This window comes from Amphibalanus amphitrite, unplaced genomic scaffold, assembly GCF_019059575.1.
Source record: "Amphibalanus amphitrite isolate SeventyFive unplaced genomic scaffold, NRLGWU_Aamphi_draft 000027F_arrow, whole genome shotgun sequence".
Taxonomy (NCBI): Eukaryota; Metazoa; Arthropoda; class Thecostraca; order Balanomorpha; family Balanidae; genus Amphibalanus; species Amphibalanus amphitrite.
The window spans coordinates 1,551,044-1,756,312 of NW_024881523.1; the positions used below are offsets into that span (position 1 = coordinate 1,551,044).

General features: G+C 50.3%; 9 protein-coding genes and 1 long non-coding RNA gene across 23 annotated transcripts; 5 read left to right on the top strand and 5 right to left on the bottom strand.

The window, feature by feature from the left end:
- Nucleotides 1-4,950: 4,950 nt before the first annotated feature.
- LOC122363986 lies at nt 4,951-10,015 on the bottom strand. 2 transcript variants are annotated; one of them, XM_043333917.1, is made up of 5 exons: nt 9,854-10,015; nt 8,430-8,619; nt 7,811-7,992; nt 6,041-6,141; nt 4,951-5,571 (listed from the first exon to the last, which is right to left on the bottom strand). In XM_043333917.1, the coding sequence occupies exons 3-5, from the start codon at nt 7,947-7,949 to the stop codon at nt 5,389-5,391; spliced, it is 423 nt and encodes a 140-aa protein (XP_043189852.1). In that variant the 5' UTR covers nt 7,950-7,992; nt 8,430-8,619; nt 9,854-10,015; the 3' UTR covers nt 4,951-5,388. The 2 variants fall into 2 exon arrangements, with proteins under 2 accessions (XP_043189852.1, XP_043189843.1); XM_043333908.1 differs by having other exon boundaries at nt 7,811-8,011.
- Nucleotides 10,016-20,649: 10,634 nt separating this feature from the next.
- On the top strand, nt 20,650-22,972 carry LOC122364728 (F-box/LRR-repeat protein 8-like). 2 transcript variants are annotated; one of them, XM_043335413.1, is made up of 4 exons: nt 20,650-20,811; nt 21,119-21,325; nt 21,881-22,075; nt 22,426-22,972. In XM_043335413.1, the coding sequence occupies exons 2-4, from the start codon at nt 21,145-21,147 to the stop codon at nt 22,686-22,688; spliced, it is 639 nt and encodes a 212-aa protein (XP_043191348.1). In that variant the 5' UTR covers nt 20,650-20,811; nt 21,119-21,144; the 3' UTR covers nt 22,689-22,972. The 2 variants fall into 2 exon arrangements, with proteins under 2 accessions (XP_043191348.1, XP_043191356.1); XM_043335421.1 differs by lacking the exon at nt 20,650-20,811 and having other exon boundaries at nt 21,114-21,325.
- Nucleotides 22,973-37,225: 14,253 nt separating this feature from the next.
- Nucleotides 37,226-53,583, top strand: LOC122364025 (autophagy-related protein 13-like). The gene is made up of 8 exons (XM_043334010.1): nt 37,226-37,396; nt 47,777-47,948; nt 48,347-48,569; nt 48,801-48,932; nt 50,970-51,174; nt 51,524-51,607; nt 51,969-52,266; nt 52,900-53,583. Exons 1-8 carry the CDS (start codon nt 37,371-37,373, stop codon nt 53,152-53,154), a joined length of 1,395 nt encoding a protein of 464 aa, XP_043189945.1. The 5' UTR covers nt 37,226-37,370; the 3' UTR covers nt 53,155-53,583.
- A 4,012-nt stretch (nt 53,584-57,595) lies between these two features.
- On the bottom strand, nt 57,596-78,056 carry LOC122364822 (post-GPI attachment to proteins factor 2-like). Its single transcript, XM_043335583.1, has 5 exons — nt 77,904-78,056; nt 63,718-63,869; nt 61,658-61,922; nt 60,725-60,937; nt 57,596-58,181 (listed from the first exon to the last, which is right to left on the bottom strand). The coding sequence occupies exons 2-5, from the start codon at nt 63,865-63,867 to the stop codon at nt 58,024-58,026; spliced, it is 786 nt and encodes a 261-aa protein (XP_043191518.1). The 5' UTR covers nt 63,868-63,869; nt 77,904-78,056; the 3' UTR covers nt 57,596-58,023.
- Nucleotides 78,057-81,403: 3,347 nt separating this feature from the next.
- Nucleotides 81,404-83,726, bottom strand: LOC122364831. Its single transcript, XR_006253640.1, has 3 exons — nt 83,510-83,726; nt 82,589-82,907; nt 81,404-82,005 (listed from the first exon to the last, which is right to left on the bottom strand). It is a non-coding gene; the product is annotated as an uncharacterized LOC122364831 (long non-coding RNA).
- A 3,313-nt stretch (nt 83,727-87,039) lies between these two features.
- Nucleotides 87,040-92,044, top strand: LOC122364799 (D(1B) dopamine receptor-like). Its single transcript, XM_043335549.1, has 5 exons — nt 87,040-87,169; nt 87,603-87,760; nt 88,936-89,098; nt 91,466-91,630; nt 92,013-92,044. The coding sequence occupies exons 1-5, from the start codon at nt 87,040-87,042 to the stop codon at nt 92,042-92,044; spliced, it is 648 nt and encodes a 215-aa protein (XP_043191484.1).
- On the top strand, nt 87,278-95,843 carry LOC122364716. Its single transcript, XM_043335377.1, has 4 exons — nt 87,278-87,760; nt 88,936-89,098; nt 91,466-91,630; nt 94,004-95,843. The coding sequence occupies exon 4, from the start codon at nt 94,054-94,056 to the stop codon at nt 95,209-95,211; it is 1,158 nt and encodes a 385-aa protein (XP_043191312.1). The 5' UTR covers nt 87,278-87,760; nt 88,936-89,098; nt 91,466-91,630; nt 94,004-94,053; the 3' UTR covers nt 95,212-95,843.
- Nucleotides 95,844-97,223: 1,380 nt separating this feature from the next.
- On the top strand, nt 97,224-167,477 carry LOC122363926 (rho GTPase-activating protein 45-like). 7 transcript variants are annotated; one of them, XM_043333827.1, is made up of 21 exons: nt 97,224-97,340; nt 130,966-131,081; nt 135,498-135,640; nt 147,172-147,315; nt 149,975-150,056; nt 151,438-151,620; nt 152,215-152,377; nt 156,179-156,289; nt 156,727-156,855; nt 158,110-158,226; nt 160,871-161,065; nt 161,373-161,625; nt 161,977-162,165; nt 162,391-162,518; nt 162,677-162,865; nt 163,132-163,316; nt 163,569-163,815; nt 164,266-164,437; nt 164,800-165,107; nt 165,361-165,769; nt 166,485-167,477. In XM_043333827.1, the coding sequence occupies exons 2-21, from the start codon at nt 130,999-131,001 to the stop codon at nt 166,970-166,972; spliced, it is 3,918 nt and encodes a 1,305-aa protein (XP_043189762.1). In that variant the 5' UTR covers nt 97,224-97,340; nt 130,966-130,998; the 3' UTR covers nt 166,973-167,477. The 7 variants fall into 7 exon arrangements, with proteins under 7 accessions (XP_043189762.1, XP_043189709.1, XP_043189725.1 ...); XM_043333774.1 differs by lacking the exon at nt 97,224-97,340 and adding an exon at nt 110,157-110,365; XM_043333790.1 differs by lacking the exon at nt 97,224-97,340 and adding an exon at nt 110,172-110,365 and having other exon boundaries at nt 161,373-161,589.
- Nucleotides 153,106-155,489, bottom strand: LOC122363980. Its single transcript, XM_043333894.1, has 2 exons — nt 154,290-155,489; nt 153,106-153,983 (listed from the first exon to the last, which is right to left on the bottom strand). Exons 1-2 carry the CDS (start codon nt 154,965-154,967, stop codon nt 153,384-153,386), a joined length of 1,278 nt encoding a protein of 425 aa, XP_043189829.1. The 5' UTR covers nt 154,968-155,489; the 3' UTR covers nt 153,106-153,383.
- A 161-nt stretch (nt 167,478-167,638) lies between the features above and the next one.
- LOC122363954 lies at nt 167,639-192,735 on the bottom strand. Of its 6 annotated transcripts, XM_043333844.1 has the most exons (9): nt 192,614-192,657; nt 191,843-191,878; nt 175,010-175,264; nt 174,683-174,760; nt 172,446-173,487; nt 171,469-171,647; nt 170,579-170,776; nt 169,258-169,395; nt 167,639-168,940 (listed from the first exon to the last, which is right to left on the bottom strand). In XM_043333844.1, exons 3-9 carry the CDS (start codon nt 175,208-175,210, stop codon nt 167,852-167,854), a joined length of 2,925 nt encoding a protein of 974 aa, XP_043189779.1. In that variant the 5' UTR covers nt 175,211-175,264; nt 191,843-191,878; nt 192,614-192,657; the 3' UTR covers nt 167,639-167,851. The 6 variants fall into 6 exon arrangements, with proteins under 6 accessions (XP_043189779.1, XP_043189805.1, XP_043189789.1 ...); XM_043333870.1 differs by lacking the exons at nt 191,843-191,878; nt 192,614-192,657 and adding an exon at nt 192,719-192,735; XM_043333854.1 differs by lacking the exons at nt 191,843-191,878; nt 192,614-192,657 and adding an exon at nt 192,063-192,111.
- Nucleotides 192,736-205,269: the final 12,534 nt, after the last annotated feature.

The following is a 205,269-nucleotide window of genomic DNA, read 5'->3' on the forward strand; positions in this document are numbered from 1 at the left end:
TTGACCTAGGACCTTAAAATCGGGTACCAATCTCTGCGTCTCGTAACGGCGCACACGCTCTTTTTTCCGCGACGCGCTACCTCCACCAGGGGCGAAACGGCGAGGGGGGGGTCGTACCCGCCCCCCCCCCCCTCGGCCGGCGCGTATGTAGAAAACCAATAGGTCCGGCGAGGGTTAAGCTACGTATCCGCTCGTATCAGCGTTTGAACATGCGAGGTCATTGACCTTGGTCAGTATAACAATGTTAACCCGCGCGGGGCTGGGGTCTCCAGCCGAACGCGCGGGGCTGGGGGGGGGGGGGTAAATTTTACCCCCCCCCCCCCCCTGTTATCTCCCGAACTAACGGTCCGATTTGGAAAATTCAAACGCCAATCGAAAGCTCTCATCACCAACTACTAAAAACATGTACTTAATTTAAAGTTTGAGGTCAAGGTCAAGGTCAGGTCAAGGGTACAAATTGCAAGTTTCTACAGTATCGGCCTTGCACCGTAGTTGCCGAAGAATGGAGTCATGGACTGAGACTGATCGCCCAAAACGTGTTCTTAGGCTACCAAGACAATATTTGTTGCATACAATATCATTCAGAGGTCAAGGTCAAGGTCAGGTCAGGTCAGGTCAGGTCACCAAAAAACAAAATATAGAAAAGGGCATGTGCGACACATGTTTTATGGGTCATTTTACTCATAGAATTCAATAGACACACTCAATAAGTGATATGGACCACCTCTGGATGAATTTCAGGTCGAGGTCAGGTCAAGGTCAGGTCAAGTGAGGTCAAATTTTGAAGTTGGTTGTTAAGGCCTAAAAAGGTGTCTATCTGATGCAGTTTTTCACGGCGAATCGAATGGTGCTATTTTTGTTTCCGTACGAGGTCTAGAACTTCCAAAAAAGTCATTTTTCAAAAAATTTGTGTGTCGTGACGTCATAAAATTTTGAATAACTCCCACATTTTTGAACCGATTCTTCTAAAATTTGGTATGTAGGTGCACATAGACCACTTCTCTGACATATATTCCGGTTTTTTCGATAGACTCAAAATTTTGGATTTTATAATGATTTTCCCAAAAAAGTCAGTTTTTTGAAAAAATTTAGGCCAAAATCCAAAATTTTCAAAAAACCGAGATAGCCATTTGATAGACAAAGTGAAATTACGTATAACCTTTTTTGTTACGTCTTGATTCCTTTAAAAATGAAGATGTTAGCGGCGTTTGAACTTTTGCCGTTTTTGAGGCGAAAATGACGAACATGACGTCACTAAAACGTCAATTTCTCAAAAATTTTCCGACGGATTTCGCTCAAATTTTCAGGGAACGTGTCAAATTGATGTAAGAAAAGGTACTGAAAGTTTGGCGGCGCTGCGCGCCGCCGTTTTTGAGATATCGCAAAAATTCGCGAGGGGGGTAAAATTTACCCCCCCCCCCCCAGCCCCGCGCGTTAAGTTACATGTCCAGTCAAATACTGAGTGACATAATCACACGGTAGGTATAGTTTTGCTGATTGGTCTTGTCGATGAAATCATGTCCAGTTTCGGTAGGTATGTACGATTTTGTCAAAAACGGTTGGAGCTGTGCCTATAATGACGTAATAACTTGGTGACCTGACAGCTGACATGACCCGAAAATTCTTTTTAACCAAAAGTTGCGCAAAGGAGACCCCAGAAGCTGTTGAAAATTACAGCACGATCCGACTTATAGTTCGGCGCGTATCGTAAAAAACCTCAGTTGGGAGGGGGTCGCATCGACCGCCCCCCCCCCCCCCCTGCCAAGGCGAGGGTTAAATTCACAAAGGAAAAAGACGGAATAGCACCTTTAGGCCATGGACATTGGACGTGTCCGATACGGTGAAACGGGTCAGGCGGACCGGGTAGGTAAACTATATACCTAGTAACTATATACCCTGGGTAAACTTAGAGACTGCGGGATGGGCGGTTTAGCGCTCGTGACGGTCATGCTGAACGCCAGGAACGAATAAAAATACTTAACCTATCAAATCAATTCCTCAGCACCCACCAGTTGCCTGCACAAGAGTGAACGTCGTCCGTCATCCCAGCCACTGGCAGATCCAGAATGGTGGTCTTGGACGCTGCGGGGGCATACCCCCCAAAAATCTCATTTCCAAAAACTCCCCGGATTTCGATTCCTTACGCACAGTGATGAGTAGCTGAAAACAAGCTTTTTCAAACACAAGTTTTTATTTTCTTCTTATTTTCGAAAAAACGTAAAATTTTGTCGATATCGGGGGCCGCGGTGGGAGCATTTGCTCCCTTCATCCACCAGTGGCAGTGGCAGAACGAGTAACGAATGCATAGCGCAGGACGACGCACTGGCCTAAATGAATGAATTTTTGGTGCGCGGGCCGTGCGTCGTGTATGTGTGACCGGGGCTTAAGCCAAGCTGCAAACTTGGCTATCTCAACTCAAATCTAATGTAAAGGTGGGATAGTCCCTTTAAGGAGACTGTGAATTGTGATCGAGAATGGGTGGTTTTAGGATGAAATGGACGCATAGCGCTAACTTGAAACGATTCCTAAGATGTATGTTCATACGAAGCATGTTGTATGGAATGAAAAAAAAACATGAGTCACCTGCAATAATTGCATCAATTGAATATGAGATTACGGTGCAGGTCGATCCTTTTCCTGAGACTCAAACTTCAAATGAAAGTCACTGGTGACTTCAGTTTCAAAAATTTATCGCATAGCTGTATGCTGCTATCTGACACCGGCTTCGGCCGTACCCAAGACCAGTTACCTAGCATTATCATTCATCGCTATGCCTACTTTGTAAATGTTGGACAATGAGTTACGCCTCATCCATAGACCGCATACCGCCACTCATCGCCTATGATCTGCCGCGCGAACTGGCTCCTACCTCTGTCGCGTAACACACACGAGTCTCTCGGCGCTCATTGGCGGCGGTCTTAGTATGACGTCATGACGGCAACGGGCCAACCTATCAGAGCATCGAGAGTTTTCCCGACTGTGATCGTCAGTTCCCAGCCGTGAATGACTCTAGTACGGTAGCGTGACGTCACCCGTGCTCCCGATCTTTCTCAGCCACTCCAGGCACTAACGCGTCGGCTCAGGCTGATATAACCGGCGGATGAGAATGCTGTGCAGCAGAACTTACCGTGAAGGAGAAGGGGAAGCGTCCGTTGTAGCGATACAAGCGAACATGCCTGTCACGTTTTTCGTCGAGCCGTGTCGGCTGCCGTCGTGGAGCCCCTGGAGCGAGTGGCTCGAGTCCGGAGCCCGTCGGGAGCCGCGCTGTCTCTGGCTGCGGCGGCCCGCTCTGAAGAGGGGTCTCGAGCTGCCGCCGCAGCTGCAGGGACCGGGCGGTAAGCGGGTGTGCTGCCGGCCCGCCGCAGAGTCCTACCGGCAGGTGGTCGACGTGGCCGGCTACCGTCCGGACGAGGTGCGCGTCCGGCTGTCGGCCGACGGCCAGGTCACCGTGTCCGCCTGCCATCGCGAGCGCTCCGACACCGGCTTCAACCACAGCAGGATGGTGCGCCGGCTGAGTCTGCCGCAGCACGTGCGGGCCGACCAGCTCAGCTCGCGCTGGACGCCGGCCGGCCAGCTGGTGCTGGAGGCGCCGGCCGCCGAACTCAACGAGAGGTGCGGTCGGTGCCCCCATGACCAGCGGAAGGTCATGGTGGTGCCCGTCACCTACGATACTCCGGCCGTCAAAGAAGGACAGGAAAAGACCGCTGAGGAGGGTGAGAAGACTGAGGAGAGCCGTACTGAGAAGACTTGCACCGATCAGGAGGAGGTCCAAGAGGAGCAGGCGCAGGAAGAGGAAGCTGAACAGTCTGATGGACTTGACGTGGCTGTAGATGTTGAAGCGGCTGCTGAAGATGAAGAGAATCCGGAGATGAGCTCAGAGAGCGCGGAGAACCTCGCAGAGAAATCTCAGGACGATGTCTTCGAGCCAGCTGAGGCAGCGCCTGCCGAGCCCGCTCCCTCCGCCGCTGCTGCCGATGAGCCAGCCGAGGTCGTTGACCTGGAGGCCGAGGCGGCCGCCCGGCAGGAGGAGGAGACCGTGCCGGTGGCGGTGCGGTCCGGGTCGCCGGCCTCCGAGTGTGGCCAGAGTAGCGTGCTGGCCTCGGTGGACGTGAGCAGCTTCCTTCCGGAGGAGGTGGAGGTGCGCGTCAGCGGCCGCCACCTGGCCATCGAGGCCGTGCACGAGGAGACGGCCGGGGACGGCGGCAGCTGCCAGCTGCGGCTGGCGCGCCGGCTGCCGCTGCCGACACACGTCGACCCGGACCTGGTCACGTGCCGGCTGACCCGGACCGGCCAGCTGCTGCTCGAGGCGCCCGTCACCCCGGCGCCCGGCGCGTGATGCCAAGCGAATCTTTGGTGACGAAAGGTGTTAGTTCTGAATGAATTTTGCGTGATATTTATCAGCGGTGTTCGTGTGTGCTATTGCTCATTGTGTGCACGGTGGTATCTGAAAAGCTGTGTGGTGTTAGACTGCACAATGGATGAGATAACACCATGGATGGATGGACCATGGTGAGGGTATTATTTCATCCATGACTGCACATTCCAAGACCGCCAAGACGTAACATGTGGCTGTAAACTGAACGATGTCCAGTGAACATTCCATTACATATTTCACACGGGCATTGTAACATTAACGGGTGTGTCTTACAGCTGCACTCTGGTATATTCCGCGAATCTTAAATGCTTTGCTTTGCATTTATAAATTGTAGAGATGTCACGACTTTCGGGTTATATAAAGAAAAAATACAGGCCTGAATGACATTTTTTGGCTTGGTTTTGTTTTTACTGTGTAATGACTCTGGAGATCTGCAGTTTACACTGACAGTGAGCTCCTTGTCAGTTGTCGTTCATATATGTAGGCAGGGCCTTCACTAAATCTTAGCATTCCTCGGGGATGCTTGCTGCAGAGGGGACTTCAAAGCTTACAAACAACCATTAAGATTCCGCAGGTTATGGTGAGAAAATATGTATGTACACACACAGGAAATACGCATCAGCACTCGGTTAAATAAAATGTCGAATTTCTCGATGCCGGAGTAAGAACGAAAAATGAACGGTCAACTAAAAAAAGGAGGCACATAAATGCTCGCACAATGAACATCTTTTGAAAGCATGTATCTGCATACAGATAGGAACTGATTCGAGCACTATAATCATACTTTACCATTGGGCCAAGCCCATTCGACCTCTCAGCGAAACTAATGTACCACGAGCCAACCACTTCAATGCGTTCATTGGTGTTCACTGTTCATCATGATATTCATATTGCTGAATGCAGAGGTCAAACGACGTCCGCATAACAACGACGACATAAGAAAAACAACGACATAAGAAAATACACCACCGCTGAAAATAAACCACGCCACAACTGTCCACATTTAATGCATCTCATACCGAATCACGTTGAGCTCCAGGCTCCTCTACTGATCTTCTGCTTCTTTCTCGACCCTTCCTGCTCCGGTACGTGACTGGTTCCTCCGGTTCTGGCCTGGTGATCTTCACGCAGGTCTGCAGCTCAAAGTCGTCGATCTCTTCATAAATAGACATCCGGAATCGCACGCCGTACTGCCTCTGTAACGAGAACATCAGTGTCATTATTCAGCAATCACTTCAGTAGCCGTATCAGAATCAGTAGCGCTGTCGGCCAATATCCACCCGTAGCTTCACAGACAGAGCTGCAGAGAGTGGGGGTGGGGAGGGGGGGGGGGCACCATCGTCGATGGCTCAGCGTCGAATGAGGTCAGATGGGAGAGGAAGTGCGTCGGTACGGAGGGGTGGGGGGACGATGGTATGACGGCTGACACAGCTCGCACTTTGCACGTCAAACGGGCAAGTAGCACACGGATAACGAACAATGAAACACGTTTTTTACTGAGTGTTTGCCGGCAACGATTTCCCGAAAGCATACACGGCTCGTCGTTTATTGCAAGTGTGCCTTTTGCCGATCATTAACTACTTGCGCTCCATCAGCTCTGTGGCGATTGTCGTGCTTGCAATTAGCAGCACATCCTCCATAACATCGTCCTTGGTTTCGGCTCACCTTCAGTAAATTGGGGCAGTTGGCAATTAACTTTTCGAAGTGGTCTCTCGTGAACCGGAACCGCCGAAAGTCGATCCTTCTCAGAGACGAGCAGTATTCGGCTGAAAAACGTTACAGTGGATGCCGTGAGATAACTGAAACTGGTATTATATGATGTGTTTATTGATTACGTATAGGTTGAGATTTACTGTTTTTGCTTAAGCCCAAAAGAGACATGTTGGAACTAAGATGCCGCTCAAAGGTGTGGCAACTTGCTTAAAGTACTTCGGCTATTTTATTGTAAACTGCATGTTTTATTTGACTATTTTAGAGACTTATCAATTATTAACCTTCCAGGCGGTGGGGGGGGGGCAATTTTTTGCCCCCCCTTTAGTTTTTTCGATATATCTCGAGAACCGCTGCGCCGATCGTCACCAAACTTTCAGTACCCTCCCGGGAGCAGCTAGCGCACATGGTGACCAAAAATTTTTCCAAAGGCTACGATAGGTTGGCCGCTATGACGTCAGAGTGACGTCATTTTTGCCATTTTCGACCCAAAAAAAGGTTTCGCGGGAAGAGCTGTCAGGCCTACAGCTTTAGAGATACATAAAAATGTTTTAGACATAAAAGGTGTGAAATTGACAGGGCTACAAAACTGCTATCTCGGTTTTTCGAATTTTTTGGATTTTGACCCCCAAAAATAAAAAAATAGATTTTTTGAATATAATAGCCAAAAAATCCAAAAAGTTTTTTGAATTTCGAAAAAAGCGGAATATATGTGATAGCCCCTACCGCCTTCTATCTACATACCAAATTTAAGATCGATACCTCTTTTTTGGCCAAGTTATAGCGAAAAAACTGTTCAAAATTGATGACGTCAAATTTTCAAACTCGATTTTTAGCAATTCTAGACCTCGTAGCGCAAAACAAAGACCACCATTAGACTCCCCGTGACGAGCTGCATCGAATCGATACCCATTTTATGCAAAAATATCAACTTTGAAATTTGACCTTTTTTGACCTGACCTTGACCTGACCTCCACCAGAAAGTGACCTAAACCGTACCTGATGGTCTTATAACCAACACCATTGAGTTGGAAATGAAAAACTGGCCATAAAACATGCATCGCATAACCTTAGTAAAGTTGGGCTCATGTGGTGACCCTTGGTGACCTTTGGTGACCTGACCTGTGACCTGACCTGGTATGACCAGTGACCTCTAATAGCAACATATGTACTAGACAACTGGCGCCTTATCGCTGATTTTCGACAAAATGCGTTTTACTCGGTGTTATAGCGCTTTCCCTAGAAGCCCCGTGAACGGTGAAACATTTTATCTTTGACCTGACCTGCGACGTCATCGGTGACCCCGAGGTCAATGAAATTTGGTTTCCTTCGACAAATTTGACAGGGCTATCGAACACCGTTTGAATTTTCCGGATCCGTCCAGTAGTTTCGGAGATACGGGGGGGGCAAAAAAGTGCCCCCCCCACCGCGCGGAAGGTGGCTGGTAGGCCCACCGCCTGCCGGGTTAAACACGAATTATTAACTTCACAGTTCACGGCAACAATAAAAGTACCACATCATTAGCCGTTGACCGTCTGGTCACGCACATTCCCAATCAGTACGGTCGGTTCTTCCAAACCAATTCACAGAAGCTGACTCTATTTGGTCCCTATCTCGCGCCGCGTTTTACCAGTCGAGTTCGGTCATCAGTCCGCCGCAGCGAGCGCCCATCGACCCCGCGCCGGCTCCACTGACCAATAACGCCCAGCGATAACGCCCACTGACCTATAACGCCCAGTGAGAGCGGCTGGCACTCGGGTGTAACGCGTCCCAGGTTGATGGTCTGCAGCAGCGGCATGTTGGACACCATCCAGGCCAGCTTGGCGTCGTCGATGACGGCCGGGAGACTCTTGTCGGTGTACATCAGGGTGCGGAAGTGTCTTCGTCGCACCTCGGCCCCGGCGACGCTGTACAGCCGGGGACTGGCTGCGGAAGGGAACATCGCTGGTTGGGAGAGGGGCGGCTGCCGTGCGAGTGTATTTTATTACACCGATAGCCGGCTGCATAAGGGAGCGGACCTATCGGAGCGGAACAATTGATCGTCTATAAGACGTGGGTTCGTAACCCCAAACACAACTGTGACATGCCAGACGCGCTAATTTCGAGGCCCTGTAATTCATATATAAATTCAATAAAACGGATGACAATAAGCTCAATTAAAAATTAACTAAACGTCGGACTTCTGTTGATGCTGCAGTCTGTAACCCTAAACCGATTGAAAGGACACGCGAAGAAAATTGTTATTACACCCACCCTTAGCAAAAGCCAGCGTGAGAGCACCGATTAGCTACTCCTACATCTAGGCATTACATTACAAACAATAATATACATATTTATTACATACCCATTCGGATTGCATAGAGGTCATCAATTGCTAGGAACCTCATAATCCTGAACAACATTTCCGTAGGCAGATCTTCCAGCACCAAATCGGGCTCATCTTTTGTTAGAATGAATGGCTTCCTGATAATCTTCTCAGGTGCTTTTCGTCGCCCCATTATGCCGATCAGCGAAAGCCGAGCATCGCACTTTAGCTGTCAAAAGGCGAAGGGAGTTGGACGAAATAGAATATAAAATGAGCGAAACAGAAATGTAAAATGACAAATTGTTATAAATAGGTACTGCAAAATAATAAGACAAAATAAACAGCTATTATTTGCATGCATGGTTGCATTCGATACTTTTGCAATATCAATGAATTTCTCAACAATCGGAATATAAAAATTGGATACAATAATATAACAAGAAATATAATAAAATAACTAGCACCATGCGATTTGTCGTGAACAATTGCATCAGGTAGAACATTTTTTTCTTAAAGCCCTTAGCCCACCCTCAAAATTTGACCTCAGTACTGACATTGACCTAACTTAGACCTTGTTGCCGCCGCGCAGCGGATCACCTTGTTACGTCGCGCGTGTGACATTATCACGAGATTATGAAATGTGATGTATTTTTTGCATTTTTGGAAAACGAGTTTGTGAACTTGTGTGCTTCGAAAATATTCGTTACATGTTTTCGCATTTCGTACTTGAATTAAGTGATCGACTCGCCTTGCTCGTTTTATATCATTCATCTGTCATTCATTCACATTCATTCTCGTCTCGTCGTTTCCTGCTCGCTTCATGCGTCAGTTCTAAGTCATCTATCTCAATAATTTCCAGCATAATATAAATACCTATCAGTCGTTAATCGTTTCGTCTAACGTTTGGTCCTCCGGTTCGTCGTCGTTCGCCGTAACAGACCTGAACTTCAACCAATTATGGTCAATATCAAGCTATTTGAATGGGTATGGTCATTGAGTTCTGTGAGTAAAATGAGTCGTAAAACATAAGTCGCACATATCCTCTTAAATAGGTCGGCTTTGGTGATTTGAGCTGTCCTTGACTTTGGACTTTTGATGAGGTTTTATGTAGGTACCGCACCGCGCCTTGTGTTGATAGCATAATAACGTTTTCTGAAGTATCAATCTCAATCTATTATTCCCCAACTCAGCTCCTCAGCCAATAATGTATTGAAACCTGTACTTTTTGCTCTTGACCTTACCTTGACCTGACCTTTGGTACAGGTACAGCGTTCATCCGAGCCCGCCTGACCTTCTATCTCTTTCTTTTCTTCGTAGGAGCAGGGGCGAACACAGCCATAATGATCGTGTGATAATGGGTTTATCGTCTATTGTTTCGAATATGCAATGGCAAATACATACCTATGTCGCTTCGTAACAGCAGACCCACACCAACAAACCGCAGTAAACTTCCCATTCCTTACCTGTCACGAACGAGCAGTTCCTTCGAGTTCTCACAAATCGCCAAATGAGCGACCACCACGGCCGGCGAGCATTCACAACAGTATTTAAGTACCTCACAACCTCCGTCGCGCGCGGACGGGGTCGACCCTCGCGGCAGGACCGCGCGCGACTGTGACGGTGGCCCTCCCCTCTCCCTCCCCTTCCCCTCCCCCGTCTCCCCTCCGTGCCGCCGGCCGGTCCTGTTTTCGTCCATTTCTGCCGACCTATGACCATAGTCACACGAAGGGCAGAGGTGCAAATTTCGTACCAACGTTGAGAGAGCAGTCAGCCGGTACATATGTGGACGGGATACCTAAATTGTGGTAAATGTGGTTAGGCAGGCGCTCAGACGCCAGCGGGGATTCATTCGGGTGCCTCCATTCATGGAGAAGGATAAGGATTTGTCTTAGTACATTCTCTAAAGACAGTGCCAAACCCCAATCTGTGACACTCATATTATCGTCCTATGCGAGAGAATAACTACTTCACGTCTGCTATATGAATGCACAATGTCATTAAGAAAGGTGTTATGGCAGTTTGAGAGTGCGAGTTGATTAGATATGCCTCTGCGAACGTTGTGATATGTGTCTTTGATAGCACTACTTTGCCTTTTGTTATTGTTTTGCATAATAGGTACCTTCCTACTAATTCCTCTTTCAATGCCTTTATAATTTCATACCTACATAGAACGATTTATAAGTCATCCTTCATCACACAGAGGAATGTTTCATATACTTAAGTGCTCCAGCGCTCTCATACTGCTGAGGTAATTAACTACTTATAAGTAGGCTTATGTTATATAATGTTGTGCATTACTGTAATCGTACTACTTCATAACACCATATTTTCATTATACGACTCTGGATACTCAAAGTTCATGATACGGCTTACAAGGAAGTATAGATTTGTCATGTCACTTCTTTGCTTCCTCGCTCACTTCTGGTCACTTCTTCGCTCAGATTCATTTTTCTACGCATTTCACTGAATTCAACTCAGTGTCTCAGATGATGTAACAATTGTCCAGTATGCAGATGATACACAGCTGTTGGTCAGCGGAAAGAAACGTGACGTGCAGCGAATGCATGGCCTGTATGGAGAACGCCTTACACCGTATGTATCAATGGTTTTGTGCTAACGGCATGATGCTTAACACAGCTAAGACACAAATGGTCGTATTAGGTACGCCAGCGATGCTGCGCGACCTGCCCTTAGTCTCCCTTCACTTTTGTGGCACTGTTGTTGCTGAGTCGCGAGCCGCCAAGAACCTGGGTGTTTACGTTGACCGCCATCTCAACTATGAAACGCACATCGACAATGTAACTAAAGTGCACGGGCATTCTTATTGCTCTGACTCATGCACGTCACGTGATCCCAAGAGTGACACTGAAATGCATTGTCGAGGCACTTGTCCTTTCCGTGTTACGGTATTGTTTGTCAGTGTATGGTTCGTGTGGCATGACGCAGCTTCGACGTGTACAAAAACTTGTCAACTTCTGCGTTCGAGTAGTGACGGGCAAGAGGTGATATGACCATGTATCTCAGTCCCTGGAACAACTGCAGTGGCTCACTGCTGAACAGCTTGTGATATATCACACTGTGTGTGCGGTCGAGCGGGTTATAGTTTCAGGGCAGCCTGAAAGCATCATGGCGACTATTGGTCTGCGGGCTGATCAGCGCCACAGCCATAACACGAGGCAGGCCAGCCTGTACACGCTCCCGACTATCCGAACTGAGGCAGGGAGGAGACGGCTGTGCTACCGAGGAGTAGGGCTACTGAACAGTGTCGGTGTGGAGCCCGGAACGTGCGGGTTCCGTTCTGCGGTCAGACGCGCTGTTAAGTCGCAGTAGGGTATACCTGACTTCATCATGTGCGTGATTGTAGCTGCCAGCTGGTATGTCTGATTCGCCGTGTCCACAAAGTTTTAATTCGCTTACGTGAACTAGTGAAAAGCCATTGTTTTATAATGGATCTTGTTCGAATACATCTATCTATCTATCTATCTATCAACGTGTTCGATAGAAACTTGACTCCGATGAAAACATGTCGATATAGGGGAAGTTGGGGGAATGCCGAATACTTTTTTTCTGACGCCCGTAGCACGCAAGGTAGACAACATAAGCTATTCTTGTTGGCGTCATTCGAGAGGCCAGTCTTTTGCCTTTCAAACATACCAGGCGCATTTGATGAATTCGCATACCGTTAAGCGCACAAACTAAAAATATCAAAGAAGTGATTTTTTCGGCGTTGCCCCGGACTGCGGGGAAAGCCGAAAATGGCAGAAATGATCTACGGGGAATGCCGACATTGATGTTTTGCCACTTTATCTCAAACTTTATCCAGAATTTATCAAAGCTGACACGCGTTTTAAGAGCTTGAGGAGTAGGACGCTTGGTGCACACTGGAAGTTATAATTGTGTGATATAATAGGAAAATGCCAGGTAAATAATTCCTAATAGGTAACAGGCCGTTGTGTCGGTTGAAAGTGTAATTTGTGTGACTAAAAATTCGCGTTGCTATTCTACAGCAGTAAAGTCCACGTAGCGTGCTTTAACGTGCGTAATTGCACGTTTTCGGCATTACCCCAGCCAGCCATACTTTCATTTGCAGGCCCATAACTTTTCAACGTGCCGTATAAATTTCAAATAGGCAGCACACTTATGCAAAGACATGCTGAAGATTACTTGACCGAATTGGCCAGACAAACGGTAGGATAATGAGTAAGAAATGCAGCTTCAAAGGCGCATGTAGTACAAGGAACGCGTACCTTGAAAACGCTCTTGGCGCCCTCACAGCCGAAGTATTCCGAATGACGACTCGTAACAAACATGCGATAATTGTAGTCACTTAAGTTTCAGAGCATCACTGACAGGTGGCATCCATGTCTTACGGTTTTCGAAATATCTCGAATTTCGGCTGTGCCCCAACTCCGGCATTGCCCCAACTTCCCCTACCTTATACTGCTTGTCGTAGTAACCGAAGGTTTGTTGTCAATAGCTAAAACACTATTCTTTAGAATTGTGTTTTTCTATTGAAAAACAAATCTGAGTTCCCTGATAAATGTATGTAGGAACCATACAAGCACGTCGCTACTCGCTCATGTTACTGTTAAGTTGTAATGAATGATTCTTTACTCACTGCCTTTATGTTGTTATTTGAGGCTTATTAGGGCCTTGGATCCGTAATTAATTTTAATTAATGTCTGAAAAACATATATAGCTACCGCATAAATAGGGGAGACCGGGGTTAGTTGGGCCAGTTTTTACTTGAAGCGTAATATTTTCGGTATAGGGTGAATAGGTCAAAAACGCCCCCCTTAAGCGCGAAACCTTCTGACACTCACCCAACACAGATTACTTAAACCTTTGGGCACCATCATGTAGCTCATTCTTTTTACTACGCTTTGAGACCAAGAAAAGACACCTGCGTGTGGTATTTAACCCCCCCAAAAAGGTTTTCGCATACTCTTACAAAAGGGCGTTTTGCCCCATACCCTGGGTAATACGCCCACACCCATGTGCAAAGCGCCCCCACCCCATCCATCAACACAAAATGATGAACATGGCAGAACTTGACGTCATTCTGACGTCATTTGTGGTCAACCTATCATAGCCTTTGGAACAAAATTTTGTTGCAATGTGTAAAATCGATGCCCGGAGGAGTCCTGAAAGTTTGGTGACGATATCTGCAGTCGTTTAGGATATATCAGCAAAAAAGGACAGGGAGAGGCCTTTTCGGCCCCGACCTACAGGGCGCTACCCTGCACTCTCACCACCGTGCAAAACGCCCCCCTTTCAGAAAACTGGGGGCGTCTTGCCCCATGCATCGAGTAGGCGTCTTGCCCCATCCACTCCATTTCCGGTCAACAAAATATTGACAAAAAACGCGCCACTAACGCCGCAGCATAATACGTTCAACAGAATGACAATAAAACGCAGTTTTGAGTGATGTGCACAATAGCAAGTTTTGTGATATAAAGAGGGCATCAAAATGTTAGGAATCTTCTGTAAAAACAACAAAAACAACACCCAAAACCAACATCAGCACCTACCCACGCTGCTCCTCAAGACGCAGAACCGGAAATAGAGACCTTGACGTAAACAAGCAGCTGACTGTTCTGAAAGACAGGATAAAACACGTATCCGTCGATAAGAAATACGATTTTTTAGGGGAGGCGTTTAACCCAGGGGTGCGTCTTCCCCACAGTTACCCTAACTATACATATCATTGTTTGTTGGCTACTGAGAGCTTATTTCTTTATCTTTTAAATAAGACTTAATATAAGAGAGATGATAGTATCGTCTTGGTGTCATATCTGATCAAAACGACCATGTCCTCCAATGTCCCAACTCACCCCGCGGGCGGGGTGAGTTGGGCCAGGGGTTGGGGCATGTTGGTGCACTAGGAAAACAGTTTATCTAAACACATTTTTATTCATGTTTCACATGAACAGTCATCGCTAAACCATGCGGGCATGTTTATCAACATTTAATGACAAAACGCAAACGTTTGCAGTGCTCCTGCGGCAAACAAGAACATACACACGCAAAATGTGTATGACCAGCTTCAGATGCTTTTACAAAATGCACCACCAAGTAGCTACCAACCCCACTCATTCGCTCTCCGAGTAACAGTTTTGACAGATGAAGACTCTGCTGCCCCCTGTGCATAGCGTATGTGCCCAATCTTCACACTGCAAGCATTTCTCAATCGACTTGCTGTTGACAAACTTTCGCAACTTGCCCCACATCAACCTGGCCCAACTAACCCCGAAGCGCCATTTTTATTTTGGAGCCACGTGACCAATTCACAATGATTTGGCCGATTTGGCGAAGAACGGTTGAGACTTGAGAGTGTAGGACGTAGGTACTCATAGCCAAAATGTCCGCAGATCTCTCAGGCATAGCGAATTTGCAATGTTTCCACTATCAATGGAACTAGAACTTAGAAGAGAATATTTTCAAAGCAAGAAAATCATTTTCAGTAATCAGTACATACCTGAAAACACATTTTTAGCGATTATTTACAGCACTTACCTCAGGACGCGCTGACACCACGTTGACAAACAGACGGCGTTACTGTGCATGTGCAAAATAAGTTTGAACGCCAACTGCCGAGGACTATTGGACATAGGCGGCGGAACGATCTGAGACAAGGGGGGGCACCATGGCTCAAGGAGCCAAACCTAGGGTACCCCCAAATCCTGTTTTCTCATCGGATTTAGGCCACTTATTTTTCGTCACAGCCCTGACACGATGATTTTTTTATTTTTATTTTTTTACTAAACGAAAATGGCAGTTCACCCCCGTATGCAGGGGTGTAATTTTATATCTCTTTGTGGGGGCATATGCACCCACAATCCTGAATTATGACCCCACAATGATGAAAGCACCCACAAGGCTTTTACAAGGCTGCAAGCGTCCTTTCGAGAGCACGGTACCCTTCGCATGCTCTAACGGCGTCCTCCTGACCGTCTCGCGTTCAAGGATAAAATAGCGTTTTTAATCACTCGGCGCCCTTCTGGGAGAATGGCGCACTTTTGGCAGCACCGCGTCATTCTCATGGTCTAACGGCGCCCTCCTGACCATCTCGCGTCCTTAGGTCTCTGTTCACCGTGCATCCCTCGACTGTTCGGCGCCCTTCTGGCCTCTCAGCGCCCCTGAACCACATATCGACACCTTTTTTTTTAAACCCCACATTTGTTCTCCGGTGAATTTCAGACAAGTTGGTTAGAGACCTTCAAAAAAGGTACAATCACTCGATTTTTCTCAAGTTTGTCTGTCTTGGCAGATAAAGCAATACCAGAACAGGCCTACGAACACACATATTTGATCAGGATCGGACGATTGGATACTTTTAAAAGGAGATCTTTCGTGCCTCCCGGAAATTCACGGGAGAGCAGATGTGGGGTTTAAAAAAAAGGTGTCGAATATAGCGTTTTCAATCACTCGGCACCCTTTTACGAGAATGGCGCCCTTTTCATGATCTCAAGGCGCCCTCGTAACCATCTGGCGGCACAAGGTAGCACTACTGACTGTGCGGCGCCCTTCTGGCCTCTTAGTGCCCCTGGACCACATAGCGTTTTCAATCACTCGGCGCCCTCCTAAGAGAATGGCGCCCTTTTCATCGTCTCACGGCGCCCTCGTAAGTCGTAACCGTCTGGTGCCTCCACATTTGGTGCCCCTCCTGCTGGATGGCGCCTCTCTACATCTTTTTTACGTCCTTCCGGTCAGTTTCCACTTTTAAGCGTGTATTTGCTTAGTCAGACACGTCACTTGAAGCGCCATTCGGCTAGCAATGTTATCAAATTCGGTGTTAATTTAGGCTCCCACATAAAGAATATCTATCGCGCCCCAAAACGGCCTGGCGCCGGGCGCCCCTACAGCTGGGCACCCACAATCATTTTAGGAAAATTACACCCCTGCCCGTATGTGTGGTTAACTTTAAGCTGATCCTCAAGTACCTATGTGTTTGTCTCTTCCTTATTGTCGTTTGATAAATTCCATTTATCCTACATGTATAATTCCCAAGAAGCCATCGCAGTACTAATCAGTGGCGAATCCCAGGGTGGAGGTCACATGGGTCATGACTTAGGGCCTGGGGTCACCACATGCCTGCCAGGAGCACCACAGGCCTGACAGCCGACAGGGGCACCACAGGCCCGCCAGGGATGCCACAGGCCTAGCAGGGGCACCACGGGCCTGTCAGTGGCACCACAGGCCTGTCAGGAGCACCATCGGCCTAGAAAAAGCACTACAGGTCTTCCAGGGGCACCACAGACCTGCCAGGGGCACTATCGGCTTCGCAGGGGAACCACCGGCCTCGCAAGGGCACCATGGGCCTGTCAAGGGCACCACAAGCCTGTCGTTGGCAATTTAGGATTGTCAGAGGCACCACAAACCTGTCAAGGGCACCTGCGTTCTAACAGGGGCACCACAAACCTGCCAAGGCCCAGGGACACCACAGGCCTAGCAAGGACACCACAGGCCTGTCAGGGGCACCACGGGCCTGTCAGGGCCCATGGGCACCTGAGTCATGTCAGGGCCCACCGTAGGCTTGTCAGGGGGCAGGGTAGGTAGGTACCACAGTCTTTCCAGGGGCACCAGCGGCCTAGCAGGGGCACCAGTCATCACATAACCAAAAATAAAGAAAAAAAAACTGAAAATAGGGCACCACCAAAATTAAGTGGCCGAAATCCGTTGAGGTTTTAATTTTGGGCATAGGTAGGGGCACCACTTCGATTCATGACCCTCCCCTTGGAGTTTTCCCGAATCCGCCCCTGGTACTAATATATCAAATTTAAGGGGGGGCACCTTGCTATTGGTGCCCCCCTTGCAGAATTCAAGGGGGGGCACGGTGCCCCGGTGCCCCCCCCGTTCCGCCGCCTATGCTATTGGAAGTACCTATCTCTTCCGTCCCAACTTACCCCTGGCACCAACTAGCCCCGGTCTCCCTTACATGTCAACAAAGAAATAAGACTCGACTTTATTTTCCGCCAATCATTGAACGCGGCTATTATACCTATTTACTTACCCATCTGACACCACAGTCGACGGTCTCGCTCTAAAATGAACGCCTGAACACGTTTTATTGATGCCATTTGTAACAATGACTTATAGCTGACCTCCACGGTCAACGAACATTACCCCCCACCCCCACCCCCACCTCCCCCTCTTCCCTACGTTTGTTATGTAGGTAGCGTAAGCATCCGCAAGGTGGCAATATGCGCACCAACCCGTGCAGCTGATGCATTCTGAACGCCCTGCAACGCCACGCAACACAATAAGTCTGCATAAAACCCATTCGTGCATTGGATTGGTCTCAGAAAGCCACAAATGTTGTTCACACATCAATAACAAATCAAACTTTAAAACTTTTTATCACACCAGTCGCCTCCCTGCTCGCAGTGCACAATGGTCGCATTATTGACATGGACTGTTTTGACTGGGGTATCCGTATAATGCCCTGTCCTGCGTTATGCAATATATGCATGGCAAAACGCTTAAACCCGTCACTGGATGGCGCAATCGACGAACGCCCACCAGATAGGTGTCATGGATTTGGAAATCGAAATCAGGTCCTTCTTTTCCCACACCGCAGCTGATCGTAATGACCGGATCCAGCTCTACGAATCCGCACCCCTCTCTGACTAATCGACTTTCTCACATGCTCCATCTCGCACCTGTGTCGTAGTTTTGCTGATTTGCGATCAGCCGTTTCCCAGCGCGGTTATACCAGTAGTACTCCAGAAGAAGTAAGATCAGACTGGCCGTGACGGCGAGCGGGATGATCAGCAGCAGAGCGATGGAGTTGTCCAAAGAGATTGGCGTCGCCGTTATCTCGTTTGAAACAGTGCACGCATGGATTCGCCTAGTCCACTTCTTCTTCAGCCGCACGAGGATGCCCACCTCGTTCATTCTTTGTAACTCTCGGTTCATGGCTTGTCTCAGATGGTCGCGCCCTTTAGCGATGGCGATATAATTTCTGTCACCTCGCTTAGGGCGATCATATAATGGAGTGAGGATGCAAGCTTTGCTGCCAATCCTACGGAATGTCGCTCTAGCATCCAAGAAACTCAGTGTTTTGGGCTCCAGTGAAAGAAAGTCGGCTTCCGTGTTGTTGTAAGGAACGCTTCGATCTCTCTCCATAACTCGTTGGTATAATTGCCTTTCAAATGGATCTTTGCTCACTTTCCAGTCATTTAGATAGATATCATCGGGATTGATAACAAGCTTCCAGTCAGGGCGTTCAAGGAATTCCTTCAGGCCGCTGATCGGTCGCTCAATTTTGACGACAGTTAGGTAAGAGGTCAATGTGGCAGTGTAACTGTTGACGATGATGATGTACAGGAGCCAGATAAGGATGGTGATGATACGGCCGGACAAAGAGCTGGGCACCGAGGACCAGCCCTGGCCGAGGAATGACCCGAACACAGACAGCAGGCAGGCCGTCCACGTCATCTCTGTGCTGGTTTGTCTGTCCTCGGTCCCGCTCAGTCGAATGGAGAACCTCAGCGCCAGTGAGAGCAGTAAGAATGCGCCGAGCACGAGCCACCAGACGGGCATGTGGAGCGGCTTTAGCAAAGAGCCGAAACTGTCAGCAGTCAGGCTGGGCGTATCGTCCATGCTCATGCTAATGTAAAAGTCGTTGAAGCTTTCGTCGATAGATGCACTGTCTAAAAAATCCACCACTGACGATCGGTCATTCTTGATCTGGAGCCAGGTCAGGGCAACATCGGCTCTCCCATAGGCCAGCTCTCCGATTAGTCCGCTCCATGTCCCGTTTTCGTCTAGCCTCCCGTATTGGAACTGGTTTCCCAGCACAGGCACTAGACGGTAACGAAGTTTCAACGACTGGGCTATTATTTTCCAAACTTCAAACAGATAACCGTCATAAGTGACGGCACCATCAGGGCCGGTGTGTATCCAGATGTAAGGAGGATCTTGAAAAGCGGTGACTCGCAGCTCTGGCTCAGTGGCGTGGTTGTGGCTTGCCGATGACCAATTTCTGCCCACGAAGTGAAGACCGGCCATCAACAGCAGCCACTGTCTCTGGGCAGTGGTTTGCGCACTGCCTCCGACCCTTACACAGCCGCCCGCTCCTCGCGCACTCATGGCACCGGGGTGCTGGACCGACACCGACGCCTTACGCCAGCCCTGCTGCACACATGTATGCTGCGCGCACTTAAAAAAGTTTTACACATTTATCATTGCTCGGCTGGTACTACACCGCATACTGCGAGCGTATTCCGGTCACTGGTCAGTGTCAAGTGGAGGTCAAATTATCACACAAGGAGCGGTGGTAAGTGGTACTGCAACGACGTCATCAAACCACCATTTCTGAGAAGTTTCGACAGGAATTATATAGCAGGGAGGCGCCGTGCAGTGGACGCTATAGCGGTCGGAGACTGACGTTACAACCGCTTATATAAGCATGTTTCAGGTGTCATAAAGTCATACATATTTAACCTGACATTTTAGCTACGCTTGGCAGTAGCAATCGGAACATTGAACAATAGCGTGCCCAGGAATGACGAACCTTTTTTTTTATCAGAGCCGGTTGTGTGCGTTGTGCAGTATGCGAGCCGAAATAGGTATAGTTGTTGCTTAGCAGCTAGCGTTCGTCCTGCCATGAGGGGAAGATGGTAAGGAGCAGCCCGTATACATAGCTTGTCGTCAATATTTATGAAAAACGATGACGCGTACCACCTATAGCTCCCACGCTTTCTGCACACCATTATACCTACATTTTTCTGCACGTTTTGTGAAAATTTCAGCATCAGGTCGTTCGAGGTCAGGTCAGGCCGCCGGATTTCGTAGGATTGCTCGATTGCTCTAAACTTTTTAGTGATTCATAAGACTAGATAAATTGGATCTAGAGAAGTACACCTCTGAGCTCTGATTTTTGTTATTGTTTCAATGACCTTTTGGCAACGTAAATTTGCGACCTCTTTTTTGAAGTCAATAAATAAAAATAAGACTGCTTCTCTTTCGGACTACAGTCGTTATGTAGGTTACTGCATTGGCTATTGCATTTGGCCTTGATTGCATTTATTCGGACTATTGACTTTCGGACTGCACCCATTTTCTGAAGGTGGTCGGGAGATAGCCTGTTGCGCTATTTTGCACCTCTACATTGACAGCTGTCTGGACCGGGCATGGGGAAAACAACCCGTCTGGCCAGCGCCGTCCGCTGTTTGTGTGCGCGGGGAGCGGACGGAGGGGCGGCCCGAGCGGGGGGACGGGGCGGGCCGGCGCGTCTCGGGATGGCCGCTGACCGCCGGACTGAGAGGGATGAGGGGAGGGACCGCGGACCGGCCGGCCGACTGCGGGGAGGAGCGGGGTGCGGGTGGCGCCGTGTGAAAGCGCTCGGTGGCTGGACGGTCTGCCGGCAGGCGACATCCCTCTGCAGTGCCGCAGGGCACCAAATCCTGCCAGAGAGGTGAGTCCCAGGTGACGTTTGTTGTCTCATGATTTCATTGTTTTTTTTTTGTTTTTTTTTGCAATACTAGCAGCATAAGCGCTTTTCATATAACTAAAATGTTAGAAATCGCTTCGTAACCTCACAAGCTGAAGGCATGTGGATGGGGCTGGGGCTACCACTGTCCAAAATGATTTTTTTTTTTGCAATGTCAGCACTGCTCCTGTTAAATGGAATTAAATCGGAAGTGTGAACCAGAGCCTGTCACTGATTTAATCGACACATTTGGGGCATTTCATTTAAATCCTTCTTTCCGATCACTTCACAGTGCAGGAGAGACGTTGAATTCAAATAATGGTTGACCTGACTGCTAGCCGAGCACGTAGAAGACGACGAAAGAGTGCCCGCAGTGAAGCCACTGGTACAAAAGGGTCACCGGAAAGGAAGCGCTGTCATGTCAATAAGCTGCCCACCGAAGTCCTGCAGAAGATCTTCTCGTACCTGAAGGTGGAGGAACAGCTCCTGGCACGCCAAGGTAAATATAACGCTCTTACACCTGTGAATGTAACGAGCCTATAGGGCGCTATGTAATGGGAACGTCTACGGCTGGAGCCCATGAAGGTCGGTATGTAGGTTATTTTGCCTTTGGAGCTGCCTTTTCCCACGAGTGGACCTCGATGAGATCGGAGAGCGTCAGTTTGTGTGACTGTAGAGGCACAATAATCATTACCGGAAAAAGTCGGCGCCGCTATTTTTCCGATGAGTGCCGACATTTTTATGACGATGACGGCTTTTTAGGTGGCCGGTTTAAAAGAATGTTCATAGTGCCTCTATGAGGCGAGTAAGAAAACAGCATTAAAATAATCCTTGATCTGTGTTGGAGCGTAATTTATATACAGCTATAACGTATCAACACTATCAGGCATCAGCCGTTTTTCGGAGGCTGCTTAGAACGGTCGTTGTTTGTCGGCGTTTTCTCATGACTGCAGCGGCAGGCTGTGGGCAAGCTGTGGGTGTTTATAACTGTCCGATTACCACCGACTCGACTCGTAATTGACTCTGGGTCTGGGTATGTCTGCGTGCCGGGCAGTGTGCAGCCGATGGCGGGCGGTGGCGGACAGCTGTCTGGCGCTGCGGCGAGACCTCTACCTCAGCGGCAAACCGCCGCCGCTGGTGACCGTCACTGACGACCTGCTCGAGTGGCTCCTGCCCAGGATGCCCCGCCTGCGGTGTCTGGTGATCGGCCGAGCCGGTCAGCAGCGGCCACTCAATTTAGACATTGTTTGTGAGTATATTGCTGCCACTCGGCACTCAATCTGGATGTCGTAAACGAGTCTCGACAACTCTATTCGGATAATTGGTTTACGGTTATTCGAATGCTAATTGTGTTTGGCCACTCCATTCAGACAATTAGTTTATACGGCTACTCGTATGTTATTGTGGCCCATCTGACAGGACGACCCTAAATGCTCATCGGTAAGTTGCTGACTGGGTGGATTCAGGACTGGCCATAAAATATCCGTGTGTGCAGGGCAACTATACTGTATTGCCTTTTGCCTCTGTAAAACCAGTGTGATTACCCAGCTGGGCCTTGTGATTAGGTGACTGTTGATGGACTCGTATGCCGTGTTTCAGCACGCCACTGCCGCCACCTCTGCCTAGCGGTGCTGGCGCCGTTTCACGTGGACGAGCCGTCGCTGCGCCGACTGTGCGCCAGCTGCCCCCGGCTGAGGGCGGTCGTGCTACCGCCGCAGTGCCGCCGCCGGCCCCTGCTGGGTCCCCTGCTGGCCGAGCTGCTGCCCCAGCTGCGCTACTGGGCGTCCCAGCCGGTCTGTCACCGCCGCCGGCGCCGCTCCCACCGCCGGCACCGGTGCGAGCGTTCCCGCGCCGACAATTAGACCACTCGGGATCCGACTCCCACTCGTCTGTGCAGTGAGATGGACCGGGCACTGCGTTATGACAAATGTTATAAAATGTTTGTTTGATTTTATCGTCCCGTTTTACATGAACTTTGACTATAGACGATTGGAATGCTATAAGAATTCGTCCGTTGGCGCGATTGCATGAGCTAGGTATTTACGGGTAAATAATATGCAAGTAAAGAGTTTGTACCCATCTTACTTGTGATGTTCAAGCCTGTGCCAGCAAGAGGAAGCCATAATAAACATCATTTATTACGTTAGCTCACTGTACGCATATGCTTATCAGTCCCGCCCAGCTCCTGTACCGGCTCAACGGACCCGTGCGGCGCGGCAGCCCGGAGCCGGTCCCGGTACCTACGTGCCACCGCCGCTGTTCGTGCCTAGTCGAAGTCCATCGGTACTAATAGTGCCATCAAAAATAGCATTGAATGCTGAATTCTTACATACTTGTTTGAGACCTTCGGTCAGTCGCTGGCCACTGAGTGGCGTCCATATATTGGCATCTCTACCTAATAAGCCTGCAGGCTGCATGTTTTTGTACCTACATGGGTGCGCTTATTTACCCATGCATTTCACCTACAGAAAGTAGTGGACATACAATCCTTCTCACTGAAAGAACAGGGCTCACAGGTCACACTCAATTTAACCCTATTCCTGGCGGGCTCCGCCATGGGACAAGAAACTGGCGGGGGGCCGATTCGGCCCCCCCTTCAGTTCTCAAAAACTACACATCGCAGCGACAAACGGTAAACGGCATCGGATACGCACGGTCAAGATCTACAATTTTTACTAAGGTCATTTTCAGGTCAGGTCAAAGATGACGTCACAGGGGTCGAAAAAGTCAAAATGGCGGCGCTAGATATGGAGAGAGTTTTTCTCGAATAACTTTCGAATTAGTCAAGATAGGAACAAACTAAGGGCATCATCGTGATCCTCTCGTCAATCCGCATCGAATGATATATATGTTGACCTCGAAAGGTCAAGGTCAAAGGTTGACCTCAGGTCACGTGACCTCGAGGTCATCATGTATATCATTCGATGCATCTTGACGAGCTGAACACAATGAGACCATCCACGCGTCTGTATCTTGTTCCTGTACGGAGTTATTGGCCAAAAACCTTTGGTGACCTTTGATGACGTCACATGACCTCACAGCTGCCCAACAGCAAAACAGACCTCAAGGTAGTGAAGGTTGATCGTATATGAAGTCATGTATGGTATATGGGGCCATTCCGACCCGTTTTAGTGGTAAAAACAGGGAGTTGATTTTTCCCCCATTGACTTATAATGGGGAGGTCGCGAAACTGACCTGACCTTAGGTCACCGATATCAAAATTCCGAGATATACAAATTGCACATACTGGTACCCTAACTAAAGCCTGAAGAGAAGAAACTGATCGATCAAAAACTCTAGCTCTGGCGTGATTGCAAACTTTTCTGAGGTAGGGTCACCAAACCGCCTCTGGTGACCTGACCTGAGGTCAGATCAACTCAAAATTTTCAGACATGTTGCGTAGAAGCCTTTTAGGAAAAGTCAGAAAATTTGAGCTTCCTAGCTCAACGCGTTTGGGAGAAATAACCAAAAAACCTCAGGGGGGGGGCTCCTGAGGCCCCCCCCGCCAGGAATAGGGTTAATGATGTATGCTAGTATAAGGATTATGAAATGACGATAATAACTCAAGTTTATTGTACAAGACAAAGCTTTCGATACATAAAGTATCTTGATCACTGTCAATGAGATGTAGACAGTGATCTCATTGACAGTGATCAAGATACTTTATGTATCGAAAGCTTTGTCTTGTACAATAAACTTGAGTTATTATCGTCATTTTACATCTGTCATGGATTCGTTACAATAAAGATTATGAGATAGGCTTATTTTGAATGAATCTGGCTTTGGACCGAAACTTTGGACATCGACGCTCATCATCGGCCTTCAGACGGTGCGGGAGATAGGATCGGAGCGGCGGGTCTCAAAGATAATTTAGGTAGGTATATCTTTTATGGGGATTAGGAGGTGTTCAAAAAGATAACACGCCTGGCAACTTCTTCATCGCCGGTCAAGGCACATGCCACCAGAAATGAAGAGAAGAAATGGCTCAGGTTTTCTCAGAAGATGGCAGATTTGATGTATAATAAGGTACTGAAAGTTTGGCGTCGCTAGCATAACGCGTTTAGAAGTTATTGGCGAAAAACTTGATAGATGAAAGAAGTTTTTGGGATTCTGCCCCCGCCCCCAACGGGGCGCAGTTAAGGAATCTCTCGATTTTAAGGAAATCTCTGTAAAACGCATGACGATGTCACGCAAACTCGGAAATCTCGTACCTATAAAAAGTTCAATTATTTGAACTTTTCATCGGTTTTTGCGTGATCTCGGCCGGGAAACATGACTTGCGCGCTGCGGCAAGCAGTGTGAATGTAATTTTGTGTTTGTTTTTGACGTTGTTAAATATGTTTCCAATTCTTGTGTTGAAGCTAGGAAATTTTTTGTAGAAGCTTTTTTTAGTGTAAAGAGGATGAGTAAAGGTAAGACATGATACACATAGCAACCCTACATATTTCATTTTGCACTTAAAGCAGTGTCAAATAATGCAGGGGAAAATGGTTTAGTTCAAATAGAAATTAGCGCAGTGGTGATAGGTTTGTTTGGAATTAGGTAAATGAACTCGCTGCAACACTAGTGGACCGAGCTCGGAGGCCGGAGTTGAAGGGGGCCAATCGTAAAAATGATTCATTTCTATACATGCATTGCCCAGATTGGAAAAGACACATATGCCGAGTATGTCCTTCGTAGTGGCGGGATTGCGCCGAAAATTTCAGTGCACGTCTGGCGTAATTTCGCATGCGGCGAATTCAGTGCATGGTGGTCGCTGAATTTCACTGCGAATGGCGGTCATCAATTTTTTTTTCAGCACCATGGTCAATCTAGCAGCAGACTCGCCCTGCGAGCGGGTCTGAAGAGGGTCTGAATTCTGAACTTCCGGCTCGGGCCTTGTTTCACAGCATGACGATACCGTGTGCCATGACGCGTGTTGTGGTATTGGGTTTTCATTGGAACATCAACTAATTCAGACGCTCCAACAGGGGAGAGCGTCCGAGGCACCGGAACACTCCTGGTTGATATAGCCTTGATCGGTAGATGTGCATAGTGCACACGCGCTTAAAGGGACCCTCCCACCTTTAAAAAAGTTTATGAATTGGCATGAAAGTGATGTCGCTCGGTTCAGAAAGAGCGAAAACGAATATCTACCAAATTTCACCGAAAAATATTCACCGGTTTTCAAGATATTAGACTTTTACTTTTGTTTACTTTTTTGGGATCTCCGCTGTTTCTAGCGACTTTATTTTAGAAGTGCGGCGTTTGCGGCAGATGTTGCGCGCAAATAGCATATACAGCCCGGTTCCCACTGGGCCCGTCACCCGTCGAAACGGGCCCGTCGCCGTTGACGGGCCCGTCTACGGCCCGTCCCTGACGGGCTCAGTGGGAACCGGGCGGCGAGGCCACATGACGGGGCGCAACAGCTGACTGCGACGGGCCCGTCGCCGTCGGAGCCCGTTTCGGAGACATGAAAATATTCATGTTTTGGTGCGGAACGGGCCCGTTTTCGTGTCGGTGCTTCTGTGTTCCTTCTCATTTTACGTTTGAGTATGGTTTGAACGAGGTTGTAGATGACTGTCAAACATGTAAAACTGATTATTTCAGTAAAATAGCGTAGAACGTCGTACATTTTGAAGTGAAATTGTCGTTAAACTCCTCTAGCAATGCGCCGCTCTGGTACATAAGTCGGTCTAGCCATGAGGACAATGCTCAAATTTAACAGCTCAAACAGGAGCCCCCCCCCCCCCAGCACAATATTACATTACTGATCATCCAGCGGTTTGGATGGAAATGTGATGGTATTTTAATTTTTAGGCAGTCAACTTGATTGAAGTGTGGTCATGTCTGGAAAATATTATTTGACGCGCCCCGTCCTTTAAGGGAGGATTAAGGGATGAAGGAGGGGAGTTAGGCCAAAATAAGTGTCAAATTCGTGTTCCCCGCCCCCTAATTGACCCCTGGGGTGATTTTCCTGCCCATTTAGAGACTTTTCAAAAAGTCTCTAGATTTTTCAACTGGCCATTAGATCTGGCAACTGGGGTGACGTCTGCTAAGAGAGTACCAATATTATGATAGTAGGTGTTTGAAATAATTCAAGCAAACCTGTATTTGTCCAGTATGTTCACTTCACGTGCACACTGCACCAAACCTCTCGCCAAACTGACCCCTCTCCGCCGGAAGGCGGTAAGGGGGACGCGGTCGCTCGGACAGACCCCCACAGCGAGACGCGGCACCGTCGCGTGGTCCGGGAGGGCCCGCCGGACCCGGGACGGACTCCCCACAGCGAGCCGCCGCCGGCCAGCCAGCCTCCCCGTTTCCCAACACTGCGCGTAGAACGAATCACGCGCGCCGTTTTTGTCACGTTAAGTGCTACCAGATGGCCCGTTTCATGGCTACCATATTCAACTTCGGAAAAGCGGCCTTCAAAACGGTCGGTGACGGCGACGGGCCCGTTTCGACGAGTGACGGGCCCAGTGGGAACCGGGCTTAACACCGCGTGCTACAAAACGTTTAGTCAAACATCAGGGCCTCCTCTAAGGATTTTTCACTGGGTGGGCAGAATTTTCGCTACTCCCCTGCCCAAGGGCGAATCCAACCACTGTTTTGGGGTTCAACCAATTTCAAAACCTGTTACGGGGGGGGGGGGGCGGGGGTGAGGCGAAATAAGCAGTGCCGTTATTGGAAATAAGATGATAGTTTGCAAAGTTAACGTTTGTCGTATGTTTTATGGTTAGCGATGCTCGAGCGATTCGTTCCAGAGTTAAATGTACAGCCCTCCGCAAACTGCGTGGTAGGTATTCTTATTCGGTATTCTTGCTATTTTGACAATGTACCAGTTTTTGTGACCTTGTGACCTGGCCTCGGGTCACTGAAACCTAAAACTCCAAGGCCAAGTGACAAACGGATGCTCCAAGTCGTGTCTTAAATTTGGTAGCGCTACGTGCTATAGAACTCACGCTATCAACGAAAAACTCTGGCATTCGGTTGCCGCTAAACTAGTCCAATTTTCCCCTGACCTTGTACGGGGTTTGTGACCTGGTGACCTGACCTGAAAAGACTAGAGATCTGAAATTTTCAGGACAAGTGCCAAAAGGTTGCCCCAGAGGGTATGCCAAATTTGAGCGCCGCCGTTTTTACGTTATTTGTGAAAAACCTTAGGGGGGTGCATCAACCCCCCTCACCGGGCGAGGGCTAACTAACATAATACATTGTAGTAAAGGCTACCCGAACCGGTAATGATTCTTGCTTATTTGTTTAGCTCAGCCGTATTTAGAGATTTAGCTGGCTTTGTCCATGAATTACAATATCGGCAGGGGCGTAGCCAAGGGGGAGGGGCCACGGGGGCAATGGCCCCCTCTCTTGAGCGCGAAACGCGCCATGGGGGAGTCCCTCAGGCCCCGGGATATTTTTTTTCAAACACTGGATAAAACGTCTTTTACTCGGAAGAAAATTGATATCGAAGTTTCATTTCTGTGGCCCTCTGATGACCCAATGGGCCCCTGCACTCATCCGATGACCCCCGGTTTCCTGGGGCCCCGTCGCATGGGGGCCCCTGGTCGCCTGGGGGCCTGGTCGCCCGGCCCCTGCCCCCTTGTCGCCTGGAAGAACGCTTGTCACCTGCAGTGGCATAGCCAAGGAGGGGGCCAAAGGGACCATGCCCCCCCCTGGAAGCCAGGGGTCCTTATTCTATAGGGGCCCCTGGCTGACACAGTGGGCCCTTGGCGACGCAAAGGCCCCTGCGGCAGATCCTTTGACACAGCTGAGTAGTTATACTTTGGCCAAGAGAGCCCCAATTTTAGAGCCTTGGGGCCCTATAGAAACCAGGGGGTCAGTTGGATGGGATGGGTCCAACTTGGGTCCAACGGTGTGTAAACAGAATCAATGCGTTTCGACTGTTGGTCTGACCCTATATCGGTTTGAGGGAGCTCGGATCGGATCCACTGTCGATCTGAGGGGCCCCTATCGGTTTGAGGAAGCTCTTAAATGCCCTGAACGGGTCCTTAGTTTGTCTGGGAGAGCCATCCGTCGGCATGACTGGGCCTCTGCAAGTGCAAGGAGGGCTTTTGTCGGTTTTAGTGGCCCTTAGGCGGCTTATATGACCCTCAGACGGCTTACGAGGCTCTCATGCGCTGTAGGGGCCTGTGACGGTCTGAAGAACCCTCATCCGACCTACGGGCCCTCAGACCGCCCTCAAAACCGACTGGCGACTCTATGGAGCTATTCGTGGGCCTATCTAACAGGGCCCATGGACTGCTTACCTCCTCAGTTCTAATATTTTTTGTTAATAATTTTTTTTTTTTTATTTGGGCCCCCTCCAAAAAATATTGGATCCAACCAGATGGCTCTTTGGATTTTAAGGGGGTTATTTTGGGCCCCTGTGCGTTTGGCCCCCTCCTTGAGGAATTCTGACTACGCCCCTGAATATCGGGCAACCACAAAACTTTTTTTTTGACCTTCAAACAGCATCCAGTTTGCTTAAGACCAGAAAGGTAGTACCGGACGTCCGGCCGGACCAGAATTTTTGCATTTGCTTCTGGGTGGGCAAATCGACGCCACTGGGTGGGCAATTGTGGTGACTGGGTGGGCATTTGCCCACCCAGTGGGTATGTTAGAGGAGGCCCTGTCAAACATTTAAAAATCGTTAGATATCTGCGCTGACGTCACACATTCAGAGGGGTATTCCTAAGCATTAGCCCCTCTGAATCAAAATGCTGCAATTTTGAAATTCAATATTTCCGATTTAAGGCATTTCTCGATGTTGTGAGTGCCGAAACCGGTAATTGTGAGCCAGGGACCCCATTTTGGCTATCTCAACTCAAATCTAATGTCAAGGTGGGAGGGTCCCTTTAATATGGAAAAGTGGATTATTTCGGCACAAATAGGCACCCAACTTTCAGGGTAAGTGATGCAGAAATTTCAGCTCAAAATTGCTTGTGTCGAGTTTCGGCGTATGAGGGTCTCACGGGCGTACAGAACACCTTCTTTATAGGCGCAAAGTAAACAAAGTGTGATTTTCCGCGTAGTGGAGCCTGGGTTTAATGACAACAATGTCACGTGCTTCAGGATGACAAGCAAAAAACGATATCACGCAAAAACCGACAAATTGCAAAACCGATTTCACGCAAAAACCGATGTCTCGGATAAAACGCGCGTGAAAAAAACGCGTAGTGGAGCCCGGCCTTTACTGCTACACATTTTTTTCTGCAGTAAATTAAACCTTCTTTTTCTGCATATATGGCGCTAATAGTTCAAAATGCTTGATTTTTTTTAGGACGCGTGTATATCACACCACGGTGAGATTTACATAATGCATCGCACTGTAGTGTAAACCTCACCCGGGTGTGATTTACACAATACACTACTCCTGTGTATATCACACCACGCGGAGTGTGATTTACACAGTGGGCCGGCAATGCGTAAATCACACCGGGGTGTGATATACACAATGTGCTCCTAGTGTGTAAATCACACCCGGGTGTCAGACCACGCAGCACCTGGGTGTGATTTACACAGTAGGCCCGGCAAATGCGTAAATCACACCGTGGTGTGATATACACAATGTGCTCCTAGTGTGTAAATCACACCTGGGTGTCAAACCACGCAGCACCTGGGTGTGATTTACACAGTAGGCCTAGCCAATGTGTAAATCTCACCAGGGTGTGATATACACTGTGTGCTCGGTAGTGGGTAAATCACACCTGGGTGTCAAACCACGCAGCACCTGGGTCAGGGTGAGATTTACACAGTAGGCACGGTAACAAGACACTTAACCAAACCTTAGACCTGACCTGACCTAACCTAACCTAACCTAACCTAACCTAACCTAACCTAACCTAACCTAACCTAACCTAACCTAACCTAACCTAACCTAACCTGACCTACTGATTTTTGCCTACCCGTGGATGAGGAAGAAGGTACTCGCATGAAGAGATTGCAAGCAATGGTAAGTCAAATATTTTTAGGTTAAGTGGTTGTGCATCAGGCTTCAGGCCTTCGGCCTGAAGCCAGATACACAACCACTTAACCTAAAAATATTTGACTTACCATTGCCTGTAATCTCTCCTAAGGCATTGCCTTCGGCACTGCACCGCTTCGCCACGAGCATTCAGACGTCGCTTTCCATATTGTATTGGTGCTTTTAAACTTGTCGGTCGGCAGCGAACCCACCGCTACCAAGGAAAAGCGAAAATGCGGGAAAAAGCGCCCGCACCGACGGGATTCGAACCCGCAACATTCGTATCATGGTGCAAGCACCTTCACCACTAGGCCAGGCGGTCAGCTGATTCCAAGAGAGAGGACGCCCGGAATCCCGCCGGAATATTCGTAGTGCTTAGTCTGATCTGACCAATGGGCGAGCAGAGTCACTGCTCTGACCAATGGACGTTCAGCGTTGCTATGACGTCACATCGTGGTGAGATATACACACAGCTGCCCTCTCTGTGTATTCCTCACCCGGGTGTGATTTACACTACGTAGTAGATTTTGTGTATATCACACCGGGGTGGGTGTGATTTACACAAATGGCCGGTATTGTGTAAATCTCACCGTGGTGTGATATACACGGTCCCTTTTTTTTAACAGGTGGTGTCATGTATCACGTGTTAAAGTAACAACTATCATTATGATCATTAATGTAAGGTTGTTCAGAGCATATTTAATTAAATTTATAACACAAAATCATATTATTAGATTATTGTGTAGATAATTATCACATTTTTCCACAAAACGTGACAAACTCTTAAAAAAAAACTTAATAAATCACGTGACTTTTACCATTGGTGTATGAAGTTATATCATGCATGTTGATGTGTGCACGGCGCACGATGGATGGACACCACCACTGGTACCCTTTATGGCAATTTGGAAATATTTTGCTTCCATTTTTACGATTCATCAGTGGTGAATTTGGTTTTCATAAGCAAGCAGGAGTGGGTAAGGAAGTGGCTACTATCTACAACGAAGACGTTTTGGCTCAGCTCAATTGTCAAACATGGAGCCATTCATGCCACCTCCCCCTCCAGCACCACTTGGTAAGTCAATGTTTTGACAGCTCAAATTTACAAACTCTGTTTATCATTCTTTAATTTTGTGACCATTATCAGTTTTAAGTTCCCGGGTCTGTTACTGCCACAATTGCATCTTTCTTACTGATTCTTACTGATTTCTTACTGATTGGATTCTCTAGCCGCTAAGTGCTAACCTTACATAGACATTCAGAAAAAATATTTCTGTCACTCCTACAATTACTTTTATTATTATGCTCCTCTCAACCTCACCTATCACCCATGGGCTGCGTGAATTCCACCAACAAAAAGCCAAGAATCTGCAGCATGCCTTTAAAAGAAAATAGAAAATAAGCACTGTTCAGTTTAGTTTTAAATTATTTTCAGTGAGGCAACTCCAATTATGTTTACTGAGGTACCTATGTCCATGTGCCAGTTTTTCATGGTTGTTTTATGCATGTTTTGGTATGTAGTATGTACTTTTTGTGGCGTTGGGCTTCCTTAAACACTCTTTAATGCTAATGCTCCTATGACCTGCACCATGGCATGACTGCCAAAAACTTGAAACAGCAAAATTGATTTCAAAGGCCTTCTATGTGCACCGTCAATTTGCTTTTGTACAGCCTGATTTTCTCTCAGAAATGCTCTTGTGGCAGCCCAATACAGCACTCTGATTCTAAACCATCCCAAATCCCCTCACATTTTCTTGGGAAGAAGTGATGAGTACCTACAGATCCCTTGTTTTGTGCTGAGCACCATTCAACTTGTTTATGGATTGATCATCTTCAGTCTCTTTGGCCTGGCACTGGCTCATTCAGATAACTCAAGCTCATCTCTTGAAAGTGTGGCAGAATGTGAATTATAATGATTATTAAGTTTGTTTGATTATTAAGTTTGTGTCATCATCCAGGCCAAAACAAACTATTTAGCTAATTGAGCCAAACTAGAAATGTGTGTTATCTACCTGTGGCTATTTCCAGATCCAGAAAGGAAAATACTAATAGACAAGTTGGCTATGTTTGTGGCAAGAAATGGACATGAGTTTGAAAAGTTGACCAGAAACAAGCAAAGGCATAACCCCAAGTTTGCCTTTCTCTTTGGTGGTGAATATTGCAACTATTATCAGTACAGAGTGGCAGCTGAAAAGTCAGGTGAGATATTATGCATCTGTGAACTGTGATTCCTAGCATTTTTTATTTCAATACAGTGAATTTCTAGGCAAATCTTCATTTGGAGGTTTTGAACCATAACCACCAAAGACAAACACAAAAAGTGTGACCAAACTTTACCTAATTTAGCTAGTTATTCGACCAAATTAGCCATTATAAATGAAAATAATTATAATATAATAAATGATCAAAGTATAGGCAATGATATTGAATAGGGAGCAGTAGGTCGCTTGTGGTGTTGAGATTGTCCAATACGATGATAGTTTTCCCGTAAGATTTGCCTGGGAGGCAAGTTGCAGCGGTGGGAGGTAGATAGCAGCAGCTGCTGCTAATTACTGTGATATTGATGCTAATTTGTCCTGAGTTCCTTGTGTTTCATTTACGTCTGTTGACAGGTCATCACCACGATGGAATCCCAGTCAGCCAGCATCAGCAACACCAGCTCCACATGCAGCCGGGCTATGCAGCTCCCCCTCCACCGCGGGGATTCGGTCCGCCGCAGGCACATGGTCTTCCTGTCCCGCCCCTGGAGCAGCAGATGGCGTACCCTCCCCAGACGGTACAGCACAGCATGCCGTCTTTTCCCCAGCAGCCAGCACTTTCAGCCGCTGGGCTGGGGTACCCGCACCAGGACAGCCGCCCCCAGCAGCAGCCGCAGCTGTCGGCGGCGATAAACACCGAGCAGCGACCGCAGCAGCAACAACCCGCCACGGTAAGGAGCCAGTCACTTAATGAGACGGTACATAATTGCTGCTTAAGTGATCGGGGTTTTAAGTCCCTGCTTGTTGTGTAGCGTGTGCTCATATCAGTAAAATTTTGAACGTGATATTGTCATAATGCCAGTAACTGCCCATCAGACATAGTTGTTGCAACCTTCGACGTTCGATGTAACTTGATTGTGTTAGATGGCGGTAGATAAAGGTACTTTTACCGGTGTCATCTGACTGCAGTTAAGGGGTATGCTCTTTCTTGCCTCATGTGGTATTATTGGCTCTGATATTTTCTGATTGGGTTCTAATTAGTTATATGGTTTGTGGCAGAGGGTTGTGCGTCATGATGATAAACGACCCAAATCTACTTCATGAATGCCAACCTTTGCTGAGGAATAGTACCATTATTTTAATTCTGACGCATTTCTCCCTAGGTCGTCTGTTCTCATGTTACTCCGACCTCTCTTTCCATTAGGTACGTTTCTGCTTTTTACTCGTCGCCGATGAAGGATGTGGCTTAAACGCGCAGAAGTCCTGATATTTACGTCTCTTCCGTCAAGGAGGAAGAATGAGGCTGGAAACTGATGCTCCCGCTGCTCACCGGCTGTATACCATAATGGCTGTGAATAATGCGGCCGTGTTTTGTCATTCCTCGTGTTTCTTCAAGGCTTTCTGCTTATTTCAGCCTCTGTCGCCGATCCTCCAGCCGTTGACTAACATTGAGCCCAGTTCATTCAGTTCATTTCTTTCGTCATAATTACCGTGTAGCTGATCGCAGGTTTACTGCCGCTGAGCCGTGAACGATACGGGCCCAGTTCTGACTCGATTCCTGGAGTTATCGCGCAGCCAATGACAGATTTGCAGCTGCTGACGTGTTACCTGATCGATTTGTGACCTCATTGTACAAACGGTGGCCATGCAGTTGCAATCTCGAGTTACAGTTCTGCAAGATCGGATTAAATGCTGCATGTCCAGCTCTGTATCTCTTCTTGACAGTTATCCTGCGGCCGAAGTTTACTTGATGCCGGGTTCAGTTTTGACTTCGTTACATCATGACAGTTTTCCATCATGACAGTTCCATCATGATGACTCCCATGACAGTTTCTCTACAGGTAATCCTGGAATGCAGATTACTGACCTGCCACAGGACTCCCTTCAGAGCTGGCTTGATTTCATGTGCTTATATGAGCAGTGCGCATCCGATCTTAGAGTTACAGCTGCGGCCCTACAGTGTGCTAGGACCAGTGCCGGACTTTGACTCGTAGTTCACCTGCAGGCCTTCAGCATGTTTCAGACCATCGAGTTTTTGTCTTTTCCAGTTTTCCTGTGTGTTGTAGCTGCATTTTTCGGTCATCTTACATCGCTCCATCGAGTCCACTGATCGTAATATTTTCGGTCATGGTATCCTAAATTGTATTGTCTAGGAATTGTTAACAGAAGTTAAACATACGCATTTTCTTTCCATCGAGGTCGACGCTTATTTGGAAAGGATATGGTGATGCCTTAGGGATGTTGAAATGCTAATATTTTTCTTTCAGTGATCGAGAAAATGTGCCTCATTTAAACGGGCACAACTTTGAACTTCAAGACAATTTTTCAAGGCTCCGCCTCTCGTGATGTAGCCGAAAGGATCTGAGCCACCTTTAAAGCGGAAAATGCAAATTACTTATTGACGAGCGCCACAGCTTCTCGGCACTGAGTGACAACGTCTTCTGTCAATGATCAATATAAAGCCTTAGATGGCATAACTTATACCACAGTGAGCAGTGAAAGAAGGAAGAAGGTATGCACGACCGGTCACTTCTCTGACATGACTGGCAGGCGAGGAATGCGGTCTTTTCTTCTGCCACCGTACAATTCCCGGCAGCTGGAAGCCTGGAACAGCCGATGGCTTTGCGAGCAATCATCCTGCTAACCGTTAATTACAGGCGCCTGCGGGTGAAGACCGTCAGCTTAACCCGCGCCCTGCTGGGGGTCCTGGATTTCCACGCCCTGCTGGGGGGGGGGGGGGGTGTTTGAACACCCCCCCTTGTAACTCGGCTCCTGGGCCACGTAGCGATACGCGGAAGGCGGCGTTCGAAAGAGCGTAAAAAATAATGACGAAATCACTTCGGTCAATTTTTTGGTCAGGTCAAAGGTCAGGTCACCAGAGGTCATTGAAGGCAAAATTTCGCCGATTTCCAGGTCGAATGTCGACAATTTCCAAGAAGCCAACGCATAACTCGGGAACCAATAGAGCTACAGCGCCGCGGAAAAGCGCATTCGATAGCCCTATTAACGCCCTTTCTGAGTAATTCTCTCAGATTTGACCTAACGTCAACGGTTTTGCCTGCAGGGGGCAATAACTGCAAAAATAACCGATTTTTTCGAAAACAGTTTTTCTGCAATAACTTTTGACCCAAGCCTTGTACGAGCTAACTTTTACCGGCATCGTGTTCCTCTCGTCAAGACGCATCGAATGAACTATAACTTGACCTTGAAAGGTCAACTTGAAAATTTGACCTCAGGTCAAGGTCATGACCTGACCGGAAAGGGTCATGTTGCATATCAGTCGATCCGTATCGTCGAGCTGAACACATCTAAGGAGTTTTCATCGCTCTAGCATGCCTCTATCAAAAGTTATTTGCGAAAAACTGTTAGATACCATTCGTGACCTAAGATGACCTCAGGGCATAAACAAGGGTCACGGACACCATTTTCAAGTTCAGTGTGTCTAAACCACTTGTAATTCGGTGTTTGGGAGTGTTTATAATGTCTTTCATCCAAAACAGGCGCATTTCAATTTTCTCCCATTGACTTATAATGGGGAGGTCGCAAAATTGACCTGACCTTAGGTCATCGATATCAAAATTCTGAGATATACATTTTGTACATGCTATTGCTCTTAGCAATCGCTGAAAGTTTCAAAGCGATCGGTCACTCGGTGTAGCTATGACAGACATTGAAACTTTTTATGAGGTGAGGTCACTTCAAGTGACCTGGTGACCTGACCTTGAATGACCTTGGTCTGAAATTTTCACAACATGTGTAGAATTGATGTATGATAAGGTGTACCAAAAACGGCGGCGCTCCGCGCCGCCGTTTTTGAGATATTCGCGAAAAACCACAAGGGGGGGTGTTCAAACACCCCCCCCCCCAGCAGGGCGCGGGTTAAGCACGTCTCCCGTCCCGTCATCGCATGCCTTCTCTCTTACCTGATCGCTGACTGATTATCGAGCAGAAGGACTCTTTAGACTTTGCCCAAGGTGCCCGGTGGACAACTGCTTATCACTGAAATAATTTGCAGCTAGCCTGCATCAGCATTAGCGCTTGTGCATTCGAATGAAAACCAGATTTATCTGACACCATCCGTTTTAGTTACTAAAGATGTTGTACCTATATTATTCACAATATTTTTCTGTCTCTGTGTCCCTTCTTCCTCCCTCACTACATGTTCGGAGCCCGCCCTGAGGCCGTGTCCCGCCTCTGACCCCTGCCTGCTGTCCGGGACCCCTCTCTAACCCTGCCTGCTGTCGGGGCCGGCGGTGCTGACGGTCCCCCGTCCGCAGGCAGCAGCGGGCGCGGCCGCCGACCCGGAGCTCTCGCAGCTGGCCCGACAGACGGGCGTGCCGCCGGAGAAGCTGGCCAGCGTGCTGGACGAGCTGCTGCCCCCGGTGGCCGCCGCCTCTGCCGAACAGATGCTGGCCGCGTTCGTGATGAAACGGTAATCGGTCGGACGGAGGGAGACGCAGACGGGCCACCGGAGTAGGCGACAGGTCGGGCCGACGGCGGCGTGATCATGCTGTACGTGCGTGTTTTTTTCAGGACATTGCGTTTTTTTTTTTTTGCAGGACATATACCTACTGGGGGGCGGTGAAGGCGGTGACCGTCATGATTTATGTTTTCTGTGACGTTTTCTGAGAAACAATGACGTTTTATGACTGCATCAATATGCTGTGTGATTACTTAAATATATGTTTATTTCGGACCCAATCTCAGGTGCAGACGTTGATAACTAGCGGAGTTCGGACGCCTCCAAAACCCAAACAGCATGAAGCTCGATTCTCAGGTGCAGGTGGATACCGGAGTCTGCCGTGACAGTGACACACCCTGACCGTATCTGGAATGTCTTGTGGACCGTACACTATGTCTGGCAGCCCGTTTGATGAACGAACGGTGGTGCTGAACTCCAGTATCGTACTGTGCATTTTGTCGGCAGAATGGTATTGAAGTTCTCTGAATGTTTCCTTTGATTTGTAATTGAGTAGTGATTTCCGTTCTCAGGCGACGGAGATTCCTAAATCCTTGTTAGTTTAGCGTAACTGCGGAATCCCGGCTGTGTGCTGGGCTGGTGTATTTTTTTTTTTTACCCTACCCAGTCGTTTATTAGTGACTCGAACCATTATTATGAGTTGCTACTGTGTTAAAGCTATTATTTACTATCAATTATTGAATAGGTCTAAATTCACGAATGCTATCATCGTGTTGTAAAATGAATAAATGTAAATATTATTGATAGTAGTCAATTACATGTTGATATTGCTTAATATTCCAGCAGCCAAACGTATATCTCTCTTCAATATCCTGCAACCCGATAGGGTTATTAATATTCCCCCTTTTCATTACTCAGCACTCATAACGCTCTCACAACTTTCTGTTGATCCGGCATCTACATTTCTGTGTGTATTTCTTTGTATTTCATCCTGTATTTCTTTTTTACAGTTCTTTCAAAAGGAAATGTGTCGTACATTCGTGAATGTGCGCATTGTTGTACAACCCTCATTCTCATTTTTCAGGCAGCTGTCGGCAGATAATTAAGACTCACACGTTTTATTTCTCCCCAGCAAGGATGAGCAGCTGTTGCGAGTGTTTGCTTCGTTATTTGTCTCTGCAATACGCTGTGAAGCTAATTTGCGTTCTTCGCTGACATTTCTTGCCTAATGCAGACTACAAGCCGCTGCGGGGATCTCGTCTGCGCCCACCGCCAGCGCCTCCCCGGCTTTGGCGGTCTCGGCAGCTCCGGCAGGCTCCGTGGCTACGTCAGCTGCAGCTCCGGTCGCCGTCTCCGCTCACACGGCTGTGGGGACATCGCCTGCTGTTCAGTGCAGCATATCAGGCAGCGCGTCGGATACCGCCCAGGCCGCAGGCGCCGCTACTGCCAGAGATGAGCCAACTAACGCGGACAGTGCCGTCGCTCGAAGTCAGGGCACTGTAGGTGGGGACGTCGCGAAATCGGTGGCGCCCTCCGATCCTTCACTAGCGAAACCGGAGGTGAGAGGTAACTCCCAAAATGTGGCCGATCAAGGACCAGACGCCAAACGGCCGCGCCTGGACGGAGCTGAGGCGGCGCCGGTAGCCGAACACCCAGTGGATGCGGCTGCAGGCTCAGGCTCGTCTTCTGCCTCTCTACCAACACCGGGCGCTAACTCAGCCGCCGCCGCCGCCCCGGCGTCTGACGACGGCATGGACGAAATCGCTGCCCTGAAGAGGACCGTACGCGACCCGGACGCTCTGTTTGCGCTCAGCGTTGCCGAGGCGCTCAAACGGCTACCAATGGAGGGAAAGGCAACGCTCAAGATCGCCATTATGGAGGTGGTGGCGGAGATCCGTACCGCAGAAAAGCCTCCGGCAGAGGTGACAAACGGCACGGCGGTCTCAGCCCCGCCGGAGATCGCAGCTCAGGCGGAGAGGGCGGCCGTGCCGGTGGAACAGGTAGACATTAGCAAACCGCCGCCGTCCGTTACTGGCAATGTCGAGGAGGACAACCTCTCGGAGGCTTTCTTCATTGGCGAGGAGGAGGCGGCGGCCGCTTCCCGGACGAGGGAGGCAGTTGAAGAGTCGGAGCCGCCGCTGGCGCCGCCGGTGAAGAAGCAGTGTGTGCCAAAGAGCGCCCCGTTCGCCGATCAGCTGGCGGACGCCAAGGCACGTGCGGCGGCCATGGCACGAGAGGCTGCCGAGCAGAGTCGTGCCGCGCGCGAAATGCACCTGCACGTGCCACCGCCCGGGTATGGTCCGCCGCCGCCGGCCGGTGCGGCGCCGAACGGCTCTGTGCCTCCCCTGGGCCCACCGCCCGGCGCCGCTCCGGGCTGGCCGGCTCAGGTGCCGTACCGACCCGGGCAGCCGGCACCGCTGCCGGGCGCTACGTACGGCCAGCGGGCCGCCGCCGGTCCGCCCGAAATACAGCCGATCCGGCCGCTGATGGCTCCTACCTGCTCGCTGGACGAGCTGCAGCAGCAGCAGCTGAGCCAAGAGCAGATTCAGCAGCAGATTGCGCTGCTGCAGCGACTGGCATCGGTCCAGCAGCCTCAGCAGCAGCAGTACCAGCAGCAGCAGCAGTATCAACAACCGCAGCAGCACCAGCCCTATCAGCAGCCGCCACCGCAGCAGCAATATCAGCCTCCACCGCAGCAGCAGCATTATCAGCCGCCAGCGCAGCAGTTTCAGCCGCAGCCGCAGACACCGGACGAGCAGATAGCGCTGCAGCTTCAGGCGGCAGCCGTCATGGGCGTGGAGCCGAAGGGACAGGATTGGGACACCGCACAGCATCCCGGCCAGCAGGTGAGGCCAGTACCGGACCGAGCTAGGTATATTGGCCCAGTGTTCACTAGCTTGCAAGCAGGTATCTAAGTGACGGCTTTTTGCTGAAAAGTTTAATCGTTGTATATTGAAATGTTTTTTTTTTTAACTTGCAGATTGTCAAATGACAGTCTTATTTAATTTTCATTGATGCTGTCACGCTGCCACGGACTTAAATGTTGAGTGGATCCTACTTTGAGCACCGGTCCACTACTCGCCCATTTGTCATGTGTTGCTGCCGATTCTCTGTCGTTTCACCCGCGTCTCCTCACGGTGCGCCTTTCACAGGTGAACGGGCCACCGAGCGGCCAGCCGGCCGGATGGGGACGGCCGCTGCCGGCCCCCGCTGCCGCTATGCCGCGCGGTGAGCCGCTGCAGCGGGCCGCCGCTGAGCGGCGACACCGCTCACCCGTGCGCCGCTTCCGCCGCTGAGCGGGCCGCTGAGGTCTGGGTTGGGGAGGGGAACAATCCCGCCGAGTGGGGGGAGGGGGAGGGTGGGTCATTACCGGCGCTGAAGCCACTTCTGAGAGTTATGCGGCATAGAGGAGCCGCTCGGCTGAGTGTATCCTAACCAGTGGACTAGAAGCCGCCGATGGTGGCTGGCTGTAGCGTTCACTGGAAACCCGCGAGGTTCTCTTGAATGAACTTGGTGGTACTTTGAGTTACATTGTAATTGGGATTTCCGTTTGAGCTGTGGCCCCGGCTTGAAGGCCCAGGTACTGACTACGTGTCATATGTATATGTGCAGTCATATTGACTGGACTGTGAATACGAGTAAGCGGCTGCTGTGTTTCATTTTGTACGAGACTGCTCCTGAGTTCGGACTAAGAAATAGAACTGGCTGTTGATATCATTTTGTGATGGAAACTTTTGACGACAGGAGCGTAATGCGGAAACGCTCGGCGTTTAAACGTCCTAGTGTTAGGCTAGAAAGGGTTTCGGCCCGTGGACTCCATCTGAAAGCGCCAGGTCGAGGTTTTTATTATGAGTTTGCATTCCTCACTAGAATGTTTTGTCATTGGCAGGCAATATACTATTTTTTATATAAACTTTTTAAGACATGTGCTTTTTGGGAAAATGTGTTTTCTGTATCTGGCGACCGATAGGACTGACCGCGGTGATATGGACTATGGACCGATCTGACTCGCGAGTCGCGAACAATTGAAAGGCAATTGCCATTCGCGCGAAAGTTCGAAACCTGAGCTACTTTAGTCACGTATTCGTCCAGGAACAACGGTTGGGTGGATCCCCGGTACTCGTATGTGGGTAGTGTGGCCTCTGACCTCGGAATTGGCAGCTCTAGCCCCGCGACCCCGCCTCGAGCGCCTGACCCGGCCTGGGCCCGGCTCCGAGAGCTCAGTTTGACATCAGTCGGTGGCGGTTGTGGGGTGGTTGCGGGTCGCCTGCCGCTGTGACTCGAGGCGAGGGCACTTGAGGTGTCAGCACCACGATGGCCAGGCGAGAGGTTGGGGTGTTAAGCAGAGCATAACATCGATAGCTAAGTGAAGTGCGTTTGTAATTTAAGCAAGCTCTGCTGCCAGCATGTCTGGACAGGAACAGGACTCTGCTGATGTAATGACCACCAGCGATGCTCCGGACGCCTCTACGGAACCGGGAAGCGAGAATACCCTGCAGGATCGGCCATCCGCTGAGGTTGACCCTGGAACGGTCGACGAGCTACGCCCGGAGGTCAAACGCGGTCACGGGAAGCGCTACAGGTCTCGGTCCGGAGACTGCGCTCCGCCAAAGAAGCGAATTTCGGGGGCTCACGAACTTGAACTGGACGTGGGAGGCTTGCCCAGCGCAGGAGCTCAGAGCGAGCTGTCTCGGAGCGCGAGCGATCCTGAGCTGGCAGAAGGGGTGCGTCACAAACCACCCAGTGTCGACAGTTCCGACGTGGTAGAGAGATGGCTATCTCAGACTGAGAGAGCCACAGCTGGCAACGTAATCTCAAATCAGACCTCAGAAAGGTAAGGGGTTTTAGAGGTCAAAATATTCGGCGTGAAAATGCTTTACATATGGCAGCACACTGCTGCTTGCGTTGATTTCGGCGCTAGTGCGCCAGTTATGGCGTTTCCGGAATACGGTTGTTTGTTTACGTGTCAGTGTCCTTTGAGGGTTTGGACTTTGGAGGCGCTTGTTGTTTTGATTTGCTTTTGAAGATGAGGGCGTGATTATTGGAAAAAAACAGACTTAATTAAGCACAAATCAAATATAAGATGAATTTTTAATCATTGGTGACAGATAAGAGTGTATTTGATCTGCTTCAAGGCACCATATCAATATCAATATGTGAGTCATTTTATCTATAGAATCTGTGTTCCCTTCATCCAAAGATCATGGAAGTCAGCCTGTCTGACTGGCCATTCCTAGTTGCTCCTAGAATATGCTTAGCTAGTTCTTAACATACTTGTACTGTGGCTTAAGTTGTACTGTGTAAAATATTTCTCAGTTCAAGTTAATGTGCTTTTAGCATGTAAATTGTTCACCCCTTACACAAACACCTTAATTTTGTACTTATAATACTGACATGTCTTCATATGTCATTTCAGTTTTGTCAAATTTTGATATCCTGTTACAGTTTACACTCTCTGGTCAATAGGATGAAAATCCACAATGTTTTAAGCCTCGCTGCTCACCTAGTAGAATCTGAGGCTAGTCAGCCTAGTTGTTGGCTTTAGGTAGCCCTGCACAATTCACTAATCATTATGAGATCCTGTTGAGATTCTCATGCTTTGCACTTTGCAGTGTGTGTATGGCACAGCCATATAACTCACCTGTTTAACTCACCTGTTGGGTTTCCTCAGCCTTGCTCTCAGGAGAGGAGTGAGAAGGAGGGAAACCCAAGTCGTTCAGAGACGCGCCAATTCCAAAGAATATAGTTGGACACAAGCTGGGGCCAGTGGGTGGGCCTTGAGTCAGGGAACTGGTGTTGTGCGTCTGCGTGTGAATTGTTGTGGAAACTCGACAAGTCGACAAACTCGACTCGTAGTTGGTGCTAATGCTTCACAAAGAAAGAAAGAAAGAGAAACGGCTGTGAAGTGTAGTGCAAATGCTGTCTCATCCGCAAACCAAATGGGTGAATGACATGTGAAGGAAGGCCAGGCATGGTGGGAATGCAGGAATCAGGAGGCAAGTGGTGAATGACCGATTGGAGCTCCATGGCGCATCTGACCCTGTCCTTGCTTGTTAAGAACAGGGCGCATACCATGGGGGGGGGGGATCCAATGGTTTGACATTATACCGATCGTAATCTGTCATATAACGTAGCAACATTGATTAGAATCTAAGTGAGCCATGTGAGCCACAGTAAGTCAACAATTATTTATGTGTGTGAATGTCTCCTCCTCATCCATCAATATCATCATTTCCTCCCCATTAGTGGCTTTGGTCTGATAGTGAATCCCACAGAATGCAGTTGCTGTGTCACTTGCTTGTGAGAAGCAGTAACATTCACCCTCCCCAGTCCCCATCCATATGTGCCTCATACTGACTAATGACATTAGCAGCTGAATTTTTCAGTGGAAAAATGACAATAATGCCATACATCAATGCTAGAATATATTCATTATTCACCCTTCAGGACAATCTGGCTAGTCGCACACACTGAATATACATCTGCTAGTGGCTTTGACAGGAATGACAGGAATGATAAATTATGAGGTGATGAAAAGTTGTTCAAGCTGTTTGGCAGCTGGAGAAGTAGGTATAGCTGCTGTTAGCTGTTTGCATGGAACAAGTGAACAGGAAATATTCCAGTATCTGAGCAGTTGTGCTTCATTTTCTTACCCTTTCTCCTCAAGACAAAATGTGCTACATTCCCTTCTGATCTGACCTCTCAAAAGTTTGATATCTATGAGAGCTCTGAAATGAAACATTTGCCAGCATGCCAAACTCAATGGTAAGAAGAGCGATGTCAGGCTGCTTATGGTTGAATGTTGATGCCCATCTCTGCCTTTTTCTAATATGTTGAATGACCTAAGTAGTCGGCGCGCCCTAAAGCCCCAATTAACTAACAAAAAAATTCTAATATGTTGACTGTATAGTGTATGGCCATTATTCATCAGCTCAAGTGATGGTTGCAAACAGTGTTTTATCAGTGGCAATGATTTGAATGAGCTTATTTCATCTTTGACACTGCTTGCTTTGCCTAAAATCAGGGTCTGTGCTGCATACGTTATAGTACTTATATGTATGCCTTATATAAAGGGCCATCCTCCAGTCCCTATACAACTGCATAATTCTCACTTTTGCTGGTGCATTTGCATTTGGCCTCTTTAGGGAGTATTTTTACGGAGCGAGCTAAGCGAGCGTAGTCTTTCCTTAGATTAACGGAAATTTCTGAGTATGAGCGGCCGGCCGGCCGTGGTCACGCTTTTGCGACGCTTATATCTCAGCAACCACTTGACCGATTTACACGCGGTAATTTTTGTAGGGTAGCTTCATTCCTTCTACCAAGTATTGGACTATTCCTGATGCATGTGGGTGACCCCTTATGCACGTGCCACGTGCAAAACGAAGAGGTGTCCGTTTTGTAATTGTTGCAATATCTCGGTAACTACTTGGCCGATTGCGCTGAAAGTTGGCATGTAGGTAGGCACCCACTAGGCACTGCATATCCATGTGCCGCAGTTGGGGTGCTGCTGCACGTGCGCACGTGCAGGGGTCGTTTCCAGATCTCGAGAACGGCTCGACCGATTGCGCTCAAATTTGGTACACAGTTAGGGACCAGTTAGTAGGGTGCCGTGCACAAGTCAGTTGGGACCCATTTTGCACGTGCGCACGTGCAGGGTGCCGCTTCCAGATCTCGAGAACGGCTGGGCCAATTGTGCCCAAATTTGGCACATCGCTAGAGACCGGTTAGTAGGGTGCCGTGCACAAGTCAGTTGGAGGTACCCCCTCGCAATTTCGCACGTGCAAGGCCCACCCTCTCGCTCGCTCCGTTAATCGCCCCAAAAGGCGTTATACTGGTTTTCATTACGGAGCGAGCGAAGCGAGCGTAGTCTTTCCTTAGATTAACGGAAATTTCTGAGTATGAGCGGCCGGCCGGCCGGCCGGCCGGCCGTGGTCACGCTTTTGCGAGGCTTATATCTCAGCAACCACTTGACCGATTTACATGCGGTAATTTTTGTAGGGTAGCTTCATTCCTTCTACCAAGTATTGCACTATTCCCGATGCATGTGGGTGACCCCTTATGCACGTGCCACGTGCAAAACCAAGAGGTGTCACTTTTGTAATTGTTGCAATATCTCGGTAACTACTGGGCCGATTGCGCTGAGAGTTGGCATGTAGGTAGGCACCCACTAGGCAATGCATATCCATGTGCCAGGGTTGGGGTGCTGCTGCACGTGCGCACGTGCAGGGGTCGTTTCCAGATCTCGAGAACGGCTGGACCGATTGCGCTCAAATTTGGTACACGGTTACGGAGCAGTTAGTAGGGTGCCGTGCACAAGTCAGTTGGGACCCATTTTGCACGTGCGCACGTGCAGGGTGCCGCTTCCAGATCTCGAGAACGGCTGGGCCGATTGTGCTCAAATTTGGCACATCGCTAGAGACCGGTTAGTAAGGTGCCGTGCACAAGTCAGTTGGAGGTACCCCCTCGCAATTTCGCACGTGCAAGGCCCACCCTCTCGCTCGCTCCGTTAGTCGCCACAAAAGGCGTTATACTGGTCATTTATGTAGGTATTTATTTATACACTTACACTTACCAAAAGTTACATTCAGTTAACTTTTGTACAAATAAAACCATGGCCCCCACAGGGTCAAGAAGCAAAGAGATCAATGATCAATACAGGACACAATCTCAATGCTTTGTTTGGTGTGATTGTGAATTCCACAGAATGTAGTCCTGCCTGTGAGAAGCAGCTACATGACATCCAGTCAAACTAGACCCAGCCTGGGCAATTCATGCACAGCTGCACCCAATGAGAGCTCATATTAATGGTCTGATGAGGTATTTAAGAGCGAGGCTTAGTCACAATGAGACAGATGCAGGGGAGTGGGGAGTTCAGACTTTTGGGTCATCCTGGCCTGAGATGCCTAATAAACTAGTTAACTGCCTTTTGGGGCGATAAACAAGCGAACGCAATAGCGAACCGCGCGCGCGCGCGCAAGTGCTACATGAACTCCTAACTGACTTTGCAGGCCAACCTTGTAACTGATCTCAATTCTCAAATTACGGCACCTGCTTTCAGTGCAGTGGGGCTGCCTCTTATTTTAAGTTGTGAAAGCGACCCCCGTACTTGCGCACGTGCGGTAGCACCCCAACTGTGATGTAAATGCATCGCCAGGCGTGCTATCACATATGCGCCGACTTTGAGTGTGTAATTGGCTCAGTCATTGTGGAATTATTAACCCTCGCCCGCACATGGGGGGGGGGCAACCCCCCCCCCCCCCCCCAGGTAGTCTTTCTGCTCTGCACTCAACATTTTTAGCGCTAGAACGCTGATTTTTCGTATAGCTGCTCCTCTATCCTTTCTTGATGTCCACTGAAAATTTCAAGTTTCTGTGATTTTTGGTTTCGGAGATATGACCTTGTTTTTCAGGTCATGTCATGACCCAAATGGCCAATTCTCAACATCTTGCGTTTGCCATGGGTCTTGCGAGCTTTTGACACCCTGATTTCGGCCTTTTTTGCCAGTGTTACCTCCCACCTATCATGGAACATGTTGTTCGACGATGTACAGGGGTCAAGGTCAGGGTCAAGGTCAACCTAGGTCATCTAAGATAAATGCGTTTTAGGCAAGCTGAATTTACTTTTTTTGATTTTTTTTTTACTGCATTTTTGGTAAAAGCTTCTCAGAGCATGATTTCATGTAATGTGGACCCAAAAACAATCGGTGCACACATCAGTATACACACAGACACACACAGACATACAAACACATATAATTGACCTTGACCTAACTTGACCTGAAATGACCTCAGCCGCAAAATTCTGGTCGGGTAGTGTGACAAAGAGGTTCTAGCTGGCTTGGCACCAGAAAACGGCATCGTCATCGGTATATTATAAGCAGCGCACTTGATATCCAACGGTGACCCAAAACAGCAATATGTTTTTGTTTGACCTGACCTGGAAGGTCAATGACTGACCTGAGAAGGTAAAACTGGGTATCATTGGATTCGTCTCTTCCCAAAGAATCTTTTTGGTCTTTACCGCTAAGCTCTATCTCCAACAGGAACGAAATTAAAAGCAAAAAATATTTACTCCTCTGATTTGAAAGATGCACGTGCCGTGACGGGCATCCACGCGCATGCAAAAATGTTGAATGCTTGATTGAAAGTTGGGGTTTATTAATGCTGCAGACCGATTGTCGATCGATTGAGCGGTTCCCGAGATGTAAGGCAACGAAATGCCTCACGGGGCGGGGCCGGGTCGGGTCGGGCCGCTCATAATGAAATTTTTTACAGATAAACTCTCCTCGGCTCTGAGTCGCATACCTATATGTCTTATCTTATCTTTGGAGATCTTCGCTCGCTGTGTTCGCTTGCCATAGATAACAGAGCCTCTATGTGCGTCCGTTTCCAGTGATCGCCGTCCGGCCCCCAAGTATAAAGTGCTCACCATGGACTGTGACAGAAAGGAGTTTGAGAACATGGTGAACATCATGTGTCGAAAAATGGCGCACATCATCGTCGAGTCTCGCCTGGGCAAGAAGATCCACACACCTTGCAAGGTGCACGCCGATGTTCCGGATTGGGTGAGTGCAGGAATTACTTACTTATCGGCGACGGGAACGTAGTGAGTGAGCTAGGTGAGGATGACATACGAAGGGCAGATGACATGTAACTGTCTCAGCGGCATGTGAAAAGAATGTACACAGTTGCAATTCGCAAGTCAATAAATGGTCCGAATCCCAGGCAAAAGTATCGTTTGCTTTCAACATTTGCGAGGAAATGTATTTGTTTTTTATATATACGATGAGGAAATTTATTTGATTTTTTTCTGATCGGATATGTACGATGTTTTTTCGGCTCCTACGCTAAATGTCCAAACCCTCTAGGGGGGCTATGCTCCCACCTCCGTCCGCGCAGTTCTACACGTGTGCGGCACTCCGGCGCGGTGTTTGCCGCTCTGACCGGTACGCCGTGCCGCCAGTTCAACCTGTCGCTGGCCGACATGCCCGAGGTGGTGAAGGAGGTGAAGCACCTGCTGATGTCCTCGGGCGGCCTGTGGGCGGCGCCCGTCACCAGCTTCTGCGTGGAGATCTCGCTGAAGACGGCCGACGGCGTGTCACTGGTGCTGGAGCAGTGGGCGCTGACGCTGGACACTTCGGCACCGAGCGGCGCCAAACCGCCGGCCACCGTCGTCAACCAGCTCGGTCAGTGGCGGCCAGTATACCCTGAGTGGCGGCGGCGGAGAAGCTGAGAAGCGTAGTGTTCGTGAGATTATTTGTTTTTATTCTAGAGCACGTACTGTGTAACAAGGTGAGCCTGAGCCATGCAGTGTAACACGACAACGAGCAACCCACGAAGTCGAACGTTGATCACATTTGAGCGGTGTCACCATCTCATTGCTCCTGTGTCTCACTGTGTTTTACTGTCTGCCGCAGGTGTACTGCTAAAGTCTTTGCTGGTCACCACCCGTCTCACGGTCGGCTACAAACTATCTCGGCAGCAGAGTCAGGAGTCGCACATCATCTTCTACAAGTTCTACATCGGCGAGCCGGACCTGCAGGGACTCGGTATGTGGACATCGGTAATGGTACCGATATCTTACGATGATAGTCCGAACTCGCACCAGTCTCTTTATTAGCATCCTTTCATTGCATTGGCACCCAGTGTCTGCAAAGCAATATCGATGCCATTTTCTTTATCGGTACGTTCAATCTGTTATGACACCAGCCTACCAGCACTAGGCCTCGGCCGCGCTGTTATAGCTATCATTGGAATATGCAGGTCAGGATACGTGGTGGGTGTCTGCAACTGCATCGAGACTAGCGTCAGTCTCTGTCACCAGTTTTACAAAAAGCTCCCCGTACTGGCACAATTCTTAAGTTGGCACTAGCCTGCCACTTGGAGACAGCACACACCGAAAACCGTCGGACGTGTCAGTGTGACCGAGTTATTTCAGCAGCTGGCACGCCGGTCGCCGTGTTTTGTGTCCAATCCACCGGCGCTGTAGTCTGTACACAGGGGGGTCTTAACGTCTTTGAGTGTATTTGGTGTTAAAGGGACCCTCCCATCTTAACATTAGATTTGAGTTGAGATAGCCAAATTGGTGGCCATGGCCTGAAAATACCGGTTTGGGCACTCAAAACATCGAAAAATGCTTTAATTCGGAGATATCGAATTTCAAACTTGCAGTTTTCGGATTCTAAGGGGCTAATGCATTGGTATGCCCCCTTAGAATTTGTGACGTCAGCGGAGATCTAACGATTTTAAATCTTTAACTAAAACGTTTGGTAGCACGCGGTGGTATATGCTGCTTTGCGCGCAACAAATGCCGCACTTTCAAATAAAGTCGCTAGGAACAGCGGAGATCCCAAAAAGTAAACAAAAGTAAAAGTCTAATATCTTGAAAACCGGTGAATATTTTTCGATGAAATTTGGTAGATATTCGTTTTTGCTCTTTCTGAACCGAGCGACATCACTTTCATGCCAATTCATTAACTTTTTTGAAGGTGGGAGGGTCCCTTTAAGGCCGCCGTCCACTGTGCGGAACGCTTGCGGTCCGTACGGAATTTAACACAGAGCCCTATGGGCGCATCCGGTCCGTACGGAAATCGTGTGCGTTCCGTGCGGACCGCATCCGAACGACAATCAGCTGTTGATTTTCCGTCAGCTCTCCGCATGCGTTTCGGAAGCGGTTGCTACGGAAACGAAATAACAAAGTTGACATGTTGAACTTTTCTGCGGAGAACGCAGGCGGAACGGACGCGGACAGGTACATTCTTCCGTCTTCGAGTTTTCAATTGCAAATTTAAGAAATAATTTCAACTCTTTCAAGATGAAGTAAGTAAACATAATTTCTTTGACATGGCAGCACTATGTTATGCTAGTAAATTGCTATATTTTCTTTTGTAATAACTGATAATTGCTCTTCACAAAGTGTTAGCAAGTGTCCGTGAGCTTTCCGTCTGCGGTCCGGATGCGGTCAGCGTGCGGCGACATTCCTGACGGACTCCGGACGGAATTCCGTCGCAGTGGACGGCGGCCTTTACTGTTTGGAGTGGCGCAGAATCCCCGGGAAGGCTTGTTTGTGAGTGAAGAGCCGTGGGATCGCAATGGTCCCACGGCTGGTTACGGAGTTTGTGCTGTTGTGAATCAGCGACACTTGTGATGACAAAATTTCAGTGTAAGACTGGAAACTATTTACGTCCGCGAAATGCCGTTGCTAGTTTCGGACTGAGTGTGCACCTGTGTGTTTTGATCAGCTGTTGTTTACTTTTACGCATCATAACATTGTCTTTTTTGTATGTTTCTGTGCAATACTGCGCAGCTTATTATGCACGGTTCGTACAGAGGGCGAACATCCTTTAGCGTAGGTGTTATGAAATGGATTTCGGCTATACATAAGTCCAATCTCTGCTACCATTTGCTCACTTAATTCATTGACGGTACAGGATACAGAGTTCTGACTCCTGCGCGTATTCTCAGTGACCGCAGTGTAATCCCCGCCTTACCCCTCCCTACCTCACCTACTGTCGACAGGTGAGGCCAGCGATCGTATGGATCGTATGGCGGTGTAATCCCCTCCGTACCTCACCTACTGTCGACAGGCGAAGCCAGCGATCGTATGGCGATCGGTGAGGTGAGCACTCCGGTCTGCACGCTGAACCTGACGCTCTACCACCGTACCAAGCTGGCCATCTCGGCACACTCGGCGCAGCCCATCGTCATGAAGAGCGACCACTTCAAGCCGGAGCAGAGTCCCCGGGTCCGCCGCGTCACGGGCTTCGCCGAGCGGCGGCCCCGCTCAGTCAGGTCAGTGTTCACGGGATAGGTCAGATCTGAGCTCACGGGATGGGAGTGATAAGTGGGTTTCGTAAGTTATTGACCATTTTACGCATCTGTAGCGAGCATTTTTAATAACCATTTGCCAGTTGCCCTTATTTGCCATTTTCGATAAATCTTGTTGAGCAGAACAGTTCAATATGGTTTCGATTTTGAACGACAGTAAGTTTGTTGTAAAGAAGAATGTAGTTATCTTGCACCGATGGCCATTCGCCGCCGTAACGGGTTAACAATAGTGTGGTGGCGTTACTGGTCACCCCTCCTCCCTCTGTGCTAAATGGGCGGCGGAAAGTACGATCTATTGTGTGCCGTGTTTCAGTGACAGCGTGGAGATGATTGGCGCCTCCTCCTCCTCGTCCTCCAACATGGACACCAAGACCACCGGAGGCTCCTCCACAGACAGGTGAGTTCGGTAGCGTGCTGTCTCTAAAGTCGGCACTGGACGACTGTTTGTCATCTGTGTGGGCTCACTACATTCATAACATTATGTGTAGTTGGTTTTAATGAAGCTTCTAGTGGCTGTGCTTGATCCGCAATTGCAGGCTGGAGTAGGCATTCGCAATGAGTTGTTACTGCCCAACGTTTATGTATTGTATTGCTGGGCTGGCAGCAGTCCTGCAGAAGGTATAACCACTCGGGCTGTCACAGCGTGTCTGCGCTCAGCAAGCAATAGCATCTCCCGGTGACGAGTCCTACCCTGTATGCAGCCCTGCTTAATGTCCTGTCATTGAGCCGGCGCTGATGTCTACTCTTGCTGTTCGCAGCGATCAGCGTCGCCGCGTGGCCGCGTTCGCCGACGATCCGTCTGAGAAGCCGGCTCCGGCCGGTGACGTACCGTTCCTCCGACTGGTCGGCGAGCCTCCCCCTCCCGCCGCCGCGCCCGCCGCCGGCGCGGACGTCACCATGGCGGACGGCAGCGCGCCGCCGGCGCCGCAGCCGTCAGCGCCGCCGCAGAGGGTGGTGTCGGACCAGCCGCGGCCGGTGGCCGCCGCCGCCGCCCTCCCCGCGCCCGGAGCCGCGCCTCCGTCGCCGTCCGCCGACGACTTTGTCATGGTAGAGTTGGTAGGTTGTTTCTGGGCCGGCGGGCGCCTGGCGGGGCGGCGCTCGTCCGCCCGTAATGTAAGGGGTGGGCTCAGGACGGAGAACGGCGACTGGCCCCTGTCTGTGACCCAGGCTACTGGGTTCGGCTCGGGTGGCTGCCGAACCCTGGGGTCTCGTCAGGGCACACTCAGTGGGGTAGGTAGCTGGGTACTTTGCTCGAGACTTTTTATGTAGCTTATTATTAGCAGCAGCGGAACCTCTCAACGGGACTACACGTGACTGCGTGTCTTTTTAAGACCATGAAAATTTACGTTAACTACGAGGACTATTCCGCACCGGTTACGCAACATTAAATCATTTTACCGCAGTCTGCTGCCTCATTTTCCCACCTGGCAGCCTTTACCAGCTTCTCGGAAAATATTGGGTGCGTGCTCGCTGATGCATAATTGATAAGTGGTCCCGATCACCTGCCAGCATCTGTTACCCTCCGCCCATCCGTCCTTGACCCTGCGTCTGATCGTCCACCCCCTGATAATTTTTCACATTTCTCCTTCCTTACTCCCTTTCCGTCCTTTCAGCCCTCTGCGACCCGCCAGCCGTCCCTCCGTTCGTTTATGTGCCGCCCGTTCCTGACCGTCGTCTGTCTGTCCACAGCGCACCCCGTTCAGCGAGGCCAGCTCGGACTCGGAGCTCGGCGCGTTCTTCCGCCAGTGGCAGGCGGCGCCACCGCTGGCGTCTCTATCCGGCGGCGAGCAGGGACCGCCAGCGGCCGGCGCGGCCAGCCCACCCCCTCCGGCCGACCAGCAGGTGGTCTCCCTCAGCGAACAGCTGGCCAGGTTCGAACTGAAGGCCCAGGAGTTTGACGAGATGATCGCGCAGCTCGACCGACAAGATGGCAGCAAACAGTGACGTGTGTGAGCCGAGTGCTGGACAGACCAAAGTGAGTGTACATATATACTATATCCCTACAGCCGGGTGGACATGACTATTTGTACCGTGTTTAAACTGGCGATGTTCGCTCGAAAGGCGCTGTGAGAGGGCGGGGAGACGCTCAGGGTATTTAAGGAGTGCTTTCGATGGTCGCTACAGGCCGTTGGGTTCTCTGAGTGCTGTACGCCGCATATTTTATGTTGCTTGTATAGGGCCGGAGATCCATGCCTGTCCAGTGTCCACCCGACGCCCCACAGCAGCTGCCATTCGTTTGTGAGAAGTGTATTTAGGGCGGTATGCCCGAATGTAATCTACGTTTGGCCGCCCGGATCCGGACCGGCCAGACGCTCGTACAATGTGGCCCAGCGCGGGCCCGCCGACTGGACAATACAACAGGTGACGAGCGCACAGGGCCGCCTCTGTAGAGGGCAGAAACAGGCGCAGGTACAGAGCCTCGAACCCGGGACACTCGGGTCCAGCAACACGCGTTGGAGCCGGGCGGTACCTCGAGCGGTCCGCCGAGGACATCGTAAACCGGCGGCAGCATTCGCACCAGGCGAGACAGAGAGACCATTATAAAACAGCAAAATGTAACAAATGCCAGGGAAAAAAAAATACCGGTCACACCGTGCCGGTAATATTCACATGTGAGACTAATGTATATCACCTCTCGATTGTGGTATCATCGATCGCACTCGACACATCACATCTCCACAGCATCTCTACCGAGCTCTAATAGAAACCCGTCCAATGTCCATGTCCAAATAATAATCGTAATCGCACACTCACCTTACCTAAACCCAAACAATAATCATTTTCAAGAAACGCATCGAGTTGACTAGGCAATATCCTTCATCTTTAGGAAACAAGCAGAATGATGCGGCCCTCTCCGCAGCTCATATGTCAAAGGTACTTTTGGCTATGTGAAATGCCCGTTCATATGTTCTCTACCCGTGTGAATCAGTGACAAATTTCAGTTTCGATTGTCGAGAACGAACACAATCACCGCGACGCATATGCATTGATGGCAAATCTCTTATGTCTTGATTGCTATTCGTGTGGAAACAAAACGTACATGTCAGCAAATGGGCTACGCAGCACACGCAACACATTGCAAAGATTCCGTTCCACATGCCGTGCACAATGCACATTCAGAATCACGAACAGAGCAAACAATCTTCAAGTTCAAAATACAATCAACCAAACATGACACTGCTCTCACTTGCACATGATTGCTCTCCTACCCCTCCACCCAATCAGACTGAGCACAGCTCCATTATAACCAGTGCAGTGTTCTTCCCGTGCCTACCCTCCCCAATAACAGCAGGGTGCGTGTCGTCAGCCGGCCGGTCCCGCCGTGCCGGCGCCGAGACATCCCCGCGGCCCAAATGTCACCCCACAATACCCCCTAAACACTACCGGCCCCTGACGGCCGACTACTGATTGTGCTCGAGTAAGAATGAAGTGAGAAAAATGCACGCACCATTCGTATGTGACGGGGTGGCGACTGGGAAACAGCGCGGCGTCGGGGAACGCTCCTGGCCGCCACACCAAACCGGCCACCCGCACGCCATTCCGCGAGCGGCAAAGGAGCAAAGGAGGGGGGCGATGGAGCGCCCGAGCCCGCTCTGAAAGAGACCAGCAGGCAGGCACGGGTACCGAAGGATGCACGGTGATCGCAGGCTACTGTCTGCTGAGATTGGACAAAATATGAGATTCAATAATATTGCATCGCTTGAGGATGATTGCTTGGGTTCCGAAGAACAACAGCAACTATTGCCAATTACATATTTCTTCGTACTTTTGGCAGAACTTCTGGCTTTGATGCAGTCTGTGCCGCCACCAGGCATTATTAAACAAGCACAACAGTCTTTACCGACAACACAAAGTATCACCGACACGAAACGAACTCTTAGTTTGAACGGCAACAAATAATACGAACCAACAATGCCTGTTCGGATCCAAACGGTCGTCCGAGCTAATGGCATGACGTCACCGTGGGCCTCAAACCAGTGGGGGTGGCGTGACGTCACGGTAGACGCCACGGAGTTCTATAGCCTTGGGTAGACCACGGACGAGAAGCGATGGCGACGACCCAATGGCACAGCCTCTCACAGGTCGATGGGAGGACGTGAGCTGCCAGCGCGGGCGTCACACGTGACCGCCACATGACTCACGAAACCTGGGACTTCACATGAAACTTCCAGACGATAATCACTGCTCACCTCAGAATTGAACGAAACGCTGTCGGATTCTTAGCGTTAGGATGATTGCGAAGGGTGACATTGACATGCTCCAGAAAATAGTCAACAATAATAAACAATGCAGTGCAAATGTTGTACTTTGCATTGAAAATAGAAAAACAGTAGGCACCTAGGCCATAAAAATAGATGCCTGTGTGCCAATGTTTCCTAGCAGCAGCTAAGATGCTCGATGAAATGAAGCTGCTGTTCTAGAACTACTCAGCTAAGTGCGAAAGATGAAATACAATACTTCCATACTTTCACCAATCACATTCAAACATCAGTAAGATTGCAAACACACTATCTGCGAGAATTCTCAATTGGAAATGTCACATCGCTGATTTTCGGTCCGGAGGGCGGGGCAGGCTTTGTCTCGGCAGATGAGTGTCACTGCCCTACGGTGCTCCGATAGACCAGAGTTGACCGGACCCGACGATGCTGCCTGCCAAATCACCCACTGCGCCGACCGGTCAGGACTGCTCGCCTCTATAGTCCACGCCGCCTGGGCCTCGTTTCATAAAAGGAATTACTTACGGCGTTCCGTCAATTATGCCAGATTTGGCGTATTTGATGCCAATTCGGTTTCATAAAGCCGGAGACCGGAGTAATTCACGCCATCGAAAGTACGGAGCTTCATTTACGGCAAATGCTCGATTCCGGACCAATTGATGCCATTTGGGTTTCATAAAACGACGTAATTAACGCCAAATATTTTATCAAGCTCTTGATATCAGTGGTGTAAACTACGCACAAAAATGTTGCGTGATTTTGAATTAATGTGAAGATTCGAAGCTAATTTTTAATATATTTTATAATGTTGAGCCCGGTGAGGAAGAAAGAACAGCCAAAATGAGAAAAAGAAACTGCAAATCTTCTGTACCAGTCGCTTTTTGTGGCCACTATCGGAATTTTGTTTATTCGCCGCGCCGCGCCACTTTCGTAGTTAGGCACTTCTGCTTAGCTGGCTTTCTGCTGTTTTTAATATTTTGTTTCAATAAAGGATAGTCATCAATATCAATTTTGTTTTTTCATACATAATTTTTAAGATTTAAATTCAACATAATTGTTTTATAAATTCTCGTAAAAAAATAAGTGTTGACATGAAATTGTAATTTGTAGGACGCTTGATAAATTACGGTAACTACGCAAATGTGCTTAGTTACGGAGGTGTAAACAATGCCAGTTGTGGCTTTGTGAAACGGATTTATTTGCGCTCCGTAGTTTGAAAGGGTGTGAATTACGGAAAGGTGTAAGTTACGGCAGAATTTTATGAAACGAGGCCCTGGACACGTCGGCCATATCACGGTGACAGGCTTGATGGAAGGGAACTAGTGGAGAGGTAGCTCCATTCGTGGCGCGAGTGCTGCGGCTAAAAACGGCCAAGAGCGGAGGCCAGATTGGCCAGCCCAATTTGGAGGCGGAATGCCGACCAGACTCGCGAACAGGTACTCGAAACCTTTGCAACAGAGCGAGATAAGGATGGCAAGAGTGAAAAGAGACGACTGGAAACTTTCCGGATAAGTTCATATGAACGATGAAGATCGAGAGAACATGAGCTCATGAAAGTGGCTAAGATGGATGATCTCCAACAGAGATCGGATCAATCATCACACGTATGCTTTGGCTGTCAGGATTGTCGCAACAAAACGTCGCAACAAGGCTTTCGTCAAAAAATAGCTACCAAATATAATACTGCGCGAGATTCAATGGAAAGCGCATTGATTGAACGATGGCCAGAACAACCTTCTGCCCCAGCGCGCATAAAGAACATATTGCATATTGCAATATGTTCTTTAGCCGGTCCCGTAGCTCAGTTGGTTAGAGCGTTGGACTCCGCGTGGTGAGAGCACGTGTTCCCGGTTACAACAGTCCGGGTTCGAAGCGCGACGGGCGCTCGACATTTATGGGCCTCCTGACAGGTATGGTTGCGGTTGGTGGCAGGCCGTAGCCAGGGGAAGTCAGCGAGGGGACCGGCCGTGCGCGGCTTTGTGCGCACGTTAAACTTTGGACTCTAAATTCTGCCATAGAATCGGAATTGCGCGATCGGAGGGTAGAGGGCAGGGTCATCGCAACAAGCTTCGCTTAGCGGTGGCTCTGTCCTTGTGAATCCTTCCCATCAAAAGGTTCGGACTAAATTTAAAAAAAAAAAAATTGCATATTCAGTGGCGTACTAGCGACATTAAAGCAGTATGGCAAACATGACTGATCTTGCACAACCGAGCGACTAGCGAAGTAGAACCAATCACTTAACGTCCATTGATCTGTTCTAAAACAGTGATCACAGTGTCAAGCCCTTCAGCACCTACTCACTCATGAACACAATGGGGCTAGCCATATCATTAGCAAAGTTGGTGACGAAACCTTCGATTGACTACGCTTCACTCTAGCATGGCTCACCGAGCTGCCAGGCACCTACGTCCTCGAGACTCAGCACCCCGCCGTGGTGCTGCGCGCTAGACCCCAAATCCTTACATCCCGGCACTTCCCTGTCCAGCCGCCGCCGACACCGCCGCTGCTTCTCCCGGTGATGATGGCATAAGTTCGGGTCTCTCCAGACCTGGCTGATCTAGCGGGCGGCGGGTGAGCGAGTCGGATGAACAGGCGACTAGTCGACTTTGAGCGGGGCGCTGATGCCGTTGGCGGCGGCCGGCAGCGGCACGCCCACGGTCAGCCAGAACTCTGGGATGTCGTATATCACCAGCAGGTGGTACACCATGATGCATGCGCAGATGCCGTACTCGCAAAACGAGAACCAGGTGAACGCTGCAAACAGGAGAGCAGGCGTCAGTTTTGTATCAGATGGACTCCAGCACAAACAGTCTGTTACGAACACAGCTCGGGTGCAGTCATTTTAGTTTGCTTATGGACTCGGTCACAGTCAGTACGTCTTAGTTACGTACTATAACACCGTCAGTTTGTCTTGGTTATGGGCCCGGACTCAACAATCGTCGCTGACCAACTACAGTATAATATGATGAAGCCTGGTAATTACAAGCTGTGACGATCATGAAGAGCTACATCGGGTATCTACTATTTTTAATAATGAATCTAACCCGAACAAGAGACCTTATCACAAAGCAATACAAATAACTTGTCATCGTGACCGTGCGTATATCAAAGTAAGAATTGTAGTCATAAAGCAGGAGACATATGTCCTGAAGAAAGGTCACACTATTTCAAGCGTCTTATTGGTATATAGGGCCTTGGTCTTATTACTGCAGCAGGAGCACCCAACGCTTCTGCGATTCTTTGTCACACCTGTGCTGTGGCATCCAGGGACGGCCTCGAGCCAAACTATGCATGTCTTTTATCGTGCACATCCATATCAACTTCAGAGGCGCCATCCAGCTAATTTCAGCTCCCCGGCAACCGACTATAACTGTCCGCTGTAAATTGGAGTGGCACTCACGGCGCTGGGGACAGGCCGGCGACTTCCCTGCGCCGGCCGCCGGGACGGTCCAACACGATACGCCGGGATGTTCACAGCGCGATGGCACGGCGCTGATTATGGCTCGCTCTCCGGACACGCACCGGCCCTTATTACAAGGGATTCACCAGCGCTACGGAAGATCAGCGCGAACGGTAGTACCTACCTTCAGCGCCAGCAAAGTGAGCCCGATATTGTTAGGGGATTTTCTGTATGCGATAGCGGCCGTGCGTACAATATGCAGCTAGCTCCACTGCATTAACTAGCAAGCGGTAACTAGGCTCTCTCAGCCTACCCCTGCAACGGTTACCGATCCTGATCTGCTTCATCCTTCTACCGGTTAATGAAAACTCTCAGTCTCAACCCGTCACTCTTTCCTAGTATAAGCCTGTCCTACTGTCACGTCTCAGAAACCCTCTCAACCTTCCTCCCAATCCGAACCCTCTCAGCCTCCCGTTCAGTCCAGCTCGGCTCCGAAGCTCTCTCAACCATCCTAATTATCCCGGCTACCGAGCTCCCTCAGCCTGCCTCCTATCCCGATTACAAAGCCCAATCCGGGGGCGTCGCGCCGTTCTCGAGACCATACATTACGGCCGGCCAGTGTCCCAGCGTCCGGACCTCCGGTTACGACCCGACCTCTGACGTCATTCCGCGCGCCCACGGCCGGCGCTGCCAGCCCGGGAACACGGTGTATTACTGTCCATGGGAACCGGCGAAAAATCAACGAAAAACTGTCCAACTGCTGAATATGGAGACTGGATGTACAAAGGTAGATACCGGAATAAGGGTAGAAGGATAATGTAGTTAGGCCTTGCAATAAGCTTTTGGAAAAAAAAAACATTTGAGCGCGTTTGTCCTAGCGTTTACCAAGTATTCGCCTTTTTCCGTCGATTTTGGACGGGCCACTGACGTCACGGGTGGATTGTCATTGAGCCACTGACGTCAGCACTGTGTTGGGGTTGTCGGTGACCAGCGCCGGTTACCGGGCGATCGGTCCATTCATCACCAGCTGGCCAAGGCTGCGGCTGCGGCGCCAGTGCCGCCACCGTCCGCCGGCCAGCGTGGGCCGGGCGGCCAAAATCGACCGGGCGCCCCCTCCCCGCGCGCGGCGCGCTGCCCCACGACCGGTGAGCGGCCATCTGGTCCGGCTCCCACGGGGAGCGCCGGTCACGGACACACCGACCGGCAGATGAACAGAGCTGAGCGTACGGTCTGAGGCCCGCCCGCGGCTATGTCGGGAGGTCGCGGAGTTAATTTGGTACACGCTTCAATAGCTAGCCATGAAACGGAGCGAGAGAATCATCCACAGCATGACAGCGTGAGCGGCCAGTCTTGAAGGAAAGATGATTTTATTACTGAAATCGCATTTGCATTGCTAAAAATAGCATTCGCAAGAAATAAAGAAAATACCACAGTTTCCTTAATGTGTCTGGATATTATTTGCATACCAGTGCATTTCACACATGTATGCAAAAATGCTTAAAATTGTATTCTAAATAATCGAGTTGATATGTTAAAAACGGCATGGTGTGACAAGACGGTAGGCCAGCTCCGTGAAAGAATCACTAACCTAGGCGGCCAGGTGGGCCACCGTGGTCCCAATTTGGTGGGTCGTTGGACAGCTGATTGAAATTAGATAACTGATAGTGGATCTGAAAGTACCATATGCTCAGTAGGGAAAATCTGAGACTCAACTCGCAAACATTCTAGTACGGCACAGATGGATGTCAATTTGGGTGTAAAATCACATGATAATCCTGTCAACCCAATATTAAACCATCTAGAAATTAAGAAGCAATGCAGGCCATCGATTAGGCCACCTGAGAAACGAGCAGTGGCTCTTCACTTCACGCACAGTGCACACCAGGCGCATACTCACCTAATTCTTCACAATAGAATCGATGTTTCCAGAAGTAGTAGAGCAGACCAATGATGAGCGACACGTAAAGAACAGCGACGAAGGCCTTCCACCGATGTGAAGACCGCTGACTGGGCGTCATCGCCGGGAACGCCTCGCGCTCAGCGGCCAGCGATACCACCATGTAGACGAAACACGAGAACAAAAATAACGAGAACGCCTTCTCGTGTACGGCTGCAGGAGGGACAGAACAGGGAGGGGAGCGTCAGCTACACGAGGTGGCTACACGGCAGAGGGGAGGGGAGCGTCAGCTACACTGGGTGGCTTCACGGGGGTGGCTACACGGTAGAGGGGAGGGGAGATTAAACTTAATATAAATCATTACAATCGTAATTACTTCGCGTTATTGTGACAGTATGCATGCAAGCGAGGCACAATTCAAGCCCGAAATTAGCAAACCAGCTTGGGCAATTATGTGCGAGCTAATCTTAGGCAACTAATTGGTTGGTTGATTGTTTACGTCCGTTGTTAAAACGCCAAAATGAAGGTAATTAGCTGCTGAAATTCCATTATTTCATTTCGGAATCATGTTCACATTGATAAACACCCTCTCATTCGACTACTCGCTTCCTTTAAGCTAATTTTAACAATATTTTGCAGACGGTGAACTTAAATAAACTATACGCTTCATATAATTCCATTCAATTACCATAATCACCTTGAATGTAAAACTTTCAGCAAACATGAATAATGTATATCAGAAATAAAGCGGATTCTTGTGTCAAATTTGCATGCAAAACGCTTCCATAAAGATTATATCCTCCCAACGTGTTTCATTTCCCAAGAACACGGTTTCTTCACCAGTCTCAGTTGGCACCAACCCCGCCGACGGCACCAAGCGACACCTCCCTCCCTCCCCACCCCTCCCCTCCTCTATCCCCGGCGATCACTCACGGTAGTTCTCCTTGTTGGAGACATAGGTGCAGCAGGCCAGACTGGCCAGCTCGGTGACATTGGCCCAGAAGCCGGCGCGTACCAGCTGGTCGTAGCGTCGCCGGCGCTCGGCCGGCACCCCGTCCAGCAGGCGCGTGAAGTGGTTGTAGCAGACGGCCGCAATCAGACAGCGCGGCACCAGGTGGGCAGACATGCACAGCCGCCACAGGTACCGCTCCGGAGAGACGCCCGTGATGGCGCTCACCGACGGAATGAAGTTGTACACCTGACGGAGGACGGCGGGGAGATGAGGTTGTAAATATGCGGCGACGTTAAATGGGAAATATGCACACTTGCCAAGGCTAAGTAGCTCCGAGGGACGGAAAGTGGTGCTGAATGATGGCAGACAGCATGTCAAAAGAGTGGTACAACGAGTACTACAAAACAGCCATCTGCAATAATACGTCTCATGGACTTACGTGTTGTGAAACATATTAACTTTTTAATGCAAATCACAGCAGGAAAAATCGGTACAAGTTTTCCTTTCAAAAGTGATCAATAATGCGAAGTTATCTTGCCGCCCGTTATTCAAACAAAAAGGCGTAAATAAATCACGACTAAATGCTCATAAAACCAGTGCACTCGCACTGACTGAGAGCGGAGAGCGAAATGGATCCGGGCGCGCCTCCCACAGCGCTGACATCCCCGAAAAGCCCAGGGACTATTTTCAGAGCCAATATTTATTCCAGCAGAGTGCACACACTGTGAGCAAACAATGGCCAGCAGAAGACAGCCGATCCGCACGTGCTGCCAGCAGGACCCCTCCCCCAGCCCTCCCACCGCGGTGCCACCCGGATATTAGCCGTGCCACACGACCCCTCCCTCTCCTCACCCACCTCTATGGTGCCACTCGGACCCCGTGGTGCTATTTAGGCCGTACCGGCACTCATTCGGAGTAAACGGTCGCTCGGAACCATGTGGTGCCATTTCGACCCCGTGTGGTGTCACTCAACCACCGTGGTGCTGCTAATCTCCTAGTGGGGCGCCACCCGGAACAACAGCACTAGTGACATTTGACCTCTTCAAATGTAGCTGTGGTGCCCTTAGGTATATCCCCGTAGTACCAATCTTATTCATCCCACACACAGCTGGTGTGTCCCTCCTTCCCGCGCCCTCTCTTCAGTGGTGTTAATCGGACCCAACATAGCGTCACTCCGCACATCGTGTCATATCGGACCAATCAACGATGTCATCCATAAATTAACAGTAATATCGTTCGTTAGGCCCTACACCACAAGTCAGGTTTCTTATCAATACAGTACAGCCGCAGGGGCGGCGAGTGGGACGGGCACCCTACCCTGGACGCGGGACGGGCGTCCTTCCGTCCCCTTGGACGCCGTGCATAAACAATGCAACACTACCTAGCGAGCGACAGCATCGGCCACTCCTCGCGGCTCGAAGTCGGCATTCACATTTAATGAGCAATGAGTCGCGTCCAAATGCTCCTGTCCAGGTTTAGACAGTCAATTTGTCGAAATGCCACAAATGAATAGAGCATTCTTCCGGCAGGTGACCGCGCGCTGGGCGAAATGTAGCGGGGCTCTATAATTGACTTTGACCTATTGGAAGTGAACGTTATTCGTAGGGAGGCGTAATTACAAAACACGGCTGGACGTCTCAATATTGCTCCATTTTGAATTATGGATCGATCCACAAATGTGACTGGCAAGACAAGCATACCAGTCCAGTACTTGGGCATAAACTGCCATAACCCCGTGGACTACCTCTCCTCCCTTTCCCCAGGCTAGTGTCTCTTGGACTTCCAAAGTGTCACTTTGATCCCTTGCCATCCTAGTTGGTTCCTCATGTTCCTTGACATGTCATGTTTCATGACATGTCAAGGAACATGACACCTCATGTTTCATGCACCATATTTTCTACCACCACCCAATGCACCAACCCTAAGACTGCCCCTGCGGACTGATAAGCGAATATAACGCCGTCTACCCGGCGTACATATCCCTCCCTACCCCACAAACCCCCACCAACGCCTCCCTCCCCGTCCAGCCCCATGGCCTTACCGGGCACCAGGTATGGTTGATGTCCTCATGGTGTATGTGCGCCGAGACGAAACAGGCGATCATGGCCCCCATGGGGATTGTGAGGACGACCGTGCTGAGCCGGCGGATACTCAGCCGCAGGCTCACCTGCTCCAGCGACGCCTTGTCCATCGCTGGAACGATACAGAACACAAAAGTAAGACGGGCTCCAGAGTCAAGTGAGACATTGTCAATCGCTGGAACGATACGGAACACAGGGGGAGATGGGAAAGACGTCTTGTCCATCACTGGAACGATAGATACAGAACACAGGGGTGAGATAGGCTCCAAACGACACCTTGTCCATCGGTGGACACTGCTGGAAGACGGAGAGGATGAGATAGGCTGGAACGGACACCTTGTCCATCGCTGGACACTGCTGAAACAATACCGAACACGGAGTGAAATAACATCTCGAGTCCAGTTAGGCCTTGTCCATCGCTGGATACTGGTGGAGCGACACAGAACGAGGAGAGATGCGATATAGACTGGGCAGGTGCTTTGTCTAACATTGGGTGTCACTGGAATGATACAGAACGCAGAGGGGGGAGATGGACTGCGCCGGCGCCTTGTATAAAGCCGCGCGCTGCTGGAATAATGCAGAACATAGGGAGCGACGCCTTGTTTATCACCGCTAATACACCAAGGGAAGCGTTAGGTGGACTGGAGCGCAGGGTGTGACTCCACATACGGAGGCCAGTTGCGAGCAAGTATTGCATGGAGTTACAGCTACCTGTACCTCTATCAACCGCGTGTCGTGTTCGTTATGTAACACTTTCCTTCAGGCGACTTAAAAATGTCAAGATGCATGCATGCATACTCGTTCCAACTTTTGCTATAAGCCAACAGTGCGAACAAATGGAACCACCAACTACTGAGAACTCAACAACGCCGGGAGTTTTCTTCAGTTAACTGGGCTACTACACTGAAACTTTCGCTTAGCCACACGGCGCTACTTTTATTAGGCCAACTGCACCATGTATGGGTCGTGGTACCGATCGTCAGAGCTGGCGCGGACTTACTCTATTCGGCACTGGAAAAGGTATAAAATCATGCTATCCAATGGCCCTGATGCATTTACCGAGACATGGCCTCGTGTGTCATACACATATTCGCAAGGCAATCAATCACCTATCCACATTTGGTCCCCGTGGATACTGTCCTCACTATACATTCTGTGCTATGTGTGTATACAAAAGAAATGCACCACCAAGGTCGAGCCGGAATAGGACACATATACCGGCTCAGTAGGCGCCACTCCATGAAAATGGGGGCCTGCAGGTATGCAAGGACTGCAGCCGCTTGGCGTGCCATTAGTACAGGGTCGCTTGGCGTGCCATTACGGCGGACGGTCGATCCATAGGGCACACTATCGCTGGGTGCCTGGTCACATGACCTTTGACCTTACACTCAGACCTCTGGACCTTCTGATCTTTGACCCCTCTCTGTGACCTCTGTTCACACGTGTGACCGTGTCAGGCGCATATCATAAAAACAGCAAACAGTTGTAAAATTTATTCGCATACAGTGAGGAACTTCATATAAAAACATCCCCAGTACCTACTTGTCACATTGAAAGGATGACAGTCTTGTTCAGAAGGGCAGACACTGTAGACACCGTGTCAAAAGGCGGATTCCCATCTCTCTGCTACGTCAAAGCCGTTCTAAGAATGGCGAGGATGTATCGACGTTACAAGTGGGTGACGTTGGCCAAAGAATAGTCAGCGGAGCAGCGAGTAGCGGCGTCTCATCCAGCTCAGCTCTCAATACGAGGAAACATAAAATAGAGCCATACAACTTGCAGAACTTCCAACACTGCCTTTTAACGACAGACAGGCCGTAAAATATGGATGAAAATAGAAACAACTGATTAGCAGTCCTTTTCCGACGAGTCGTTCTACTAAGTAAAGGATGCCCACAACTTTTCCAGGGCACGCCACAAAAGCAGCGCCAACTAATGACCCGGGAGGTCGCTCGGAACACCTGGGAAGGCCGCTACGGGGAGGAGAGCTAGGGAAAACGTTCTAAACAGCATCGATTGTATCGGCTCGCCCGGCCGTGGTGCTACCCAGGAGAGGAGTTCCACCGGCGAGCGGGTACCCATCGACGAGCATCGCGGGCGCCCGTCGAACATTATGGGCGCCCGCCGAACATTATGGGCGCCCGCCGAACATTATGGGCGCCCGGCGAACATTATGGGCGCCCGTCGAACATTATGGGCGCCCGTCGAACATTATGGGTGCCCGCCGAACATTATGGGCGCCCGCCGAACATTATGGGCGCCCGCCGAACATTATGGGTGCCCGACAAGCCACCGTAATCGACAGCGTTTGGACGTCCAAGGAGCAGCACTACCGACAAAGCGCAAACTAATGAAAGCACTTAGTCATTCAGACCCCTGTCCCGATAACTATGCAGTATGTCAGCAGCAGGCAGCCTCTTAGCCAGCGAGTGTTCGTCATTCCAACGGTGTCGCCTTGCCATCCACCTGCTACCTGACGGCAGTCGGCAGAAAATAGAGCACCGTCGGCATAGTCACAATAGGAAACAGCTAAGAACAACGCCACAGCCGCTCATACACCAGGCTTCTGAAGCTCGCGAGAATTGACTGCATCCAGGAGCTCGTCGTGGGGAACATCTACAAACAATGCCAACGGCGCAAGATTGGGTTTCTAAAGCTCGGGGGTCGGCCAGATCCGGGAGCTGTCTAATAAATGGCTGGGTCTCGTAAATAATGAGTGAGCGGCTACTGTGCAGGTGACGCTTGACGCGCGGACGGCCGGAGCGGCTGTGCGGCGGTGGATGTATCACCTGACGTGACCGAGCCGCTCACGCCCACATGGCAGGCAGGGCGCACGCCAATGAATGAGTACACCGCCGGCCAATCGGCGCCGTGGTCGCTGGTAGTGTGTACGGCAAATCAATGGCCCCACCGCCCGGTAATGACCGTATCTGGTATTGATCACACCGCAGGGCACAGTGGCCCAGGGCGAGGGACCAGGGGTACCGTGGCCAGGGGTGCAGGCCATGGGTACAGTGGCCAGGGGCGAGGGGCGCAGGACCGTCGGGACCATGGGCACAGTGGCCGAGGGTGCGGACCATGGGTACAAGACCTTACCCTGCAGACCACCAGCACACATTGACCGGAGGTCTGTCGGACACCAGCACACAGCGGCCATGGGGGTGTGGGCCAGGGACACATTGGACAAGGGGTTCGATACATATACACGGGCCCAAGCGGGTGCCGCTGGAGAGGTCTACGCTGAGGTTCGATGGAGCGAAAAGGCCAGTAAACACAGAACCAGGGCTGCGGAGTCGGAGTCGGAGTCGGAGTCGGAGTCGGTCGGAGTCGACAGTTGTGACCGGAGTCGGAGTCGGAGTCGATTTTAGAAACCCGAGCCGGAGTCGGAGTCGGAGTCGCCGAAAATCTGTCGACTCCGCAGCCCTGCTAGGTCTGCGGAGTCGGAGTCGGGAGTTGGAGTCGGTCGGAGTCGACAATTCTGCCCGGAGTTGGAGTCGGAGTCGGAGCTGGTTTTTGAAAGCCGGAGTCGGAGTCGGAGTCGGAGTCGCCGAAAATCCATCGACTCCGCAGCCCTGCACAGAACAGCCACGTCACTGGACGCACCAGCTGCAGTTGAGTAGCAGAAGTAAGTGGACAACGCCGGCCGGACCGGGGCCAATCGGTGCGATGAGGGTTGCACATATTGGACCCAGCAGGCCTCTTTATGTCGAGCTTGAACGACTAGTTTCCTACTCGAAATGTGTTCATTATGCTCCTGCGCCGAGTGAAGTGAACAGAGGTTCCTGTGCAGAGTGCTGCCCCGCCCTCCCCCGAGGGACAGGAACAAATTGCACGAAGTGACGACCGGCGAGCCTGGCTACAACGTCGATTTACTGTTACCATGGAACATCTGTCCAGTCCCAGATCACTAATTTAAATGCACAAAACACTTAAGTTAGTCACACAGAAAATGGTCTGCGAAAGGAAGCGGACGTTTCACAACCTTTCAATGCCTTTAAGTTAAACCTTTCTCTTTTATCAGCCCCGGCTGCCTGCGAAAGTTAAGGTTGAGCCGTAGAACTAGACAATGGTAGACCAACGGTACATGAGAGACTTGGCGACCGTATACCGTTTCACGGTGCTCACTGCAGCCTGTTCAACATGTATTCCGATGAGACCTCTCGCTCGCAAACACGTCTGTCTTTCTGCTAACATCCGGTCTCGGTATGCATACTAAGGGTGAGGACAGGTCACCTGTGCCGTAAGGGACACGGATACATAATACACCTATGGAAGATGCCTGGGATTTCAAACTGTTTTAGAAAAGAATAAATATTTGCAAACATGACTGCATGTAGGAGGGGAAATACCTTCACTCTGCGACTTAACCCTCGCCCGTATTGGTGTTTTGCCAGCCTCGAACGTATAAGGGGGGGGGGTCCGTTGGACCCCCCCCCCCATGCCGTTTCGATCCTGATTGAGCTAGAGCTTCGCAGAAAAAAAACGAGCGTGTTGCCCGTGACGAAAGGAAGCCGATGATACCCAATTTTAAGGTCCTAGGTCATTGGTTGACCTTCAAGATCAGTTCAATGACCCAAAAGTCGCGAAAATCGGGACCGGTTAGACCTGTTAGAACGTCGTTAAGTGTGGCTATTGTGAGTTTTTTTCGGGGTGCTGATCACGAATATCGTGTTAGTTTCGATCAAAGATGATGTCTATTTACATGTATGCCAGTCAGGTCAAGTCGGGTCAGGTCAGGTCAGGTCAACCAGTTTCGTAGTTGTAGTACGTGTCAACCGCCTCTGACAGCTTCGTAACGTGTTACGAAGGCACCAAAACTACTTCGTAAATGTTCAAATGGTTGCTAAATTCGAATTCGGCTCCAAAAACTAGACTAGAAACATGTAAAACTCGAAAGGGTGAATCGAGGTCATCAAGGGTCAATGACCTGACCTGGCCTTCAGGTGACCTTGACATCCACCCTAATGCATGGGAGCAGTATCGTATCACATGCTCACAAGTTTGAACGCTTGCAACCACGAAAAGACTGCAAACGCGCGGCTAATGCGAGCCGACATACGCCGAATCGCGATTCCGGCCAAACATGGTCTCGAATAGTAGGTCACAGGTGAAAAGTCATTTGGGTCAGGGTCATGAAATTTTCAAGATAGGTGTACAATTAATTGACGCGAGGATACTGAAAGTTTCGTTGCCATCAGCCGCTTTTTACGCGAGTTATTCGCGAAAAAAAAAAAACGAGGGGAAGTCGTTCGAACCCTCCCCCAACCCATACGGGTGAGGGTTTAATATCTCATGTCAATATTTTCAAACGTTAGTATCAGTTGCAACCCCAAAGCAATCTACAAAACGCTTTGACCAGCTCGTATTGAGAAGGTGGCCGTGTCTTCTTGGTGATCAGACCTTATCACCAAAACAGCGCCGAGTCTTCTTGTGCCCTGGACCGCGTCGAACGCAACGCCGGTCGCTCTCCGTTAACGGCGCGGCTCCTATCGTCCAGCGCGGCACAGTTGGACCACTCCTCACAGAATCGACGAACCCCCCATCAGTCGACGGCCCCCACTCCTCCCCATCGGCTGCCACCAGAGACACCTGACCTGGCACCGACGACCGTCGGCGGACCGTCCCTCCGGCGCGCTGGTGTAAACACGACTGCCGCGGCCGACCGACACGGACCGACGGCCGACGGAGCGCCGACGGGGGTCGACCGAGACCCGCCCACCGACGGAGCGGGGCGGCGGCCGGACGGGGCGCGACGGAAGCGGAGCAACAACGGAGGTAGAGAATCGAGGGAGACAGAGGACGACAAAGGCAGAGGGTTCGGAGACAGAGGGCCAACGGAGGCAGATCACCAACGGAAGCGTATGAACATCGGGAGCAGAGGACAAGAGGATAGAAGGGACAGAGGACCGGACCCACGGGGATAGGACCCGGGGATACGGAACCAACAGAGGCAGAGAACTGGGGGCAGATGATCGGGGATAGAGGATCCACTGGAAAGAGTACCAACGGAGGCAGAGAATCGGAGTGGGCAGAGGACCGGATTGAGGCAGAGGACTGGTGCCGGATGTACTAATGTTCAGGCTCCGACCATCCCGCAGAAAAAAGAGGATTGGGAATGGGAGTGGCGAGAGACAGGGGAAATGGATTAACGGAGAAAATGGGAATTGTTGGTAAGACGCGTGGTGGTCTATGTTCTAGACTAAAACTTATCTATTTTAGTGGAGCTTTCGCCCTTAGTTAGTGCCGCAAATGATCTAACTAATCCTATCTCCACTTCCATACCTTATTTGTAGGTAAGCTGTGATGCTGTATCTTTTTCCGAATCTGGGCCTTGCGTGGCGGCATAGGTGTACGACGTCCCAGTGATCATGACATTTGAGGTCATCGGAGTCTTTCACCAATAACTTCCGCTCAAATTGAGTGGTCGAGTCGGGATAAGGCAACGATAAATCCAGAACGACATTCCGAGCCAAATGATGGCCATTATACAGCACGAGCTCCTGACCTCTTGCTTGGATATGATCCTGACCAGACGTCAACACCCTGATTTGACCTTTCGCAAGCAAAAAGTCTGTGGGGCCTCAGCCTGCTGGTGCTTCGGGCAGTGCGGCTTCTCCGGATGGTGTACCTGGTGCTGCAAACCCATCCCAGCAGGCCGTCACCCTCTCGTCTGCGCAGTCCCTGCGGGCCCTTGACTCCGAGACTACTGTCGATGGGGCAGAGGGTGACTCTACCTAGTCAACATGTCCTGTCCTCTGGTATTGAACTTTGGTCTATTGTGTAATACCTATTCCATGTACCTTCCCCCTTCTGAATTGGTTTACTGCTAGTTTTTTTTTCCTCTGTACCTTTGTACTGTTTCTGTTACCCTTTATATATTTGTTTCAATTGTTTGGTTGCCTGTTTCTATCTTATACCCTTACTCTCCATTTTTTTTTAACTGACTTGATACTTCTTATTTTGTAACTGTACCTACACTTGCTTCGTTACCCTAGAGTTTACAGTAGGTCTCAACCATCCCATCCTATGGAACTTACCATGTAATACTTGAAAATGGTTCACCAAAACTTGTACCTGATGATTCCCCTATCCTAGCCAGCATCCCGTCCACTGTGCCTCATCTCCAATCTGTTTCGTCCAGGTGTTTGACCCTTCTTCCATCTTCCTTGCCCCGATTCCTTGACAAGTCCGATTTTTCACTTGTCCATATTAATGCTCGTTCACTTCACCAAAATTTTGATTCAATCGTTTCTTTTGTTACTAAGGAAAATGTTACAGCGGATTTTCTTATGTTATCTGAGACTTGGCTGAAACCTGACATAGCTGACTGTTATCAGATTGACGGATATGATATGCTCCACTCTATACCGTCTGGCAGCGTTACAGGCAAGGGCTGTGCTATTTACATTAAAAAGGATTTATCCCCTTTCTGTACTGTAATTGAGGAGCTATCAGCCTGTCAAGCTGAATTCCAGTGCATTAGTATTCTGGTAGCTGTTCCTGCTAGTGCCTCATTTATTGTGTCTACTCTCTACAGATCACCCTCTTTCCCACTGTCTCTCTTGATGCCTTTTCTTGAGGATAGCCTTGATAGAATATCTCAGCTCAATAAGCCATGCTTTTGGGCCGGTGACTTCAATGTTAATTTATTCAAGTATAATGACTCTCATGATGCTAAACACTTCCTCGATTGCTTGAATTCCTACGGCTTTTTTCCCACTATTACCGTACCCACTAGGATATCTAACACCCCACCCTTCACTGCAACTCTAATTGATAACATTTTCACGAATGTCATTGAAACAATCACATTTAATGGAGCAATCTGTACTGGGGTCGCAGACCACCAAGCTGTCTATTGCATGACTGACTTGGCTCAGAAACGCCCGACGGTAAAGAGTCCTGCCCCCCAACCCAGGTTTGATGATAATAAAATTGAGGAACTTAAAGCAAATGTTTCTGACAGCTTAAACGGATTTTTTGACATAGTTGATCCGGAAGCTTGCGCACACAGACTAATATCTGTTATCCAGACGGAGGTATCCAAGCTCTCTGTAACGCGATCGTCCAGGCGAACCAGTCCTGTGCAACCCTGGGTAACACCAGGGCTACTTCGCTCTATCAACAAACGTAACACCCTCCTTAAAGAATTTCTAAGGGATCGCTCTTCTGAAAAACTTAAAAAATTTAAGAAATACCGTAACACTCTTAGACTTGCGATGAGACGTGCCAAGCAACTTTATTATCGCTCTCAATTTTCAAAAAACGCTAGAAATCCTAAAAGACTTTGGGAGGATCTATTAGAAGCAATTAATAAAAGGAAAGCCCATGTAAACCTGCCAAACAGTTTTGAGACCAATAATCGTGTGGTAAGCTCACCAGAAGTCGTGGCGCGTCAGTTCAATGACTATTATAGCCAAGTTGCTCCCACTCTGGATGCTGCCCTTGGTCCCTGCTCAGTTGATCCTCTATCATATTTAAACGATGTAAGAGTAGCTGAGACACAGGTTTTTCAGCCTATCGGACAGGGAGCTATTTTAGGCATTGTTGCCGGACTAAAAGATACTGGTGCTGGCCTGGATGGTATCAACAGCAAGCTGTTGAAGCAACTCATTCCAGCAATCGTTCCTCATCTCAACCATTTGGTTAACACTTGCTTATTGAACAACACGTTTCCAGCAATGCTGAAAACTGCTCTTATAACACCTATCTACAAAACGGGATCTCGCGCCCTCTTTTCTAATTATAGACCCATTTCAGTTTTGCCAATTATCTCAAAAATTATTGAATCAGTGATATACAACCAGGTTCTTAGTTTCATAGCAGAAAACGAAATTCTCTTTGACTACCAATTTGGATTCAGAGCCAAACATTCGACGTATATGCCTATTTGTCTCCTTCATGACTCAATTACTAGTAATCTTGTTGATGGCTGTACTACAGCAGGTGTTTATCTCGACCTTGCCCGCGCATTCGATACTGTGAATTCAGATATTCTTCTCAGCAAACTATCAAAGTACGGCATAAGAGGTAACGCTCTGGATCTATTTTCATCGTACCTTTCTGGTAGAAAACAATGTCTAAAATATAAAGATGTTGTCTCAGATCTCACCGACATCTCCTGTGGGGTGCCGCAAGGCTCTGTGCTGGGCCCTATCTTATTTCTTCTCTATATTAAAGATCTTCCCAAAGTTTGTGATGAGGCCAATTTTTTTCTCTTTGCTGACGATACTGCTATCCTCTACTCTGCCCAAACACTTGATGAACTACAATTTGCTATCTCACGCTCCTTTCCAAAAGTCGTTCTGTGGCTTCACGCTAACAGACTTTCTCTATCTACTTCTAAAACGTTCTATCAACTCTATGGTTCTGGTAATGTTGAATCTGTAGGCCTTTCTATACCTGTGAAAGGCGTCAATTTAAAGCGTGCCCCGGTCGTCAAGTACCTTGGTGTGTTGGTCGATGAAGATCTAAAATTTAAATCTCACATTAACAAAGTATCTGGTTTGATTAGCAGGAACCTGGGCATCATGAGCAGAGCCCGTTATTTGCTTAACAAGAAACTCTTGATCCTTTTGTATAACTCCCTTGTTCTACCCTATCTCAGCTATTGCTTGCTTATCTGGGGCTCCAACTACGAAAGTAATCTTAACCCAATTGTCATTGCTCAAAAGCTGGCGATTCGGCTCATAGCCGGTGTCGGTCGTTTCTCGCACACTTCGCCACTTTTTAGAGAACTTGAATTACTGAAGTTCCATGACATTATTAACAAGCAACTCCTACTTCTCATGCATAACTGCCTCTTTGGACGCCTCCCCGCTGTCATATCTGATAAATTTTCCTTGCATAACCAGTCCCGCCCCTCACGCAGTGTCAGGCACTTTAGTGAGGCAGTCACATCAGGTACAGGGGATATGGTGCCCAACTATCGATTGACCAACTACCGACTCTTCTCTCCTTTCTGTAGAGCACCTAAGACCTGGAACCTGATGATTGCCCCACGTATCCCGAACTTGCATAATATCCCTCCAAGCACAAGTCTCTTTAAGAAATGTATTATGCGCATTTTCTTAGATGAATACTAGGCTGCTCCATCTTTTACATACTTGCTATATATCATCTGCTATTACATCTAACTCTCCTTTCTTCATACATATCGCATTTATTCCTACTCGTATCTCTACTCTCTACTTATTCTTTATTATTTTTTTTTTCATTTACTCGTCCATGAACTTCCTACACCACCACCATCACGTTCGTTGTTAACCTGATTTAGTGGCGCGTAGCGGGACCTCAGGAAGCTAAGCGACCTATATCCCGCTGCGTTTTGCCCAAGCTGTTGTTTTGCTACAAAACTATAATCCAGAGTACCATGTTTGTTATCTTGTATCGCATACCGTACTGGTGTTCAGGTTAATAAGTTTAATGGCCATTCGATATGACTCCCCCACGCTTATCCTGTCAATTGCCCCCCCCCCCCTCCCCAGTTTTGTACTTGTCTTAACTTTGCCTGAATCCTCTTCCCAGCGCCGACCGCTGCTGCGTGCCTCTGGCTCTGCCGACCTGAGACCTGAGGTGGCCGCCTTGTCCAGCACTGATGCTGCTACTGCATACCGCCGAGCTGGGTCGCCGCTGCCACTGGCAGCACCTGGGGAGTAACCAGCTGAGGTGCACTGGCAGCAACGCAGAGAACCGCGGCCCTGTCGATCGTGGAGGAGGAGGGGGCCCTCCAGCGGCGGTTCGTGTGGGAGACGGAGCTCAACGTGACGATCGCGAGACCCTAGACCGGCGGCGCTACCGTCTTCTGGCCGCATCGTTGCCGCGCTGCACAGCGCCAGCACCTAAGACTGACAGAGTCGGAGGAGAAGGAGAAGGAGGCCCTCCAGCTGCAGATACGGAAAGAGAAGGTGTCCAACGTGACGTTGACAGGACGCTGGGCCAGCGAAGCCGCCGACGTCTGTCGGCTGCATCGTTACCGCGCTGCTTAGCGTCAACACCCCAGCCTGGCCGAGTCGGAGGAGTAGGAGAAGGAGGCCCTCCAGCTGCAGACACTGAAGGAGAAGGAGCTCAACTTGGCGATGACGGGAAGCTGGGCCAGGGGAGCTGCCGACGTCTGTCGGCTGCATCGTTACCGCGCTACTTAGCGTCAACACCAGCCCGGCCGAGTCGGAGGAGTAGGAGAAGGAGGCCCTCCAGCCACAGACACTGAAGGAGAAGGAGCTCAACTTGGTGATGACGGGAAGCTGGGCCAGGGGAGCTGCCGACGTCTGTCGGCTGCATCGTTACCGCGCTACTTAGCGTCAACACCCCAGCCCGGCCGAGTCGAAGGAGTAGGAGAAGGAGGCCCTCCAGCTGCAGACACTGAAGGAGAAGGAGCTCAACTTGGCGATGACGGGAAGCTGGGCCAGGGGAGCTGCCGACGTCTACCCGCTGCATCATTACCGCGCTGCTTGGCGTCAGCACCCAACCTGACAGAATCGGAGGAGAAGGAGAAGGAGGCCCTCCAGCTACAGATACGGAAGGAGAAGGAGCTCAACTTGACGGTGACAGGACGCTGGGCCAGCGAAGCCGCCGACGTCTGTCCGCTACATCGTTACCGCGTTGCTTAACGTCGACAACCCAGCCTGGCCTAATCGGAGGAGTAGGAGAAGGAGGCCCTCCAGCTGCAGATACGGAAGGAGTAGGAGCTCAACTTGACGCTGACAGGACGCTGGGCGAGTGAAGCCGCCGACGTCAGTCCGCTGCACCTATACCGCGCTGCTTAACGTCAGCATCCAGCCTACTCGAGTCGGAGGAGTAGGAGAAGGAGCTCAACTTGATGACGGGAAGCTGGGCCGGCGGGGCCGCCGACGTCGGTGCGCTGCGTCGCTGCCGCGCTGCTTGGCGCCTGCGCCTCAGCCTGGCCGACTTGGAAGATGAGGAGTCTCTGTAACCACAGAGTCTGATACTGAAATAGGCGTCTATCATGTTCAAGACGAGGCCCGCGGCCGTGCGTTCCGCCGCTGTCCAGTTCCCAAACTAAGTCTTTGTTCCTTGACGCCAGTGCTGTTCATGTGTTGTTGAGATCAGCGCCATCTGCGGCCGTCGGTGGCGCCATCTGTGGCTAATGCTATGCTACGTGTACTGAAATGGACAGTGAATAGGCTGTGAATATGTCTCTGTTCATACATTTCTTTAGTGTTGGCGCTACCGGTGGCATTCCTATATCTAATCATCTAACAGTGTATCCCGTAACATGACTAACTATCATATCCTTCCTACCACCTCCACCGATAGCGCCATCCATATGCCTATTCTCGTTCGTTATACCGAACCAGGCACCATGGCTGTTGCCCCAGACTGAAGCGTTTAAATGCACTTCATGTGTACTCGTTAAATAATAAACCGCCGGTGGACTCCGGTGAAAGGAAAAAAAAGATCATCCGAAGCAGCTGGACGCGGAAAACGCAATGGCATCAAAATCGATGCTTCCTGACACTTTTATCGAAGCCATGGACTGAAAATCGGGCATACACCATCGGGTCATCGACCTGACCCAGATAGTCCCACGTTTACCTAAACACCTTTAAATTATGTCCCATTTGGTGCGTCTCGTGACAGCCGCCAATACCCTTGATTTTTTCGCAAGCTCTAAACCCAATAAGGGGCGAAACGAATACCGTGATTTGACCCGGCAGGCGGTGGGCCTCCCGGCCACCTTCCGCGCGGTGGGGGGGATTTTTTGTCCCCCCGTATCTCCGAAACTACTGGACGGATCCATAAAATTCAAACAGCGTTCGATAGCCCTGTCAAATTTGCCAGACGAACCCCAATTTCATTGACCTCGGGGTCACCGAAGACGTCACAAGGTCAGGTTAAAGATAAAATCATTCGCCGTTCACGGGTCTTCTAGGGAATGCGCTTTAACATCGAGTAAAACGCCTTTTGTCGAAAATCAACGATAGGGCGTAAGTTGCCTGGTACATATGTTGCTACTTGAGGTCACTGATAATGTCAGGTCAAGTCACAGGTCAGGTCACCAAGGGTCAGCACATGAACCAAGCTTTATTAGGGTTGTGCGATGCATGTTTTATGGCAAATTTTTCATTTCCAGCTCAATTGTGCTGGTTATAAGACCATCAGGTACGGTTTAGGTCACTTTCTGGTGCAGGTCAGGTCAATGTTAGGTCAAAAAAGTGAAATTTCAAAGTTGATAGTTTTGCATAAAATGGGTATTGATTCGATGCAGCTCGTCACGCCGAGTCTGAGTCTAATGGTGGTCTTTGTTTTTGTGCTATGCGGTCTAGAATTGCTAAAAACTGAGTTTTAAAATTTGACGTCATCAATTTTGAACAGTTTTTCGCTATAACTTGGCCAAACAAAGAGGTATCGATCTCAAATTTGGTATGTGGATAGAAGGCGGTAGGGACTATCACACATATCCCGATTTTTCGAAATTAAACAAACTTTTGGGATTTTGGCTATTATATTCAAAAATTAGCTTTATGAGTTTGGGGGGGGGGGGTCAAAATTCAAAAAATTAAAAATCCGAGATAGCAGTTTTATAGCCCTGTTAATTCTACACATTTTATGGAAAAACATTTTTCTGTATCTCTTAAACTGTAGGCCTGACAGCTCTTCCCGCGAAACCTTTTTATGGGTCGAAAATGGCAGAAATGACATCACTCCGACGTCATTACCGGCCAACCTATCACAGCCTTTGGATTTTTTTTTTTTTTTTGGTCACAATGTGTACAAGCTATTCCCGCAAGGGCACTGAAAGCTTGGTGACGATCGGCGCAGCGGTTCTGGATATATATCGAAAAAAAAACTAAGGGGGCCCCCACCGCCTGGAAGGTTAAAGTAAAGGCGCTGTGTATTTGGAGTCGGAGTCGGCCTGAGTCGTGACAGTTCGGCTGGAGCCGGAGTCGACAGTTCGGCTGGAGTCGGAGTCGCCGAACCCGTACCTTCTCCAACTCCCAAGTCAGAGTTGACATTCTTCGGCAAAAATCATGCTCTTAGCTCGTCAGTCCAGAGCCGTCAAAAAGTCAGTCCAAAGCTGCCCTCAGTGCAATGTAATTTCTGTAATGGAATGGAAGCTTAAGCATAGGGAGAACTAAAGAAAGTTGCATGCTAGACATAGTGGAGCAAATATTTCAAAACTTACCTGAAACTCAGTCTTTAGCTTGTGATGTGGCTTGCATGCTTACGTCAATGGTAAACTACAAGGCAATTTTACATTAAGTGTTTTGTACATAATTTGTCACAACGTTCATTTTTATGAGTCCTCAATCCTCAATTGCTTGCTCTTGTTCCTGGTCCTGAAATGGATGGAACGTAAAAGCAATTAGTGATTACACTACAGTCAACAAGTCAATGTTCTATCATCTGAACAACACTAACAAGACATATTTTAGACATGGTTACAGCTTCAAGAACACTTGTCACCTCCTGAATCCATTGCTGCCACTAGCCAACACTCAATTGCATGCACAGCAACGAAGCTGCAGCAGTTTCATTTAGCCTTCAGGCTAAGCCAGAAATATAACTTCCAATCCTCTGTGCCAGTAAAAAGAGGCTGCAGCTCTCTGCCTAGAACAAAGCAAATTATTTCTCTCCTAGAAAAGATGGTGGATATGTTAAATTATTAATAATTTCTTCAATGAATAAAAACAATGAATCAACTAAGAAAAGTGGATTAACATCAGATATAATTGGTCACTAGAGCTGCTAGTTCAGAGCAGAGTGAAAAGCATTGATTCAGAAATAGGTACTGCTTTGAAGGAATACAGATGTGCTTACTTCTTATGATTTATAAAGCCTAATCATGCCCAAAGTGCCAAAGTATTTCATAATTGACACCTATTCATGCTATGTGCCTGCTGCAATCTGAATCTGAATTATGCAAATACAGGCTGCAAAGCATGATAAGTCAGACAATATCTTATCAGGGAGAAGTAATTCAGCCAGTGCATGATGCAGCGGTATAATTGTGTAGATTTAGCACAGAGTGATGAGAGCTGTAGCATATAGTATAATATTTAACTGCTGTGCTGGCTTCTCATTGTAAAAAAAAAATGCTGGATCGCCTGGGATGGAACAGAAAAACATGGTCAAACATACACACTACACAGTCATATTTATGGATATACTTTGACAAATGCAGCTGCACCATTGTCCGAAAGATTACTTTAGCATTTAAATACTAAATCTGAAGTTAGTGGTGATGCATTATGAAAAATGACAATTTGACATCCTGTTCAGTGTTCAAGTACTTTAATTTTATTATCACTCTTCTCCTCCATGCAGCCAAGTGGATAACATACTGGTAGTCAACGCTTGGCAGGGAGCTCCACATCATTTGACCCAAGGCAGTATATACCAGGTAGAATCATCCCAGTGCGCAGCTTTTCTGCGCAGGTGGCGGGATGACGTCACCGAGGGTGCACAGCCGGCCGGCGCCGGCCGCCGCCGACGCGGCACGGCTCGGCGGGCGCGGCTATTGAAATACAAAGCGAAAAGAGTATGATAGAATGAAAAAAGGGCACACATGGTTAAATTGAATCGAGTTAACTAAGGTAAGGTCAGGTTAGGTTAACAGACTACATTCAAGCTGCGACTGAGACTACCGACGGGTGGCAGTCGCGGATATCACGAGACTCGGCAGACGGCAGTATGGGCCCCCAGATTCGCCGGTGGGTGGCCGTCGGGTGCGCCGGTGTTGGCTCTATGGACTATGATAGATCGGTATAGGGTACTCAGAGGCAGGGCTTTGTATGACCGAGTGCGGCCCTCAGAGTCGTCGGTTCGAAGCCCCTACAGGTGCCGGTGTGGAGCATGAAGTGCGCTGAAATGGAGTCTCAGGCCCGGGCCGGTATGGGACCCAATGTAGCTCAACAAGACTATTGAAGAGCTTGTGTGGTGCCTTCAGTAGACCTGTGGAGCCCTTGACCGGCATGGTATTCTGGGATGCCGACGGGGGCCCTCAGAGTCACCAGTGGGCGGCCATCGGATGACGGATGTGCCGGTGAGCGGGCCTTACGAGTCGCTGATATAGAAAAGCCCTACAGGTGCCGGTGTGTGGCTATTAGTGGTGTCAATTTCAGAAAACGTATGTCCAAAGGCCGTCCAATGTCCAATGCTTACGTCGATTGTCCGTCCAAAAATGTCCAAGCCAGCCATTTGTCCAAAGATGTCCGACACCTACGCAATAGTTTACACTCAAAACTGTTATTTAATTTGCTTTTCATATACCGTTACAAGCTCAAAAGTGTTAATCATATCGAAAGCTGAGCTTTCTAATAGCCAATCAACGTTAAACACGACTACTTTTTTAAAAATGTTGAGGTGTAGCAAGCGATTGTCCAAAGTTGTCCAAAGCCTGCTGCCATTGTCCAACCGAATTCCGAATTGGACATTGGACAAAATCGGAATTCCAAAGATTCAAGTTCCGATTGACACCACTAGTGGCTATGGGAGCCCTGGCGTTTAGTTTCAGAGGCAATTATTGGACCTATTAAAGGGACCCTCCCACCTTCAAAAAAGTTAATGAATTGGCATGAAAGTGATGTCGCTCGGTTCAGAAAGAGCAAAAACGAATATCTACCAAATTTCATCGAAAAATATTCACCGGTTTTCAAGATATTAGACTTTTACTTTTGTTTACTTTTTGGGATCTCCGCTGTTCCTAGCGACTTTATTTGAAAGTGCGGCATTTGTTGCGCGCAAAGCAGCATATACCACCGCGTGCTACAAAACGTTTTAGTCAAACATTTAACGGACGTTCGAAAGCCTGATGACGTCATCAGATTCCCGTAATGGTTAAGAGATAGGGACCACGCTGGTCCCACCCTGCAAGTAAAGGGAAGAAATTTCTTGAACACCATAAAGCTGCGGGGGTTGCGACCAGGATAAATGGTGGTTTCTGAGCCTGGCCGCAAACTTGGCTATCTCAACTCAAAACTAATGTTAAGGTGGGAGGGTCCCTTTAAAGCTCAGCGAGATTTAAGAGCTGTCGTGGTGCCTTCAGTAGCCTGTACAACCCTTGAAGACCGGCGTGGTACTCTCAGGCGCTGATGAGTGCCCTCAGAATGGCCGGTGTGGACCATCAGAGGTGCCAGTGTGCCGTTTGGGGTCCAAAGAAGCACTGGTGTGGAACCCTTAGAGGTGCCGCTGTGGAGCCAAAAGGGTCGCCGGTGTGGGGTCCCAAGAGGCGCCGAGATGGGGCTCTTTCAGATGCCGATGTGGGGCTATGAAAAGCGCTGGCGTGGGGCTCTCAGATGGCGGTATGAGACCTATCAGATCTAAGCGTGACTTGTGAGAGCTTGTGTGGTACCTTCGGGGCCCCGTGGGATGCCTTCCGGAGCCCTGAGCGGTTCTTAGAGACCGGCATGGTACTCCGAGACGCCAGTGGGGCCCTCAGAGTCGCCGTTGGGCGACCGTCAGATGTGCTGATTGGGCCGGGGTGCACAGCCGGACGGCGCCCGCCGACGCCCTCAGGGACCGCTGGGCGAGCAGCAATATAACCCGCCGCTGTCATGGAGCGACAATAATTTGACGTCTTGCTGACACCGTAACTCTCATTTTTTCGTTGAAATTGCGAGGCGCGCAATTTCATTCCTGAAGTCATACTCAATGACAAGCTTACGAATAACAAAACCAAAACAGTTTCGACCAATATCACTTCGAATTAACCACCGTTGAAATGAATACGCAGACGTCTTTACACGGCTTCCACTTCGCACATATACCGTTGTTAACACTTTCCAAGTTTCCCAGCAGATTAACACAAGAAGCAGCGCAATGCATCAAGCATTTTAGAATAGACTACACTCCAGATGCGACAGAGACTGCTGCCGGGTGCGAGCTGAGGATATCTAGGGACTCGGGGCTGACGGCCCTCAGAGTCGCCGGTAAACGGTGGCCGGTGGGTGACCCTCAGATGTCATATCATGGGAATCGCCAGTCGACGGACGGCACATGAGAACTCCACTGGGGACTGACAGGCGACAACACATGATATATATTACACAGCTCTTCGAACGGCGGAGATCACTGCTCTTCGATGACTGTGACCAGCTTCTCTGGCTGACGACGGCAGCGACATCGCAGGTCCCCGCAAACGGCGGCGATAGGCAGGAATCAATCTGGAGCTGGCTGGCCCCGGCAGACGGCGACGACCGAATTGCAGGCCCCGACAGACGACGGCGATGAGCAAAGGTCCAGGAAGACGGCGGCGATGAACGGCACTCGTCTACTTGTGCACACACCTGCACCAGCACAGGGAGGACAGATATTAACATTAAGCACATGAACAGATGCACAAACGAGTACACAAACCCATGATCTTCCCGCTCACTGGCACATGATAGGAGAACGCACAGCCCAGAGGTATATTTCTCTCATAGATATGCACATTGCACATGGAAACACACAAATAACATACAAAAATCAGACATAAGCATGATCATTTTATGATCCTTCAAAAAGTTTGAGGTGAGGTATAAGTATCATTGTTCTTATTGTTAGTCCTAACAAAACAACAATGATACTTTTATCTATGGTTGTCCTGAGGCTGATAACCATCCCTGTGTTGACTGTTGAGTGATGCTGTTATTGTCACAGTTTTCCAGCCAGTTGCTTCTCTCATCGTCATCAGGGTTGCCTGACCCTTAGACTAAATCAGCACTGGCACTTCTAAGGGTAATACAAAATCTAATGACAAATGAAGAAGCAGCTAGATGAAATGTTGAGACAGGTTTGGCAAATACTCTAGGCAAGTCTAGCATAAGACTAGCAATAGTAATAAATATATTTCTTTGGTATACAAATGAAATGGTCCATACTACTTACCAGGCACCAAGGACAGTTGGTGCTTTGCCTCCGCCATCAGCCACAGCATCACTGGATAGGTTGCTGGTCGGATGTCTGGATGAACATTTTCAGTAGAACAGTGCTTGGAACAGACTGCTTACATTGAGAAATCTAGCTTGACAGCATCAGCATGTTCTTCTGTTTGGATAGGTTATAGATACCTATTTAAAAAGTTCAGTTCATCATTTGCTTTAATCGGCCACATTACCATGACTGCAAGTACAAGTTGATAATGATCTGGCTATAACTTTGCTCAACCTCACTCCATTCTTCACAGTTTATGCTCACAGACCAAGATCTGAAAAAGAACATTGTCACATCAATATAAGACATAGGAACCTACATAACAATCAAAAACTTGCGAACTTATCACAGGTATTGTAAAATCCCATGATTGAACAAAATAAGGCAATTAGGAAAACATCACATCAAAGACTTATCGACTTTACCAAGAGTCTAGACTTTTAGCCACCTAAATACCCAAGAAAATGGTATCAGCCAAGAGCAGGAATGCTAGTATGCGATCTAATATTCACAGTTCACCACACCAACACGAGCATACTGAGGCGCATTGCCGCATTGTCAATAATTTAGGCATACAAACAATAACTTCAGCAGGCTCATGCAGGCAGAGACAGAGTATTACAAAATGAGAAGAGGTCGAAAAGATTTACTTTGTGAGACGCTGAGAGCTTCCTTATCAATATTATCAAAAAAAGAGTTTAAGTTCTAACTTCAAGCTGGAGCCTGTAATCTCAATAAACAGTTAACTAGGCGATAATGCACCAAAGACTTATAGGAAATGTTTCCTAGCTGCTCTAAGTAATATCGGATATCCATAATAAAGTATATTAGGTCATATCTCCAATAAAAACTACCCAGTGTAACATATATACTCACAAATAATATAATATCAACGGAATTTATCACTGTTTTTCAAAAGTTTTTGTTTGAAACATCTGCGCCAGAGCCGTCAATTCTGTTAAAATGTCCTCTAAAACACTGCAACGATTTGACATTGCCTACTAATTCACTGCAAACACTAAAATGCATTTATTTTCTCAAAAACCATTCAAAAGCCAATGCTAGTGAACAAAAATGAAAGAATAACTGCTGTTCTTTGATTTGAAATGGCGTTTAATGTAGAGAAACATCAATTTATGACATTACGAGCCAGGATCGAAGTGCACCCTCGGTGACGTCATTTGTCCCTGCCGCCCGCTGAGAACCGTGCACGCAGGGCCCAATGGGGATGACTACGGCCTGATTTGACCCATGTGTCTATATTCAGCCAGCTGACAATGGTTGAAACTTAAAAGGGCCATGCTAGACCTAGCCGAGCCCGAATGACATGACACATCAGCAATCCTGTGATGCATTCAATTTCTAAAATTAGTAATCACCAGACACCAGTGAACCAGGAGCAGACAAAGTCAGTTGGTGGGTCCATTTTACCATTTCCAACTAGGTTAAAAGCCGAACCACAACCGGGCGCACAGGCCAGAGCCAACCATTCCTCCAATCGAATTTGAATTAAAATTATGAAGCAAATCAATGTCAAATACCAAGATCATGTGCATAGTTAAAATCACTGGTCAGAGCGTCCTTGTCTTCCACCCACATTAAATGCCATACATTTAAAATATTTCCCTGAATATAACTGTATTCAACACCCAAGCCTTCAACACTCAATAAAAGATATTATCCTGTATTATCGGACGACGGTGAAAACAGGGCGCCTTATCCAACCAAGGCCATATATAGGTATCCAACACTGTAATATCAGCTCAAAGCTTAATATTTTCTGCTGCATTCTGTTCAACTTCGAAAAAAGTATTCAATTTTATTCAGCCTGCATTTTCTTCACCAATCTTAATCACGGTATAAAGAAATTGAAGTAACTGGCTGCTGCTTATTTTGCGAACGAAAAGACAATTGACATGAAGCACTTGCGCTGTGGTTGTCTTGTTGCAGTGCTGCCATATACTAAGTCACAGCGAGTAAAGTAAAATTGGTAGTAATTAATGTCTACTGCCTGCATAGTACACTGACTCCCTTAGAATTTATGGCTTCATTTCAATTAACATTCTGAAAAACATGACCTTGTGAAAAAGGCCAGATCCTGAGGTCTCATCTTTACAAAGGAATCTGACACCCAGGACCCAGGAGTTGCGAAGTGCAAACGGCGAACGTGTTGTACTCGTATCTTGGATATACATACCTAAATGGAATGCCATAGGCGGCGGAACGGGGAGGGCACCGCCCGCACCGGGGCACCGTGCCCCCTTTGATTTTGACATTTTAACATTAGCCCTATGAGCGTTGCATGGAAATTAAGAATGAGACCAAAAATCGGCAGTGCCCCCCCCCCCCAGCCAATCGCGAGGGGGGTCGCATGGACCCCCCCCCCCCCTGCCAGGCCGCGTTATGAAAAAATGCCCTGCCAGATCGAGGGCTAAACTTGGATACTAGTCACTGCGTCTCATAACAGCGCACCCCTTTATTTTTTCAGCGAGGCTTTAGGTAACTCTCAATCGGAGCGAACGGCGAGGGGGTCGGCGCACCCCTTGGCTTGCGACGCATGTAAAAAGCCAATTGGTCCGGCGAGGATTAACCCTCGCATGTGTGCGGCGTTTGCCAGCTTCTAATGTGTAGGGGGGGGGGGGTCGGCTTGCCGTTTGGCCCCTGATCGAGCTAGAGCTTTGCGGAAAAAACGAGCGTGTTGCCCGTGACGAGAGGAAGCCGATGATACCCAATTTTAAGGTCCTAGGTCATTGGTTGGCCTTGCAGGTCAGGTCAATGACCCAAAGTCGGGAAAATCGGGACGTATTAGAAAGTCGTAAAGTGTGGCTTTTAAGGGTTTTTTCGGGGTGCTGATCACGAATGTCGTGTTAGTTTTGATCACAGATGATGTCTTTAAGCATTTAGACCAGGTCGGGTCAGGTCAGGTCAGGTCAACCAGTAGGGGTTGTGACGGGTATTCGTAGTACGTGTCAACCGCCTCTGACAGCTTCGTAACATGTTACGAAGGCACCAAAACTACTTCGTAAATGCTCAAATGGTTGCTAAATTCGAATTCAGCTCCAAAAACTAGCCTAGAAACATGTAAAACTCGAAAAAGTGAGCCGAGGTCACCCGAGGTCACCAAAGGTCAATGACCTGACCTGACCTTCAGGTGACCTTGACACCCACCCTCATGCATGGGAGCAACATCAAGTCACATGTTTGAACGTTTGAAACCACGAAAAGCTTGCAAACGCGCGGCTAATGCGAGCCGACGTACGCGGAATCGCGATTCCGGCCAAACATGGTCTCGGAAAAGAGGTCACAGGTCAAAGGTCCGCTTTTTACGCGAGTTATTCGCGAAAAACCATGGGGGGGTCCATCCGACCCCCCCCCCCCCTACACATGCGAGGGTTAAAGTTGAGATAAGTGCCAGCCGCTGTATTACCTATGTAACAGAGCAAATGCATATTGTTCCTCGACCCTCGTAGGGGTTAGCTCTAGCACAGTTTCGGGTAAAACGGTGAACTGAACCCACCCCTTTCGTATGTAAAATAGAATATCGTATGTTGCATAGGTAAATAGAAACCGAAAGATCCGACAGAAATGTCTATGGAATATACATTATTATTGTTGTTGTTTTTTACCACAACAGTCGCTACCCAACTTCGGTAGCGACTGATTTCAGTTTTTAAGGGGCCAGCGATTACTATCCATTCCTACAGTCGCTATCCACGGCCCCAGCAGTCTCTAAACATGACCTAGCCGGTCGTTATCCACGGACCCAGCAGATTCTAAATATGACCTCGCCAGTCGCCATCCACGGCCCCAGCTGCGCGCGGGTAGGCCAGGTAATTACCGGCGCACCGTCCAAATACGCGGCGCGCCCTCGTGTCCACAGCTCGCGCCGCTCGCGTGCCGATTAGATAGTCGCCGCCACTATCGCCGCCCGTGCGTCGACGCCGACGACCTGCCTGCGTCGGTGGCGACGCAGGGTACCGTCGTTGGTGGTCGCCGTCGGCGGTGCAGTGACGGTGACGGTGGCGGCGGAGGTCGGGTGCTGGTCCGGGACAGGTGCACGGGTGGCGCTTGGAGCTGAGGCAGTGTTCGGGCAGGTGGAAAGGACAGACGAAGAGAGATGTGAGAGGAAAGAGCGAAAGAACATGCATATGATGGCGCGAGGCATTATGCAAGGGATGGTGTGGCTGTAGTGAACTGAGGAGCATCTTTCGCCTCTGATGGCTGAGCTTGGCGCTTCCGAGGCTCCCGCAGTTTAGGACGGTGGGGCTGACCAGGCGCGACTGAATATCTGCCATTAGAGACTACGGACCCGGACTGAAGACCGCTCACTGAAGGCTGACGAACGGCCAGTGGTGACTGAAAAACAGCCAGCGGTGTCCGAGGCCCGAATCCAGCCAAGTTCCATGATGAACGTCAGTGTCATCGACGAACGGTACCAATACGTGTTCCAAGTGGAGCCTGCGTGGACGCTATCGCAGCCGGCGACTGTGCTGTGCTTGTCTATGGCCGTTGTGAGCTGTCTTGGTGGACTCTTAGGTAAGGGAGAGAGAAAGAGAGAGAGAGAGAGAGAGAGAGAGAGAGAGAGAGAGAGAGAGAGAGAGAGAGAGAGAGAGAGAGAGAGGCGCAAACCTAATCCACCGGTGGCTGTGTCCCATCCACAGACCACAGAGAACATGTGGATTGTGGATGCATGTTTTCATTTCTAAGCAGGTCCGGATCCTCTTGTCGAGGTCAGTTCCTCAACGATCGACACTGGTCGAGGATAGTACGAAAACAACGAGCATCGGAAAAACCTGACGGCTGACCTCAGACATGATCGAATGGGATTCGGGCCTGGGATCATGGAGCCTGATCACCGCTCATTGATCACTGATCAGTCATCAGTCATCATTTATCAGTCATCTTCGGCTGGCTGTACTAAATGCTGCATACTACGTTAGGAAACCTTTAGTGTGATCTGCGCCCGCAGGGAACCTGCTTCTGACAGCCGCCATCCTACGGACGCCGTCTCTGCGCCGCACCAACACCAACCGGCTGGTGCTGCACCTGTGCCTGGCTGGTGCAGTGGTGTCCGGCACCAACGTGCCCCTGGTGATATCGATCCTGGTGGCCTCCGTGGTTCGGCAGGTGGGTGGAGACGGCACTCAAAAACATGAGGTTGGGCAGTTCTGGGCCGGGCTCGGCCCGGGGTTTGAGTCGATTTCCCGGGTTGGCCTCGATTCGTTTTCCCGGTCTGGAGACGGTGGCTCGTTCACCGAGCCTTTACATCTGTTTGGATAGACTTCACTCACGCGAGTTATACGGACCAATTAGCTAATTGTGGTGTTGAATCGTGTTGCACCCTGTATACCTATGCAGAGGCGAAGGACAGTAACTGAAAATACCGAAACAGGGCTTCGATCTGTATCGGTAAATGAAATGATAAATACGTCGACTTATTTCCATTCGGTTTTTGCCCAGAACTTAATCCAAATGTGAATGGCTCTGAATTCAGCTCAGTTGCTCCTTTTAGGTAGGTACCTGCCACTTGAAGCTGGATGTTTTACAGTCTGCGTTGAGCGTATATTACGCGTTCTCTTATCGGGTGATTAGACAGAGTTTTGTTTGTCGGACAATGTTCGAATCCGATCAGAATGATCACTCTAATGATGCTCCTTCTATCCGAAAATCAGAACGTTACGAGCATCGGGCTTTGGGTAGCAGTTAATTGTATAAATTGTTTGTGAGCGTAGCCCCGGGGCCCGGAAGTACAAGTATAGGCATCTAATAATTATATAATTTTTGCTGAGGCACAACTTATGTCACGTCACAGCCAAAGTACAACAGCACTTTGAAGAAAGCCCGTCACAAAGCGCACACGGCTCATGGCTGTCGTGTCGCTGTTGTTTATCAGTAGAGCCGCCGTTTTGGCAGTCCTGTCCCCGGCTGGGCTGTTTTTGTTCTGGCAGCGCAGCGCACCACGTCCGAGGCAGACACACATCGCGATGAAGACAGGCGCGGTGGGGCAGTTCTTGATAAAATTGTATTGTATAAGACAGTGACATCTGGTCATTGGAAGCTCCCTGTGACAGTATGGTTCTGAACTTATTCCATTTGTGTTTAATTGCAGATATAAGTGTAGCCCACCGTCTCGTGTCTCCCTCAACTTCGTAGTTCTCTCCTCTCCCGGAGTCTGCCTCTGGGGCTTACGTGTCTCCCTCTTTACCACCCTTGTCTTTCGGACCGGCCTCCCTTCAGCCTGCCGCCAGCACAGCTATGCTGTCTTCCTCTTAGTCTCAACCACCATGTCTCTCCTCCCTCAGAGCCTGCCGCCGGCGCTGCTCAGTCTGCAGACCCTGACGTTCACGGCCGGCGTCACCTGTCAACTGGGCCTTCTCTCAGCCATCAGCTACGAGCGGTTCCACTGCGTCACCTACCCCTTCCGCACCACCGACCGCCAGGCCAGGCGGCTCAAAATCGAGCTCGGTGAGTGCTGAGTACTCTCAGCCATGACCAGATCACCAGGCGGATCAAAATCGAGCTCGGTGAGTACTGTCAGTCTCGCACTAGTGAAAGCCAGGCTGGGCGGGTCAACATCGAGCTCGGTGAGTGCTCTAAGCCGTGCGCTCGTGAAAACCAGGCCGGGCGGCTCAACGTCGAACTTGGTGAGTGCTCTAAGCCAATTGAGCCAGCAGCAACTAGGACGCGCGGCTCAACATCAGACTCGGTGAGTGCCATGAACCACGCGGACCAGAATAGCTGTCATCGGGCGCTACCGTGCCGTCATATGCCCCAAAGCCGTCCGCAGTGACGGCCTCACTGCGTGAGGCAGCAGCTTAGTGCTGAGGTGTCGTGGTCCCGTGGGACGCTCCTGTAACACGGGAGGGATACCGGTCTGATGTCGTGTGTCGCTAAGTGCCCCGCTAAGCGGCTGGCGTGACATTACAGCCTGCGGGCGTGAGTTGTTCGGCGGAGCGGTGAGCTGACGAAAGCGAGTGGAGGGCCACTTAGGGTTATTTGGATGGCACGCATAAATGTCGCTCTCATGTCGTCCTAGTGTTTCTAGTTGTTCGAGCTAATTTGAACTACATGGCATCTGAAGTCACCACCTGGCACCTACAGCGCATTGCACTGTGCTCAGTGATATGGTTCAACGCAAGCAACAAGATATAACCGTTAAACGGTCCCAAATCTCATGTCATTATATGTTGGTTAGCGTTACTATGCCTGGCTTATGGCTTATACCTATATGGAAAATGGCATGCCAGTTCATCGTTATTTGTCTGTATTTATTTTCTCCGTAATACATAGGAAAACAATTAGACTGTGAATTCCATATATGTAGGTAACTTCTAGTGCATTAATGAGCACCTTTTAAATGACTTCAGGGCTTTTTTGTTTACCAGATCGGAGATCTGTCCAGTGTAAAGGTGCTTAACCCGCGACCTGGTGGGGGGGGGCTATTTTTTGCCCCCCCCCCTCCAGACTTTTCGCTATATCTCCAGAACCGCTGCGCCGATCGTCACCAAACTTTCAGTACCCTCCCGGACATCAATTTTACACATTGCGACCAAAAATTTTTCCAAAGGCTATGATAGGTTGGCCGGAAATGACGTCAGAGTGACGTCATGTTCTGCCGTTTTCGACCCAAAAAAGGGTTTCGCGGGAAGAGCTGTCAGGCCTATAGCTTTGCAAATACAGAAAAATGATAAAGACATAAAAGATGTAGAATCAACAGGACTACAAAACTGCTATCTCGGATTTTTGAAATTTTTGGATTTTGACCCGCAAAAATCAAAAAGTAAATTTTTTGGATATAATAATCGAAAAATCCAAAAAGTTTTTTGAATTTCGCAAAAACCGGAAAATATGTGATAGTCCTTAACGCCTTCCATCCACATACCAAATTTGAGATTGATACCTCTTTTTTTGGCGAAGTTATAGCGAAAAAACTGTTCAAAATTGATTACGTCAAATTTTCAAACTCAATTTTTAGCAATTCTAGACCCCGTAGCGCAAAACAAAGACCACCATTAGACTCCCCGTGACGAGCTGCATCGAAGCAATACCCATTTTATGCAAAACTATCAACTTTAAAATTTGACCTTTTTTGGCCTGACCTTGACCTGACCTTGACCTGAACTTCACCAGAAAGTGACCTAAGCCGTACCTGATAGTCTTATAACCAACACCATTGAGTTGGAAATGAAAAATTGGCCATAAAACATGCATCACACAACCTTAGTAAAGTTGGGCTCATGTGACCTGACCTATGACCCTTGGTGACCTGACCTGTGACCTGAACTGGTATTGTCAGTGACCTCTAATAGCAACATATCTACTAGGCAACTGACGCACTATCGCTGATTCTCGACAAAATGCGTTTTCCTCTGTGTTATAGCGCATTCCCTAGAAGACCCGTGAACGGTGAAACATTTCATCTTTGACCTGGCCTGTGACGTCATCGGTGACCCCGAGGTCAATGAAATTTGGTTTCTCTCGACAAATTTGGCAGGCCTTTCGAACGCCGTTTGAATTTTGCGGATCCGTCCAGTAGTTTCGGAGATACGAGGGGGCAAAAAATAGCCCCCCCCCCCACCAGGTCGCGTTATAAACAGACCCCACCAGGGCGCGGGTTAACAAAATCATAAGGTATTTGTCTAAGAGTATGCAGTTACAAGAGTCCCTGTCGACTGTCGTGTATTTCAATTTGAACGGTGAATATTGCACTTTTCGTGTCATCCGGCTAGTATGACCGAATCGTGTGTAGGTACCGTCTTGTTGTTTTGACCATTAAATGCCCAAGAGTCTACCCGTCTTTTTCTGACCGGCTGTGTACCTGACGTCCCGCAGGCGTTGTCTGGCTGGTGGCCCTGGTTTGCAGTCTGATAGACGTTCGTCTGACTCCGGACTCGGCTCTAACCGTGCTGGGCAGGGCGGGTCAGCTGCCGCACAACTTCGCCAACTCCTTCTGCCTGCTGCATTTTCCAGTGGGCGCCATCAACATTGTCATCATAGGTGGGTCGGATGCACCATTTTTATTGTTAAATAAAAGCCCCGTCTCTTCACGTGAAAGAGGCGGTGCGGTATTGTCGATTATCGTTGGTACAAAAATACCTTGTGTTACGTAACGTTAATGGGAATTAGCAGCGATTAATGATTAGAAGATTTAAATATTTGCGCTATTTTTTGATCCATGAAGTTATTTTACTGAGCTACTATAATCAGTGCAATCACTGATCAGTAGGTAATTACATCTTTTAATTACTTATTTCATTGAAAACGATGTCGATGACATTTAAACGTTAGTCTAGGAGAATCATGTCTCTGTAGCGTACAGAGTTTCCGAGTTTCGCACAGCGCTGTGACCGTTGGTAGCCTCCGCACGTATATCGGACAGACGCCATCAAATATCCCCGGGTGTGCCACTGACATGCGGTCGTAACCTTTCGGAATGGTTCCTATCCCAGCAATTACATGCCTAACGACCAATGTGCACGGCTTGCCTGCCTCATCACGTGGGTTACGAGCTAAATAACTACCTTAGCATAACGAAAACTTTTGAAACATACCGTATCATTAATGTCTCATATCTTTCTAGACTTAGTTTCTTTCCACGTGAACACTGAATACGGTAAAAAGGTTGTGACGTAGAAAAGCTAATGAACCAACTTTATCGTGGCTAGCGTCGACGAAAAGCGACCCATGTATTTTGACGCTAGCCACCCAGTTGCGAACGGCCTGGATTGGCTTCGTCTGTCCTCATGGTTTCGTTTCACCGTGCGTTCTGGAACCCCGCCGTTCGTCGTTTAGACCGTCGCATATCAGGTATCGTGATCCCTACGCCCTTTCTGTGGTATAGGTATATACCTGTCCATACGTATCGGACTCAAATAGGGGACAATCGATTTTCATCTATTAAACTGACTCTTCATGGTCGGGGTCTGTCCCCTCAACCCAGTCACCAAATTATCGTTAAACCCGACCAGAGTACGGACTGCACCGTAAGGGTACGGCCGTCCGGTGAGTAGTCGGTGCATCATTTACCGACGCGACCCCCGCTGTGCCGATATGAGTCACTGCTAGTGGGCAGGTGATGGCCGGCGGCGGCTCCAGCCGGTCGATCGGAGCTGATTGGTGGGCCACTGTGACATTAAACGGGCCGAATCGATCCCAGAAGTCAGTGCGATCAAAGCAAAGCTGGTCATTATTGCTGTTTGGCTTTAGCTGACAAATTTCCGAATGTAGGTTTTAAGCCTATACTAAAGACGTTTCTACGTAAAGAGTTTTGTACCTTTATATAGGTGCATACCAAAGCATCGAACTTCCGTCAAAAATTAAGAGGGCCCTGTATTCGCTCCAGCGATATCATTTCGCTCGATATGATACAGGTAAGGTGCCTGTTTTCCGTTTTTATCGTCCTGTTGATGAGTATTGCCTCGCTTATGCAGCATGCCAGGATAGGTTGATAATTAATTACTGTTTGGATCATCATACTGTGCAGCCTTGGCAAGGAAATTAGAAACACCTGCCACCTGTCATTTCAACACTGAGCCTCGAATAAAGCCAGAGGCTTTTCGACTTTGTGACTTTATTTGAACGGCCAACATGTTATTGTAACTCTTGCATGTAGATTGTAGACTGTAGAGGCATCTGTTTTTGCGTGATGTCATTTCACCAGAGCTGGCCATATTCAACTATAGGTAGGTATGTACTTCGAATAAATAACTACAGTATCTATTTTACCTATAGCTAAATAATTGGAGAACGTGCTTGAGTTTAATTATATTTTGACTTGTTCATGCCTTTAAAAACCGTATGCCTATTGCTTAGACATTTGCATATACAATGCCAGTGAACGTATTTTGCTGGAGCGCATAAAATCATTGGCGAATGGCGAGTATGTTAAGTTCATCATCATTTGCATATCATTATAACAGCAAAACTAAGGCCCGTATAACTGAGAGCTGAGCTGAGAGCGACGAGCACTGGCTGTCGATGGCCCAGCCGTTCAGCGGGAGCGTCCGTGCGGTAGCAGCACGTAGACATCGGTGGCGTGACGTTAGTGCACAGGCGGCACGTAGACACGTCAGTCCATGACGTCACACACGTACCAACAGAGGACAGCGAACACCATTGTCAATGTTCACCCGAGTAGCCAGCACTTTCGAGCGGTGTTTACATACCGTTTACTGGGCAGAATACACATCACAGACACACAGACACACGCACATACAGACAGACCACAACGGCCCCACAATCCCACGAAACCCTAAAAAGAAACCTGGAAAAGAAAAATTACAACTACATATGCAAAAGACGGACATCGTCATTCGTTTTTTATTATTTGGCAGTGGCTCACTAGTCACTCACTCATTGCTCCCTTTCCAGGGACATTCTACCTCCGCATTTACCTCGAGATCAAAGAGCACGTGAGGAAGATGACCGACAAGACGCTGGCCCAGCGCACGCAGCAGGCGGTGGAGCATCCCCTCGAGCCGGCATCAGTCTCCGGCGGGCGTCGGATCAGCTTCCTGCAGCCCTCCGGCTCTCCCGTGTCCGGTCCCGCCTCCACGTTCCTCCCGAACCTGCCGGGGCTGAGGAGCGTCGCCCGCAGTCGCCGCCACTGGCTGCCCAGGCTGCGGGTGTTCCCTGCCCGGCGCCGCCCGCCTCACCCCTCGGCAGCCCGGCTCGGAGCGCCGGTCGAGCAGCGTCCTCTGGCTTCTGTCGGGAGCCCTCGCAGTGATCCAACTCTGCCGCTGCTCGACCCGGCGGCGCTACGGTCGCTGGTGGAGCCGGAGCACCGCCTGCTGGCCGGCGCGGTACGCAGCGAGAGGCTCTCGGTGATCAGAGAGCCGCCAGACACTCCGCGACTCGCCTCTGCCGACTCAGATAGCGGCGTTGGCGAGTCATCCTGCGGCACGGAGGGCGCGACCGAACGATCCACAGCTCGGAGCGCAGCAAACGCCGAGGGCGAGATCTATAACTCGGCACCTAGCGCCCCTGGCGGCCGACCTCTCAGCTTCGCTGGGATTCCTCTGATCGACGAATCTGACGAGGAAGACCCTGATGATCCTGACACCGTCGCTGTCGCCAGTGACGATGACACCTCTGTCGTTGCCGATGCTACCCTGCAGCGCTGCCCGAGCTCGCGCCGTCGTCCAGCTCTGCTCGAGCTGAGCTCTGTGGACGAATCGGTGGGCCCGGTACCGGCGGTCGACATTGACGGCAACGTAACCTTCACTCGCTCGACACGACAGAATCGACTGGTGGGTGCCGTGTGTGTCATGAACAGCAAGGCCAGACTGCGAGGCAAAAAGAAAATGGAAGGAAAAATGGCCGTGCGGGCCGTATTGATAATCGTCGCTTTTCTTCTGTTCTGGCTACCTCTCGTGGTCTGCGCCGTTGTGTCCGAGTCGCTGCTTAGTACGGATTTTGGTCGCTGGTCGGCGCTCCTGGCGGACCTGCAGGTGGTAACAATGTGCTTCTGTAATCTGAGTGTGGTGGCCAATCCGGTGTTGTACGGAGTTATGGTGCAGCAGTACCGGACTGCACTGAGACAGCTGCTGCCGAAGGGCTGTGCGTCCTGCCGCCGGTAAATGCTGTGAAATCGGTGCGGAGTTGGTGGTTTACCGTGCATCGTTCGTTGTTCGTGGCTTGGTGCAGTGTCAGTGTCCTGTGATGCAGTGCTATTGGTAAAGTGCAATGGTGCGGTGCTAGTGTTGTGTAACATTATGTCATCGGTCCAGCATACCGATGCTGATAAGAGCTGACAGCTACCTCAATGAGGTTTTAATAATGAAAGGTTTTTTTGTGCTTGGCTAAGAATGAAAACCGCCTAAGCGGAGCAGGTCAGCCTGTATATGAGTTTCAGGTATTCTGTATCTCTGATAATGAGCTGGAGCATGATACGTTATACACATGCAGGCTGATAAATGATGGTCCAGTTTACTCCTCAATTACGCACCGACATATGACTGCTAACGTCTTGTTCACATCGTCACAGGGTAAAATAATCGCCCTTTATTTAAATTTAAATGCATTGTCGCTTGTCGATGATTCATTTAAAGCATGGATGGTTGATTTGTGACAAGTGTTGTGCAAGCTTATTTGTATTGTGTGAATGCAGCATTGACTGGGTTATATATGACTATACGTATAGGTAATATTTCACAATGATTGTTGTCTGAACCTTCAGGTGCCTATCACAAATAAATGTACGCGAAGCTAATCATTTATTAAATATGAAAACATATTGCTGTTATGGATAATTGGATAGTGTAAACACCGCTGCTGCTTATAGATGGCTAAAAAGATCATTGGGTTGCATCCCTTTCGGCACGAAGCACTGGTAATCGGAGCGTAGTCGCAGTGCTGGGCGGTTGATCTAGAATTAGATCATAAACATTGGACAGGATCGTCAGAGATCCCCAAGAGTATAGAGTTCTTAGATTTGGCTGTTTTAATTTCAAAGTATTTTCACGCGCGACTTCCTGTTCCCCGGAGCGGCCAATTCCCGAGCTGAGCATTGCGCCACAGCCTACCTGCAGGCGCCAGACGCTGCTGCCATCTGTGAGCGGCGAGTGCAGTTAACCCCTTGGCCTGTTGCTGAGGCTGTCAGTTGTGTAGAGCTCCTATAGTTGTTACAGCCAGCGATTCTCCCAGTGTGCATGCTTACAGTTTTGATGATTCGCAATGGCTTTAACATTAATTAATGTAAAATTAGTTTTGACACTACACCCGTTGCGTTTAATTTGCGTTTTTTTCAAGCTGTAGGTACCTACATACCCAATTAAAGTGGTTGAGAATTTCGGCGGGAATAGATTATATTCAATTTGAAATTCCAAGTTCCGACAGGGGTTTAAATAACGAGTGCCTGCGCAGCTGATGCACGCCGCCCTACGGGCCCTCTCCGTCTGGTATTGAATAAATATCTACCACGATCAATTTGACTACACCTTGACAGAACATAACTAGTGCGGGCTTGTCATGTTTGTGAAACGCGGTGAGGTCATCGTTGTTACAACATTCGCCACATTTTTCGCCGAAAGCTTAGCCAAACATTCCAATCGAGGGAATGCATGCCAATCTGAAGGTCCCAAGGTTAAATCAATCGTACCGGCGATGTAATTTCTGCTTTTGCATCACAACAGTGAATAGGTGTGGATTGCCGAAGGGCCTTTTCGGATCGGCACATTAATCGCTAGACCTATACGTCTGAACATAATGAAGATTGATCTGAATTCTGAACACACGAATTTCTGCACCGAAATCAATTCGCGACCGCCGTCATGGTCCGCATTCGACTCACGACCTTTCCTCATCCAACTGAGCACACCACTGATTCATCCCACTCCTCCGAACCAAGCATGCACAAACACTGAACTGAGCACATGAACACCGCACTGAGCACACGAGCACCGAACTGAGCACACGAGCACCGTCCGCACCGAACTAAGCACACTGCCGGCGCCGCACTCCGTATCGAAGTAATCGACGCATAATTCGGTCGCGAGAGCTCCCAAAATAGTCGGGCCGGCTGCCAACGGCTGTATGTCTGGCCGACGGCGGCGCTGCTCGGCTCGGCGGCGGCCGGCGGCAGTGGCGGAGGTGTGAGCCGCCCCGCGGGGGCCGTGGTGCCGGTGTGAGACAGTGTGAGACGGTGAGAGAGTGCAGGGCCGACCCGCAGCGGCAGGGTGCGGCCACACAGCCCCTGGAGCATTCCCAGGTGAGTTCCGATGGCTGCCTGCGGTAGGACAGGCGTGGGGAGGGGCTGTGACGCACCGACTGAGCTCAGGTGGTCCCCCGCCGCTGTCGGCTCCCTCTGGTGTCAGCGGTGGGATGATGGAGTGCCCGGACTCCGGGATTAGCTGGATCTTCCCGAACTAGCTGGTTCCTTTAGGAACAGCCTATTGCTTGTTACAGCTAAATCCTACCAGTCTGCTGGATCAGCTGGTTTCATCTAAATCAACAGGCTCTTTTGGACCAAGTGGTTTTCTCTGAGTCAGCTGGTTCCTTTTGTCCCATATTACTCCCTCGGGATTAGCTTGTCCCCCGTGATTCAGTAGCTTTGTAAGAGCTCAGGACGACCTCACCGCTGCACAGATCACCCTGCACCGGAACACCCTACTGCCAGACGAGTGGCGTTAGCTCACTGGGGTCTGGGGATGACTGCCGTGGACCGGTGCCAGCGCCCAGCCGAGCTGTTCAGCGCGGCGATAACGCGAACGGGAAAGGGGCTCGATTTTGGTCGAAAAGCGTGCGCCGTTACGCTGGGCGACATCAATCATGAGTTTCTTCTGAGCGATTCTATCGTTATGCTTGTTATACGGCGAAACATTTTCATGCTGAGAAAACGTTCGGTGTTATGAGTTCATCAGTACTGATAATGCAATCAACTAAGACGTATTTTCGTGGCCAGGGACCTCATAAAACAGCCGATGAGTTTGATCTGATAGAGCCCGCTAATTATGCAATGTAAGGGAGAGGAGCTGTATGATATTATCATATTTCGTCTATTTCTTCACCAATCCACCTAGCTGGAACATTATGAGCCAAGAAATCAATAGAGTTATTCGTCTCCCTGCGTATGTGAGTCCCTGGGCCTTCCAATTCTGAGTTGGGGTCAGTTGGTGCTGATTTTGGGACAGGCTCGCTCCGAAGTGCTCATATTGAGTGCACTCGTAAACTGAGCTAAAAACAAGATCTGCACCCATTCCGGATGGTCAAGTCACTTGGCTTGAATTCATAGACTTTCCGTGCTGACTGTTATCCTCATCCCTCACGCTTGATGGCGAAGAGATGCCTTTTTATTTTCTTAATTGATGTCCTTCATTGGTGTCTTAGCTCTCTCGGCATGTTTCACTGAGTTATGTCATGGCTGACTTGGCTCTGTACCAGAGCAGCATTCCCGCCTCCCCATTCTCATTGAGACCCGTCGAGTGGCTGCGAGGTAAGCCATGTAAGCTCACGGCTGATTGCCTACCCTTTTGTCACCCCTCGGCCTCCACGACCTCTCTAATTCCATGCCTTTCTCCGGGGCTCCTGACCGCTGATCGGCGGTCGGCAGCTTTCTGCTGCCGCTCCTGTTTCACTTTCCGCCATCTCTCCCGGCTGGGCGCAGGGTCGGCGGTGTCGGAGCCGGCCGGCCCCGTCACCCTGGCCCCCTGCCAGCCGTCATAGTAGACTGAGAGCGGCACGTGAGAGCCCAATGGGGCGCGATGGCAGCGCCGCCAGGCGGCCGAGTCACCAACCAGCCGTTCAGTTAGCCATTCGCAGGTGTAGCGCGGGTCCGTGCTGGCACAGCTGAGTCCGTACTGGTCCACGGTAGGCCAAGCTATTACCTGAAACCTTGCTTGAGGTAATAATACTCGTCATAGGTTCCATCGAGTTTGTGTCCCCTCCCTTCAAACTAATGAACGACACAGCAAAGCATATTCCAAAACAAAAAACAAGTTAATGGACCACGCCCACCTCCGAAGATGGCGCATGTTTCATTTCGACGTCTCCAGCACCCACGGTCAGCGCTCGTAACGCAATGTCATGGAGCACCGACTCTCATCAGCCCATGTCAAAGAACGTTACTGTATGGATTCCTGAAGGCAAAAGGCATCCTTCGGTCAGCCAGCGCGCGTCCAGCTCTCATCAGCGCATCAGCTGGCGCTCACCTCGTAACGGTCAGCTCCAGTGGCACCAATGCGGCGCGGCGCGGCGTCATGTGGCGCACGGGAGTCGGGCTGCGACGGACGTGTTGACTGTAATGGATCGCTGCCGGAACATGTGAATGTGGGAGACAAAATGTGAGAAATGCCGGGAACGCTCGCATCGTGGCTGAGCTTTGAGCGACGTTCATAGGCCACTGAATTTAGACGGTAATGAAATTGAAGTAGGTTTAATGTTTATCATTCACTGCACACCTACTTAGAATATTAATAGGTATATACTCATTTTTATGACCGAAATTGACCATAATCTGTAAAACAGACGAAGCACGACGCAGCCATAGTCTCCTGAACGTTTTTGTTTAGGAATGAGATTGTCACCGTTTAAACAGAGGCGTATTATTTCACAATATTGGTTATAAGGCACCAAATGTCAATCAATCTTTTGTTAATGCCTTGTTTCCAGATGATATGGCGCACTGAAATTAGTTTTGCTCCCCTTGCTGTACTGGTAATCGGCGCTTGCCGTTCACTATTCAGTAACCGAAAAGGAAATATGTTTTACGTTTCCCTTTACTCAGCTCGTCTTTATTATAGCAATTGGTGGGGATGGGTTCAGTCTACACGGCCGCTGCCTGCCCTGGGTTATGAGCTAGGAGCTAGCCAACCCATTGGTAACACCGCTGGGAACACAACGTCCGAGATGTCTCTCGTCCACCGAGCGATGGCTCACCCTAACGACCTCTGGGAACCTTTCTCACTGTTAGCTGAATATGCTCACATCGTATAATTGAGTAATGAAGCCATGACTGCGGGCATCTGGTACCGCTAGTACCATGGAAACTAGGGAGCATGCTGTGCCGTGGAAACCAACATGGAATGTCAAGGATACACATTTACGCGTGAGAAGTAGTGAGCGGGGGGGGGGGGGGGCGTTAGATAGTTGAGTTGGCCGACTGTGCTCGTAGAGCCTAGTTAGTGGCAGCCCAGCTAATGGCATTTACTCCTTATGGCCCGCGATCAGCTGCAGGGGTAGCGTTACCGGCTAAATGAAGTCGGTGAGCGGGAAGAGCCGTCTTCGGCGATGTGATCATCCTAAACGTTTGACCAAAAATTTACAGTAATATTATTGTGATCTACAGTGATATTTCAGTGTCAGTGAACCTCATTTGCACAACAACTTGCCGAGTCGAATATGCGTGACAAATTTGAAACGCTAAGGTATGTAATAATTATGATATTTCATTTTTGATCGTCATATTAATTTAAATAACAAAACATGTGCCATCATTCATGAAAACAAACATATGTGTGAATGTGACAAAAGATTATGCGTGACTTGTGAGTATAAAGAATAAAGATTTTACTTCTTTTTTCTCCGAGGCATAAGTAATATACCCACAGGGATTACAGCAGTGCAGAATTTCCTTTTCAGATTTATTCTACAGAGATCCAAGGCGACGCTGACTTTTTGCTTATCCACGTCAAAACAAGAGAACAAAGGGTGCCATAACAACGGCACCCACACATTTACTCTCACTACATTACGGCTCCCGCATGCCACACTTATCACATTCTCTTGAACATATTGCTGCCGTGGTTCAAAATCATTTCACACAGGAAATGACTCGCCACGCTCACCATCTCCACCGTTCATCTGTAGCACAAATCTAACTGCTAACAGTCGCCTTCTTCCTGCCGATACGAATTGACCAATATGGACCAGACTTGCGCCGTTTGCTTCTCTGTTGTAACCGTCGTGTCTCTGCCGGACACGCGCGATCCAATGTACGGAAGAAGGGTATCATTTGGCCAGATCTGGGTCCCTAATGGGGACTATTTCATACCGTTGCACTGCAGACAATACATATATGTATTGACTATTGTCCAGTTCACCGGTATGAATTACATATGAAGGTCTTACTAAGTGCTCAGTGTGCAGTAGTGAGCCAGCTGCACACCATGGCTCGAGAGATGAAATGATAAACGTCACGGTGCATGAATAATCCAGTTTGACTGTTGGGAAGTCATGTTTAGAGGTGTACACTGCACTGTACAGGACTAATAGTGAATTCGTTTTAAGAATAAAATAACGAAAAAGGTTAATTAATTTATGGAATGTCAAGGCCACAAGCCACACACTCTAAAGTCATATCTCAGTTATGCTATTTTTGATCTCATGGCTCATGGTCCCAGCTCTGCTCAAATCTCTCAGCATAGTTACGAAGTCCCAGTTTGATCTTATGGCTCTGGTCCCGTGTAGGTCGCGTGGTCCGTCTGGTCCTGTGCGGTCCGCTCTCAGAGTGGAGTAGCTTTGATGCGATCCAGCCAGGCGTGACGGGCCCCGCGGCACCGGGTCGCTGGATTAGAATGCGGCCACGGGCGCGGAGCTGCCTATGACTCTGAGCACGACGGAGGCGACAGCTGCGCCGTCGGCACACCGTTAGTGCCGCCCAGAGTTGACCGCAGGAGTCTCTGTATCGCACAGGGCTGACCTAAGCGGTGACGTGCGTTCAGTGCGTCACGGATGTCGCTGCGCCGCGACTGTCGCTAAATGTCGAGTGGAGCTCGGCTGATGGATTGAGGAGCGTCGGCCCATCGATCAGCGATTGGTTATCGCAGGTACTTTAGTAAATAGCCATTCTCCACCCGCCGGATGCATTGATTGAATGACCGAATAGTGTGGATCGGAGCGTCAGTCAGTGAATATCATAGGCCAATCGAGTATCAGATTATGCTTTATTGTTTGACCATTAGCACGATCAATTGGTAAATATGTTCATCACCGCATAATTATGTCACTCCCTTCATTTATGTGCAATGGACGACAGCAAAAGGTCCGTTACCTATTGAGCCGTCTTTGTCAACAGTACACTGCTAAATATCTCACTAGCCAAGATGAGTGATGACTTGGGCTTCGATACCTACCTGTCTTTTAGTTTCAGCGGCGACATCGTTACAGCCTCTAAACCGTGATCTTGCGGCAATTGAAACGAATATAATTTAGTCTCAATTGCAATACCCAAGTGTGTTTTAGTCAGATTGTCAAGCCCTAGTCGTTGCAGTGGTCTGGCCCCTTCCTTATCGTCACAGAGACGATCTGGCCCATGTCCTGTTATCAGATACGGTCTGTTCACTTCCTGCCGTCAGCGACAACCTGGTCCTTTCCCACCGCCGGCGGCGATTTGGTCTCCCCTCCATCGCGCAGAGACGATTTGGTCCCAGTCGCGTCTCTATCTAGGCACGATTGGCGCCAAATCCAGACGAATGGCGGGCGATCGCCCGATTCAATCGGCGCCTCCAAAAAAGCTCGGCTGAGCCAGCAATGTGCTCAGTGACGGGGGAGGGAGGGGAGGGGTCCCAGTTAGGGGGAGGCGACAGGCTCAGCCTCTATGTGGTGGGAGGGCATGCCGCATGGCACGTCCTGCAGATGATCATCTGGTGGGTGGGGATAGTGGCTGGCAGAGACGCTGATTCGGCGGAACGTAATTTGGGCCTATTATTATTTTTGCTGAATGGGCTATTACAATTATGTGTCGGTTCAGAAAGTTTACGTTTTTTAGGCTAAATCAATACAGAAGCGAAATGATGTTCAGCTTTGTTTGCATTGACATTCGTTTGCACTACTCTATCATTCATATTCGTCGGACTTGAATGATCCTTTTTAAAACATTTTATTTTGTAGGTAATGTTTTTATAAGTCTGAATATGGTCCAAATCCCTTTCATTTTCATCCTGACAACATGCTGACAATCTGATGGTGATAGAATCCTTTCATTCCCTCATACACTGCCGACTATATTTTCATCGGCTCACTCCCTCCTGGCTGCATCACAGTGTCTCACTCTCCAGTTAGACTGTTCAGCACTCGATCAATGCGTTACAGTAGACCTAATATGTGCACCTGAGATCTGTCTGTGCCGTCGTCCCACGTGAGACAGCCATTACTCGACACTCTCACACGTTTGCAGGCACGCAGCGTCGAAGACGTTATTGATTGCCACGTTGATTACCGCTACGTGTAGGGGAGAGTGGGGTGGGTTGTATCAGTTTTTACTCCGAGACCCATAACCTCGTAACTATCCGTGATAAACTCATTATTTCCATACTATCTCCTTCCTTGATTCTTCTGCTTTTTTGTGCAAAGTAACTTTTCCGCTACCTCTACCAGTTTTTCTTCTACGGTCTGCCGAATAGAACAATGTTTTTGATACAACTTGCCCCATGGCTCGGGTGAGTTGTATCACATGGTGGGGTAATTTGTATCACTATTTCACGTTTCAGGGAGTGTGCTTGCTACTGGTTTTGAACATAACAACAACATTAAATGGGGTTAATACAATGTATATGCTCAAAGGCTTCAATTTTATTAGACCAAACTTAGGTCAATCCGAACGAAACATCGAAACGAACGAAACATCAACAGACTAGACGCAAAAGTGGCCCGTTAAGAGCAAAGAAGCCAACACAATTGTGCCGAAATGGAACGAGTATTGACTAGCTACCTACAAACGCGTGCCAGGGCTTAGCTTTCGCGATCAAAAGCAACATACCCATACATACATACATATATACATGTTACAACATACCCCACCCGGCTCTGATACAACATGTACCTCGCCGCCATCTTGGAAAAACATCCTCGTGCTCAAAAACAGCGGACAGCTGGAAAAATCCATTTTCACTCACGCAGCCTTAGAACCTACCCTCACCACCGCTACGGAGATCTTTCAAATTCGTGCACATCTAAATGCCCAAAACACACATTTTCTTGCAACTTATTTTTTTAGAATGACATTAAAAAACACAAAATCGGCTCTCACCTCGAGACGCGTCCACCCAGCCACACGACAGAACAGGGAAGGATGGCGCCCGGAAAACCTCGTCGGTTGGTCGTGTCACGAGCGCCATCTATTGGATAAGTTTAGCACAATTCGCCCTGATACAACTTGGACATGATACAACTCTCCCCGCTCTCCCCTAGTGATTGCTCAGTACTAATAACCGCCACTCGATGCCCAGTCGCGCTGGACATAAACGATAAATGTGTCTGTTGACTGTGCTCCATCAATATCTGTCTGTCCGTCTGTCTGTCTGTCTGTCTGTTTGTCTGTCTGTCTGTCTGTCTGTCTGTCTGTCTGACTGACTGACTCTGTCTGTCTGTCTGTTTGTCTGTCTGCCTAGCAGCCAGTCTGTCAGTCTGTTCTCCCTCTCCCCCCTCTCTCTCTCCCTCTCTCTCTCTTTCTCTCTCTCTCTCTCTCTCTCTCTCTCTCTCTCTCTCTCTCTCTCTCTCTCTCTCTCTCTCTCTCTCTCTCTCTCTCTCTCTCTCTCTCTCTCTCTCTCTCTCCGTCCAGTGGGCGTGCCTGTCGGACGGCTGTTCCAGCCCCGGCCGGCCGGCAGGTCAGTCCGACAGCCACGCGGTGACAGATCCAGGTCTGCTCCGGCCGCTGGACCAGCCTCCCGATTACCTTTCGGAGAGGCCCGTTAGACGCCGGCCGGCGGCGACGTGACGGCCACAGATGTATCGACCGTGACGCGACACTTCCATATTCACTCACCTCCCGGCCGCGTAGATTCCGAGAGCGAGCTGAGATGACGATCCGCTGGATTCAGCCGCTTGCCATCTGGCAGTGATGAGGCGCGTGCTGCGTGGAGAGGGTGACCACTCGTTCGCAGTTTATAATTACTTGGAAAGGATTCCCGTTTCCAGATGCGTCGAGACTAATAAGGCAACGATTGAGCACATGAAGATTCAGCGTTTACATAAAAAAACAGATTTCCTTTCCACATAGCGTTTAGCGTTAGAAAACATGATATTTGACTTGTTCGAGTTTACCAGTACCTAAATATATATTTTTTTATAAAAGGACTGTTGAGTGTCGGACCATCCACCTTTTCTGTCATCACAACCTCAATCTTAGCTCCATGCGAATTCCAAAACGTCTTTCCTCAACCACCCACCGATGCCGGCATCTTCTCACATCTGGATTCATGACTAGCTCACGACGGTCAGCTGACGGAAAAACTGGGCCAGAGCGCAGCACGAGCCGGCCTAGGTTTCTGTCGCTGGCGGCGGAGTGACGACCGCTGACCAGTAGACGTGACGCGTGTCAGAAGATGGGCATCAGTGGCGTCGGCTGACTGATGGCTGCTCATCTGCTCAGACAAGCTGCTTATACAAGGCTGATTAAAACGTTATCCGCACCACGTGAAGTCGATCGCATGTCCGGAACTCGTCTTTTGCTGTTGAATGGAAAAGGTTAGAGATGTTTTGTAGACTTGGTAAACACCACAGCAATTTAACGTTTGTGATGAGATAGCGTTTCATTTCATAACGGTGGTGACAATTCAATGAAGAGTGATGATGCGACTTTTATTATCAGAAGCGGTGCGAACTGCGTCCCGCTAGCTCAATTTTCGTCGGCCCCTGACCTCTAACCCGATGTTGTGTGACAATCGCCGCCAATTCGCACCTTCACCTCTCGTCTTGCGTGACTGACCACTGCCTTTAAGTCTGAGGAGCTGAACAAAAAAGTTGTTTTTAGATACTCGGGTGATTGCTAAGTGATGGTCAATCGGAGCGAACCGCGTATTTTCATAAACAATATTGACGCATCAAGTATTTTACCTTCATGAAAACCGTTTGCATAAGGATGAGTGCTGAGAATGCCTTTAAGCCTTTAGCTTTTGTTTATGCCTTTAGCTTTTGTCTTGCTAAGCGGTCGAATGGTGCTCAATAATGGTCAAAATCATGAGAGAGCCAATCAATTAAATGAACAGAACTAATAATTTAGTGTTGTAGCTTGTAGGTAAATACAGCTTACAGGTTGACGCTTACATTCAACGAAAACATTTCATTCTCTCAGCAGATAGCAATGTGTTAGGTAAGTACGTGTTGAAAAGCATGGTTGCTGGATAAAAGAGCGAACTGCCATGCCATGCAGCCCACCGCCCGGTCCAGTGACCTTGTAGGTCGGTAGGCGGTGCGCCGGCGCGCCGGCCCGCGCGCTGGAATAAGCCCGCCCGCCGCTCCGCCTCATAGCAGATGCAAGCTGCATGATTGAATAGGCGCGCTGGAAATGGGCCGCAGATGTCCCGTCTGACGAAAGTAGGATCAAACTGCTCGCCAGAATAGTGACGAGAACGTGCCGCGATTGGAGGCGAGACTGAAGCCTATACATCACAGAAACCTCAGCGACTTAGGGCCCGCAGCCGCGATATGGGCCTCGGCCTTGCAAGAGAGTGATGTATGTGTACAGGACAGGGATTCAAGGACAATGCATCGAATCACTTCCTTAGATATCAAAGATCAGTAACTGATATGTCAGTCATTTTGAATCATGTAAAATGTAGGTAAACGCTCGCAGCAGCCTTTGGCTGATTCAATACATGAACTTGCGGCAAGTGCACCTGCGTATGTATCATCAATAATAATTGCACTTCCAGTGCATCTCATACTCACAAAAAATGTACATCATTTTAGTGCTCACAGCAAACGACAGCACTCGTCAGATGATTCTCACCAGTTGATTAGCTAAAGGCGGCTGCTCGAAAATGAAATGGTCGAGACGCGGTGCAGGCTGTCCCGCTACAGCTACGCCGTAGTTCCTTATCACCGTTTGTGCAGTCAGAATACTGCTCAAGTCGTTTCCGTAAGTCATATGAATAAGTGAATTGCCTCGGCCGTGTGACTCCACAAGTGGTTCCTTTGAATTCTTTTCCTGGTGCTTATGTCCTGAATAGGTAATAGGTTCTTAGCCCCGTGAGACCATGGCACGTGGACGTCACACCATCAGGCAATATACATACTTCATTTTCAGCGTATGTGGCATGGCTGGTCAATGGTCTAACTAAATGATACTCCATCAACAATGGCATTTTCGTGAATGGGTAAATTGCAAATGAAGAGGAAACACGAAAATGTAAACAAATAACATGAACTGGTCCAACACATCATCACCCAATTCACCTCTGCCCTTCTTCATTACAATATCAGCTCCCGGCTCCCGGCTGTCAACTCCCAGCTCCCAGCTTCCGGCTCCCAACGGCCCCAACGCCTATGGGCTATGCTCCACCTCCCAGGATCCAGAATTCCAGCACCGCGTTCCAGAATCACAGCTCTCGCCTCTAGCTTTTCTAGCTTCCAATTTCCAGCTCCTGGTTCCCAGCTCTCTGCTTCCAGCTCCCAGCTGTCCGCACCCAGCTCTCAGCTCCCAACTCACAGCTATCGGCACGTCTCAGCAGGTGACCTCCACGTGCGAGGCCACACCGCTCGGCTCCGATGACTAGGTGGGGGAGTCCTTCCGAGGTCGGAGGGGAGGGGAAGGGAGGGGAGGGAGGAAAACCGGCCGGACGCACCCCGACAGTCATCTGATTCCCTGCCCCTGAAACGGAGGCACGGGGGCCGAAACCATCGCCGCGGCTCAGCGCACAGAGCCCGTGCTGGTGCCATTACCGCTTTGACCGGATCGTCAGTCGACTTATCTGAAAACATTGCTGTGGGCTGGCTCTGTAGACAAAGGCCTCCCCCCCCCCGCCGGATCGGAACGGTGCATCTCTGTAAAACCTGTCTGTTGAGGGAGATGAGCTGGAGTTCATGTCTGTTGGGCGAGAGGTTGTGCACTTTGCAGTTGAGCTTCCGGTGCCCGGATGCTCTGCAGGCTCGTTGCAAGGAGTCAGAAGATCAAGCTGAAGTTTCTGTGTCCGATCCTCGTCTGTTTGGTGGGAGGTGCAGAGAAGTTGGAGTTCTGGTGGCAGCTTAGTTCCGGTGGAGTTCGGGAGACTATGGAGGTCAGCAGCATCTGGAAGTGTTTATGAACGCCATGAGTCGCTCTCACTCTCAAAGCGCACCTGATCTGGGACTGATATTCAGTCCGGATCGGTATCCAAACGAGCATGATGTTTACGGATGCCGCAGGTAACAATGGGTGCTTGGCGCTTCGATCTGAACTGAATTCGATCGAGCTGTGTCGATGGCAACTTTCATGCTGGGGCATGACTGGACCGCTGTACCATCAGGCGCCAGGTGCCGAGACGGCATGTGCAATGGGGCCGACTGCGGACTGAGCCCTATCGAAATCAACAATCAACATGACCAATCAATATTGACCAATCGACACTGGTCGGCAAGAGCGTGACGCTGTTTCAAATATAGCAACCTGTATGTGCAGAGTCTTAGGTCACTATATTCGCTTTTGACATCGGCTTTTATGTATATTGAATTAAACCATATTTATCTATTAGTATTGACATTAGGACCGCAATTTAAAAATCACACAATTTGTTTAATTCAGAGCATTTATAATTTTGTTTATATAATCCACCTGCACGAAACCAATTTGCAGCTTATTGCTGTGTATACCTTTTGAACTTTATCGTGAGCTGCCTTTTTCCTGGAGTCCTACGTGCCCATCAGGCTTTGAACGCAAAAAGTGCGCCTCAATCGCATTTTCTGACGGGTTGCAATATTAACGTAGTATAGTGCGTTGCGTGCCGCCATTCAGCGATCCCCAGACTGCAGGACGACCTTCACCGCGGTCACGGGTCTGTGAGTTGTTGTCTTTCGGCCTTTCGGCTGTCGCGTGCCCGATCTCATTCGCCCTAACAAACTGCTGGCGGTCGACCGTTTCGTGGACCGGACCGCGCAGTGTGACGGTGGACAGTGGGCAGTGGCGGATATTTGACAGTGGGCACTGCAGCTTCATCCTGTAGATGTGCATGTCGTCCCTTAAAAAAATGAATCGTTTCCCCTTTTTGAGCACTCAGGAGAGGGGAAAGCGACCGCCTCCTTTAGAGGGCGGCTGCGGACCCTGGGGGAGCGATTGGTCGCTGGAAGTCGTGTCACTGAGTCGGCTCGCCTGCTGAGTCGGCAGTGATGCCGGGTGCGCTGTGTCACACATTTGTCGACTCATACACTCCCAGGGTTGGAGCGTCACAATCCGGCTACCAAGCGCTGACACACAGGGCTGGAATGACACAATTCGGTGACATACTGACACATAGGACTGAAGTTATAGCTGACACTGTCCCAGTTGTGCTCAGCGTTGGCGTGACTCCATTTGAACACTTTGACAGCGACAATCATTGCACGGATTTGTAGCACCGACGATAGTGCATGATGCCCAATGACCGAGCGAGACTCTCCGTCTCCACCCCTGTCCGAGCACAAAAAGCTCAATGGCTCAATGACCGCCACAAAGTTGTAATCAATAAAAGCTATCAGCGAAAACGCGGGACGGCCTTAACTTTTTCAGCCTGGCTCGTTGAGTGAAATTATCTATTAGTAGTGTCTGGGGAAACGAGCCTTCGTCCCGCACGCCGCTACTTTTTACGTCACAGCCGGTCGCTGCCGGTCAATCGACATCAGTTCATTGCGTCGGCTCCGACAATGCGACCAGCACATGTTCATCGGGCCGGCGAGCGGCGGCCGATCCTCCCCACTCCCCATGGCGGCCGCTGCACCGACCAGCGCGAACCAACCGACGGGCCAGCCGCGTGCCGCCCGTTCCGAGCTGTCGCTCCGGACACCGCTCCAAGCAGCTCAACGCTCGGTCGACGCGTGCCACAAGCCGATGCTATGTGCCGGTGACCACAGTGAAACCTAAGCACACCAATTATCCCTCCGCAGGCCCACTTGTCTCTCGTACCGCGACGCGACACCGGCCACACCGTCCGCGATGCCCACCGACAATGGTTCCACGTGCGCGCTGTAGCGTGGGAAACGAGCCGATTTTGGGAGCAACCTCGTTTTCTGGTGGCATCGCAGCGGCGGCCGGCTGGCGAGCGGCGTGCTTTCTACCTAACTGGACCGTGTCATGGTGGCGCTCGCCGGCCTCCTTGGTCGCGCGAGCCGCGGCCGCCGCGAGCCGCCGAGCCGCCGAGCCGCCAGTGAAGCGATGGCTGTGGGCTCGAGCGGCTGAGGTGCGCCAGGTGCGCAGAGCGTGAGACGTGAGACGAGGTGTGAGCTGTGCACGGAGAGAGAGACATGCTCTCAGTGATGCTGTTCGAGAACGCGCGATCGTCCATCAAAAACCTCGGCAATGCGGCCACAGGACAATGGCTGGCCAAAAAGAAGTTGTTCAAACTCAACTCGGTGAGTACCTCTCTCATTACCGCCATTGGGCCGTTTAGTGTGGCCGTTCTCCGAATATTTTCAACGGTTTGCTGCCAATACCATCAACATGAGCAGAGCGCAAGATATTGTGCATGATTTTAGTTACTTTGGGAATGGTCTACTGCCTTCAACAAGGAAAACAACGTTTACTGTGCAACTCAAATGCCATCGTGAAATGTAAACAAAAGTATACCCACATAAATGCATTATGCTAAGTAAGAAATGTACATATGCATATAGCAAAAAAATGTTGTTAATACGCTTGCATTACCATCGTGTTTGTGTGAGAAAAAATGAATGCAGTATACTTTGTGCGTTTTTGGCATTTTTGGGCTCAGAAAACAAGGCGCTACTTCATAAGAAGCCTTTCGGCCGTTACGCTTTGCAGCTTTATTAGTTATAAAACGCAGACGGTAGGTAGTCAAGTGATTCATCCGTATGCCGCTATCTTCCTAAGCAATCATAAATACAATTAATAACACACGTTTGATTACGAAATAGCTGCCTTTCCTATCTGGAGATTTTCTATGGTGCCCATTTATTGATGGCATGTTATCGACATTTCTGTGGCTATTTTGTCAGATTTCGCACGCCATGGGCTGCTAGAGCTGTCCACTGTCCGTGATCATTCTCTGCTCCACCTTTGATCTGTCACTGAATTTCCATCGGGTGGACAGGTGTTGGTTTTGTTGTCCGGCGGCGGATACTTGTTGTGAAGCAGGGTTACGTGAGAGGCAAGCAGAGGCGCACCCCCGGTGGCAATGGCACGTCGCTAGGTGTGCGCGGCACGTGATGGTAGCTGACAGGGGATAGAAACGACACGGGCTTGGCACGGGAACGGCACGGCCACGGAACAGGTATGACACGGGTGTATGACCTTCCATGGGAGGGGTGTGACAATGTGCCGAGTTTTCTCGTGCAATTCGCGGCAGATAGTACCTATCGCGGTGGCAGACATACTGATTACTGAGGTCACCTGTACGACCGCAAATTACCTGACAGTCGAATTAAGATGGATTTGCTTGGTTCGTTTGGGTTGCAGTGTTGGAATGACAATGCTTGGGATGAGGACATTCTTGCGCCTGCCGGCCACCTCAAACCCTTTGGATTTCCTTAGCCCAATGCAATTCCAGCAGCTCACAAATCGCGGCAAGGTATTAACGTATCATACACTTTGAAATCCCATCCATTTATTTCGTTAAACTTCCGAAATTGACACTTTGTGTCGAGCTTAAGGAACACTTAAGCAGAGTCAATTTGGTGGCGAACGACCGGCGTGCGTCGTAAAGCGGTTTTCAGTGGCCGTTTGGCGGCGGGATAGTCACCTGGACGGTGTCACGTCGGGTAATATCGCCGCTGACAGTGGCTGTCTTCACCTGGCCGGCTGAAGTCGTGTGCCGGGGCTGTCTGTGCTCCATACGGCGGCGACCTTATGGTGGATGGACGTGTGACCGAGTTCTGACAGACAGTGGCCGGCCGGTGGACTGTGTGAATTGATGGTGTGATGACGGGAATTGGATGGAGGATGATGGATACAGTAGAGGACTGGCCACAGCCGGCGTGCGTCAGGTAGCTGTCTGACCGTCGAAGGATAACAGCTGATCGGTGACGGACAGCTCGTGACTTGAGTCCTGGGCTAGCTGCTGAGTGCTGACTAGGCTGAGTGCTGACCCATATATGGAAGCAAAAAAAAAAGGACAACAAACGTGGAGAAGCGGCGGCGAGACCAGCGCATTCTGAATCCGGTAGAGTGACGGACCGTGCGAGTCTATCAACTTTTTCAACCGACAAGCCCCGACAGCCAACGGACGGCGGTCACTATTGAATGGTGCAGATGTGCCGTCACGGACCCTATGACGCTGCACTCGGTCTGATGATTAGTGCAGCACGGTGGCCCCGTGTGCACGGACGATCACTGGCCCATTTAGCGCCTGTCCAGACTGCTGACCATGTGCGGCGGCGTTCCGACCGTCCCAAGCTGCACTGTTCCGCAGCCGTGACTTCGTCCCAATTTCACACTATGATAGCTCTCTGCGGCTAGTTCGCGGTTTGATTTCTCCAGTTCTGCACTATACGGGATGCTGTAGTGTGATATTAGCCATGTTAAACGGACGCCCCGTGAGGCAGACCGCTGACATTGAGGAGCTGCCGTAACGATCGGCCTCCGTGACCCTGTGAGTCGTGGCTGCCGGACGGACATAAACTGCGCCGCTTCCGTCGGCATGAATGGCCCATCACGTGACGTAACAACGACACGGGGCCCCACGTCTGGCCCACATGATTATAGGCGTTTGACAAGCACAGACATAACAATAACCATTCTCCTCTTGCTCTTTCTTACCGCCCCTAAACTCTCTCTCTCTCTCTCTCTCTCTCTCTCTCTCTCTCTCTCTCTCTCTCTCTCTCTCTCTCTCTCTCTCTCTCTCTCTCTCTCTCTCTCTCTCTCTCTCTCTCTCTCTCTCTCTCCGCTGTTTTCCCATAATTTCTTGCCCATTCAATAACGTGATAATTACCCGTTTTGTGTCATGTGCACCGGGCGAGTGGCAGTAAAAGTGTTGGCCGCACGTGGCGCGGGGTGTCCGCCTGCCGGCCGGACCGGCCCCCAGCCGGCCGCTGTTGGCGGATTCGGCCAGCCCGCTGGGCCGCGCGGCCGAGCTGGCATACTAATAGCGCCGGCCAAGGTCACCGGTGGTCCATCGGCGACTCGTGGCGGCTCGGCCAGGCGAGCTGCAGCCTGCTGACCGCGGCCCACACCTGCCAGGAAGGGCGGGCGGCGTGCTGTATCGCATCCATAACGACACAGGGCTGGAGAGACAGCGCGGACTGGAGGGCTGCCGTCGCCCATCACTGTCGCTGCCGAGCACCGCCCCTGCCGACATCTCCAAACTGGGTAGTAAGACGGCCCTCCCCGTGTCCGTCGGCCCGTGAGCCGGCTCGGAGCACGGATTTAACCGACAATCGGCTCACGGCTGACTCAGCAGGGTCGGACCGGTCCAGACCAACCACGCACCGCCGCGCCTGGCACCAGCCGAAAACCGGGCCAAAATCAGCGCTCAGCGGCCAGACAGCTCCTCAGCGCTCAGCTCCACGTGAGCCTGGAACTATGCAGATGGCCGCTGCAAGGTCCGCGATGGCACACGGCCGGTACTGAATTCTCAAATAGGCACCTGAGCACTACTCGTATTGATTCCGAACACATCCTGCACCTGATATCGACTCGGAACCGCAGCACTATCCTCGCTGCACCCAAACACTACCCACACAATGCACCTACAGAGTCCGTCCTAATCACCTGAGCTATGGCCGCACCTGTCAAACAATCAATGGGCGGCGACTCAGCTTGTATTGCATCCGTCCACTCCAGTGCCGGGCCGAGCCCTTGCATTGGCTGAATTGTGGTGTCGTGTGGGATGCATAATTAGCCGGCAGCTGCGCCGGCGCGCCCACTGGAGACTGCAACACAGGGAGCAGCGGGTAACACCGGGCGGCCCGCCCGGTGGGCCCGCGCCCGGCCCACTCCTGCAGCACGCGTCATCGGGGTGGAGTTCTCAGTTCGGCAGCAGTGAGGGCTCACGGCGGCGGCCATCCACAGTTAAATACACACCCACGTCTGTCCGCGCACACGCACGGTTCCACACATTGAATGTGCTTGGGGCGCGTGTAATTTGCATGTAACCTGACGTTCATAAATACATATACCTATCATTGATGCACTGACGGCAGAATATATCACATATCAGTGACGCGACGTCAGCCGTGGGATTGCTACTGCGCAGAAACCGGCCAGCGGGTGGGCGTCAGCAGACGGCTCCGGGAGTGATGGCACAGATATTTTCACAGGACTACTCCATAATACATACACTCGAGAGTCGAGACTGAGTGCATATCTACGCACGAGTAGGTACCGGATATGATATAATGAGACTCACTCCCTTGGGATCCAAAACAGGTGGATATCTACGATAACGGTCTTGCGAAAGCTAATTAAAAAGTTCGTTGACAGTAAACATGCTTTGTGTTACGATTGTTTCATTTACCTTCTTCTCCCATCTAGTAACTATAAATAGTTAAACGGTATAATGCGAAATTTCGCTGCGAATTGCAGTTGTGATTTCCTAAAAGGATGGTCGTCATAGTCAAGAAGCCGGCGTTCAGAATGTGAAGGAATCTGGGGCATTCAAAATGTGTTCAGAACCTAACATTAGTATAGAAAAAGTGACAGAGCTATGCCAAAGTTAGAATTCGTATGTTTTCTTACAGCATTCTGAGTTGAAAAAAGACAAACAAACATGGGACACACTTTTATCATCGCCAGCCAAAAGTGTCAAATCGCACAAGTTATTATAAGATAATTATGATATTTTGCTTTTGACATAACTAAGTTCCTCCTAAATGTTACTATCTTTAACTCTAACGTCTTGTTGTCCGTGAATAGGCACCTAGGATCTAGAAACATGTACACGTTGAACATACGTAGGCTATCAAGACCTGAGGAAAAGACCTTAACCCTCGCCGGCACAGGGGGGGTTGATGCACCCCCCCCCTAAGGTTTTTCGCGAATAACTCGCGTAAAAAGCGGCTGATCGCGACGAAACTTTCAACACCCTCGCATTGATCAATTTTACACCTACCCTGAAAATTTCATGACCCTGACCCCAATGACCTTTGACCTGTGACCTCTTTACCGTGACCATGTTTGACCGAAATCGCGATTCGGCGTATGTCGGCTCGCATTAGCCGCGCGTTTGCAAGCTTTTCGTTGTTTCAAACGTTCAAACATGTGATTTGATGTTGCTCCCATACATTAGGGTGGGTGTCAAGGTCACCTGAAGGTCAGGCCAGGTCATTGACCTTTGGTGACCTCGGGTGACCTCGGATCACTTTTTCGAGTTTTACATGTTTCTAGGCTAGTGTTTGGAGCTGAATTCGAATTTAGCAACCATTTGAACATTTACGAAGTAGTTTTGGTGCCTTCGTAACATGTTACGAAGCTGTCAGAGGCGGTTGACACGTATTACGAATACCCGTCACAACCCCTACCGGTTGACCTGACCTGACCTGACCCGACCTGGTCTAAATGCTTAAATACATCATCTCTGATCAAAACTAACACGATATTCGTGATCAGCACCCCGGAAAACCACATAGCAGCCACACTTTACGACTTTCTAACAGTTCCCGATTTTCCCGGTTTTCGGGTCATTGACTTGACCTGGAAGGTCACCCGATGACTTGGGACCTTAAAATTGGGTATCATCGGCTTCCTCTCGTGACGGGCAACACGCTCGTTTTTACCGCGAAGCTCTAGCTCGATCAGGGGCCAAACGCGAGGGGGGTCGTACCCCCCCTTACCCTGGTGCCGTCGAAGGACGCAAAATGGCCTGTGCCGGCGAGGGTTAAGGGTGGAGTCGGCACTGCCTTAGCAGAAAAATCTGCCTTTTTCAGTCGGCGAGCCACGGATTCGAAGATCGTGTGCTCTGGTGAAAACCACAGAACAGTCGTGGCCGCGGCAATAAGGAAAATGACCAAGCCATTCGGCAAATTAAGTAAGCTGCACATCATGATTAAACCACCAGGTAGATGTTATTTTATGGCTCCTTTGCTCACGTCGAATGAGATTCAAAGCTCCAAGCTTATTGTCGTTATTTAGATACCGTACGATACGATAGAGAAACACAACTGTTATTCTTCAAACGTCCTTATCAAGGTGAACTATATCCTATATATTTACCAATTGTCTTCAGACATCTGGGAGTGCAAGCAAATCAAAAGAGTGCGATATTTAATTGTACGAAGTGTCGCGTGTCTGCTCTGTTTTGCCATTGCCGTGTGACTGGGGTGTTTTTCGTACCAGTTCGTGCAGAACCAGCCCATTCTGACGGAAGTCTCTAGCTTCATAAACAGCTTCGCCTACGAACCACGCATGTAGGGCTGTGTCAACATTTGACAATGCAGTTTCGGCGACAGGCAAAGCTCGTTAGTAGTGTCTTTGTTGCGAAATCGACGCCACATGAGATGGGCCGCACGCTACGTGTGAATACACAATTGAGTTGGTAAGATCGTCGTAAGAGCGGGAGGTACATGCTCGTACATGGGACACTTAGAGCTGATGTGAGTGGCGAGTGCATATATGTTCAAGTATGCCTGCGCCCTGCAGAGGGATGTAAATGCCTTTGACCGAAGGTCGTCCCCTCATGTTTTTTTTTTTTTTTTTGGAGGTTGATCGGCTGTGTTTATTGTTCCTTCGGTTATAACTGTGTTCAGTCATATTCGTCAGATAATGTTAATTTCGTCAGATTATGATCTGATAGCAAAATATTATTTTCCTCAAAACACACTTTTCCTTTTTGTCCCGTATACGGAGACACGGAAGCCAGCTAACCGGCCGCCATGGACAGGGGAGTCTCCAGATGTGTTAGATGGCTGTCTCCATAAACAGTACCGGATGCAACCAATTGGGCGGCTGCCTATGGACAGGAGCGCCTGGTAGATGGCTGCCAACAGACAGTCCAGGGCGCAACCACGAACGGCTGCCTATATGACCAGGGTGTCTGTCGTGTAAAAGTCTCTAAACCCCGGCGCGGGGCGGGCGGCGCGGTCACGCACCCAGGCGGACCGGGGCGGCGGTTCCGCGCTGCTATCTCTCTGCCGCCGTGCGGCCGATAGCGGTCTATCGCAGGCACACGGTAGGCTCGGCGCCACCCGCGACAGGAACAGTTTGCGGCCGGACAGGAGCGTCACTGACCGGTCGTGGCCACCGGCCCGGGAGGCCGAGCTTCACACGAGCTGTGGTGTGAAGTAATGTACTGCGAGAGGCGTCGTGGAGTCGCAGTGTTTGAAAAGCAGTTTGGAGGGGCGCTGCACCCTTTGTGGTGAAGTGTGCAGTGGGTGACTATAGTCTGACTTGTGAAAGAGAGACTTGACTGACTTGAGACTCAGCTGTGAGCCTGGTCGCGGCTGGGCCGAGTGTGCAGTGCAGGGGCCAGGCTCACTGGGGCCTCTGGGTACGTGCGACTTGGCCTGCCCCTGTTGTGCTGTGTCGGGACTTTGTTGCCCTCCGACGAGGCCAGGGCTTGGACCCAGCCTTCGTTGAACACATCAGCAGTTGAGAACACTTACCAGGTGGTACTTGCTACCGGCTCAAGGAACTCACTGCGGTCGGAGAAGCACAGCCAGAGGAGAGTTGCCCTTGTGTGCGCGTAGTGACTATAGTGCGACTCAGTCACAATGGCCAGACGCAGTTACTATGAGGGCTACGTGGTGCGGCTTCCCTACATGTCAGTCCGACAGGTGAGACTGGGGTGTGATTGTGAGCTGTACGGTGAGACACAGGTAAGCCGTGTGAGCTCCGGTAAGACGCAGGCGAGTTGTGTGAGCTCCGGCGAGAAGAGATGTGATTGTGGTTTTGTGAACTGTGGTCACACTCACACACCCCAGCGTTAATTCTGCTGCTCGGCGTCCATGTTACAATCCAGCCGGGCAAGTTTCTGTCAATTGGGGTCGATTATCGATTCGTAGTGCTTGCACTGCAAGAGCACCAAAGCAACGACGCTTTCTATTGGCCCCAGCAGTGCAGTGGTCAATATAAGCGCATTTAGGGAATCAAGTAATATGTATATTTATCTTTAGCATTAGGTTTCATTCACCGTACCTTTTAGCGCAGATAAATAGGTATGTACAAAGTTTTTACGTCATACCATCACGGCACCAGAAATTAAACAAGATGTGGTTAGTGCTCTGATTTAGGAAAACCTCATCACTGTGTTATAATTCTCCTCCACAAAGGACCGCGTAAAGCTATGCGGTTTTGGGCGACTTTCACCGTCTGGCACAGCGCTGTGATAAAGCCCCGGTACTGGCTCAGCGCGTGTTTACCATAGTAATCCCCTCTGGCTGGAGAGCGATAGTGTCTGAGCTGACCTTTGCGAGGTGACTGAGCCGTCGGGCGGACGGACCGCGTGGCTTGGCGCGGCAGGTCCCTCTGCGAGCCTCGACGGGTGGCCCTGCCTCGGCCGCAGCCGGCCGGGACTCCACCGCTGCAGGATTTCTGTCGCGTGCGACGTGAAAATGCCGACACGCAAGGCTCTAATATGGCGGTGGACAATGTGTCCGTGCGACGAGCGCCGCCATAGAGGTCAAACTTCCGGGCCAACCAAGTAAAAATCGACCTTCTTGATGTGCTTTAGTCGCTTGCTTTTTGTAGCGAAAATAAAACACAGATTCGCTGTTTTTGGTGCAGCACGGCCATGCCTTCAATACATTTACCTCTGAAATTTTGGTAGTACCTAAGCACAGAAAGACTCTACTTCCCGGTGAGCTTTGATCAGCGCATAGGCCAAACTCATTTTTAAGCTAAGTTGAACGACAACCGTTGATATTAAAGGGACTATCCCACCTTTAACATGGGGTTTGAGTTGAGATAGCCAAGTTTGCGGCGAGGTTCAGAAACCACTATCTATCTAGGTTGCAACCCCCGCGGCCTCTTGGTGTTGAAGAAATTCGTTCCCTTCATTTGAAAATGGGCCTTGTGCAAGGCCCTATCTTCAACATGGAGCGACCGTTAGTGTGACGTCATCTCGTTTAGTCATTCTGATTTAAATGGGTTTGTTCGTTGCAAAATCGCTTAAAACTTGGTCTGAACTTTGTTGTGGTGCCTACAGAGTAAAAAGAATCAGCTTTATGACAGTAATGTGGCCTGGGGAAGGAGGTAATTTTGGGCTGTGACGTCACATATTTGAAAGTTTGTGTTTGGAATATGGGAAGCCTAAGATGTTAAATGAAAAATAAATGCCAGAACCGTGTTCCTGGTCATCCAATCTATAAAGTCGGGCACAATTTAACTGGTTTTAACAACATTTTAGAAGGTGGGATATTCCCTTTAAGTCAGGGAACGTATCGTGACTTCGGCACATACCTATAAAGCTATTTCAATTGATATTATTCCATTTTAGCAGCGTAGTTTTTATCAACGCTGTTGATGAAAATGTCGGAGTGTCAGCACTTCCTCAACCGTTGGTGAATGTCACCGTCTATCTGACCACCAATTGAACAAACATTTCGTTACACGGCGACAAGCGGCTGACAGGTCCATTCCGAGTACTCAGTCACAGTCCTTGGACCGCCGTGCCGCGCCCAGCTAGGTAGGCCAGTTTGTCCGCGGGCGTGCCGAATTGGCTGTCCAGTCTGTGAGTTGAGCGTCACTCACTATTGACCGCTCTGGTGGGTCGGTGTCGGCGCTCAGTGCCCGGCCCGGGTCGGTGGCGACTAGAGTTGCAAAGTTTTCCCAATGGGCTGCTACCGGCACCGCCCCGCCCCACAAACATTTTCTGGGATACCGGCATGCTACCACGCCCCAAGCAAAAAAAACCGCCAAATTACCGGCATACTAAAAAAACCTGCATTCTTGATTCTGGCTTACCCCTACATGAGATGCCACATTTTGGGAATTTCAGTAACCGCCCCACCCAGCAGCCACCCATTGTCCAACTTATTACAATTCAATAGCCTCTTAGTGTCCAAAGTTTGAATCATATGCTGATAAATTTTGTGCAAAATCAAAAATACCGGCATGCTACCGGCAAGACATGCCAGATACCACCAAAAAACCTGCGGTAGTGAAAAATTACCGGCATGCCGGTAGTGCGGTAGGGAAATTTTGCAACTCTAGTGGCGACGTTAGCTGTCCCGCCAGAGTCGGTTTTGACGTCAACTGTCGCGCCAGAGTTGGTATCGACGTCGGCAACTGCCCGCCAGACAGAGTCGGTATCGTTGTTGACGCACGCTGTCCGCGGTCCCACGCGCCGGTCCGTTGGCCGACTTTACAGGCCAATTAGTCTATCATTTGGTAATATACTTGTTGGTGCGCCGTGCAGTTGAGCGCATAATGTTGATTCGATGATCATTATGCTATATCATATAGTAGTCCGTCCGAACGATGATAGATCAATATATTCTCAGGGGGTGCACCTGGTCGGATGTCACATTAGCACAGCCAGGTTCGTCGTCGTCGGTTGGATTGGGATTTGTCCGACCGCGGAAACTGCTGTAAAACAAGACCGCGGTCGATAGAGCGGACTACCAGCCGAGGTTCTTTGAACGACTGATCTCCTATACCTTTGTTCTTTTAGTTAGTTAACCTCGCGAGTTTCGGTTACCTACGATGATATAATTAGGCGCAAGCCGACACGTTCTCTCCCTTTGATTTGAATCTAGCATGCATCGCTAGCAAATGTTTAGACGTCCAATGCCACGACAATGTCAATAAAGTTTTATAACAAAATTGTGCACGCACCGTGGCGCAGAATTTGATGAACAGCGAACACGTTTTTAAACAACAATGCATTTATCAAACAAATTGTTATAAATACAAATTATTATAAAGATTACAAACAAATGCATCTACCAAGTACTAAGTGTTATTCGGTGTCAATGGAAAAGAAGGCATCACCATTTTTATTTGGTGCTCAGCACCAGGCTTCTAGGTTAGCAGCGCTTTGTTTTCTTATTTATTAGGTACACTACCTCGTAAGTATGTTTCGCGCTCCATTTATTATTTTCTACCGTCGTTTTGTACGGTTCCACTCAGCTGGTCAAATTGTTAATAATGTGCTCAGGTGATTGGAAGGTGCAGTGCCGGGCCGAGCACCGGTCGTGTGTCAGCGATGGCCTGCTCGGGGCGGCAGGCGGATGGCTGCTTCGGGCACCGTTCCGTTCGTCTCGCCTCCGCCCCGATGAAGATGAATGAGCCCCTGTCGGGCGACTCCGGCGGCCCGTATAGGTAGGTCGCGCCCCGCGGCTAGCCGTATACCGTGATACGCAACACGAACCGATCGACAGGCAGCTGACTCGCCTCGCCAAAGGAAGGCTTCTTGTTCGCTTTTTATGTGGACAAAACTTAGAACTGTTTAACTGAAATATATCTATTTACACTTATGGCCAGTTAATTATGTTAAAAAATATATTTCAAGGAAAACTACGCACGATTCTTGATGTCGACAATCTTAGCTGTGCAAAATATAATGCATGGGACTTATAGCAGTACCTATAATGCAACGTTGGGCAATGTTCCTGTTGAGATACCACCGCTGCTTTCGTAAATCGTGAGTATGGATAAAAGGTCACGCGGCGAGGTAAGGTGCACGATTGTAGGTGGCATCAGTTTAAACCCCACTTGAAACGTGCATTTAAATTATCATCCTATACTTGACGATAGAAAGGCCGGGCTATAAATGGATGCTGCTATCGCAGTGCCATCGCTGTCGCCCAAGGCTTCCGGTTGACACATGGGCTGCGTGAATCACGCGTCAATGGGTCTATAGATTGCACTGGTGCACCGAACCCATAGGCCTGCATATCTTATCAATCTTATAAGAGGCTGATCAACCTTGAAATGTTACACATTATCGCAGACATAAATCATGTATGGTGTTCGATGTCATTTTGAAGTTTTGCGTGTGTTGTTTTCATTCCAACTTCTTTCACCGCCCGTCGTGCGTTGTTAAGTGTCTGGCTGATTTCCGCTGGCTGGATGACGCAGCCCGGGGCGCGGCGGCGGCCCTGGGTCGGCTCCCGACAGCCTTGTCACCGGCCCAGGGCGGGCGCATGACGCGACCACTGGCACCGAGCCAGGAGCTCCGTCCGGCACCGCTGAGCAACAAGTCACGTGACAGGCCCGCCGGCAGTGCAGCGAGCGCCCCGCCCTCAGCTGAGTGACCTGTCGGCGGCTGAGGGAGGTAAAGTACAAAAAGGGTCGTGGAAAGGAGTTAATGACGTCACTTATTATTCCCAACATTAGGGTCAGCATTAGGTTCCAATGTTAAATTGATTCGAACTACAGGAAGTCATTCATCGTCTGGGCCGGACACGGCAGGCAAGCAGGCACGTGAACGATTATTGACGTAGCGGTGTTAACCCGCGCCCTGGTGTGGGTCTGAGCCACCTTCGCCCTGGTGGGGGGGGGCCAAAATGACCCCCCCCGTCTAACTCGAAAACGAAGAGGGCTAGGAAGACGCGGAAAAAAGCAAACGAAAGCCCATAACAAGTACGTTCGAAAGTATTTCAGTCATTTTTTCGCTAAGGTCAATATTGAGGTCGCTAGAGGTCATCATAGGTCAAATTTCAGTGTTTTCGGTGTTGCCGGACATATTCCGCTGTAGCTCGGAAACTAGAAGAGCTAGAGAGCCGCGGAAAAAAGCAATCGATAGCTCTTTTCAAGCTCTTTCGCCAAGGTTCGTCAGATTTGACCTCAGCTCAACGGTTTGGCCTACAGAGGTCATGCAAGGTCAACTTGGCAAATTTCGTTGAAAATGTTTTTAACTATAGCATGCATTCACGAGAAAATAGAGAAACGATTCATGCACCATCGTGCTTGGCTCGTCGAGACGCGTCGAATGATATATAGTTTGACCTCGAAAGGTCATTTTGAAAATTTGACCTCAGGTCAAGGTCATGACCTTACCGAAATAGGTCATGCTGCATATCATTCGATCCGCATTGACGAGACAAACACGATAAACGTCGAACGGAGTCTCTATCTCTATTCAATAACAAGTAAGTGCAGAAAAACCGCTGGTGACCTCTGGTGACCAGGGAGATGACCTAGCGTGACCTCAGCGAGGTCACAAGCAAATGGTTTCACATGGGCTGTGATTTGCTGACCCAAGACACTTCAATAACGAAATATAGGAACAATCACGCCCGATTTAGCTGAAAAACAACTACTTTTCGATTCTCCCATTGACTTATAATGGGGAGCAGCGATGACCTGACCTGACCTTAGGTCACATTTATAAAAAATCCGAGATAGCCATTTTGTAGAGCTGGGTGACATCTTCAAGTACTGTAAATTTTACATCGATCGGATAAAAGCTGTGCCTTTGAGAGAGCTTTGAACTTTTTTAGAGGTGGTGTCAGTTTTGGTGACCTTGTGACCTGACCTGACCTGACCCGAACCCCCCAAAAAAGGACATGATGTAAAAATGTTGAATAAACAGCTATACAAAGTTTCAGGGCGCTAACTCAAGTGGTTTCTGAGTTATCGCTGAAAAACCACAGGGGGGGGCCAAAATGGCCCCCCCCCACCAGGGCGAAGGTTAACGACGGCTCTGGTAAATCGAATTTCAATCGGATGTATCTAATGCAGATTGGTACCATGGTTGCTCTGGGTAGTGTCAGTTGCATTATTTGCTTAAGAAGCCATAACGTATATTCTTTTGGTACTTTTATTTGGAATGAAAAAAACTTGAATTTTGGATTTTGATAAAAACATGAAAGCTGCCAAAAATAGAATGATAGAATATGTAGATTGTAGGCAGATAAAAGCACGAAGTAACTTACCTATTATGTTTGAAAACTGTACATAAGCTATTGCATTTCAACACTTCAGTCCACACGTTTTACGTAGGTAGCCCGTAACTTTGCGTCTCTATTGGCCCAGTCCTGAACCGAACCGTCAGTGGGCTCGGCTCGGCAGTGACGCTGCAGCGTCACTGCCGCCCCCCCCCCCCCCTCCCTCGGCGAGTCGTGAGCCGCGGAGACTCGCCGTCTCCGCGGGAGGGCTCCTGGCCCCAGCGCAGCCACTCGCAGCCACACGGGGAGCCCTTAGGGAGAACTCGACTGCCATTAGCTGGCGTTCTCGGGAGCAGTGACTCGGCACGCTACAGGCAGACTGACTGTCCAGTTATCCAGTTATCCAGTTATGTCTGCAACTGCCCAACGTCTATCTATTTATCTAGTTATAGGCAGTCTATCTACGAGAGAGTATGTATTTGCCATGCGCCAGTCCACACAGCAAAGCAAACCGTCTCTTTAGTCCACGACTTTGTAGACAATCCTTCCAGCCCACGTCATAGCGAGGCGTTCTTTTAGACCACGTCATGGAAGACTGTCACAGTCCGACCGCTCGGCTGGCCCATGCTGAACATGCTTAAACGGAAACTTTATAAATCGGGAAACAGTGAGACGAACTCAGACTTTGAAAGGAGGGTGGAAGCTCTGCGAGGATTGATTAATGACGATCTCTATCTGCAGTAACACTTCCATTGCATTAGTTTTTTTGCTAGAACCGTAGCTGCAAACAATTGCCTGAAATATGCTCACGAATATGCTGACATGCGGCATTTAATGCACCAAGCCAATTACAGTTATTTGAATCATTCATATTTGCATTGCAACTTGCATTGAATAACAATTCAACAAATGAAAAACAAATTTATACAAGTACCTGTCAAACAATGCTACTTAGATTCGTGACTTTGGATGCTCCTCGTACTGTAACGCTGCATCGTAATTTATCTTAAAAATGGATCTAACTATGCAGCAAAGTTTCCAAGGCAGCGGGGCCCAGCGGCAGTGGTGCGCCACTCCTCGCGATACTTCCTAGTCCAAGTTACAAGTTACCAGGCCTCTGGGGGTTCCTGCTGTTTGAAGCCAAGACCGAATTATTAGCAACAAAGAGGAAGTGTAATGGCCGCGCTTTGAGTCGGGAACTGGGTCGTAGACGTCCGAGTCAGCAGCAGCCGGGTGCTTCCGAGTAGGCCCGTGTCCTCGCGTAACTCTGATGGCTGCCACGGGCACCTGGTCTGTCGGTGACGAGCCGGCTAAAATCGCTCCGCTGGGGGCAGTGGACCGCAGTCGACCGGCGGGGTCACGACCGGCGGACTCGAAAGATATCGGACTGGACGACCATCTCAGCTCTACCACGAACTGATGTTACGGTCGTAGCCTGCCGCGGTGGGTCGAATCACCAGCAGCGGCCACACAACTACAACAGCACACTATAATTAGTCCGACAATGTGGTCAGAACAGAGACGACACGTTCGCTAGAAAAGGTGGACAGAGACGGGCCAATTTTCCGGCCGTCTTCACTCGTTTCCATGTCGCCGGCCGGCAGCCGTCTCCTGGATGCAAGTTGAAACCGCATCTGCCACCTTATCCCCGACGAAAATGTGGCATGAACGAGCCGCGCATCCCAGCAGACAAAGTCTTCGTTATTTGATACGGCTTTCTCGTGATTGTTTCAGGATCTCGGGGAGGGTAGGACAGGGAGGTGGCACCTCCTTGCTTCCTGACACTTTGTGTGGCGTCTGAGGTGGCCGGACTCGACCTCAGGTGCGCTCTGCCGGACCCGGCGCGACGGCGACCATTGCTATCGAGCGCCAGCCGTTCCCACTCCGGCTGTGCTGTGACCTCTGACCTATATGTCTGCCCGCCGGGCGTGCGGCGCCTGCATGCTACTGGTGCTGTGACAGCACATATCGTCGGTCCGCGCTTAGTCGGCAGACAACGATCACAAAGTCGGGGCTTTACCGATGCGTTCGATGTTCTGAACCTACACCTACGAACGTTCTACCCACATACGAGTTCTACCCACGCATGCAATTTCCTCTCCGCACCGTCAACGTTCTACCCAGGTTCTACCCACACGATCTGCGTACTACCCACATGCTCAACGACCTACTCACGTATTCAATATCCTACCCACACGAGCTTGACTCGTATGGTAGCTGAAATCGGTAGGTACCATACAAATAAATTAAGTATGTATCGGACTGCGACCGTCGTCACTCCACGACATTTCATGGATGGTACCGTAATTAAAAGTGAATATATATTTTAGGCAAGTATGAATAATAAGAAAACAAATGTTATGTGGAAAAATAACAATTATTTAATAAATATCATCTGATAATCAGCTTAATGAGCATTTACTCATTCAGGAAATCACCCACGTTGATACAGATAATTGGCAATTTATTATCTTTATCTCATGCGCAGCTATGAGCATCTGTCAAGGAAGTACAATACGACACGAATCTATCAACTCTGCCGACCAAGCAAATATATGAACATGATTGTGTGACCAACTCGTGCCGTGCACACACAGCCGAGGATCCACTGGCAACTACTGTCTGACGTCATCAGGCGAGTGCCAACAGTCGGCAGTGTCGCCAACATTAACAGTATGACGTCATCGACTGTTTGCCCGCTGACGGACATGGCTCTTTGTCCGTGGCGGATAAGTAAATAGCTCTGTCACTGGCCTGGTCCTCAGGGCTCGCGGCTATCGGCACGGGATAGTGCTGTGAGGCCGCCGCTGCGAGGGAATGGTCAGCGGGGATGCTGGACGAGGGTCCGTGGTTCCATATTCGGCGTCCCAAGAGCCGGGGACGGCCCAATGCCATGGCCATGGACGGATAGGGGGGGGGGGGAAGAGGGACTTTGTGGTGTGGGTGTGGTCCCCACGGGGCACACTGGCATAGTTCGATTGATCTTCATGCCATTATGATAGTCTTCCATTTCTCTTTACTACGAGTTCCTCTTGGTCGAGCCGCCATGGAGCGCTGACAGGGAGAGCTAACGGAGGAACTCGATATCGAAGCAAATATTTGCAGTGAAACTTTTTGCAGACCGCAGCATACATTGCACCTTGGTGCCATTTCCAAACCCCGGTCGAACAGCCATTGCTAGAAAGTGTCAAGTGACAACATGAACATCTGCAGGCCTGCGCGGATAAGATGTTTGCCTTAGATATGCATTGTGAAGTGCAGACACGCCTACTGTATGGGTGAGTACCGAACTATATTTGGGCTGCGATAGTGTGGCCGATTGTGTCGAATACTGCAGTATCAAGGTGAGCGATTGTTGATGATATCTTTATCCGACATTTGCTCTGGCGCCTCAAAGGCCTCGACGAGAAGTGTCCGATATCTGAAAGCATTATAGATCTGACATTGTCTTGCACCCGACAATATGACCGATCTTATTTTGACCGACATCAAACACTGGACTGCCGAGCATGTCTTCAGATAGTATCTGATGTCTCGTTTTTCGCGATGTTAAGTCGGTAATTACAGTAGGTAAGTCTTTTATGTATAGTCCACCAGCTCACAGTATCTGCGCTTTTTGACATCCGAATTCCGTCGCACCTATCCGTGCTTCTATCCTCAGGATACTGAAATCCTTCTCCTCCAAGCCGCAACCCCCCTCCGGGCTGGACAGGCAACTTTATCTCATGCGGGCTGCTCCCTTGGAGCGGCACCGCTGCTCCTGAGGGAGCGCACCCCGTAGCCGGGTGCAGTGAGTGCCTTGGGGCTGGGTGGCCTGTCCTCTGGACGGGCACAGCCCCGGCGACTCACTAGGGTGCCTGCCCAGACCAATGTCTCTCCCTAATTCCTATCATCCTTCCGGCTCTGCAATGGTCTTGTCGACCGAAAGGGCCTAACCCAACAAAACAAAGGATGGTCGCATGGGCGGTGGGACGGTCATATATGGCGGTGGGACGGTCATATAAGCGGTGGGATTGTTGCATGAGGTGGTGGGACGGTCATATGGGACGGTGGGATGATCATATGCGCGGTGGGACGGTCATATATCATATATGGAGGTGGGACGGTCATGTGGCGGTGCGGTGGGACGGTCATATGCGCGGCGGGACGGTCATATATCATATATGGCGGTGGGACGGTCATGTGGCGGTGCGGTGGGACGGTCATAGCTCGTCATAATGGCGGCGGGATGGTGGTAAGTGGGATGAGTGGATTATAATTATTTGTGGCGGTGGAACGGTTATCTTGAAGTTGTCAGATGCGGTCAAATGGTATTGGGTGGTTGCTGGCTAAGTGGCTGTCAGTGCTCGTATCCAGGAGAGGCGGTAGGATGGTGACGAAACGGAAGAGGCTGCACAAGCAGCGAACGGGTGACCGCCGCCCACATCCTCCCACTGCCTTCCCTCGAAGTTTTACGGTGACATCCGGTGCTCGTTCTCCTCCCGCCTCACACCTCCCTATTACACACCTGCCGATGGCTTAGCACATGTACAGTCCTCCCATCCCGGCCAACTTCGCCGCTGGGCCCTCCCCTTCCTTCCCCAGCTGCGTCGATGTCGACGCGTCGGCGCTGCGCGGCGCGCCGTCGGCCCCGACGACCGGCCGACGGCCACCTCAGTCGGCCGGCGGTGGTGACCTGTTGCTGGTGTCCGCGCGACCTGGCGTGACCCCCGGCGCTGCTGTCACCCGCGGCACCCCAGTGGCACTTGCGGTGACCTTAGTGATTCCCGTGACCCTTCCTTAATCCCAGTGACCCTTCCTTGACTCAAGTGACCCTCTCTTGACCACACGGACATTTGTCTGTCCTCACGAAAACCCATCCAACCCCACGGACTCTGCACTGACTCGGGCCTCCGATTAATGCCCCGGGTCTTCCTCTAATTATTTAGTCCTTCATTTGAGCACACATACCACCACTTGACCCATTCAATCTCCACCTGATCCCACGGGCCTCCGCTTGATCTCCAGACATCCATGTAACATCACTGGCCTCTGCCTCATCTCCCTTATCGCTACAATGGCGCTGCGTGGACCAACATTGACTGAACCAAAGCACTCGGTGATATTACCAAGCATTGCCTGATTTGACTGGTGGTGGCAACCTTCGTCGGTGTACCAAAACTTGTGCCACCACCCGCGGCGTGATGTTGCCTTGAGCGGCCTTGTGCAGTTGATCAGGTCGTAGAAAGATGGACACGCTGTATATCGACGCGGTGCGACGTCGACCGACCGCCATTTTTCGACAGCCGGTAGGTGCCACTGAATATTTCGATTTACCTTCCGCGCATTGTTAGCTTTCCATTCCTCATCCTCTATTTCAACTCGTTATGTTGCGAGAGTCATAAATGCTTATTTTTATGACAAGTTTTACTAAATTAAACATCAGCCATCTTCATTTCTCTGAGTTATTCTGTTGTTTATAACTTACTCTGACCACTGAAAGTGGACAAGTTGCTCTAAATCTATAATCATCTACATCTCAATTGATATCTGCCTATCTAACGTCCAAGTTAAATGACCTTATTTGGAAAATTGTTTCAAGCATGGGTACTTGGTACCTACTTCTAAGGGCTAAGGCACATCTAAAATGAATATTTCAAATAAATTTACTTTCGGCGCTATATATAGTAAATGCGTGCAAGTCATGCGGCACTTGTGTATAGCGATTAATAAATCTCATGAATGACGTCCAATTTCCGTATGAAGGGCACAAACGTCTATCATACTGTCTAGAATCGATCGAATGCCCATTACATATACCGCTCCGTCTTCTCCGACACCATGAATAAAGGTCAAAGAGAAGCGTTACCACTGCCAGTATACGTGTTGAATTGGTGTCAGCAGTGGTGTCGGTATCATAGTTTTCTGGATCCAGACAACAGGTGTCTGCTGGCTGGGATGTGAACCGGAACGCTCCAGAAATCCATCCATGAACGAGCCGCGCTAATCGGAGCGTGGCTGCCACGGTCCCCTGAGCTGGAGGCGGGCACGGGTGGTTTATCACTTACCGTGCCTGTCTGGGTGGGCCACCGCTCTTCTGCCGTGCCTACCCTGGTGGAAAGGTGTGAGCAAGGCAGTATCTTCTCACCATGCCTACCGGGATTTCCTCCCACATGCTCAGTATCGAAGACATTTCTTTTCATTTATAAGGATCACCACACCGTGGTCTGACTGCATCTGATCGATTTATCAATTGTGTACGTTGTCATAAATCGCCACGAAAAGACTTACGAAGGACGCGGTCATCTGCCGACGGAGGCAAAACAGTCGCGACCTTCATCTTGAAAGGCGATATTTTTCATCTATGTTGACATTTTGCAGCACGGTGGTTGACAGGGTACTTTATAAGGTCATGTTGACCTACACAATGCTACCGGAGTGGCCAGCCCCATTCTTATCCACTGTGGGTGACATGGACAGACCGTCATCAAAACCTCCCACACTGCATCCGAAAACTTGGCAGGGGTCGGACTCCTGCTCGGGTCACCGGGGACAGATTCGGTGCGGATGGCGGTGCCGGCTGCGGAGGCATCTCCCCGCTCCACCCATTGGCAGTGGGTGTTTGTCATCCCTGACTGCCGGGAACGTCATTCCCGACCACCTTAATTCCGAGATATGCCATCTGGAGATTGCAGCGTCCAGTAGTGCCGTCCCGGGTTGCCGTGAAACTGCTGATTCCTCGTTCTCCTTACACTAGTGCTAGTGTGACAAAGGAAAGTGTTTCACCTTACTATAGACATAGAAAAAGAGCGGTAGTGGTTCATAGGGTAGAGTGGCTCATGCTCTCAACGAAATTCAGTACCTTGCTGGCATAATCCAGAAAGGTCGCCGGCCACGTCGCAACGTGTCGTTATGCTATTGATTTCAGTTTAGTCCAACGACCTTCGCCTGACAGAAGGAGAGCGAACCTATTACGCTATCGATTGGAACACAACCCCGCGGGTTAACTGCCCTATCAAAGCATCTTCTGCCAGACCTCGTTAATTCGTCGGCTTTGGACTCGTTGGCATGGGAGCATGTAATATGAATGTGCAGAAACAAATGCAAAGACAATATAAATGCCAGCGCGCCGAACGTCTGCAATTTAAACAGTAAATATTTGATTGTACATACATACATAAAGTACATAAAGTTTGAATGCTCAAAGCATGACGGTGCACCGTGCTCATGTGTGACGGCTCACCTTGCTAACATGTGACGGTGCACCATGCTGACGTATTTGTGACTCGAGTTGTTCCCCCTGTGTCGGGCAGACTCCGGGCAGTGCCGAGGACCTGGCCGCTGTGATGGAGGCTGCCGGCGTCACTCCACCCGGCAGGCACCAGAGGAATCACAGCGCCACCAGCCTCGGCATCAGTAGCAACCACAGGTGGGTAACCAGGGTAACCATAGCGCCACCAGCCTCGGCATCAGCAGCAACCACAGGTAGGTAACCAGGGTAACCACAGCGCCACGAGCCTCGGCATCAGCAGCAGCCACAGGTAAGTAACCAGGGGAACCATAGGTCCCAGCAGAGGAATCACAGCCCCACCAGCCTCGAAATGAGCAGCAGCCACAGGCGGGATACCATGGGAACCACAGGTCCCAGAGGAACCACAGGTGGCCAACCAGAGAAACCACAGGTGGGTGACCAGAGGAACCACAGGTCACCGGCACAAGTGCGGCAAGCTATCTCGCTCCACCGCTTGTCGTCTCCAAGCCCTCTTCACGCACCTCTCTTTCCTCCCAGCCCATTACGGTTCCGTTGGCGGCACCTGTCAAAGACACCGATCGGACCTATCGGGGCTCGGTCGGCGCCCAATCGCCCTGCGAAGCCTACTTCCGGGGCGGCGGCCCTCTGCTTCCGGTCGCTGCGCGCTCCCTGTGGGTCCGCTTCCGGTGTGTCCTTGCGCGGCCACTTTGGAGAGAGCGCTGCTGCTGGGACATTTCTGGGTGTGGGTACTGGGTGTCATGAAGTATAAAGGATGTCAGGGGTGGGCGGCGTTGCCATCACTTATCCCACTCTTTAGAAACAGGAGTAAGCGATCAAGAATGGCTCAAGAATGCCTTAATCCAATAGGTAGCTATCGAATTTCAATTTGTCTGGAAAGGTGAATAATTTTCCCATTAATTGATTATTTAGAACGTTATTCAGCTCATACCAACACACGTTTTTGCTCCGTTTAGCGTCTCCCGGTTGTTTGCATGTATTTGCGGCAACTCCACGTTCAACCATAATGGCGCTTATTGCCGGCTCCTTACATTCGGCATATTATTTTGCTGAATGCGCTCCAGCTCATTTATCATCATTACTTTGTAATCAGCCAGCCAGCGCACTTAGTGGCCCATTCTCTTGATTGCGTGGTCAGCTTTCCTGCGATCGCATTCGCGTGCCAGCTGCGACAGAAAACGTAACCTTTGCGTGACCCTCCTTCAGTTAACTTTGAGTCGGTTCCCTATCCAGGCCGCTCGTTACTGTATTGACAGAGCAGCAAAGTCTCTTCTGAACACTTCATACCTTGAATTTCTTGGATGGTAGCCAAACTATACCAGACACTGGAATGTCGTCTCGTGCTGCCGTATTGATCGTCTCAAAAGGACAGGACAGACATAATGCCGCCGGTTGGACTTCATGCGGGTTTTGTGTAATTTCATTTAAACATGACCGATTTTTCTATACATTATATTTCAAGTTCTTTCTTTATGCATAATGAGCAAGAACAAATCAGTGTGCAGGCAAACTTGTTGAAGGAAGAGATGTGAACAGACATGATCTATAAAGAAAACCATTGGCGGATCCAGAAAGACAATCTTGGACGCTGCGGGGTGGCCAAAAAGTTTCTCCAAAATCCAAGAACTCATCGGATTTCGGTTCCTTACGCACTGCTGCGTAGTTTAAAACAAAGTTTTCATATAAATGTTGTTTAGTTTTCTTTTTATTCTTCAAAAAACACAAATTTTCGTCGATTTCTGACGGTGCCGGGGGCATGCCATTTAAAATAGTTGAATGATAAATAATTTATTTATTATTACAGGAAAATATTTTTACTTCGTCTCAGATCATTGCTATATAAAGTCGTTATGAATACTAAATATGGGTAGGATGGACATATACTGATATCACTGGGATAAATAGATACTATTCCGCAATTGGGTAAAAGCATACGCTGAACGAAGCCATACCTACTACTTACCAAGCGTCAGTATCTTCAGGCACCTCCAGTTGTAGGTCTGAGTGACACCGCCCACCGAACCGTTCGGGAATGAACCGCCTCGGGTCAGCCATGTCGGGTCGAGTCGGGTCGGGTCGGGTCGGGTCAGTTGGCAGCGAGTGGTGCTCGAGACATGTCGCGGTTGGGGCTCTTGTGGAGCCAGCGCGGCGTCCAGTCGCTGGATCTCGGGTACACGACTCAAGCGACGCCAATCTGTGCCAAAAGCTGGAATGGCCGAGACAGAACAGTGGTAGGACAGCGAAGTGTGGCAGCGGACTGGTGCCGCTGCATCGCAAAAGGAGTCGGTCTCGATCGCCGCAGCAGATATCCTCAAATCGGGCGCAGGCAAGTCGGGCCCGGGGCAGAACGTCAGAGCAGGCGGACTGGTAGCGACTATCTGCTCGTGCTTTATGCTTGTGATACTCTATCATTAAGACGGTTAAAGCTTTTGTTTTAGTTGGTTGGTTTTTGTTTTTGCTGACATACCTTGACCTATGATGTAAAATTTGTATTAAACAGTTCCGACTATAAAAAATATAGTAGAATGCTTCAACGCTCTTATTGAGGTACGAACGATGTTGATCATTATAACCCAATGCAGCTTCATACATAAAAGCTTTTTAACATCGGAAGGTAGTTCAATAACAATAAATAATTCCTATTTTTTTTTTTGTATCACTATACACTTGTTGTGCCTGTCATTATAGGTGAGGTCTTGAACACCAGGAACCTCTTAACATTCGACACTTAACCAATGTCAACAATGTCAAGAGCCTCTCGAACGTTTCGAGATAAAGCGAAGATAAACTGTACAGTGCCTTATACCTTTTTAGGGGGATTGATGGACCGTTATCGACTCGAGCGATATACCGAGGGCCACGTCAGCGATTATAATAAGCAAACCACATTCACCTAAAGACTCGAGATTTTCATTTAAAATGTCTTTCTTCCAACTTAGCGACATTGTGCGAATGTAAACCAGTCCAAAGTTTATTGTTCAGCGAACATTTTATTATTCCGCGGAATTGCTGTAGGATGCTAAATATTGGTGTCTTGAATTTAACATACGTCACAGACCACCTTCGCGACTCATCAATATCTCGACCCTCGAGTTCCTATATCAATTTCAAAGGCATCATTAAGTCTATATAGTGGTCAGCTAAAAACCGCGGTAGGTATAATATTTGCATTTGAGCTGCGTTCAGAAATAAATGTTATCCAATGTCCAAAGCCAATTACGATAGTGACCATGCGTATCCGCAGCTATATGGATTGCAATGCAGTCCTGTATTTTTCTTTTTAAAGTCCTCAGTCAAGGTAAGTTTTGAGTCAGCGCTCTGGCTGACCGGGTTGGTGGAATGCGAATGGGGTGAGCTGTCTCGCACCTGTCACCGGCCGGCCAGCCGCCAACTGCCTCACACTCCGTCCTCCTGGCAGGCGAGCTGTGCAGCACACGGCCCATTCATCCCAAACGCCCCGGCACCCCTGCAGCACATTCCGACACATCATGTGAGCGCCGAGCAGCTTCCCTGACCAGTCACGGGATCCAGAGGGATGGGGAGGGACCGTGACCTACTTTGTATGTCCAGGGGGACTGGACTTGTGACCAAAAGCAACCGAAATTTCAAGGAGCTGAAACTTCATCTTTGGATACATTGTGAAACGATGTTTTCGTCTGACACAACCTTTTCCTATGGACCTGATATCTTGTTATCTTTGGAAGCTATAAACGTGTTTTTCGTTGCTTACTTATGATGTGCTCTCATCAAGCGAAAATAAACGTCAAACTTAGGGCTTATCATGTTCTGCATAACATAGCACCTGAGGCATGGACCTTGAGACCAGTGGCAATCCCGTCGGTCATTTTTCCATTCATCTGTCCATTGGACCGCGTCTTGGTCCTTGGTCAAAGTGAATCTGCATTAGCGCTTGATCAAATCAACCCACATCAGTGTCGAGTGTTCGATTCGGCAACATCTGTCCAGCGGAGGCATAATCAATCTCCGGGTTTGCACGGAACTGTTAACTATTCATTAAATCTCGCCGCCACTTAATAAAGACCATCCAAGCATGTGATTGATTGTTCGTCGCTGAAAATATTTCTCGGAAAGATAACAGGAAGGTGTGCTTATGATAATGATTATGTCAATCCAATTTTAACAATCGATAGATCCATGCTTCAGCAGCCTTGCCCATGTGACTGATCGAAGATGACAATCAAGATGATTCAAAGAGGCCTTTGAAAGGCCCAATATATTATAGTTAAAGGCGCAAACTGTGTGTATTGCTGATCCGATCCCATTATGTTCTGATACGTCCCCATTATTCACCCTCTGAATTTTCCGTTCTTTTTGTTAGATAAATGTGATATGAATGGACAACAACATTATGCTCTACCTACTTCTTTTTGCAAGTCGGAAAATTTTGTGAGAACTGACCGGCTGATTGTGCCTAGTTTTGCGATGGTTAAGCCTGCAGTGGAGGGGCCAGTTCATTCACTGCGTCCCGCCTTAGTATGCATCATTGTTGCACTTATGTTCACCATGCAGGAATTAATGTGTTCGCTGACAGTATTTTGTCATGCTGTGTTGCAGTGTGTCGCTGCACAGTATCAGCAGCGAGGGATCAGCCGACTCCCACCTGGTCGAACAGGAGGACATCGTGGCACTCACCCACGATGTGCGCGCCTTCAAAGAGGCTCTCGGGAAGCTGCGACGCATCTTCCACCCAGATAAAGGTAAGTCCCTGTGCTGTTGAACCGGTGTGCTATGTTGAACATTGCAATTCCTTTCAGTGAAATCAACAGATTGTGCGAGAGATAGCTCCACTTGCCACTCCATCTATCTTGAGAGTGGGTTGTGAACGTGAGATTCGTGTGCGAGAAAACGACCTATTCGATTCGCCGTAGCGAAATCTTTTCAGGGAGAAGACCGAAATTAGGTCACTGCAGGCTTAGGTAGATATGTATATTACCGTGGAAATGAAATCAAACCATTCTATGACGTCGACGACGTTTGTCACTCCCGCTAATTTTCTCTGGTCGGACGAGTTTGATAATTGACGCTGCGTCGTCCTCATATTGACCGGGGACGGATGGTCCGTACCGCGTTATAAGGCCGCCGTGCCGGCTACGGGTGCCGTCTCTCTTTGTCGCCGCTGTCCGTACGGAAGAGGAAGACAATCGTGTTCTCGAATTCATGCTGATTCTCTTTTTTATACCTGGTCCCTAGCAATTCTATGGTCTTGTGCTCCTCCCGTGTGTCCAGTGCATGGTTCGGCCCGGCCATGACTGACTGCAATGCACACAGAGCACGGGGTAGAGGGCCGATGTGGGGCCTGCCGGCGGCGGTCACCTGAGGCCGCGCGCTGACCTCTGTTTGCCCGCGTCCAGTCAGCAAACAGGCGCGCCGCTGTTGCCGCTGACCGCGCCACAACACGCCGCCGTGCGCCACCCGTTCCGTATTGATCAGCCGGCGCGCCGTGCGGCAATGCCGGCGAGCGCGCGCCGAGTGACGACGCACCCTGGTCGCGCGACGCGCACCAAAATAAAACACACACCGGCGCACTGCCGGAGACGCGTCAGGTGACGTCCGTCGGAGCTCCGGGTATTTACGACAGGGACCTCACCTTTGTGCACTGCCGACCGGGCGGGGACGTGAGCTGGCCAATTGCTACATACAATTGGCTCGAGCATAACGCCTGTGAATGCTACGGGGAGTTTAGAGAGAGACAGGCCATCGAAACTATCCACTTTCTGGGGCATGTCATGGACGTTCTGTTCTGCCCATTGCATTGTCAGAAGAAAACATCCTGGAAGTATTAATGCATGTTCCATCAAAAGCCAGCTGCAGTCCTAACACAGGCCTTTTATTGGCCTTCTGTCGTCGCCATATCGCTGTTCCGACCTCTTCTCAGCAATAGAGCTACCTTCCTCGGCAGCCCGCGGGTCGTCGGTGTACCCCGTCCAACCGCCGATGGGCACGACACGCGCCGGCCTGTCTGTACCGCGCAGAACGACGCTTCAGATCGATGGTGGCTTGTGGTGTCGGCGTATGACGTCCTCAAGTCGTACGGACGGCGGTTGGCGGACGGTTTGTGGCCGAGAGCGGGATGTTTAGAACATGATTGCTTTGCTTGGAGCCCTAGATGTCAGGTCACGCGACGAATTTTTTTTTGTGAATTATTTCGAACAAGGTAGTCGGTGATCGCTTAGAAGTATACGTGCAATGGATGCGACACTTGCTGCGTCGATTGAAAAGCAACATACCTATACAAAAGCCTTAGGTCAGCCTCATGATATGTTCTGAAAAGGTCATGTTAATTAGTGGCACATGCGTGTTGTCAATAGAAACATCCAAGATGTTTGTCGCTTTAGAAGTCTTTTCATTGATCCACTAAATGAATGTGTAATATTTGATCAGGGTAGCTTTTTTAACTCAGTTAAAAAAATTATTTTATTTAAAAAGGCGAGATATTTACCTTTTATGGTGACATTCGTCCGAAACAGGCCCCGTTTTCTTACAAACCTATGAGTAGTTATTATATATAATGATAATGTTACAAAAATTACCTGTCACTTAGGACTTTGACATAAAAATCCTGCATATGCTTATGCCTCATTCACACGCCTTCCCAAAAACTAATCCAAGGGTAAAATGTCCCGCCACTCAAGCTAAGGTTAGGCGGCGGAGACTTTTTTTTTTTAGCGCGGGAGCTTTTTTGGACTTAATCTTGGAGACCAGTTCAGTGTTTAAATCTAATGACCATGAACCACAAAGCCTGCTGTCACGCGTTGGCCGCCGCCCTGCCGAGGCCACTGACCAGACAGGGCGGAAGCCGCGGCGGTCCAATGACGTCACGGCCGGTCCCGTGACGTCACCGCCACCTGTCCGTGCAGCGCGCCGCCGCGGATCGTTTATAGAGCGGCGCCCGAGGTGACGGCGACTATTCCGGGGCTGGCACCCCGCCGCCCCGTCCCCTTCTAGCCGACCTCGCAGATCATCCCTCGACCCTCCCCGCTGACCTCGCAGTCCAGCCCTCTGACCTCACAGTCCACCCTTCCCTCTGACCTCACAGACTCGCTGCTGACCTCACAGTCCCACCCCTGTGCTGATCCCTGTCCACCACTCTGTGCTGACCTCACAGTCCACCCCTCCCCTCTGACCTCCCAGTCCACTGCTGACCTCCGAGGTTCTTACCTCACAGTAGGGTGTGTCATTTTGGGCACTTTTTTCGCAAAACATGGTGCTCCACTGATTTTATCGTGCCCCAGACACGTAGAAACCGTGTGGCATTTTTTATTTCCCCCAAATATTAACACCCATGCGGCGCCGACCGCCGACACTTTGGCCTATCTCTCAGCATTAGCGACCTCAGCGCCCCTAGCGGCAATGTTTTGAACTAACACGCTCGCTATGCTTTGTGAGCTTACGATCATCATTAAATGCATTTTACCGAAATGACGCCTTGCTGTTGGCTTGTCTGGCACTCAGAATGTTGGTGAAAATGTGATGTTATGCATCTTAAAGCACGAAATAGTTCTGTGTTAATGTATATTGCATAGTACTACCCCCGATCCCCGTCCTGGTCTGACGGGATACGTACGAGCGCATGTTTATAGTGCCTGCTATTAGGTGTCACATGTTTTTTTTTTGTAGCGTCGTTCACTGCATAGACCCCGGGGAACAGGGGGGGGGGCAGTGGGGGCGCTTACCCCCCCCCCCCTCCAACTTGAGAGCCGAGTGGGCGCCGCCCCCTCAACAATGATGCAACGATGAAGGATCTCTGCTCCCTTTTATGAACCTACATGTCTGTTTTATATAAACATCAGCACAAGGTATTTCTCTTGCATGTGAATGGTTTCTGCTGATTCGGCATCGATTTAAGAACACCTGCTATTGTCATCCCACTTTGATTTTATCTGAACTTGATCATAACTTTGGTAGGTCAGATTTTTTACTGGATCATTTTGGTTCCGGATGGTATTTGATTTGGCGTGATGAGAACATTATGACGTACAACGGTGGTAAAGTCGTTGATTGATACAGGTTTACTCGCTCCGGTGGGAGGCAGTAGCGGCGGAACACCTTCAATTAAGAGGAGGGGGGGGGGACACTGCCGACTTTTGGTCCCATTCTTTCCATGCAACGCCCATAGGGCTAATGTTAAAATGCCCAAATCAGAGGGGGCACGGTGCCCCGGTGCCCTCCCCGTTCCGCCGCCTATGGTGGGAGGGCGGCGTGTGGGACTCAGAAGGAGACTAATGGCTTGTGTTGTGCCTTTGGTAGGACCCTCAGTATCACCGATGCAGGGCCTTCAGAGCCTCCAATTAGGGGCCTTTAGAGGCACTGGTGTGGGGTCCTCACAGACGCCCGTGTGGCCCCTCAGAGGTGCTAGTGTGAATCCCTCATAAGCGCCGGTGAGGGTCCTCACAGAATACAGACGCCGTTGTGGACCCTCAGAGACACTGGTGTGGGTCCGTTACATGTGGGTGTGTGGCCCTTAGAGCTGCTGGTGCGAACCCTTTAAAAGTCGGCAGGGGGCCCTCAACGACCGGGGAGGGGGACCTCAGACCGGCAAGGGGCCCACAGAGGCCGGCGGCATTTTCAGAAGCCCTGTGGGGTCCTTAGATACCGACAAGGTACTCTGAGACGCCAGTGCGGCCCTCAGTCTCTGGTGTAGGGCCCTCAGAGTTGCAGGTAGGTGGCCGTCAGATATGCTTTTGCCGAACCCTCACAGGCGCAGGTGTGGGTACCTCAGAGCCACCAATATAGGGTTGCATAAATGGTGTGGCACTGGCTTGGGGGACCCTCAGTGGTGTCCTTATGGGCCCTTAGAACCACTGGTGTGGGTCTCTCAGAGGTGCTGGTTGTGAACCCTCAGAGGCCCTGCTGAGGGCCCTCACGGTCTCCGTTATGGGATCCTCAGAAGCCGGCGTAGACCCTGACGGAGATCTTAGTGTGGGTACTTAGGGGCTCATTAGGTGCTCCTACGAGACCTGTGAGGTCTTTCTCAGCTGAAATATAGTCAGCGTGGACCCTCAGAGGTCAGTTGGTACCGCAAGGGTCTTTATGGCCGGGTGGGCTCTCAGAAGCACCAGTGAGGGCCCTCAGTCTCACAGTCGTCGTAATGGGGCCGTCAGAGACATTGGTGTGAGGCCATTACTGATTACAGGTTGGCGTAAGGCCCTAGATATGGCCCCTCTTGGGCCGGCAAGGACTCTCAGAGGCACACTAGCGGCCATAGGAGGCCGGTAAAGGGCCCTCAGAGGCCGCCAGTAGCCTTCAGAAGCCGGCGTGTAACCCTCATGGACAATTTAGTGAGGCTTCTTTGGACTCACGAGGTGCTGTTACGAGCCCTATTCTTTCTGAATCGAAATATGGCCAGCATAGACCCTGAGCGGTAAACTGGTGCCACAGAGCCCCTCCGACCCGATAGGTCCTATGAATGCGATAGGGGGGGGGACTAGATGGCACGTGCCTCCTGGGCCCCCTGACTACGCTACTATTTCATATGCGTCATGTCAGGTATTTTGGGCTTGCACCCCAACTTGAAGAATGTTCCTGGGCCCCTGTGACAATATATTGTATTCATTATAGGTATTCGTCATTAGCTTGCACTCTCTACAATCTGCCCATACTATTATTTGTCCCTAGACGCGCTTACAGAGAGCAGGGATAAGCCCATACAGTCAACGGCCTGTTAGTTTCACAAACAGCCGCCAGGGGCGCTAGGGTCGCCTATGTTGTGAGATAGGGCAAACTTCTCTCGCTCGGCGCCGCCTGGGGGTTAAAATTTGCGAGAAATTAACAATGCCACGCCCTTTCCACATGAGTGGAGCACAATAAAATCGATGGAGCACCTTGCATTGCGATTAGTGACACACCCTACCTCACAGTCCTGCCTTTCTGTGTTGACCTGACGAACCCATCCCTTCCTTGCTCACAGTTCCTTCCTTTCCCTCTGACCCCTCAAAAGTCAGAATGCAGTCCGTCCTTAACTCACCTCACATTCTCGCCCCTCTCCTATGAATGAGCCCTCAGATTTACAATTTTTAAGCGTCTGATTTGTTCGTAAAGTCAATATCTCAAAATATTCCAGAACACTATAGCCTATCATTCGCATATGACATCGAATCGTAGCGTGGCCGTCGTCAGTCGTCAGCCATCAATCGTGATCAGTCGTTAGTCGTCAATAGCCAGCCGTCAACCGTCAACCGTCGGTCGTCAGACATCAGACGTCAGACGCCAGACGTCAACCGTCATTCGTCAGTCGTCAGCCGTCAGCCCTTCGCCGTCAGAAGTCATCCGCCTGCCTTCAGCTGCGGTCGTGACGGGGCAGCGTCAGACCGGGACCTGGACAAAGCAGGCCATCACCGGACCACTCTGGCCGGCTTACATCTGACGAAACATTTCTCCAAAGGGTGCGTCTCGACGGTGCCAGACAGGAAATGGGCCGGCCCGCGGTCGGGTGTCGGCTGTCGGCCGGCCGGCGGTCGCGGTCGCGGTCGGGGCGCGGTCGCGGTCGGGCGGGAGACGGTGGTTTCCCGGCACTGTCTGCAGACAGGGGCTGGTAGGGCGACGTGCTGCTGTCCACGTAGCGTGGGTGGCGCCGCCCGAGCCCCGCGAGCGCCGCACCTGACCCACAAATGGGCGGCCAAAAATACCGGCGACCTTGTGGCCGTCGGCGCCCCCCCCCCTCCCTCGCCCCCTCCCCACCGCCCGGCCCACCAGGGCTCCGCGAAACGGAGGCACTGACCGGAGAGGCACCGAAACTCCGGGAGGTTAGGCTAGTGGGGGTGCTTCTTTGACAGGGATTTTCATGCCATTGTTTGTGACTGTTGAATTAAAACGGCGACGTTAGACTGAACATCGAACATTTTAAACATATATGTGCATAGACATTTTAATACCTGGGGCATTCCACGATAGATCGTACCACTTTTTTTCCAATTTGACACCCTCATCTCTCGGAATTTGACGAGAATTGGTCTCAGGGGTAATCAGGGGCTCTGAATCCACCTGTAACAATTTCAGGCTTATCAGATAAGTATTTTTTGAGTTATGGTGTATAACATTTTTTGGATCTTGCTTTACAGCGCTAAGTTTGGCGGACTGTAGCTCTAAGACGGATTATTCAAATGCCAAATGTTATATAACATTGAACTTGCAATGAAACAGAGATAAATATGTATTTTCGAAATTTCGAAAAATACGCTATTTTTGATATATGACATATCTAGTTTTGTTTTATTTGTATTTTTTGGACTTTGGGACCAAATTTTTTTGAATTTTTATTTCTTTAAAAACATATTTGGCTCATTGTTAGGTAACAAGTATGCAAAAAATTAGGAAGGTGTTCTTTCTATAAATGTATTTATTTTACGTCACGATAACGGTTTCGAATAGTGATTTCGGGAGGAAAGCTTACAAATGGCGTGGTAAAGCTGCCTAGTGACATCACGGGTTACTGAAATTTCAATTGAAGTCTGAGTCATCTGAAAAAGTGAAAAGAGGGTTCATCCAACCCTCTTTCCTATAAGCGCGAGGGTGAAAAAGGCTGTTTGATTCTGACATTGTTTTGGACGCCAACGACCATAACTGTCCGAGATGAAAGTTACAGGACTCATACATGGTGTCCTCCAGAGGTCTCACAGCTTGTATATCTGGGAATTTTTAAGGTTACGTGAGGTCAGGTCGGTCATGTGACATCACTGTTATAAGTCAATGGGGAAATATAAAAACTGTTATTTTGGCGCCGAGAATGATCTAAAACTATCCCACGTACATGGTATCGTGATTTCATGCACTTCTTGCAAAGTCCAATGCTTTTCTTTTGCATTGGTAACCTTGCGCGACGTCATTTATGACGTCACTAGGGTCGTACGAGTTTTTCGTCAATAACTCCCGATCAAATGGAGCTAGAGAGTCGGGAAAGCCACCAATGGACTCGGGAAGACCTTCCGAATCGAATGATATGCCATATGATACCCTTTGCCCAGCTTCGTGACCTGAGGGGCTCTGACCTGACCTTGATCCGAGGTCAACTGCTTAAGTTGACCTCACCCTAGCAAAAAGTATACCATTCGATGCACCTGAGCAAGGCGAACACAATGATGCCAAAATCGCGGCTCTGCGGCCATTTTTTTGCGAAGTTATTTACTAAAAACCGAACCCGTAACTTCAGTCACTTGACCTGACCTCAGACGCTACCGGTTAAATTGAGACCTTAAAATCGGGTACCAATCGCTGCGACTTGTTGCGGCACACACGCTCGTTTTTTCCGCTAGGCTCTAGCTCTATTAGAAGCGAAACGGCGTGCTGGGGTCGTATCAACCCCTCCGAAACCCATTTTGTTTGCGGGAAAATGAGGATTTTATAGAAAGAGCTCCTTTCTAATTTTTTGCATGTCGATTTGCAATGACATGAAGTTTATTTTGAAAAAATAAAAATTTGAAAAATTTTGGTCCCAAAGGTCATTAGAGGCAAATGAAAAAAGATTAAGGTTTTTGCTCAACAATGAAAAATTTTGTTTGGAATTTTTAAATGGTAATATTAATTTTTGATTCATCGCAAACTTAGTGTTGTTTACTGTTTGTTGGTAGCTTGACCCGTTCTTGAGTTATAGGCCATCAAACTCACCGTTACAAACCGAAGTTAAAAAAATGTAATGCAATATAACTCAAAAAGTTTTGATCTGAGAAGTCTGATATTTTGCCCCCTCCCTCGCCCCCTCCCCACCGCTTTGGGGCCTATGATTACCCCTAGGACGGATTTTCATTTAAAATCTGAGGGATGAGGGCGACGGGCCTGGTACGATCTATCGTGGAATGCCCCACCTACCCTATGTTCCATTGCGCTTCCAACTAACAGGAATGTTGAACAAATCACACGAGGCTCATTTGAACCAACGAGGAGTGATACTTCTCTAAGTAGTTAGATTATCATTTACACAGATAACGGTAGTGCTACTGTTATCTGTGTCATTTATAATGGTTAAAACTATTAACCCTCGCCCGCACATGCCATTTTCCCATCCTAGAACGCACATGGGGGGGGGGGGGTTGCCACCCCCCCCCCCGCGCCATTTCGTTCCTGTTGGAGATAGAGCTTAGCGGTAAACACCAAAAAGATTCTTTGGGAAGAGACGAATCCAATGATACCCAGTTTTACCTTCTGAGGTCAGTCATTGACCTTCCAGGTCAGGTCAAACTAAAAAATGTTGCTGTTTTGGGTCACCGTTGGATATCAAGTGCGCTGCTTAGCATATACCGATGACGATGCCGTTTTCTGGTGCCAAGCCAGCTAGAACCTCTTTGTCACACTACCCGACCAGATTTTTGCTGCTGAGGTCATTTCAGGTCAAGTTAGGTCAAGGTCAATTATATGTGTTTGTATGTCTGTGTGTGTCTGTGTGTATACTGATGTGTGCACCGATTGTTTATGTGTCCATTTTACATGAAATCATGATCTGAGAAGCTTTTACCAAAAATGCAGTCAAAAAACTTCACAAAAAGTAAATTCAGCTTGCCTAAAACGCAATTATCTTAGATGACCGAGGTTGATCTTGACCCTGACCTTGACACCTGTACATCGTCGAACAACATGTTCCATGATAGGTGGGAGGTAAGACTGGCAAAAAAGGCCGAAATCAAGGTGTCAAAGGCTCACAAGGCCCATAGCAAACGTAAGATGTTGAGAATTGGCCATTTGGGTCATGACATGACCTGAAAAACAAGGTCATATCTCCGAAACAAAAAATCACAGAAATTTGAAATTTTCAGTGGACATCAAGAAAGGATATAGGAGCAGCTATACGACAAATCAGCCTTCTAGCTCTGAAAATGTCGAGTGCAGAGCCGAAAGACTACCTGGGGGGGGGGGGGGCAACCATCCCCCCCCCGCATGTGCGGGCGAGGGTTAAATATGACGTAGCAACAACAAAAGAGTTCTTATTACATCAAGGCAAAATAATCACATATGAATTGAATATCCTTCAACCGCACCAGGCAATGCTAGTGACTATTCGCTTATTTTGGATAATGATACCGTTTTTAGATTTTTGTGTTAAATTTAACCAGACGAGATCAACTTCGATCACTAGTCACCCTGGCTGGTTCTGGCATAAGACCGCCTTTGGTCTGTAAGTACCAACATTAATTGCCTGCCTAACACAGTGAAGAAAAAATTGGCAGTCTTCTGCTAGGTAACTAAAATCAGTCTTCAGGACATATATCAGTCTTCAGGACAAGTTTTCTTCATCGGACAGAAAGCAAAACCAATGACAAAGCTTCTGTGCTGAACTGCCGAACTATAGAGAACATCCAGTTTAATTCATCGTTGATTGAAATGTTCTGATTCGGTTATCCACATTTAACGCTCTGAGAAATTAAGAAGGCTTATGATCATCCAAGCAAGTTAGAACGAACTCGCTGGGGCGATAAATATCCGAAGAAAATCGGCTTATTTTGGGTTTCAACCGTCTTACTACTCAGTTTTTACAAACAAGGGCGATATTGGGTATAACACACAATTTTGATTTAAAGAAAACGGCAAAAGGTTTGCTTGATATCGTATTTTGAGGGTAAAAGATCCTATGTAGCACAGGACGTCAGTTATAACCTCCGTTTAATGCGAGCATCCGCTGAGGCCGACAACTTTAGCGGCACTGTCTCCACTGTGACAGACAACTTTAGAAGCTCGATCTCAGCTGTGACAGACAACTTTTGAGGTTCGGTCTTTGCTGATCGCCAATCGTTCTCGCCACTATCTCTAGTATTGGTCTCTGCTGCAAGCTGTTACTTTTAGTTCGTTTTACTGATCCGCCTGACCGTTCGTCAGTTCGTCTTGCTGGTTCATGTAAACTCAAACCAGTAAACGTCCTAGTTGAGATGTCGGTCGTCTTGTTTTCGGTCAATTCGAACGTCTCTCCAATCTCCAACCTTGCCCCTCCCGAGAGGTCTGTGTCTGCGGCGGATACCAAACACTCCAAACCGATCCGATCAGCCGGTCTGATTAGCACGCTCGACGCCCGCCCGTCGGCTCCGACAGCCGCTCGGAGTCGGTTCAATGCCGCGCGCAGTTCCTCCTATAGATCCGGCCTGCCGCCGACGCTCGCGGCCCGGTACTCCCGCAGCGACGGCCGACGGAGGCGCCTACACGCGCTGCACTTATGTAATGCTCTGCTCGACGCAAATTGGCGACATCTCGACAGATGGGTGTTCAGGCGTGAACCATGTCCGTCTCTCTGAACACTTGCATTGTTATCGAGTCGAGGCAACAAACAGCATGCCACACCTACATATGTATCACATGCCTATAGGTATGCCTGGACTTTCAATGTTATACAAATGATGTTCCATTGATCATCGATCGGTTCATCGAGGAAAAGTGCCCACACTGATACCAAGATCCCAAGTATGATTGTCTTTGGTCAAAAAATGCACCCAGCTGCCAAGGTTGCAAATACATTTTATTGAAATATGTTTATTGTAGAGTATCTTATCTGTCTCAAATTCATTTTGAACCGTCAGATCAGCTGTTGTATTAAATGCCAGAAGCACCGTTGTCTGAAAAGTACAATGACGGACCATGCCTACGTCTACAGTTTTACATGTCAGGCGAATGCAGTGCTAGAAAACTAACGATTGTCCATGCATATAGGCTAAAGCACATGCATGTCATTGCCCATATTGCCGTATCAAACACCCTCTCCAGCGGAGCTCCAGTTGCTGCTGTGTTCCGCCGCGCGCCGGCTGCCGCGGAGCACTGAGCTCTGTCAGCTGGAGGCGGGGACAATCTGTGGTCCAATTACCACCGCCCGGGGCAGTATGTGGCCAGCTAATTGCGCTGACCGAGCGCGCCTGGTTAATTAACGCCGGTCTCCGAGATTCCTCCATAGGTCACTCGAGCGGCCGACCCCACCGCCTCGGCTGGAGGCAGTGGTTCACTGGAACGATTCCTCGGTGACCCACAGCACTGGCGGCCTTGGGGAGGCTGAGGCGGCCGGTGATGACTAATAGCGCAGAGTAGGAAGCGTTTGTAATAGAGAGACTTAAATTTAGTTAAAAATTAACATGATCAATGGAATGCATCCACCACCACCAGCACACGATATAATATCGAACGTAGCTGTAACCTGTGTACAAGTTTTCGGTACATATTTTTTCACAATCTATAGGTCGTTTGCTGTGACCACAAACCTGATGACCCAAGATTTCACTGTCTTCCCATCAGGTAACCGTGTACTCCCTTTACGTTTCACCGACAGATAAGCAGGAAACGCTGCGCGTGGCGGCCCACGAGCGGCTCGGCGAGGTGCTACGAATCCTGCGCACGGTGCTTGAGCGGTACGCACCTCTGCAGAGCACCGAGCTCTTCATGGCTGCCGGCGCTCTCATCCAGCAGGTCAAACGTAAGTGGGGGTGAACCTCTGGGCGGGTCAAACGTAAGTGCGATTGCGATCCTTTGGGAATGTTCATTTCAATGTCGAGCGGGCGTGAACCTTTGGGCAGGTTAAATGTCGAGCAGAAGCAAACCTTTGGACAGGTTACAAGTGATTGGGAGACACAGCCGTTTGGCTGGTGAACTATTAGCGAGGGGTAACGTTTGGCGTGTCACCTATTGGAACACTGTTTGCTGTCAATTAAAGCCGGGACCAATTTGTGGTCCAATCAACACAGACCGATGCAGTCTGGTCTGAGGTGTGATTGGGAATAACAGCGATCAACCGGGAATTTTTTCGCTACAGAACATACAATTTTTTAACGCCATTTCACCGAAATATACATACTTGACATTAATTGCATTTTAGTTTTAAGAACATATTATGTAATTGATTACCAATGACATATGAAAGGTTATTTAGCCATTTCTTTCAGTATTGTCCTTGATCTGGGACAGAATATTTCAAGTGATTTTGTGTTCCAGTGGCTGGCAGTCACTGGTAGCTTTTTGATGTCCGCATTTCTTGAAATGACGGTGCTCCAATTTTCCTATATAGACGGAACACAGCCGGTCACATAATCAGCAAATAGTGAGTTCCCAGACTGTGAACTTGATAACTTGACCACTGGGAAACGACTCAACGTCGTGAGAATTGGGCCAATGTCGCCGGAATTGGCGCAGGCAGCGGGGCGGCGGACTACATGAGGGTTATTTACATACCTATGCGTACTTAACGTCCTTGTAGACAAAATAAGTGAACAGTTTGTTGTTTGGACCCGAACACAGCGATCATCACTTGCTTTTGGGCTTCCGTTATATTTTGTCCAAAATCGCCTTGCCAACTCCAGCATGGAGGCGTGGCTAAAGAGAGGAGGGTTGCTGGTACATCCGGCAACTTCTGTATCCAGAGGCCCTGGTCTGTTAGGCTGGAGCCAACCGGACCTAGAGGCCAGTCCGAGCCGTAATCGGAACGAAGATCTAGAAGGTCATCTGCCCGTAGGGGGAAGGGAAGCGTCCGGCGGAGTGGGCGACTATGTTTGGTCGGAATTGTGAAGGACATCACACGCCGCTCCGGCCCTGACATGCCGCTAGTTAGATTGGTGGAAGACAAAGAGACAAAATGGCGAACTAACAATGTGGATAGTCATTATAAAGTTGTTTGTTTTATGACCTAGAAGACCTTGGCGTAGAGTCAGGTTAGTGACTCTGTGACCACACGATTTCCATCTTTTCTACCGCTTGTCGCCCACGAGCTGTTGAGACTCGTGTTTACCCAATTGACAGATATTTGTCATGATATGTGCTCTGTTCTGTCCACTCCACAACTCTAAAATTCACAACTGTATAATCGACGCCTGTTTGAACGTTTCTAGCACTGCATTTCCAAGGTGCCTCTCCCACTGGTTCGGCTTTCTGTTGGTCTGCCTGATTTAGTGATGTCCATGAGGTCGTCTAATTCTAGACATGACCTGTTTCACGCTTGAGTCGATAAGTGCGGTGGCCGCCTTTTGGGCGCTCTTAGTGTCGGCTGCCCGACTGGTTAAGTTGATTATCGCAGAGGCAATTAAATTCACTTGTGATTTGCGGCACATGAAAATGTCTCGCCATTTCTAGTTCATTCAATTGTTACTATTGAAGTCTGGCGACGAAAGAGCTGCATTGAACAAATTATTGAAAAATCGTGTTTTACCAACGTCAACACAAAATCGTTCTCCCTTCGTTTCGTGCTGGCACGGATAAAAGCGTTGGGCTTTCCGATTGAGAGCTCTGGCTGGAACATAGAACCTTGCACTCGGGTTTGGGATTACCATGCTAGGATAAGTGATTGCTACCCAGAGGCGGATCCAGCTCAGAGGTTTGGGGGGGGGGGCAAACCATAAAAATTTATCGATTCTTTCCATGCATCGTCCATAGGCGTAATGTTAAAATCATGCCGTTTGGGGGGGGGGGGGGCAAATGCCCATTTTGCCCCCCCCCCCCTGGATCCGCCACTGTTGCTACCGGCTGGGAGCACCACGCTCAGAATATGGAAGCCGTAACAGTGGCTACCAAAACCTTCTCGAGCTGGAGGCACTGTGCTCAAGATCAAGAGCACGGTGCTCGGGCTCATGAGCACCGTGCTCGCCCCTCCTCCACCGCTCACGGCCACGCCCCATGTCGGGCGGCCTGCCGGTGCCGGTGCCCGTCCGATATATGGGGGTGAGCGCGGCCGCGGGGCACGCCGGCCGTCCCTGCAGAGCGCCTCTGATTGATTACATGGGTCGGAGGTCGGGAGCCAGAGGCGCCGCCGCCGCCGGAGGTGGCAATCATACGATGGCAATCACGAGGCTCTCCGGCGACCGATGGCATGCCGTCCATCGAGGGCAGCGCCACTCCCTTTGTCTGCCGCGTCATATTTGTCTTGGGACAGTGTTGTTCGATTTGAACGATGTTCGATGGTGTGGACCGAAGGGACTGCACATCATTTGTATTTGCTGTCATCCATATCTGTTCCAACCCATATTGAATGATTTTCTAGTTTTATTTCTTACATTATTTTGACAGCGGATAGCATGCTTATCTAATTTGCTCTCACCGTCGTTTTGTCGTTCTCCGTCGTAACTTGGTTTGTTTCTGTGCTCCCACAGAGCACGGGTACGAAGATGAGCGCGCGGACCCCACGGAATTCTTCGAGTCCATCGACCAGCTAGCCCTGGCCTTCAGTAGCCGGTAAGTTTACCGATTCTGTTTCAACTTTCAACCTTTCCCCGTCCGAGGATTCGTGCATTGTTCATACTTCGAAATTCAACAATAAACAGCATCCATGGATGGGTCCGTAACTCGTGCTCGGGTATCGAAGGGCACCAGCCTTTGCATTTTCAGGAGACTATCAGCCCGTAGACATTTTGTTTTCTTCAACATCGATCACGTTGCATCATATGTTGTCATGGAGACCAATGGAGCGGTTCGGGGCAGAGCGGCTGCTGCCGGATCACAGCATGGTCTGGGCTCTGGTATCACCGTAGAGACTGGCTCGTCTCGCGCGGCGCCGAGCTCGCGGCGGACAGGCATCGAGTCGTCGGGAACGACGTTCCGCCGACGCGGCCTGGTGGGCGATAATCGCGACCAGTCATGTATGTGCCGCATCGATAAGAGCGAACATGCACAGAGTAATATCTGCCAGAGTGTAGCAGCCCATTGCAGCCATCAGTGGCGACGGCCGATATCAGCCTCTCCCGAGAGATTGGAGAGAGGGCGAGGAAGGGAAAATAAAACAAAAAAGACAAGGAGGGCGGAAGTGTGACATAAAATAGAAGATGACGATTCAGCGTTGGGCCAAGACTGCACTTAAAAAAAGACGCCAAGTATGTATCGAGTTCGCGGCACTTATGTATCACATCGAGCACGTAAATTTAATGTCCTAACCTATACGTCGCAAAGCACTGAGGCCCGTCTGCCTTTCGAAAGGGCGGTGTGCCAACTCGCCAGTCCAACGGTTCGCATTTGCGCCTAACGCCCGGCGGCCCGTGGGACCACTTCCTCAATCCATCTCTGCTGAGGCCGATCAATGCTTCTCATATGAATATTTTATTGTTGATGGCATAAGCTGCTATACCTTCAGTTGTTCATTGTTCAGACAGGGGGCATGAAGAGTGCGACTAACTAGGAGCTAAGACGGCATTGGTCCGACTTTCAGCTGCGAGTACCTGCTTATTGCAATGGGACAATGTTTATGAAATCTGCCTCCTTCAGCCCTTAGAAATGAGAAAGTCGTTTCTGAGAAAGTCATTTCTAGTGCGGAATTAACATGAAATTAAATATCCTGGATTCATTATGTGCCTAGTGGACGTGCTTAATTTAATCACAGTAGAAAACGGACAGAGTCGAGTTCTTCATATCGTGGCAACTGGCAGAGTGCTCAGAGTTTTTTTTTTGTGACCCGGACTCTTTTTACATCAATGTCCGAAAATCGATTACCTACCATATGCTCTTTTTGTATAAGAATATATGTGTGTCTAATGGTATTCCGAACTCATTGGTCGTGAGTCATTAGTCACGAGAGAAATGTTGACCGAGTATCTGGTAATGGACCCGTCCCCGTCTTTCTCAGGGTGTCCGAGTATCTGATGGGCGACCTGGACTCGTCGTCCACCGTCCTCACTTCATCCTCCTCCAAAGCGAAGTCGTGCGAGAACCTCGCTTCGGACACGGAGTCGGCCACGGTCGAGTCGCGAGACGAAACCGGCGCATCCAGCCAGCTGACGCCGCAACAGCTGGACGCCACGCTGCACCGGTGAGGACTCATGACCCCTGCCTCCCCAGCAGGTCGGTGCTTTGATCCAGCACACTTTTACCGATGAAAGCTCCATTCCATTGATGGTTACGCTCTGACGACCCTCTATCACTTACGGCAGTGTAACGGGCATCGAGCATTGTCTTGACTACCTATGGGGGACATGTGGTGACGCATGCGGATGATGGCAATTGGCAAGTTAGTAAGCTCGTAAAACGGCTTCTAAATGCAACATGGCTTTTGATTGATTTCATGTCTTTTTGTTCGTTTCCTTGAACAGAAGCTGTGGCCCATGGCCCGCCCAATCACCCAGGACCATACCACGTTTTGTTTATTGGCAGTGTATTTTTGCCAGAAGTGGCGCCTAGTGTAACTCATTAAGATTTCGACCTGGAAATCACTTGCGGTTACTTAAGCGAACCATCAAGCTGCTGTAAAAACCGTCGGCAGTCGGCCGGGTGTGCCGGTGGCGCGGCGGCTCGGCCTTTGATGTTGGGTGTGACGGATGCCGAGGCCTCCGGGGCGTGTTTACGACTGGGTCGTCTCCCGCCGCCGGGCCAGATTGTAACACCAGGCCGCGCCCTCCCTCCGCAGGCTGGACCAGGGCGTCGAGGTGGCCCTGCATCGCGCCAAGGTCTGGTCCAAATACGCCAAGGATGTGCTCACCTACGTGGAGAAGCGGACCGGGCTGGAGATGGAATACGCCAAGAACGCCGCCAAACTGGCACAGACCATGCGGTGTGCGCTGAAGGAGGATGTAAGTGCAGCTGGGTGGTCGGGAATCAGACGATGCCCATATCGCTCTGTCAGGAAGGGCCCATATCCCTCGTTTGTCAGTGTGTCCCGTTGTTAGGTGGCGTGCGGTGTCAGGCAGTACACAGCAACTCGGAAAGTGTTAAATATCTCTCGTCAGACAGTGCTCCATTACGTTAGTTGGTAAGTGTCCCAGTGCTTCATTACGTTAATCGGTAAGTGTCCCACATCCCCACTTTCCAGTGCCCCCCCCCATGCCTCGTCAGATAGTGTCCCCTACCCTATTCCACTGTCGGTGTCTCATGCAGCCTCCTTGAACGATGGCCAGTATCCCGTCAGACGGTGCTCTACATATTGCACCCTGACCTCAGTTGATGAATGTCCCACAACACATGTAAGACGGTCCACATCGCCCACACATGCCTGATGCCGTCAGATAATTCCACATTACATATTCCCCAGATATCAGACAAGGTTCCACAACCATGTTACATGGTGTTCCAATCACACGGGTTCCAATGCCTCCTCAGGGAGTGCTCCATATTTCTCAGACGGTGCTCCATATCCCCTCCGAGTGTTCCAACGTCCCCGTTAGGCGGCACCATATCCGGCCGTGTTGAAACTGAAAGCAGCGACCTTGAAACGGAGCGTCTCCATTGTCTGTGGACGTGTCGGCCGGTGGAATTGCCGACTTACTTGGTTCGGTGTGCCGATGCGTCCCCAAAGCCGGTCTCGAGCACTCTCTGTATTTGATAATTCACGCACGCTTTTATACAGGATCTTGCACGCACAGCGCGATCATATAAGGAGCGTCATGCGGCAAGCGCATAAGCTTATTCGAGGAACGACGCGGAAACCTCTGCAGAACCGGTCAGTCGTTGAATTAATAACCCGGATCTGCAGCGGGCCGCACGCACCTGAACAAGGCCATACGCGCTTGTAGCAATAGTCCTTTGAACAAAGCCTTGCGACATTACCTCCCCTCCCCCATGAGCCGACAATAGGAGGCGTCAGAACAACACACGACCGAGTGAAGAAGTAGACGTCCCGAGCTGGTGGGTGACTTGCTCGCAGCGCGGAGATGTGTAGGTTCTCCGGATCTTGATGTCCGAGATCCCGGCCCATGACAGAGCCGCGCCGATGAGGTCACCGTCAGTGGACAGTGACAGAAGGCGCGGCCGGCTGGAGCGGGCGGTACTGTCGACTGCTGGCGGCCAGTGATTGTGGTGGCAACTGGCTGGAGTCGACAGCGACGGCCGTTGGTGGAGGGGACCTCTGGATGGTGCGCGAGCAGAAGTCGACGGGGACGTCTCGAGTCGATGCACTGGTACCGGACCATGGTTTTGTGGCGATTGTACTTGTAGGGCGATTTTGACCGCACTCGGGTAATGTGGTCCCGTGAATGCGACGCCGGATAATCGCCATGGAGTCAGGTACCAGTGGCGGTGTGGTTGACTCGGCGGGTACTCGACGTCTCGGCTGCCGGCCGGGCCCTTGGCCAGGCAGCGGAGACGTGAAGATCGGTCAGCCGTGTGTATTTGACAGTCCATTGTGGCCCATGAGGAGTGAGTCGGCATGCAGCAACAGGCGATGCGAGTATGATCGGCTGTCTGCAACATACAAAATCTTTCGTCAATGGCACATACGTACACGAGATAAACGAACAGACATATACAATTCTTAAAAACTATACATGATTTTTTTTTTTTTTATGGCGATCTGGCTGAAGTGGATGCAAGTAGGTATGCATATGAAACATGTGGGGCAACACATCAAGATAGTTGCCGCCAGACCGCCATGACATTAGCCGTAAGTACATGGTGATACAACCGAAAATGAAGGTCTTGACGAGCAGCCGGAGAAATGATATAGCCAAGATGTATGTATAGGGGCTATCGACGGCATAGATTGATTACCATCGAAAAGATGAAGATAGCGGCGATAATAGCGAAGAACCAGTAGAGACCCTGCTGTAGTGTAGTTCCCAATGAAGAAGTGGTCGAAAGAAAAGAATCAAAGAGACCACTAGAGTGAATAACGGCTGTGGACTGGGCGACCGTCTCATTGCGCTGGGTGAGGGAAAGAGTCGGGGTATCTAAACAGAAAGAGACGGGTTCACAGCTTTTAATTTCGTTATAGTAAAGACACAGTCTTTCCTCGTGACAGGGGACCGACGTAACGAACTGAATTGTCACGAGGGAGCTGTCAGTGGATAAGGCCACTGCACGGGATGAAAGTGGGATATTATTGAAGGATACGGATACCGTACCTGGAGAGCAGATGGATTTGGCTCGTATGATAATTTTGGCAGCCACTGGACATGAATGACACCCAGTGACTGAATCAATCGATTCAATACGAGGACAAATTTTGTAATGGGATATGGCAAGGGACATGTCATTGAAGCGTATGTGAATATTTACTGGGGCACTCCGAAGTAGTTTAGATTGCAAAACACCGTCCGAATTAATGTAAAGATGGTGGTTATGAACGGCGCGAGGAAGGATATTAGGACGCTGATTCTGGATAACCGAAATGTAACTTTGAGGGATATGGCATCGAAGGGTTGTTTCGTAGTTAGTGCAATCAACCATGAGGGGGCTAAAAATAAAATCGGTAGACAGCGGTTTGGGGGCCTGAATGTCACCCAATTGACCTGGGGTAGGCTGAGATGGAGAAGAAGCGGATTCCAGATGTGAGTCAGAAAAGTCATGGACGTTTTGGACGAGGTATGGGGATGGCAGGGATAGGGGCTGGTCATAGGTACCTAAGACATTCAGTTCAATGCCGGAATTTGTAATAACTTGATCGGATGTCGTGGTATTGACTAAACGATTGTCGATAGCTTCCGAAATTGTAATGATCGGTTGACAAGTATGCCCTGTAATCTTATCAACACGATAGGTGGCATTGTACTGTGGGAGTAGGTACCAGCGGAAATGAAGGCAGGGATCATAATGAATGACGCCACAAAATCTAGTTTTTGCTGGAATAGAAATGCATGACGTGATGCCGGGCCATGAAAGTGATTCTTTGGTGATTTCCGGAAAGTATTCTCGCCGAGGAACACATTTGGCTCCCCAGCTGCAATACTCAAAGTTAGGGCATATCAACTTGGAAATAATTCACGCACGCTTTTATACAGGATCTTGCACGCACAGCGCGATCATATAAGGAGCGTCATGCGGCAAGCGCATAAGCTTATTCGAGGAACGACGCGGAAACCTCTGCAGAACCGGTCAGTCGTTGAATTAATAACCCGGATCTGCAGCGGGCCGCACGCACCTGAACAAGGCCATACGCGCTTGTAGCAATAGTCCTTTGAACAAAGCCTTGCGACAGACGTGCCGTGTGATGGCCTCATGTGTACTTCCTGCGACCTATTGTTGCCGCGCCTTGTTTGGACTTCCGGAGACGGCATACGAGTCGGCGGGCGCAGCAGCCTGGAAGCAACAGACGCCCGTGAGACAGGGCCAGACGATGGCGCCGCATCCGGGCTATTAGCCGGCTCTGAGCCTTACCTTTGACATTGCGGATGTCATAGGACGTCTTGCGACCCATTCAGCTGCTGCTGGAATGAAAAAGAGCTTTTACTGTAACGGGAAAGTTCTACCTTTGTGGAAAAATCAGATTACGTAGGCCTGTAAGTAATCTTGGGCCTACCGTCTTTAGGACCAGCTTTGTTGTTTGGTCACTGTGATAGCAAGCTGTATTTATAAACGCATTTATAGACCACCTATACATAAACCTACCTTATGCAGTTTATATAACTCAGTCGCTGACATGTCGCATTTGTGGATGGCAGAGCTTTCTACCATTCCAATCTATCTACTGCACGGCTCTGGACCAGGACCTGGAGAACTCTGCCAACATCCAGAACACCTGTTCCCTGCTGCAGGGGCACAAGTTCATCGAGGTGCGTATATGATGCGGAAAGACCGTATGGGTGTATGGCATGCTGATCGCTTATAGGCATTACATTTTCCATCGCTAATGGTTTCATATCTACACGTTTGCACAATTTGTGTTATTAGCGTTCACATTAGGAGAAAGGAATGTACGATTGATGCATTGTCATTCTATTATGTTTGTATAATCTATAATGTATTGGTTTCTTGGTAAATGCCTGTAGCTAGTTATAGCCTTTAGGACGTCGTTCAGCGTTCAGAAGGCGTGGGTATCATCAGGCGGCATTTGCGGCGAATTCCCTGCCTCATCCCGGCATTATCCCATGCTAGCCAACCGGGAAATAGCGCTTATCACGACGCTGCGCGGGTCGGCAGCGCGGCAGTCCACGATAACTCGGAGACTGTCCGCGTCCGCTCACTCTGCCCACTCTGCCGCTGTCGACAGCCGCTGGGCGCGCGCAGAAATGAACACGAACGCAGCAGGAAGCAGATCAAGGAGCTCTGGCACCGCGAGCTGAAACGGATGCATGAAACGGTGGCCAACCTGCGCAAAGCCAAGATGATCTACATACAGGTATGCTGCTCTGCCGTCTTTTTCTCGCACTGTGAGAAGAAAGCAGTACCTACTCGTGCAAGTTTGCTATATGTTGTACTTATCGCTTTATCGTCTCTATTCTCGACACACCAAACTTTCCGATCAGCTTACAGCTTAGCAAGGCAATTTGCTGCAATTTGCGAGCAGATGACTCGAAAAACGCCATCGATTATTTGATGGCAGCTTATGGGGTCAGATGTACCACGCTGTACATGATCGGCTCATTTATTTCCAAATAGCTCCCATCACGATGCGTATTGTCCGTCCCACCGCTTCCCATGCGAGTCTCTCCCATCCATCCCACCACTCCAGTCCCTCCGCCCCGTCTCGGTCCCTCCGCCCCGTCTCCGTTCGACCGGCCCGCCCGTGCCGTCGGCTACCGTCGACCGACGTCGGCGTGGCTCGCATCTCTCAGCGCTCGCCGGCTGCGTGAGCGGCGCACCAATGTTTGTGAGCCGCTCTGACGTCACAATGACGTCATCGACCGTCGAGGCCGACACCTGGCCGGGGGGGGGGGTAACCCCAGGTCGCTGCGGCAGCCTCGCCGAGGGTGGTCGCCGGGAGAGTTTTCGGCTGTGCAAGTGAAGGCTTGGGGCATCGCGAGGACTATGTTCGACGGGAGGACATGAGGGAAGAGTTTGATGGAAGAGAACGACAGGGCTGAATTATTAGCTGTCTGGTCATTCAAGTGCTGTGTTTACGGCCAAGGCAAGACTCTAGACGCTTCAAACGTAATAACCTCTCGTTATCACACATAAGGAATAGCCCAACGCTATTACATATATTGTACTTATGTGAAAGAATCGCAACTGATTCGAAGTCCATTCATTATGATAAGAATAATTAGGAGCATACACTTCAGGATCGATCCACCTATGCTGCTAATGGGACGTGACGAAACACGATTACCTTTTCTTTTTCCTGTGTATGATAATGCAATGTGGAAAGAGCGGCTGACTTATCCCCATTTATTTTACGACCATCTGCTTTATTCGTTCATTTACATTTCAGTGATCTCCTTCTGTGACCTAACCCCTCGGCCCTCAGTGACCTCAATTTATGACCCGACCCTCCAGTGAACTCCCTCCTTGCCCTGACCCGTCATTGTCCTCACCCTCTGACCTGACCCTTCATGGACCTCACCCTAACCTGACCCTGCAGTGGCCTAACTCTTAAGTGGCCTCAACCTATGACCTGACCCTTTATTGACCTCACCCTCCTTCCCGTCCACAGCGCCAGCAGGAGTACGAGCGGGCCAAGGAGGTGGCTCTGCGTGCCGAGGCGGGGGAACAGACCGAGGCTAGCCGCACCGAGAAGAAGCGCAGACTGGAGGAGGACGCGCTCGAAAAGGTAAAACCTCACCTGTACTTGCTACTGCAGCCAGCAGGTGACTCCGATGACAGCCGTTATCTACAGGAAATCGGTTCATACAAACGGCCATAGTTCTATGAAGCGTTCATACAAGTGTACCAGAGGTCTATGAAACGGCCGCAGTTCGTACGAACGCCCTTCAGGAACGCCCTTCTTAGTGTACCTTATTATTTGTCGATTTTAGTGGTCAATGCTTTTAAAAACAGTCGCGCTGTCAGCTTGGCAGGCGTTCAACCCTGTGCCTTTTCGGTATTCCGACCTAATGGAGAGTCTGAGAGCCTGCAAACCCTCGCTCTCGCCAGCTCTCCATCAGAGTCCGAGAGGTCACGGCTCGGGGTCTCTCGTCTGCCTGACGTGACCTTTAGCAATGCTTCATTGATGAGGTGGAACTTATGGTCCGAACCGTCCGATACAAGATTCCTAGAGATACGACGATGAGGTGCAATTGCAATGCCGGGAATGTATTTTAGTTATTTAAGTGGTTGTTAATGCAACATTCGTTCTTAATATCTGATACATTGCAAAGTGTTGTCGTTTCCTACTTGTTTACCTCATTTGAGCCAAAGCTTTAACAGGCTTCTACAGCCATTATCGAAGCTAAGATGTTTTACGGAAATAGATTTACCAAGTTGGGAAGTTTTGCATTCAGGGGCTGATAAGCCGGTTTCTGTAGAAGTTTGTGTCAACTTTTGGTGGCGTACTTGCCGACTTTTTATTTTAACTCTGTTTGGGTTTCCATCAGGGCGCACTTAAGGTAGGGACGGGTGCTCGTTAGACAATGAAGATGTTATCGTAACTAATGGCAAATGGGTACCTAAAAAGCCTGAAACAGACTTTCCGCAGTCAGGAAATCGCATGCGAGACTCGAGAGCCTATTCAAATACATGGAAGCACGCTCGCATCAATCGCACGCACCTCTCGCATGCGATTGCTGCGGGAAGAATTACAATGTATTTAAATAGGCTCTCGCATACGACTTCCTGAATGCGGAAAGAGTCTTCCTGAATGCCTTAAATGTATTTATTTTCATTTATTCCAATCCCATTAAATGTTATATCAAAAATTGAATTACTGAGATGGATAAAGCCTGCCACCCTTGTTCAGAACATCGTCTCCCTCTCTCTCTCTCTCTCTCTCTCTCTCTCTCTCTCTCTCTCTCTCTCTCTCTCTCTCTCTCTCTCTCTCTCTCTCTCTCTCTCTCTCTCTCTCTCTCTCCCTCCCTCCCTCCCTCCCTCCCTCCCTCCCTCCCTCCCTTCCTCTCCCTCCCTCCCTCCCTCCTCCACCTCTCGGGAAGCCGGCGCTCCGCCCGCGGCGCCGTTCAATAGCACAGACCGACCGGGGAAGTGGTTGGGAAACTTGTGCCTCTGTCACGGCGCTCCCGACGGGCGGCTCGGCACCGCTCCTCCGGGACTCGGCGGCGGCCGAGCGAGGCGGCAGGAGCTGAGCTCACCGGCTTCCGTGTGGTAGCGGAGCCGTCAGAGGCCGCCGGAAAGTAGCGCGGGGGCGACCCGGCAGCGGTCGCCCCGGCCTTTGTGCCGCTCTGAGGATCCTCGCATCGACTGGATGGTAGAGCCGCCCGGCTGAAACTTCCAGCAGCCCGCGGCGGATGGTTGATAATTGATGATTCGACCGATGGGAATGGATGGTAGCACATGCGACGTTAGAAGTTAGACACGGTGTTAGGAACTGACAATGGAAGTCGCAGCGAGCCTCACGTGCAGCCCTCGTCTCTCGCTTTGATGTCGTTACCGATAGCTGCCCGGCCGTAATCTTACTTTTGAACGTAATGTGTTCGAGCGCCTTTGTGATCAATGGACGTCCTCCTTTACCGGCTTTATTTTACTATATTTATCGTTGAGCTGTCTCTTTGACGACAAGATCTTCAAACTTGCCATCGTGTTTGGGTCGAACTTTGACGCCTCTGATGTCTTTACTTCGAACAGTACCAAGTCTGTTGATCCCTTATCGTGTTATTCTGGCGTTATTGATAGGGATACATAGCCCGCAGTTATACGCTCGGGTATCCGGTTTGGCAAGTGGTTGGGTCTGACCTAAGAGTGTGTGTTTGCTAGGACACGGTCGAGTCTGCTCGAATCGGAGGGAAAGGAGGGCCCACCGGTCCAGTGCGGTAGGCGGGGTCGGACGGCAGCCACAAATTGAGCCGTCAGTCTGTGACGGACCCGGTAACCACCTCGGTCGTACGGTGCGAACGGCACAGCTGCCAGCCTCTGGCACTGTTTCGCGGCGAGAGGGTGAGGGAGAGGAGAGAGAGGGAGAGAGAGAAAGAGAGAGAGAGAGAGAGAGAGACGGAAAAATGCAGAGAGAGAGAGAGAGAGAGAGAGAGAGAGAGAGAGAGAGAGAGAGAGAGAGAGAGAGAGAGAGAGAGAGAGAGAGAGAGAGAGGAGAGAGAGAGAGAGAGAGAGAGAGAGAGAGAGAGAGAGAGGAGGAACAAGAAAAAGAGAGCTATATGCTGGAGGAGCCACAGTGTATCAAACTCCCGCAAGCGTCTTAGTACTTTTGTTACAATGGTCCTCTAACCCCCTTCCATGCCTACCCAACCCGAAAACATCAGTACTCCGAGCCCACCTGGCCCCATCTGACCAAACCCGTGCTTGTTCTTCAGGCGCAACAGGCCGAAGTCTACTACCGCGAGTGTGTGCGCGAGGCCAACGAGCGTCACGCCGCCCTACAGAAGGTCAAGGGCGAGGTGCTGACCCAGGTGCGCGAGCTGACGCTGCAGTGTGACCAGACCATGAAGGCGGTGACGGCCAGCTACTTCCAGTTGCAGCACACAGCCACGGCGCCCATGCCTGTCCAGGTGCGTCATCCAACTCGGGTCTGCACCAAACCTCGAACAGCCGCGGTCGATGAAGGTCACCAGGGGATGGGTGATAGGAGAGGTGCCGGCATTGGTTCTGGGTGTAGATGAATGTGCTGTTGGGTGTGATAACTGCTACGTGGAACCAGCGCGAAGTGGGGTCGTCTCACCCCTCCCTCCTCCCCCTCAGTTACAGACGCTTTGCGAGTCCAGTCCAGTTGTCTGACCCATCCTCCCCACAGTGTCAGACTCTGTGTTTGTCCAGTCTGCAGACGTGACAACCTAACACCTTCCCTTCTCCCCTCAGTTTCAGACGCTGTGCGAGTCCAGTCGGCTGTACGAGCCCGGCTCGCAGTACACCGAGTTCGTGAAGCGGCTGCTGCCGGCGGCCCGCAGTCAGAGGGATGTCTCTGCCCCGGGCTCGGCCGCCCCGCCGCCTGCCGCTGCCATCGGCTCAGGACCGTTCATGTTCGAGCCCTATGGACCTGAGGAGCCGGCGCCGGCCAGGGACAGGAAGAGCAACGGTCAGCTGGTGACCGACGAGGCTGCTCGCGTCTCGGGTGCGACTCTCGGTGTGACAGCGACGAAATTTGGGTTGCCTTTCGAAACCTTCACTGAGAATTTTATTTTCAGCCCAACCTGATCCCACTTTCTCTATTTTTTGGAATATTTGAGTGGATGCTTTTATCCGAGCTCAATTGCTTTTAAAAGATACAGAGAAATGAAATACTGGGGTACCTAAATAACAAAGGGGTAAAGCAGTACATCAATGGGCAATGTCATAAATGTGGACATTCTGAATGCGTACAGCTTTCCGTCTACGAGCTACGGTCACATCAGCACCATGCATTTCCCGGTCAAATGCGGCTGATCTCGTTGCAACCATTGACCACTACACTCCTCTTCCGCAGACTCGGGCGGTGGTAACGCGAGGCCCACCAAGCCGTGGCCTCCGTCGGTTCAGCCCGCCTCTGACACGGACAGTGTGGGCAGCAGCACCAAGTCTGTGGATACCTCCCCGACGGCCAGTCCTATGGCCGCCGAGCGACGGTTGGCGGCGGCCAGCAGCGGCGACGAGCTGGAGACCGAACAGGAGACCGGTACGGAGAACGGGGAATATTGAAAGCCCGGAGACGAGACGAACTGGGCCGAGACTGATTACGTCATTCCTACGTGAACTACCTTATAAACGGCTTCACATTAACAGTGACCCCATTTGTCCCTGACAGGTGACTTCACCGACAGTGACTTCTACCCTTGATGGCTGTTAGTAAACCACGTCCCCTACGGACGGCTTGATGACCATGACTCCTCTTCTCCCACAGACGGCTATGTGACGCGGCGGGCCATGAGCAAGGCGGCGGTGACGCACCATTTCCGGAAGCTCATCACACCTTCACGGTGCCGCGAGTGCGACTCCTACGTCTACTTCCAGGGCCTCGAGTGCACGGAGGTCAGTACCGGCTCTTCCGCTTCGTAGTGTCCTAGGGAGTGTCCTGTCCGCAAAACTTCATAGCTGGACCTCTTGTTTCGATTCAACCTGAACGTTAGCCATACGAATTGCCATCCATCAACTGTGTTCCCGCCTGACACGCCCCTCCTTGCCTACAGTGCGGCCTCACCAGCCACAAGAAGTGCGTGGAGACGCTGGCCATCCAGTGCGGTCACAAGCGGCTGCCGCGGAAGATGACCACGTTCGGGGTGGACCTGTCGCAGCACCTCGCCGAGACGTGCGCGCCGATTCCGCACTTAGTCTGCAAGTGTGTCGCCGAGATCGACCATCGCGGCTGTGGTATCAAGGTGATAAGAATGTTCCAGCGCGGTGTTCAGCTTTGATTTTTCTCATCCCTTATTGATGCTATTCTTTTTATTTGGGAAGTCAGTGAGGGCGTCGAATAATGCTGCTTTGCTATTTCGACTAATGTGCGACGAAAGCGATAAGTATGTAGAGTCGTAGACCATAAATTTATACTCATCCAGTGTGACGATGCTTGGTATTTTGACTACCCTTGCCCTTTTACACATCCCCACAAACTGGCATGACCTTCGCCCATTCTGACTTTCAGGGCATTTACCGCGTGTCGGGCGTCAAGTCACGCGTGGAGAAGCTGTGCCAGGCGTTTGAGAACGGCGCCCACCTGGTGGACCTGACGGACGTACACCCGAACGTGATCGCGAACGTGCTGAAGTTGTACCTGCGCCAGCTGCCCGAACCGCTTCTCTGCTTCAGACTCTACTCAGACTTCATCAGGTCGGTGTCATACGCTGCGGATCGTTGACCCTCGGCAATTAGTTTCTCAAGTCATGACCGCAAAACGATGGCATTAAAAGCAGCCCTGGTCTGCATCTAGTTTGCAGCCGGTGCAAAGTGAAGGGCACCCTGATCGGTCCTCCACTGCTTTTCCAAGCACTCGTTCCCACTCCCTCGTCCCACTACCAGAAGATTATCTTGCTCAATGACGCCAACAAGTAACAACTGTACCTTCCCCCTCGCCTCCCACAGGATCGCCAAGGACCACCCGACCAACGACTGTGACGTGCCGTCTGCGGTGCGGGAGCTCCAGGCGGTGGTGAAGCGACTGCCACGGCCGCACCACACCACGCTCGCCTTCTTGATGCACCACCTGCAGCGCGTCAGCCGGGGCGCCAACACCAACAACATGCCGCCCTCCAACCTGGGCATCGTGTTCGGTCCGACGCTGCTGCGGACGGCGGAGGGCAGCGCCTCACTCAGCTCGCTGGTAGACACGGTCAGTGGAGACGGCGGGGACTGGGCAGAAACACTGGCCTAACGCAGTCGAGCCCTATCTGGCAAGACACTGAGTCGGGGCATCGAGTCGAAAGGCGGGGAGCTGACCTGGCATTCGAATCGCTGGCTGGAACTAAACAGAGCGTGTGTGTCCCGTTCATTCAACTCTACGGAGTTGATATGCGAAGTTGAGCTTTGGGTGTTAGCTTTCGCTCGTTTAAGCAGTAACCTAAGAGGTCGCCTTTGATGCAACAGTTCTTTGTCTTTCGACTACAGGCCCTCATAATTTGCTGGATAAAACCACTGACATCGGATTTCTCAGCTTAGTCAGATATTTTGCGTGGATTTCGGGGCACGCTGACCTCTTCACCGTATTCAATCCGTACTCCCAATGTTATACTAGGCTGTTCTTCTGGACTGCCGATCACCTCTCGCCGTCTCTGTCCTCCAGGTACACCAGACGCGTGTCATCGAGCTGCTGGTCAGCCACGTGCAGGAGATCTTCGGTCCGGAGGAGCTAGTGACTCCGGCCGACTACCCCCACATGTACCGGGCCGTGGTTCGACGGGCCACCAGTCGGATTCAGGAGCGACGCAGCCGGGAGGAGACTACGCCCGCCGCCGGTCAGATACTCGTATAGCGAGATTGAGGGAGAGGAGGGAGGGGAGAAGGAAGGGACCAAGGAGGGAGAAAATGGGAGGGCGATGGAGGGAGGATCAAGGAGGGGGAAAAGGACCAGAAAGGTGGGGTGAGACAAAGACGGTGCCGGCCATCCGTCAACATCGAGACATATAGCTGAGATACGAGAAACAGAAGGAGGAAGCGGAGAGATAAGGGTTACGAGTATGTTGACGGAAGATAACGCAGCACCTATCAAAGAATAATCGTCCGCAGATACCTGTAATTTCGTGACTGACAGGTCTCAGCGGGCAAGTGTCAGATGTAGATTGCTATATCCTCCATAATGTTCCATATCTGGTTCCAGACGAGCTGCAGCCGCCGGCCGGCGACTCGAGCCCGAACGGTGAGCAGGCGGCAGGCGCCGGCGGCCGGCCACGCAGCCTCATCTACCGGGGATCACTCCGCGACTACATGGGTCTCGAATGTGCCAGCGTGTCGTCCATCTCGTCCAGCCTGGAGAAGAGCGGTGGCGAGGAGCGTCTGACGTCGCAGGAGTCGGACGACGCCGAGCCACCCGCTGCCGTTGCCGCCGCCGCTGCCGTCACCGTAACACAGCAGGACAAACCGGCCATCGTGAAGATGTGCCTCAAGAGCTACATCGGCCTGGAGTCAGTACGTGCGAGTGGATGTTTCAACGAGTGATTTGGGTAGTCGTCGGCTGAATAAATAGAATGTCCCGGATAGAATAATCCGAACTTTTAACGGAACGTCGTCAACCTGTATGCAAACACTGTGCCTGGAATTGTGTGCCAGAAGTTGTCAGTCGTTTATGACGATGAGGTCGTTTGTTACGCTGATGATTTTCGCGTCGCTAGTTTTATCATCACCAGTGAGCAACGCGTGGTTGACGGTAATCTCTGTCCAGTTTCAGAGTCAGAGCTCGCCCAGCCTGCTGGCTCCTCCGGACGCTGGCGTCGCCCACCCCAAGCTGCGCAAGTCCATCTCGGACAACAGCGGCAGCGGCGCCGTGTCGCCTGTCGACGGTGGCGTCTACATGGGCGGCGAGGTGGGCGCTGCCGGTGGCGGGGGCGGGGGCGGCACGCCGCCCCCATCCACCTCCACGCGGCGCCGCCCTCCTTCGGCCGCCCAGTCCCTCCCGGAGCCGGCGGCCAGCCCCGCAGCATCAACTAGCAACCGGCGACCGCACCGCCCACTCGGCCGCGTCGCGGGCGAGCTGGTCCGGGGAGAACGCGTCAGCAGCATGGACGTGCCGCCCGACGAGCCCGCCGCCCCGGCGGCGTGCCCGGCGCCGGCGCCGCTGTCCAAACTCTCCGGTAGGTGACATTGGCTGCACCGCTAGTGGCGCGCGGCGCCCGATGGAGCGGTGCCGCGGCATGTCCGAGAACTGCACTAACTACCCGGGGCGGAGACGGACTGAGGGAGGCGTGATCTGCACACTCACTGCATGGGATGGCGATCTACTGATCCTGCAACTGCCGGTGGTGGTGGTGGTGGTCTGCATGGTTACTAATTTCTCGTTTACTGCTCTTGCCGTTGCCGTTGATGGCGGTGGCGGTCGCGGCGTCTGCTGTTTTGGTCGTGTCCGTTATGGTTCTGTGAACTTGGTGGTGGTGGGTGCATGAAAGCGAGACGGCCAGGGGTCGTCTTCTGAGGATACTAACCAGTGTGGATGAAGGAATGGCCATTACTGCCCACTAATAATCATCAGCACGCCAAGCAATCCCAAGCATGTCGAAGCACGGTGATCATGCGAACCTGCGAAGGTGTGAATATAACCGCACTGGCGGTAGACCCATACTTTCAACCACTGCACGGAAGAAATCGAGACATTCGCCGTAGCTACTGATACTCAAGTTATGAAATAGCGCAGGACGTCTTAGTAGCATCCCGGAACGTCCGGATATTTGTAGCTTATCCTGGGGTAGCGCAGGCGCTTCATACCAGCTGTCGCCGACTCTGGGTCACTGTTTCGGTCGCGCCGCGTCTTCAGCTGAGTTCACCGGTGCCTGACTGTGTGCCGTCTTTCAGGCGAGTATGTGTCGCCGTACGCGGTCGGCGGCAGTGCGCGCGTCAAGTACCCTCACTATGGAGGCCGCACCAGCCGCTCTGCCAGCCAGAGCTCCGTGGCGCCGTCGCAGGCCGACCGGCCGGAGCCCGCGCACACGGCGCCACCGGCGGCCGCCGCGAGGGGTGCCGTCTCCAAGTCTGACGGGCAGGTGGCGCCGGCGGCTGTGCTGGTCACCCTGCCGGCGCCGCAGCGGGCGGTGGTGGTGCCGGCGGCGCAGACCGCCCCTGAGCAGGGACCGACGGCAGCTGAGGCCGCCACAGAGCCGACGCCGGCACCTCCGGCTGCCCCCGGCGGACCGACCGAGACGGTCTCGGAGCGATTAACGAGCCAAACGGCGACAGTGTCGGCGGCAAGGCAGGTGCCGGCGACAGCCGTCAGACCGCCAGGCGCACCAACATCTCATTCGGATGAAGCGGGTTCCTCGGAGCGGTTCGAGAGGTTTGTGTAGCGCGCGCGGCTCGTCGGCTAACAGACTAACCGGCGCGTCACTTTTGTACTGCGTGTCGCATGTTTATCTCTCTAGTCACGTGACTTGCGGCGGCCGTGCGGGCGCTGGACGACGGTTCGAGCCCGCTCGCTGCGCTGCAGGGGCTCGGCGCACTGCGAAGCGCCCCATCTCGGCATATGTAGCTCGCTTGGTGCGGGTCGTGAAGCGTAGGTGTGTACAAAGGCTTTTATGGAGCTGGAACGGCGTTTCAGCGGTGTGTTTTGTATCTCTCTGCGATGTGCTGGAGCTCAAGCTAAATTTCACACGCTGTCTGTGCCGGCGGCGCGGCCTGTTGTGATACTGCTGACGCGCTGCTTTGTTTTGAATGTGGACACACGGCGGTATCCATGGCAACAGAGAGACGCGCCGCCATTCGGCGTCGCACGCATCGACATGTTCGACAATCGGTGTTATCGTAAAGTTAATCATTGTTCGAATTTGAATAAAATGTTCCAGTTTTATGACAGATGTTGGGTTTTTATCGCCAGTTGAATCGTTCATATGCCCCTCGACAATCGTGAGAGGTCCTAACTAATGGTCCCTCCTAGGAAGTACAAATTTACAAAGACTTCTTTCTAAAGCAGCTCTTCGAAATAATGAAGCCAACATACACAGACACACACCGAGTGAAAATAACGAGCAACTTGTATTTGACATCGGAAGAGATCCTTGGCTATTCAAAATACCCACACATCTCCCAACAGGAACGACTTATCTCGACTGAACAAATCATACAAAGAACCACTTGGTTATCACATGGAAGCTCCGTCACAGCTAACAAGCGAGGCCGTTGGGCGGAAGCCCCAACCAGGCGGATCGCCGACTGGTGGGCGCGGGTCATCACTCCGCCGGGGTATCGGCGGGCGGGGGCGCCGGCGCCGGCTCCGTGCGCTCAGCCCCCGTGACGACCGACTCCGCTGCAGCGGGTGAGCCCGGCGTCACCTTGGCCGGAGACGCCGCGGGCGTCGCCTCGGAACTTTCCGCCGCTGGCGTTTGTGTATCTGCCTCAGGTACCGACTCCGACGAAACTGGAGCGGGTGACTTCTCAGTGGGTGTCGCCTCCGAGCAGACACTGGCGGCGGACTCAGTCTGGTGTGTCGCTGACTGAGGTAGCTCCGAAGCATCGCCCGTCTCCGGGGGCACCTTGGCAGTCGCCGGTTCGCCCACTTCCGCCACCGTCAGGGAAGGCTCAGCCGCCGGGTCTTCCAACTTCAAGGGTGAAGCATCTGCTGGCTCGCCTGACTTTGGGGACGACCCGACTGCCGCTTCCTCTGACTTTGTGGACGGCTCGACTGTTGGGTCTTCTGACTTTGAAGATGGCTCATCTATCGGATCCTCTGACTTGGGGGACGGCTCAACTGCCGCGTCTCCTGTCTTCGAAGACGGTTCATCTATCGGAACCTCTGACTTTGGGGACGGCTGAGCTGACGAATCTTCTGACTTCGCAGACGGGGCAGCTACTGGCTCTGCCGTCTTCGCTAAGTCTGTGGCCACCTCCGGAGCCCTCTCCTTTGCCGTTATCGTCTCACCAGGCGGCTCCCCTGACGCTGCCTCAGGTGGGATGACAACAGTCTTCAGAGTCTCACGATTAATCTTCTCCGTCTCAACCGCCGCCTCCTTGCAGGCCGACTGAGATCCCGCCTCACTCTCTACCGAAGGCGCATCCCCGGACTGTGCAGTGGCCGGTGAGCCGGCTGTGCCTGTCTCCGGCTCCGTCTCAGTCGGGCTGCCGCTCGGCGCTGCTGGTGTAGCTTCTGACTGCGGCGGGGCCCGGCGGAGGGCGGCAGCAACCGGCGCCTGCGGTGGCCGGCGGCGACGCACCATGTCTGAACGTTGCAGGAAGTAGGCGATCCCCTCCAGGCCGCCTATGTTGACGTAGGGCGAGGCCCGGCATCGCCAGAGACTCTTGATGCGGCCCAGCTGAAGGGTCTGGTGAGGGAGAGACGGAGACAGCAGTCAGCGACGACGCCACACGTGAATCTACTACAAACGTCCACGCTCAATGGTGTACCGAATGACAAGCTCACGGCGCATCAACGTCCCAGCCTAAGAGACTGCCAACCAATGCAATCCATATGTAACCGTATTAACCACCAATTTATCATTAGTTGTCGTTGGCTATGCAAAATATGATGAGACATAAGGCACGCAATAAACGAGACATGAATCTCCATGATTTGTACTAGTTTTTTTTTTAACGCAGCGCGTCCGTCCACTCACGCGGTTGATCCCCATCGTCTACCCACCTTCTCCATGGTGCGTCTGTCCTGGGTGAGCAGCACGGCTCGGCCGTAGCGTGGGGTGCAGATGCGAGCCATCTCCTCCATACAGGCCGGGTACAGGGTGCGGTTGTCGAACTTGGAGCCCAGCCGCTTCCCGAATGGCTGGTAGAAGAACACAGCGGTCACAGCAAAGGCCACAGTGGGACAACAGTTACAGCTTCCTTGATAGTTAAACGTGCGAACACATCGAGCAGAGGAGCACTTGAACGAACAAGCCAAATAATAGCATTCCCGTGTGACGTTGAAACAGCGTCGCAGCACTGCATGGGATTTACCAATCAGCCTGAAGTAACTGTAATGACAAAAAAGGACAACAAAGCCCCAACATAGAAACTAAGTCCATCAGAATTTATGCTTTGGTCAAAAACCCATAGGAAGAGAGCCAAATGAACTATGAAAGCATGCTGGTCCCCGTTCCATGCTAAAAAAATAACCTAGATAGAAAAAAGAACCAAAAGCATGGATCCACTTAAGGATACTTGTTGACCCTTACTGTAGAATATGATCCCTGTTGTCATGCCTGCCTTTGGCCAAGCATTTAATAAGTCCGTACAGCCATGTCTCCCCTGGCCCTACCCCGCCCTCTAGTAGTGCGTGAGAGTGGGTCCGTTCCCGGTGACACATCGTACAAAATCGAGTCTGGAGTCAGCCTAAGTCGCTGCCGCCAGTAGCTGCTCATACCGTGTCCGTCCGCCCCAGCCAGGCAGTGTTTGTGCTGTTGACCTTGGCCAGTCCGTAAGCCGCTGACGTCATCAAACGACAGCCAATCAGCGTCGTCCGTGCTCACGGGCTCGCAAAAAACAGCGCCGCAACTCGACAATGCCAGCCGAAACCGTGCTAGCTAGTAGCCGCACATAACCCGCTATCGCGAAAACTGGGCCGCGGGCGACCTCGCGCCGCACGAGACCGATCTGCGCACTAGATTTTGCACCATATCACCCCCGCGATGACGAGCCTCAACACAAGTTCGCACAGCCACGCCAGTCGTCATATGAGCTGAGTGAGCCCCGATTTGGAATGTCGCACTCGCGATTCAACTCTTTTTAAGGAACTAAAGAAGGAACTAAATAACTAAATAAGGAAAAAATGTGAAACTTCTTAAAGTAAAAAGAAACTCGCGTTTATAAACCACGCGCTCCTGAGCTGAGTGAGGCTCCCTGCCCAGACCCCCGCCGCCGCAGCACAACAGCGACTGCGTTGGGCTGGGCGTGCGCCGTGGCCGCAGCGGCGGCGGCTGCGGTGAGGCGGCCGATTCGGCGGCACTCACCAGCTGCACATAACCCACCAGATCGGAGACGATGACGTCAGCGCAGGCGTCACGCAGCGGCAGCCGGGTGCAGTCCCAGGTGAGCACGTCCAGTGGCAGCTGGGCGGTGGGGCTGAGCTGGCGCGCGCTGAACTCGCGATTCAGCAGCACGCGCGGCGCGGCGTCCGGATAGTTGTCGCCGCAGATGTGGAAGGTACCGGGGAACGCCTGGGCGCCCTGTCAGACCAGAAAGAGGAGCGCTGTGAGCGGAACAGGACAGTCGCGAGGCAGCCTAAACCGTTCGCCGCAGTAGCTGCACATAACGCGGTGAGAGCGGCTGAGTTGGAGAGTCGGCCGCTTGGGGCGCCACTGACGTGAGCCAGCCGGAGCCAGCGGCGGTAGAGGGGCGCTGCTGTCGAGCAGTGCAGGAACGCATGGACTTGTCAATAGAGTAAAGTAAAGACGCACACGATTGAAAGAGACGTTTTGGATTGCAATAAAGTTACCTAGAAGTACCTAGAACCCTTTAAAAATATATAAAATTGGTCTAATACATTTGTTTCAATCACGAAAATCAGATGAAATCGTCTCTGGCCTTCGGCCTTTGGCATATGCTAGTGTGCAAAAGCGTTTAAGACAGAACTAGGAGCAATAGAGCCCAAATTGGACAGTAAGTTTCGCAAGACAAAATCTTTCTTCGGCGAAGAACAAATGACGTGCCGATTAGAAGCACTTTTTATGAAAAACAAGTAACAAAGCAGGAACCCTCCCCCCCCCAAAAAAAATGCAATGAGATCGGTTACGCTGTTGTGCTGACCATGGTATTGGTAGCATAGGAGACAGCTATATGCATAGTATCAATTCTAACGATGCGCCCACGGTACCTCGTGCGCCAGCTCCCAGCATCCCCCTTGGTCCGTCAGACCTACCTCGAGTGAGATGGACCCTCCGCCGCACATGGGGTCTACGACGACCTCGTAGGGCTGCGGCTTGGCCATCATCAGCAAGCCGTAGCACACGGTGGAGCGCAGCGACGTGGGACCCGTCTTGGCCAGGTTACGGTAGAACAGCGCCCGAGGAGTCAGCGACAGGCCGACGCTCACCATATCTGCGGTAAACGAGCAAAAACAAGGTCAGAGAAGGCCGGCCAGTGGGACACGGACTACGGAGGCAATCTACCGTCTGGATACAAATATTGAGAGACTGTAAGAAGAGGAGGGACACAGCCAGGAAACAGGAGTCTGCGCGAATACTTGACTGCGATTGATTAAATTCAAACAAACTTTGCAATCAAATGACGAAGCACTCTGGTGAACAGCATTATATGTAATATATTTAATGGAATAACCTTCTGTTCAAAATTCTAAAAATTGCCAAACGTTACCAAAAACACTTGAATATATTTCGGAGGCGTTCCTTCATCGGTTCAAGTGATAAACATTTATATCTGTGATTAATCATTTATTCAAGTGATTAACATTGATATAAATGTTTATCACTTGAACCGATGAAGGAACGCCTCCGAAATATATTCAAGTGTTTTTGGTAACTTTTGGCAATTTTTAGAATTTTGAACAGAAGGTTATTCCATTAAATATCAAACAAACTTTATTAATAAATTTTGAATTCGACCAGCTACCAGTCGAGTAGCACCCGACTTAAACTCAACAAGTAAGCACAACACTAATCCGTATTTTGCAGATCAAGATAGAAGAGGGGGATGCTTGATAAAATATTTCAAAAAGTAGCCCATGGTGTATTACACAGAAAAATACCAGTACCTATCCGCTCAAAAGGTTCCTATGGCTTACTTCGAGGTTTGTTGGTTGATTGGCAGTACTGACCAGTCATCCATTTAAGCCGATCAAACTATACCTTCCAACCATCCATTTCTGCCCAAACTCACCAAAGTCCACGTCGAGGATGACCTCCAGGTCGTAGCCCTTCATCTGTACCTTCCAGTTGAACAGCTCCTGGACGGCGCCGCCAAAGTTCTGCGCGCCCTCGTTGGAGCTGAACGCGTGCCCCTGCTTTCCGCCGCCGGCCCGGTAGCAGGTAGCGCGGAACGACACGGCACCCTCTGGCGGGGGAGGGGGCGCCACACGCGGCGGCGGAGCCGAGACGTCGGCGTCCTGAGCAGCGGCTGGCTCCGCGGCGTCCTGAGAAGCAGCGGAGGGTTCAGGAGCGTCTTGATTAGCAGCGGCGGGTTCAGGAGCGTCTTGAGTAGCCGCGGCAGGCTCCGTTGCGTCCTCTGGCGCCGCGTCGGCGGCTCCAGTCTCCGTAGGCGGCGCGCTCGTCTCCATCGGCGAATCAACCGGCTTCTCCTTCACAGGGACCTTCTCACTAGCCGCTGCGTCGGCCGGTTTAGAGGGCTCCTGCTCGGTGCTGGCGGTGCTGGGAGTGTCGACGTTTGCAGGCTCAGTCTCCATGGCCTCAGTAGCAGGCTCGCCTTCCACGGCACTATCCTTCGCACCAGCCGCCGCAGCGTCAGACCCTTCAGGGGTCACCTCAGCTTTCTTTTCCACGACAGCGTCCTTCTCTGCCTCAGCAGCAGTGCCTGGCGGGTCCTCCGTGGTGGCTGGAGCCGGAGCGTCTCCCGCTGCCGTCTCGGCCGTCCCCTGCGCGCCGCCCTCACCATTCTGCGTCTGGGCGTCTGACTGCGAGGCCGGCTCGCCCTTCCCCTCGTCCACCGATCCAGAGTCCTCCGGCCGAGTCCCCTTCACCGGCTGACGCATACTGTCCACGAAGTCTAGCAGCGGGTCGGCAGGTTTGGGCTCGGGACCGGGGCCGGGGGCGGCGGCGACCGGTATTTCTATCGCCTCCAGCTGGTCGTCCGGGCGTCGGGTGTGGGGCTCGCCCTGGAAACCGCTCACGCTCTGCCAAACAGAGAGGGCCTTCTTCCAGTCCAGCTCGCGGGGCAGCAGCCGCAGCCGGCGCAGACAGGTCTCCTGCAGGGAGGAGGCCGGGGTCAGGATCGGTCACCGAGGGTCGTGGAACGGTCGGCTCACTCCACTGTCTATGGAGGTGGCACCTGCAGTGATGTACTAGCTCATCGCCCAAAAGCGAGCGGCAACTTGTCTTTGCTTTAAATTGGGAATATATATTCCCGACCGGGGCTGGGAAAATGCGTTTTATTCACCGAGGTTTTTGTGCGGAGGACCGAGTGCCGGTAGGCACGAGGTCCTTAGCCAAAAACCGAGGTGAATAAAATTGCATTTTCACAGCCCAAGGTTGGGAAGAGGTTTACCACATGCCGTACCGGCGCAACAGTTAATATCATATTCATTTGATATATATTATTATATTCTTAATATTGTGTTAATATTATATTAATACTATGATCATATTTATAGTCACCGTGATTATCTTTTTGTGTTTTTCATTATTGGGCCGCGTTGAGTATGACAGATGAAATTTCCTACTTCCCCCTTATTTAGGGTTTGAAAAGGCTGAGGATGAAGATTGTGAAGCGTCAGAAGTTAGAATAAAGATATGGAGTCCACTTCCAGCAGGAGTGAGGAAACCGTGAGGAAAACTGAAAATTGGGTGAACCGCTTAATCAAACGCGTCTTGGATCCCAGCTGGAGCAATATCAAATGTTTCATTGTGGCTTGTTAAGATGCTTCGCGCATTTAAAATGTTCGTTTTTTGCGTGCATTATGTTGTAATAAGTGTAATAATCAGTTCGCTGACCATGTTCTGCAGCAATAAATACATTGGCATTTGACCGATACCTATACCCTTGTTTAGTTGAATTACGTTGACAGAAAAGTAAGTGAAAACGCAGTCACTTAATTTTGCTCACTTCTGCTGTTGCTGTTAGTGAACACACAATCCGTAAATATCTTCTTTGGAATTGGTTCTTCCGCTTAGAATATTCAGTAAAATTTTGTCTGGGAAAATCAAAAAGCCCTAGGGCCGAATCGTTTCCCAAATACCTTCAACATTAGCCGAGGCGGGCCGAAGCCATTTCCCAAATGCACGTGCTAATGTTAAAGGGATATCTCGGCATGTGGTAAACGAAACAAGAGCATGACACATTTTTTTCCAATTAAAAAAACTTAAAATGACACTTTGAATAACACCACTGACACAAATGGTAAGGAAAAACAGAAGCGAATTCCTTGGAATATCAAGGTTCACCTTATTCTTCACGAAGCCAAACTTCGGGTTGACAACGACCAGAACATGAACGTGGTCCAGTGAGCGTAGTTTCAATGCCTGAAACGTCAAAAAACAGTCGGTGGGCATCACAACTTAAATTTGTACACCATAAACCTGTTTAACGTATGATATGTGCCTAATGTACTATAACCGCGTAAAGATTAAATTAACCATTGCAAATACTTAGCTATGCACTATTAGGACATGCACTATTAGTATTCTTATAGCTGATATGGAGTTATTATAACTTAACTTTGGAACATCAGTCATTTAAGCCCCGATATTCACGGTCGTGCGTGTACATACCTCACTGATTTGGTCTATTTTCACGTCAAAAAAGACCCGGCCACGGGCGATGTAGGCGACACTTCTCAGTTTGACTGCTATCTCATCACGGGCACTGGGCTCCATGCCCGTCGTCACCGACCCTTTCAGCGTACATGTTTCTGTATTGGTCGGATCAAGTCCCTTCAGCATATACCAAGGGATATCATATTGGGAAGCCATGACCTCTCAATCTTTGTCATGCACTTGTTCGAGATGAGCCGCGACTAATGAAATCTGAAACAAATAAGAAAGTCACATTGTTACATCTCATTGACTATAAAGGTAGGCTTAACCTGACATATTTGTTTTTTTTTTTGCAGTGGGCTTGCACATCAGCTGCTGTGATGTAATGCCAACTTTTGTAATACAGTGCACATTTATCACATTCCAAAAAGTAGCTGTAATGCTGTGCAAGAGCTGTAATGCTCCCAAGGATGTGTCACATTACATAATATTTTGATTTTAGTTTGAGAAAACAGTTTGAGGCCTCCTTACAATAAAATAGTCCTTACAATAAATGATGGCCGAATGAAATCCTTATGGATAATTCGACCTCTGGTCATACCAGATAGAGATTTGGTGAATTAAACCACGGGCCGGGCCCGGAACACAACACTAGTTGCTGATGACGGCCGAGGGCCAGGCGTCAGACGGTCGCGGGCCGTAGGTTGCCAACCCCTGCGGCACGACGCATTCCGGGAGTTGTGTAGGCCACTTGGTCTGATGGTCCCGTTCTCATCGAGCAGTGTTTAGAGCAGTGCGCAGTGCGTCAATCGGGAGCTCAGTATCGGATCCCTCATCCCATCCCAGTGGGCATCCAGGCGCGTCCAAACAGGCCCAAGGGAGGAGCAAGGACGACCTTAGAGGGGAAAGAGTTCCAGTCGTTATCACTTTCGTGCTGAAGCAGTCATGTCTTTTGGCCCACGTTCTTCCTTGCACATCTTCCGAGGGTGTCCTACTGCAGGGGCGGATCCAGAAAATCTCCAAGGGAGGGGCCATTAGAAACCAGGAGGCCCCCCCCATAATCCCACCTGTTGGAGGCCCCATCTTCCCACTTGTTGGGCCCCCCCCCCCCAAAAAAAACTGCGTCTATTGAGCTTATCTAGCTGTTCAGGCAACATCTCAACATCTGTGCAGGCTTGGAGGCCCTCTGTGCAGGTTAGGAGGCCCTGTAAAAGTGGTCATCTCTGTGAGTATAAGAGACCTCCAAGTTATGAAAAGCTTTACCAATCTTCTAACAAAGAAGTCTTCTCAGCTAGTCTTCTAAGAAATAACTAAGTGGGTAGGTAAAAAAAAAAACTCATCGGATTTCGGCCAGTTTATTTTCAGGAGGCCCCCTTTTCAGCTTTTTAACTTTTTAACTTTTTATTTTATTTTTGAAAAAAAATCGGCCAAGGGGGGGGCCATGGCCCCCATGGCCCCCCCCTTGTATCCGCGCCTGTCCTACTGTTCTCCAGTTCAGAGTTGGGACGAAGAAGTCCTATTGGTGTACATCTACCTCTCCGTGTAGCACCTGGGTACGTAGCCTCCGCAGTCCGCATCGTCGTCTGTAGTAGGTACAGAGAGGGGAGATCCAGGAGCATCAGCCGTATGGCCGATGCCTTATGTCCGGAACAAGTTTCGTGGTAGGTACGTCTCTGCAGCTGCTCGAAAGCCTTTTGTTGAGCATCAGAGAAGTGGCCCCAAATGCAACAGTCGCACTCGAGATGGGGTCTAACGAGAGAGTTGAATAGCAGGGGGAGTGTCGCAGTTGGTGGCTTGGAATGACTTGCGTATCAAAGCCAATACTTGTGATGTCTTTGCTGCTACGGCACTTGCTGCCTGTTTTCTGAATTTCAGGTCGTTGTCGTATACCTCAAGATCTCTCTCCGGTTCTGTATCGGAAGGCCGTTGAGCGTGTAAGTCCATCCCGGGTTGCGGCTGCCGATGTGGAGAACAGTGCACTTGTCTTCATTAAACGGTAGCTGCCAGGTTTGGGACCACTCGATGATGGCATCCAGATCGTTCTGTAGGAGTCTTGTGTCATAAGCGGTTTGAACCCTCCAGTACAGCTTGGTGTCGTCGGCGAATATCTTAATTGAGCAGTCAACAACGCTGGGCATGTCGTTTACGTTCCCAATGAAAAGTGTTGGCCACAGCACAGATCCCTGAGGAACCCCGCTCCACACTAGGGACCGCGGTGATCGCTGTCCTCTGATGCTGACCTGCTGGTGCTGTTCTGTCGAAAATGACTAGATCTAGTCAAGCACTTTGCCCGTACTCCGCTTTCTCGTGCTCTCATCTTGTTCAGGAAGCGTTGGTGGGGGCATGGGGCACATAATCGCCTTTCGAAAATTGAGGTACAGGCTTCGGGCGAGTCATTATTATTGAGTCTTCGTCCACTCTTCTAGAACCTCTAGGAGTTGAGCGATGCAGGATCTCTTTGCCCTGAAACGATGCTGGTTTTTGGGGAGCTGGCCCGACGCCCATGGCAGTGATAGTTCCTTCTCTTGCAAGACACTGGAGCCAAGCTGACAGTTCGGTAATTTCCAGGAAGACTTCTGTCGCCTTTCTTGAATATTGGTGTCACAACCCAGCTTCCAGTCTTAAGGGTGTCTCCCAAACCTCCATGGTCCATGGATTTTTGGAGCCAAGAAGCTTGCCCATTAGGTACCATTTTGTCTGTGATGATGATGCTGTCGAGCTGGATATCTTCACCTTCAGTGTTGACATCCATATTTAGTCGAGTTGAGAAGCATTACAAGTTACAACTTGCTATAATTTGCATAACAACATTTTGCAGCAAAATTTGATAGCTTGCTGTTATTTCTTGGCCTCAGATTGGTCAAATCCATGTGGTCAGTGCAGTTGACCACCAGGCACCAGATGACAAGAAATGTCAGGAATGAAATTGACCAAACCAAACAGTACTGTTGACAACAGAACATGCAGTGGCTTGAATGAGATCATGGTAAGATTATTAGGCAATTGGCTTGGGCTGAAAATTGTCAATCTGAGGCCAGTTTTATCAATAGGAGAATAGCCACCTGCCCTGCCAGAATTGTTTTGCCTAAAGACCGCTTCACATACAGAGTATAAAGCTGATGGGCATGTAAGGTAAGCAGATACAGCTTTACTGTTTACCCTCTGTATGCGAGTATGCGAGGCGGTCTTTGGGCGAAAAATTCTGGCAGGCGGCTATTTTTCTGTTGGTAAAACTGGCCTCTGATTAAGATTGATTGGATGATGGTTTCCTTATAAATACCTGCAAGTTCCTTTATAGAAAATGTGTGTATTACAGAAATACACTAGGTAATGCCGGTGGGCTGAATCAGAGACATCGTATAGTAAGTGTGACTGAAATACTGATAGGATGCAAAGCCGGTTTTGAGATCAGGTTTGGACTGGTTGGATTATGTTGATGTTGTTCATTTCACTAAATTCCAGTCGGGCGCACTATGGTATCAGCAGTCCATTTATAGATACGTATCTATTAAAGGAAACGTTTCCAAATTTGGAAGGCACTTTGTTCCATTTATGGAAACGCCAGTTCCAAAATTGGAAACGCCAATTTTTAAGCAGGCATATTTCTTTATTTCTTAAGTTAATAGCAATCTTTTCAGCTGGCGTGTCTTTTTGTCGATATGTTTTCTCCCAAAACAGTAAAATCCAACAATATTTTCGTACGCAAATGGCGAATCTGATGCCCTGACGCAAACCCTTGTCAACGTTCCATTTTTGGAAACGGAAGGTTCCAAAAATGGAAACTATGAGCCAACACAGGAAAAGGCATAAGCACCATATTATTGATATGTGGGCCTGTCTACCCCACGCCCTCTAAGTAATTGCCTAGCTATTGATGCCGGTACATGTTCCGATGTGGGTGATTTCCCTTTGCATCTAAATTTCGTATGAATGGTCCTCCAATTGCTTGGGCATAGTGCCCGAAAGCCGATGTTGGTACAATAATGCTTACGAAAATGTGTCTTCTGGGGAAAGTCCCCAATTTGTAGGCACCTACATAAACCCCAGAACTGTCCAACCGTCTTGCCTACTAAGCTGCTACTGCTTACGAAACCCACATTTTAACATATTTTAACTGTTGCAAGCATGCATGCGTGACTGCAGTAAGCGTCGCGATGTGCCCTGAATTGCGGTTAACGGACTCTGGTTCGGCTTCCCAAGAAAAGCAAGGCTTTATAAGTAAGGTTGGAGTTAAACTTCGGCCTAATCAGGGCCCTGTTTCACCGGTGATAGCAGCAAGCTGCTATCACGTTTCGCGAGCTGACGTCATGTCGTGACGCCATACTGTTGTCGTAATGGGTAGTTCCGGCGCACGATTGCCGCGACCTTGGCGGCGGCATTAAGTGACGTATGAGCCTAAAAGTAAGAGTTTACGCAGTCATGATAGTAAATATATTTTTGAGATATATTTTTTTCAATATGATGTATTTAAAAGAAGTTGGGTTTAGGAAAAATTTGGACATTAACTTCGAACATTTAGCTGATGACGTAAAACAATATTGCGGCAATCGTGCGCCAGAATTGCCCCTTACGTCAGCAGTATGACGTCATCACATTACGTCAGCTCGCGCAATTTGAGAGCAGCGTGCTGCTATCACCGGTGAAACAGGGCCCAGGCCGGTTCAGAAGCTCCGGTTCGCATTTCATGCTGTCGGAGCGTGCACCTTTTCCAACCTTCTCGTGGATTATTAGAAATGAGAAAGGCAGAAAGTGCTTCTAAAAACATTAAATGCAAATAAGAGTTGAAATACATATAACCTACTGCATCTGTGAGCTGTATGTACAACATGAGTTAAAATTCGTCATTTGTTCCAAAAATGGAAACTGTGCTTCATAAAGCATTATTCAATGGGCCTTACACAGGCACTAACTGAAGGCCTACTGAACTAATACCATAGTGTAATAAATAACAAGTGAAGACACTTCGATTATTTTGTGTAATGCGTTTTCTTCTGCCGGAAGTGCTCTCTCAGAAAATCAACGATATCTGATGACGATTGATGACGTTTTCGTCATTGTAGTGCAAAAGTTTCATCCCTGTAGTGAAAACTTCTAACCCAAGAAACTACTATCCAAGCTTGTAGTTATATAAGTGTTGGTTTTAACAGCTAATTCACCCTTATTTTCTACAAAACACTGAACATAAATCCCTTTACACGCAACTTGAAATGAAATATCACTTAAACATAATGAGAAGACCAAAAACCTATTTTTACTACACATCTTTACAAGCTAAGAATGTCTTCTTTATGCCAGAATGGGTATAGGTAGCGTATGAACACAGGGACAGGCCCCACAGCTCGCAATAAGAATTCATGTTCTCTTATCAGGCATATCGTTCGGAAGCTGTGTAAATGCCGACGCAGTGCTAAAATGGGCCAAACAGCTATTCATCAACTGGGCATTTCACCGGGCTGAAACGCATCGATGTCCCCTGATTTTGCATATTATAATGCATTCAATAGGAACAATGAACATGCGATGACTCTCATTCATTTCGCGCAATAAAAAGCATAGGTTCTCAAGTCAAAGTGAAGGAAAAGACCGATCAAAATGACTCGTATAATACACTTTGTTTAAATACTCTACACTTTTAGGGGCTGGTACTGTTATGGTGTCCTCTATTTTTGAATATTTTCATATCGGTTCTGTCAAATTGCATTCAGTAAGCGACCATACATGCAATAAAAACAGTGGGTTCTCGAGAGTAACGCTACGGAATAGAGTGAATGCTGATACGATGTTCAGCATGTTGGAGCGCAGTTAGATCGAGTAGCACTTTCATCGGGCTGTGGCACATCAGTGGCGGTCGCAGGGGGGGGGGGCCATCAGGGCCATGGCCCCCCCCAAAGGCAAATCAGGGGGGGCCATCATATCATTTGGCCCCCCCCCCAAACAACCGATGGGCCCCCATGGCCGTATGGGGCCCTGGCCCGTATTCGATTGTCACGAGGCTCGAGAAACCCACGCCAGCTATTAACAGCTCTCATACCAGTCTTTGAGGGTCCTACACGGACCTCTGAGGGCCCTTCAGTGGCGGTCATGCGTCCACATTGACCGCTGAGGACCCACATTGACCTCTGAGGGCCCTCCACTGGCCTTTGAGGGCCCCTAAACCGGCCTTAGGGGCCCAGCCGGCGTCTGAGAGTCTCACACCGGCATCTGGTGGCCTCATTTCTGTCTCTCGAGTCCCAAGACCAGCCTTTAATAATTGTCTCTGAGGGCCCTGCGCTGGATTCTGAAGACCCGATGTCGGCCTCTAAGAGCCCGCATCGGCCTCTGGGGGCCCATCTTGGCCTTTGAGGGCCCTCCGCTGGTTTCTGGGTTCCAATGCCGGCCCATGCCGGCCTTTTAGGGCCCCAAACTGACCTCTAAGGGCCCATGCTGGCCTGTAAGGACCCACATTAGCCTCTGAGGGCCCCCGCACCGGATTCTGAAGACCCAATGCCGGCCGACCCGCATCGGCGTCTGAGGGCCCATCTTGGCCTTTGAGGGCCCACCTTGGCCTTTGAGGGCCCTCCGCTGGCCTCTGGGGTCCAATGCCGGCCCATGCCGGTCTTTTAGGGCCCCACACTGACCTCTGAGGGCCCCATGCTGGCCTGTAAGGACACACATTAGTCTCTATGGGCCCCGCACTGAATTCTGAAGACCCGATGCCGGCCTCTAAGGGCCCGCATCGGCCTCTGAGGGCCCATCTTGACCTTCGAGGGCCCTCTACTGGCCTCTGGGGTCCAACGCCGGCCAATGCCAGTCTTTTAGGGTCCCATTCTGACCTCTGAGGGCCCCATGCTGGCCTGTAAGGGCCCACATTAGCCTCTGAGGGCCCTCCCCCGCACTGAATTCTGAAGACCCGATGCCGGCCTCTAAGGGTCAGCATCGGCTTCTGAGGGCCCATCGTGGCCTATGAGGGCCTTCTGTCTGGGGTCCAACGCCGGCCTATGCCGGTCTTCTAGGGCCCCACACTGACCTCTGAGGGCCCGTGCTGGCCTGTAAGGACCCACCTTAGCCTCTGAGGGCCCCGCACGAGCTTCTGAAGACACGATGCCGGCCTCTAAGGGCCCGCATCGGCCTCTGAGAGCCCATCTTGGCCTTTGAGGGCCCTCTACTGGCCTCTGGGTCCAACGCCGGCTCATGTCGGTCTTTTAGGGCCCCCACGCTAACCTCTGTGGGCTCCATGCTGGCCTGTAAGGGCCCACATTGGCCTCTGAGTGCCCAATTCGGTCTCTGATGGTCTCAAACTGCCCTTTGCAGGCCCTGTGCTGGCCCCTAAGGGCCCAAACCAGCCTTTAAAAGTCCCACATCGGCCTCTGATGGTCCCATTTCTGTCTCTGGGACCCAAACTGACCCTTATGTGCCTCTGAGGGCCCCGTACTGGCTTCTGAAGGATCGATGCCGGCTTCTGAAGACCCATTACGGTCTTTAAGTGCCTCATACCGACACCTGAGGCACCACACTAGCCTCTGAGGGGCCCCAAACTGGCCTATGAGGTCTCTACACCGGCCAATGATGGCCCTGTTATGTTCTCTGGGGGTCTCATGCCTTACCTTCGGGGGTCATGCACTTGCCTCTGAAGGCTCACATCAGCCTCTAGGGCCCTACCTGGGCCTTTGAGGCCCTTCGCTGACCCTTGGGTCCAACGCCTGCCTCTGGGGGGTCTGACACCGTACTCTAAGGGCCCCATTGCAGCCTCTAGGCGATAGGTATCGCCGAAGCGCTATCGATGGGCCCATAAGTGTAGGAACCATGGGTGCAGTGGGCGCAGTTGCACCAACAATAATTCTGCAGTGTGTGCAGACAATGTATTCTGCATCCACAACAATCTGGAACAAAACCCCCTGTTCCCAGCAACACTACTTTCCATGCAGCACGACAAATTTAGGATATTTTGCCCACTATCCATCTTTCGAAGCATTTGCTACTGTTATGATCTTCAAAACTTACATTTGTGCCCAAGTAAAAAAAAAAGATGAAACGGATCACATGTGATTGAACAGTGAACAGATACCGATGACCCACTGTCAAAAGTTTTAGCACGATGATCTTAGAAAATGGCAAAGTTAGCCGCCTAAGCCGCCTTTACTTTTGCGGTAATCCATTCACAGTTGCGTGAATTATTGACAATATCAATGCTTCAAAATGCACTTATCGGTACCTTTTCGACATGGTACACCCTCAAAGCTCGCATTGAGCCTCCGCTCGGGTGCCGCTCCCTACCCCCCCCCCCCCCCGCTTCACCGGCCATGGCCTGGATTTCTGCACCCGTGCACTACGCCCGTGGGCCCCTTTAAGCTAGCACCGGGCCCCCCGGGTCAGCGCAGGGGCCCCTTTGCCAAGTTGGCCCCCCCCCAAACTCCAAGTCTGCGACCGCCCCTGTGGCACATCGATGTCCTCTGATTTTGAATATTTTCACGCATTTTATAAGAAAATGCGATTATTTTCTTTCATTAAATGCAATAAAAAACATGGGTTCTCGAGTCTATGTCATTCATAGGACCGATCAAAATGGGTTATGTTTTAGAGACGTTGTCAAAATACCCTACACTTTTTAGGAGCCGGTGGTGTTATGATGTCCTCTGTTTTTGAATATTTTCATACCGGTTCTATCACAATGCATTCAGTAAGCGACCATACATGCAATAAAAACAGTGGGTTCTCGAGAGTAACGTTACGGAATAGAGTGAATGCTGATACGATGTTCAGCATGTTAGAGCGCAGTTAGATCGAAGAGCACTTTCATCGGGCTGTGGCACTTCGATGTCCTTTGATTTTGAATATTTTCACGCATTTTATAAGAAAATGCGATTATTTTCTTTCATTAAATGCAATAAAAAACATGGGTTCTCGAGTCTACGTCAATCAAGGGACCGATCAAAATGGGTTATGTTTTATAGACGTTGTCAAAATACCCTACACTTTTTAGGAGCCGGTGGTCTTATGATGTCCTCTGTTTTTGAATATTTTCATACCGGTTCTGTCAAATTGCATTCAGTAAGCGACCATATATGCAATAAAAACAGTGGGTTCTCGAGAGTAACGTTACGGAATAGAGTGAATGCTGATACGATGTTCAGCATGTTGGAGCGCAGTTAGATCGAAGAGCACTTTCATCGGGCTGTGGCACTTCGATGTCCTCTGATTTTGAATATTTTCACGCATTTTATAAGAAAATGCGATTATTTTCTTTCATTAAATGCAATAAAAAACATGGGTTCTCGAGTCTATGTCAATCAAAGGACCGATCAAAATGGTTTATGTTTTAGAGACGTTGTCAAAATACCCTACACTTTTTAGGAGCCGGTGGTGTTATGATGTCCTCTGTTTTTTGAATATTTTCATACCGGTTCTGTCATAATGCATTCAGTAAGCGACCATATATGCAATAAAAACAGTGGGTTCTCGAAAGTAACGTTACGGAATAATATATAATAAGAGTGAATGCTGATACGATGTTCAGCATGTTAGAGCGCAGTTAGATCGAGTAGGACTTTCATCGGGCTGTGGCACATCGATGTCCTCTGATTTTGTGTGTACCAAGGCATTCTGTAAGAGACTGGGATTATTTACCTTCATTTAGTGGAATAAAAAACGTGGGTTTTCATATCTAAGTCAATTAAAAAATCCATCATGACGGGGCATGGAAGACGATGATGTAGGCTGAGGATAACGTTCAATGATTTAGGGAGTGACGTTTTATGACGTTTTATTACGTCATACTGCAGCGTGAGTAGCTGCATAGCCCACTCCCAGCTGAAGAAAAGTTGTTACATGAGTTTGCATTATACATTGGTGAAGTGTCTTCACTTGTTATTTATTACACTATGCTAATACGGTGCAAAGTGGGCAATTAGTACAGTTTGAGCATTTCCCTATCCATAGAAATTGTTTATAACACCTTGTCATCGCTTTTTCATATAATTGAATCGTTTAAACTGGACGACAGCTTGGATCGCTTCAGACAAGCAGTAACATATCAGACCTTTAATGCAATTATTTACATACATTATACCAACTTTCACACATTCGTAAGTTAAATGGGTGCTAAGAAGTTGTGAAATAGTTGGCGATGCACCCCAAAACAGCCGGGCCTGGGCGCGCCCGTGTCAGGATCGTGCGCTGGTGCGGTGACTGCGGCCCGGGGCGATTGGCGGCTCGGGAGGGGCGGTCAGCTTGGGTCAGTGGGCTCGGCGAGAGCGTCGTGCGCGGGTGTGCTGCTGGTTGCTCTGTGCTGCTGGTTGATCTGAGTGCATTGAGCGTCAATACAACAAGCTATTTCGGCAACATGAGCTGCGGTGCAACATCTACAGCTATGTCATCTTCGAGAAGCACCGTCGCTGCCATCGCGACTTCTGGTGGGACGGCGTGCGTTCCTGCTTTGGGGGCGACCCCTGTGATGTCGCCCGGGGCCCCGACGCCGCCGTCTGTGGCATCAGCCGTTACTGCAGGACCACCATTCGATGCACGCCTAATTCCCGAGTTCAGCGGGACGCCGGACGTTGTGGAGTGGCTTCAGCGGACTGAGCTTCTGTGCCAGCTGCGCGGTGTGCCTGTGATGTCCGTCTTGCCGCTTCGGCTCACTGGTGGTGCATTCGCTGTCTGGTCACAGCTTCCGGATGCTAGTCGCGGCTCCCTGGACGCAGTGCGTGACGCTTTGTTCACCGCATTCGCAATGGACGAGCACGCAGCCTATGAAGCATTCTCTGTGCGTCGTCTGCGACCGGGCGAGGCCGCAGATGTATTTTTAGCGGACCTCAGACGTCTGGCGGCGCTATTCGGAGGCATGCCGGAGCGTGGACTGTGCTGCGCCTTCGTGGCCGGCCTGCCGGAAGCCGTGCGCCAGGCGCTCCGAGCAGGGTCTCGGGCTGAAGGACTGGATTTGGCCAGCGTGCTAACGAGGGCTCGAGCGCTTCTCAGTGACGAGCGTGCCTCTGCATCCGCTGCCGCGGCGCAGCGAAATCAGCCAACACCAGGGCGGCAGCCGCCGCGGGATCGGAGACTGATCGGGCCGCGGTGCTGCTGGACCTGTGGGCAGCCGGGACACCTCGCTGCCACCTGTCCTCGCCGTCTGAGGGGAAACGAAGCAGGGGAGGACGCGCCAGCGCCGGTGTCCTCTCCGAGGCAGCCCTGAGCGGCGCTCTACCAGTCATGCAGCTGAGGGTGGACGGCAGGATCTGCCGGGCACTGATCGACACGGGCAGCACGGACACCATCATCTGTGCGCCGTTTTGTGCTCGGTGGCGTCCGCGGCGGGTCGATGTCACTACTATCAGCGGTGGATCCCTTCTCTGTCGCGGGGTCGGCAGTGTGGAGGTTGAGACGCCGACTGGTCGGCGCGCCGTGCTGGAGGCGTTGGTGGTGGACCAGCGGCCGCTCGGTGCTGACATGGTGCTCGGCATGTCTGGGATTGGTGCGCTGGGAGGAGTGACCGTGCTGTCGCCGAGCGAGGCCCGGTTTTGTGCTGCTGGCGCTCGGGCACCATTGGTGGTAGATGCACCGGACTTCAGTGTGCAGTTTGACTCGGAGTCGCGGCGCTGGACAGTGGCGTGGAAATGGGACGGTGGACGGATTCCTGATTGTCTCAGTAATTCGGTTGCTGAGTACGCGGTGCCGCCGGCGGCGAGAGACGAGTACGACGCGGAGCTGGACGATTGGATCGAGAGGGGCTGGCTGGTGCCGCATGACGAGCAGCAGCATGGACCCCCGAGAGGGCTGGTACCGCTCTTAGCCGTCCAGCAGAAAAACAAATCAAAAGTGCGTCCTGTCATGGACTTTCGAGAACTTAATGACTTTGTAACCGCCCATACCGCAGACAGTGATGTGTGTGCGGACGTGTTGCGAAAGTGGCGGCGTCATGGCACGAAAGTGGCGGTGGTCGATCTGCGGAAGGCGTATCTACAGCTCCATGTCCATCAGCAGCTGTGGCCCTTTCAAACTGTGGTTGTGAAGGGGCGGCGGTACTGCTTGACGCGCTTAGGTTTCGGACTTAACGTCAGTCCCCAAGTGATGAAGGCTGTGGTTCGCACTGTGTTAGAGCAGGACCCGAATGTTCAGCGAGCGGTGCTTCCCTACGTTGATGATTTGCTTGTTGATGAGGATGTCGCTAGTGCGGACAGGGTAATTGAGCACTTTGCTGAGTACGGGCTAGAATGTAAGCCGCCAGAGCGGGCAGCTGACGGGGCCCGTCTACTGGGTTTGCGGGTGCGACCGGGGGGTGACGGTGGTGACACGCTCCGCTGGTCGCGGGATAACGCGGTTGGTGACCCGCCGGCCCGTGTGACGCGGCGGGCTGTGTTCTCGTGGTGCGGGCGTCTCGTCGCCCATCTGCCGGTCTGCGGGTGGCTGCGTCCCGCGGTGGCGTGGTTGAAGCGCCGGGTGAACGAGGCGACAATCGGCTGGGATGACGTCATCGAAGACTCGACTATCTCTGAGCTGATGGACGCTATCTCGACCCGGCTGGCCACTGATGATCCTGCTCGTGGAGTGTGGTGTGTGGAGGGTGAGCGGGTCGTGGTGTGGACTGACGCTAGTTCGCTGGCCGCGGGCGTCGTCGTGGAGCTGCCGGACGGCAGCGTCATCGAAGATGCATGCTGGCTGCGCAAAAACGAGTCCGCACATATCAACATGGCAGAACTGGATGCTGCAATCCGAGGTGTGAACCTGGCTGTGGCATGGAACATGCGCGTGATCGAGCTGCGAACGGACTCGACCTCTGTGCACAGATGGGTGAGCAATGCACTGACTGGCCGTGCTCGCCTCCGTACGAGGGCGCACAGTGAAATGCTTATCAGACGCCGTGTGGACACAATCTGCCAGTTGGCTGCCGAGTTCGGCCTCAATCTGTCCGTGGTGCTGGTCCGTTCAGCGGAAAATCACGCGGACGCTCTGACGCGTGTGCCCAGGGTGTGGCTGAGCGGCGGGGCTGAGTCGGCCGGGGGCGCGGACTCCGGCATGTGCGGCGGCCCGGCGGCGGCCGGCTGGCCGGCGGACTGTGTGGGTGCAGCGGCCGTGGCTGGGCCGGCTGTCGCGGCGGACTGTGTGAGGGCGGCGGCCGCGGCTGGGCCGGCTGCCGGTGCTGAGACAGCGGACTGTGTGGGTGCGGCGGCCGTGGCTGTGCCGGCTGCCGGTGCCGCGGCGGCGGACTGTGTGGGGGCGGCGGCCGCGGCTGCGCCGGCTGCCGGTGCTGAGACAGCGGGCTGTATGGGTGCAGCGGCCGCGGCTGTGCCGGCTGCCGGTGCTGCGGTGGCGGTGGATGTCGGTGAGGGGATGGTGGCAGAGCATGGTGAGCGCGCTGTCACTGTTGACGAGGTGCACGTCAGCGCCGGTCACCCCGGCGTCCGTCGAACGTTATATTTCGCGCGGCGGTGTATCGGGCCGGCGGTCACACGAGCTCAGGCGCGGGCTGCTGTGGAGAACTGTGACGTGTGCCGTGCAATCGACCCGGCGCCAGTGAAGTGGCGACATGGGACGCTGGAGGTGCCGGAAACCTGGCGACGACTAGCCATTGATGTGACTCATTTTGGTGGTCAGTCTTATCTGACCATTGTGGACTGTGGACCTTCGCGGTACTGTTTGTGGCGACTGCTCCGCCGTGAGGACTCAGCTAGTGTTGTGCAGAAGCTGGAAGAGGTGTTTTATGAGCGGGGTGCACCTGTGGAGATTTTGTGCGATAATGATACTGCGTTCCGCGCCCGTCATTTCGCGTCTTTCGCTGCACGGTGGAATGTGACGCTGCGGTTCAGAGCTGCCCATGTACCGAGCGGCAACGGTATCGTTGAGCGCAACCACCGCACAATTAAAGTCATTGCCGCGAGAAAGCAGTGCTCAGTCGCCGAAGCAGTACATTTGTATAATGTGGCTCCGCGTGACGGTGGAGATGCTGACGATAGCCCCGCTGGCCGTGTGTATCGTTATGTGGTGCGAGACTGTGTGCAGCCGGGGAGTGGCGAGTTAGCTGCGCCGGAATGCGATTCCGAGCCGAATGCAGCGGAAGCTCCCCCACCTGGAGGGGCTGTCGGGCTGAATGTGGGGGACATTGTATGGGTGAGACGGGGCGGCACGCGGTGCACAGAGCCGTCGAGGCGGGGGACTGTCACTGGTATTGTATCCCAACAGGTAGTGACGGTAGATGGTATTCCGCGACATGTAAAAGATCTGCGACGTTGTGTGGATCAGGCGCTACGGTGCAGTGAGAGCCATGACGAGGACGCCGACTTGCCACTGTATGTTGATGTACCCGCGCCCATGACGCCGGTGGGTGTGGGTCAGTTGGAGCCGCCGGTGTCGCGGGCGGAAACTTCGGGTGTGTCAGTACCGCAGTCATCAGTTGGGCTGACTGAATTGGCAGTCCCTGTTTTAAGGCGGAGTCAGCGTGTCCGCCGCCCGCCCAAGCGGTGGTGTTGTGACCCTGATGGTCAGGGAGGGGTGTGAAATAGTTGGCGATGCACCCCAAAACAGCCGGGCCTGGGCGCGCCCGTGTCAGGATCGTGCGCTGGTGCGGTGACTGCGGCCCGGGGCGATTGGCGGCTCGGGAGGGGCGGTCAGCTTGGGTCAGTGGGCTCGGCGAGAGCGTCGTGCGCGGGTGTGCTGCTGGTTGCTCTGTGCTGCTGGTTGATCTGAGTGCATTGAGCGTCAATACAACAGAAGTTCAGTTTGCCCACTTAGAAGCATCTGTACGAAATATTTTCCAACTTACCGCCTTCCAAAGCCGGAAAGACGATCTCCGCACGTGGTCACCAACACGCCATTCAGGGCTTGCTTTACAGCAATGTAAAATATTAATGAATACCAGACAGCAAGTCTGTCAATTAAAAAATTGCCATTCTAGTGAAAATCAAATTTTTCCACAAAAACATGACAGTAGGTGGAACTATGGTCATGAGTACCCAAATATAGGAACGTTCCCATTTTTGGGAACGGAGTTCCCAAATATGGGAACGGGCGTTCCCATTTATGAGAACGGAAGGTAATTTTTCGGCCGTTCTCCCACTAAAACTCATTAGTGCATCACGTCTCAAAAAAGTGCACGCTAATTTAAGTATCTACTAAATCTCTATAAAATTATCTTTAATCTGACCGTTGAACAAGGAAATTGACCGTCGAATGATATTTTTAATGATTTTTTTGAAATGACGGAATGGTGAAAACATGGGTTATACTACATTTAACATGTAATTTAAAGGAAAATGAAGCGTTTTTTACATTTTGAGGTCAAGTATAATAATTTTCGCCTGGTTATGAAGTTTCATACTAGCGACACCAGATGCTGACATATGCAAGCGAACACGCGGACAGTCCTGAGGTAATATTGTTGACTTTTGGTCTCGGGGCGCACGACCGCGTGGAACGTCAGTGATTTTACCGAACTACTGTTGTAAACTCAGTTTCAGTGGTTTAAAATTATTCAGCTGTATTTTATCAGCCCGGAAAGACATATTTTATTTGGATGCTAGCTGTTTAGCATTGTTTTATAAGGAGCGTCATGAGCGTGGTTTTTGTCTTCCGTGTTTCTAAGCATGATCGTTTTGGGGGAATTTCTCTTATATAGGTCGCTCTGTGTGGCTTATTTATAATTTTTATGCTGATTTCGATCATTCCTCGTGCCCATCCTACCAGGCCTTTTGCCACTTACACTCATTAAGAAAGGAAAAAACTAGATTTTCCATGGGACTAGGTGTTTTGAGGGTGTAACATATTCAGCGTTCCCATTTTTGGATACTTCCTTGTGCTCGTCAACTATCGGTGATAAACAGACAGGTGCTTGACATGTCTCCACCCTCGGCGCGGACGGTGGATATAGGTATGGAAGACCTTGTTGAACATCGCTGAGCGTTGTGAATTACGTAATCCTGCAGAGGGGGGCGTGCCCGCTGCGAGATCGACGGGAATAAAAGCGCAGAAGACCGGGCGAAACATGCGACGGTCTTGCCGGAAAGGTCATCTGATGATTGTTGCTTAACAATAATTTGCGGCGTTGGACATGATGCTTGTTAATGAAAAGAGCCCCTGAAAGGCGTCGGTGAAATCGTTCCCAATTTTGGGTACGCCGTTCCCATAATAAGGAACGCTTGCAGCGCCAGTGTACGAGAGCGTTCCCAAATTTGGGTTCGCGGCCCGGATGATGGACTGCTTTAGAAATAGGGGAACGATTTAAAACTACGATGGGCCTTACAATATCAAACTCTTTCCCAACAATATTGAGACAAATATCAGGCGGTTCACGACCGTTTTATATTTTTTGGACGTCATTTAACGGTTCTTTTTCTTGTTTTAAATAATTCCTACATGGCGTTCCCATATTTGGATTTATCGTTCCCAAACATGGGAACGAAAATGCGTTCCCGAAAATGGGTACGCTTGACCATAGTTCCGCCTACTGATGAGGTATATTTCATTAATGACACATAAAAGTTCACCTATCATGAAAAAATCTATTGTTTACAAAAGGAAGTGGACCGTGCAAGCCTGTTCAACAGCCGATTTTTCTGTTCAACGTTGGAATTATGAAGCGAAATGCGGTCTTTTGATTGGTGGCCTTTGTTTGATGCGGAAATCTATGATTTGTTGCGGAAACTACCGAACAGGTTTATGTGCTCCTTGCGTTTCCGAAAATAGAAACGGAGCGTTTCCATTATTGGAACAGTTGGTTTTTAGCGTTTCCATTTTTGGAACTTTCTTCCAAAAATAGAAACGTTTCTATAAATGGACTGCCGATACCATAGTGCGCCCGACTGATTCACATATCCTGGTTGTAAGCAGCAATACAATAATTTGCCTTGAATTTGTCAAGACGAAGATTTTGATTTTGATACCTACCTCTGGAAATCTGCACAAGGCCTTACAAAAGCATAGCAGTTGGGGAAACTACGAGGAGCCAAACAAAAATTGGATTAGCCAATCAGCGGCTGGAGTGGGCGGGGCGATGACCATATATGGTCATAAAATCAGACAACTTCATCTTTTCAACGAATTCTAGCATTCAAATGAAAAAATAAGGCATAAGAATGTTTTTTAACCACACAAGGCCTACACTCACCCGGAACATTATTAACTGGCGGCTCTAAATCGCAGAGTTACAACGCAAGGTCAAACCGTGATTGGCAAATATGGCGGATTGAAACAGACGCGCCAAGCCAAAAAATGTAAGCAGTACCGTGGTTTAAAAATGTCATTATTTTTATTATTTTGTTTATGGTTTTTATAATTGTAGTTAAGTTATTATTTCAGAATTAAATATTTTTGTTTATTGTAATTAAATTAAATCTTTTAACAATTTTCTTTCATAAAACCAATCCATTTATTGAATGGCTAGCTGATTGTGACGCCCAGAACCTGCAGAAAAGCCGTTTTCCTATCGCCATTTTCGAGTCGATTCGCCGAATTTAATCAAATCACACTAATTCCTAGTGAAAAATGGAAGCCTTTTCTCTCCAATAAGTGGACGCGATACCGCAAATACCGGCTTGTTATACCGTTTTTCACCCTTAGTAGCGGGGGCCGCATTTATGCCCATATATGGTCATCAAAAGTCCATTTATTGACCAATCCATTTTTTGACATTTGCCTCGTAGTTTCCCCAACTGATAGGGCCTTGATAAAAAGAGAGGGTCAAAAACTGAAACCTGAAAAAACAGAATAAGATTATTCAAATATTTAAACATCCCAACTCAGTGGTGTTTTCAAGTTCAAGACCACCAGTGCTGCCAGGGTATATTGATATAGAACAACAGTGCTGCTACCAAGGCCCTATATACCAGGTAGGGTCGTCCGGCGATTCTACCTGATCGTGACGTCAGCTCGTGACGTCATCTGGGGGCAAGTCTTAAAGTCCCGTTTAAGTCCTATGCAAATGGGCGATTTTTAAAGCTCTGTAGAGCAAACTCTGCTAAAGCTAGCACAAAACTAAGTGCATCATCGGAAAGCCGAGACATTTTTCTTCGAATTATCTAGGAAGCGTTTTTCACTAAACCCATTAGTTTTTCCGAAAATGCGTAAAAAAGCCCCCATGCCTCGGCAGCCTCCCTTCCGCCGGCCGCCGCGCCGCCGCGGTAGTGTAGTGGTTAGGATGCTTGCGCCGTAATCCAAAGATCGTGCGTTCGAATCTAGGCGCGGGTCGTACTTAAATCGAAATTGCAAGCAGAATATGTGTTTTTTCTTGATAAATCACTTATATTACAGCTAACCGTTCATAAAACTATCGATAACAATTGACTGAAACCCAAAATGTAGATTACATTCTAATAAAACAAATTCAAATATGGCGGCCGTTGCGCCAGGCTCCACCCCCGACTCCGCCCCTTCGTGTGACGTCATCTGTGCACCTGGACACACAGGGAGATAGGGGACGACATGGGCCTGGCTGCTACCACTGAAAAACAAATAAAATAAAAATATGTGCGCCACCTCTGCCGCCACGTGCATTCAAACTGATATCATATATGAATATCTTTCATTTGTTACTAGATTCTGTTTGTAAGCAGGCCAATACTGTTTATGTCTTTATCGTTTCTATAGCAACTAGAAATCAAAGACATTTAATGTTGCTCATTTTTGGGTTATGCTTCTGAATAATGTACAACAATAAGAATAAAATGCCTTTAGATTCATTTACGAGCTTTTCCAGATGTGAATTTTGCATGAATTGAGCAAAATATACATTATTTGTTTCACATTTGTTCTCAGCATTCCTTAAAATTTAAACAGAACCATGGTGAATAAATTTTGTAACACACGCGTCATACATGTAAAGAATATACCCGAATTCTAAAATGCTGCCACTAATTATGAATCGAGGAGCTTGACACACGCTGCTGAAAAAAAAGCTGAGTGATGCCGAAAGTGATGAGTGAAATGCACCTGTTTGTAATCGTAACTGTAACAACTAACAGGATGGCTTCTATTTCGTTTGCTAGATAATGTGTACTGGCTCCTAGCTATAACTTGTTGCAAGCTGCAAAGTAGATTGCAGTAGGCATTTGAGCAAAAAGCTGAGGCCAGGCCACAATGTGCAAAATTGATTCCCGGACGCAGGGAAGGGACTCCACCACGGAAGGGGGTTATGCGGGGATCCGAACCTTCAAAATCACATCTGTAATCAATGCAGCCTAATGCATAAGGGCGTGAATGTTTTGAGTGGGCCCTGCCCCCCCCCCCCCCTTCCCGTCCTGAGACCGTGGCGGAGTCCGGCTGACCGGAAGGGTCCTGAATGTTTGGTGACGATATCTGCAATACTTTAGGAGATATCGACAGAAAAGGAGAGGGGGACAAGACGGCGTCTCGCCCCCTGGACCCTACGAGCCGCGAGTAAGCTTCCAGAAGCTGGTCTTACGAGGCTATAAGTAGATAACGATTTTTTTGGCTGAAGGGTGAGCGAGGCGACGTGGAGCTCAGAAATGGCCAGATCTATAACAGAGCGGGCGCCGGAGATCCAGCTCCCCTCCCCCTCCCCATCCCCTTCCTATCCGGAACCCGGCGTCGCTCCGACGGTCTCGGCGGCGGTTTTCATCTCATCTTCCGGTTGGAGTCCCCTCAGATATCTGCTCGATCGCCGGGGGAGCCAGGCGCCAGCTGAAGACAGACAGTCGGGCTGAGCCAGCACTCAGGAGAGGAGTCTGGGGGTCAGCTCAGGCGTCAGCTGCCAATAGACAGAGACAGACAGGCGTCCGCACTACAGAATTCACAGTGGCGCCCAAATACGATCGATTTTGTTCCGATGTAGGACTCATACCATTGTGACTGCGATAGCAGGGCGAGCAAGTGGCAGCAAGCACGGCTCTACAGCTCTAGTCCAAACGGGTGCATGACAGCGTCCGAAACACAGCTGTGATGTGACATGTGATGACTACAGCGTTCAGAGCGACAGAAGCTAAAAGCACCCTGACGACCCGTAGTCTATAAAAGGGTAAGTCAGTTTTTCCAGCACCCACCGGTCATAAACGGTGCAACAAATTTGGATGCAATTTGCTCAGCCGTTTTTGAGAGGTTGAAGCGGCTCCATATCGGTAGGTCCTAAACGTGCGCTCGTAAAACGTGCGCACGTGAAACTATCAGATCTTATAAGTCGAGGTGATAAAGTTTCACGTTTAGTTCACGGCTTCACCGTCTATAGACGCAGTCACTAGTCAGCATAGTTCATCGAGGGCCAAATGTCGTAAATGGTGCGACAAGCATCGTGAATCGTGATTCTCGCTCCGGGATGTGTTATCTAAATGAACCAGGCAGGCATTCTGTGAAGTGCCAAAGAGGCCTCAGGTGCAATGCTTGCAACGTGCAACGATTCGCTATTCAAAGCAATCCATTAAACGTTGCTCTGGGTGTGTTTGCAAAACGTACATATCCAGTACCCACGAATAGGAAAGTCAATTTTGCTTATATGAAACATAGGTACCTACAAATTCACGTACCTATGTTTAGGTATTTAGTTTTACTTAAAATTTTCACTTAAAAGAATATCACGTAGATTATGTACGTACCTACGGTTGTCTAGGGATACACTTCCTTATCACTGTTTTTTGTTCGTGTGAAATACCATACATTATCCGGGCTGCGGGCAGATCCCCCAGCGTCGACAGCAGCACGGGCCACGGGGTGCGGCCTTGGCTGCTCCCCAGTCGATTTCTTGCGAGCAACCTTCTGAATACCAACCGTCCCCGAGCGGCGGATTTGGATGTGCTGTCCCGGCTGTGTGCTCGCTAAAACCACTGTCGACAGTTGTGTTTGGCGTGTCATATTTATCCATGTTGTCGAAAAGAAATGGCGTGATCTTTATTAAAATATGTAATGAGTAAAAGCTCAAGCATATAGCTTCAAATCGTTTTTTATTTGTCCAAGCTTTCCAAGAACCTTACGTGTTGCGCTTGAGATAATTCATGATCTGCATTTTGTCTGCGTTTCATGATTGATTTATTTTTTAGGAGTTGACGACTGAAAGCTGCAACCTGAATCCCCGAGTGCCTTCGTTTCGTTTTATTTTTGACGGGCATATTTCAACCACGACACTACTCATGCTCACCGAAAATATTTAACCCTCGCCCGCACATGCCATTTTCCCATCCTAGAACGCACATGGGGGGGGGGGTGGTTGCCACCCCCCCCCCCGCGCCATTTCGTTCCTGTTGGAGATAGAGCTTAGCAGTAAGGACCAAACAGATTCTTTGGGAAGAGACGAATCCAATGATACCCAGTTTTACCTTCTCAGGTCAGTCATTTGTAAGCCGAAGCGGTTGGGAGTGCAAAATCGTCTCTCTCTTGATTCCGGCTTCCAGTATATTATAACGCAAACGCTCACGCCAGAATGCCATGAGCATCGAGTACCGACATCAACATGTCTAACGCTCTCCGCGTCCTGAAACGTATTACAATGCCATTAACAAAAATCCCGTAATAGGAGCGCGAACCAAATTGACTAAAGCACACAAACTCATTACAGAAGTGAACATAACAAATATCCGCAAATCAGTCAAAATGATAAACTCACCGTTCAGCAGACGCACAGCACAAACAAGCACAACGCCTTTCGCTGGCGCTCCGATCAGTTTGACCCGTCTGACGGCGCCGGCTGATCGGCCGAGCGCCGGCCGGCCCTCAGGCTACGTGGCCGCGCTCTCATTGGCTGACCACTAGAGCCGCAGAATACCGACGGTAACAAACACAGTACCTACACTCTTCCCCCTTAACTGAAAAAAAACAACAGAACAAAAGCACAGAACAAAACGGGCAAAAACTAAGCATAACATCAATCAAGTTGAGCATTACAAACAGGTCACAATTCACACATCCAGGTGGTCGACGTAGAAAGAGACGCGTTTCCATGTGGTGGAAACATGGCAACATCGGAGTCTGCGCGCTAGACACCTCAGTCGTCTGTCACAATCCATTTCAGCCTTCACCAGCCCGGGTCAAGAACTTTATCTGACCGTGTCCGTGCACAACGATTTACATATTACAAAACATCACACTCTACAGATCGGCATGAAATCTAACACAGTAAATATCACCTATCGTCGTACCCTAACCGGTCAGGCGGAACACCTTTGGTTCGCCTGTCCGATCGTCTCGGAACGGCACGGCCTGCCCATCGCTCTCCTGAGCGACGGAACTCTCGCCGTCATCAGTCCCCAGACCAGGCTCCTGTTGCACTCTCTGACCAGGGGACTCACTCGGTGAACTGAACGGCACAACGGGCGTGAAACTCAACGCGAACGGATTGAGTAATGAAATGACTGGAGCTCGAGACTCGGGGATTACACTGGTAGGATCAGCTGGCTCATCAAAACGGCCATTCCACTGAGGTCCACCCGCCACCCCCTTTGAGTTACAACTCCCACATTCCATCCCTCGGGGAGACACACTCGCCTGAGTCCCAGATGAGAGATCAGCCGCAGAGCCCTGGCTAATCCGGGGCTTTAGTCTATTGTGGTGCACGAGGAGAGTAGACTTGGCACCCTCTAATCTAACACGGTAGTTCAGTTCTCCCACCTTATCCACTACAACTGCATGCTTCCAAGGCCTGAGAAACTTATAGTAAGCTCCCTTAGGAACCACACCTTTATGAAGATACACTGCATCGCCAGGGGAAAAATTAAAATCGTTGATTTTTTTCTCGTACAATGCTTTGTTTTTCTGGTGACTTAACCTAGAGTTTTCTAAAGCTACGCGATGCAAACACTTCAAACTGGACCTCAGCTCATCGAGATACTCTGAGATGCCCCGAGTGCGACCACGCAGAGGAGCGTCGAGCTCCATCTGAGCAGGAAGACGTGGCTCCCTCCCAAACAGAACACAGTACGGTGATACACCTAGTGAGCGGTGGACCTGAGCTCGCAGGCCCAGTAGCAGCAGTGGAAGATTCTTGTCCCACTCTGAATGCTCGTGCTCTTCGAGAAACTTCGCGAACATGTTTATCAAAGTACGATTAGTGCGCTCGACAATGGAATTGGACATCGGATGAAAAGCTGTCGTGGTCGACCGATTGATACCCAACAGCTCACATGTCTTTCTCATGATCTCACCAGTGAAATTCGCGCCACGATCGGAGTGGATTCTTCTCGGACACCCAAAACGTGACACAAATTCACGAACAAAAACAGAAGCAACCTCAGCAGCCTCCTGCGTCCTCAGTGGATAGGCCTCTACCCACCGTGAGAAGTGGTCAACCACAACAAGAAGGTGGCGATGCCCACTTGGGGGTCTCTGGTAAAGACGACAGAATGTCTAAACCGACTATGTCGAGCGGCTCAGAGGCTGCAAGCTCTCCCAGCGAAGCTCTGGGCGCCGGAACTGGAATGTTCCGCGAACCGCATTGAGGACACTTCTTACAGAACGACTCTATCTCTGACAGCATCCGAGGCCACCAGAACCTGAGCTTGACCTGTTGGTACAGTTTGTCAGAGGCGAAATGGCCACCAGTCGGTCCGGTGTGAAGAGAAGCCAACACACTGCAAATCAGAGAGCGCGGTAGAACAATCTGTAACTGGTCGGTGTCAAACGGCCTTCGCTTGTACACTCGGTACAGTACACCATTCAGTAGTCGCAGGCGGTACCATTGCGAGAGAAACCGAGCTGCTGTTGCCGAAAGTTCCTTCTTTTTCGGCTTTCGACCGGCCGACAGATGCCTGCTGATCACAGACAGATCTGCATCTTGGTCCTGCTCATCTCTGAGATAGCTGACTGACCAGTCAGAACAGGACACACGAAACACATCGGGAGAAGCCTCGTCCGTCTGACAGGACTTGTCAGTGACATCCAGGGGTCGGCGACTGAGCGCGTCAGGCACGACATGCTCAGCGCCAGGACGATGCTCGATTGTGAATTGAAACTGAGCGAGAATTTCATACCAACGAGCCAAGACACCCGTCGGATTTTTGAAGTTTAACAACCAACGTAGGCTGGCGTGATCGGTTCGAATGATGAACCTGCGACCAAGTAAGTATGGGGAAAACTTGTCAACAAAGAAAACAACAGCAAACATCTCACGTTTTGTGACGCTGTAATTCGACTGGCTCTTAGAGAATCTGTGGCTACCATAAGCTATGACCTTTTCGTCGTCACCGACACGCTGCTTCAGAACGGCACCTGCAGCGTCTTGAGACGCGTCGGTCTCCAAGATGAAAGTGCCAGCATCAGAACTGAAATCGGGAACAGTCAGGAGTGGCGCTTCACATAGCGCGGCACGTAGTTTGTCGAAGGACGCCTGTGCCTCCTCAGTCCAGACAAAAGCCTTGTCCTTGTGCAGCAGACGCTGCAGCGGAGCGGCGATCATAACGAAGTCTCGAATGTGCTTCCTCATATAACTGGCCATGCCGAGGAATGAAGACAGCTGTGCCACAGAACGAGGAATGGGCCAGCTTCGAACTTTCTCAACCTTCTCTGGATCGACAGCTATTCCTTCAGCTGAGATCACGTGACCCAGAAATTTCACCGTCTTCTGGAATAGTGAACACTTCTGCAGGTTGATGGTCAGACCTGCACTGCGAAGTCGCTGCAAAACGAGCTCGAGCTTTCCAATGACGTCATCAAAGCTTTTGCCACCAATCAAAATATCGTCAAAGTACGCCAGGGCGGTCTCTGGAGGAACATCACGCAGAACCAAATCGAGGAGCCTGGCGCACGTCATCGGCGCACCATTGATGCCTAGAGGCAAGCGCCTGTGCCTGTAGGATCCAAACGGAGTCACAACAGTGGTTTTGTCAGCGTCCTCGGGGGCGACTCCGATCTGATAGTAGCATTGTTTGAGATCGAGGACACAGAAAACAGAATTGCCACCGAGAGAATCAAGAAGAGTGTCAACTCTCGGAATACCATAAGCGGGAATTCGAGTCACGGCATTGACTTTCCTTAAATCGGCACATATTCGAATGTTTCCATCCTTCTTGGACACAACGCAGATGGGGGATCCCCAACTGCTACCGAAATTCTCCTCAAGAATGCCAGCATCCACCATGCGGTCCAGCTCTGCCTTGACTTTCCCTTGAAGAAACGGAGGGATCCGGCGAGCCGCGGACCTGGTAGGTGGAGCATCACCGGTATCAATATGATGCTGAACCAGAGGCGTGAAACCCAATCGACCATCAATCACGTCCTCGTATTTGGCGAGCAGAGAAATGACAGCTGATCGCTCCGGGTCACTGAGATCGCTCTGAGAAAGATCGAGCTGCTCTCGCCAAGTCGTTTTGCTGCTTTCCGTCTCAGCCAGCGGACACTCGGCAACGCCTACCTCAAGCTGTCCGAGCTCAGATCGTTTCCGAATTGTCACCGGTTCGCTGGAAATATTTCTCACAATGCAGGGCACAAACTGGCCTGAAACTGAAACAAAGGAGGGCACCAGCTCCACTCCCTCCATATCAGCGTTCGGCTCAAACAAGGCTGGCCCTCGAAAGTCTGAATTCGGGATGAAGGCCGGTATCACAAGCTCATGACCAGGAGGGACAGAGATGTCTTTCTGCACGATCACTCGTCCAACAGAGACAAGCGAAGCAGAAACAGACCGGACTACTCGTGACGGCGTCAAAACCAGTTGTCCCCCAGCCAAATCAACAACACACGGACAGGATGCTAGAAATTCAAGGCCGAGCAGGACTGGGACATCGATAGACTCAGACACAAAGAACGGCATCACTGTCGTCTGACCCGCCAATTTAAGTGACACGTTTGCCCTACCGAGCAATGGCAGAGGGTCCTGAGCTGCGGTCTTGGCCACAACCGACGTCTTCTGAAGAGGCGGCCGATTAATTAGAACGTCGAAAACAGACTTGTTCATCAAATTGATACTACTCCCTGTATCGAGCAAAAGACAACATTGAACTCCTCCGACTACTCCATCAAAGGTCATATCCGGTCTCAAGGGAATCACGCGCTCGAAGTCCTCGGCGGACCCGACTCTGGTGCCGCTCGAGTCTGATGCCCCGGCGACGGCAGGTGCATCTGGGGAACAGCCATTCCCTGTGGATGTGGAAACGTGACCACCGGCGGTTGCACGCGCGGCTGGTGCGACCACTGAGCGCCGCTCTGGTGCGTTGCGCTCATCGCCCCTCGGAAACCGGGCTGGGGCCGCCCGGGTGGGACGGAACCGACGGCCCCGCTCGGGTTTTCCGTGCTCTCAGAAGGACAAACCTTGGCCAAGTGTCCCTTGACGCCACATCGGTAGCAGACGGAATTGCGACTGCGGCAATCCCGACGGACGTGTCCCTCCCCACCGCAACAGTAACACGTCCTACGTCCGCTCCCGAAACCCCCTTTCCCCTGGAACCGAGCCAGCTTGGCCTCCAGTTCCTGTACCCTCTGGCGGAGCTGATCAGTCTCTGAACTGACCTGACGGACAGGGGCAGGCTGACTGATGTGCAATCGAGCTGCACAGCACATGTTGCGGACGGTCACTAGCGCAGCATCAAAAGAAGTGACCCCATCAGAAACCAACCGCGACTGGAACTGCATCGGTAGTGCCTGCATGAAGTAATTGAAAAGCAGAGCGTCCGACTCACTGTCGGGGAACGCGGCAGACACTAGTCCCCTTAACCGAATCGCGAACGCATCCAGATCAGAGTTCGGCTCGAATCGCAAACCTCGGAGCTGCACTTGGGCCTCTACAGCACCGTGTGAAGGAAAAGCCTGCTTGAGACCAGCAAATGCCAACGAAATCGACTTTTTAGACGGCTCTGGTAAGCAATCGTATGCATCACGGGCGATCCCCGATAAACACAAGGGAAGTAAACTAACTTGTTTCGTGTCATCCCAACCCTGAAAAGCTGCAAATGTCCGGAAATCAGAAATAAATCTAGAGACGGACCCCGTGTTCCCAGCAAAGGTAGGTAACCCAAGTGTAATACCAGATTGTTGAGCCATGATACCAGGATAAAGGTAATTTGGAATATATATAGGGAATGAATTTATAAGAGAAAAATTAATCAAAGTGCAAAGCAGCAGTAACCCGAGCCTGGGAGCTGATCGAGAGAAAAGTGGAAAGTTCCCAGTACGAACGTCTGCAAGGCCGCCAAATGATCTAACTATCTAACACAAGCTAATTATATCAACTCAAGGAGCACGGCAACTAATGACAAAAAGCAAATAACAAAACACAATGCACAATACACTGTCACCTTCTCACCCTCAATTGGTCTCCCTCCCCCGCTGCACCTATCAGGAACACAGTAAGGCCCTTCACAAAGTCATTAGCCCCACTTCCTCACCTCGAAAATCCTCAGTCCGGCGCACCAGTAGCTCACGCGCGCGAGCAGTCCACAGCGCACGCAGTAGCTCACGGTGCAGTCAGCTGACGCTCCAGCGGTGACCCGTGTCCGCCGGTGCAACCGTCCTCCCGGCGAGCCACGTCAGGGGCCGGTCGCTGACCTTGGTCAGGCCGCAGTCAGCTGATCACGAGCCAGACAGCCGCCCGGCCGGCGGGCGAGGCAGGTCAGCTGACCAACCGCCCCAGGCCACGGCCGCCGCGACTCAGCGGAGCCCGGTGTCCGCCAGCGCTGAGCCGGCCGCCGAACCGGGAATCGAGCCGGTTGGCGAGTCAACTGAAGCTCACACGCGATTCTGAGCCATCCAGTCTGCAGTTGCAGAGCAACTCCGGCCTCCCAAAGATGGGAAAAGACTGGAGACTCCCATCACTCTTGAGGAATGGTGTCACAGCACTCCCGATCGGCCACGTGGGTCCGAAAAGACCAGGCTGCCACCAAATGTAAGCCGTAGCGGTTGGGAGTGCAAAATCGTCTCTCTCTTGATTCCGGCTTCCAGTATATTATAACGCAAACGCTCACGCCAGAATGCCATGAGCATCGAGTACCGACATCAACATGTCTAACGCTCTCCGCGTCCTGAAACGTATTACAATGCCATTAACAAAAATCCCGTAATAGGAGCGCGAACCAAATTGACTAAAGCACACAAACTCATTACAGAAGTGAACATAACAAATATCCGCAAATCAGTCAAAATGATAAACTCACCGTTCAGCAGACGCACAGCACAAACAAGCACAACGCCTTTCGCTGGCGCTCCGATCAGTTTGACCCGTCTGACGGCGCCGGCTGATCGGCCGAGCGCCGGCCGGCCCTCAGGCTACGTGGCCGCGCTCTCATTGGCTGACCACTAGAGCCGCAGAATACCGACGGTAACAAACACAGTACCTACACATTGACCTTCCAGGTCAGGTCAAACTAAAAAATGTTGCTGTTTTGGGTCACCGTTGGATATCAAGTGCGCTGCTTATCAAATACCGATGACGATGCTGTTTTCTGGTGCCAAGCCAGCTAGAACCTCTTTGTCACACTATCCGACCAGAATTTTGCTGCTGAGGTCATTTCAGGTCAAGTTAGGTCAAGGTCAATTATATGTGTTTGTATGTCTGTGTGTGTCTGTGTGTATACTGATGTGTGCACCGATTGTTTTTGGGTCCATATCACATGAAATCATGATCTGAGAAGCTTTTACCAAAAATGCAGTCAAAAAACTTCACAAAAAGTAAATTCAACTTGCCTAAAACGCAATTATCTTAGATGACCTAGGTTGACCTTGACCCTGACCTTGACCCCTGTACATCGTCGAACAACATGTTCCATGATAGGTGGGAGGTAAGACTGGCAAAAAAGGCCGAAATCAGGGTGTCAAAAGCTCACAAGGCCCATGGCAAACGCAAGATGTTGAGAATTGGCCATTTGGGTCATGACATGACCTGAAAAACAAGGTCATATCTCCGAAACCAAAAATCACAGAAACTTGAAATTTTTTAGTGGACATCAAGAAAGGATAGACGAGCAGCTATACGAAAAATCAGCCTTCTAGCTCTAAAAATGTTGAGTGCAGAGCAGAAAGACTGCCTGGGGGGGGGGGGGGTGGCAACCACCCCCCCCCCATGTGCGGGCGAGGGTTAAACCAGGGATGCGGATCCGTGGAAATTTCAGACGGCTCCAGCTCCGGCTCCAGCTCCGGCTCCAGCTCCGGCTCCGAGTAAAATGGTTCGGCTCTGGCGTCCTCTGACTCCGGCTCCGGCTCCAATACTCAGTTATACATCCCCTAAACGATCAATTAAAATAATCCCCTACAATCAATCAATTAAACGTGATGTCCGACCCTCAGGTTTTGGGGCTGCGGTAGACGTGGGGGGGGGGAGCAGACAGGAGGTTGATTGCGTACTGTGCGACACTGGGGATACGCATTCAGCTTTTTTAATTCGCGTGATGGCCCATGAAGTACCATATGTTTTACTGCCTTGTATGTACTGTCAAACCGAACTAGGTCAATTCATTTCTTCCTCTTAAAAAAAGGCCAGAGTGAAGAGTTGCCCCCTTCTTTGACGGCTCCGGCTCCGACTCCGGGCTATATTGCTTCACGGCTCCGGCTCTGGCTATCGGCTCCGGGCAAAATGTGCCGGCTCCGGTGGCTGCGGCTCCAGTCCCGGCTCCGGCTCCGCACCCCTGATTTTAAATGGCAGTTAATGGTAACGCCGCATCCTTGCTCAAACACGTATCCGCGGTTGGCCTCTAGAACCACGCCGGCCGGCACTGTCGAGCGGTGACCCGACCTGACCTCGCCTGAGGGTTCGTGACGTCACCAGCGGGCCGGCCGTTAGCGGGACGGCTGAGGTCCACTCAATGCGGCCCGGACCAGCAGCGGTCGCTGCTGAGCACGTTTCCTCCACACCCACCCCCTCCAACCATTTGCGTTGGTTATTCTAGTCGAATAGGGCGAGTGAGAATATATCACTCCGGTCCGAGCATTGACCTCCCAGTGAGCTTACACTGCAAGCACCATTCCGTCCAAAACTTCTGCGGTGCCGGGGGGGGGGGGGGGCTGGGTCATCCCTCCCGCACTCAGCCCCTGCGGCGGCGGCGGCGGTCGCTGCGGGCGCACTGCAGAGGCCCGCGACCCATTGAACCGGCCGACTCGGAGCTGATTCGCCGGCCGTTGGAGGCCGTCGGTTGAGACGCGGGCGCGCCGCTCTGCCGACGGCAGTTGTCGAGACCGACGCTGGTGGCCGGGAGGATCGTCGGCCGGCGACACACCGTCGGAGGGACGACAGGCGGGTCAGAGGTTAGTGTAGTGGTGACTGGTGCGGCGGGGTCGGTGATTTCGTTATAGACAGAATAATTGGCTGCTTGTCTCAAGGGTTCATAACGGACACGAACATGAATATGTAATTAGGTGCCAAGGTGTAAGACAATGTAATTGATGATAGGCTTGCGTGGCGACTTATTACAAAGGCCAGTGCTATTTTGATTGCCATTGTTGAACCATTCTAGTGT

Coding starts and splice junctions, on each gene's coding strand:
- LOC122363926 (XM_043333774.1), top strand. CDS start 110,258: ATGCTCTCAGTGATGCTGTTCGAGAACGCGCGATCGTCCATCAAAAAC. Junction 147,316..149,974: donor TCTCATCCAGCAGGTCAAAC/GTAAGTGGGGGT, acceptor GTGCTCCCACAG/AGCACGGGTACGAAGATGAG. Junction 165,770..166,484: donor GCCGCTGTCCAAACTCTCCG/GTAGGTGACATT, acceptor GCCGTCTTTCAG/GCGAGTATGTGTCGCCGTAC.
- LOC122364716 (XM_043335377.1), top strand. CDS start 94,054: ATGACCGACAAGACGCTGGCCCAGCGCACGCAGCAGGCGGTGGAGCAT.
- LOC122364822 (XM_043335583.1), bottom strand. CDS start 63,867: ATGGACAAGGCGTCGCTGGAGCAGGTGAGCCTGCGGCTGAGTATCCGC. Junction 61,923..63,717: donor TCAACCATACCTGGTGCCCG/GTAAGGCCATGG, acceptor GTCCTCCGTCAG/GTGTACAACTTCATTCCGTC. Junction 58,182..60,724: donor ATTCTATTGTGAAGAATTAG/GTGAGTATGCGC, acceptor TCCTGTTTGCAG/CGTTCACCTGGTTCTCGTTT.
- LOC122364728 (XM_043335413.1), top strand. CDS start 21,145: ATGGTTGACCTGACTGCTAGCCGAGCACGTAGAAGACGACGAAAGAGT. Junction 21,326..21,880: donor ACAGCTCCTGGCACGCCAAG/GTAAATATAACG, acceptor CGTGCCGGGCAG/TGTGCAGCCGATGGCGGGCG. Junction 22,076..22,425: donor ACTCAATTTAGACATTGTTT/GTGAGTATATTG, acceptor GCCGTGTTTCAG/CACGCCACTGCCGCCACCTC.
- LOC122364799 (XM_043335549.1), top strand. CDS start 87,040: ATGAACGTCAGTGTCATCGACGAACGGTACCAATACGTGTTCCAAGTG. Junction 89,099..91,465: donor GCGGCTCAAAATCGAGCTCG/GTGAGTGCTGAG, acceptor GACGTCCCGCAG/GCGTTGTCTGGCTGGTGGCC. Junction 91,631..92,012: donor CATCAACATTGTCATCATAG/GTGGGTCGGATG, acceptor TATATCGGACAG/ACGCCATCAAATATCCCCGG.
- LOC122363986 (XM_043333908.1), bottom strand. CDS start 8,583: ATGGGGCGACGAAAAGCACCTGAGAAGATTATCAGGAAGCCATTCATT. Junction 8,012..8,429: donor CCTCTATGCAATCCGAATGG/GTATGTAATAAA, acceptor TCCCTTCCGCAG/CCAGTCCCCGGCTGTACAGC. Junction 6,142..7,810: donor GCTCTCACTGGGCGTTATAG/GTCAGTGGGCGT, acceptor AACGTTTTTCAG/CCGAATACTGCTCGTCTCTG.
- LOC122363980 (XM_043333894.1), bottom strand. CDS start 154,967: ATGGTTGATTGCACTAACTACGAAACAACCCTTCGATGCCATATCCCT. Junction 153,984..154,289: donor CTATCTTCATCTTTTCGATG/GTAATCAATCTA, acceptor TGTATGTTGCAG/ACAGCCGATCATACTCGCAT.
- LOC122363954 (XM_043333870.1), bottom strand. CDS start 175,210: ATGGCTTCCCAATATGATATCCCTTGGTATATGCTGAAGGGACTTGAT. Junction 171,648..172,445: donor CATCCTCGACGTGGACTTTG/GTGAGTTTGGGC, acceptor CGTTTACCGCAG/ATATGGTGAGCGTCGGCCTG. Junction 168,941..169,257: donor ACAGACGCACCATGGAGAAG/GTGGGTAGACGA, acceptor CTCCCTCACCAG/ACCCTTCAGCTGGGCCGCAT.
- LOC122364025 (XM_043334010.1), top strand. CDS start 37,371: ATGCTGGCCGCGTTCGTGATGAAACG. Junction 51,175..51,523: donor CGGCGGCCCCGCTCAGTCAG/GTCAGTGTTCAC, acceptor GCCGTGTTTCAG/TGACAGCGTGGAGATGATTG. Junction 51,608..51,968: donor GGAGGCTCCTCCACAGACAG/GTGAGTTCGGTA, acceptor TGCTGTTCGCAG/CGATCAGCGTCGCCGCGTGG.